Source organism: Scyliorhinus torazame, chromosome 15, assembly GCF_047496885.1.
Source record: "Scyliorhinus torazame isolate Kashiwa2021f chromosome 15, sScyTor2.1, whole genome shotgun sequence".
Lineage (NCBI taxonomy): Eukaryota > Metazoa > Chordata > Chondrichthyes > Carcharhiniformes > Scyliorhinidae > Scyliorhinus > Scyliorhinus torazame.
In genome coordinates, this window is record NC_092721.1 from 205765261 (window position 1) to 206053618 (window position 288358).

The 288358-nt window shown below is 50.4% G+C and overlaps 4 protein-coding genes across 13 annotated transcripts in view; 1 reads left to right on the plus strand and 3 right to left on the minus strand.

The window, feature by feature from the left end:
* Positions 1–28133: 28133 nt before the first annotated feature.
* On the minus strand, positions 28134–60557 carry spcs2 (signal peptidase complex subunit 2). Of its 4 annotated transcripts, XM_072477499.1 has the most exons (6): positions 57083–57098; positions 47475–47600; positions 46096–46179; positions 44246–44406; positions 31540–31674; positions 28134–30449 (listed from the first exon to the last, which is right to left on the minus strand). In XM_072477499.1, exons 2-6 carry the CDS (start codon positions 47511–47513, stop codon positions 30263–30265), a joined length of 606 nt encoding a protein of 201 aa, XP_072333600.1. In that variant the 5' UTR covers positions 47514–47600; positions 57083–57098; the 3' UTR covers positions 28134–30262. The 4 variants fall into 4 exon arrangements, with proteins under 4 accessions (XP_072333600.1, XP_072333597.1, XP_072333599.1 ...); XM_072477496.1 differs by lacking the exons at positions 47475–47600; positions 57083–57098 and adding an exon at positions 60170–60557; XM_072477498.1 differs by lacking the exon at positions 47475–47600 and having other exon boundaries at positions 57083–57213.
* Positions 57463–194019, plus strand: xrra1 (X-ray radiation resistance associated 1). Of its 3 annotated transcripts, XM_072477493.1 has the most exons (18): positions 57463–57605; positions 71428–71520; positions 76234–76403; positions 83888–83959; positions 96141–96213; positions 104372–104469; positions 110846–110991; positions 111152–111256; positions 116580–116938; positions 122598–122662; positions 136394–136519; positions 143235–143325; positions 173789–173907; positions 176402–176662; positions 184962–185115; positions 186708–186823; positions 187787–187892; positions 193651–194019. In XM_072477493.1, the coding sequence occupies exons 2-18, from the start codon at positions 71430–71432 to the stop codon at positions 193851–193853; spliced, it is 2355 nt and encodes a 784-aa protein (XP_072333594.1). In that variant the 5' UTR covers positions 57463–57605; positions 71428–71429; the 3' UTR covers positions 193854–194019. The 3 variants fall into 3 exon arrangements, with proteins under 3 accessions (XP_072333594.1, XP_072333595.1, XP_072333596.1); XM_072477494.1 differs by lacking the exon at positions 76234–76403; XM_072477495.1 differs by lacking the exon at positions 71428–71520.
* Positions 194020–216707: 22688 nt separating this feature from the next.
* rnf169 (ring finger protein 169) lies at positions 216708–266931 on the minus strand. 4 transcript variants are annotated; one of them, XM_072477501.1, is made up of 6 exons: positions 266605–266930; positions 255845–255921; positions 237203–237376; positions 223954–224072; positions 223292–223391; positions 216708–217811 (listed from the first exon to the last, which is right to left on the minus strand). In XM_072477501.1, exons 1-6 carry the CDS (start codon positions 266912–266914, stop codon positions 216807–216809), a joined length of 1785 nt encoding a protein of 594 aa, XP_072333602.1. In that variant the 5' UTR covers positions 266915–266930; the 3' UTR covers positions 216708–216806. The 4 variants fall into 4 exon arrangements, with proteins under 4 accessions (XP_072333602.1, XP_072333604.1, XP_072333603.1 ...); XM_072477503.1 differs by having other exon boundaries at positions 237248–237376; positions 266605–266929; XM_072477502.1 differs by lacking the exon at positions 255845–255921 and having other exon boundaries at positions 266567–266931.
* Positions 266932–274554: 7623 nt separating this feature from the next.
* Positions 274555–288358, minus strand: part of pold3 (polymerase (DNA-directed), delta 3, accessory subunit) — a 130505-nt gene continuing 116701 nt past the window's right edge. Inside the window, exons 8-12 of one of the 2 annotated variants that reach the window (XM_072477508.1) lie at positions 287960–288218; positions 286389–286495; positions 284898–285079; positions 278403–278481; positions 274555–277181 (exon numbers count right to left, since the gene is read on the minus strand). In XM_072477508.1, the coding sequence (XP_072333609.1) occupies positions 276958–277181; positions 278403–278481; positions 284898–285079; positions 286389–286495; positions 287960–288218 (851 nt within the window). In that variant the 3' untranslated portion in view covers positions 274555–276957. Of the gene's footprint in view, positions 277182–278402; positions 278482–284897; positions 285080–286388; positions 286499–287959; positions 288219–288358 lie in introns of both variants that reach the window. The other variant, XM_072477507.1, reaches the window with a different exon arrangement.

The following is a 288358-nucleotide window of genomic DNA, read 5'->3' on the forward strand; positions in this document are numbered from 1 at the left end:
TTTCCGCAAAGAGCGAGAAGGGAGCCAGGGGTTTACAGAGAGTGCAGCTGACTGGGAGCAGAGTCGGAGAGCGGAGGTCCAGTTGGTCCACAGGGCAGTTATATTCTGTAAGGTAAGACGGGATGGAGGCTAGGCCAGTTGCATGCTCCTCCTGTAGGATGTGGGTGGTGAGGGATACCACTGGTGTCCCCGCTGACTATACCTGCGGGAAGTGCATCCAACTCCAGCTCCTCAAAGACCGTGTTAGGGAACTGGAGCTGGAGCTGGATGAACTTCGGATCATCCGGGAGGCAGAGGGGGTGATAGAGAAGAGTTACAGGGAGGGAACCACACCCAAGGTACGGGACAAGAGTAGCTGGGTTACAGTCAGAGGAAAGAAAACAAACAGGCAGACAGTGCAGGGATCCCTCGTGGCCGTTCCCCTTCAAAACAAGTATACTGTTTGGGGGGATGACCTACCGGAGGAAGGCCCTAGCGGCCATGTCTCTGGCACTGAGTCTGGCTCTGGGGCTCAGAAGGGAACGGGGGAGAATAGAAAAGCAATAGTAGTAGGAGATTCAAAGGTTAGGGGAATAGATAGGAGATTCTGTGGTCGCGAGCGAGACTCCGGGAAGGTATGTTGCCTCCCGGGTGCCAGGGCCAGGGATGTCTCGGATCGTGTCTTCAGGATCCTTAAGGGGAGGATGAGCAGCCAGAAGTCGTGGTGCACATTGGTACCAACGACGTAGGTAGGAAAAGGGGTGTGGAGGTAATAAACAAGTTTAGGGAGTTAGGCTGCAAGTTAAAAGCCAGGACAGAGAGAGTTGTCATCTCTGGTTTGTTGCCGGTGCCACGTGATAGCGAGGCTAGGAATATGGAGAGAGTGCAGCTGAACACGTGGCTGCAGGAATGGTGCAGGAGGGAGGGCTTCAGGTATTTGGTAAATTGGAGCGCATTCTGGGGAAGGTAGGACCTGTACAAGCAGGACGGGTTGCATCTGAACCAGAGGGGCACCAATATCCTGGGAGGGAGGTTTTCTAGTACTCTTCGGGAGGGTTTAAACTAATTTGGCAGGGGAATGGGAACCGGATTTGTAGTCCAGCAACTAAGGTAGCCGATATTCAGGACGCCAAAGCGTGTAATGAGGCAGTGGGGAAGGGAACACTGACAAAGGACAAAGGAGAGTACTTGCAGGCACGGAGATGGGTTGAAGTGTGTATACTTCAATGCAAGAAGCATCAGGAATAAGGTGGGTGAACTTAAGGCATGGATCGGTACTTGGGACTACGATGTGGTGGCCATCACGGAAACTTGGATAGAAGAGGGGCAGAAATGGTTGTTGGAGGTCCCTGGTTATAGATGTTTCAATAAGATTAGGGAGGGTGGTAAAAGAGGTGGGGGGTGGCATTGTTAATTAGAGATAGTATAACAGCTGCAGAAAGGCAGTTCGAGGAGTATCACCCTAATGAGGTAGTATGGGTTGAAGTCAGAAATAGGAAAGGAGCAGTCACCTTGTTAGGAGTTTTCTATAGGCCCCCCAATCGTAGCAGAGATGTGGAGGAACAGATTGGGAAACAGATTTTGGAAAGGTGCAGAAGTCACAGGGTAATAGTCATGGGTGACTTCAACTTCCCAAACATTGAGTGGAAACTCTTTAGATCAAGTAGTTTGGATGGGGTGGTGTTTGTGCAGTGCGTCCAGGAAGCTTTTCTAACACAGTATGTAGATTGTCCGACCAGAGGGGAGGCCATATTGGATTTGGTACTTGGAAATGAACCAGGGCAAGTGATAGATTTGTTAGTGGGGGAGCATTTTGGAGATAGTGACCACAATTCTGTGACTTTCACTTTAGTAATGGAGAGGGATAGGTGCGTGCAAAAGGGCAAGGTTTACAATTGGGGGAAGGGTAAATATGATGCTGTCAGACAAGAATTGAAGTGCATAAGTTGGGAACATAGGCTGTCAGGGAAGGACACAAGTGAAATGTGGAACTTGTTCAAGGAACAGACACTACGTGTCTTTGATATGTATGTCCCTGTCAGGCAGGGAAGAGATGGTCGAGTGAGGGAACCATGGTTGATAAGAGAGGTTGAATGTCTTGTTAAGAGGAAGAAGGAGACTTATGTAAGGCTGAGGAAACAAGGTTCAGACAGGGCGCTGGAGGGATACAAGATAGCCAGGAGGGAACTGAAGAAAGGGATTAGGAGAGCTAAGAGAGGGCATGAACAATCTTTGGCGGGTAGGATCAAGGAAAACCCCATGGCCTTTTACACATATGTGAGAAATATGAGAATGACTAGAGCGAGGGTAGGTCTGATCAAGGACAGTAGCGGGAGATTGTGTATTGAGTCTGAAGAGATAGGAGAGGTCTTGAACGAGTACTTTTCTTCTGTATTTACAAATGAGAGTGGCCATATTGTTGGAGAGGACAGTGTGAAACAGATTGGTAATCTCGAGGAAATACTTGTTAGGAAGGAAGACGTGTTGGGCATTTTGAAAAACTTGAGGACAGACACGTCCCCCGGGCCTGACGGGATATATCCAAGGATTCTATGGGAAGCAAGAGATGAAATTGCAGATCCGTTGGCAATGATCTTTTCGTCCTCACTGTCAACAGGGGTGGTACCAGGGGATTGGAGAGTGGCGAATGTCGTGCCCCTGTTCAAAAAAGAGACTAGGGATAACCCTGGGAATTACAGGCCAGTTAGTCTTACTTCGGTGGTCGGCAAAGTAATGGAAAGGGTACTGAAGGATAGGATTTCTGAGCATCTGGAAAGACACTGCTTGATTAGGGATAGTCAGCACGGATTTGTGAGGGGTAGTTCTTGCCTTACAAGTCTTATTGAATTCTTTGAGGAGGTGACCAAGCATGTGGATGAAGGTAAAGCAGTGGATGTAGTGTACATGGATTTTAGTAAGGCATTTGATAAGGTTCCCCATGGTAGGCTTCTGCAGAAAATAAGGAGGCATGGGATAGTGGGAAATTTGGCCAGTTGGATAACGAACTGGCTAACCGATAGAAGTCAGAGAGTGGTGGTGGATGGCAAATATTCAGCCTGGATCCCAGTTACCAGTGGCGTACCGCAGGGATCAGTTCTGGGTCCTCTGCTGTTTGTGATTTTCATTAATGACTTGGATGAGGGAGTTGAAGGGTGGGTCAGTAAATTTGCAGACGATACGAAGATTGGTGGAGTTGTGGATAGTGAGGAGGGCTGTTGTCAGCTGCAAAGAGACATAGATAGGATGCAGAGCTGGGCTGAGAAGTGGCAGATGGAGTTTAACCCTGAAAAGTGTGAGGTTGTCCAATTTGGAAGGACAAATATGAATGTGGAATACAGGGTTAACGGTAGAGTTCTTGGCAATGTGGAGGAGCAGAGAGATCTTGGGGTCTATGTTCATACATCTTTGAAAGTTGCCACTCAAGTGGATAGAGCTGTGAAGAAGGCCTATGGTGTGCTCGCGTTCATTAACAGAGGGATTGAATTTAAGAGCCGTGAGGTGATGATGCAGCTGTGCGGAACTTTGGTAAGGCCACATTTGGAGTACTGTGTACAGTTCTGGTCGCCTCATTTTAGGAAGGATGTGGAAGCTTTGGAAAAGGTGCAAAGGAGATTTACCAGGATGTTGCCTGGAATGGAGAGTAGGTCTTACGAGGAAAGGTTGAGGGTGCTAGGCCTTTTCTCATTAGAACGGAGAAGGATGAGGGGCGACTTGCTAGAGGTTTATAAGATGATCAGGGGAATAGATAGAGTAGACAGTCAGAGACTTTATCCCCGGGTGGAACAAACCATTACAAGGGGACATAAATTTAAGGTGAATGGTGGAAGATATAGGGGGGATTTCAGAGGTAGGTTCTTTACCCAGAGAGTAGTGGGGGCATGGAATGCACTGCCTGTGGAAGTAGTTGAGTCGGAAACATTAGGGACCTTCAAGCAGCTATTGGATACATGGATTACGGTAGAATGCTATAGTGTAGATTAATTTGTTCTTAAGGGCAGCACGGTAGCATTGTGGATAGCACAATTGCTTCACAGCTCCAGGGTCCCAGGTTCGATTCCGGCTTGGGTCACTGTCTGTGCGGAGTCTGCACATCCTCCCCGTGTGTGCATGGGTTTCCTCCGGGTGCTCCGGTTTCCTCCCACAGTCCAAAGATGTGCAGGTTAGGTGGATTGGCCATGATAAATTGCCCTTAGTGTCCAAAATTGCCCTTAGTGTTGGGTGGGGTTACTGGGTTATGGGGATAGGGTGGAGGTGTTGACCTTGGGTAGGGTGCTCTTTCCAAGAGCTGGTGCAGACTCGATGGGCTGAATGGCCTCCTTCTGCACTGTAAATTCATTGATAATCTATGATTAATCTGGGACAAAGGTTCGGCACAACATTGTGGGCCGAAGGGCCTGTTCTGTGCTGTATTTTCTATGTTCTGTGTTTGATCCCGGCTCTGGGTCACTGTCCGTGTGGACTTTGCACATTCTCTCCGTGTTTGTGTGGGTTTCGCCCCCACAACCCAAAGATGTGCAGGCTAGGTGGATTGGCCGCGCTAAATTCCCCTTCATTGGAAAAAATAATTGGGTACACTAAAATTGAAAAAAAATAGTCAAACTCAAAATCGTAGGTCTGGTGTCATATGTAGGCCAGACCAGGTCAGGATGGCAAATCAATTGACAATGGCTTCCTGGTCATCATGACTGAGTCTGTCTTTTCAATTCAGATTATTACTGATTTATTACTGATTTATATTCCACCAGCTGCCGTGTTGGGATTTGAAACCTTGTTTCCCACAGCATTAGCCTGGGGCCTCTGGGTTACTAGTCCAGTGACAATACCACTACTTCACCATCTCCCCCGTTGAAGAGACAGGCACCAATGGGGTGGTAAGGGGAGTACTAAAGTCTGAGAAAGGCAGAGCTCTCATTGGGTTGCAAGGCCGAAGCAGCCCCAGCGAGGGACTCCTGGTTTGGTTTCCATCCAAGACACATTTCTATGTAGCGTGGCTGCCCTCTACTGGCAAGTGTGCCCGTAATTGGTTACCTTCTCGGAAATAAGAACAGCCATTTGTTGTGTTCTGTGATATAACCGTTGTAATGATATACACAGAACATTCAGTTATTAAACTAGAAAGATGATCTATTAAGAAACACGTGGAAAGATAACTAACAGATTACTATACAAACAATAGCTACTGAATGAACTTGGTGAATTCTCCTGGAACTACTCTAAGTGCGACTACCCTCATGTACATCCTACAACCAACTGGCGGGTATCTCCAGTCACATGATGGATGTCTGATGCCACCTGCTGGTCGGAGGTGGTACCAATACTATGTGCACGGGGCAAGGAAGGCCCCGACCTTGTAGGGGAAGCATCGCACATTAACACATTAACAGCAGCGGCTTGGTTGGGTCGAAATGAGTTACTAGGCGGGACGAAGACAGTTGTTTTGTCACCATCACGAAAGCTGTTTCCTGGGACCAGGCCCGACGCTGACCTTTTTTCAGTAGACAGAGGAGGGGGGAGGGGGCAAGATTGTGGCAAGGTTCGGAATAAATTGTCCACAGTAATTCACTCGGCCCAAAACAAGGTAATTTAGAGCCTAACGAATGGCCTGCGCTATGTCCTCCAAGAGGTGAAACCCATGGGGCCTACCGGATAGCCTGGGTAGGTAACCTCAGTTTCATTAAAAACCTGCTTAGCCGGACCCTTGCTTTCTGAAAACACCGGAGGTAATGTTCTATAGTAGTGGACTCGCCAACACTAAGGGCATTCAAATGGTCATTGGATAGACATATGGATGATAAGGGAATAGTGTAGATGGGCAGTGTGGATGAGCAGAGAGATCTCGGTGTCCATGTACATAGATCCCTGAAAGTTGCCACCCAGGTTGAGAGGATTGTTTTTTTAAAAAATATATATTTTATTGAAATTTTTCGTTCACAATTTTCCCCTTACACTTCAAACATAAAGAATATTTAACAGTACATGTAACATGATAACCACACTCTAAAAAAAAAGAGTAACTAACCAACATGGTAAACTAATCAATTAACATAAAATGAAACTTTCCCCTCCCCCCTCCCCCCCCTCCCCCCGCTCCCCCCTGGGCTGCTGCTGTTGGTCATCTATCTTCCCTCTAACGTTCCGCTAGGTAGTCGGGGAACGGTTGCCACCGCCTGGTGAACCCTTGAGCCGATCCTCTCAGTGCAAACTTCATCTGCTCCAGTTTTATGAACCCCGCCATATCGTTTATCCAGGCCTCCAGTCCGGGGGGTTTCGCTTCCTTCCACATAAGTAAAATCCTACGCCGGGCTACTAGGGACGCAAAGGCCACGACGTCGGCCTCTTTCGCCTCCTGCACTCCCGGCTCATCCGCAACGCCAAATAGAGCTAACCCCCAGCCTGGTTTGACCCGGACCTTCACCACCTTCGAGATCACTCCCGTCACTCCCCTCCAATACCCCTCCAGTGCCGGGCACAACCAAAACATAGGTGTGTGGTTTGCCAGGCTTCCGCCGCACCTCCCACACTTGTCCTCCACTCCGAAAAACCTGCTCAACCTTGCTCCCGTTATGTGTGCTCTATGTAGCACCTTAAATTGAATCAGGCTAAGCCTGGCACACGAGGAAGAGGAATTTACCCTGCTTAGGGCATCAGCCCACAGACCCTCCTCTATCTCCTCCCCGAGCTCTTCTTCCCATTTTCCCTTCAGTTCGCCCACCAGCTCCTCCCCCTCCTCTCTCATCTCTCGGTATATCTCTGACACCTTGCCTTCCCCGACCCACACCCCCGAGAGCATTCTATCCTGGATACCCTGTGTCGGGAGCAATGGAAATTCCCTCACCTGTTGTCTTGTGAATGCCCTCACCTGCATATACCTAAAGAAATTTCCCCGGGGCAGCTTATACTTTTCCTCCAACGCTCCCAAGCTCGCAAACGTCCAGTCTATAAATAAATCTCCCACCCTCCTAATTCCCAACTGGTGTCAGCGCTGGAATCCTCCGTCCATCCTCCCGGGGGCAAACCTATGGTTGTTCCTAATTGGGGACCCCACCAGGGCTCCCAGCACACCTCTCTGTCGCCTCCATTGTCCCCAGATATTTAATGTTGCCGCCACCACTGGGTTTGCGGTAAATTTTTTTGGTGAGAACGGTAGTGGCGCCGTCACCAGCGCCTCTAGACTCGTCCCTTTACAGGACTTTCTCTCTAGTCTTTTCCACGCCGCTCTCTCTCCCTCTATCATCCATTTACGGATCATCGCCACATTGGCGGCCCAATAGTAGTCGCCCAAATTCGGCAGCGCCAGTCCCCCTCTATCTCTGCTACGTTGTAAGAACCCCCTCCTTACCCTCGGAACTTTCCCTGCCCACACGAAGCTCGTGATGCTCCTGTCTATTTTTTTAAAGAAGGCCTTAGTGATCAGTATAGGGAGACATTGGAATACAAATAGGAACCTCGGGAGGACCATCATCTTAATTGCCTGCACTCTGCCCGCCAGTGACAGCGGCTGCATGTCCCACCTCTTGAAGTCCTCTTCCATTTGTTCCACCAGTCGTGTCAGATTAAGTCTGTGCAAGGTTCCCCAGCTCCTGGCTATCTGAATCCCCAGGTATCGAAAGTATCTTTCCACTTTCCTTAAAGGCAAGCCTTCTATCTCTCTACTCTGGTCCCCAGGGTGTATCACGAAAAGTTCACTCTTCCCCATGTTAAGCCTATATCCCGAGAAATCTCCGAACTCCCTCAATATCTGCATGACCTCCGTCATCCCCCCCACTGGGTCCGTCACATACAACAGTAGGTCATCCGCGTATAGCGAGACTCGGTGTTCTTCTCCCCTTCTAATCGCCCCTCTCCATTTTCTGGAGTCTCTCAACGCCATGGCCAGTGGTTCAATTGCCAACGCGAACAGTAATGGAGATAGCGGGCATCCCTGTCTTGTTCCCCTGTATAGTCGGAAATACTCCAATCTTTGCCGACCCATGACCACACTTGCCGTTGGGGCCCCATAGAGGAGTTTGACCAAGCTAATAAACCCGTCCCCGAACCCGAACCTCCTCAGCACCTCCCATAGTTACTCCCACTCCACCTTGTCAAATGCCTTCTCTGCATCCATTGCCGCCACTATCTCTGCCTCCCCCTCTACTGGGGGCATCATTATCACACCTAATAGCCGTCGCACGTTGACATTTAGTTGTCTCCCCTTTACGAATCCTGTCTGGTCTTCGTGCACCACCCCCGGGACACAGTCCTCTATCCTCGATGCCAGCACCTTTGCTAGCAATTTGGCGTCCACATTTAGTAGTGAAATAGGCCTATAGGACCCGCACTGCAGCGGATCTTTATCCCGCTTCAAAATTAGCGATATCGTCGCCTCCGACATTGTCGGGGGTAGAGTCCCCCCTTCCCTGGCCTCGTTAAAAGTCCTCACCAACAGCGGGGCCAGCAGGTCCACATATTTTCTATAAAATTCCACCGGGAACCCATCTGGTCCCGGAGCCTTCCATGCCTGCATGTTCCCCAGCCCCTTGGTAACCTCGTCCACCCCAATTGGTGCCCCCAGGCCTTCCACCTCCTGCTCCTCCACCCTCGGGAACCTTAATCGGTCCAGAAACTGCCGCATCTCCTCTTTTCCCTCCGGGGGTTGGGACCTATAAAGTCTTTCGTAAAAGGTCTTAAACACCCCGTTTATCTTCCCTGCTCTCCGCACCGTAGCTCCCTTTTCGTCTCTAATTCCCCCTATCTCCCTCGCCGCTGTCCTCTTTCGCAGCTGATGGGCCAACAGGCGACTAGCCTTTTCCCCATATTCATACCTCATCCCCTGTGCCTTCCTCCACAGCACCTCCGCCCTCCTGGTGGTCAGAAGGTCGAACTCCGTCTGGAGTCGTCGTCTCTCCCTGTACAGTCCCTCCTCCGCGGTCTCCGCAAATTCTCTGTCCACCCTTAAGATCTCCCCCAGTAATCTTTCCCTTTCCTTGGCCTCTGTTTTCCCTTTGTGGGCCCTGATGGAGATCAGCTCTCCTCTGACCACCGCCTTTAGTGCTTCCCATACTGTTGATTCCCAAATTTCTTTCTCTGTCAGTCTGGCCTCAATAAAAGTTGAGATGGATTCGCACGTAAAAAGAAGTTATTTATTTAGCTTGCAAGCTTGATTCATTTCATAGAAATATAAGAGACATCCAGTTTCCTATATCCCAGAAAGCGAATGAACAAAGAAACAAAGGGATCTCTGCAAATCAATTCAAATGGTATCAAGTTTCACATACTCGACGCCCATAGGTCAGCCTATATCCCTCCTGACCTGTTTGATCTATTCTGATTGGCTCACTTCCAATCCCTTTCTCTGGCCCCTATCAATGCAGCATCACTCTCATAGACACACCTCTTCCTGCTTTTTCCATGCGGTCTCAAATCCCTTTCTCCCTAACTGCCAGAATCAAAGTGGCTTATTTCTACATTACATTAACTAGTATCTCTAAAGTAACTATTTTATATCACATTCGTCATTCCCTCCTTTTATCATTCCATGATAACCGAACTATCCAATCCATAGCTACGGTTCCTCATCTAAAAGATCCGTCGCTGCATTTCCAATTCCTGTCTTAGCCCCCCTTCATCTGCCTCACCCTCATGGATTTTAACAGTTAAATTTTTTTTCGGTGATTGGGGCGGTGATCTGATCCAGTGCACCCTGCATTCTACCCATCACACATTTAAGGATGGCCAGGCCCACAAAGATGCAGCCGATAGCTACCACTAGATACATAGCCATATTTATCAACCAGTCCTTCCATCCTCCAAATCCCCAGTTACCCCAAGAGCCAGGATCCTGCATCCCGTCCAAGTGATCCCGTATGCGATCCATAAATTTAGTGATGTTAGCGGTCAAGTCCTGAACTCCCATGATACACTTGCCCTGTACTATGGCGCATACCCCACCCTCACGGGCCAGAAGATAGTCAAGAGCATACCGGTTCTGCATTGCAAACAACCGTAGCTGAGACAACTCCTTGGTTATTGCCCCGAGGGCTCCCAAGGTTTCATTTCCCAAGATGGTAAGGCCGCAAATAAAATAATTCCGATCACTGACAGCCAAGGAACCCCCCACACCTCCCAGTTTATCCAACTTTGAAATGCCATTCGGGCCGCCCAGCAATGCGGAAAGCCCTAGTCCCAACAGTGATATGAGAGACATTCGCCCAGCCACAGAGGAGCTGGAGGCCGGCGTTCAATGGAACGCAAGTGGTGTTGTAACAAACGCATTGGCCAGACGCCTGGGTGATATGGCACCTCCTGTCCGTACAGGTGGGAAACAGACATGTTATATTTGTGTCCACCTCTACCAGCAAACAGCCATATCCTTCACTGCTGAAGCAATTCTCGTACGACCGGGAATCCCTATTGGGAGTGAAGTGGCTAGGTATGCACGCCCTCCACCGTCGCAGCCTATCGTACTGTGAATGGGAATTATCCCGAGGAAGGGGAAGGCAAATAGCCGGTGGTGCTGAACCCGGATCGTAAGGAAGAGTGACCTGATCGGGCAGTGGTTCGGAACGCTGACAATGAACCACCGTTTGGGGAGTGCCCCAAAGCGGTGAAACAGAAAATAACCTAGACACCGCTGCGGGGTTTGGGTAGCAGACAACCCGTCCCTGGCCATACAAGCGATGATAAATCTGGTAGAAGAGATTCATACTACCCGGGTTTTCCTCAGTTTGGCCTTTAATTAACTTAAGTGCATCTCCCGGTAACCTACGTTCTAGCTGTACTTCCCTTCTCATACGTCCCGTCCTCTCTCTAGTCCCTTTCTCTTTCTCATAGCCTCTTCCTACACTCTTCTGACAGCTTGATGTTACCTTTATTGTACCACTCTTAACACATCCAAAATCAAATTTACATGTATTCCAAAAACAAGGCAATGTCCATATAATGTTCCCTTCCCATCGCCGGGACCGGTGCAACTGCTTCATGACTCCTGCATTCTCCTTAACTTTGATGACCTTCCATGAGTCGATACCATGTCCTCGTATATGGGGGCAGCGAAGAACATCACCTTTGCATAGGTGATGTATCCTTGTAGATTGGTTGGGGCTACACAGATACATAATATTCCCCTTTTACATGTCCATCGCCAATAACACGCCAAGCGAAGTGAGGCCAAATATCAGACAGACGATGCGTAGCCACTCCATCATGCTCCACACCTGTAAAATAGCACTGGAGAAGGGAGGCAGGTTAGTATCCGACCTTTTACAGTAGTGGAGATGGACTCAATTTACAGTGATGTAGGTGGACCCAAGCACTTCGCCCCTCCACTTTAACTGCTGTGGGGGTGGTAAGGAGAACTTGGAAGGGCCCGTCCCATCGCAGCTCCGACCCCTTCCTAGTCCAATTTTTGACCATGACATAACTACTGGGCTGGACTGAAAGTGAGCTAGGTACTGGGGGCAATGGCTGGTGAGCCGCGCGGACCTGGCCATGGAGTTCCTTGAGCACTTGCGTGAGGGCTAGAACATAGGCGGTCATTTCTTCAGTCATCTGATGAAACTGAACCCGTCTGGGAACCTGCAGGCTCCAAGGAGTTCTAAGAGGCCTGCCATAAAGAATCTCGGCGGGAGAGAGCCGGGCCGGTCCCGCAGGTGTAACCCGCAGCTGGAAGAGGGCAACGGGGAGCAACTTAAGCCATGTCAGTCCAGTGTCTGCTCTTAATTTAGCCAATTTAGTTTTGAGGGTCTGATTGTGTCTCTCAACCAACCCGGCCGCCTGCGGTCTGTAAGCACAGTGTAACTGCTGGCGTATGCCCAACTGGGAGCAAAACTCCTTGTTAATTTGTCCAATAAAATGAGGCCCATTATCAGAACTTAACTGAGCTGGTATACCGTACCGGGGAATGATTTCCCTCATCAAGACTTTAACCACAGTAGCAGCTTTATTATCGATAGTCGGATACGCCTCGACCCATCTGCTGAACACATCCACAATGACCAAAACATATTTGTAACATTGACACCTTTCCAACTCAATGTAATCCATTTGGAGCGTCTCAAAGGGACCACTGGGCAACGGGGTTTGCCCCTTCCCAAAAGGGATACCTTTTCCGGTGTTATATTGCTGACAAATCAAACACCGATTACTGATACTTTGGGCCAACCCCTGCATTTTAGGGTGCCACCAAGTGTCCAGCAACAAATCACTAGTCCCTCGAGCCCCACAATGAGTTGCAAAGTGTACACATTCAATGACCCATAAAGCCAGCACATCAGACATACAAGTCTGATGTGCAGGCGTGGTCCATAAAGAGGAAACAGAATCATATGTACAACCTAACCGTTTCCACATTTGTTTATCACTCTCAGGAGCGTCCTCCTGTAACCTTATGACGTAACCAAACTAGTATGGCAGGGGGGTGGGCACGGGAGCAATAGGTCAGAAGGTGAGAGCGTTGAGGGAGAACTAGGGAATATGGACAGTGTGGCTCTGAGGCAGAGCAGACGGGGAGAAGTTGCTGAACACAGCGGGTCTGGTGGCCTGAAGTGCATATGTTTTAATGCAAGGAGCATTACGGGTAAGGCAGATGAACTTAGAGCTTGGATTAGTACTTGGAACTATGATGTTGTTGCCATTACAGAGACCTGGTTGAGGGAAGGGCAGGATTGGCAGCTAAACGTTCCAGGATTTAGATGTTTCAGGCGGGATAGAGGGGGATGTAAAAGGGGAGGCGGAGTTGCGCTACTTGTTCAGGAGAGTATCACAGCTATACAGCGAGAGGACACCTCAGAGGGCAGTGAGGCTATATGGGTAGAGATCACGAATAAGAAGGGTGCAGTCACAATGTTGGGGGTATACTACAGGCCTCCCAACAGCCAGCGGGAGATAGAGGAGCAGATAGGTAGACAGATTTTGGAAAAGAGTAAAAACAACAGGGTTGTGGTGATGGGAGACTTCAACTTCCCCAATATTGACTGGGACTCACTTAGTGCCAGGGGCTTAGACGGGGCAGAGTTTGTAAGGAGCATCCAGGAGGGCTTCTTAAAACAATATGTAAACAGTCCAACTAGGGAAGGGGCGGTACTGGACCTGGTATTGGGGAATGAGCCCGGCCAGGTGGTAGATGTTTCAGTAGGGGAGCATTTCGGTAACAGTGACCACAATTCAGTAAGTTTTAAAGTACTGGTGGACAAGGATAAGAGTGGTCCGAGGATGAATGTGCTAAATTGGGGGAAGGCTAATTATAACAATATTAGGCGGGACCTGAAGAACATAGATTGGGGGCGGATGTTTGAGGGCAAATCAACATCTGACATGTGGGAGGCTTTCAAGTGTCAGTTGAAAGGAATACAGGACAGGCATGTTCCTGTGAGGAAGAAAGATAAATACGGCAATTTTCGGGAACCTTGGATGACGAATGATATTGTAGGCCTCGTCAAAAAGAAAAAGGAGGCATTTGTCAGGGCTAAAAGGCTGGGAACAGACGAAGCCTGTGTGGCATATAAGGAAAGTAGGAAGGAACTTAAGCAAGGAGTCAGGAGGGCTAGAAGGGGTCATGAAAAGTCATTGGCAAATAGGGTTAAGGAAAATCCCAAGGCTTTTTACACTTACATAAAAAGCAAGAGGGTAGCCAGGGAAAGGGTTGGCCCACTGAAGGATAGGCAAGGGAATCTATGTGTGGAGCCAGAGGAAATGGGCGAGGTACTAAATGAATACTTTGCATCAGTATTCACCAAAGAGAAGGAATTGGTAGATGTTGAGTCTGGAGAAGGGGGTGTAGATAGCCTGGGTCACATTGTGATCCAAAAAGACGAGGTGTTGGGTGTCTTAAAAAATATTAAGGTAGATAAGTCCCCAGGGCCGGATGGGATCTACCCCAGAATACTGAAGGAGGCTGGAGAGGAAATTGCTGAGGCCTTGACAGAAATCTTTGGATCCTCGCTGTCTTCAGGGGATGTCCCGGAGGACTGGAGAATAGCCAATGTTGTTCCTCTGTTTAAGAAGGGTGGCAGGGATAATCCCGGGAACTACAGGCCGGTGAGCCTTACTTCAGTGGTAGGGAAATTACTGGAGAGAATTCTTCGAGACAGGATCTACTCCCATTTGGAAGCAAATGGACGTATTAGTGAGAGGCAGCACGGTTTTGTGAAGGGGAGGTCGTGTCTCACTAACTTGATCGAGTTTTTCGAGGAGGTCACTAAGATGATTGATGCAGGTAGGGCAGTAGATGTTGTCTATATGGACTTCAGTAAGGCCTTTGACAAGGTCCCTCATGGTAGACTAGTACAAAAGGTGAAGTCACACGGGATCAGGGGTGAACTGGCAAGGTGGATACAGAACTGGCTAGGCCATAGAAGGCAGAGGGTAGCAATGGAGGGATGCTTTTCTAATTGGAGGGCTGTGACCAGTGGTGTTCCACAGGGATCAGTGCTGGGACCTTTGCTCTTTGTAGTATATATAAATGATTTGGAGGAAAATGTAACTGGTCTGATTAGTAAGTTTGCAGACGACACAAAGGTTGGTGGAATTGCGGATAGCGATGAGGACTGTCTGAGGATACAGCAGGATTTAGATTGTCTGGAGACTTGGGCGGAGAGATGGCAGATGGAGTTTAACCTGGACAAATGTGAGGTAATGCATTTTGGAAGGGCTAATGCAGGTAGGGAATATACAGTGAATGGTAGAACCCTCAGGAGTATTGAAAGTCAAAGAGATCTAGGAGTGCAGGTCCACAGATCACTGAAAGGGGCTACACAGGTGGAGAAGGTAGTCAAGAAGGCATACGGCATGCTTGCCTTCATTGGCCGGGGCATTGAGTATAAGAATTGGCAAGTCATGTTGCAGCTGTATAGAACCTTAGTTAGGCCACACTTGGAGTATAGTGTTCAATTCTGGTCGCCACACTACCAGAAGGATGTGGAGGCTTTAGAGAGGGTGCAGAAGAGATTTACCAGAATGTTGCCTGGTATGGAGGGCATAAGCTATGAGGAGCGATTGAATAAACTCGGTTTGTTCTCACTGGAACGAAGGAGGTTGAGGGGCGACCTGATAGAGGTATACAAAATTATGAGGGGCATAGACAGAGTGGATAGTCAGAGGCTTTTCCCCAGGGTAGAGGGGTCAATTACTCGGGGGCATAGGTTTAAGGTGAGAGGGGCAAAGTTTAGAGTAGATGTACGAGGCAAGTTTTTTATGCAGAGGGTAGTGGGTGCCTGGAACTCACTACCGGAGGAGGTAGTGGAGGCAGGGACGATAGGGACATTTAAGGGGCATCTTGACAAATATATGAATAGGATGGGAATAGAAGGATACGGACCCAGGAAGTGTAGAAGATTGTAGTTTAGTCGGGCAGTATGGTCGGCACGGGCTTGGAGGGCCGAAGGGCCTGTTCCTGTGCTGTACATTTCTTTGTTCTTTGTTCTTTGTTTGTCTTGGATGGTTGGCATTGACTTGTCAGAAGCAGACATATTTATAGTAGATCGTTTAGTCTGACTTAACATCTTAGGCACCATCACTTGCTGAATTTGCGCGGCTGTTCGCGCTGCACGATCTGCTCGTTCATTACCAACGTCAACTGGGGTTGTACCATTCGTGTGGGCAGCGCATTTAATAACGGAAATCTGCGCTGGCATAAGGAGGGCCTGCAGTAGGTCATTAACTAAACCCCGGTGGGATATTTGACCACACATAATCATGTCAGGTTGTTCTGACGAAATGTCACTCAAATCGCCCCTTATTGTGGTAGTTTCCTGAATCAAGGCTAAACATTCTTGACCAGGCGTGTCCTCATGGACAGGGGGACCGCTAAGAAAACAGGCTGGATTGATAGTGGTACAGTATTTAAATGTCAGACGTGGATTGTTCAAAAGGTATATCTCATACCTATTCTGACGAGCTGCGGTAAGATGCTGACCATTCGCCCCATATCCCTGGCATGGCACTGGTCATGGACCTGACGTGTAATATGAGGGCTTACCGAAGCTGACTGTGGCCATAAATGTGGTGATATTGTAACAAAATCGGCTGTACCTTCTTTTCCCGTGACTGTGGCTGTAACCTTGACTGGCCATTCGGTCTCAAGTAATGGCCGGTATTTGTCCTCCAACTCCCTGTTTCGTCCAGTTCTGTCATAGGCCAGGGTAACGTGATGCAGTGACTGTTCAACGTCTAATGTTCACCACTGGGGGGTGATAGAAATATAGCACTGTTGTCTCATCCGCCTCTTCGCTGATCCACCCACCCAAAGTCACTATATTGGGGCTCCTGCTGGTAAACTACCATTTCTGCCGCTTGTTGGGGTCGCAGATCATCCTTTTTCATTACATACTCAGTCTTAACCTTTGTAAGTGAGCCTCCTTCTTGGCCTACACCCTCCTTCCAGTAAAATCTGACTGCCCTTGCCATCTGGGAAGGGTCGTTCTCTGTCCAATTCATGTTATTACATTTCACAGCAGTAACCACAGAAGGTGGTAGGCAATGCATTAACATAGCACAGTATTGAGGGGAATTCTGACCATTTTGATACAGCAAATCGCCTGACTGCCCCCGGTAGATTTCATTAAAACGCTCCAGAAATTCCTCTGGCTCTTCAGTCTTCCTAGGTTTTAGGTCTAAGATAACAGAAAGATTTATGGGCCTTTGAAATGTGCTATTCAACGCATTCAAGATCTGCGTCCTTCTTTTCTCTATTTGCTCTTTTTTTTTTTAAACTTAAAAATGTTTGAAAATTCAAATTGAATTACTGCAACTTGCAAGCTTAGCTCTGATCTCAACTCAGAACTAAATTTACAATTTGCTTAACACAAACTTGTATAACATTTACAACTTAATTATTTCTTTATCTTAACAATTTTTCTTTTAACAAGTTTTTTTTTTCTTTTACATACACATAAGTATTAGCAAAATCAACTATCATCTCCAGATTGACAGTTTTTAAAATGGTGTCCATGATCTTCTTTAAGTTTCTATTAATCTCCAGATAAAATGAGATAAACCTTATTTCAAGTAAGTAAAACTTAAGATTCTGGCAATTTCAATCAATTGCTTTCGAAAATAATAACTTTTATCAAAGAGGTGGAGAAACCCACTGGTTTCCTTTAATTAATTCAAAACGTAACTTTGCTGGTGTTCACTGACTCAAAGGAAAGGTATCCGATTACACTACGGCTGCTGCTGTTATCTCAAAGCCTGAGTGAGAAGCACTGTCTGTTTTCAACTTCGCCTGCTGCTATTAACCCTTTGAGAGACTTCTGCTTCAACCAATATGCAGCATTCCTCACAATCTCAACTAGACCTCGGAACTGCGTTTTTCGCCAATACAGTCCAAGGAGACAATTTTAGCTTAATCAACTATATATTTAAAACACTCACACATAGAGTTGAACCATCTTCAGATTTAAAAACAGTTATACTGGGCTGAACCTTCATTACTGAAGTCACATCAGCCCCTGAACCCATATAATAGACTGAACCTTCATTACTGAAGTCACATCAGCCCCTGAACCCATATAATAGACTGAACCTTCATTACTGAAGTCACATCATCCTCTGAACCCTTATACTTGGAATTGAATCATCATTTGAGATGTCCCATCAACCCAAAACCCTAACCCAAGCCGAAACAACAATATGAAATCCCATCAATTAAATTGCTAATCCCCAGACTGACCTGTGATTTCGTCGAGGTGGTCTTTCTGTGCCAACCGCGAGTGACCAGACTAATCAGACGATAAGAAGAGGGGAACAATCAATGCGCGGTCGTTATCCAGTTCTACATTGAGGGCCCTTTGTTCCCCATCCTCCTGTTCATAATCAGTCTAATTCTGATTTCGCAGTTGGATCAGGACCGCCCTGAGAAATCCCGGGTTTCGGCACCAAATGTTGATTCCCAAATTTCTTTCTCTGTCAGTCTGGCCTCAATAAAAGTTGAGATGGATTTGCACGTAAAAAGAAGTTATTTATTTAGCTTGCAAGCTTGATTCATTTCATAGAAATATAAGAGACATCCAGTTTCCTATATCCCAGAAAGCGAATGAACAAAGAAACAAAGGGATCTCTGCAAATCAATTCAAATGGTATCAAGTTTCACATACTCGACGCCCATAGGTCAGCCTATATCCCTCCTGACCTGTTTGATCTATTCTGATTGGCTCACTTCCAATCCCTTTCTCTGGCCCCTATCAATGCAGCATCACTCTCATAGACACACCTCTTCCTGCTTTTTCCATGCGGTCTCAAATTCCTTTCTCCCTAACTGCCAGAATCAAAGTGGCTTATTTCTACATTACATTAACTAGTATCTCTAAAGTAACTATTTTATATCACATTCGTCAATACCACTCCCACTCGGACCTCCCCGTCGTCATTAGCCTCCAGGTATCTCTCGATACATCCCCGCACTCTTCCACAGACTCCCTCATCCGCCAACAATCCCACATCTAATCGCCAGAGTGCACGCTGCTCCCTCTCCTCTCCTAGTTCCAGGTCCACCCAATGTGGGGCATGATCCGAAATAGCTATGGCTGAATACTCAGTTTCTTCCACCCTCGAGATCAACGACCTTCCCAAAACAAAAAAATCTATCCGGGAGTACACCTTATGAACATGGGAGAAGAAGGAGAACTCCCTGGCCCTCGGTCTAAGAAATCACCATGGATCCACTCCCCCCATTTGGTCCATAAACCCCTTAAGCACCTTGGCCGCTGCCGGCCTTTTTCCGGTCTTAGATCTGGATCTAGCTAACCCTGGGTCCAGCACGGTGTTGAAGTCTCCCCCCATTATCAAGTTTCCTACCTCCAGGTCCGGTATACATCCCAGCATCCGTCTCATAAATCCCGCATCATCCCAATTCGGGGCATATACGTTAACCAACACAACCTCCATTCCCTCCAGCCTGCCACTCACCATTACATATCTGCCTCCACTATCTGCTACAATGCTCCTAGCTTCGAATGATACCCATTTCCCCACAAGTATGGCCACCCCTCTATTCTTTGCATCCAGCCCTGAATGGAACACCTGTCCCACCCATTCTTTCCTTAACCTAACTTGGTCCGCCACCTTCAGGTGCGTCTCCTGGAGCATAGCCACATCTGCCCTTAGTCCTTTCAAGTGCGCGAACACTCGGGCCCTTTTAATCGGTCCATTTAGGCCTCTCACGTTCCACGTGATCAGCCGCACTAGGGGGCTACCTGCCCCCTTCCGGGGTCGACTAGCCATCACCCTCTCTAGGCCAGTCCCACGTCCCGATTCCGCGCTCCCACTCGTTCCCCAGGTGGCGCATTCCAGCCCCGACCACCCTTTCTTTAGCCAGTTCCTCTTTGATTTCTGCAGCAGCAACCTAGTTATCCTCCCCCCCCCCCCGCTAGATCCCCCTCTAGCGTGATTGCTCCCCCCATATTACTTCCGCAAGTCAGCTGACTTCATCTGACCCCGGCTTCTCCTGCTCACTCCTTGACCCCCCCGTGTGGGGAACTCCCATCTACCTTGCGCCTATCTTCCCGCCATCATCTTTCTGGCGCGGGAACATCTCTGTAGCTGACCCGCCCCTTGTGGCGCAGCTCCCTCTCCCACCCCACTCCCATTCTTCATCCTCCGCCTATGTCGCTTCTTTCCCCCCCCACCGGCGCCCACATTTCTTGGTGTGTCCCCCCTTCCCAATTTACATCTCTATATACATCGACAGTGACATTTCCCTCTAGTATCAGTCCCTCAGTTCCGATCCAATTTCTCATCTTTAATAAAGGTCCATGCTTCTTCCGCCGTTTCGAAGTAGTGATGTCTCTCCTGGTATGTGACCCATAGTCGCGCCGGCTGCAGCATCCCGAACTTCACCTTCTTGTGTAGCGCCTCCTTGGCTCGATTAAAACTCGCCCTCCTTCTCGCCACCTCCGCACTCCAATCCTGGTACACCCGTACCACCGCATTCTCCCATCTACTACTCCGTACCTTTTTGGCCCATCTCAGAACCACTTCTCTATCATTAAAGCGGTGAAATCGCACGATTGTCGCCCTAGGTGGTTCTCCCGCCTTTGGTCTCCTCGCAGGGACCCGATGAGCCCCCTCCACCTCTAAGGGGCCCGAAGGGGCCTCAGCTCCCATCAGCGAGCTTAGCATCGTGCTCACGTAAGCCCCGCAATCCGCTCCTTCCACTCCCTCAGGGAGACCCAGGATCCGAAGGTTCTCCCTTCGTGCTCTGTTTTCTAGGGCCTCAATCCTTTCAATGCACTTTTTGTGGAGCGCCTCGTGCGTCTGTGTTTTGACCGCCAGGCCCAGGATCTCGTCCTCATTATCCGTCACCTTCTGCTCCACCACGCGGAGCTCTGTCTCCTGGGTCCTTTGTGCCTCCTTAAGCCCCTCAATTGCCTGTAGCATCGGGGTCAGCACCTCCTTCTTAAGTAGCTCCACACACTGTCTTAGAAATTCGTCATTTCCGATTATATAGGGGAACAAGACAGGGATGCCCGCTGTCTCCACTGTTGTTCGCGTTGGCAATTGAACCTTTGGCCATGGCGTTGAGAGACTCCAGGAAATGGAGAGGGGGGATTAGAGGGGGAGAAGAACACCGAGTCTCGCTATACGCGGATGACCTACTGTTGTATGTGTCGGACCCAGCGGGGGGGATGATAGAGGTTATGCGGATGTTGAGGGAGTTCGGAGATTTCTTGGGATATAGGCTTAACATGGGGAAGAGTGAACTATTTGTGATACACCCAGGGGACCAGAGTAGAGAGATAGAAGGCCTGCCTCTAAGGAAAGTGGAAAGAAACTTCCGATACCTGGGGATTCAGATCGCTAGGAGCTGGGGAACCTTGCACAGACTTAATCTGACACGATTGGTAGAACAAATGGAGGAGGACTTCAAGAGGTGGGACATGCAGCCTCTGTCGTTGGCGGGCAGAGTGCAGGCAATTAAGATGATGGTCCTCCCGAGGTTCTTATTTGTATTTCAATGTCTCCCTATACTAATCACTAAGACCTTTTTCAAAAAATAGACAGGAGCATCACGAGCTTCGTGTGGGCAGGGAAAGTCCCGAGGGTAAGGAGGGGGTTCCTACAACGTAGCAGGGACAGAGGAGGATTGGCGCTACCGAATTTGGGCGACTACTATTGGGCCGCCAATGTGGCGATGATTCGTAAATGGATGATGGAGGGAGAGGGAGCGGCGTGGAAAAGACTGGAGAGAAAGTCCTGTAAAGGGACAAGTTTAGAGGCGCTGGTGACGGCGCCGCTACCGTTCTCACCAAAAAGGTTTACCACGAACCCAGTGGTGGTGGCAACATTGAATATCTGGGGACAATGGAGGTGACAGAGAGGTGTGCGGGGAGCCCTGGTGGGGTCCCCAATCAGGAACCATAGGTTTGCCCCAGGAAGAATGGATGGAGGATTTCAGAGCTGGCACCAGTTGGGAATTAGGAGGGTGGGAGATTTATTTATAGATGGGACGTTTGCGAGCTTGGGAGCATTGGAGGAAAAGTATAATTTGCCCGGGGAAACTTCCTTAGATATATGCAGGTGAGGGCGTTCACTAGACAACAGGTGAGGGAATTTCCGCTGCTCCCGGTACAGGGGATTCAGGACAGAGTGCTTTCGGGGGTGTGGGTCGGAGAGGGCAAGGTGTCAGAGATATATCGAGAGATGAGGGAAGAGGGGGAGGAGTTGGTGGGTGAACTAAAAGGAAAGTGGGAAGAAGAGCTAGGGGAGGAGATAGAGGAGGGTATGTGGGCTGATGCCCTAAGCAGGTTAAACTCCTCTTCCTCATGCGCCAGGCTTAGCCTGATTCAATTCAAGGTGCTTCATAGAGCACACATAACGGGAGCAAGACTGAGCAGGTTCTTTGGAGTGGAGGACAAGTGTGGGAGGTGCGGCAGAAGCCCGGCAAACCACGCACATATGTTTTGGTCGTGCCCGGCACTGGAGGGGTATTGGAAGGGAGTGACGGGAGTGATTTCTAAGGTGGTGAAGGCCCAGGTCAAACCTGGCTGGGGGCTAGCTCTATTTGGAGTTGCGGATGAGCCGGGAGTGCAAGAGGCGAAAGAGGCCGACGTTGTGGCCTTTGCGTCCCTAGTAGCCCGGCGTAGGATTCTACTCATGTGGAAGGAGGCGAAACCCCCCGGACTGGAGGCCTGGGTAAACGATATGGCGGGGTTCATAAAACTGGAGCGGATAAAGTTTGCCCTGAGAGGATCGGCTCAAGGGTTCACCAGGCGGTGGCAGCCATTTCTCGACTACCTAGAGGAACGTTAGAGGGAAGATAGATGACCAGCAGCAGCAACCCAGGGTGGTGGTGGAAGTTTTAGTTTATGTTAAATGATTAGATCACTATGTTGATTAGCCATTTGTTTATTGTTAAACTTTCTTTACTGTTATGTTTGTTCTGTAAGGGGGAAAAAATTTTGTTCGAAAAAATTTCAATAAAACATATTTTAAAAAAAAAAGAAATTCGTCTTGATCGGGCCCCCATGTTGCCTGGGCTTCCTCCGTCGCCATCTTGCTTCTTTTTCCCTTCTGTCCCTATCGTCGAAGATTCCTCGCGATGTAGCCGCCGCCGTCGATATTTTTCTCTTTCGTTGGGGGGGGACTCCCTATTAACTCACCCCACACCGGGTTTCGTCGTGAAAAAATTTCCCGTTGGGGCTCTTAAAAGAGCCCGAAGGTCCGTTTGAGCTGGAGCCGCCGAAACGTGGGGCTTAGCTGGGCATCGCTAAGCTGGGCCCTGAGCTGGGCACCGGAAGTCGTTGAGAGGATTGTTAAGAAGGCGTACGGTGTGTTAGCTTTTATTGGTAGAGGGATTGAGTTTCGGAGCCATGACGTCATGTTGCAGCTGTACAAAACTCTGGTGCGGCCGCATTTGGAGCATTGCGTGCAATTCTGGTCGCCGCATTATAGGAAGGATGTGGAAGCATTGGAAAGGGTGCAGAGGAGATTTACCAGAATGTTGCCTGGTATGGGGGGAAGATCTTATGAGGAAAGGCTGAGGGACTTGAAGTTATTTTCATTAGAAAGAAGAAGGTTAAGAGGTGACTTAATTGAAGCATACAAGATGATCAGAGGATTAGATAGGGTGGACAGTGAGAGCCTTTTTCCTCGGATGGTGATGTCTAGCACGAGGGGACATAGCATTAAATTGAGGGGAGATAGATATAAGACAGATGTCAGAGGTAGGTTCTTTACTCAGAGAGTAGTAAGGGCGTGGAACATTACGGCACAGGAACGAACAGGCCCTTCGGCCCTCCAAGCCAGCACCGTCGGAACTAAAACCCCAACCCTTCCGGGGATCATATCCCCCTATTCATGTATTTGTCAAGATGCCCCTTAAGTCACTATTGTATCTGCTTCCATCACCTCCCTCAGCAGTGAGATCCAGGCACCCACCACCCTCTGTGTAAAAACATTTCCCTCGTACATCTCCTTTAAACCTTGCCCCTCGGGGGCGGCATGGGGCGCAGTGGTTAGCACTGGGACTGCGGCGCTGAGGACCCGGGTTCGAATCCCGGCCCTGGGTCACTGCCCGTGTGGAGTTTGTACATTCTCCCCATGTCTGCGTGGGTTTCACCTCCACAACCCAAAGATGTGCAGGGTAGGTGGATTGGCCACGCTAAATTGCCCCTTAATTTAAAAAAATGAATTGGGTACTCTAAATTTATAATTAAAAAAAAACCTTGCTCCTCGCACCATAAATCTACGCCCCCTAGTAATTGACTCTTCCACCATGGGAAAAAGCTTCTGACTATCCACTCTGTCCATGCCCCTCATAATCTTATAAACTTCTATCAGGGTCACCCCTCAACCTCAGTCGTTCCAGTGAGAACAAACAAAGTTTTTCCAACCTCTCCTCATAGCTAATGCCTTCCATACCAGGCAACATCCTTGTAAATCCTTTCTGTACCCTCTCCAACGCTTCCATATCCTTCTGGTAGCGTGGCAATCAGAATTGAACACTATATTCCAAGTGCGGCCTAACTAAGGTTCTTTCAAGCTGCAACATGACTTGCCAATTTTTAAACTCATGCCCCGGCCGATGAAGGCAAGCAAGGCTGCATGCCTTGACTGCTTTCTCCACCTATGTTGTCACTTTCAGTGATCTGTGGTCTTGTGCATCCAGATCCCTCTGCCTATCAATACTCTTAAGGTTCTGCCATTTACAGCATATTTCCCATCTTTATTAGACCGTCCAAAATGCATTACCCCACATTTGTTGAGATTAGACTCCATCTGCCATCTCTTCATCCAAATCTCCAACCAATCTCGATCCTCTAACAGTTCTCATTGCTATTCGCAATTCCACCAACCTTTGTGTCATCCGCACTTACTTATCAAACTAGTTACTTTTCCCTCCAAATCATTTATATATATTACAAACGGCAACGGTCCCAGCTCTGATCCCTGAGGTATACCACTAGTCACAGTCCACCATTCAGAAAAGCACCCTTCCACTGCTACCCTGTCTTCTATGACTTTGAGCAAGTTCTGTATCTATCTTGCCAGCTCACCTCTGATCCCGTGCGACTTCACCTTCTGTACCAGTCTGCCATGAGGGACCTTGTCCATGTAGACAACATCCACTGCCCTACCCTAATCAATCATCTTCGTCACTTGCTCAAAAAACTCCAGCAAGTCGTGCATTAGCTACTGAGCAGACTGCTTTGTCATGGATCTTGAATTGTTGCAGCTGCACACATCCAGACAAGTGGAAGGTATTTTATAACCGGTCGTGTCGGTCTTGTAGCAGCATCAGGTGAGCCACTCCCTGCACCATATCCAGCCTCAGAGTAGTCCAAATTGGGTTGAGATTCCAGACCTCACTTCGCACACTGAGCTTTCCAAATCAGCCCGATGCCATTCCCATTCCAGGCAGCAACTGCATCCACAGTCCTTCTTGAACTACTTCTGCTGTTACTACCCGAACCAGGTCCCTGGTGACTGCCTCAGCTGTATCAGGTGACTTCCTGCAAGGACAGAGATTGCCTCTTGTCTCAGACCTTCCCCAAGGCATTGGTAATGAGTGCATGTGACCTCCATGGTGAGGTTCACACTACTTTTTGTGGTTTATTTATTCATAAAACGATAGAATAGAATCCCGACTGTACAGGCCAGTTGGCCTATCGTCTGCACCAACCTTCCGAAAGAGGGCCCCACCTATACCCACTGCCCTGCCCCATCCACGTAATCCCACTTACTGTTTTGGACACCAAGGAGAAATGTTATCATGGTCAATCCACCTAACTTTCACATCTTTGGACCATGGGAGGAAACCAGAGCATCCGGAGGAAACTCACAGACATGAGGAGAAAGTGCAAACTCCAGTCACCCAAGGTTGGAATTGTACCCGGGTCCCTGGAGCTGTGCAGCAGTAGTGCTAACCACCATGCCACCCCAATATCCAGCCTCAGATCTGCTGAAGGAGCAATGGTATTTGCATGGTTTGTCTGATTCAGTTGATGCCCCCAACATTGTTGATGGTGGGAGAGTTTAATTATAGTACGGTCACAGGGAGCTGGTTTCCTCTCTTTTTGGAGATGTTTGTTGTGTAGTGTATCTGCTGAAGCTAGATTAGTTCATCAGGAGAACGCTCTTGGAAGTCAGGGCGAAAAGTATTTTGCACTTTTTAATTTTGAGAATGTGTTTAAGTTCTTTAACATTAAGATGGTCACAATAGTACTGACCTTGTCGAGCCGTTGAAGCAATTTGCCTAGCACTTAACAGGATATACACAAGAATGGCAAGTTTCAAAGGACCAACAATTTACACAGCATAAAGGGTGCTGATAGGATAGCAAGTTGACCGATCAAGGCTTTGCCAGAGAGAATGCACCAGGGAACAAATGTCCCCAACGCTTTTGTTTAATTCAACAAAGGCACAATGCCTGGACAAGATTTTTCCTGACAGCATGCAAGCCACATTGTAAATCCAAATGATAAATCTTAAATTGGTTGTTAGTGTAATTCTCAGGATTGTTCAGCAAGTGTTGTCAAATCACATCTAATGTTATACATTATGTTAAGTTTTACCATCTGTTCACCATGCAAGCTTTATGCCAATATAGGGTACATCAAAGCTGGCCTGCAGGATAGTGGATACTCGGATTGGACAATTGTTCGCTGTGTATTGTACATACTCTTGAAGGCCCATCACTTTCAGACTAAAATGTGTCCGGTCTACCTCCAGTTACTCTGAAAGGCTAAAATGTCTTTTAAAAAATTGAGCAATAAGTGAAGCTAGCAGTTTCATGCTGCTATTATGTAGTAGCAACAGGAGTGGTATTTTCCACTAAGAAGATGCTGCTATAAAACCAAAAAGGTAATTAGCCGCCCACACAAATAATGTGGTATATGAATTTAGTGCTGGTACATAGGCTGGGATACATCCCTACAACTGCCAATGCAGAACACATCCTTTCAGTTGTGCTCGATACAGACTGTACTCAATTGGAGGGGGGATGTGTAGGTGGAGCAAGGCAGCAGTTTGCTCAGTTGGCTAGAAGGTCCCATCTTCTTAACCTTGCCCCTCACTGGAGGTATGGTGATCCTCGGGTTAAATCACCAGGAGTCAGCTCTCCCCCTCAAAGGAGAAAGCAGCCTATGGCCACCTGGGACTCTGGCGACTTTAACTTACCTTACTTAAAGACCCTGCTTGCAAAACTCATCATAACCAACATTAGATGCAATTCTGTAACTGCCAGTGTGGCAATGTCTCAACCAAGGTTGATTTGCCAACCTTTTCTTATATGATATAAATTATTGCACCCGTTGAAATTTGGCATTCTTACAGTAGCCCATCCGAATGCAAGATGAAAAGCTTTGATAGCATGCCTCCTTTTCAGCAACATTAAGATACTGGCCACTGCATGTTACAAAATTTCTGATCAGGTAATTTCAAGCAGTAAATTAAAATTTGAGCTTGAACAGAAAATATACTCAGTGATTTAATAGTAAGTTTGGGCAGAGCCTCATTTCAAAGGTTACATTTGTTGTGAGAACACACCTTCCCCCAACATTTGCAATGTTTCATCAAAATTTAATCGTAGAAGAGCAATTGTTGGGAGGGGTCCACTCCAGAGACTTTAAAACAAATAAATTTAGAGTACCCAACTCATTTTATCCAATTAAGGGGCAATTTAGTGTGGCCAATCCACTTACCCTGCACATCTTTGGGCTGTGGGGGCGAAACCCACACAAACACGGGGAGAATGTGCAAACTCCACACAGTGACCCAGAGCCAGGATCGAACCTGGGACCTCGGCGCTGTAAGGCAGCAGTGCTAACCACTGTGCCACCGTGCTCTGGAGATTGACCACATGACTTATACCGTTGCTCAGTTTTAAGCTGCAGCACTACCTCAGTAAAAGTTACTGCCTTTCAGATGGGTCATTCATCCGAGGTCCAGTCTGCCTTCAGATGTTCCATCCAGAAAGGAAGATAAAGGTGCCATAGATTTAAAGTGATTGGTAGAAGATGGGCGGCACAGTGGTTAGCACAGTTGCTTCACAGCTCCAAGGTCCCAGGTTCGATTCCCGGCTTGGGTCACTGTCTGTGTGGCGTCTGCACATCCTCCCCGTGTGTGCATGGGTTTCCTCCGGGTGCTCCGTTTTACTCCCAGTCCAAAGATGTGCAGGTTAGGTAGATTGGCTATGCTAAATTGCCCTTCGGTTAGGTGGGGTTACTGGGAAACAGTGGAGGCATGGGCTTAAGTAGGGTGCTCTTTCCAAGAGCTGGTGCAGACTCGATGGGCCAAATGGCCTCCTTCTGCACTGTTGATTCTATGATCTATGATTAGAGGGAGATGGGGGTTATAGGAATCTGGAACTAAAAGGTTTATGGACCCGCACCTGAAGTGCTGTAAACTGCAGGGCTACAGGACAAATGCTGGAATGTTGGATCAGGCTGGGTGGTTCGTACCTTGCCTGGTGGTGACATGATGGGCCAAGTGGCCTCTTTCCGTGCCAAAAGTTTTCTATGATTCCCATGGCAGCATGGGTTGGGGAATTCGCCATGATGCTAAGCCAATAGTTATCCCTTAACAAATGTCATACAATATCTGGCCAGAAACACATTGCTGTTTCTGACATCTTGGTTTGTTCAAATTGGTTACCCCCTACAAGATACCACTTTTACAAAGTATTTAACTAGCTGTAAGGCACTTTGAGATGGCTCAATATCATGAAAGGTGCTGTCTCAATATACATTTTGTGTCACATTTATTCAAATACTTGAAAGGGACATAACTTCTCTGCAAATACTCTCACTTTCACTTATATCATTCAGCAATTGAAGGGCAAGTTACTTTTGCTCCATTACAGGCACATACACATTTTGAAGAGATTTCACACAACACAGCACATGCCAAGGACTTTAATTATCCTTGCCTGGGGTCAGACCTAGCTCCAAGTTCACAGGTATCTTGGTGTTTCCCCAACATGCAGGCAGCACGTGCTCACCCACTGCCTTGGTCCACGTTCACTTGGTGTGGGTATCAGAAAACGATGTTGCTTGGCTTTCCCATTTGGCTGGGGTTTGCTTGGTGGAACCCAAGGATGAATGGATTAAAGGAGGAAGCTGCAAAAAGGCTAATTTAGGATTTGCTTGCAGAGTTGGTAGAGTGGACGGAAGGCTACTTTTTTTGGCATCAATTTTCTTTTTGAAAACATGGACTGCGGCTGGAGTTTGACTAGGCATCACATTCATGTGGGAACCGGTGTAAGTTCTGACAGGGTAACCGATGGAACTTCAGCAAGAGATGAAAGCAGGATACTAAACCAGGGTTGTGTGTATTGTCAGGTAGATATAAAAGATTCCACGGCCACTATTAGAAGAGCATGAGTTTGAAGAGCAGAGGAAGTTCTGCCAGGGTTGATGTTTATCTCTCACCTATCATTCATGTTGGTAATGTGTTTGATTCTGACACAGTGAAGCCCAATTTCACCATCACCGAACAAGCACACATTTCAGGAGTCAATGAAGCAGTGAAGCCACTGCAAGCTTCTCCCACTCTAGCTCACCGATTGTCAATTTAGAATTTAGTCTAACTGCATGGACCAGTTTGAATCAAAAAGATCTGGCCCCAGGAGACCCCCCCCCCCGCCCCCCAGCTCATTGCAATCAGGGCCCATGCAGCCCAGAGTGTGGTGAGACTCACACCTTATCTGGGAAATATGTCTAGATTCACCCCAGTCTGACACAGAAGGCCCAGATTCTCAGAATCATCAGGTAGCCCAGCACAAGATATCCTAAATCAGTTGCCACCATCCCAACGCAAGGTGGGCACAACTCTAAAGGGTTGACGATTTCATGGTACCTGACACAAGTAGACATTCTCAGCCTGCAGCCAGGAAATCATGGAGGTTGATCCTAGCTCTAGCTAACATTCACTCTGCTGTTCAATCACTGTGTAACGATCAGAGAAGTCCAGCTTAATTTTCACCCCTCGTGTAGTTCCCCTGTCTGATATCAACTAACCCACCCCTACCCCTATAATGGAAGTAGACAAAGAATAAGCAATTGTTTACAAAGCTTTGCGCACAAGGCAAAAGCAGCAGGTGTCCCAGTTGGTGGGAAGGCTACCCTGCATTTCTTCATGGAGAGCCATGATGTGGAGATGCCAGCATTGGACTGGGGTGGGCACTGTAAGTCTTACAACACCAGGTTAAAGTCTAACAGGTTTGTTTTGAATCACTGCTTTCGGAGCACTGCTCCATCCTCATCTTTCCTGTACTCCGAAAGCTAGTGATTCGAAACAAACCTGTTGGCTTTAACCTGGTGCTGTATGACTTTTTAAACTGTTCTTCATACAGAGTCTGTGATTGGCTAACTGTATTGCCCAGGGACACATACATCGTTACCCCCCCTCCCAGCCCCCAATCTATATGCTGCCCCTCATTGATATAATCCAAAAATGTCAGATTGCACCAAACTCTACATCACCACCAACCACCTTCTCAAAATTATTAGACTGCTTGCTCGATATTCAGGTCAGTACAAGGAGTACGACTAAACCGGAAAGACCAAAATCAATGTCCTGGACACCTTTGTTGCCACTGTCTCCGCACTCTGCCTGCAAAACAGTCTGATGCTGAACCAAACTGTTCACAGCCTGGAGTCCTATCTGGTCTTTCTGCAAAGCTAAAAGCACTATATAAATGCAGGCTTCTGCTCTTGAATTAATTTGGAAATGCAAGTCCGCCTCCTTGGAAAACCCAGTGTTGAAGAGGATGCAATCAAAACAATATTATCAAAGTGTATTTTTTTCCATTTCTTTGCAAGCATGATCCCAGCAGTACAACACAATGCATCAAAGAAGCACACACAAACTCTTATTTCATCTTTTTCTTCTTCCCCAAGGAATCGTGGAGCTTGGACACTTCTGGCTCAAACAGATCCATAACCAGGATACCGGACTCATCGAAGAAATACTCTAGAGATTTGGTGAACTCTCTCTCCCGCTCCTGGTTGGTTCGTCCATCAATGAAAGTCATCTTCAAAGTGTACTGGTCATCAAACCTGAAGCACAAAATCATTGTCAATCGATGCTTTCAATCATCTCCAGACAGCTTTCAGTGAGGGATACTGGGACAGAAGCGTAGATCATTAAGAATTTACAGTGCAGAAGGAGGCCATTTGGCCCTTCGAGTTTGCACCGGCCCTTGGAAAGCACCCCACTTAAGCCCACACCTCCACCCTACCCCTGTAACCCACCTAACCTTTTTGGACACTAAGGGCAATTTATCATGGCCAATCCACCTAACCTGCACATCTTTGGACTGTGGGAACCAGCACACCCGGAGGAAACCCACTGCAGACGCGGGGAGAACGTGCAGACTCCACACAGACAGTGACCCAAGCCAGGAATCGAACCTGGGACCCTGGAGCTGTGAAGCAACTGTGCTAACCACCGTGCTATCGTTCCTGATCAAGCTTTCAGTGGTTGGCCAGGCAAAATGAGCTTATCACTCTTCACAAACAAGCCAGTGGCTGCCAGTCAAAACATTAGTGACCGAGGACCAATCACAACAGGCCAATCCGCCACATGAACATTTCGCATATGTATTCTTACCCAATTAAACCCCACACCCTCAAAGAAATGAACTGGGGCAAATATAAGAGGGTAGATTAAGCCAACCCCATCCAATCTTGTTCAAATAATGCAAAGTTTTCAATTTTGAGGGTGGGGGGGGGGGGGTCAATGGCTTAGTGAAATGCAAAAAGGCATATATGCACCCTACTTAAGCCCACACCTCCATCCTGTCCTCGTACCCAGTAACCCCAAATCACCTTTGGACACTAAGGGCAATTTATCATGGCCAATCCACCTAACCCGCACATGTTTGGGCTGTGGGAGGAAACCTGAGCACCCGGAGGAAACCCACGCAGACACGTGGAGAACATGACGACTCCACACAGACAGTGACCCAAGCTGGGAATCGAACCTGGGTCCCTGGCGCTGTGAAGCCACAGTGCTAACCACTGTGCTACCATGCCACCCACCTATGGCAGCTTGGGTTGTGGCTCTCAAAAAAAGTTACTGGTTGAACTAATCAAACAGTATATGGTTTTGCAAGGAGATTACAAATAAACAAAATAACTTCATTACCTCCGTAGAGAAGATGAAAGTTGCCAAATGTCACCAGGATCCAATCCAGCTGGGTCTTTCTGTATAGCGATTAAAAATATGCTTCTCTCTTTGTAAGAGGTATAAAATGTGAGAATCCCCATCATAACAAAATAGGTGCAGATATGTTAAAGAAAACCACAGTGGACATATGCATCCGCCCCACTCAGAAATTGTGCAATGTGGAAATGCTTTTGTTCCAAACTTTTCATAAACTAGGGTCTCCAATTCAAAAAAGGCTCAAGGTTTGAACTTACTCCTTTTGTGTGCAGAGAAGGAGTTCCCGTGTATGGATATCACTTCTAGCAAGTGTAAACGAGCCACATTATGAGCGTGACTGATTGGCAACCAATGCCGGTCTCAGAACCTGCCTCTCAAGGACTGGCATTCACAGTCATCAGCATAGGTGCTGATGAAGAAACCCACCCCCACCTAAATGGCTTGTTTGCTGCGTTTTTTAAAAATTCGTTCATGGGATGTGGGCATCGCTGGCTGGGCCAGCATTTATTGCCCATCCCGGAGGGCATTTAAGAGTCAACCACATTGCTGTGGATCTGGAGTCACATGTAGGCCAGACCAAGTAAGGACGGCAGATTTTCTTCCCTAAAAAGGACATTGGTGAACCAGATGGGTTTTTAACGACAATCGACAATGTGTTCATGGTCATCATTTGACTTTTAATTCAAGATTGTTTTTTTATTGATTTCAAATTCCACCATCTGCCCTGGCGGGTTTCGATCCCAGGTCCCCAGAGCATGAGTCCGAGTCTCTGGATTATAGTAGAGCGACAATAGCACTACGCCACTGCCTCCCCCGTTTCCATCTTCTCTTGTAGATGGAAGGATGCCAACAACAAGACTCTATAATTAAACCAAAGGGATGGGGATAGGCTTTACCTCCATCCATTGAAAGATGGACCAACCAGGGATAAGATCCAAGATTACAGGTTTTCTTGGCAATTACAGAACGGTAGTTAGCAAGCTGACAGAGAATCGGAAGGCTTGGGACCCAAGTGCCAATCCCTCATTATGCCCGCCCACAAAATTATTAGGTGATCTTCCTTGAATCCTGACATTGATGGGGTCAGGTCAGATGTCGCAAGTTGCTGCACCCGAATACTTACATTGGCTATCAAACAGGTGCAGTTTTGGGATGCTCCCCACAGCTGCCTCCAGCTAAGTGTTTCAGATGCAAGAACAGTTTTACATGCCATTTTATTGCCGAGGTAATAATGCAGTAAATTTCATCTCTATTTATGAAGCCTAAGATCCCATGTGCTTTGCTAACTACTCTTTTTTTTTATAAATATATTTTATTAAAGTTTTTCATACACAATTTTTTCCCCTTACACATCAAACAAAAAGAAAAGTTAACAGTACAAGTAACATGATAACTACAATCTACTAATGAGTAACTAACATGGTAAACTAACCAACTAACATAAAATGAAACTTCCCCCCCCCCCCCCCCCCCCCTCCCTCCCCCCCCCCTCCCTCCCCCCTGGGCTGCTGCTGGTCATCTATCTTCCCTCTAACGTTCCGCTAGGTAGTCGAGGAACGGTTGCCACCGTCTGGTGAACCCTTGAGCCGATCCTCTCAGCGCAAACTTCATCTGCTCCAGTTTTATGAACCCCGCCATATCGTTTATCCAGGCCTCCAGTCCGGGGGGTTTCGCTTCCTTCCACATGAGTAAAATCCTACGCCGGGCGACTAGGGACACAAACGCCACGACATCAGCCTCTTTCGCCTCCTGCACTCCCGGCTCATCCGCAACTCCAAATAAAGCTAACCCCCAGCCTGGTTTGACCCGGACCTTCACCACCTTCGAGATCACTCCCGTCACTCCCCTCCAAAAACCCCTCCAGTGCCGGGCACAGCCAAAACATATGCGTGTGGTTTGCCGGGCTTCCGCCGCACCTCCCACACTTGTCCTCCACCCCAAAGGACCTGCTCAACCTTGCTCCCGTTATGTGCGCTCTATGCAGCACCTTAAATTGAATCAGGCTAAGCCTGGCACACGAGGAAGAGGAATTTACCCTGCTTAGGGCATCAGCCCACAAACCCTCCTCTATCTCTTCTTCCCATTTTCCTTTCAGTTCGCCCACCAGCTCCTCCCCCTCTTCTCATCTCTCGGTATATCTCTGACACCTTGCCCTCCCCGACCCACACCCCCGAAAGCATTCTATCCTGGATCCCCTGTGTCGGGAGCAATGGAAATTCCCTCACCTGTTGTCTTGTGAACGCCCTCACCTGCATATACCTAAAGAAATTTCCCCGGGGCAGCTTATACTTTTCCTCCAAGGCTCCCAAACGTCCAGTCTATAAATAAATCTGCCACCCTCCTAATTACCAACTGGTGCCAGCTCTGGAATCCTCCACCCATCCTCCCTGGGGCAAACCTATGATTGTTCCTAATTGGGGACCCCACCAAGGCTCCCAGCACACCTCTCTGTCGCCTCCATTGCCCCCATATATTTAATGTTGCCGCCACCACTGGGTTAGTGGTAAATTTTTTTGGTGAGAACGGTAGTGGCGCCGTCACCAGCGCCTCTAGACTCGTCCCTTTACAGGACTTCCTCTCTAATCTTTTCCACGCCGCTCCCGCTCCCTCTATCATCCATTTACGGATCATCGCCACATTGGCGGCCTAGTAGTCGCCCAAATTCGGTAGCGCCAGTCCCCCTCTGTCTCTACTACGTTGCAAGAACCCCCTCCTTACCCTCGGAACTTTCCCTGCCCACACGAAGCTCGTGATGCTCCTGTCTATTTTTTTAAAGGAGGCCTTAGTGATCAGTATAGGGAGACACTGGAACACAAATAGGAACCTCGGGAGGACCATCATCTTAATTGCCTGCACTCTGCCCGCCAGTGACAGCGGCTGCATGTCCCACCTCTTGAAGTCCTCTTCCATTTGTTCCACCAGTCGTGTCAGATTAAGTCTGTGCAAGGTTCCCCAGTTCCTGGCTATCTGAATCCCCAGGTATCGAATGTTTCTTTCCACTTTCCTTAAAGGCAGGCCATCTATCTCTCTACTCTGGTCCCCAGGGTGTATCACAAAAAGTTCACTTTCCCATGTTGAGCCTATATCCCGAGAAATCTCCGAACTCCCTCAATATCTGCATGACCTCTGTCATCCCCCCCACTGGGTCCATCACATACAGCAGTAGGTCATCCGCGTAGAGTAACACTCGGTGTTCCTCTCCCCCTCTAATCACCCCTCTCCATTTTCTGGAGTCTCTCAGCGCCATGGCCAGTGGTTCAATTGCCAACGCGAACAGTAATGGAGATAGCGGGCATCCCTGTCTTGTTCCCCTGTATAGTCGGAAATACTCCGATCTTTGCCGGCCCGTGATCACACTTGCCGTTGGGGCCCCATGGAGGAGTTTGACCCAGCTAACAAATCCGTCCCCGAACCTCCTCAGCACCTCCCATAGATACTCCCACTCCACCCTATCAAATGCCTTCTCTGCATCCATTGCCGCCACTATCTCTGCCTCCCCCTCTGCTGGGGGCATCATTATCACCCCTAATAGCCGTCGCACGTTGACATTTAGTTGTCTCCCCTTTACGAATCCTGTCTGGTCTTCGTGCACCACCCCCGGGACATAGTCCTCTATCCTCGTTGCCAGCACCTTTGCTAGCAATTTGGCGTCCACATTTAGTAGTGAAATAGGCCTATAGGACCCGCACTGCAGCGGATCTTTATCCCGCTTTGAAATTAGCGATATCGTCGCCTCCGACATTGTCGGGGGTAGAGTCCCCCCTTCCCTGGCCTCGTTAAAAGTCCTCACCAACAGCGGGGCCAGCAAGTCCACATATTTTCTATAAAATTCCACCGGGAACCCATCCGGTCCCAGGGCCTTCCCTGCCTGCATGTTCCCCAGCCCCTTGGTAACGTCATCCACCCCAATTGGTACCTCCAGGCCTTCCACCTCCTGCTCCTCCACCCTCGGGAACCTTAATTGGTCCAAAAACTGCCGCATCTTCTCTTTTCCCTCCGGGGGTTGGGACCTATAAAGTCTTTCGTAAAAGGTCTTAAACACCCAGTTTATCTTCCCTGCTCTCCGCACCGTAGCTCCCTTTTCATCTCTAATTCCCCCCATCTCCCTCGCCGCTGTCCTCTTTCGCAGCTGATGGGCCAACAGGCGACTAGCCTTTTCCCCATATTCATATCTCATCCCGTGCCTTCCTCCACTGCACCTCCGCCCTCCTAGTGGTCAGAAGGTCAAACTCCGCCTGGAGTCGTCGTCTCTCCCTGTATAGTCCCTCCTCCGGGGCCTCCGCATATTCTTTATCCACCCTTAATCTCCCCCAGTAATCTTTCCCTTTCCTTGGCCTCTATTTTCCCTTTGTGGGCCCTGATGGAGATCAGCTCTCCTCTGACCACCGCCTTTAGTGCTTCCCATACTACTCCCACTCGGACCTCCCCGTCGTCATTGGCCTCCAGGTATCTCTCGATACATCCCCGCACCCTTCCACGGACTCCCTCATCCGCCAACAATCCCACATCTAATCGCAAGAGTGCATGCTGCTCCCTCTCCTCTCCTAGTTCCAGGTCCACCCAATGTGGGGCATGATCTGAGATAGCCATGGCTGAATACTCAGTTTCTTCCACCCTCGAGATCAACGACCTTCCCAAAACAAAAAAATCTATCCGGGAGTACACCTTGTGAACATGGGAGAAGGAGAACTCCTTGGTCTTCGGTCTAACAAATCGCCATGGATCCACTCCCCCCATTTGGTTCATAAACCCCTTGAGCACCTTGGCCGCTGCCGGCCCTAGATCTATCTAACCCTGGGTCCAGCACGGTGTTGAAGTCTCCCCCATTATCAAGTTTCCTACCTCCAGGTCCGGAATACGTCCCAGCATTCGCTTCATGAATCCCGCGCCATCCCAATTCAGGGCATATACGTTAACCAACACTACCTCCGTTCCCTCCAATCTGCCACTCACCATCACATATCTGCCTCCACTATCTGCTACAATGCTCCTAGCTTCGAATGATACCCGTTTCCCCACAAGTATGGCCACCCCTCTATTCTTTGCATCCAGCCCTGAATGGAACACCTGTCCCACCCATCCTTTCCTTAACCTAACTTGGTCCGCCACCTTCAGGTGCGTCTCCTGAAGCATAGCCACGTCTGCCCTCAGTCCTTTCAAGTGCGCGAACACTCGGGCCCTTTTAATCGGTCCATTTAGGCCCCTCTCGTTCCACGTGATCAGCCGCACTAGGGGGGCTACCTGCCCCCTTCCCCTGTCGACTAGCCATCACCCTCTCTAGGCCAGTCCCACGTCCCGGTTCCGCGCTCCCACCCATTCCCCAGGTGGCGCATTCCAGCCCCGACCACCCTTTCTTTAACCAGTTCCTCTTTGATTTCTGCAGCAGCAACCCAGTTATCCTCTCCCCCCCCGCTAGATCCCCATCTAGCGTGATTGCTCCCCCCATATTACTTCCGAAAGTCAGCTGACTTCAACTGACCCCGGCTTCTCCCGCTCACCCCTTGACCCCCCCGTGTGGGGAACTCCCATCTACCTTGCGCCTATCTTCCCGCCATCACCTTTCTGGCGCGGGAACAAGGACAGTAGGCCCCATGTTCTCTGTAGTTCTCCCGCCCCTTGTGGCGCAGCTCCCTCTCCCGCCCCACTCCCATTCCTCGTCCTCCGCCTATGTCTCTTCTTTCCCCCCACCGATGCCCACATTTCTTTTTTTTTTTTTAAATAATATTTTATTGAAAATTTTTGGTCAACCAACACAGTACATTGTGCATCCTTTACACAACATTGTAACAATACAGATAATAATGACCTTTTTTAAATTTAAACAAAAACAACAACAAATAAATAAATATTAAATAACAAAAAATAAAAACTAGCCCTAATTGGCAACTGCCTTGTCTCAGGCCACCCCCCCCCCATCCCTCCCCCCCCCCCCCCCCAATCCCTCCCCCCCCCCCCCCCAATCCCTCCCCTCCCCCCCCCCCCCCCCCCCCCATCCCTCCCCCCCCCATCCCTCCCCCCCCCCATCCCTCCCCCCAAGTCCTGGGCCGCTGCTGCTGCCTTCTTTGTTCTCCCCTATCTATCTTTCCGCAAGATATTCGACGAACGGTTGCCACCGCCTAGTAAACCCTTGAGCCGACGACCCCCTTAGGACGAACTTAATCCGCTCTAACTTTATGAACCCCGCCATATCATTTATCCAGGTCTCCACCCCCGGGGGCTTGGCTTCTTTCCACATTAGCAATATTCTGCGCCGGGCTACTAGGGACGCAAAGGCCAAAACATCGGCCTCTTTCGCCTCCTGCACTCCCGGCTCTTGTGCAACCCCAAATATAGCCAACCCCCAGCTTGGTTCGACCCGGACTCCTACTACTTTCGAAAGCACCTTTGTCACCCCCATCCAAAACCCCTGTAGTGCCGGGCATGACCAAAACATATGGGTATGATTCGCTGGGCTTCTCGAGCACCTCGCACACCTATCCTCCACCCCAAAAAATTTACTGAGCCGTGTTCCAGTCATATGTGCCCTGTGTAATACCTTAAACTGAATCAGGCTTAGCCTGGCGCACGAGGACGACGAGTTTACCCTGTTTAGGGCATCTGCCCACATCCCCTCCTCAATCTCCTCCCCTAGCTCTTCGTCCCATTTCCCTTTTAGTTCGTCCATCATAGTCTCCCCTTCGTCTCTCATTTCCCTATATATATCCGACACCTTACCGTCCCCCACCCATTTCTTTGAGATGACTCTGTCCTGCACCTCTTGTGTCGGGAGCTGCGGGAATTCCCTCACCTGTTGCCTCGCAAAAGCCCTCAATTGCATGCACCTGAACGCATTCCCTTGGGGCAACCCATATTTCTCGGTCAGCGCTCCCAGACTCGCAAACTACCCATCCACAAATAGATCTTTCAATTGCGTTATACCTGCTCTTTGCCACATTCCATATCCCCCATCCATTCCCCCCGGGGCAAACCTATGGTTGTTTCTTATCGGGGACCCCCCCAGTGCTCCGGTCTTTCCCCTATGTCGTCTCCACTGTCCCCAAATCTTCAGTGTAGCTACCACCACCGGACTCGTGGTATAGTTCCTTGGTGAGAACGGCAATGGGGCTGTCACCATAGCCTGCAGGCTGGTCCCCCTACAGGACGCCCTCTCTAATCTCTTCCACGCCGCTCCTTCCTCCTCTCCCATCCACTTACTCACCATTGAAATATTAGCGGCCCAATAATACTCACTTAGGCTCGGTAGTGCCAGCCCCCCCTATCCCTACTACGCTGTAAGAATCCCTTCCTCACTCTCGGAGTCTTCCCGGCCCAAACAAAACCCATGATACTCTTTTCTATCCTTTTGAAAAAAGCCTTCGTGATCACCACCGGGAGACACTGAAACACAAAAAGGAATCTCGGGAGGACCACCATCTTAACCGCCTGCACCCTCCCTGCCATTGACAATGCTACCATATCCCATCTCTTGAAATCTTCCTCCATCTGTTCCACCAACCGCGTCAAATTTAGCCTGTGCAATGTGCCCCAATTCTTAGCTATCTGGATCCCCAGGTAACGAAAGTCTCTTGTTACCTTCCTCAACGGTAGGTCCTCTATTTCTCTACTCTGCTCCCCTGGATGCACCACAAACAGCTCACTCTTTGCCATGTTCAATTTATACCCTGAAAAATCCCCAAACTCCCCAAGTATCCGCATTATTTCTGGCATCCCCTCCGCTGGATCCGCCACATATAGTAGCAGATCATCCGCATATAAAGATACCCGGTGTTCTTCTCCTCCCCTAAGTATTCCCCTCCATCCCTTGAAACCTCTCAGCGCTATCGCCAGGGGCTCAATCGCCAGTGCAAACAGTAATGGGGACAGAGGACATCCCTGCCTTGTCCCTCTATGGAGCCGAAAATATGCCGATCCCCGTCCATTCGTGACCACACTCGCCACTGGGGCCCTATACAACAGCTGCACCCATCTAACATACCCCTCTCCGAACCCAAATCTCCTCAACACCTCCCACAGATAATCCCACTCCACTCTATCAAATGCTTTCTCGGCATCCATCGCCACTACTATCTCCGTTTCACCCTCTGGTGGGGCCATCATCATTACCCCTAACAACCTCCGTATGTTCGTGTTCAGCTGTCTCCCCTTCACAAACCCAGTTTGGTCCTCATGAACCACCCCCGGGACACATTCCTCTATTCTCATTGCCATTACCTTGGCCAAGACCTTGGCATCTACATTGAGGAGGGAGATTGGTCTGTAGGACCCGCATTGTAGCGGATCCTTTTCCTTCTTTAAAAGAAGCGATATCGTTGCTTCTGACATAGTCGGGGGCAGTTGTCCCCTTTCCTTTGCCTCGTTGAAGGTCCTCGTCAGTAGCGGGGCGAGCAAGTCCAAATATTTTCTGTAAAATTCAACTGGGAATCCATCCGGTCCCGGGGCCTTTCCCGTCTGCATGTTCCTAATTCCTTTCACCACTTCTTCTACCGTGATCTGTGCTCCCAATCCCATCCTTTCCTGCTCTTCCACCTTGGGAATTTCCAGCCGATCCAAAAACTCCATCATTCTCTCCCTCCCATCCGGGGGTTGAGCTTCATACAATTTTTTATAAAATGTCTTAAACACTTCATTCACTCTCTCCGCTCCCCGCTCCGTCTCTCCATCTTCGTCTCTCACCCCCCCTATTTCCCTCGCTGCTCCCCTTTTCCTCAATTGGTGTGCCAGCAATCTGCTCGCCTTCTCTCCATATTCATACTGTACACCCTGCGCCTTCCTCCATTGTGCCTCTGCAGTGCCTGTGGTCAGCAAGTCAAATTCCACATGCAGCCTTTGCCTTTCCCTATACAGTCCCTCCTCCGGTGCTTCCGCATACTGTCTGTCCACCCTCAAAAGTTCTTGCAACAACCGCTCCCGTTCCTTACTCTCCTGCTTCCCTTTATGTGTCCTTATTGATATCAGCTCCCCCCTAACCACCGCCTTCAACGCCTCCCAGACCACTCCCACCTGAACCTCCCCATTGTCATTGAGTTCCAAGTGCTTTTCAATGCATCCCCTCACCCTTAAGCACACCCCCTCATCCGCCATTAGTCCCATGTCCATTCTCCAGGGTGGACGCCCTCTTGTTTCCTCCCCTATCTCCAAGTCTACCCAGTGTGGGGCATGATCCGAAATGGCTATAGCCGTATATTCCGTTCCCCTCACCCTCGGGATCAATGCCCTACCCAACACAAAAAAGTCTATGCGTGAATAGACTTTATGGACATAGGAGAAAAACGAGAACTCCTTACTCCTAGGTCTACTGAATCTCCACGGGTCCACCCCTCCCATCTGCTCCATAAAATCCTTAAGCACCTTGGCTGCTGCCGGCCTCCTACCAGTCCTGGACTTCGACCTATCCAGCCTTGGTTCCTACACCGTGTTAAAGTCTCCCCCCATTATCAGCTTTCCGGTCTCTAGGTCTGGGATGCGTCCTAGCATTCGCCTCATAAAATTGGCATCGTCCCAATTCGGGGCATACACGTTTACCAACACCACCATCTCTCCCTGTAATTTGCCACTCACCATCACGTATCTGCCCCCGTTATCCGCCACTATAGTCTTTGCCTCGAACATTACCCGCTTCCCCACTAATATAGCCACCCCCCTGTTTTTCGCATCCAGCCCCGAATGGAACACCTGCCCTACCTATCCTTTGCGCAACCTAACCTGATCTATCAGTTTCAGGTGCGTTTCCTGTAACATGACCACATCTGCTTTAAGTTTCTTAAGGTGTGCGAGTACTCGTGCCCTCTTTATCGGCCCGTTAAGCCCCCTCACGTTCCACGTGATCAGCCGAGTTGGGGGGCTTCCCACCCCCCCCCCCTTGCCGGTTAGCCATCATCTTTTTCCAGCTTCTCGCCCAGTTCCCACGCGGCTGTATTTCTCCCAGACGGTGCCCCCCCGCCCATCCTTTCCCGCACCCACTCCCCCCTTTCCCCAGCAGCAGCAACCCAGTAATTCCCCCCTCCCCCCCCCCCGCTAGAGTAATTACTCCCCCCATGTTGCTCCCAGAAGTCAGCAAACTCTGGCTGACCTCGGCTTCCCCCCGTGATCACGGCTCGCCCCGTGCGGCGCCCCCTCCTTCCTGCTTCTCTATTCCCGCCATAATTATCATAGCGCGGGAACCAAGCCCGCGCCTCTCCCTCGGCCCCGCCTCCCATGGCCAACGCCCCATCTCCTCTCCCTCCCCACCTCCCCCCATCACCACCTGTGGGAGAAAGAAAAGTTACCATACCGCAGGATTAATCATACAATCCCTCTTCGCCCCCCCCCCCCCCCCACTCGTCCCACCACTTTGTCCAAACGTTCATTTTCGTAGTCCAATCATTCCAATTTTTCTTCTACAATAAAAGTCCACGCTTCATCCGCCGTCTCAAAGTAGTGGTGCCTCCCTTGATATGTGACCCACAGTCTTGCCGGTTGCAGCATTCCAAACTTTCTTTTTTTTGTGAAGTACCGCTTTGGCCCGATTAAAGCTCGCCCTCCTTCTCGCCACCTCCGCACTCCAATCTTGATAGACGCGGATCACCGCGTTCTCCCATTTACTACACCGAGTTTTCTTCGCCCATCTAAGGACCATTTCTCTATCCTTAAAACGGAGAAATCTCACCACTATGGCTCTGGAAGCTTCTCCTGCTCTCGATCCTCGCACCATAACTCGGTATGCTCCCTCCACCTCCAACGGACCCGTCGGGGCCTCCACTCCCATTAACGAGTGCAGCATCGTGCTCACATATGCCCCGACGTCCGCCCCCTCCACACCTTCAGGAAGGCCAAGAATCCTCAAGTTGTTCCTCCTTGCGTTATTTTCCAGTGCCTCCAACCTCGCCACAGATCGTTTCTGGTGTGCCTCCTGTATCTCCGACTTCACCACCAGGCCCTGTATGTCGTTTTCATTCTCTGCTGCTTTCGCCTTCACGACCCGAAGCTCCTGCTCCTGTGTCTTTTGTTCCTCTTTCAGCCCTTCAATCGCCTGTAATATCGGGGCCAACAACTCTTTCTTCATTTCCTTTTTTATCTCCTCCACGCAGCGTTTCAAAAACTCTTGTTGTTCAGGGCCCCATATGAAACTGCCACCTTCCGACGCCATCTTGGTTTCTGCTTGCCTTCCTTGCCGTTGTTCCAAAGGATCCGCTGCAATCCGGCCACTTTCCTCTCCTTTTTCCATCCGTGTCCAGGGGGAACACCCTTCTGGTTTACCGCACGGTGTTTTCAGCCGTTAAAATTGCCGTTGGGGCTCCTATCAAGAGCCCAAAAGTCCGTTTCACAGGGAGCTGCCGAAACGTGCGACTCAGCTGGTCATCGCCGCACCCGGAAGTCCCGCCCACATTTCTTAGTGTCCCCCCCTTCCCAATTTACATCGACAGTGTCCTTTCCCCTCTGAGATCAGTCCCTCAGCTCCGATCCAGTTTCTCGTCTTTAATAAAAGGTCCATGCTTCTTCCGCCGTTTCGAAGTAGTGATGTCTCTCCTGGTACGTGACCCATAGTCGCGCCGCCTGCAGCATCCCGAACTTCACCTTCTTCTTGTGTAGCACCTCCTTGGCTCGATTAAAACTCGCCCTCCTTCTCGCCACCTCCGCACTCCAATCCTGGGACACCCGTACCACCGCATTCTCCCATCTACTACTTCGTGCCTTTTTGGCCCATCTCAGAACCACTTCTCTATCATTGAAGCGATGAAATCGCACGATTGTCGCCCTAGGTGGTTCTCCCGCCTTTGGTCTCCTCGCAGGGACCCGATGAGCCCCTTCCACTTCTAAGGGGCCGGAAGGGGCCTCAGCTCCCATCAGCGAGCTTAGCATCGTGCTCACGTAAGCCCCGCAGTCCGCTCCTTCCACTCCCTCGGGGAGACCCAGGATCCGAAGGTTCTTCCTTCATGCTCTATTTTCTATTGCCTCAATCCTTTCAATGCACTTTTTGTGGAGCGCCTCGTGCGTCTGTGTTTTGACCGCCAGGCCCAGGATCTCGTCTTCATTATCCGTCACCTTCTGCTCCACCACGCGGAGCTCCGTCTCCTGGGTCTTTTGTGCCTCCTTAAGCCCCTCAATTGCCTGTAGCATCGGGGTCAGCACCTCCTTCTTAAGTAGCTCCACACACCGTCTTAAAAATTCGTCTTGATCGGGCCCCCATGTCGCCTGGGCTTTCTCCGCCGCCATCTTGCTTCTTTTTTCCTCCTGTCCCTTTCCTCGAGGATTCTTCGCGATGTAGCCACCGCCGCCGATATTTTTCTCTTGCTTTGGGGGGGGGACGACGACGGGGACACTCCCTGTTAACTCACCCCACACCGGGTTTCGTCCTGAAAAAACTTCCCGTTGGGGCTCTTAAAAGAGCCCGAGGGTCCGTTTGAGCTGGAGCCGCCGAAACGTGCGGCTTAGCTGGTCATCGCCGCAACCAGAAGTCCTTGCTAACTACTCTCAATATGAAACCCCAGGTCCCTCTGTCCCTGCCCTCTTTAGAACTGAGCCATTGACCTATATTGTCTCTCTGCCTCCCCTCCAACAAAATGTCTCAGCTCACACTTCTCCGTATTTAAATTCTTCATAGTAGCTGTAAGATATTTAACATTTACCCTAAGGGGGAGATGGGCCTTGCAGTTTAATGAGGCACTGTCTCAAATGAGGCAACAGATTACTTCTATATAAAAAAGGATATGAAAGGACACAGCCTGCAAGTACACTCTTCGACTCAGGAAAGGGATGCATGTAGTCCCAGATAAGAGCAACTATTGCGAAGACACAAGAGATTGTGCAAATGAGGAGCCGTCCATCAATCAGTCCGTAATTCTCCTCGTACCCGTACTTCTCCAAAACAACCTAGTGAGAAGGAAAAGTAAACAGAGCAAAGATGATACATAATGTAGGGAAACAAAGGTAGTTTTAAGGGAATTAGATTGGTATTGGTAAACATTAGAAATATATAGTTTTAAGTGTGATTAACTTAATGTTTCTGTATTCATGCTGGACAAAGGTGTTTGTATGTGTGGAGGTTGGTTCAGTTGTGTTTTTACTGTGCTAAGAAAGGGTTACAGTGTGAAGAATAAATAAAAGGCATAAGCATGTAGGTGTTATTTAGCAACCGAGGCCTTGGATGGTATAAAGAAGCTTAAAAGTTTAAGTTAGCTAATTTGATTGCAGTTGAAGATAGGTAGTGAGAGAGAAAGCAGCTTTCACAGCTCTGCTGGAAGCAGTTGGTTTATAAGGCTAGAGAGGAAACATCACTCTCAGCTTTGTTAGCAGAAAAGCCATACCATGGAGTAATGATTAAGAAAACAATGGCAAAGATATGTTGAGCAGCTAGTTATAGAAAAAAGAGAATTTAAGAAAAGTTTCCAAGTCCAAGGTTAAAGGTAGAAGAAGAGCACTGTTAACTAAAGACACGCAGAGAGTTGAGAAGGAGGCCGAGATGCCAGAAAGATATCTGAAGTGATTGTCAGGTTTGAGTTTACTACAGCCCGTGGAAGGAGTGGGAATCGGTGGTTGGTTTGTGTAAAAACAGTCAAGACAAAGGAAACCTAAAAGGGGTCGGTGTAAAATCCTGACTGGATTTGCTGTTAAAAGTGGAGTGGAAGTGTTGTTTAAAAATGTCATTTGGAAAACCTTGTCTAGATTTAGAATGCAAACTGCTAAGGGAAAGCATTATTATTGAGGGGATATTTAAAGTGTTTTTAGGGGTGGAATTTGGAAACTCCCCATGTGATCATCATTTGGGGGTTTATGGAGGAGAAATCCATGGACTATCTTGGCTTCAGAGCAGAGTGTATTTGACTACAGCCAATCTGCATGCTTAAAAGGGACTGTGTGTTGCTGGGATCATTGTAGCTCGAGATGTACTTTGCAATCCAGGTTAATCTTAAAATATGTGCGCAATTATTAAGATGGGGGGGGGGGAAAAAGAGGTAAAATTGTATAATAATCTAACTTTTCATGTTTAATAAATACTTTTCACAACAGGAAAAAAAGCAATTAGTGGTCCTGTGACTCTGTGCTCCACATATTCTGGAAGAAATAGTAAAAGTTTGTCTTTTGAGCCAGGGTTCTTTCCACCCAGTTATAACACTAACTGGGATCATAACAATAAATAAGCAAACAAAGACATTAAGAGAAATAAAAACAGAAAACGTTGGGAAAGCTTTCAGCAGGTCTAGCAGAATCTGCAGAGGGAAATAGAATTTAAGTTTCATGTCAATGACCTTACACCAGAAAGATATTTAAGTGGCTGTCAGGGAAACCCCATCAAAATGTTCTAGGCCTATCGAGCAGTTTGCTTGTGTGCATGCGCAGGAACTGGAGAGAAAGTTTAATGAGTTGTGTTACTGTACACAAACAGTTAGTTCGGCATCTACGATTTAAATAGCTGGAGTAAGCATGGATACCAAATAAAAACAGCAAGTCATAAAAACAGGACGCCTTACGGGTTTAAAGCCAGCCTGTACTGATTAGAAGACGTCACATGGGGACCAGTTGTAGACAACTATCACGGAAGGTACACGGTCATTCTCTTACCTTTTTGGCGGAATCGTCCAAGGCGTTTTTCACAGCTGCACCATCCCACTTGTCAATCTTAACTGGCTTGTCATCAATCTTCCACTAGGAAAAATGTAGAAAACCATTAATTTAGTCCCATTCATCTAAAGCTCCCCACCCCCATCCTTCTCATACACTGGTACCTTTAAAAAAATTAAACATTCAGCCTTGCCCCACTGTTCTGATGGAATTGCATATCTGCACGCCACAAACAAAAATCCTCTTTACTCCCTTTTGTTCTAATTACCTTAAAAGGTCCATCTGTCTAGTTACTAAGTCAAGTGGGAATAGATATTGCTTTTTTAGCATTTCAAATTCTTTGTTTTTTGAACACCTCTATCCGATCTCCTTTTAACCCTCTGTTTTAAGGAGAGGAAAACAAATTTCTCGGTCACGTACCCAACTCTGCCATCAGTTGCATTGGCCCCAAGCTCTAAATTTCCCACCCTAACCCCTCTCAACCTGATATTCCGACTTTTAAGACAATCCTTAAAACTTCTCCATTTGAGGTTCATTGTGGTAATGTCACTGGACTAGCAATCCAGAGGCTCAGCCTAACTATCCAGGGACACATTCAAACCCCACCACAGCAGCTGGTGGAATTGAAATTCAAATCAATATATATGGGATTAAAAGCTAGTCTAATGGTGACCACAAAGAAATTTACTTTTGCCCTTTAGGGAACGGAATCTGCCATTCTTACCTCTGGCCTCTATGTGACTCCAGACCCACAGCAATGTGGTTGACTCCTAAAAGCCCTGAGGGCCTAGTCACTCAGTTGTATCAAACTTTTATGAAGTTTAGAAGAATGAAACTGGACATACGCAAGCACTAGAAACGACAACACCCAGGTCGGTTGACCCTGCAAAGTCCTTCTTCCTAATGTGTAGGGAATTTTTGCCAAAATTGAGAGAGCCTTTTCAGAGACAAGTCAAGCAACAGCTTGATATAGTCAAACTCACGGAATATCTTACAGGCAATGCACATTACACCACCATCACTGGTTATGCCCGGTCCCACCGGCAGTACAGACAACCAGGCATATAGTCAGGTGGGTTTTGTTCTGGGAGTTCTCAATAACTTTGGACTCCATGAAGTCTCATATCATCAGGATAACACGGGCAAGCAAATCCCCCGTTGATTACTATGTACTACCCAATATCAGCTGATGAATTAGTAAACGTTAAACACCACTTAGAGGAAGCACTGAAAGTGGCACAGAATGTACTCTGGGTGGGGGACACAAGTGGTATGCTAGCACAACGACAGACGAGTCCTAAAGAACATGGCTGCTAGACTTGGTCTTCAACAGGTAGGGAGGGAACCAAGAGGGAAAACATACTTGACTTTGTGCTCACCAATCTACCTGTCGCAGATGCATCGGTCCATGACAGCATTAGTAGGACTGACCACCGCACAGTTCTTGTGGAGACAAAGTTCCGTCTTCACATATACCCTCCATCAAGTTGTGTGGCACTACCATGCTAAATGGGATAGATTTCAAACAGATCTATCAATTCAAGACTGGGCAACCATGAGGCAATATGGGCTATATGCATCAGCAGAATTTTACTCAATCACAATCTGTAATCTCGTGGTTCAGCATATCCTCCCAACCTAATATTACCACCAAGCCAACGGATCAACCCTGGTTCAATGAAGAGTGCAGGAGGGCATGCCAGGAGCAGCACCAGACATACCCAAAATGAGGTGTCAAACCTGGTAACAATACAACACAGGAATACTTGCATACTAAACATCGGAAGCAACATTTGATAGATAGAGCCAAGCAATCCCACAACCAACGGATCAGATCTAAGCTCTGCAGTCCTTCCACATCTAGTCATGAATGGTGGTGGACAATTAAAGGCTCCACAAATACCCTCCATCATTAATTAGTTAGCTGACAGGAAACAAGTAGAAACATGTGAATATTTTTCAAAGTGGCAGGTGGTCACTAGTGATGGTCCTGGAGGGATCATCAGTGCTTGGGCCCCAGCTATTAACAATATACATCGGGGACTTCCGGTTGCGGCGATGCACTGCTAAGCCGCACGTTTCGGCAACTCCCGTTCCAACGGACGTTTGGGCTCTTTTCGGGAGCCCCAACGGAAATTTTTGCAGACCAAACCCAGTGTGGGGTGACGAAGGAAGGTGTACCCCCGGGGGTGTATGGAAAGGACCAGTGGCAGTGGCCAGATTGCGAAGGATCCTTTGGAGCAGAGAAGAGAAGGGAGAAGCAAGATGGCGGCGGATGGAGCCCAGGCAACATGCGGCCCGGACCAGCAGGAATTCCTCCGACGGTGTGTGGAGGAACTAAAGAAGGAGGTGCTGGAGCCGATGGTATTGGCAATCGATGGACTGAAGGAAATACAAAAGGTCCAGGCGATAGAGCTCCATGGAGTGAAGGCAAAGGCAGCCGAAAATGAGGATGAGATACAGGGCCTGGTGGTAAAAACGGAGACGCATGAGGCGCTACATAAGAGGTGTATCGAAAGGTTGGAAGCCCTGGAGAACAGCTCGAGGAGGAAGAACCTACGGATTCTAGGTGTCCCCGAAGGAACAGAGGGAGCTGATGTTGGGGCTTATGTGAGCACAATGCTCCATACGCTAATGGGAGCTGAGGCCCCAACGGGCCCCCTGGAGGTGGAAGGAGCACACCGGGTCCTTGTGAGAAGACCAAAGGCGGGTGAAATACCAAGGGCGATAGTGGTGAGATTTCACCGCTTCATGGACAGAGAGGCTGTTCTGAACTGGGCCAAGAAGGTACAGAGTAGCAAGTGGGAGAATGCGGTGATACGAGTGTATCAGGACTGGAGTGCAGAGGTGGCGAGAAGGAGGGAGAGCTTTAATCGGGCCAAGGCGGTGCTTCACAGGAAGAAAATAAAATTTGGGATGCTGTAGCCGGCGCAATTGTGGGTCACGCATCAGGGCAAGCACTACTACTGCGAAACAGCAGAGGAGGCATGGACCTTCATCCAAGAAGAGAAACTGGACTAGAACTGAGAGTTTGATGTTGGGGGGGAAACAACGAGGTTGTGGTACAGAAATGTAAATTGGAAAATGGGAGGTTTATTATAAAGTAACATTGGATGGGGAATTTCTCTCCGCTTGATGGGGGGACACAAAGAAATGTGGGCGCCGGTGGAAAAAGGGACAGAGAGGGGGGGGGATGGGGAATGAGGGAGCTGCGCCATTGGGGGCGGGGCTGATAGGAAAGCGTGGGGTTTTCCCCACGCTATGGAGATGATGGCGGGAAGATAGGCACAGGGAGGAAGAGAGCCCCACATGCAGGGGGGTCAAAGAGAGAACGGGGGAAACCGGGGTCAGCTAGAGTTAGCTGACTTTCGGAAGCATTATGGGGGGAGTAACCATGCTAGATGGGGATCTGGGGGGGGGGGAAACACTAACTGGGTTGCTGCTGCTGAGTGCAAGGGGGAGCTGGCAAGAGAAGAGGTGGTCGGGACGGGAAGGCGCCGCCTGGGGGACAGGTGGGTGCGCGGGACCTGGACGGGGGGGGGGGGGGGCTGGCCCAGAAAAGGGGATGGCTAATGGCCCCCCCCCCAATCCGGCTGATCACGTGGAATGTGAGAGGCCTAAATCGGCCGATTAAGAGGGCCCGGGTGTTCGCGCACTTGAAAAGACTGAAGGCGGACGTAGTCATGCTCCAGGAGACGCATCTGAAGGTGGCGGATCAGGTTAGGTTAAGAAAAGGATGGGTGGGACAGGTATTCCACTCAGGGTTGGACGTGAAAAACAGGGGGGGGGGGGGGGGGGGGGCGATACTGGTGGGGAAACGGGTGTTGTTTGAGGCTAAGAATATAGTGGTGGATAACGGGGGCAGATATGTGATGGCGAGTGGTAGATTGCAGGGAGAGGCGGTCGTGCTGGTAAATGTATATGCCCCGAACTGGGATGACGCGGGATTTATGAAGCGGATGCATATTCCCAAATAGACTTCTTTGTTATGAGTAGGGCACTGATCTCGAAGGTGGCAGGAACAGCGTACTTGGCCATAGCCGTTTCAGACCATGCCCCGCACTGGGTGGATCTGGAACTAGGAGAGGAGAGGGAGCAGCGCCCACTCTGGCGACTGGATGTGGGACTATTGGCGGATGAGGGGGTCTGTGGAAGGGTGCGGGGTTTTGAGAGATACCTGGAGGTCAATGACAATGGGGAGGTCCAGGTGGGGGTAGTATGGGAAGTGCTGAAGGCAGTGGTTAGGGGAGAGCTGATCTCTATTAGAGCCCACAAGGAGAAACAAGAGGGCAAAGAAAGGGAGAGATTAGTGGGGGAGATTTTGAGGGTGGATAAAAGATATGCAGAGGCCCCAGACGAAGGACTGTATAGAGAAAGGCGAGGACTTCGGACGGAGTTTGACCTGCTGACCTTAGATGGGGCGGAGGCACAGTGGAGGAGGGCACAGGGGATGAGATATGAGTTTGGGGAAAAGGCAAGCCGGCTGCTGGCCCACCAACTTCGTAAGAGGATAGCAGCGAGAGATTGGGGGAGTTAGGGATGAAACGGGAACTATGGAGCAGAGAGCAGGGAAGGTAAATGAGGTGTTTAAGACCTTTTATGAGAGACTATATAAGTCCCAACCCCCGGAGGGAAAATAGGGAACGCTACATTTTCTGGACCAACTAAGGTTCCCGAGGGTGGAGGAGCAGGAGGTGGCAGGTCTGGGGGTGCCAATCGAGGTGACTAAGGGACTGGGGAACATGCAGGCAGGGAAGGCCCCGGGACCAGACGGGTTTCCGGTGGAATTCTACAGGAAATATGTGGACCGGTTGGCCCCGCTGTTGGCGAGAACCTTTAACGAGGACAGGGAAGGGGGGATACTACCCCCGACAATGTCGGAGGCGACGATATCATTAATCCTGAAGTGGGATAAAGATCCGCTGCAATGCGGGTCATACAGGCCTATCTCACTCCTAAATGTAGACGCCAAACTGCTGGCAAAAGTGCTGGCGACAAGGATAGAGGATTGCGTCCCGGGGGTGGTGCATGAAGACCAGACAGGGTTTGTAAAGGGGAGACAACTGAATGTCAACGTTCGACGGCTGCTGGGCGTGATGATGCCGCCCCCAGCGGAGGGGGAGGCAGAGATAGTGGCGGCGATGGATGCGGAGAAGGCATTCGATAGGGTGGAGTGGGAGTATTTGTGGAAGGGGCTGAGGAGGTTTGGGTTCGGAGAGGGGTTTGTCAGATGGGTCAGACTCCTGTATGGAGCCCCAGTGGCAAGTGTAGTCACAAACCGGCAAAGATCGGAGTATTTTCAGCTACATAGGGGAACAAGACAGGGGTGTCCCCTGACCCCATTACTGTTCGCATTGGCAATTGAACCACTGGCCATAGCGTTGAGGGACTCTAAGAAATGGAGGGGAGTGGTTAGAGGGGGAGAGGAGCATAGAGTGTCACTCTACGCTGATGATTTACTGCTACATGTTGCGGACCCTGTAGAGGGGATGCCAGAGGTTATGCAGATATTGAGGGAGTTTGGAGATTTCTCGGGATACAGGCTAAATATTGGGAAAAGCGAGCTTTTTGTAATACACCCCGGGGACCAGGGAAGAGGAATAGACGCTCTGCCGTAAAGGAGAGTGGAAAGGAGCTTCCGATACTTGGGGATCCAGGTAGCTAGGAACTGGGGAACTCTACACAGACTTAATCTGACGCGACTGGTGGAGCAGATGGAGGTGGATTTCAAGAGGTGGGATATGCTGCCGCTCTCATTGGCGGGCAGAGTGCAGGTGGTAAAAACGATGGTCCTCCCGAGGTTTCTTTTCGTGTTTCAGTGTCTCCCCATTCTGGTCACAAAGGCCTTTTTCAAAAAAATAGACAGGAGCATTATGAGCTTTGTGTGGGCAGGGAAGACCCCGAGGGTAAAGAGGGGGTTCCTGCAGCGCAGTAGGGATAGAGGGGGACTGGTGCTGCCGAGCCGGAACGACTACTACTGGGCCGCCAATGTGGCGATGGTTTGTAAGTGGATGAAGGAGGGAGAGGGGGCGGCGTGGAAGAGGCTGGAGATGGCGTCCTGTAAAGGAACGAGCCTAAAGGCGCCGCTGCCGTTTTCCCCGAAAAGGTATACCGCAAACCCAGTGGTGGTGGCAACCTTGAGGATCTGGGGCAGTGGAGGCGACACAGGGGGGTGACGGGTGCCTCGGTGTGGTCCCCGATCAGGAATAACCACAGGTTTGTCCCAGGAAGGATGGACGGGGGGTTCCAGAGTTGGCAATGAGCAGGAATTAGGAGACTGAGGGTCCTGTTTATAGCGGGACGTTTGCGAGCCTGGGAGCGCTGGAGGAAAAACATGAGTTGCCCCTGGGGAATAGCTTCAGATATATGCAAGTGAGGGCGTTTACGAGGCAACAGGAGAGGGAATTTCCGCAGCTCCCGACACAGGGGATCCAGGATAGAGTGATTTCGGGGGTATGGGTCGGGGAGGGCAAAGTGTCCGAAATATATCAGGAGATGAGAGGGAGGCGCTGGTAGAGGAGCTGAAGGGAAAATGGGAAGAGGAGCTGGGGGAGATTGAGATGGGGCTGTGGGCTGATGCCCTAAGTAGGGTAAATTCCTCGTCTTCGTGTGCCAGGCTTAGCCTGATTCAATTTAAGGTTCTACATAGAGCACATATGACGGGAGCAAGAATGAGCAGGTTCTTTGGAGTGGAGGACAGGTGCAGGAGGTGCTTGGGAAGCCCGGCGAACCACACACACATGTTCTGGTCGTGTCCGGCATTGGATGAGTACTGGAGGGGAGAGGCAAAGGTGATCTCAAAGGTGGTGAAGGTCCGGGTCAAGCTAGGCTGGGGGTTAGCGATATTTGGGGTAGCGGAAGAGCCGGGAGTGCAGGAGGCGAAAGAGGCCGAAATTCTGGCCTTTGCGTCCCTGATAGCCCGGCGAAGGAAACCCCCCGGTGTGGAGGCCTGGATAAACGACATGGCAGGGTTCATAAAGCTGGAACGAATGAAATTTGTGCTGAGAGGATCGGCTCAGGGGTTCGCCAGGCGGTGGCAACCGTTCCTTGACTATCTCGCGGAACGCTAAGGGAAAATAGATTGACAGCAGCAGCAACCCGGGGGGGGGGGGGGGGGGGGGGCACTATTTTTTGTCACTTTGTTAGTTCACTATATTATTTAAATAATGTTATTTATCAGTTATTGTATTATTTTTATGTTGATTTGTAAAAACGGAAAAATTTTGTTTGAAAACTTTAATAAAATATATATTTTTAAAAAACCAATATACATCGGGAACAGGTAGGAACAGTGGTGAGGATCAAGAACAAATGGGCGGAGTTGATGAGGCTGGGGACTGTGGTGCGGGACGATGGAGGGTGAACTCAACCTCCTCCTGCACAAGGTTGAGCTTGATTCAGTTCAAGGTGGTGCATAGGGTGCACATGACGCAGGCGATGAGGATGGGGTTCTTCCAGGGGATGGCCGATGGGTGCGAGAAGTGTGGGCGGCAGCCGACAAATCATGCGCATATGTTCTGGGGTTGCGAGAAGCTGGAGATACTGGGATATGGTGGTTGGGACGTTACCCAAGATAGTGGGGGTGGAGGTCAAGCCCGATTCAATGGTGGATATTTTTGGGGCATCAGAAGTGCCGGAGCTCTGGAGGGGAAAGGAGCCGATGTTGTGGCCTTCACCTCTCTAATTGCCCGAAGGATCCTGTTAAATTGGAGGTCAGATACTCCGCCGGAGGTGACGACTTGGCTGGAGGATTTGCACGACTTTCTCTGGTCGGAGATGATTAAGTTTGAGTTGAGGGTGTCAGCGGAGGGCTTTGAGATGTGATGGGGATTGTTCGAGGAATTGTTCGTCGCGGGGGTGGCAAAATCATACAAACTGTGGACTGTGATTTTGTGTAGTGTGTATTTTATTTGTTCATATGTTCAAATATTTGTAAAAGCAAAATTCTGAATATGACTGATAATGGGAGCATGGCAGACTAAACAATATCAGTAATAAGCAGATAGAATTAGTGGCTCAAGTTTACATCTCTGCGTTAAGGCTGTTAAAAATCACAATCGAAATACACAAGTTTTGTCAGCATCTGAAAAGAGATGACCAGTTATATACACACTTACTTTGTGACAAGAGTATAAACTCCCACTGAAAATAGGTGAATGATTCAGAAAATCCTAGTCAGATGGTCTGATATATATCATAACATGTCCTAAGGTGCTTCACAAGAACATTATAAAACAAAACATGCCACCAATGCACAGGAGATATTTAGGCAGATGATTAAAATCTTGGTCAAAAGGATAAGTTCTAAGGAGTGTCTTAGAGGAAAGAGATGGAGATAACTGAAGACGCAGCTACAAACTGTGGGGTGATTAAAACTGGTGATGCTCCAGATGTCAGAATTAGAGGAACACAGACCTTGAAAGGTTGGAAGAGGTTACACAAAGGGATGGACAAGGTCATGGAGGGATTTGAAAATAAAAATGTGCATTTTAAAACTGAAATGCTATTTGACTGGAGCTAGTGGAAGGCAGCAAGCACAGGGGGTGGACAGGTGAATGGACCTTGGTACAAATTAAGGCAGAAGTAGTTTGGGTGGCCTCGACTTTTATGGAGGCTAGAGCGCAGGAGACCAGCCAGGAGTAGGTTCAACAATAAAAAGCTTCCCTTTCAAATGAACAATGCTTTTACAAACGATGGGTCATCTGACCAAACAAATTGCCAGCTTTTTAAAAAAAAACCTCGATTATGCAAATATATAAAAGAAATACTGGAACCAGCAGGGCCTAAGACTTTGTGCACTGTTTCAGAAGTCCTAACAAAAGCTGATGCGGTGATATCAGTCCTTATTGTACCAAATTGAAAACTTTGCAGTCATATTTTAAATATTCTTGGCTAAGAAATACAGGCTTAAGCAGGAGGCAACAAAGTCCAAACAGGTAATGCCATTCATATCATATAGAACCAGATGATGTGACCAGTTATATACACACTTACTTTGTGACAAGAGTATAAACTCCCACTGAAATAGCATGGCTGTCAATAAGCTGTCCTAAACTCTGTCCTTACTTTGCCCCAACCTCAGCTGAAATTCACTTCAACATCTTGGTAATTTCCTGGTCATATCAGATCATCGATTATCAACAGGAACAAGAGCATGAGGGAGGAAACCTGCGATTGGGAGAGCTAGAGGGGCAAGCATTGCAGACAACGTGCAACTGGAGCAGCTCTTCTCAGACTGTCTCTCGCACGTTTGCAGCCCTTCCAATTGAGCCCTACAATGCTCCCAATGAGAGGTTTGCAATTGTTTGGCCCCATTTGGACCATAGGGTGGCATGGTGGCAGCAGTTAGCACGGCTGCCTCATTGCCAGGGACCCAGGTTAGATTCTGGTCTTGGGTGACTGTGTGACATTTGCACATCCTGCGCGAATTTCCCCCAACAGTCCAAAGATGCTCGTTTACATTTGACACTTATAAAACATTTATCAAACACTGGTGTGATTCCCAGTGAAGTGTATCTGGACACACTTTGGGTTTTAGAGAGGTTGCAGAAAAGATGAATGAGAATGGTTCTAGGGTTGAGGAACTCCAGATACTCAGATAGTTTGGAGAAGCCAAGACTGCTCTCAGAGAAGGTTAAGAGGAGATTTGATAGAGGTGTTCAAACTCATAAGGACTGCAAACAGAACAGAAAGAAACTAAGTCGAGGACATCAATATATGGTGGATGGCAAGTGACGAAACATCCACGCAAGGAAAATCTTTTATGCAGTGAGTCGTTGTGATCTGGGCGGCACAATGGTTAGCGCTACCACCTCACCACATACACCATTGGGATTGGGCAGCACAGTGGATAGCACTATTGCTTCACAGTTCCAGGGTCCCAGGTTTGATTCTCTGCTTGGGTCACTGTCTGTGCGGAGTCTGCACGTTCTCTCCGTGTCTGCATGGGTTTCCTCCGGGTGCTCCGGTTTCCTCCCACAAGTCCCGAAAGACATGCGGTTAGGTAATCTGGACATTCTGAATTGCCCTCAGTGTACCCAAACAGACGCTGGAATGTGGCGACTAGGGGCTTTTCATAATAACTTCATTGCAGTGTTAATGTAAGCCTACTTGTGACAATAAAGATTATTATAATTCCAGTTTTGGGTGACTGTGTGGAGTTTGCACTTTCCCCAATGCTTGTGTGGGTTGCCTCTGGGTTCTCCAGTTTGCTCCCAGTCCAAAATTAAATTGTACAGGTTCGGCGCGGTCCTGGGGAGTGGGTCTAGATGGGGCGGGGGGTGCTGAATGGCCTTCTTCTGCACTGTTTTCATAGACTTTATAGTGCAGAAGGAGGCCATTCAGCCTATTGAGTCTGCACCAGTCCTATTCAAGCCCACACCTCCACCCTATCACCGTAACCCAGTAACCCCACTTAACCTTTTGGACACTAAGGGCAATTTAGCATGGCCAATCCACCTAACCCGCACGTCTTTGGACCGGAGCACCCGGAGGAAACCCCACGCAGACACGGGTAGAACGTGCAGACTCCGCACACACAGTAACCCAAGCCGGGGATCGATCCTGGGACCCTGGACTAGGCGAGTTACCTTTGCAGCGAGCCAGCACGGACAAGATGGGCCGACTGGTCTCCTGTGCTGTAATCATTCTCTGCTTGCAGTCAAGCTGCGTCACTGACAGGAGGCGAAAGACACGTCGGCAATAAGGTGCCTGGAAAAGCGCCAGCCTCCCAACGCCGGACCGGAGGGGGAACCGCCGTGTGGAGTTGCCCGCCTAGTGGAGCACTGAAAGGTCGGAGAGAAGGAGCCAGGGCGGTTACCGAAGCTCCAGTCACCCGCAGGCCGGAAAAGCATAGGCTTCCCCCATCGACCGACCGCCAACTCGACTTTTACCACAGGGCTCCTCACAAGAAGAGAATTAAATTAAAAAAACCTTCGTCAATATGCTGCGATAAAGAGAGAGACAGAGACCCGCCGACTCGACTCACTTTGGACAGAAACCCGTTCTTGCCGCACTTCGCCGCCATCTTGTCTCCTCCGGCCGCCAGGCTCGAGTGCGCCGCACGTTCACACAGACCAGCCAATCACCGGCCGCGCTGCCCATTTGACGTCACAGGGAGGGGGCGGGGAGTGCGGAACAAAGTCACGAAGGCGCGCGCGCAGCCCACTGGCGGTTGGTCACTGCGTCTGGGCAAATCGCTTGGAGGGCCGGGTGACTACAGAACCCGGCGGCCTTTGCGCGCTTCCGCCCTGCCGCGCGGCCGGGGCAGCGAGCCGGGCATGGCGGGGGTTGTAGTCCTGCGTCCTGACGGAAGGGGGGGCATTGGAAGAGGACGCCTGGCGTCGCGGTTGCCATAGCTACTGGCAGACATCGAGCCGGGAAGGAATGGCGTTAAAAACTTACCATTCAAGTTAAAATTATATCCATTCCTAAAGCAAGAGGAGCCAATCGGCCCTGGAGGAAACAAAAGCAGGGCTGGACTGTGATAGAGATCCTGTCAGTCACAACAGGTAAAGGGGGTGGGGGACGGCCAGGTGTGTCCGGATGGCTGGACCTGGCCTGGGGGAGGAGGATTGGGGCTGTCACCACCTCAGAGAGTCCCAGCAAGGTGCTGCTGCTGCTGTGTGGGGATGGAGAAACAGGTAGCACAGTGGTTAGCACTGTTGCTTCACAGCTCCAGGGTCCCGGGTTCGATTCCCGGCTTAGGTCACTGTCTGTGCGGAGTCTGCACATCCTCCCCGTGTCTGCGTGGGTTTCCTCCGGGTGCTCCGGTTTCCTCCCACAGTCCAAAGATGCGCGGGTTAGGTGGATTGGCCATAATCCATGCGCGGTGTTACGAGGATCAGCTGGGGGGAGCAAGCCAAGAAAACCAAAATAAAGAGGTCACGATGGAGAGGAAAGTTCACAGACTAAAGTTGTTGCACTCAAAGTTGAGTCCAGAAGGCCTAATCGGAAGATGAGTCCCACATCCACTCTGCCACGCAATCAATGCGCAAGGTATTCGCAGCTTTCTGTGTCATTGGCTTTCCTCAGTTCATATTAGTGGATTGACCATGCTAAATTGTCCTTGGTGTCCAAAAAGGTTGGGTTGGGTGAGGTTACTGGGTTACAGGGATGGGGTGGGGGTGTGGGCTTGGGTAAGGTGCTCTATCCTAGAACCGGTGCAGAATCGATGGGCCGAATGGCCTCCTTTTGCACTGTAAATTCTATGATATGTTTGCAGGGAAAAGACAGATAGCCCAGGCCATTGAGCTGCTCCAGCCTGCTTTGCCATTTGAATAGACCATGGTTGCTGAGTACCACTTAATGGCCTTTTGATGCACATGAATGAATGAAAATGAAAATCGCTTATTGTCACAAGTAGGCTTCAAATGAAGTTACTGTGAAAAGCCCCTAGTCGCCACATTCCGGTGCCTGTTCGGGGAGGCTGATACGGGAATTGAACCGTGCTGCTGGCCTGCCTTGGTCTGCTTTCAAAGCCAGCGATTTAGCCCTGTGCTAAACAGACCATGGCTGTTAGTGCCTTCAATCTCCTTGGGGGGTTTCATTAAATTGAAGGCGTGATATCAAGTCTATTTTTGCCCCTGGAAGGAGCTCTCTGCCAATTCCTTTACAACTGCACTTTTATAAGATCGTATGAAATAGGAGCAGGAGGAGGCTATTCGGTCCCTTGAGTCTGCTCCACCATTCAAGAAGATCATTGCTATCTGATTGTGGCCTTAACTCCACTTTCCTGTCGGTCCCCATAACCCTTAACTCCCTGGTCAATGAAAAATGTGTCTAAATCTGGCATGATTATATTCAATGACCCACATCCTCCAACTTTCTGGGGAAGAGAGTTCCAATGACCAACAACCCTTTGAGAGATAAGGAAGAGTATAGGGGTGGGTTGGTAGAATCCTGTGTGTACCTGGGGTGAGGAGAATTGTTTATGTCTAGAGAATCTTATAACAAAGCAGCACAGTAGGAGGCCACTCAGCACCTTGTGCCTGTTTCACCAGCATGCACTGTGAACTTTCTGCAAAAGAAAACCCCCTCTTCATCTTCCCTGTGGGGTGGCCCATGAGGGTGACACGGTGGCACAGTGGTTAGCACTGTTGCCTCACAGCGCCAGGGACCCAGGTTCAATTCTGACCTTGGGTAACTGTCTGTGTAGAGTTTGCATGTTCCCCCCAATGTCCATGTGGGTTTCCTCCGGGCGCTCCAGTTTCCTCTCACAGTCCAAAGATGTGCAGGTTAGGTGGATTGGCCATGCTAAATTGCCCCTTAGTATCTAAAGGTGTGCAGATTACGGGGATAGAGTGGGCCTGTTAGGGTGCTCTTTCAGAGGATTGGTGCAGACTCGATGGGCTGAATGGCCTCCCTCTGCACTGTGGAGATACTATGATTCTCTGATTTGTCAGTTACCTCAAATCTATTTCCTCTGGTGACTGACCATTCTACCACTAGAAACAGTCTCTCCATGTTTACACAATCAAACTATTCATGTAGAGATAGGACTCATAAATTGCACAAGAGAGACAGGTAATTTTCCGATGCTGTATGTCCCTCAGAAACCAATCCAAAGATCTTTACATTCTTTGGAAGTTGAAGCACTGTTGTAATTGCAGGCACTGATTTTTTTAATTTACGGGATATGGGCGTTGCCGGTTAGGCCAGCATTTATTGCCCATCCCTAGTTACCCTTCAGAAGGTGGTGATGAGCTGCCTTCGTGAACTGCTGTAGTCCTTGAGGTGTAGGTACACCCACTGTGCTGTTAGGGCAGGAGTGACAGGATTTTATCCCAGCGACAGCGAAGGAAAGGCGATATATTTCCAAGTCAGGGTGGTGAGTGACTTGGAGAGGAACCTCCAGGTGGTGTGGGGCTACCAGGTATCATGATGAAATACATTTGTTGTTGTTGTGAAGACAAATACAGCAGCCATTTAACATGCAGCAAGAAAGCCCCCATAGTATGGCTATGTGATGACAGTTGTTTCAGGTGATGAAAGGATCTGTAAATCCATTTTGGATGAGCAAGAGGGGAGATTACCTCGAGAACCTCTTGCTCTGCTCTGAATAAATGCACATTACCTTTTTGAGAAGCAGATTTGTTTTCTCGCGCAGTTCAGAGAACAGCAGTTGAATGGGATCCTTCTTCCTATAGACTGGGTTCAGTTTCTCAGCTCTCTTGCAGTGATTCTGGGTGCACAAGTGCCTTGTGATATCTTTCTCCCCGTGCCTGGCGCAACTCAGGTAGGCTTCACACACCTTGCAATAAAAGTCCTGGCTACACTCTGGAACGGCCTGAATAAAATGATATTTGATTGCCCATTCGGTCTTGAACTGATGGCTGAACTTCTTGATGCTTTGATACTTCATCTTCTTTTACTGCTTCTCTGCTTAATTTGACATGGGATTGAGGCGAGAGGAGTCCAAGAAGCAGACATGGAACTGGAGTCTTGAGGGAATCTCACACTCCCTGGAGCTCTATTCTTGTACTTTTGAAATTGAACAACTATGTTTCTCAAGCAAAAAAATATCATGATGCTTCAAGTGACCTGAGTAAGCTGGGCCGATATATCTCAGTAACACAGGCGTCACAATAACATGCTGTGACAGGGCAGGTGAAAAGGCTACCACATGGTGGTTATATTTTTAATTAGGTTAATTTGATTGATTTCTTTGTCGCCTTTTCAAACTGGAAAGAATTAAGGATGAAAAGAACGAGGTATTGGACACACCATCTGTACTTAGGGCGGCACGATAGCACTGTGGTTAGCACTGTTGCTTCATAGCACCAGGGATCCAGGTTCGATTCCTGGCTTGGGTCACTGTGCGGAGTCTGCACGGTCTCCCCGTGTCTGCGTGGGTTTCCTCCGGTTTCCTCCCACAAGTACCTAAAGATGTGCTTGTTAGGTGAATTGGACATTCAAAATTCTCCCTCGGTGTACCCGAACAGGCGCCGGAATGTGGCGACTATATTAATGACCTAGACCTATGTGTGGAGGCCAAATTTCCCAAAATGTACAGATGATACAAAACTTGGAAGCATTGTGGACTGTGAGGCAGATAGTACAGAACTGCGAAAGGGCACAGACCGGCTGGTGGAGTAGGCAGACAAGTGACAAGTTTAATGCAGGTAAGTGTGAAGTGATTCATTTTGATAGAAAGAGTGCAGAGAGGCAATCTTGCCGTGGAGGGAGTGCAGCGAAGGTTTACCAGGCTGATTGCTGGGATGGCGGGACTGTCATGTGAGGAGAGACTAAATCAGTTAGGATTATAACAGGATTAGACAGGGTAGATTCAGAAAGAATGTTTCCGATGGTGGTGGAGTCCAGACACAGTAGCACAGTGGGTAGTACTGTTACTTCACAGCTCCAATGACGTTACTGTGAAAATCCTCATCGCCACAACGCCACCTGTTCGGGTACACGGAAGGAGAATTCAGAATGCCCAATTCACCTAACAAGCACGTCTTTCGTGACTTGTGGGAGGAAACCGGAGCACCGGAGGAAACTCACGCAGACATAAGGAGAATGTGCAGACTCCGCACAGACAGTGATCCAAACCGGGAATTGAACCCGGGACCCTGGAGCTGTGAAGCAACAGTGCTAACCACTGTGCTACCATGAAGGCTGAGAGGAGATTTAATAGAGATGCACAAATTCATCAGGGGTCTGGACAGAATAGATAGGGAGACACTGTTCCCATTGGTGGAGGAATCGAGAACACGGATTTAAAGTGCATGGCAAAAGAAGCAGTGTAGACAGGAGGAAAAACACACAGTGAATGCTTCGGATCTGGAATGCTGCATGAGAGTGTGGTGGAGGCAGGATCATTCAGGCATTCAAGGGGGATTTGGATTATTATCTGATGAGGAAAACTGTGCAGGGCTGGGGGAGAAAGTTGGGGAAGGCCAGCACAGACTCAGCAAGCTGAATTGTTTCCTGTGTTGTAAACATTCTGTGATAGGTATTTTATATTTTCCTTGTTTTCTCTTCCTGTCCTCCAAAGCGGAACAGCTTTTACACATGCAGCAACATTCCGAGTACATAATACTCATTTGTGAATCTAGCAAGTGAATTTCCACTTGGGATCACCTGCTTTTGTAGTTAATAGCGTCCTGTGAGAGTATCTTTAACAAATGGGTGTTTGAGACATGTACAAATGGGTGTTTATCAGTGATGTCAGAGTGTGGGTGGAGCTGGGCTGTCTGTCAGCTTTTTACTTTAGTTTTAGGCTGTTTGCTGCAGGGTATGTTTTAGTTTCGTTTTCAGAGCTGGATAGCTGCAGTCACAGCCAGAAGGGGTATTAGTCTCTCTCTCTGTAATCTAAAGACTGTAAATCGATCCTTTGGTGATTTAAAACTAATAACTGCTCTCAGTAGTGACTTTAACCTGATGTGCTTCTGTTAAAAGTTCTTTTTTAAATCTTCTGGATGTTAAAAGGATAGCTTAAGGATTACTTAGTGTTGTATTCTTTGGGGGTTGTATTTGAATTAATGGTTGCTAAGATGCTCACTATGTTTTAAAAAGGTTAACTTGAGTTCATAGAATAAGCATTGTTTTGCTTTAAAAAATACTTTTCCATTTCTGCTGTACCACATCTGTAGAGTGGGCCGTGTGCTCCCCATACCACAATCTATTAAAAGCTGTTGGTCAGGTGAACTCCATGATACACTTTGGGGTTCTCTAAGCCCTGGCCCATAACAAATAGGGGGCTCGAGGGGGATAAAAGTCTATCTATTGGATTGGCTTAGTGAATTTAAAGACAGTGAGGGGTGAGCATATTGTGGTTGCTTTTCAGGTGTGGTATTCTAGTTTAAGTAGGGAGTGTGTTGTGGACAATGGCTCTTTCAGAGGCTCAAAAGTTTTTGGGGGTGGAGACAGTCACGCGCAGTACCTTACGGACAGAGACTAAAAACAGACTGTTAGATTTGGCAAAAACATTGCAGTTACCATTACCTGACAAAATGAGAAAAGATGAGGTAATTATGGCAGTGGCTAAGCATTTAAAGTTGCCTGAGATACAGTTTGACTAATTGGAAATGGCAAAAATTCAGTTACAAATTAAACAAATGGAACATGAGAAAGAATTAAAGCAGCTTAAATATGAAAGAGAGAGAGTGGAAAAAGAAAGAGAAAGAGATAGAGAGGAAAAAGAAAAGGGGAGAGAAGAAAGGAGAAAAGAAAGAATAGCCCTAGCAGAACAAAAAGAAAGAGAAAGGGAGATACAGATCAGGGAAAAAGATAAAGAGAGAGAGTTTGAACTTCAGAAAATGGCCATGAAACATGACAGTTAAAATTGGCAGACTTAAAGGGAAACATACAGTTGGATGATAGTGATGAGGATAGTGAGAAAGAGCGTCAAAGTTGAAGGCTTGGTGGGAACCTATTTAAATATGTCCAAGCATTGCCAAAGTTTGACGAGAAGGAGGTTGAAGCCTTTTTCATTTCACTTGAGAAGGTAGCTAAACAAATGAAATGGCCACAGGTCATGTGGGTATTACTGATTCAAACAAAGCTGAAAGGTAGGGCTAGTGAAGTGTTTGCATCACTACCGGAGGAGATATCTGGGACGTATGAGGAGGTGAAAAAATCTATCTTAGGTGCATATGAACTGGTGCCTGAAGCCTACAGACAAAGGTTTAAAAATTTAAGAAAATTTAAGTGGGTGAATAAGAGTAGTGGGGGCATGGAATGCACTGCCTGTGGAAGTAGTTGAGTCGGAAACATTAGGGACATTCAAGCAGCTATTGGATAGGTACATGGATTACGGTAGAATGATATAGTGTAGATTACTTTGTTCTTAAGGGCAGCACGGTAGCATTGTGGATAGCACAATTGCTTCACAGCTCCAGGGTCCCAGGTTCGATTCCGGCTTGGGTCACTGTCTGTGCGGAGTCTGCACATCCTCCCCGTGTGTGCGTGGGTTTCCTCCGGGTGCTCCGGTTTTCTCCCACAGTCCAATGATGTGCAGGTTAGGTGAATTGGTCATGATAAATTGCCCTTAGTGTTGGGTGGAGGTGTTGACCTTGGTTAGGGTGCTCTTTCCAAGAGCCGTTGCAGACTCAATGGGCCGAATGGCCTCCTTCTGCTCTGTAAATTCTATGATAATCTATGATTAATCTAGGACAAAGGTTCGGCACAACATCGTGGGCCGAAGGGCCTGTTCTGTGTTGTATTTTTCTATGTTCTATGTAATTTGGTCAAACATACATGGAGTTTGAAAGGCTCAAACAAAGTAATTTTGATAGGTGGATAAGGGCTTTGAAAATAGACCAAATGCATGAAGCTCTCAGAGAAATTGTACTTTTGGAGGAGTTTAAAAATTCAATTCCTGATGTAGTGAGAACTCATGTGGAAGAACAGAGGGTTAAAACTGCGAGATTAGCAGCAGAAATGGCAGATGATTATGAATTAGTTCATAAATCAAAGTTTGGTTTCCGACATCAGTTTCAGCCTGTGAGGGATCGAAACTGGGGACATGAGAAATACTCAAATGGTAAAGGTAAAGGTGATCTGATGGGAGATAATAAGGAGAGTGTACCTCAGACTAAAAAATAAATCCAGGACGGTGGAAAAGTAATGAAAAGTTTCAAATGTTTTCACTGCAAGAAACTAGGCCATGTTAAAGTCACAGTGTTGGTGGTTGAAGAAAAGCACTGGGAAGGCTGATGTGGTAAAACAGGATAAGACAGTGGGATTTGTTAAAGTGGTAAAGTAAAGCCAAATGAAGCGAATGAGGTGCAAAAGATTGTACAGCCTGATCAAGAGGTGATTGATAAGAAGGTGCCAGATCTCTTTAAAGAATTTACTTGTGTGGGTAAAGTTTACTCGTGTATCAGGAGGAGCAGGTAAAGAAGTCACAATTTTAAGAGATACGGGAGTTAGTCAATCTTTGATGGTAAGAGATGAGGAGTTATGTAGTTTGGGAAGAATGTTGCCAGAAAAGGTGGTAATATGTGGAATTCAGGGTGAGAAAAGTAGTGTTCCATTATATTAGGTAAGGTTGGTAAGTTCAGTGAAGAGTGGTGAAGTGGTAGTAGGAGTAATAGAGAAACTATCTTGTCCAGGAATACAGTTTATCTTGGGTAATGATATAGCTGGATCGCAGGTGGGAGTGATGCCTACTGTGGTTGATAAGCCAGTGGAAAATCAGACAACTGAAATGTTGAAATGCGAATATCCTGGAAGTTTTTGGATTGTGTAGTAACAAGGTCGCAAAGTCACAGGTTAAGACAAGAGGAGAAATCAAAGAGTGAAGATGAAGTTGAAGTGCAATTATCAGAAACAATTTTTGATCAGATGGCTGAAAAAGAACAAGAACAGGTGGAGGATGAGGTGGATATTTTTAGTTCAGGAAAATTGGTAGAGTTACAACAGAAAGATATAGAAATAAAACGGATGTATCAGAAAGCATACGTGGAAGAGTAATCTGAGAGTATACCAGAGTGTTATTACCGTAAAAATGATGTCTTGATGAGAAAATGGAGACCTTTACATATGCAGGCGGATGAAAAGTGGGCAGAAGTTCATCAAGTAGTATTGCCGGTAGGGTATAGAAAGGAGGTGTTGCGAGTAGCACATGAGGTATCAGTGGGAGGTCATTTGGGAATAAGGGAAACTCAATCTAAAATCCAGAAACATTTTTATTGGCCTGGACTACATAAAGATGTAGTTAAATTTTGTGAATCATGTCACACATGTCAAGTGATAGGGAAACCTCAAGCAGTGATAAAACCAGCGCCCTTAATACCCATTCCAGCATTTGAGGAACCTTTTACAAGGGTCCTAATTGATTGCGTAGGACCGCTTCCTAAAACAAAAAGTGGGAATCAATATCTTTTGATTACAATGGATGTGTCTACTAGGTTTCCAGAAGCCATTCCAGTACGTAATATTACAGCTAAAAAGATTGTGGAGGATTTACTTAAATTCTTTACTCGATATGGACTACCCACAGAAATACAATCGGATCAAGAATCAAATTTTACCTCAAGGTTATTCAAAGAAGTTATGGATAGCTTCGGAATAAAACAATTTAAATCAACTGTGTACCATCCAGAATCGCAGGGAGCGTTAGAAAGGTGGCATCAGACATTAACGACAATGTTGAGGGCGTATTGTCAAGATTATCCAGAGGATTGGGATAAAGGAATTCCATTCGTACTGTTTGCAATTAGGGATGCACTTAATGAATCAACCAAATTTAGTCCTTTTGAACTCATTTTGGTCATGAGGTAAAAGGACCACTTAAATTGATTAAGGAAAAATTGGTGAGTGAGAAATCGGAACTTACATTATTGGATTACGTGTCAAATTTTAGGGAATGATTAAATAGAGCAGGTGAATTGGCTAGACGACATTTAGAAGTTGCACAAAATTTGATGAACCGGGTAGCGGACAAGAAAACCAAAGTTCGTAGTTTTGCCAGTGGGGATAACGTTTTAGTGTTGTTACCAGCGGTGGGTGAACCTTTAAAAGCAAGGTTTTGTGGACCTTATCAGATTGAAAGGAAATTAAGTGAGGTGAATTATGTGGTACAAACACCAGACAGAAGGAAGACTCACCGAGTGTGTCATGTGAATATGCTTAAAAGGTACTTTCAAAGGGAAGGAGAGAAATAGGAGGAGGTTTTAATGATTCTAACTCAAAGTGACGAACCAAATCCAGATGACTGAATTTGACATACCTCAAATTAAATTGGAAAATGAGGATGTTCTTAAAAATTGGGATAAATTGTTGAGTTACCTTCCCAAGGAAAAACAAACTGACCTGAAAGAGTTATTGATATCACATGGGCAAGCTTGTGGAGGTAAATTGGGAAATACTAAAATGGCTATACATGATGTAGATGTGGGAAATGCTGTTCCAATCAAACAACATCCATGTGTAGACTTAACCCTTTAAAATTGGCACAGGTTAACAAAGAGATTGAGAGTATGCTTAAAAATGGCATAATTGAAGTGGGTGGCAGCCAATGGAGCTCACCCATAGTGATGGTACCAAAACCGGACGGTACCCAACGGTTGTGTGTGGACTATAGAAAAGTTAATACAGTTACAAGAACGGACTCTTATCCTATCCCACGTTTTGGATGATTGCATTGAGAAAGTGGGACAATCAGCTTTTATTTCCAAACTGGATTTACTTAAAGGTTACTGGCAGGTACCTTTATCCGAAAGGGCGATGGATATTTCAGCTTTTGTGACTCCAGATGGTATATACTAATTCAAAGTTGTGCCATTTGGCATGAAAAACACCCCAGCCACATTTCAACGGTTAACTAACGAAGTTGTTTCAGGATTACCCAATTGTGCGGTATACATCGACGATCTGGTAATTTTCAGCCAGACATGGAAAGAGCATTTAAAACATCTGATGGAGTTATTCGATCGACTTCAGGAGGCGGATTTGGTGATAAACCTAGCCAAAAGTGAATTTGGAAAAGCCCAAGTCACTTTCTTTGAGGAGTTTCCGATACCCTTGAGACAAAGGGAAATAATGCGATTTCTTGACATGAGTGGATTTGATTGAACATTTGTGAAAAAGTTTTGTAGCTTGATTGCTCCACTGATGGACTTGCTGAAGAAGCATAAAACATTTCAATGGACAGTGGACTTTCAACATGCATTTGACTGCCTGAAAGCTGTGACAACCAATGCTCACGTGTTGCAGAATTACAAGGGCCTCTTGGATCAGATTGAACTAAAGTTTCTGACTTTAAAGAGAAATGCCGAGGTGTAGAGAAATGGATGGATCGTGCAAAAACCTTCTTGTTCAAAGAAATGTCAATCGAGAAGGATTCCAGTTGGAGGAAGAAGAGCAAAAAAAAAGGGCTATATTATTATACCTGTTTGCATGTGTTGTTTTTTTTGAAACAAAAAAGTATACTTACTGTGTGCATTTCTGAAAGGATAGTGAAAAGGTGAAAAATGAAACTATATTGAAGTTGATAGAACATGAACAAAGAACAAAGAAAATTACAGCACAGGAACAGGTCCTTCGGCCCTCCCAGCCTGCGCCGATCCAGATCCTTTATCTAAACCTGTCGCCTATTTTCCAAGGATCTACTTCCCTCTGTTCCCCACCCGTTCATATATCTGTCTAGATGCATCTTAAATGATGCTATTGTGCCCGCCTCTACCACCTCCGCTGGCAAAGCGTTCCAGGCATCCACCACCCTCTGCGTAAAAAACTTTCCACACACATCTCCCTTAAACTTTCCCCCTCTCACCTTGAAATCGTGACCCCTTGTAATTGACACCCCCACTCTTGGAAAAAGCTTGTTGCTATCCACCCTGTCCATACCTCTCAGAATTTTGTAGACCTCAATCAGGTCCCCCCTCAACCTCCGTCTTTCCAACAAAAACAATCCTAATCTACTCAACCTTTCTTCATAGCTAGCACCCTCCATACCAGGCAACATCCTGGTGAACCTCCTCTGCACCCTCTCTGAAGCATCCACATCCTTCTGGTAATGTGGCAACCAGAACTGTACGCAGTATTCCAAATGTGGCCTAACCAAAGTCCTATACAACTGTAACATAACCTGCCGACTCTTGTACTCAATACCCCAAAGGCAAGCATGCTGTATGCCTTCTTGACCACTCTATCGACCTGCATTGTCACCTTCAGGGTACAATGGACCTGAACTCCCAGATCTCTCTGTACATCAACTTTCCCCAGGACTCTTCCATTGACCGTATAGTCCGCTCTTGAATTGGATCTTCCAAAATGCATCACCCCACATTTGCCTGGATTGAACTCCATCTGCCATTTTTCTGCCCAACTCTCCAATCTATCTATATTTTGCTGTATTCTGACAGTCCCCCTCGCTATCTGCAACTCCACCAATCTTAGTATCATCTGCAAATTTGCTAATCAGACCACCTATACCTTCGTCCAGATCATTTATGTATATCACAAACAACAGTGGTCCGAGCACGGATCCCTGTGGAACACCACTTTCTCCATTTTGAGACACTCCCTTCCACCACTACTCTCTGTCTCCTGTTGCCCAGCCAGTTCTTTATCCATCCAGCTAGTACACCCTGAACCCCATGCAACTTCACTTTTTCCATCAGCCTGCCATGGGAAACTTTATCAAACGCCTTACTGAAGTCCATGTATATGACATCTACAGCCCTTCCATCATCAATTAACTTTGTCACTTCCTCAAAGAATTCTATTAGGTTTGTAAGACATGATCTTCCCTGCACCAAACCATGCTGCCTATCACTATTTTCTTCCAAATGTGAATAGATCCTATCCCTCAGTATCTTCTCCAACAGTTTGCCTACCACTGACGTCAAGCTCACAGGTTTATAATTCCATGGATTATCCCTGCTACCCTTCTTAAACAAAGGGACAACATTAGCAATTCTCCAGTCCTCCGGGACCTCACCCGTGCTCAATGATGCTGCAAAGATATCTGTTAAGGCCCCAGATATTTCGTCCCTCGCTTCCCTCAGTAACCTGGGATAGATCCCATCTGGACCTGGGGACTTGTCCACTTTAATGCCTTTTAGAATACCCAAAACTTCCCCCTTCCTTATGGTTTATTTTTTTTTCTTGGGGGAGGTGTCATGTGAGAGTACCTTTAAGAAATGAGCGTTTAAGAAATGGGTGGTTATCAGTGATGTCAGAGTGTGGGTGGAGCTGGGATGCCTGTCAGCTTTTTACTTTCGTTTTAGGCTGTTTGCTGCAGGGTGTGTTTTAGTTTTGTTTTCAGAGCTGGATAGCAGCAGTCACAGCCAGAAGGGATATTAGTCTTTCTCTCGTAATCTAAAAACTGTAAATGGATCCTTTGGTGATTTAAAACTAATAACCGCTCTCAGTAGTGACTTTAACCTGATGTGCTTCTGTTAAAAATTCTTTTTTAAGTCTCATGGATGTTAAAAGGAAAGCTTAAGGATTACTTAGTGTTATATTCTTTGGGGGTTGTATTTGAATTCATGGTTGCTAAGATGTTCACTGTATGTTTTAAAAAGGTTAACTTGAGTTCATAGAATAAACATTGTTTTGCTTTAAAAAATACTTTTCCATTTCTGCTGTACCACACCTGTAGAGTGGGCCGTGCGCTCCCCATACCACAATCTATTAAATGTTGTGGGTCAGGTGAACTCCATGATACACTTTGGGGTTCTCTAAAACCTGGCCCATAACAATAGTCAGTGCCTCTTGCTCAAAAAAATAAGCAGAGATCCTCAACATCAACTGTCCACCTGTAAGGTTTCTTGTGGCCAGGAACTGTGAAATTGGAAATGCCCTCCTGACCTCTGGGGTTTTAATTAAGTACTAATTTAGCTGTAATCTGTCCTTAACTTACCATTTACCAATGAATCAGTCATCATTTCTACACCATGCCACAATGAAATAGACATCTATGATGTGATGAATGCAAGAAATTGTCTTTTTTTTTGCAGTAATGTTATTAAAACCTGCGTTAAGATGCCTACAGACCGTATGTCTGCTACATTTGTAAATAAGGGGTCATAAAAGTGAGGTCATAATTGATTTTGCAAGTGAAGTGTTCTGCTAATGGAATATTATTTACTTTTAAAGGACACCTGTGGTGTCGATAATTTATGAGGGGGTATTATGTTTGGTCCAAGCTAAACAGGTCATGGGACATCTTGTGGAAGGAGACGGAAGAATGAATACCTTATTCTTTGGGTACAGATGATGTTATTCTGCACAGAGAAAAGCAAGTAGAAACCTGGTTATTAGCTTTATTCATGAGTGTTATTTGAACTATTTTGGTTTGCTTAATTGGAATACCCAGAAGCAGGTTTAGGAAGTAGGTTAAAGTTAACAGCTGTTGTAACTGTTAACTGTAAAGCTATTTCTCTGCTGTTAATGTGTTTAATTCTGAATTTGAATTAAAGTTTCTTTTAACATAAAAGATACTTGTTGGTCAGTGTTAGCAGTCCTGTGGTGCAGTTACATTCCCTCACAGTTTTACAAATTGCAAATAGTTGGGGTTACCATCCGGGATCCTAACAATGTTTTTCAAGAAATGGTAAGTAATCCAGAGAGTCACAGAAATAATAGTTTTTTTTAAATATAGAATATCCAATTCATTTTTTCCAATTAAGGTGAAACCCACCCAAAAATGGGGGGACTGTGCAAACTCCACATGGACAGTGACCACATCCATGATTCCCATAGCCCAGTAGGAATTATTGATTTCAGGTGATGATAGAAAATTGGGAACAATAAAGATATATTTTATAAACCCCTGGTCACATACTTCACACTGGAACACTATAGTACGGTTCCAGTGAACACCAGCTACATGCTTTCAGACATCTGATGCTCTTTTAATTTACTTGTGTTTTTCAGCAATGTTGCAAAATCAATATAAACTAGATGATGGCGAGAGTGCCACAATGGACTGCTTTCCAATCAGGAAGATTTTCAAGGGCGGATATCAAAGTAAGCATTTCCTTTTCGCGGCCGAAATGTATTAATCATGGTGAACGCAGGAACGAGCGATTTACAAAATCCATCCAGGGCATTGTAACATTTGCAAGTGTTTCCCTGGTATTTTAGTCCTGCCCATGGTGCTGGCGCACACTCTGCCACGTATCCCCGACCTCCCACTATATGAACCAGAACCCTACGTAAGAATCTAACCTAACAATAATAATAAACTACAACAGCAAATCGAATTTGTACAATGCTTTTAGTTGAATCTTACTGCAGAGAAGTAGACCATTTGGCCCAATATGGGTGTGAAGGTCTTTGAAAGAGCTATTCAATTCGTCCCACTCCCCATTGTACTTCAAATGTTTCCTTTTCAAGTATTTATCCAGTTACCTTTCAGGTCAGAATAACTGCTCATCTCCCTCTCTGATTCTTTTTCCAAAAAACTGTGTTTTCTAGTTACCCTCCTGCCAGTGGAAAAGGTTTATCTTTATTTACTTTGTCAAAACACTTTAGATTCTCAATAGCTCTATTAAATCTCCCCCTAAGCCACTCTGCTCTATGGAAACCATTCCATATTTCTCCAGTCTCCACATAACAGAAGTCCCTCATCCTTGGTACCTTTCTGTTAAATCTTCTCTGCAGCCAATCCTTGACATCCTTCCTAAAGTGTGACACCTAGAATTGGACACAATTCTCCAGCTGAAGCCTAACAGTGATTGATAAGCATTTAACATAACTTCCTTGCTTTTATACTCTAGTTTTTATTTAATAGAGAACTTGACTATTGCTGAAAAAAGAGACAAGTGTCATCAGGACAGATTCGCAAGAATAGTAATTGTAAAGGGGACAACAATTTATATTGCATAAGTAGAGAGTGCTGATAGGTTGGCCAATGGACTTTGATTGGTAGAGGCATTGTCATGGTGAATTGACCAGGGAACAGTTAACTCCCAAGCTTTTGTTTAAATTCAAACCAGACATGTCGACTCTGATCGGTCAAGACTATGCCAAGGGGAATGAACCAGGTAATGGCTGTCTCCCAAGCTTTTGTTTAGTTGAAAAAGGTGCAATGTGTTAACATGCTCCTTCTGTCTGCAAAGAACAGAGCCCTGAGTGTGAATATATGTAGCTTCTAGCACACGTAATATTTGTTTGTAGTATATATAAATGATCTGGAGGAAACTCTAGGTGGTCTGATTAGTAAGTTTGCGAATGACACGAAGATTGGCAGAGCTGATGATAGTGCCGAGGATTGTCAGAGGATACAACAGGATATAGATAGATTGGAGACTTGGGCACAGAAATGGCAGATGGAGTTTAATCCGGACAAATGCGAGGTAATGCATTTTGGAAGGTCTAATGCCAATCTCCCTGGCCTCCGGATCCCATTGCGTAGCGATCCGGGGGTACTGTACGGTCACGCTCACGGTCCAGGGTGTAGAATTCCACGGCTTCCGCCTCTACGTTCTCCCTAACCTCTGCGCTGCACTTATCCTCAGCCAGGATTTCCTGTGCAACCTCCAGAGCCTAACCCTTAAATTCGGCGGACCCTTACCACCCCTTACTGTGTGCGGTCTCGCGACCCTAAAGGTCGACCCACCTTCCCTCTTTGCTAATCTAACTCCAGATTGCAAACCCGTCACCACCAGGAGCAGATGGTACAGCACCCAGGATAAGACCTTCATCAGGTCCGAAGTCCAGCGGTTGCTTCGGGAAGGCATCATCGAGGCCAGCAACAGCCCCTGTAGAGCTCAAGTGGTAGTGGTTAAATCTGGGGAGAAACACCGAATGGTCGTTGACTACAGCCAGACCATCAACAGGTACACGCAGCTCGACGCATACCCCCTCCCACGCATATCTGACATGGTTAACCAGATTGCACAGTACCGGGTCTTCTCAACGGTGGACCTGAAATCTGCCTACCACCAGCTCCCCATCCGTAAATCGGACCATCCATACACCGCCTTCGAGACAGACGGCTGTCTATATCACTTCCTTAGGGTCCCCTTCGGCGTCACTAACGGGGTCTCGGTCTTCCAAAGGGAGATGGACCGAATGGTCGACCGGTACGGTTTGCGGGCCACATTTCCGTACCTAGACAATGTCACCATCTGCGGCCATGAACAGCAGGACCACAAAGCCAACCTTGCTAAATTTCTCCACACCGCTACTCTCCTAAACCTCACTTACAACAAGGCGAAGTGCGTGTTCAGCACGAACCGCTTAGCCATCCTCGGCTATGTGGTCCAGAACGGAGTTCTGGGGCCCGATCCCGACCGCATGTGCCCCCTCATGGAGCTCCCCCTCCCCCACTGCCCCAAGGCCCTCAAACGCTGCCTGGGGTTCTTTTCATATTACGCGCAGTGGGTCCCAAACTATGCGGACAAGGCCCGCCCACTCATACAGTCCACCCAGTTTCCCCTGACGGCCGAGGCCCAACAGGCCTTCGCCCGGATCAGAGCTGATATTGCCAAGGCCACAATGCACACTGTAGATGAAACGCTGCCCTTCCAAGTAGAAAGCGACGCATCAGATGTCGTCCTTGCCGCCACCCTCAGTCAGGCCGGCAGGCCTGTGGCATTCTTTTCCCGCGCCCTTCATGCCTCTGAAATTCGTCACTCATCCGTCGAAAAAGAGGCCCAAGCTATCGTTGAAGCTGTGCGGCATTGGAGGCATTACCTGGCCGGCAGGAGATTCACTCTCCTCACTGACCAACGGTCGGTAGCCTTTATGTTCAACAACACACAGCGGGGCAAGATCAAAAATGCTAAAATCTTGCGGTGGAGAATCGAGCTCTCCACCTATAATTACGAGATTAGGTATCGCCCTGGCAAACCCAACGAGCCCCCAGATACCCTATCCCGAGTACATGTGCCAGCGCACAGGTAGACCGACTCCGGACCCTGCACGACAGCCTTTGTCGCCCAGGGGTCACACGGTTGTACCACTTCATTAAGGCACAAAATTTGCCCTACTCCGTCGAGGCAGTAAGGACAATCGCCAGGGACTGCCAGGTCTGTGCGGAGTGCAAGCCGCACTTCTACTGGCCGGACCGCGCATGCCTGGTGAAAGCCTCCCGCTCCTTTGAACGCCTCAGCATGGACTTCAAAGGCCCCCTCCCCTCCACCGATCGTCACACATATTTCCTCAGTGAGATCGCCAGCCTTGCCCCGACATGACGTCTGCCACCGTCATTAAAGCCCTCAATTCGATTTTCACTCTGTTCAGTTTCCCCGCCTATATCCACAGTGACAGGGATCCTCATTCATGAGTGATGAGCTGCGTCAGTTCCTGCTCAGCAGGGGTATCGCCTCCAGCAGAACGACAAGCTCCAACCCCCGGGGAAATGGGCAGGTAGAAAGGGAGAATGGGACGGTATGGAGGGCCGTCCAGCTGGTCCTATAGTCCAGAAATCTCCCAGCCTCCCGCTGGCAAGAGGTCCTCCCTGATGCACTACATTCCATTCGCTCATTACTCTGCACTGCCACTAACAATACACCGCATGAACGTCTTTTTGCCTTCCCCAGGACGTCCACATCCGGGGTGTTGCTCCCGACTTGGCTCACAGCTCCGGGAACCGTGCTTCTCCATAAACATGTGCGACTCCACAATGCGGACCCATTGGTGGAGAGGGTACACTTGCTCCACGCAAACCCCCAGTACGCCTACGTGGCATTCCCCGACGGCCGCCAGGATACTGTCTCCCTCAGGGACCTGGCACCAACAGGTTCCACCCCACCCCCCCCCCCCCCCGGCGCCCCCGGCGCCACCCCCCCCCCTCCCCCCCCCCGTCGCTCACAACACCACCCCCCCCCAGGACCGTCTGTCCTCCCCCTACCCACGCCTGTCGATGAAGAGGATTTTGGCACGCTGCCGGAGTCACCTTCGACCAGGTCAGCACCAACATCGCCGTCACCACTTCGTCGCTCTCAAAGGACCATCAAGGCCCCGGACCGGCTGAACCTCTGACCGGTCCACCGGACGGCAAGAGACATTTGCTTTGCTCTGTAAATATTAAAATCATGATTGTATATACTTATCCACCACTGCCAGACTCAATTTTAACAGGGGGTGAATATGGTAAACCACTGTTGTACTTATATTAGAGGATGTACGGTAGAACCTGCACTACAGGTTCGCCTGTGGCCCCTGCCTGCTGGCTCCGCCCAGGAGGCGGGGTATAAATATGCGTGTCCTCCAGCTCGCAGCTGCTGTGGGAGGCCACACATCTGATACCAATAAAGCCTCAGTTTGGATTCAACTTTCGTCTTTAGTCAAATTGATCGTGCCTCACTCTCTCCACCACCAATGCACAGTGGCAGCTGTGTGTATCATCTACATGGTACACTGCAGCAACTCACCAAGGCTCCATGAACAGCACCTTCCAAACCTGGAACCTCTATGACTAAAACGTCAAGGGCAGCAGATACATGGAAACACCATCCTGCAAGTTTCTCTCCAAGTCATACATCATCTTGACTTGGAAATATATCCCTAACAGGTGTACCTACAACACTTGGACTGCCGCGGTTCAAGAAGGCAGCTCACCACCACTTTCTGAAGGACAAGTAGGGATGGACAATAAATGCTGGTCTAGTTCAGCGATCGCCTCAACATCCCATGCACAAATAACTTTTCAGAAAAGGGTCCCCATACTGACCGGGAATATCAATGTCACATTACACAGCCTTTATTTATTTTTTGTGTTCTTTGTTTCAGGTGCTGGGCACTGGGTGAAGGCTCAGAAAGGCACCAAGGATAAGGTTTTCCAAGTTGTAATTGGCCCAAAGCCTGTTCAAAGCCCGTATCCAAAGTTAGCCCCAGTGGACAAACCAGCTGACAGGCCTCCTAAACCCACGCAGGAAACAGTGCTGGATGCAAATTTCTTGGTGAGTATCATTGGATGTCGGGCTCCTCTAAGGCAGATAAATTGGGTTGGACATATTCCTGGATGTTTCAACACAAGACCTTGCAACAGCAAGCACATTGCCCCCATGCTCCTTCTATTGGTTGCCTGAACAGTGCAGAAGGAGCTTTACTCTAAATCTAACCCCGTGCTGTACCTGTCCTGGGAGTGTTTGATGGGGAAAGTGTAGATGTAGCTTGACTCTGTATCTAACCCTGTGCTGTACCTGTCCTGGGAGTGTTTGATGGGGACAGTGTAGAGGGAGCTTTACTCTGTATCTAACCCTGTGCTGTACCTGTCCTGGGAGTGTTTGATGGGGACAGTGTAGAACATAGAACATAGAACAATACAGCGCAGTACAGGCCCTTCGGCCCACGATGTTGCACCGAAACAAAAGCCATCTAACCTACACTATACCATTATCATCCATATGTTTATCCAATAAACTTTTAAATGCCCTCAATGTTGGCGAGTTCACTACTGTAGCAGGTAGGGCATTCCACGGCCTCACTACTCTTTGCGTAAAGAACCTACCTCTGACCTCTGTCCTATATCTATTACCCCTCAGTTTAAAGTTATGTCCCCTCGTGCCAGCCATTTCCATCCGTGGGAGAAGGCTCTCACTGTCCACCCTATCCAGCCCCCTAATCACTTTGTATGCCTCTATTAAGTCTCCTCTTAACCTTCTTCTCTCCAACGAAAACAACCTCGAGTCCATCAGCCTTTCCTCATAAGATTTTCCCTCCATACCAGGCAACATCCTGGTAAATCTCCTCTGCACCCGCTCCAAAGCCTCCACGTCCTTCCTATAATGCGGTGACCAGAACTGTACGCAATACTCCAAATGCGGCCGTACCAGAGTTCTGTACAGCTGCAACATGACCTCCTGACTCCAGAACTCAATCCCTCTACCAATAAAGGCCAACACTCCATAGGCCTTCTTCACCACTCTATCAACCTGGGTGGCAACTTTCAGGGATCTATGTACATGGACACCTAGATCCCTCTGCTCATCCACACTTTCAAGAACTTTTCCATTAGCCAAATATTCCACATTCCTGTTATTCCTTCCAAAGTGAATCACCTCACACTTCTCTACATTAAACTCCATTTGCCACCTCTCAGCCCAGCTCTGCAGCTTATCTATATCCCTCTGTAACCTGCTACTTCCTTCCACACTATCGACAACCCCACCGACTTTAGTATCGTCTGCAAATTTACTCACCCACCCTTCTGCGCCTTCCTCTAGGTCATTGATAAAAATGACAAACAGCAACGGCCCCAGAACAGGTCCTTGTGGTACTCCACTTGTGACTGAACTCCATTCTGAACATTTCCCATCAACCACCACCCTCTGTCTTCTTTCAGCTAGCCAATTTCTGATCCACATCCAGAGGGAGCTTTACTCTGTATCTAACCCCGTGCTGTACCTGTCCTGGGAGTGTTTGATGGGGACAGTGCAGAAGGAGCTTTACTCTAAATCTAACCCCGTGCTGTACCTGTCCTGGGAGTGTTTGATGGGGACAGTGTAGATGTAGCTTGACTCTGTATCTAACCCTGTGCTGTACCTGTCCTGGGAGTGTTTGATGGGGAAAGTGTAGATGTAGCTTGACTCTGTATCTAACCCTGTGCTGTACCTGTCCTGGGAGTGTTTGATCGGAACAGTGTAGAGGGAGCTTTACTCTGTATCTAATCCTGCGCTGTGCCTGTCCTGGGAGTGTTTGATGGGACAATTGCCACGTGGCTGCAAATCCTAGAGGAAACATTGATCACATCCTACAAATTGTAGTAGTACCTATTATCCCTATTTTCAGTTTCCTACCATTTCCTATCTGCAGGCTGTACAAGAGCAATGACTAGGATGGAAGAGAGTTAAGGGTTTGACGAGGGACAAAGGCAGGAGATGTGGAGGTGAGGGAGTGATCTTGCAGACTGACAGCTATAAAAGTTTTACTACAAATGAAAGGGAAAGCAGTAGACAATTGCGAGTTTGGAAGTGCAGATGTAAATAACAGATAGGGGTCGCGATTTAATGGAAAGGTTTCTTTGTGTGGTAGCAAGCTGGAACTGCTGCGAGCTTCCCTACGCTCGGCCGGCGAGGCCGTCACCGGTATCAACCGTTAACGAGGCCCCATGGGTTTCATGCCACAAATGACTGTCCCACCAGCTGATTCTCTGGGGCTGCACCCATAAGCTCCCCGCCTACAAGGGGGAGCAGCACTTAAACCGCTCCTGCACAGCCAACCCAACACAGCTCGCAGCCGTGCCACTGAGGAGACCAGGCCCACGATTCATGGATGCCGACCTGGCCAGATTGTTGGACGTGGTCGAGACCAAACGGAATGTCCTGCCCCCCGAGGGGCTCGGAGGGTCAGCCACAGGGCAGCCAGTGGCAGGGAGGAAGTGGCAGCGATTGTCAGCTCGGGCAGCTTAGGGTTCCCTTCGGCGTCACTAATGGGGTCTCGGTCTTCCAACATGAAATGGACCGAATGGTTAACCGGTACGGACTGCCGGCCACCTTCCCATACCTAGACAACGTCACCATCTGCGGCCACAATCAGCAGGACCACGATGCTAACCTCCTAAAATTTCTCCAGACCGCCAAGCTCCTTAATCTCACGTACAACAAGGAGAAATGCGTGTTCCGCACCAACCGCTCAACCATCCTTGGCTATGTCGTGGAAAATGGAATTCTAGGGCCCTACCCCGACCGGATGCGCCCCCTCATGGAACTCCCCCTCCCCCACTGCCCCAAGGCCCTGAAACGATGCCTGGGGTTTTTCTCCTACTATGCAGACAAGGCCCACCCACTCATTCAGTCCACAGTTTTTCCCCTGATGGCTGAGGCCCGCCAGGCCTTCAACCGCATCAAGGCAGACATCGCCAAGGCAACGATGCACACGGTCGACGAGTCCCTCCCCTTCCAGGTCTAGAGCGAAGCATCGGACGTAGCTCTGGCAGCTACCCTCAACCAGGCGGGCAGGCCAGTGGCCTTTTCCCGCACCCTCCATGCCTCCGAATTTCGGCACTCCTCTGTCGAAAAGGAGGCCCAAGCCATAGTGGAAGCTGTGTGACACTGGAGGCATTACCTGGCCGGCAGGAGATTCACTCTCCTCACTGACCAATGGTCGGTTGCCTTCATGTTCAATAATATACAGCGGGGCAAGATCAAAAACGATAAGATCTTGAGGTGGAGGATCGAGCTCGCCACCTATAATTCGAGATTTTGTATCCCCCCCGGGAAGCTCAACGAGCCCCCTAACGCCCTATCCCGTGGTACATGTGCCAGCTGTCATGTGAGAGTACCTTTAAGAAATGGATGTTTAAGAAATGTACCTTTAAGAAATGGAGCTGATCATATTACTGAAGTGATGTCAGAGGGTGGGGAGAGCAGAGCTCACTTCTGCTTTTTGAGTTTCAGTTTGAGAATGCAGCTGGGAGTGTCTATGTGTTTTGCTGTGAGCTGCATGAAGAAACACAGAGCCGGTCTGTTGATTTCTGCAATCCAAAGACTATAAATATATTGAATGTAACTTAATGTGCTCCTATTTTTGAAGGTTTGAAATCTTTTGGATGTTTATAGGAACAGTTTGAAGGATTATTTTGTGTTGTAGTCTTTTGGAGTTATCTTTGAATTAATGGGTGTTAAGATAGTCAATGTTTGTTTTAAAAGGGTTAACTTGAGTTCATAGAATAAACATTGTTTTGTTTTAAAAACCACTTGTCCATTTCTGCTGTATCACACCTGGAGAGTACGCCGTGTACTTCCCACACCACAATCTATTAAAAGTTGTGGGTTGATTGAACTCCGTGAAACACTTTGGGGTTCTGTAAACCCAGACCCATAACACAGCACACAAGTGGACCGATGGCCTCTGCCACCCGGGGGTTACCCGGTTCTTCCATTTCATCAAGGCCCGCAACCTGCCCTACTCCATTGAGAAGGTCAGGGCTGTCACCAGAGACTGCCAGGTCTGCGCAGAGTGCAAGCCGCACTTCTACCGGCCAGATCGAGCGCACCCGGTGAAGGCCTCCCGCTCCTTTGAGCGCCTCAGCAGGGACTTAAAAGGGCCCCTCCCCTCCACCGACTGCAACACGTACTTTCTGAATGTGGTCGATGAGTACTTCCAGTTCCCTTTCGCTATCCCATGCCCCAATATGACTTCTGCCACGGTCATTAAAGCCCTCCACGGTATCTTCACTCTGTTCAGTTTCCCCACCTACGTCCACAGCGATCAGGGATCTTTATGAGTGATGAGCTGCGTCAGTTCCTGCTCAGCAAGGCCATTGCCTCGAGCAGGATGACCAGCTACAACCCCCATGGAAACGGGTAGGTGGAGAGAGAGAATGGCAGGAGGTCCTCCCCGACGCGCTCCACTCCATCCGATCGCTCCTCTGCACCGCGACTAACGAAACCCCTCATGAACGTCTCTTTGCCTTCCCCAGGAAGTCCCCCTCCGGGGTCACGCTCCCAACATGGCTGACAGTTCCTGGACCCATCTTCCTTCTCAAGCATGTGCGGACCCATAAGTCGGACCCTTTGGTCGAAAGGGTCCACCTCCTACATGCGAGCCCGCAGTACGCCAACGTGGCGCACCTCCTGGCGCCAGGACACAGTCTCCCTCCAGGACCTCGTACCCGCTGGATCCCCACCCACAGCCCCCGACCCGACACCCCCCTCATCCTCCCCTCCGGTTGCCTCATTCACCCCTGCGCCACTCCCCCTCCCCCCAGAGAGCCTAACCGCAGCCCCTGTCCCAGGAGGATCCGTCCTCCCACTGGTTCCACTCAGGGGTGACGAAGACGAGGACAACACACTCCCGGAGTCACAAGTGACCAAGTCGGTGCCCACATCACCACCAGGACTGAGGCGATCACAGAGGAGGATCAAGGCCCCTGACAGACTGAACTTGTAATTTTTTTTTCCACCACCCCTTCCGGACTCTTTTTTAACAGGGGGTGAATGTGGTAGTCACCACTAGTTGTATTATATGTATTAGGTAAGACACATATACTAGAGGTACATGGGTAAATCCCTGCCTGCTGGCACCGCCCAGTAGGCAGCGTATAAATGTGTCCGCTCACCGGTGCTGCAGATATTCTGGTAGCAGCTACAGGAGGCACAACATCTTTGGTCAATAAAGCCTGGATTATTCCACTACTCTCGTGTTTGTGGTAATTGATAGTGCATCAGTTTGCTGCCCAGGGAAACAGGGCATCCGTGACCTCACAGATGCACTTGTGGGCTGTCGTTTGTGAGATGCCGCACAAGTCCCCGCTCGAGCCCTGGAACGATCCTGAGGCATAAAGGTTCAGGGCTGTGGTGACCTTGTCGGTCACTGGGAGTGGGTACCCTCCTCCACGTGGTGCCAAATCCCCTTGTTGAAGCGGAGCCTCCTACGGCACGCGCTGCCTGTCATTTGTTCGAAAGACTGGGTCCTTCCCTGGCCTGATGGGGGGCCACATCCTCAGGGTGTGGGGCAGGGCCCTGCACATGGGCCGCAGCATCGAAACTCTGTCGACGCTGCTGCCACCGCCTTCTCTGGCGTCTGCCCGCCTGGCCTGCCAGCAGCACCACGAGGGCAGCTTCCGCTGGGTCCAACACATCATCCATTCCGTGTAATATCTGTAAGGATTAGGAGAGGGTGTGAGACTGACGACCAGCAGTGTCTTCCCCCCGGGACCCTCCATTCCCCCATCTCACCCCCCCACCTCCTCCGACACGCCATGCCCACCCATCCCCAGCCGCAGCGGGAGCTCCTGGCCACCAGACCCCACACCCTGTATCCCAGACATCCACATGTAATGTTACCTGGACCGGGTGCAAGTCCCCTCCCCGGAGCACACACCCACCCTCTGGTCGCCGAAATGTCCCCGGTGCTGGGGCACAGCCTATGGGTGTTCGGATGTTGGCTGCGTCCATGGTTATAGAATCATAGTGTTGTCTCATGCTGTGTTCAGGCATCATGGTGTGACTGGGCTGCCAGTTGGAAGCTGTGAAGGGCTCACTTAACTACGATTGCCAATTCCCTATTAGCAATAGCCCTCAGCCACGCAGCCAGAGGTCTCCACAGTCTGTGGGAGTTATGGGTGGTCGGCGGGGCAGACAACCAGTGGCTGGGGTTGGCCCCTGGAACGGGAACACATGATCCAGTGGGTGGCATGGCGGCCCACGGACACTGACACCCATCTTCTAACCCCCCCCACACAAAATATGTCTGGCCCCCCCCCCCCCCCCCCCCCCCACCACCACCACCACCACCACCACCACCACCGGGGGCTCAGTCAACCCCTCTACAGCACTGGGGCAGCGACCCCAGTGCCCCCGGGATCATTGCCCAGGAGCGAGGTTGGCTACTCACCTCCTCGCATCCCCTCAGCAGCCATTCCGCCAGCTTCACATTTTTTAAAAGGTGTACATATCGGTGTCCGCGTGGCCACTTTCTGGGGAGGCCGTTAGATCAGCGAGTTGCTCCCATTAATTGTATGGACATTGGCCTTAAGAGGTGATGATTGGTTTCTCTCCATGGACCCTGATTTCGCCAAGGGGAACAGGCTGGTTAGATCGCAAGCCGGCGTGGTTTTCGTTTTCGGCCTCTCCCGTGATCTAATGGCCTCTTCGCGCTCTAGCTTAAGGTCAACGCGGGCATTAAATCGCGCCCAAAGATTTTAATAAATGTAAAGAAAAATTAAGGTGCATGCTCACTTCATAAAGACCAGGAAAGAGGGGCAGCACGGTGGCACAGACGTTAGCACTGCTGCCTCACGGCGCCGAGGTCCCAAGTTCAATCCCGGCCCTGGGTCACTGTCTGTGTGGAGTTTGCACATTCTCTACGTGTTTGCGTGGGTTTCACCCCCACAACCCAAAGATGTGCAGGGTAGGTGGGTTGGTCACACTAAATTGCCCCTTAATTGGGAAAAAATGAATTGGGTACTCTTAATTTACAAAAGATAAATAGATAAAGACCAGGAAAGTACAGGTGGTTTCCTGTATCTTTTTCCAGTGTATGATTTGAAAACCAGGATTATTGTCGATCTCACAGGGTGTTAACTACTCACCTCATGCCCAAGGTTTATAAATTTTGATTGATGGGATGCACGATCTTGCCATGGGAAATTGTCTTGAGCGTGAATAAGAATGCTTGAAAAAGCCTCGCAAGAAGTCTTACAACACCAGGTTAAAGTCCAACAGATTTGTTTCAAACACTAGCTTTCGGAGCGCTGCTCCTTCCTCACCTGAGGAAGGAGCAGTGCTCCGAAAGCTAGTGTTTGAAACAAACCTGTGGGACTTTAACCTGGTGTTGTCAGACTTCTTACTGTGCTCACCCCAGTCCAACGCCGGCATCTCCACATCATGAAAAAGCCTCAGCAGACCAATTCATCATTAAACCATGACCAGGCTCTCAGCTGTGGAACCTGCCAGGGTAGCTTCTGTTTTCTCTGACCGTCTCTGTTGTTGTTTTCCAGATGTACCTGCATTTTGTGGACAGGCACTCTGATCTGTGTTCTGTGAATATCAGTGATCAGCACCTACATTCCGTATGTATGACTTTAACCTCACTTGTGCTTGTGTGAAGGGAGTAAGATAATCAGAACAGAGGAACAGGAGGCGGCCGTTTAACCCCTCGAACCTGTTAATAATAATAATCTTCAATACTGTCACAAGTAGGCTTACATTAACACTGCAATGAAGTTACTGTGAAAATCCCCTAGTCGCCACACTCCGGTGCCTGTTCGGGTTGAAATGAGATCGAACTCAATTAACCCGCCTTTGCCCCATTGTCCTTTAGTCCCCCTGGGCAACAGAGATCTACCAACCTTGGATTTAAAATTCACAAATGACCCAGCACCATTGCCATTCGGGGAAGAAAGTTCTAAACTTCTGCTAAATTTCTGAACATTACTGTTGGAGGTTTGGTTCTAATTTTTAGGCTATGACCCCTTATCCTAGGTCCCCCAACCAGTGGAAATCATTTCTCTCTATCTGCCCTAACAGTTCCCCTTACTATCTTGAAAATGTCTAACAAACACCTCCTGATAGTCTAAATTCCAGGGGATACAGTCCCTGTTTATGTAATCCCCTTGTGCAGTTTAAACCTTGGAATCCAGGTATAACTCTAGCCCATGTGGAGCTTGCACATTCTCCCCGTGCTTGCGTGGGTTTCGCCCCCACAACCTAAAGATGTGCAGGGTAGGTGGGTTGGCCACGCTAAATTACCCCTTAATTGGAAAAAAAATGAATTGGGTACTCTAAATTTATTTAAAAAAAAGACGAGGTGGGGTTACTGAGTTACAGGGTTAGGGTGGAGGTGTGGGCTTAAGTAGGGTGCTCTTTCCAAGAGCTGGCGCAGACTCAATGGGCTGAATGGCCTCTTGCTGCACTATGATTCTATACCTTGTTTCTCTGGCCCTGTGTACAGCATCTTGGGCGGGATTCTTCGACCCCGCGCCAGGTCGGAGAATTGCCAGGGGGGCACGAATCACATGACGCCGATTATCTGGTGACCGGAGAATTGGCACCAGCGTGGTTGGCGTAGTGCCGATCGGGAGCTGCTCAACGCGCCCCCCCCCCCCCCCCCCGACGATTCTCTACGCGCAATGAACTCGCGCCGGCCGTGGCATCCGCGTGTGCAGACCCGCAGCGCCCGTGCTGGCGCCCGCATCGGCAGCTTGAGCAGCGTGAGGCTCTCCAGTGCCGAGTTAGCCCCTGTGCGACGCAGGATCGCTGATCCAAGGGGCCAGATGACGCCGTCGTAAAACACTCCGGCGAGCGGGATCAGAGAATCCGCACCTTGAATCTCTGGCCCCGTGTCCAGCCCCTTGTTTCTCTGTCCCAGTGTCCAGCATCTTATTTCTCTGGCCCTGTGTCCAGCACCTTGTTTCTCTGGCCCTGGCTCCAGCCCCTTGTTTCTCAGGCCCCATGACCAGCACCTTGTTTCTCTGTCCCAGTGTCCAGCACCCTGTTTCTCTGGCCCCGTGACCAGCACCTTGTTTCTCAGGCCCCATGACCAGCACCTTGTTTCTCTGGCCCTGTGTCCAGCACCTTGTTTCTCTGGCCCCGTGTCCAGCACCTTGTTTCTCTGTCCCCGTGTCCAGCACCTTGTTTCTCTGGCCCCGTGTCCAGCACCTTGTTTCTCTGGCCCCGTGTCCAGCACCTTGTTTCTCTGGCCCCGTGACCAGCACCTTGTTTCTCTGGCCCCATGACCAGCACCTTGTTTCTCTGGCCCCATGACCAGCACCTTGTTTCTCTGTCCCAGTGTCCAGCACCCTGTTTCTCTGGCTCCGTGTCCAGCACCTTGTTTCTCTGGCCCTGTGTCCAGCACCTTGTTTCTCTGGCCCCGTGTCCAGCACCTTGTTTCTCTGTCCCAGTGTCCAGCACCTTGTTTCTCTGGCCCCGTGACCAGCACCTTGTTTCTCTGGCCCCGTGTCCAGCACCTTGTTTCTCTGTCCCAGTGTCCAGCACCTTGTTTCTCTGGCCCCGTGTCCAGCACCTTGTTTCTCTGGCCCAGTGTCCAGCACCTTGTTTCTCTGGCCCTGTGTCCAGCATCTTGTTTCTCTGGCCCCGTGTCCAGCACCTTGTTTCTCTGGCCCCGTGTCCAGCACCTTGTTTCTCTGGCCCCGTGTCCAGCACCTTGTTTCTCTGGCCCCGTGTCCAGCACCTTGTTTCTCTGGCCCCGTGTCCAGCACCTTGTTTCTCTGGCCCCGTGTCCAGCACCTTGTTTCTCTGGCCCAGTGTCCAGCACCTTGTTTCTCTGGCCCCATGACCAGCACCTTGTTTCTCTGGCCCTGTGTCCAGCACCTTGTTTCTCTGGCCCCGTGTCCAGCACCTTGTTTCTCTGGCCCCGTGTCCAGCACCTTGTTTCTCTGGCCCCGTGTCCAGCACCTTGTTTCTCTGGCCCCGTGTCCAGCACCTTGTTTCTCTGGCCCCGTGTCCAGCACCTTGTTTCTCTGGCCCTGTGTCTAGCTCCTTGTTTCTCTGGCCCTGTGTCCAGCCCCTTGTTTCTCTGGCCCAGTGTCCAGCACCTTGTTTCTCTGGCCCTGTGTCCAGCACCTTGTTTCTCTGGCCCTGTGTCCAGCGCCTTGTTTCTCTGGCCCCATGTCCAGCACCTTGTTTCTCTGGCCCCGTGTCCAGCACCTTGTTTCTCTGGCCCCGTGTCCAGCACCTTGTTTCTCTGGCCACGTGTCCAGCACCTTGTTTCTCTGGCCCCGTGTCCAGCACCTTGTTTCTCTGGCCCCGTGTCCAGCGCCATGTTTCTCTGGCCCCGTGTCCAGCACCTTGTTTCTCTGGCCCCGTGTCCAGCACCTTGTTTCTCTGTCCCAGTGTCCAGCATCTTGTTTCTCTGGCCCTGTGTCCAGCCCATTGTTTCTCTGGCCCCGTGTCCAGCACCTTGTTTCTCTGGCCCCGTGTCCAGCACCTTGTTTCTCTGGCCCCGTGTCCAGCAACTTGTTTCTCTGGCCCAGTGTCCAGCACCTTGTTTCTCTGGCCCTGTGTCCAGCACCTTGTTTCTCTGGCCCAATGTCCAGCACCTTGTTTCTCTGGCCCCGTGTCCAGCATCTTGTTTCTCTGGCCCCGTGTCCAGCACCTTGTTTCTCTGGCCCCGTGTCCAGCACCTTGTTTCTCTGGCCACGTGTCCAGCACCTTGTTTCTCTGGCCCCGTGTCCAGCGCCATGTTTCTCTGGCCCCGTGTCCAGCACCTTGTTTCTCTCGCCCCGTGTCCAGCACCTTGTTTCTCTGTCCCAGTGTCCAGCATCTTGTTTCTCTGGCCCCGTGTCCAGCCCATTGTTTCTCTGGCCCCGTGTCCAGCACCTTGTTTCTCTGGCCCCGTGTCCAGCACCTTGTTTCTCTGGCCCCGTGTCCAGCACCTTGTTTCTCTGGCCCCGTGTCCAGCACCTTGTTTCTCTGGCCCAGTGTCCAGCACCTTGTTTCTCTGGCCCTGTGTCCAGCACCTTGTTTCTCTGGCCCAATGTCCAGCACCTTGTTTCTCTGGCCCTGTGTCCAGCATCTTGTTTCTCTGGCCCCGTGTCCAGCACCTTGTTTCTCAGGCCCTGTGTCCAGCACCTTGTTTCTCTGGCCCAATGTCCAGCACCTTGTTTCTCTGGCCCTGTATCCAGCACCTTGTTTCTCTGGCCCTGTGTCCAGCACCTTGTTTCTCTGGCCCCGTGTCCAGCACATTGTTTCTCTGGCCCCGTGTCCAGCATCTTGTTTCTCTGGCCCCGTGTCCAGCACCTTGTTTCTCTGGCCCAATGTCCAGCACCTTGTTTCTCTGGCCCTGTGTCCAGCATCTTGTTTCTCTGGCCCAGTGTCCAGCACCTTGTTTCTCTGGCCCTGTGTCCAGCACCTTGTTTCTCTGGCCCCGTGTCCAGCGCCTTGTTTCTCTGGCCCCATGTCCAGCACCTTGTTTCTCTGGCCCCGTGTCCAGCACCTTGTTTCTCTGGCCCCGTGTCCAGCACCTTGTTTCTCTGGCCACGTGTCCAGCACCTTGTTTCTCTGGCCCCGTGTCCAGCGCCTTGTTTCTCTGGCCCCGTGTCCAGCACCTTGTTTCTCTGGCCCCGTGTCCAGCACCTTGTTTCTCTGTCCCAGTGTCCAGCATCTTGTTTCTCTGGCCCTGTGTCCAGCACCTTGTTTCTCTGGCCCCGTGTCCAGCACCTTGTTTCTCTGGCCCTGTGTCCAGCACCTTGTTTCTCTGGCCCCGTGTCCAGCAACTTGTTTCTCTGGCCCAGTGTCCAGCACCTTGTTTCTCTGGCCCAGTGTCCAGCATCTTGTTTCTCTGGCCCCGTGTCCAGCACCTTGTTTCTCTGGCCCCGTGTCCAGCATCTTGTTTCTCTGGCCCCGTGTCCAGCATCTTGTTTCTCTGGCCCCGTGTCCAGCACCTTGTTTCTCTGGCCCAATGTCCAGCACCTTGTTTCTCTGGCCCTGTGTCCAGCATCTTGTTTCTCTGGCCCCGTGTCCAGCACCTTGTTTCTCTGGCCCCGTGTCCAGCACCTTGTTTCTCTGGCCCAATGTCCAGCACCTTGTTTCTCTGGCCCTGTGTCCAGCACCTTGTTTCTCTGGCCCCGTATCCAGCACCTTGTTTCTCTGGCCCCGTGTCCAGCACCTTGTTTCTCTGGCCCCGTGTCCAGCACCTTGTTTCTCTGGCCCCGTGTCCAGCACATTGTTTCTCTGGCCCCATGTCCAACACCTTGTTTCTCTGGCCCTGTGTCCAGCCCCTTGTTTCTCTGGCCCTGTGTCCAGCACCTTGTTTCTCTGGCCCCGTGTCCAGCACCTTGTTTCTCTGGCCCCATGTCCAGCACCTTGTTTCTCTGGCCCTGTGTCCAGCATCTTGTTTCTCTGGCCCCGTGTCCAGCACCTTGTTTCTCTGGCCCCGTGTCCAGCACCTTGTTTCTCTGTCCCAGTGTCCAGCACCTTGTTTCTCTGGCTCCGTGTCCAGCACCTTGTTTCTCTGGCCCCGTGTCCAGCACATTGTTTCTCTGGCCCCATGTCCAGCACCAAGTTTCTCTGTCCCAGTGTCCAGCACCTTTTTTCTCTGTCCTAATGTCCAGCACCTTGTTTCTCTGGCCCAGTGTCCAGCACCTTGTTTCTCTGTCCCCGTGTCCAGCACCTTGTTTCTCTGGCCCCGTGTCCAGCACCTTGTTTCTCTGGCCCTGTGTCCAGCACCTTGTTTCTCTGTCCCAGTGTCCAGCGCCTTGTTTCTCTGGCCCCGTGTCCAGCACCTTGTTTCTCTGGCCCCGTGTCCAGCACCTTGTTTCTCTTGCCCCGTGTCCAGCACCTTGTTTCTCTGGCCCAGTGTCCAGCACCTTGTTTCTCTGGCCCCGTGTCCAGCATCTTGTTTCTCTGGCCCCATGTCCAGCATCTTGTTTCTCTGGCCCCTTGTCCAGCACCTTGTTTCTCTGTCCCAGTGTCCAGCATCTTGTTTCTCTGTCCCCGTGACCAGCACCTTGTTTCTCTGGCCCTGTGTCCAGCACCTTGTTTCTCTGGCCCCGTGTCCAACATCTTGTTTCTCTGTCCCAGTGTCCAGCATCTTGTTTCTCTGTCCCAGTGTCCAGCATCTTGTTTCTCTGTCCCAGTGTCCAGCATCTTGTTTCTCTGTCCCCGTGTCCAGCACCTTGTTTCTCTGGCCCCGTGTCCAGCACCTTGTTTCTCTGGCCCTGTGTCCAGCATCTTGTTTCTCTGGCCCCGTGTCCAGCACCTTGTTTCTCTGGCCCCGTGACCAGCACCTTGTTTCTCTGGCCCCGTGTCCAGCACCTTGTTTCTCTGGCCCGTGTCCAGCACCTTGTTTCTCTGGCCCCGTGTCCAGCACATTGTTTCTCTGGCCCCGTGTCCAGCACCTTGTTTCTCTGGCCCCGTGTCCAGCACCTTGTTTCTCTGGCCCCGTGTCCAGCACCTTGTTTCTCTGGCCCCGTGTCCAGCACCTTGTTTCTCTGGCCCCGTGTCCAGCACCTTGTTTCTCTGTCCCAGTGTCCAGCATCTTGTTTCTCTGGCCCAGTGTCCAGCACCTTGTTTCTCTGGCCCCATGTCCAGCATCTTGTTTCTCTGGCCCCGTGTCCAGCACATTGTTTCTCTGGCCCCGTGTCCAGCACCTTGTTTCTCTGGCCCCGTGTCCAGCACATTGTTTCTCTGGCCCAATGTCCAGCACCTTGTTTCTCTGGCCCTGTATCCAGCATCTTGTTTCTCTGGCCCAGTGTCCAGCATCTTGTTTCTCTGGCCCCGTGTCCAGCACATTGTTTCTCTGGACCCGTGTCCAGCACATTGTTTCTCTGGCCCCGTGTCCAGCACCTTGTTTCTCTTGCCCCGTGTCCAGCACCTTGTTTCTCTGGCCCAGTGTCCAGCACCTTGTTTCTCTGGCCCCGTGTCCAGCACCTTGTTTCTCTGGCCCCGTGTCCAGCACATTGTTTCTCTGGCCCAATGTCCAGCACCTTGTTTCTCTGGCCCTGTATCCAGCATCTTGTTTCTCTGGCCCAGTGTCCAGCATCTTGTTTCTCTGGCCCAGTGTCCAGCGCCTTGTTTCTCTGGCCCCGTGTCCAGCACCTTGTTTCTCTGGCCCCGTGTCCAGCACCTTGTTTCTCTTGCCCCGTGTCCAGCACCTTGTTTCTCTGGCCCAGTGTCCAGCACCTTGTTTCTCTGGCCCCGTGTCCAGCATCTTGTTTCTCTGGCCCCGTGTCCAGCATCTTGTTTCTCTGGCCCCTTGTCCAGCACCTTGTTTCTCTGTCCCAGTGTCCAGCATCTTGTTTCTCTGTCCCCGTGACCAGCACCTTGTTTCTCTGGCCCTGTGTCCAGCACCTTGTTTCTCTGGCCCCGTGTCCAACATCTTGTTTCTCTGTCCCAGTGTCCAGCATCTTGTTTCTCTGTCCCAGTGTCCAGCATCTTGTTTCTCTGTCCCAGTGTCCAGCATCTTGTTTCTCTGTCCCCGTGTCCAGCACCTTGTTTCTCTGGCCCCGTGTCCAGCACCTTGTTTCTCTGGCCCTGTGTCCAGCATCTTGTTTCTCTGGCCCCGTGTCCAGCACCTTGTTTCTCTGGCCCCGTGACCAGCACCTTGTTTCTCTGGCCCCGTGTCCAGCACCTTGTTTCTCTGGCCCGTGTCCAGCACCTTGTTTCTCTGGCCCCGTGTCCAGCACATTGTTTCTCTGGCCCCGTGTCCAGCACCTTGTTTCTCTGGCCCCGTGTCCAGCACCTTGTTTCTCTGGCCCCGTGTCCAGCACCTTGTTTCTCTGGCCCCGTGTCCAGCACCTTGTTTCTCTGGCCCCGTGTCCAGCACCTTGTTTCTCTGTCCCAGTGTCCAGCATCTTGTTTCTCTGGCCCAGTGTCCAGCACCTTGTTTCTCTGGCCCCATGTCCAGCATCTTGTTTCTCTGGCCCCGTGTCCAGCACATTGTTTCTCTGGCCCCGTGTCCAGCACCTTGTTTCTCTGGCCCCGTGTCCAGCACATTGTTTCTCTGGCCCAATGTCCAGCACCTTGTTTCTCTGGCCCTGTATCCAGCATCTTGTTTCTCTGGCCCAGTGTCCAGCATCTTGTTTCTCTGGCCCCGTGTCCAGCACATTGTTTCTCTGGCCCCGTGTCCAGCACATTGTTTCTCTGGCCCAATGTCCAGCACCTTGTTTCTCTGGCCCCGTGACCAGCACCTTGTTTCTCTGGCCCCGTGACCAGCACCTTGTTTCTCTGGCCCTGTGTCCAGCACCTTGTTTCTCTGGCCCCGTGTCCAGCACCTTGTTTCTCTGGCCCCGTATCCAGCATCTTGTTTCTCTGGCCCTGTGTCCAGCACCTTGTTTCTCTGGCCCCGTGTCCAGCACCTTGTTTCTCTGGCCCTGTGTCCAGCACCTTGTTTCTCTGGCCCCGTATCCAGCACCTTGTTTCTCTGGCCCTGTGTCCAGCCCCTCGTTTCTCTGGCCCCGTGTCCAGCACCTTGTTTCTCTGGCCCTGTGACCAGCCCCTTGTTTCTCTGGCCCCGTGTCCAGCACATTGTTTCTCTGGCCCCGTGTCCAGCACCTTGTTTCTCTGGCCCGGTGTCCAGCACCTTGTTTCTCTGTCCCAGTGTCCAGCACCTTGTTTCTCTGGCCCAGTGTCCAGCACCTTGTTTCTCTGGCCCCGTGTCCAGCACCAAGTTTCTCTGTCCCAGTGTCCAGCACCTTTTTTCTCTGTCCCAATGTCCAGCACCTTGTTTCTCTGGCCCCGTGTCCAGCACCTTGTTTCTCTGTCCCAGTGTCCAGCACCTTGTTTCTCTGGCCCCGTGTCCAGCACCTTGTTTCTCTGGCCCAGTGTCCAGCACCTTATTTCTCTGGCCCCGTGTCCAGCACCTTGTTTCTCTGGCCCCGTGTCCAGCACCTTTTTTCTCTGTCCCAATGTCCAGCACCTTGTTTCTCTGGCCCCGTGTCCAGCACCTTGTTTCTCTGTCCCAGTGTCCAGCACCTTGTTTCTCTGGCCCCGTGTCCAGCACCTTGTTTCTCTGTCCCCGTGTCCAGCACCTTGTTTCTCTGGCCCCGTGTCCAGCACCTTGTTTCTCTGTCCCAGTGTCCAGCACCTTATTTCTCTGTCCCAGTGTCCAGCACCTTGTTTCTCTGGCCCCGTGTCCAGCACCTTGTTTCTCTGTCCCAGTGTCCAGCACCTTGTTTCTCTGGCCCCGTGTCCAGCACCTTGTTTCACTGGCCCTGTGTCCAGCACCTTGTTTCACTGGCCCTGTGTCCAGCACCTTGTTTCTCTGGCCCAGTGTCCAGCACCTTGTTTCTCTGGCCCTGTGTCCAGCACCTTGTTTCACTGGCCCTGTGTCCAGCACCTTGTTTCTCTGGCCCAGTGTCCAGCACCTTGTTTCTCTGGCCCTGTGTCCAGCACATTGTTTCTCTGGCCCCCTGTCCAGCACCTTGTTTCTCTGTCCCAGTGTCCAGCGCCTTGTTTCTCTGGCCCCGTGTCCAGCACCTTGTTTCTGTGGGCCAGTGTCCATTACCTTGTTTCTCTGGCCCCGTGTCCAGCACCTTGTTTCTCTGGCCCAGTGTCCAGCACCTTGTTTCTCTGGCCCAGTGTCCAGCACCTTGTTTCTCTGGCCCCGTGTCCAGCACCTTGTTTCTCTGGCCCCGTGTCCAGCACCTTGTTTCTCTGGCCCCGTGTCCAGCACCTTGTTTCTCTGGCCCTGTGTCCAGCACCTTGTTTCTCTGGCCCCGTGTCCAACATCTTGTTTCTCTGGCCCCGTGTCCAGCACCTTGTTTCTCTGGCCCCGTGTCCAGCACCTTGTTTCTCTGGCCTCATGTCCAGCATCTAGTTCCTCTGGCCCAGTGTCCAGCACCCTGTTTCTCTGGCCCCGTGTCCAGCACCTTGTTTCTCTGGCCCCGTGTCCAGCACCTTTTTTCTCTGCCCCTGTGTCCAGCACCTTGTTTCTCTGGCCCCGTGTCCAGCACCTTTTTTCTCTGGCCCCGTGTCCAGCACCTTGTTTCTCTGCGCCTGAAATCCTTGTTGCTTGTGTTCACATTTTCCAGTCACAGATTGTTTCTCAACCCACATTTGCTGCTGGCCTGGTTCATACTGAGCCTGCCAGCAGTAAGCATGCGGCAGGAACAGCTGGTGATTGAAGGAGCTTCCCTTGAAAAATCATCCATTCCAATTTACCCATTTTGCATAGAATCATAGAATCTACAGTGAAGAAGGCGGCCATTTGGCCCATGGAATCTGCACCAGCTCTTGGAAAGAGCAACCTACTTAAGCCCACACCTCCACCCTGTCCCCGTAGCCCATTAACTCTTGCTAACCTTTTTTTTTGGACACTAAGGGCAATTTAGCATGGCCAATCCACCAAACCTGCACATCTTTCGATTGTGGGAGTAAACTGGAGCACCCGGAGGAAACCCACGCACACACGGGGAGAATGTGCAGACTCCGCACAGACAGTGATCCAAGCCGGTAATCGAACCTGGGACCATGGAGCTGTGCAGCAACCGTGCTAACCACTGTGCTACCGTGTTGCCCTAAATCCAGCTCACAAGAATGATGCCCAGAATTAAGTGCTTGTCAAATGAGGATCCTGGGTCTGTACTCGATGGAGTTTGGAGGTGTGAGTGGAGGATCTTATTGAACCTTACAGAATACTGAGAGGCTAGATAGACTGGATGTTGAGAAGATGTTTCCATTCGTGGGAGAAACTAGAACCTGAGGACACAGTCTCAGACTGAAGGGACGACTGGGATGACGGACACCTCACTCCAGTGTGACCAAGGATGGGATGTTCAATATTGAGGAAAGATAGAAGGAAAGGAAATGGAGGTGGAGTAGCGTTGCTGATTAAAGAGGAGATTAACGCAATAGTAAGGAAGGACATTAGCCTGGATGATGTGGAATCTGTATGGGTGGAGCTGTGGAACACCAAAGGGCAAAAAAGGTTAGTGGGAGTTGTGTACAGACCACCAAACAGTAGTTGTGAGGTTGGGGTTGGCATCAAACAGGAAATTAGAGATGTGTGCAGTAACTTTGGATAGTTAAGGAAGTGGCCATAGAAATGGTGGACGCATTGGTGATCATTTTCCAGCATTCTACAGACTCGCAAACCCGCAAACTCTACAGACTCTGGAAGAGTTCCAATGGATTGGAGGATAACACCACTGTTTAAAAAAGGAGGGAGAGAGAAAACGGGGAATTACAGCAGATGGTGAAATTTGAATTCAATTAAAAGTCTAATAATGACCATGAAACCATTGACAATTGTTGTTTAAAACTCATCTGGTTCACTAATATCCTTCAGGGAAGAAAATCTGCCGTCCTTACCTGCCCTGGCCTACAGCAATGTGGTTGACTCTTAAATACCCTCGGAAATGGCCAAGCTAGCCACTCAGTCGAAGGGTAATTAGAGCTGAGCAATAAATGCTGCCCCAGCCAGCAATGCCCACATCCCATGAATGATTAAAAGAAAACTGTTGAAGAGCAGCCATCGGGATTGTGGGCCGGCTTTCTTGCCCCAACCTTTACCAGTCTGGCAGCGAGTGTGGCCCCCATAATGTCCAGCCTGAGATCGCAGCTCTGACACCTCTGAGTTCAAGTGCCTTTCCAGAGACTTGACAACAATAATCCAGGCTGACGCTTCAGTGTCGTATTAAGAGGATGCTACATTGTTAAAGGTGCCATTGTTTGGATGTGACATTAAACCAAGGCTGCCTCGCTCTCAGGGTAGATGTCACAGTTTCCATGGCATTATTTTGAAGAAAACCAGGGAGTTCATCCTTGGTATCCCGGACAATATTTATCCCTCAAATAATTTAAAAACATTTTTTAGTGTACCCAATTCATTTAGGCTACTCAAAGGGGCAATTTAGCGTGGCCAATCCACCAACCCGGCACATCTTTGGGTTGTGGGAGTGAGACCCACGCAAACACGGGGAGAATGAGCAAACTCCACACGGACAGTGACCTGGGGCCGGGATCGAACCCGGGTCCTCAACGCCGTGAGGCAGCAGTGCTAACCACTGCACCACCGTGCCAGCATCCCTCAAATAATATCGCGAAAGATACAGAAATATTAAAATTGAAGAGAAAAATATTGCAAATGCGGGAAATCTGAAATAAAGAAAACAGAAAATACTGGAAACACTCAGCAAACGCGGCATCTGTGCGGAGAAAAGCAAAGTTCACGTTTCAGCTCTGATGTTTTTAGTGTTTGCTTCCATATCCCCTCTTGGAGCACTTGATAGCAAATGAGATAAAGCCAAATATTTAAATGGCAAAGATCAAATCATCAGTGGAAGGGATTAATTTCCCCACTTGCTTGCAAAAGGGTGGAGCAGACATCCGCAAATGCATGTAATTACATCGACTGCTGCTGGCTTTATGTGATTCAACGCAGATAATCTGTTTTTAGTGATGTCGGTTGAGGAATAAATATTGTGCAGAACTTCCCTCATCTCCTTCAAAATAGTGCCAAGGGACGTTCATCTTATAAGGAGCCATAGTTTGACATCCAAATGACAGCACAGCAGTGCTATCTCAGCAGTACACAGCTTACTGGCGTGAGCCCCTCCACTCTCATACAGTTGTCAGAGACAGGGTGAGAGGTGCTGACCTCTGTAACTGCTGAGTGTTTATAGCTTTCTCACCGTGCCACCCAATCATTAATAAATGTCTTGCACTATTCTCAGTAAGAAAACAAGCAGAATCATGATGTACAATAAACGTCTCTTACAAGTGGAAACGACTTGAATTAAAACTTATAATAAATCCACATTTGTTTTTATCTATTTTATATATTTTTTTCAGGTTAAAGAAGAAGATTTTAAGTTGTTTGATTCTGTGGTTTATGTAAATGCGGCAGAAAACCATTTATCTCTTGGTAAGAATCGATTAATTTAAGGAAATATATGTCCCTTCATCCCCTGGGAAGGAGAGGGGAAAACCAGCCAGAGTCCAGGCTTCTGTTTTCAGTATTTCCTGTTGCAAAGTGTGCGTGCTCGTGAGAACAGAATCCAACATGGCAATGATGCTGTCCACAGGGTAACAGCCAGTCAGCACCCAAGTGAGGGTGGCCACTGGGGCTGAATCGTGGCTGGGAATAGCACTGATGCAGGAGAAGCTAGATACCAACATGAGCTAGATGAGATGATGTAGCGTGGGAGGAGGTTTGTGTGGAGCACGCAACGGGTGGGCTGAATGGCCAGTTTCTGTGCTGTACATTCTTTGTAAAGTGAGGCGGTGTCGTAGCGGGATTGTCACTGGGCTAGTAATGCAGAGACCCAGACTAATGCTTTTGGTTTCGAATCCCACCATGGCAGATGGTGAAATTTGAATTCAATAAAAAAACATCTGGAATTAAAAGTCTAATGCTGACCAAGAAACTATTACCGAATGTCTAAAACCCCATCTGGTTCTCTAATGTCCTTCAGGGAAGGAAATCTGATGTTCCTACCCAGTCTGGCCTACATGTGACTTCAGACTCACACCTAGCAAGTCACTCAGTTTAAGGGCAATTAGGGATGGGCACCAACTGTTGGCCCAGCCCAGCGACGCCACCTCACAAGAACTAATTTAAAAATAAATTCTATGTGATACATGTTCTCCTAAGACATAGCAACGTTCTAACCACAGCACCAGATGCAGCCAAGAGGCCTGGAAATTTCCTATGGGGGTGAGAAAGAGTGAGAGAAAATCAGACTGAAAGCTAATTACTTAGGAATATTCTCATCCTCATCCCAGTTGCTTGGTTTAGAATGGTACTGGCAGCGATGTCCTGCTACTGACAGGGGAGGCAGTGGCGTAGTGGTATTGTAACTGCACTAGTAATCCAGAAGCCCAGGGACCTGGCAGATCGAGAAATATAAATTCAACAAATATTTGGAATTAAAAGTCTAATGACGGGCAGCACGGTGGGGCAGTGGTCAGCACTGTTGCCTCACGGCGTCAAAGACCCGGGTTCAATCCCGGCCCCAGATCACTGTCTGTGTAGAGTTTGCACATTCCCCCAGTGTCTGCGGGGTCTCACCCCCACAAACACAAACATGTGCAGCGAAGGTGGATTTGCCACGCTAAATTGCCCCTTAATTGGAAAAAAAAAGAATTGGGTACTGTAAATTTATTTTTAAAAGTCTAATGATGATTGTTGTAACAATTCATCTGGTTCATGAATGTCCTTTAGGGAAGGAAATCTGCCATCTTCACCCGGTCTGGCCTACATGTGACTCCAGACCCACAGTAATGTGGTTGACTCTTCAATGCCCACAGTTCAGGCAATTAGCAATAGGCAATAAATGCTGGCTTCGCCAGCGACACCCACATTCAATGAATAAAACAAAATCCACAATGATAACATTCAGGTTTGTGTTAGCAAATTTCAAATAAACTTGCCAAATGCCAGGCAATGACTATCTTCAACAAGAGAAAATCTAATAATTTCCGTTTAACGTTCAATGGCGTTACCATTGCTGAATCCCCTTCCATTATTGTTGACCATAAACTTGAATGAACCAGCCACATTAATACTATGGCTACAAGAGCAGGTCAGAGGCCTGGGAATCCTGAGGTGAGTAACTCACCTCCTGACCGCCCAAAGCCTGTCCATCATCTACAAGGCACAAGTCAGGAGTGTGATGGAATACTCTTCACTTGCCTGGATGAGTGCAGCTCCAATAATACTCTAGAAGCTCAACACCATCTGAGTCACACTTAAATATTCACCACTGACACACAGTAGCAGCAGTGTGTACCATCATTAAGACCCAGGAAGCCGAGCGGTAAGGTGAACGTTGATTTATTCAAATTGTGAAATTGTGCCCATCACATATCAAGAACAGCAGTGGTCCTGGTACCAACCCCTGAGGATCTCTACTGTATTCCTTCCTCCAGTCCAAAAACAACCATTCACAACACCTGTCCCTGTCACTCAGCCAACTTTGTATCCATGCTGCTACTGGTCTTATTTCATTGGCTTCAACTTGGCTGGCAGGCCTATTGTGTAGCATTTTGTCAAAGCTTTTGGGAAGTCCATGTACACCACATCAATCCCATTACCCTCATCAACTCTATTATGAAAAAACTCCATCAATTTGTTGTTTATTATCTTATGCTGCATAAGAAAATGGTGCTGATTGGTTCGCAAGTCAGTTGTGTTTGGTCAAGGCATTGACATGGAGAATGGACCAAGGAACTATTGCCCCCATGTTTTGGGTTAATTCAAAAGAGGCACAGGGCACGATTTAACCAAAAGGTTTCTAAGTGTGGTAGCGAGCGGGAATTCCTGCGAGCTTCCAGACACTGGGACCGGCCAGGCTGTCACCGCTATAAAATGTTGATTGGACTTTCAGTCTGCAAATGATGGTCCAGCCGGCTGATTTGCCGGGACCCTGCTCGCCAGCCCCTTTCTAACAAGGGAGAGCAGCACTTAAACTGCTGCTGCACAGCCAACCCAACACAGCTCGCAGCCGTGCCACTGAGGAGACCAGCCCCACGATTCGGGGATACCGACCTGGCCAGATTGTTGGACACGGTAGAGACCAGACGGAATGCCTTGTTCTCCTGAGGGTCTCAGAGGGTCAGCCACAGGGCAGCCAGTGCCGCCTGGGAGGAAGCGGCAGCGACCGGCAGCTCGGGGAGCATCACCAGGAAGATCAGCACCCAGTGTCTGGACAATATTCATTTTTCTTGCAGAAGACACTCCCTGCATATTCTTAACTTGGAGTCACAGAGTTTTACAGCACAAAAAAAGCCCCTTCAGCCCATCATGTCTGCACCAGCCATCAACTGGTGCAGACACTTCCTCCAGACCCTTAAACCCCCCCTCTGAGAATGCACCTGGCACCGTTCCATTCCCTGGCACACCCGTGTCCAGCCGCCACCCCAATCCCACCCCACCCCATCCCCATACTCCCTACCCCACCTTATCACTATCCACCCCATCTCCCCAATCCCCATATACCCCACCCCCCTTGGCATATGCCCCATCCCCCTCCCTCCACCCAACCCCTGACCGAGGCTGGCCCCCCGTGGCTGCCCCATTCCCCCCTCCGAACACCAGGACAGCAACCCAAGTGCCCCCGGGCTCATTGCCTGGGGGGAAGGTGGTTACTCACCTCCTCAGCTCCCCGCAGCAGCCCTTCTGCCAGCTTCACCGTCTTAAAAAGATATACTGATTGGCACCCACGTGACCACTTCTGGTCGGCCATTAGATCACGGGAGGTTGTTTAATAGGATTGCTCCTGTTAATTGTATGGAGATTGGCCTTAAGTGGTGATTATTGGTTTCTTGCCATGATACGGCGGGATCCTGATTTCACTAACGGGGTGGGCCGGTTAGATCACCAACGGGGTGGGCCGGTTAGATCACCAACAGATCGGCGCCCAGTACGGCTCTCTATTTTGGCCTCTCCCGCGATCTTACAATCTTGGAATATAAGGAAAGTAGGAAGGAACTTAAGCAAGGAGTCAGGAGGGCTAGAAGGGGTCACGAAAAGTCATTGGCAAATAGGGTTAAGGAAAATCCCAAGGCTTTTTACACGTGCATAAAAAGCAAGAGGGTAGCCAGGGAAAGGGTTGGCCCACTGAAGGATAGGCAAGGGAATCTATGTGTGGAGCCAGAGGAAATGGGCGAGGTACTAAATGAATACTTTGCATCAGTATTCACCAAAGAGAAGGAATTGGTAGATGTTGAGTCTGGAGAAGGGTGTGTAGATAGCCTGGGTCACATTGAGATCCAAAAAGATGAGGTGTTGGGTGTCTTGAAAAATATTAAGGTAGATAAGTCCCCAGGGCCTGATGGGATCTACCCCAGAATACTGAAGGAGGCTGGAGAGGAAATTGCTGAGGCCTTGTCAGAAATCTTTGGATCATCACTGTCTTCAGGTGATGTCCCGGAGGACTGGAGAATAGCCAATGTTGTTCCTCTGTTTAAGAAAGGTAGCAAGGATAATCCAGGGAACTACAGGCCGGTGAGCCTTACTTCAGTGGTAGGGAAATTACTGGAGAGAATTCTTCGAGACAGGATCTACTCCCATTTGGAAGCAAATGGACGTATTAGTGAGAGGCAGCATGGCTTTGTGAAGGGGAGGTTGTGTCTCACGGGATCAGGGGTGAGCTGGCAAGGTGGATACAGAACTGGCTAGGTCATAGAAAACAGAGAATAGCAATGGAAGGATGCTTTTCTAATTGGAGGGCTGTGACCAGTGGTGTTCCGCAGGGATCAGTGCTGGGACCGTTGCTGTTTGTAATATATATAAATGATTTGGAGGAAAATGTAACTGGTCTAATTAGTAAGTTTGCAGACGACAAAGGTTGGTGGAATTGCGGATAGCGATGAGGACTGTCAGAGGATACAGCAGGATTTAGATTGTTTGGAGACTTGGGCGGAGAGATGGCAGATGGAGTTTAATCCGGACAAATGTGAGGTAATGCATTTTGGAAGGTCTAATGCAGGTAGGGAATATACAGTGAATGGTAGAACCCTCAAGAGTATTGAAAATCAGAGAGATCTAGGTATACAGGTCACTGAAAGGGGCAACACAGGTGGAGAAGGTAATCAAGAAGGCATACGGCATGCTTGCCTTCATTGGCCGGGGCATTGAGTATAAGAATAGGCAAGTCATGTTGCAGCTGTATAGACCCTTAGTTAGGCCACACTTGGAGTATAGTGTTCAATTCTGGTCGCCACACTAGGCTGTGGAGGCTTTAGAGAGGGTGCAGAAGAGATTTACCAGAATGTTGCCTGGTATGGAGGGCATCAGCTATGAGGAGCGTTTGAATAAACTCGGTTTGTTCTCACTGGAACGACGGAGGTTGAGGGGCGACCTGATAGAGGTCTACAAAATTAAGAGGGGCATAGACAGAGTGGATAGTCAGAGGCTTTTCCCCAGGGTAGAGGGATCAATTACTAGGGGGCATAGGTTTAAGGTGAGAGGGGCAAGGTTTAGAGTAGATGTACGAGGCAAGTTTTTTACACCGAGGGTAGTGGGTGCCTGGAACTCGCTACCGGAGGAGGTGGTGGAAGCAGGGACGATAGTGACATTTAAGGGGCATCTTGACAAATACATGAATAGGATGGGAATAGAGGGATACGGACTCAGGAAGTGTAGAAGATTGTAGTTTAGTCGGGCAGCATGGTCGGCACGGGCTTGGAGGGCCGAAGGGCCTGTTCCTGTGCTGTACATTTCTTTGTTTTTTGTTCTTTTGTTCTTGTTGCACTCTCGCTTAAGTGCAATGTGGCCATTAAACCGCACCCAAAATGTCTGGACAAATTCCCTTTTCTTGCAGAAGATAGGTCCCTACATATGCTTATATTGGAGTCATACAGCACAAAAAAATACTTCAATCCACCATGTCTGCAACAGCCATCAAGCACTTATCTATTCTAATCCCATTTTGCAGCACTTAATCCATAGCCTTGTGTGCTGTGGCGTTTCAAGTGCTCATTTAAATACTTTTTTAATGTTGTGAGGGTTCCCGCCTCTACCACCCTTTCAGGCAGCGAGTTCCAGATTCCCACCACCTTCTGAGTAAAAAGGTTTTTCCACAAATCCCCATAAAATCCCCTGCTCCTTACATTAAATTAAATCTATGCCTCCTGCTTATAAGGGGGGAAAGTTCCTTCCTATCTACCCTATCCATGTCCCTCATAATTTTCTACGCCTTAATCAGCCCTCCCCTTCCCACCTCCACTTAGTCTTCTCTGCTCCAATGACAACAACTCCAGCCTATCCAGTCTCCCTCGAAATATTCCAGCCAGGCAACACCCTGATGAATCTCCTCTGCACCCTTTCTAGTGCAATCACATCCGTCCAATAGTGTGACATCCAGAACTGTACACGGTTCTCTCACTGCGACCTAACGAGCATTTTATACAATTCTATCTTAACCACCCTGCTCTAATATTCTATGTGGTTAATAAATGCAAGTATCCCTTATGCCTTCTTAAGAGTAGGCAATTATTTTTTTCCCAATTAAGGGGTAATTTGGCATGGCCAATCCACCTACCTTACACATCTTTGGGTTGTGGGGGTGAGACCCACGCAGACACGGGGAGAATGTGCAAACTCCACATGGACAGTAATCCGGGGCCAGGATTGAACCTGGGACCTCGGCGCCATGAGGCAGCACTGCTAACCACTGCACCACACTGCTGCCCCCAGATGCCTTCTTAACCACCTTATCTACTTGTCCTGCTGCCTTCAGGCATCTATTGACATGCACCTCCAAGGTCCCTCTTGTTAAGTAATGGGTTAAGAGACATTCCAACTACTTGTCTCATTTATGTTAAGTATTCAATAATTGACACTGATATGTAAAGGGGCTTCAGGTGGCCTTTGTGTCAGGTGATGTGATGATAGAGTTTTGTGCAGTGTCTGTTAAAGTGAAATAAAGGTATTTGTGAAAAGGGGCAGAAGCTTTGACTCTTTATACAACAGCAGCAAACGTCTAACACATCTGGTCCTCTGTATTTCAAAACATCCTGTCATTCATTTGCCTTGCCAGTCCTCCTAAACTGCATCACTTCACACTTTTCAGAGTAAACACTTTTCTTAAATGTTTTTATTGGAATTTCATATCTTATATTCAACAATTCACAAGTTACACATTACAAAACCAGAAAGGAAAATAAAAACAGAAACAGAAACCAACATATATATTTACAGGCAAGTGTCTTCTCTCCTGTAATGGCCGTGACTCCCCCCCCCTTTGGCTGGCATACATATGTTACAGTCCCCAATATGGTCAGAGAAAGTATTCGCAGCTGTCTATTTACAGTTTGGTTAGGTTTCACCTTGCCCTCGGGCCAGTCCCCTGCGGTTTTGACCTTTGTCCCTCGCGTTCTCACTGCGTGTCTTCGGCCCCTTCCTCTGCCCCCTATCCACCCCCAATTGTCGTGTGCCATGTCCTGTTCGTTATGGTGGTTGGAGGAGGATACCCCCCCCCCCCGGGTTTAGTCATCTATTTTTGAGCTAAAAGTGCCAAATTTCAAGTGTCCAGGAGGAGAGTCCCCTTTCACGTGTCCGCACAGGACATCATGAGACCCGAAGTTCCAGGGGTTAAGTTTCATTCACCACTATTCTGCCTATCTGAAGAGCCCATCTATATTGTCCTGTAACCTAAGGCTTTTCTCCTCGCTTTTTACCAATTTTAGTGTAATCTGCAAATTCATTGATCACACCTCCTACATTCACGTCCAGATCATTGGATTAGTTCTTTTTTATAAATTTAGAATACCCAATTTATTTTTTCCAATTAAGGGCAATTTAGTGTGGCCAATCCACCTACCCTGCACATCTTTGGGTTGTGGCCTGAAACTCACGCAAACACGGGAGAATGTGCAAAATCCACACGGACAGTGACCCCCAGAGCCAGGATTGAACCTGGGTCCTCAGCGGCGTGAGGCAGCAGTGCTAACCATTGCGCCACCGTGCTGCCCCTCACGTCCAGATCATTAATGTACACTACAAACAGCAAGGGAACCACACCAATTCCTACGGTACACCACTTGACACAGGCTTCCAGTCACAAAAACAAACTTCAACCATTATCTCTGCCTCCTGCCACAAAGCCAGTCTTGGATCCAATTTGCCAAGTTGACTTGGATCCCATGGACTTTTAACTTCTTGACCAGTCTCTGATGTGGGACCTTGTCAAAAGCCTTTTTGAGAAGACCCATCAAATGTTGCTCTCATCTACACATCTATACATCTTCCCTTTGAAATGTAATATTTGTGCGTTTGTCCTGATAAGTACAAGATGAAAAGCTTTGACAGAAGGCCTCTTTTTTCAGCAATACTCCATCAAGGCGCTTAAACACAAATTGCTTGCAAAAAATCAATGCTGGCTTTCCTCAAATTATCCATACTTGCCCAAGTACCTGTTAATTTTGTCTTAGAGAAGTAATCTGGCAGGCTTGCATACATTCCTTGAACTTGTCCTCCGCACTATTACTGCAAGTTTGGTTTACCCAGTGTACAGGATGATACAAAATCCTCATGTAAACTGCATGCGTTACATCACTTTCTTCTGTGTTGCTCTCAGAACCATTTAGATTGTTTCCAGCTATCCGCGAACTTGATCTTAGCCTGAATGAGCTGGCGAAGCTGTGGCTGATCCCATATGATTTCCCCTACTTGGAGGTAAGTCATTCAATTTAGATTGGTTCCAGTTAAACTCATGTCCTGCACACCGAGCCTACAGCTAAAGAGTAGATAGGCATTTGAGTGTTGCTGAAAAAAGACATTTTGTTGAAGATTTTCCTCTTCAAGTAAATGATAAGTATACCATGTCAGGGGAAAGAACAACGTCATACTGTATGAGAAGAGGGTGCTGATTGGTTGGCAAGTGGAGTCTGATTGGTGAACACATTGCCATGGATAATGCACCAGTTAATGGCGAGTGATAGTTAACTGCCAGGTGTTAGGAAAACAAAGCTAGTTTTAGGGAATTATAATGTAATGGTAAACATTAGAAATAAAGGATAGTTTTAAGTGTGTTTAATTTAATGTTCCTGTGCCTGGAAGGGGAAAACCTATGCTGGACTAAGGTGTTTATGTATCTGGGAGTTGGTTAAGTTCTAACTGTGTTTCTATTGTGCTTAGAGAGGGCGACAGTGTGAAGAGTAAATAGAAGTAGCAGTCATTGCTTTGCAACTGAAGGTCATTTTAAGGGTAGAAAAGCTCTTGGCCGGGATTCTCCATTGCCCGACGCCGAAATCGTAATCAGCGATCGGGCGGAGAATCGATTCCACCGCCGGAATCGGGGACGGCACTGGCTTGACGCCGGTTTGCGATTCTCCGCCCCCTCCAAACTGGCGTCATCATGATGCGCCCTGCCGCAATGCCATCGGTGTCTCATCGGCCAGCCCACCCGTGATGTTCTGCCTCTGATGGGCCGAGTTCCCGAAGGCGCGGGACACGTGTGGTCACACAAATCGTGAACCCGACATGGCGGCTGCGGACTGTGTCCAGCGCCTCCACACTCGGCCAGGATCCAGGCTGCTGGCCGGGGGTGGGGGGGGCTTCTTCGCGGGCTGGTGGGGTGGCAAGGGAATTGCCAGGGGGTGGGCTATGGGATCGCGGGTGGCGGGTTGGGTCCGCGCAAGGCCGGCGGGATGTTGTACGGCGTGACTGATGCAGGTCATCAGCTGTGCCCATGCGCGGCCCAGGACCCACCCATTCTCCAGCAGTTCTCGATGAGATTCGCGGGTGTTTCATGCGGCGCCGGTGCTAACCGCTCACTGGTACTGGAATCGATTAGGGATTTGCGCCGATTTATTTGACGTGAACCTCCTGCGGATTCTACATTCGAGACGGCACTTAGCCACAGGAACGGAGAATCCCGTCCCTTATGTTTTAGTTTTAGCCGGATATCTTGAAGTTGAAGACAGGACACCGGGAGTGAACATCTCTCAACTCTTCCAGAAGAAAGACTGGACAGAATGGGAGCTGCAAAGAGGCAGGCTTCCTAAAGAACAGTTACTGAACAGATAATCAGGGAATTGGGACAGAAAAAATGTCTTAAGACGACTGAAGTTAAAAGAACAGAGACTAACATATTGTTCAGAAGAAGTCAAGGAAGAGTAAATACAGTGTTCTGAGTTAAACAGACAATTGCAGTAAACAGGTTGCGACTGTGCGCAGGGCGCATCATGATGACGCTGATTTGAAGGGGGCGGAGAATCGCATTTTATTAGAGTCTGAGAATAGAGAGTTAAAGCAATTGTAAACAGTTTGTACAGCGGTCAAGACAAATAAATCCCAAAAGGGGTGGTGTAAATCCTGGACGGGTTTCACTGTTAAAAGTGGAGTGGAAGCTTTGTTTAAAAAAGTCATTTGGAAAACTTGACTGGATTTCAGAATGCAAACCACTAATGGAAAGCATTATTGTGAGAGAAAATTTGAAAGTGTGTTTTTAGGAGTGGAATTTGGAAACTCTCATGTCACAATCATCTGAGGGAGATTCTGAGGAGACATCCACAAACACTAACTTGGTCACACCGCAGGTGAAAGGTACTGAGTGAGATAGAAAATGGGTGACCAAAAGACAGAGCAAGAGTAGGAAGGCAGTGCAGGTGTCCTCTGCGGTCATCTCCCTGCAAAACAGATATACCGCTTTGGATACTGTTGAGGGAGATGGCTCACCAGGGGAAGGAAGCAGCAGCCAGGTTCATGGCACCGTGGCTGGCTCTGCTGCGCAGCTGGGCAGGAAGAAGAATGGCAGGGCTATAGTGATAGGGGACTCAATTGTAAGGGGAATAGACAGGCGGTTCTGTGGACGCAATTGAGACTCCAGGATGGTATGTTGCCTCCCTGGTGCAAGGGTCAAGGATGTCTCGGAGCGGCTGCAGGACATTCTGGGGGGGGGGGTGAACAGCCAGCTGTCGTGGTGCACATAGGCACCAACGATATAGGTAAAAAATGGGACAAGGTCCTACAAGCTGAATTTAGGGAGCTAGGAGTTAAACTAAAAAGTAGGACCTCAAAGGTAGTAATCTCAGGATTGCTACCAGTGCCACGAGCTAGTCAGAGTAGGAATGTCAGGATAGAGAGGATGAATGTGTGGCTCGAGAGATGGTGCAAGAGGGAGGGATTCAAATTCCTGGGACATTGGAACCGGTTCTGGGGGAGGTGGGACCAGTACAAACCGGACGGTCTGCACCTGGGCAGGACTGGAACCGATGTTTAAACTAATGTGGCAGGGGGGTGGGAACCGATGCAGGAAGTTGGAAGGTAGTAAAACAGGGACAGAAATAAAAGGCAGCAAGGGGGAAAGTGTAAGGCAGAGAAGCCATAGTCAAAAATCAAAAAGGGCGACAGTACAAGGTACAGTGACTGCGGGGAGCTCAGTGAATAGGACCAGGAATACTAAAAGAAATAAAACGGGAAGTGAAAACATTAATGGTAAGTGACGCGGCAGGTTGTTACATGAAGATATGGGTTCAACGACAAGGAAAATTAGGAGAAAGGTTAAGAGGAAATATAACTTAGGAGAGGTTACTGATCGAGGTGTTAAGATTCAGAACAGAGGTAAAAAAGCCAACATAAGTGTACTTTACTTGAATGCTCGTAGTATTCGGAATAAGGTAAATGAGTTGATGGCGCAAATCATCGTGAATGACTATGATTTAGTGGCCATTACTGAAACATGGTTAAAGGATGGTCACGACTGGGAGTTAAATATCCGAGGGTATCAAACTTTTCGGAAGGTCAGAGTGGATGGTAAGGGAGGTGGTGTAGCTCTGTTATTGAAGGATGACATCCGGGCAACAGTAAGGGATGACATCGGTGCTATGGAGGATAAGGTTGAATCTATTTGGGTGGAAATCAGGAAGAGTAAGGCGAAAAAGTCACTGATAGGAGTAATCTATAGGCCACCAAATAGTAACATTATGGTGGGGCAGGCAATAAACAAAGAAATAACTGATGCATGTAGAAATGGTACAGCAGTTATCATGGGGGATTTTAATCTACATGTCGATTGGTTTAACCAGGTCGGTCAAGGCAGCCTTGAGGAGCAGTTTATAGAATGTATCCGCGATAGTTTCCTAGAACAGTATGTAATGGAGTCTACAAGGGAACAAGCGGTCCTAGATCTGGTCCTGTGTAATGAGACAGGATTGATTCAGGATCTCATAGTTAGGGATCCTCTCGGAAGGAGCGATCACAATATGGTGGAATTTAAAATACAGATGGAGGGTGAGAAGGTAAAATCAAGCACTAGTGTTTTGTGCTTAAACAAAGGAGATTACAATGGGATGAGAGAAGAACTAGCTAAGGTAGACTGGGAGCAAATACTTTATGGTGAAACAGTTGAGGAACAGTGGAGAACCTTCCAAATGATTTTTCACAGTGCTCAGCAAAGGTTTATACCAACAAAAAGGAAGGACGGTAAAAAGAGGGAAAATCGACCGTGGATATCTAAGGAAATAAGGGAGAGTATCAAATTGAAGGAAAAAACATACAAAGTAGCAAAGATCAGTGGGAGACTAGAGGACTGGGAAATCTTTAGGGGGCAATAGAAAGCTACTAAAAAAGCTATAAAGAAGAGTAAGATAGATTATGAGAGTAAACTTGCTCAGAATATAAAAACAGATAGTAAAAGTTTCTACAAATACATAAAACAAAAAAGAGTGGCTAAGGTAAATATTGGTCCTTTAGAGGATGAGAGGGGAGATTTAATAATGGGAGATGAGGAAATGGCTGAGGAACTGAACAGGTTTTTTGGGTCGGTCTTCACAGTGGAAGACACAAATAACATGCCAGTGACTGATAGAAATGAGGCTATGACAGGTGAGGACCTTGAGAGGATTGTTAGCACCAAGGAGGTAGTGATGGGCAAGCTAATGGGGCTAAAGGTAGACAAGTCTCCTGGACCTGATGGAATGTATTCCAGAGTGCTAAAAGAGATGGCTAGGGAAATTGCAAATGCACTAGTGATAATTTACCAAAATTCACTAGACTCTGGGGTGGTCCCGGCGGATTGGAAATTAGCAAATGTGACACCACTGTTTAAAAAAGGAGGTAGGCAGAAAGCGGGTAATTATAGGCCAGTGAGCTTAACTTCGGTAGTGGGGAAGATGCTGGAATCTATCATCAAGGAAGAAATAGTGAGGCATCTGGATGGAAATTGTCCCATTGGGCATGGGTTCATAAAGGGCAGGTTATGTCTAACTAATTTAGTGGCATTTTTTGAGGACATTAACAGTGCGGTAGATAACGGGGAGCCAATGGATGTAGTATATCTGGATTTCCAGAAAGCCTTTGACAAGGTGCCACACAAAAGGTTGCTGCATAAGATAAAGATGCATGGCATTATGGGGAAATTAGTAGCATGGATAGAGGATTGGTTAATTAATAGAAAGCAAAGAGTGGGGATTAATGGGTGTTTCTCTGGTTGGCAATCAGTAGCTAGTGGTGTCCCTCAGGGGTCAGTGTTGGGCCCACAACTGTTCACAATTTACATAGATGATTTGGAGTTGGGGACCAAGGGCAATGTGTCCAAGTTTGCAGACAACACTAAGATAAGTGGTAAAGCAAAAAGTGCAGAGGATACTGGAAGTCTGCAGAGGGATTTGGATATGCTAAGTGAATGGGCTAGGGTCTGGCAGATGGAATACAATGTTGACAAATGTGAGGTTATCCATTTTGGTAGGAATAACAGCAAAAGGGATTATTATTTAAATGATAAAATATTAAAACATGCTGCTGTGCAGAGAGACCTGGGTGTGCTAGTGCGTGAGTCGCAAAAAGTTGGTTTACAGGTGCAACAGGTGATTAAGAAGGCAAATGGAATTTTGTCCTTCATTGCTAGAGGGATGGAGTTTAAGACTAGGGAGGTTCTGCTGCAATTGTATAAGGTGTTAGTGAGGCCACACCTGGAGTATTGTGTTCAGTTTTGGTCTCCTTACTTGAGAAAGGACGTACTGGCACTGGAGGATGTGCAGAGGAGATTCACTGGGTTAATCCCAGAGCTGAAGGGGTTGGATTACGAGGAGTAGTTGAGTAGACGGGGACTGTACTCGTTGGAATTTAGAAGGATGAGGGGGGATCTTATAGAAACATATAAGATTATGAAGGGAATAGACAGGATAGATGCGGGCAGGTTGTTTCCACTGGCGGGTGAAAGCAGAACTAGGGGGCATAGCCTCAAAATAAGGGGAAGTAGATTTAGGGCTGAGTTTAGGATAAACTTCTTCACCCAAAGGGTTGTGAATCTATGGAATTCCTTGCCCAGTGAAGCAGTAGAGGCTCCTTCATTAAATGTTTTAAAGATAAAGATAGATAGTTTTTTGAAGAATAAAGGGATTAAGGGTTATGGTGTTCGGGCCGGAAAGTGGAGCTGAGTCCACAAAAGATCAGCCATGATCTCATTGAATGGCGGAGCAGGCTCGAGGGGCCAGATGGCCTACTCCTGGTTCTTATGTTATGTTCTTTTGTTCAGAGTGGAGTGTGTCTATTTGACCACAGCCAATCTGTGTGTTTAAAGGGACTTTGTGTTAATGAGACCATTTTAGCTTAAGATGTACTTTGTAATTCACGTTAATCTTAAAATCTGTGTGTATTGGTTAAGATAAGGGGGGGGGGGGAAGTAAAGGAGTATTGTATCGTAATCTAACTTTTCATGTTTAATAAATGTTTTCTTGTTTTTAAAACTAATTAGCGGTCTTGTGACTCTGTTCCTCCGCATTTACAAAAGAAAAGTCAAAGTTATGGTCTTCTGAGGCAGGGTTCCAATCTGGGATATCCCTGTCCAGTTATAACATCAACTGGGATCGTAACACAAGCATTGTTTGAAAATTTCAACCAAGCAGCTTGATTCTGATTGGTCAAGGCATTGCCCTGAGGAATGAACCAGCAAATGGCAATCACTTACTTTGTCTAGCTGAAACGGGCACAATGCGTGTACAGGACAGAGCCCCAAAACACAATCCTATCAATGTCACAATTGTAACAATCTTGTCCATTTTGCTCTGGCTTGTTTGATAACTTTAAAATTTGTGCTGACATGTTTCAGGTGCTGAATCTATCTTACAACAAACTATCTAGCAAGGATATTCTGACACTAGGAATTATTCCTCAACTCAAAATCCTCCATCTCACCGGCAATGATCTGGACTCACTTCCTCCGGACCTGACAATACCCTATGATCCCTTGGATTGGTAGGTTTCCAGGGAAAGGTTAAGAGGGGGGAACTAATGGAGGAGTTCAGATTATGAATGGTTTTGGAAGAGTAAATAAGGAGAAACAGTGAAGCTTACTAACATGGTCTGATATATGCACAGTTCACTGACAATTTCTTATCACTGTATGTGTGCATAGGTTCGATGACCCCTTCCCAAGGTTTTCTGCACTTGAGGTTCTGATGCTGGACGATAACAAATTATCTGACCCCTGTGTGTTTTCGAGCCTCGCCAATCTTCAGAGGTAATGTTGCATTGACTGTTGGCAGTCAACCTCCTTCCTTTTATGATTCACAGTGACCTGCTTCCTGTCGCATGATTCCCTTGATGATGGAGTATGGGAGGGTGGCAGACGTTACTCACAGCGCGGACAATTGACCAATGCCACACCAGGGAGTAGCTTTTCGGTATTCGAGGGAATGTCTAATGCCCCTCCCCTACCACCACAGAGGCAGATTTGGAGGTGGGGGTTTGTTTGCTTGGGTGGGAGGTTATATGGAGAATATTCTGCCCCCCCGATTAAACCTGGGGTGAGACGAGAGGCTGGTTAGTCTAGGATTGTTTTCCTTGGAGCACAGAATGTTGAGGGGGGACCTGATCGAGGTGTATAAAATTATGAGGGTCATAGATAGGGTGGATAGGAAGGACCTTTTCACCTTAGTAGAGGGGGTCAATAACCAGAGGACATAGATTAAAGGTCATGGGCAGTAGATAAGAGGGGATTTAAGGAAAAACCTTTTCACCCAGAGTGGGTAGGAATCTGGAACTCTGTCTGAAAGAGTGGTGGAGGTGGGAACCCTCACGTTTAAGAAGCATTTAAATCAGCACTTGAAATGTCATATTGCACAAGGCTACGAACCATTAGTAGGTGCTTGATGGCCGGCACAGACATAATGGGCCGAAGGGTCTCTTTCTGAGCTGTAAAACGCTATGACTCAAAGATAACCATCCCTCCCAGAAGCCATTGAAGACCACTTTAAAATCACATAAACTGAACCAATATTCCTTTAAATGTCTGAAGTTTGCCAGAATTTAAGCCCCCTTTCTGTGAATCATTACATCACATACCTCATTCCCCTTACCAGAATTCATAAAGAGCATCGCTTCAAAGAAAATCAATAAACATGTTCCATATGAATGGCTGCCATGGGGGAAATAAGACAAAAAGAGGAAGTGTACTAGCGACAGTGAGAGATGTATGAGAGATGTAGAGAGATCTTGGGCGAAATTCTCCGGTATCGGCGCAATGTCCGGCGACCGGCGCCAAAAACGGCGCAAATCAGTCCGGCATCGCGCTGCCCCAAAGGTGCGGAATCCTCCTCCCCTTGACCGGCCGAGTCCTAACCTTGAGGGGCTAGGCCCGCGCCAGACTGATTCCGCCCCGCCAGCTGGGGGAAGTGCCCTGCCAGCTGGCGCGGAAATGACATCTCCGGGCGGCGCATGCGTGGGAGCGTGAGCGGCCGCGCACGGCATCCCCGCACATGTGCTGTGGAGGGAGTCTCTTCCGCCTCCGCCATGGTGGAGACCGTGGCGAAGGTGGAAGAAAAAGAGTGCCCCCACGGCACAGGCCCGCCCACGGATCGGTGGGCCCCGATCGCGGGCCAGGCCACCGTGGGGGCACTCCCCGGGGCCAGATCGCCCCGCGCCCCCCCCAGGACCCCGGAGCCCGCCCGCGCCGCCTTTTCCTGCCGGTAAGAGAGGTGGTTTAATCCACGCCGGCAGGACAGGCATTCTAGTAGCGGGACTTCGGCTCATCCGGGCCGGAGAATCGGGGGGGGGGGCCCGCCAACCGGCGCAACACGATTCCCGCCCCCACCGAATCTCCGGTGCCGGAGAATTTGGCAACCGGCGGGGGCGTGATTCACGCCAGCCCCCGGCGATTCTCCGATCCGGCGGGTCGGAGAATCTCGCCCCTTATGAGGGAAGGCTGAGGGACTTGAGGCTGTTTTCGTTCGAGAGAAGAAAGTGAAGAGGTGACTTAATTGAGACATACAAGATGATCAGAGGATTGGATAGGGTGGACAGTGAGAGCCTTTTTCCTTGGATGGTGATGTCTAGCACGAGGGGACATAGCTTTAAATTGAGGGGAGATAGATATAGGACAGATGTCAGAGGTAGGTTCTTTACTCAGAGAGTAGTAAGGGCGTGGAATGCCCTGCCTGCAACAGTAGTGGACTCGCCAACACTAAGGGCATTCAAATGGTCATTGGATAGACATATGGACGATAAGGGAATAGTGTAGATGGGCTTTAGAGTGGTTTCACAGGTCGGCGCAACATCGAGGGCCGAAGGGCCTGTACTGCGCTGTAATGTTCTATGTTCTACGTGAATAGAAAAGTCTCAGGATCCTTTATCAGACCCCTGAGAGTTTGGCACTGTTATCACTGACGTCTTACTAGCTAATCACAGGAGACTCAGAGCAGGTTGTAATTGTCTATTCAAACATATGCAGGGGGAGAGCTGGTTGAACCAGTAGCTGATCCAAAGTTTAGGGCACATTTGAAAAGCCACACTGTGCTCGAAAAGCAACGTGCCTCGCACAACGTGGCCAATAGAAACCGGGAGACCCCATTCCCGGGATCTACCTAGCTTGCAACGCCTCACGAGATCTAACGCGATCTCATGAGGCGTTGCAATGTGAATCCTGCCCATTGTGCGCGGGATTACCTTTTGACAAATCTGCATATCGAAGCGATACAGCGAGTCTCACTCTAATATGCAGTTTCCCGCAGCATGCGCGGCATTGGGATCTACATCCTTCCCCTCGGAGAGTTCAGGTGAGCGCTGTTCAATACTGGTCTCCAAAAATGGGGACCAGACAAAACGGCATTCGTGGGGGATCAGAGGACCCCAGGTGATTGCCCTTTGGGCAGGGTGCTACCATGGTGCTGCTGGTGCCACCTAGGCACCCTGGCAGTGCCTAGGCCAATGCCAAGTGATCTGTCTGGTTTGATTCTTTTTTGTAAGATATGTAATGGCTTTGATACAACTGAGTGGCAATCCAGGGGAACAATGTTTCAGGAGATTTGCAATCAAAGAACCTGCCCAAGTTTGAGCGGCATTGAAGGAATTCAGAAGCTTGATCTTCGAAAATGAAAAGCTTGGAGCACCTTGTAAAGGAGGCAGAGTATAAATGAGTGTGGTTAACTCACAGTATTCACTGATGTCTGGGTGAGTTTGTTATTTATTGTACCGTGCAGTGTGTTCGATCACAGTTTGCCCGTTAATTCACATGTACCTCATATTACTCCTGACCAATCCAACTAACCTGCACATTTTGGACTGTGGGAGGAAACCCATGCAGACACGGGGAGAACGTGCAGACTCCGCACAGACAGTGATCCAAGCCGGGAATCGAACCTGGGACCCTGGAGCTGTGAAGCAACAGTGCTAACCACTGTGCTACCATGGGGTCCCAGCAATCGGGAACCCGGCATGCCGGTTGCGGACAGTGTCCAGCGCAGCCACATATATCCTGGATCTGTGCCGCTGGCCGGGCAGCTTTTGCTAGGGCTGGGGGGAGTAGTGGGGGGTGGACGGGATGGGGCTGTGGGGTCGGGGTGGGTTGGTTAGGGTGCGCGCACGGCCAGTGCCATGTTTCCGGCGCGAATGGTGCAGGTTGTCAGCCCTGCGCAATTGTGGCCCACGATCCGGTGATTCTCCGCCCGTTTTCTTCGCAATCCCCGGGTGGTTCACGCGGCGCCGGTGGTAGTCCCTCACCGACACTGGAATCGGCAATGGGCTTGCGCTGATTTTCCCATCGTGATCCTCGCTCTCGGATTCTCCGTTGGTGCCGGCACTTAGCCGCTGTAACGGAGAATTCCGCCCAATATTTCGATTTTTAATTTTTTTTAAATGAATCTTTTAGAAGTGAAGTTGCTGGTGGGGTGGGCTCAATCAGCGCCCGCCCTGCCTGAGTTACCATCAGCCGAACAATACAGGCCGGCGACTTCCATTGCTGCTCCCTGCGCTTGTCAGCTGAAAAATGGGAAGATTCCATCCTAAGTGTGTGTGGTGGTGGGCTGCTCCACTGACCAGAATAAAGAGATCACTCCCAGATTCTCTCCATCCACTTGGTCAGACGTCAGACCTGTGTCACCATGAGTCCCACAGTACAGTACTGTCCAGATCTCTACTGATGTGTGGCATTAAGGGTGAAGCAGACCCCTGTACTTCCCAAGTCCAGGCGCAGTACTGAACCGAGGCAGTAACACAGGCGGGTTCATTGCTCCAGCAACACAGTGCTGTCCATGAAGACCAGCTCAGCATTGGGATGGAGGGCAGGAACCAGTCTGCCCGGCATCAGGAGCAGCGCAGCACTAAGGCAGGAATGCTTAGCTGCACTCACCTCAAAGTCTCTGGCCAACTGAGGACGGCCTTGTGCAGGCCACTCATTGGCAATGTGATATCCTGCTTGCGTGATGCAAGATTTGAAAGTCCTAATGGGATTCCGGCTGGCAGCTGTTTCAATAAACATTCATGAAATGCGAATGAATGCAAATGGCATTCACGCCACCTGCCAGCGGGATGACCAACCTGCCAGCGGGATGACCAACCTGCCAGCGGGATGACCAACGTGCCAGCGGGATGACCAACGTGCCAGCGGGATGACCAACCTGCCAGCGGGATGACCAACCTGCCAGCGAGGTGACCAACCTGCCAGCGAGATGACCAACGTGCCAGCGGGATGACCAACCTGCCAACGAGGTGACCAACCTGCCAGCGAGATGACCAACGTGCCAGCGGGATGACCAACCTGCCAGCGGGATGACCAACCTGCCAGCGAGATGACCAACGTGCCAGCGGGATGACCAACCTGCCAGCGGGATGACCAACCTGCCAGCGGGATGACCAACCTGCCAGCGGGATGACCAACCTGCCAGCGAGGTGACCAACCTGCCAGCGAGATGACCAACGTGCCAGCGGGATGACCAACCTGCCAGCGGGATGACCAACCTGCCAGCGGGATGACCAACCTGCCAGCGAGATGACCAACGTGCCAGCGGGATGACCAACCTGCCAGCGAGATGACCAACGTGCCAGCGGGATGACCAACGTGCCAGCGGGATGACCAACCTGCCAGCGGGATGACCAACCTGCCAGCGGGATGACCAACCTGCCAGCGAGATGACCAACCTGCCAGCGGGTGAATTGCAACATCGTTTGACGCTGGTGGGTTTCCGACTTTTTGGCTCTCGCCAGATTCTTCACACCCGTCTGTCACCAAATCCGCTGTGCGTGGGGGCGGGGGGGGAGGGGTACTTATTTATTTATTTCCCTTTGTGATTTGTGTATGTGTGCTCTTCTCTTCTATATATATTATACCCTGTGTACATAACGGCACATATACTTTGTTCAAAACCCCAATAAAAAACATTTATAAACAAAAAACATCACTTATTTTTGCAGTATCATCATTGATTTGCCTTCCCTTCTCTGGCCGGGATCGACCTGGATCCTTACCTTTGCCGTCTCAACAGAATCCACATCTGCCCCTCCCCAACCTCACCCTCTAATTCACCTGAAATAATATACCTTACCAGTGCTTTCTTTTTCATTGTGAATAGGTTAAAGTACTTAAATCTCGACCAAAACAGCTTCACCGGCATCCCCTACCTGCAACAGATGGAGTCCTCTATGTTGGAGAAGTCTGAGCATTATCAGCGGAGCCAACCGATCATCAGACAACTGAAACAACCCATCGAATGTGCAAAAGGAGAGATAATAGAAACATTTCTGTCTGATTTCAATGACAGCAGAATGTCAAGAGAACAAACTTACGAGGAGGAGGAGAAAGTAGAAGAGCAGATAGAGGAGAATATGGAAGAGACGATAGAGTGGAAGGTGGGTGACCAGGCGGAGGAGACTGAGGAGACGGAGACCGAGACTGAAGAAGAGGAAGACGAGGAGGAAGAGTTCTCTGAAGGTGGTTTTATTTTTACTATTTGTTCACCATTTCCTTCTTTATATTCATGATGGCTGACTTCAGGTGGCAGAGTAAGCCTGGAAAAGAGGGACTGTTAGTGTGCTATTCAACTGTGGGAGGCAGATCCACCAAGCCTGGCCCACAGTCTGTAGAATGGGTGTGTAGCACCTTAAGGGTTAACACTGCTACTCTGTTGTTCAGCACATCGGGCCAAAATCTCCCCATGGAGGGCTTGGTGGCGCGGGGTATTAACCAGATGGGAGGGTGATGGATGAGACCATACTACCGACCCGGCTTCGTCCAGATTAAGTCTGTGGTTGGAAATCCCGTGTCAGTCCTGAGGGAGTGCTGCACTATTACAGGGTCAGTACTGAGGGAGTGCCGCACTGACAGAGGGTCAGTACTGAGAGAGTGCTGCACTGTCAGGGGGTCAGTACTGAGGGAGTGCCGCACTGACAGAGGGTCAGTACTGAGGGAGTGCCGCACTGTCAGAGGGTCAGTACTGAGGGAGTGCTGCACTGTCAGAGGGTCAGTACTGAGGGAGTGCCGCACTGACAGAGGGTCAGTACTGAGAGAGTGCTGCACTATTGCAGGGTCAGTACTGAGGGAGTGCCGCACTGTCAGAGGGTCAGTACTGAGGGAATGCTGCACTGTCAGAGGGTCAGTACTGAGGGAGTGCCACACTGTCAGAGGGTCAGTACTGAGGGAGTGCTGCACTGTCAGAGGGTCAGTACTGAGGGAGCGCTGCACTGTCAGAGGGTCAGTACTGAGGGAGTGCCGCACTGACAGAGGGTCAGTACTGAGAGAGTGCTGCACTATTACAGGGTCGGTACTGAGGGAGTGCTGCACTGTCAGAGGGTCAGTACTGAGGGAGTGCCGCACTGTCAGAGGGTCAGTACTGAGGGAATGCTGCACTGTCAGAGGGTCAGTACTGAGGGAGTGCAGCACTGTCAGAGGGTCAGTACTGAGGGAGTGTTGCACTGTCAGAGGGTCAGTACTGAGGGAGTGCAGCAGTGTCAGAGGGTCAGTACTGAGGGAGTGCAGCAGTGTCAGAGGGTCAGTACTGAGGGAGTGTTGCACTGACAGAGGGTCAGTACTGAGAGAGCGCTGCACTGTCAGGGGGTCAGTACTGAGGGAGTGCCGCACTGACAGAGGGTCAGTACTGAGGGAGTGCCGCACTGCCAGAGGGTCAGTACTGAGGGAGTGCTGCACTGTCAGAGGGTCAGTACTGAGGGAGTGCCGCACTGACAGAGGGTCAGTACTGAGAGAGTGCTGCACTGTTACAGGGTCAGTACTGAGGGAGTGCCGCACTGTCAGAGGGTCAGTACTGAGGGAATGCTGCACTGTCAGAGGGTCAGTACTGAGGGAGTGCCACACTGTCAGAGGGTCAGTACTGAGGGAGTGCTGCACTGTCAGAGGGTCAGTACTGAGGGAGCGCTGCACTGTCAGAGGGTCAGTACTGAGGGAGTGCTGCACTGACAGAGGGTCAGTACTGAGAGAGTGCTGCACTATTACAGGGTCAGTACTGAGGGAGTGCTGCACTGTCAGAGGGTCAGTACTGAGGGAGTGCCGCACTGTCAGAGGGTCAGTACTGAGGGAATGCTGCACTGTCAGAGGGTCAGTACTGAGGGAGTGCCACACTGTCAGAGGGTCAGTACTGAGGGAGTGCTGCACTGTCAGAGGGTCAGTACTGAGGGAGTGCCGCACTGTCAGAGGGTCAGTACTGAGGGAATGCTGCACTGTCAGAGGGTCAGTACTGAGGGAGTGCAGCACTGTCAGAGGGTCAGTACTGAGGGAGTGTTGCACTGTCAGAGGGTCAGTACTGAGGGAGTGCAGCAGTGTCAGAGGGTCAGTACTGAGGGAGTGCAGCAGTGTCAGAGGGTCAGTACTGAGGGAGTGTTGCACTGACAGAGGGTCAGTACTGAGAGAGTGCTGCACTGTCAGGGGGTCAGTACTGAGGGAGTGCCGCACTGACAGAGGGTCAGTACTGAGGGAGTGCCGCACTGTCAGAGGGTCAGTACTGAGGGAGTGCTGCACTGTCAGAGGGTCAGTACTGAGGGAGTGCCGCACTGACAGAGGGTCAGTACTGAGAGAGTGCTGCACTATTACAGGGTCAGTACTGAGGGAGTGCCGCACTGTCAGAGGGTCAGTACTGAGGGAATGCTGCACTGTCAGAGGGTCAGTACTGAGGGAGTGCCACACTGTCAGAGGGTCAGTACTGAGGGAGTGCTGCACTGTCAGAGGGTCAGTACTGAGGGAGCGCTGCACTGTCAGAGGGTCAGTACTGAGGGAGTGCCGCACTGACAGAGGGTCAGTACTGAGAGAGTGCTGCACTATTACAGGGTCAGTACTGAGGGAGTGCTGCACTGTCAGAGGGTCAGTACTGAGGGAGTGCCGCACTGTCAGAGGGTCAGTACTGAGGGAATGCTGCACTGTCAGAGGGTCAGTACTGAGGGAGTGCAGCACTGTCAGAGGGTCAGTACTGAGGGAGTGTTGCACTGTCAGAGGGTCAGTACTGAGGGAGTGCAGCAGTGTCAGAGGGTCAGTACTGAGGGAGTGCAGCAGTGTCAGAGGGTCAGTACTGAGGGAGTGTTGCACTGTCAGAGGGTCAGTACTGAGGGAGCGCTGCGCTGTCAGAGGGTCAGTACTGAGGGAGTGCTGCACTGTCAGAAGGTCAGTACTGAGGGAGTGCTGCACTATCAGAGGGTCAGTACTGAGGGAGCGCTGCACTGTCAAAGGGTCAGTACTGAGGGAGTGCTGCATTATCAGAGGGTCAGTACTGAGGGAGTGCTGCACTGTCAGAATGTCAGTACCGAGGGAGTGCTGCATTGCCAGAGGATCAGTACTGAGGCAGTGCTGCACTGTTTGTGGGCAGTCACTGTCTGTGTGGCATCTGCACGTTCTCCGCGTGTCTGCGTGGGTTTCCTCCGGGTGCTCCGGTTTCTTCCCACAGTCCAAAGATGTGCAGGATGGGTGGATTGGCCAACATAAATTGCCCTTAGTGTCCAAAAAGGTTAGGTGGGGTTACTGGGTTATGGGGATAGGGTGGAGGCATGGCGTAAGTGGGATGCTCATTCCAAGGGCCGGTGGTGGCTCGATGGGCCGAGTGGCCCCCTTCTGCACTGTAAATTCTATGAAATCTGTCAGAAGGTCAGTACTGAGGGAGTGTTGCACTGTCAGGGTCAGTACTGAGGGAGCGCCGCACTGACAAATGGTCAGTACTGAGGGAGTGCTGCACTGTCAGAGGGTCAGTACTGAGGGAGTGCTGCACTGTCACAGGGTCAGTACTGAGGGAGTGCTGCACTGTCAGAGGGTCAGTACTTAGGGAGAGCTGCACTGTCAGAGGGTCAGTACTGAGGGAGCGCTGTCCAGTCACAGGGTCAGTACTGAGGGAGTGCTGCGCTGACAGAGGGTCAGTACTGAGGGAGTGCCGCACTGTCAGAGGGTCAGTGCTGAGGGAGTGTTGCACTATCACAGGGTCAGTACTATGGGAGTGCCGCACTGTCAGAGGGTCAGTACTGAGGGAGTGCCGCACTGTCAAGAGGGTCGGTACTGAGGGAGTGCTGCACTGTCAAAGGTCAGTACTGAGGGAGTGCTGCACTGTCAGAGGGTCAGTACTGAGGGAGTGCTGCACTGTCAGAGGGTCAGTACTGAGGGAACGCTGCACTGTCAGAGGGTCAGTACTGAGGGAGTGCCGCACTGTCAGAGGGTCAGCACTGAGGGAGTGCTGCACTGTCAGAGGGTCAGCACTGAGGGAGTGCTGCACTGTCAGAGGGTCAGTACTGAGGGAGTGCAGCAGTGTCAGAGGGTCAGTACTGAGGGAGTGTTGGACTGTCAGAGGGTCAGTACTGAGGGAGTGCTGCACTGTCAAAGGGTCAGTACTGAGGGAGTGCTGCATTATCAGAGGGTCAGTTCTGAGGGAGTGCTGCACTGTCAGAGGGTCAGTACTGAGGGAGTGCTGCACTGTCAGAATGTCAGTACCGAGGGAGTGCTGCATTGCCAGAGGATCAGTACTGAGGCAGTGCTGCACTGTTTGTGGGCAGTCACTGTCTGTGTGGCATCTGCACGTTCTCCGCGTGTCTGCGTGGGTTTCCTCCGGGTGCTCCGGTTTCTTCCCACAGTCCAAAGATGTGCAGGATGGGTGGATTGGCCAACATAAATTGCCCTTAGTGTCCAAAAAGGTCAGGTGGGGTTACTGGGTTATGGGGATAGGGTGGAGGCATGGCGTAAGTGGGATGCTCATTCCAAGGGCCGGTGGTGGCTCGATGGGCCGAGTGGCCCCCTTCCGCACTGTAAATTCTATGAAATCTGTCAGAGGGTCAGTACTGAGGGAGTGTTGCACTGTCAGGGGGTCAGTACTGAGGGAGTGCCGCACTGACAGAGGGTCAGTACTGAGGGAGTGCCGCACTGTCAGAGGGTCAGTACTGAGGGAGTGCTGCACTGTCAGAGGGTCAGTACTGAGGGAGTGCCGCACTGACAGAGGGTCAGTACTGAGAGAGTGCTGCACTATTACAGGGTCAGTACTGAGGGAGTGTTGCACTGTCAGGGTCAGTACTGAGGGAGCGCCGCACTGACAAATGGTCAGTACTGAAGGAGTGATGCACTGTCAGAGGGTCAGTACTGAGGGAGTGCTGCACTGTCACAGGGTCAGTACTGAGGGAGTGCTGCACTGTCAGAGGGTCAGTACTTAGGGAGAGCTGCACTGTCAGAGGGTCGGTACTGAGGGAGTGCTGCACTGTCAGAGGGTCAGTACTGAGGGAGTGCTGCACTGTCAGAGGGTCAGTACTTAGGGAGAGCTGCACTGTCAGAGGGTCGGTACTGAGGGAGTGCCGCACTGACAAAGGGTCAGTACTGAGTGAGTGCTGCACTGTCAGAGGGTCAGTACTGAGGGAGTGCCGTTCTGTCAGAGGGTCAGTACTGAGGGAGTGCTGCACTGTCAGAGGGTCAGTACTGAGGGAGCGCTGTCCAGTCACAGGGTCAGTACTGAGGGAGTGCTGCGCTGACAGAGGGTCAGTACTGAGGGAGTGCCGCACTGTCAGAGGGTCAGTACTGAGGGAGTGTTGCACTATCACAGGGTCAGTACTGAGGGAGTGCCGCACTGTCAGAGGTCAGTACTGAGGGAGTGCTGAACTGTTGAAGGGTCAGTACTGAGGAAGTGCTGCACTGTCAGAGGGTCAGTACTGAGGGAGTACCGCACTGTCAGAGGGTCAGTACTGAGGGAGTGCTGCCCTGTCAGAGGGTCAGTACTGAGGGAGTGCCGCACTGTCAGAGGGTCAGCACTGAGGGAGTGCTGCCCTGTCAGAGGGTCAGCACTGAGGGAGTGCTGCACTGTCAGAGGGTCAGTACTGAGGGAGTGCTGCACTGTCAGAGGGTCAGTACTGAGGGAGTGCTGCACTGTCAGAGGGTCAGTATTGAGGGAGTGCCACACTGTCAGAGGGTCAGTACTGAGGGAGTGCTGCACTGTCAGAGGGTCAGTACTGAGGGAGTGCTGCACTGTCAGAGGGTCAGCACTGAGGGAGTACTGCACTGTCAGAGGGCGCCCTATAGTGCTTTTGCATGTCCTGAGGTTGTGAACCGTGTGTTTATCTTTCCTCTTTTTAATGTTTGTAGTCTAACTGTGCATTGAAAAGCTAATTTCTGTTCGCTTCATTTCCATTAGATGTCCACTCTCCGCTGAGCTCAGCGCCAAGTCTGACTGCTTTCCCTGTAGTCCCCGGTATAGAGGTAGGGTATGTAATACTGTGTCCAAATGACTTGTGGTGGGTTCATAACGTGCCATCTCCATTGAAGAACCTTTGCTCACAGGGGAATTTGCAGACTGCAATTTCCAGAGCTCCTCCTCAGGAGCCACATCTTGCAGAATTTCCTAATATTATAATTGTTTGAAGGAAAATGGCATTGTCTGTTGTCACCTTCATGTTATCTACGCCTCTTTTGTTTCACCTCAAAGATTAAAGAGAAAATTGTACTTTATTGTCCTTGATCACAAGGAGGATTTGAGTGCAGGAATAAAGATGTCTTTCTTCAATCAGCCATGATCATATTGAATGGTGGTGCAGGCTGGAAGGGCTGAATGGCCTGATCCTGCATCTATTTGCTATGATTCTATGTTTCAAACAGAGATGAGGAGGAATTTCTTCAGCCAGAGGGTGGTGAATCGGTGGAATTCTTTGCCGCAGAAGGCTGTGGAGGCCAACTCACTGAGTGTCTTGAAGACAGAGATACATAGGTTCTTGATCAATAAGGGAGTCAGGGGTTATGGGAAGAAGGCAGGAGAATGGGGATGAGAAAATATCAGCCGTGATTAAATGGCGGAGCAGACTCGATGGGCCGTATGGCCTAATTCTGCTCCTATGTCTTATGGTCTTATGGAGACTTAACCTGGAGTATTGTGCACTGTTTTTGTCTCCTTACCTCAGGAAGCTTATATTTGCCATGGAGGGAGTGATGTGAACATTCAGCAGACTAATTCCAGGGATGGTGCAATTGTTCTGTTCGGGGTGATTGAGGAGACTGGGCCTGTCCTGTCTCAAATTTAAAAGAATGAGTGGCAATCTCATAGAAACTCACAAAATTCTGTGGGAGCTGCACAGGATAGACGCAGAAAAGATGTTTCCCTTGTTTGGGGAATCTAGAACCAGGGATCCTGGTCTCAGAATAAGGAGTGGGCTATTTAGGTCCGAGATGGCAAGGAACTTCTTCACTCAGAGGGTGGTCAATCTTTGGAACTCTCTACTCCAAAGGACTGTGGAAGCTCAATAGTTGAGCATGTTCAAGACAGTATTCGATAGACCTCAAGTGATATAGGGATAGCACAGGAAATGAAATGAAATGAAATGAAAATCGCTTATTGTCACAAGTAGGCTTCAAATGAAGTTACTGTGAAAAGCCCCTAGTCGCCACACTCCGGCGCCTGTTCGGGGAGGCTGGTACGGGAATTGAACCGTGCTGCTGGCTTGCCTGGGTCTGCTTTAAAAGCCAGCAATTTAGCCCAGTGTGCTAAACCAGCCCCTTTGTGCTAAACCAACCCCTTTTTCCCCCATCCCAGCTGAAATGTCCTGTAAACGTCGATTGGAAGGCCGTGTCAACAGATGACTGAGTGTATGAATGTCATTGGGACTTGTGTAACGAATGTAGGAACCTCAGATGTATTGTATTAAATGTATTTGCTGCAGTAAGGGTTAAAAGTCTGGGTTTGTGTGTGTATGACTGCTGCAGTAGTTTTTTAAAATCCTGGTTTTCAAGACAGGTAGGCCTTTTGGGAGCCAGAAGTGCAATTAAAGCATCGTAAAAGTTTGGGTGAATGGATTTTGTTTATATTAAGACGGTTCCCTGCGGAGTAGTTTAGTAACATTTTGTTCAGTTCAGTGAGTAATTAGTGGGTGGAGCCAGGGGTTCAAGCAGTCAGGTGCCGAGGTTCAGTTTTAGTTTGTGGCTGGAAGATGAGCTGAGATGTTTCTGAAGAACTTCATCCAGAGATTCTGCATTATTCTGAAATGGTTCAGCTCTATCTTTTCAATGAGTCTCAAAAGACATCTCTGTACAGCAAATATTCCGCAGTGCTGGGCAGCACGGTGGCACAGTGGGTTAGCCCTGCTGCCTACGGCGCTGAGGTCCCAGGTTCGAACCCGGCTCTGGGTCACTGTCCGTGTGGAGTTTGCACATTCTGCCTGTGTTTGCATGAGTTTCGCTCCCACAACCCAAAAGATGTGCGGGGTGAGTGGATTGGCCACGCTAAATTGCCCCTTAATTGGAAAAAATGAATTGGGTACTCTAAATTAAAAAGAAAAGAACATAGGCGAAAGGAAGTTATGTTGGAGCTTTATAAAATGCTTGTTGGGCCACAGCTAGAGTACTGTGTGCAGTTCTGGTTGCCACGCAATAGGAAGGATTTGATTGCACTGGAAAGGGTGAAAAACCATGAAATCTCCTGCGATACTTTGCAGTGTGAAGCTTTCATTCAATTTCTTTTTTTTTAAAATATATTTTATTCAAAATTTTTGGCCAACCATAACAGTACATTGTGTATATTTTACACAGTAATATAACAATATAAATAACAATGGCCAGTTTTTTAAACACAAAATAAATAATATATAAACAACATCAAAATTAAAAAACAAAACTAAATGGCAACTGCCTTGTCCCAAATGAATACTCTCCAAAAATACAATTCAGCAGTCCAGTATACAATTACCTATGACAACAACCTATACATATTATACTTATACACTAACATCCCTGAGAGTCCTTCTGGTTCCTCGTACACCTATCCTCTACTCCAAAAAATGTACTGAGCCGTGCTCCAGTCATATGCGCCCTGTGTAACACCTTAAATTGTATCAGGCTTAGCCTGGCACTCGAGGACGATGAGTTTACCCTACTTAGGGCATCAGCCCACAGCCCCTCCTCAATCTCCTCCCCTAGCTCTTCTTCCCATTTCCCTTTCAGCTCATCTACCATAATCTCCCCCTCGTCCCTCATTTCCCTATATATGTCTGATACCTTACCGTCCCCCACCCATGTCTTTGAGATCACTCTGTCCTGCACCTCCTGCGTCGGGAGCTGCGGGAATTCCCTCACCTGTTGCCTCGCAAAAGCCCTCAGTTGCATATACCGGAATGCATTCCCTTGGGGCAACCCATATTTTTCGGTCAGCGCTCCCAGACTTGCAAACGTCCCATCTACAAACAGATCTCTCAATTGTGTTACTCCTGCTCTTTGCCATGTTCCAAATCCCCCATCCATTCTCCCCGGAGCAAACCTATGGTTATTTCTTATCGGGGACCACACCGAGGCTCCCGTCTTTCCCCTATGCCGTCTCCACTGCCCCCAAATTTTCAGAATAGCCACCACCACCGGGCTTGTGGTGTATTTCTTCGGTGAGAACGGCAACGGCGCCATCACCATAGCTTGTAGGCTAGTCCCCCTGCAGGACGCCCTCTACAATCTCTTCCGCGCCGCTCCCTCCTCTTCTCCCATCCACTTACATACTATTGAGATATTGGCGGCCCAGTAGTACTCACTTAGGCTCGGTAGTGCCAGCCCCCCCCCCTATCCCTACTACGCTGCAAAAATCCCTTCCTCACTCTCGGGGTCTTCCCGGCCCACACAAAACTCATGATACTCTTCTCAATCCTTTTGAAAAAAGCCTTCGTGATCACCACCGGGAGACACTGAAACACAAAGAGGAATCTCGGGAGGACCACCATTTTAACCGCCTGCACCCTCTCTGCCAGTGACAGGGATACCATGTCCCATCTCTTGAAGTCCTCCTCCATCTGTTCCACCAACCGTGTTAAATTTAACCTATGCAATGTACCCCAATTCTTGGCTATCTGGATCCCCAAGTAGCGAAAGTCCCTTGTTACCTTCCTCAGCGGTAAGTCCTCTATTTCTCTGCTCTGCTCCCCTGGATGCACCACAAACAACTCACTTTTCCCCATGTTCAGTTTATATCCTGAAAATTCTCCAAACTCCCCAAGTATCCGCATTATCTCTGGCATCCCCTCCGCCGGGTCCGCCACATACAACAACAAATTGTCCGCATGCAGAGATACCCGGTGCTCTTCTCCTCCCCTGAGTACTCCCCTCCACTTCCTGGAACCCCTCAATGCTATTGCCAGGGGCTCAATCGCCAGTGCAAACAATAATGGGGACAGAGGACATCCCTGCCTCGTCCCTCTATGGAGCCGAAAATACGCAGACCCCCGTCCATTCGTGACCACGCTCGCCATCGGGGCCCTATACAGCAGCTGTACCCATCTAATATACTCATCTCCAAAGCCAAATCTCCTCAACACCTCCCACAAATAATCCCACTCCACTCTATCAAATGCTTTCTCGGCATCCATCGCCACCACTATCTCCGCTTCCCCCTCTGGTGAGGGCATCATCATTACCCCTAGCAGCCTCCGTATATTCGTATTCAGCTGTCTCCCCTTCACAAACCCAGTTTGGTCCTCATGGACCACCCCCGGGACACAATCCTCTATCCTCATTGCCATTACCTTGGCCAGAATCTTAGCGTCTACGTTCAGGAGGGAAATAGGCCTATAGGACCCGCATTGCAGCGGGTCTTTTTCCTTCTTTAGGAGAAGCGATATCGTTGCCTCTGACATAGTCGGGGGCAGCTGTCCCCTTTCCCTCGCCTCATTAAAGGTTCTCATCAGTAGCGGGGCGAGCAAGTCCACATATTTCCTGTAAAATTCAACTGGGAATCCATCCGGTCCCGGGGCCTTCCCCGCCTGCATGCTCCCAATTCCTTTCACTACTTCCTCCATTTCGATCTGTGCTCCCAGTCCCACTCTCTCCTGCTCCTCCACCTTAGAAAATTCCAGCTGGTCCAGAAAACACATCATTCTCTCCTTCCCATCCGGGGGCTGAGCTTCATATAATCTTGCATAGAATGCCTTGAACACTCCATTCACTCTCTCCGCTCCCCGCTCCATCTCTCCCTCCTCATCCCTCACTCCCCCTATTTCCCTCGCTGCTCCCCTTTTCCTCAATTGGTGGGCCAGCAACCTGCTCGCCTTCTCCCCATATTCGTACTGTACACCCTGTGCCTTCCTCCACTGTGCCTCTGCAGTACCCGTTGTCAGCAAATCAAATTCTACGTGTAGCCTTTGCCTTTCCCTGTACAGTCCCTCCTCCGGTGCCTCCGCATATTGCCTGTCCACCCTCAGAAGTTCTTGCAGCAACCGCTCCCGTTCCCTACTCTCCTGCTTTCCTTTATGTGCCCTGATTGATATCAGCTCCCCTCTAACCACTGCCTTCAGCGCCTCCCAGATCACTCCCACCTGGACCTCCCCATTATCATTGAGTTCCAAGTACTTTTCAATACACCCCCTCACCCTTAGACACACCCCCTCATCCGCCATTAGTCCCATGTCCATTCTCCAGGGTGGACGCCGTTCTTTTTCCTCCCCTATCTCCAAGTCCACCCAGTGTGGAGCGTGATCCGAAATAGCTATAGCCGTATACTCCGTCCCCCTCACCTTCGGGATCAACGCCCTTCCCAAAACAAAAAAGCCTATTCGCGAATAAACTTTGTGGACATAGGAGAAAAACGAAAACTCCTTACTCCTGGGTCTGCTAAATCTCCATGGGTCTACTCCTCCCATCTGCTCCATAAAGTCTTTAAGCACCTTGGCTGCTGCCGGCCTCCTTCCAGTCCTGGACCTCGATCTGTCCAGCCCTGGTTCCAGCACCGTGTTAAAATCTCCACCCATTACCAACTTCCCCACCTCTAGGTCCGGGATACGTCCTAACATGCGCCTCATAAAGTTGGCATCATCCCAGTTCGGGGCATATACGTTCACTAAGACCACCGCCTCCCCCTGTAATTTGCCACTCACCATCACGTATCTGCCCCCACTATCCGCCACTATGGTCTTTGCCTCAAACATTACCCGCTTCCCCACTAGTCTAGCCACCCCCCTGTTTTTCGCATCTAGCCCCGAATGAAACACCTGCCCCACCCATCCTTTGCGTAGCCTAACCTGGTCTATCAGTTTCAAATGCGTCTCCTGTAACATAACCACATCTGCCTTAAGTTTCTTAAGGTGTGCGAGTACCCGTGTCCTCTTTATCGGCCCGTTCAGCCCTCTCACATTCCACGTGATCAGCCGGGTTGGGGGGCTCTTTACCCCCCCCTTGTCGATTAGCCATCCCCTTTTATCCAGCTCCTCACCCGGTTCCCACGCAGCTGTGTCCCCCCCAGGCGGTGGCCTCCCGCCCCGCCCACCCCACCCCATACCAGCTCCCCCTTCTCCCCAGCAGCAGCAACCCAGTAAATCCCCCCTCCCACCCCCCCGCTAGATCCCCCACTAGAGTAGTTACACCCCCCATGTTGCTCCCAGAAGTCAGCAAACTCTGGCCGACCTCGGCTTCCCCCCGTGACCTCGGCTCGCACCGTGCGACGCCCCCTCCTTCCTGCTTCCCTATTCCCGCCATAATTATCATAGCGCGGGAACAAAGCCCGCGCTTCCCTTTTGGCCCCGCCCCCAATGGCCAACGCCCCCAGCTTCTCCACCTCCCTTCCTCCCTCCCCCACAACCTGTGGAAGAGAGAAAAGTTACCGGGTCGCAGGATTAACAACATAAAAATCATCTCTCCCCCCTTTTTCCCCCCTCTTTGCCCCCCATATTCGCCCCACCACTTTGTCTCAAACGTTCTTTTTTAATAACCCGCTTATTCCAATTTCTCTTCAACAATAAATGCCCACGCCTCATCCGCCGTTTCAATGTAGAGGTGCTTCCCTTGATATGTGACCCACAGTCTTGCCGGCTGCAGCATTCCAAATTTAATCTTCTTTTTATGAAGCACCACCTTGGCCCGATTAAAGCTCGCCCTCCTTCTCGCCATCTCCGCACTCCAGTCTTGATATACGCGGATCACCGCGTTCTCCCACCTACTGCTCCGAGTTTTCTTTGCCCATCTGAGGACCATCTCTCTGTCCTTAAAACGGAGGTATCTCACCACTATGGCTCTGGGAATTTCTCCTGCTCTCGGTCCTCGCGCCATCACTCGGTATGCTCCCTCCACCTCCAACGGACCCGTCGGGGCCTCCGCTCCCATTAACGAGTGCAGCATCGTGCTCACATATGCCCCGACGTCCGCCCCTTCTGCACCTTCAGGAAGACCAAGAATCCTTAAATTCTTCCTCCTCGCATTATTCTCCAGCACCTCCAGCCTTTCCACACATCGTTTATGGTGTGTCTCGTGCATCTCCGTCTTCACCACCAGGCCCTGTATATCGTCCTCGTTCTCGGCAGCCTTTGCCTTCACGACCCGAAGCTCCCGCTCCTGGGTCTTTTGCTCATCTTTTAGCCCTTCAATCGCCTGTAATATCGGGGCCAACAGCTCCTTCTTCATCTCCTTTTTAAGCTCTTCCACGCAGCGTTTCAAAAACTCGTGTTGTTCAGGGCCCCATATTAAACTGCCACCTTCCGACGCCATCTTGGTTTTTGCTTGCCTTCCTTGCCACTGCTCTAAAGGATCCACCGCAATCCGGCCACTTTCCTCTCCTTTTTCCTTCCGTATCCAGGGGGGATTCCCTTCAGGTTTACCGCACAGTGCTTTTAGCCGTTAAAATTGCCGTTGGGGCTCTTATTAAGAGCCTAAAAGTCCGTTCCACCGGGAGCTGCCGAAACGTGCGACTCAGCTGGTCATCGCCGCACCCGGAAGTCCCCGCTTTCATTCAATTTCACAGTGCAGTACCTTTAATTGTCTTTGATTGACCGCTTAATGGTTTAAACACAGATGCCAGGAGGTTTGTTTATTTATATTTCCTTTCATGCTTGAATGTATCTGAAGTACCCTCCATTGATCCTAACCGCGATATTAATAAACATTCTTGTTATGATTGACAGCTTCCGGCCAGTTCAAAGCAGATAAGTGCTTTCACTTAGCACTATTGAAGTAGCTAGCAGACAAAAGATCTCAGTGGATTACATGGCTTTTCAAGTGTTGTGGGCTTTCTAGGAAGGCTCTGACACTTCAGTTTCAAAAGCAATGGGCTGAGGGAGCAGGTGTGAGGAAAGGGAAAGAGCTCCTGGCTTAAATCTTCAACAAACTGCCCTATCTGCTCTGCAGCTGCCAGGCAGAGCAGTTCAGAGTGATACGGTCACCTCAACGTTTAAACAGATCAGACCAGGATATTGATTTTAAACAGAGGGCTGCCTGAGATCAACATGCCAAGAGTGAACTTCAGGTTGCTCAGGGCTGGAAAGGGCAGTCCAGAGACAGGACCCCCGTCCAGGGGGAGGGTCCCGGGGTCAACCCCTTACCCACAGCCCGAGCCCACCCAATCCCCAGGACCCATGGGGGACCCTCCCTCTGCAGCCTGGAAGTGGAAGAGGGACACATGAGCAATGGCCTAACCACCGTGATGCCCCCGGCGCACCAGGACTGCGCTTGGCAATACTTGCACCAAAGCACACCCAGTGGAGATCCTGCTGTGGGTGTTGGAGCATAACAGGTAGGGTGGGGGGATGTTGGAGATTCGGGTTCCAGCCCTAAATCTCATTCAAATTAATACAAAGGAGCTGTCTTCATGTTCCCATGCCGCGGGGCGGGAATCCCGCTATAGCCGGTGGAGCGGGAGCGGAGACTGAGCATGGGTCTGCCACCTGGTGCCAATCCCATTTTTGGGCTGGCGCAGGATTTCCGTCCGATCGGGATTCAAGCTGTGGGATTCTCCGCTTTGCCAGCAGCGCACTCACTCCCACGGCTCCCCAATGGTGTGGGGGTGGCCACATCGAACACTACCACAAGAAAGCACAACAGCGCCTATACTTCCTCAGGAAACTAAGGAAATTCGGCATGTCCACATTAACTCTTACCAACTTTTACAGATGCACCTTAGAAAGCATCCTATCGGGCTGCATCACAGCCTGGTATGGCAACTGCTCGGCCCAGGACCGCAAGAAACTTCAGAGAGTTGTGAACACCGCCCAGTCCATCACACGAACCTGCCTCCCATCCATTGACTCCATCTACACCTCCCGCTGCCTGGGGAAAGCGGGCAGCATAATCAAAGATCCCTCCCACCCGGCTTACTCACTCTTCCAACTTCTTCCATCGGGCAGGAGATACAGAAGTCTGAGAACACGCATGAACAGACTCAAAAACAGCTTCTTCCAGACTCCTTAATGACCCTCTTATGGACTCACCTGTTTAATACTACACTCCTGTATGCTTCACTCGATGCCGATGTACATTGTGCTGCCCTATTATGTAATTTCTTCTTCTTTTCTTTTCATGTCCTAAAGATTATTATTATATGATCTGTTTGAGCTGCTCGCATGAAAATACTTTTCACTGTACCTCGGTACACGTGACAATAAAGAAAGAAAGAAACAAACAAATGGGAAACCCCATTGGCCAGCTGCAGGAACAGGGAATCCCGCTGCCGAAGGCGGGCGTGCCACACCGGGAAACGGGGCTGGCCGGACGGAGAATCCCGTCTGATCTTAACAGCGGGGACGGAGAATCCTGGCCAAAGTACCTGGGCGGGATTCTGGGACCCCCCACCAGGTCGGAGAAACGCCGGGGGGTGGCGTGAATCCTGCCCCCGCAGGCTGCCGAATTCTCCGGCCCCAGGGTTTTGGCGGGGGCGGGAATCGCGGCGCGCCGGTCGCCGGCTGCTGGCAGCACCCCCCCCCCCCCAGCTATTCTCCGGCCTGCGATGGGCCGAGTGGCCACCCGTTTTTGGCAGGTCCTGCCGACGTAAATCACAACAGGTCCTTACCGGCGGGACCTGGCCTGCAGAGTCCTCGGGAGGGGGGAGGGGGGGGGCGCAGGGGGATCTGGCCCTGGGGGGTGCCCCCACGGTGGCCTGGCCCACAATCGGGGCCCACCGAACCACGGGCGTGCCTGTGCAGTGGGGGCACTCTTTCCCTCCGCACTCGGCCGCTGTCAACCTCCGCCATGGCCGGTGCGGAGAAGAACCCCCCTGTGCATGCGCTGGGATGACGCCAGCACAGGCTGGCGCTCCCACGCATGTGCCAACTTGCACCTGCCGGCGGGGGCCCTTCGGCGCCGGTTGGCGTGGCGCCAAACACTCCAGCCCCGGCCCGCGGAGGATTCCGCACCTTCGGGGCGGCCTGAAGCCAGTGTCATTCACGCGCCTCCTCGCCGCCGAAGTGGCCCGCCCCGCCGGTTCGTGGAGAATCCCGCCCCCTGTGTTTGTCTAAAAATTAAGACAAAGGGAACCTGAAAGGAGAAGCGGAAAACCTGGTGCTGGCTTCCTTGTTAAAAACTGGAGTGGAAGATTGATTGATTTGAGAAACGTGAGGGAATTTAAAAAATGTAAACAGCTGATGGAAGGCATTGTTTGAAAGAAAATTTTAAAGCATGACTTTTTGGGAGGGGAGTTTGGAACTGCTCATGTGACAACCATCTGGGGGTATTGTGAGAGAAATCCACGGAAGATCAGTTGAGTGGCATTGGTATTAGTTTCCCCGACCAGATCCCAAGAGTAGCTAGGATACTGGACCGAAATCCCAATATTTTAATTTATTTTAAGACTGTGTGGAAAGAATAATTTGTTCCAGGAGTGATTGCATGAAAAAATAGGGGCCGGGATTCTCCGAAAATGGGGCTATGTCCCCACGCCCGCCGGAAACTGGGCGCGGATCACTCCGGACTTTTTTCAAAAAGTCCGGAGTGATTCTCCGGTTTTAAGAGGGATAGCAGGGCCCCGGTGTGCCCCGTACAGCTCCTGCTGCCGATACGGGGCCTTGCACTTCTAGTCGCGGATCCGCGCATGCACGCGGCAGCCGTTTTCGCGCCGGCCCCCGCGTATCATGGTGGAACCGCACAGCAGGCCAGCGCAGAAGAAGATGTGCCCACCCCCGGATCGCACGCGCCCGCCGATCGGTCGCCCCCGATCACGGGCCTGCCTGTCGTGGAGGCCCCCCCACCACCAGGACGGCCAGCGCAGCTGCGAATCCGAGGTCCCGCCGGGTGGAACCAGGTTGGAACGATGCCGGCGGAACTCAGCCGGTCGATCGCGGAGAATCGCCGTGGGGACCTCTTTCAACGGCCCCCGACCGGCGCCGTGTTGATCGCGCACGCGCGGCTGCTGGCGTTTCTCCGGTTCGCGGAGAATCGCGTCCCGGGGCCACTGAGACCCCATTCTCCGCCCCCGTGCCGAAGGCGATTTCGGTGCAGAGGCTCGGAGAATCCCGGCCAGGGTTTGGGTATTTCTAAAACAAAACTTTACTATGAATACAGTATTAAACTTTTTAACTTCAAACCCGAAAAGAACAGCTTACAATTAATCTTTAACACAATTATACAATTTCCCATTAAACAACAAGAAAATAAAATTCAGCTTAAAGGTGAACAGGGCTTTGCAGAATAGATTTGGAACCCCTGCATATTCTGGCTGAATTACTTCAAACGGCTGCTTCAACTGGGTTGTTTCAGCCTCTTCCTTGTCTTAAGACTATCTTACTGGGAAAGAATTGCGACCTCCGGGTCAGAATTCAACTCCTTTCTGTCTCAAAGCTTCTCCAAACTCACTGCCTCGTTGCCTTGGCTGCACTCAGCATTGACCTAATCTCCCAAGTTAAAAATCAAATAATCTCTGCAGGCTGCAAAGCACTTTAACTCCCCAGGGACCTTCCAGACAAACCACAGTCCATTAGCCTAGACTGAAAAACACATTCTTAGAATCGTAGAATTTACAGTGCAAAAGGAGGCCATTCAGCCTATTGAGTCTGCACTGGCCCTTGGAAAGAGCACCCTACCTAGGCCCACGCCACAACCCTATCCTGTAATCCAGTAACCCCACCTAGCCTTTTGGACACTAAGGGGCAATTTAGCATGGCCACTCCACCTAACCTGCACATCTTTGGACTGTGGGAGGAAACTAGAGCACCCGGAGGAAACCCACGGAGACACAGGTAGAAAGTGCAAACTCCACATAGAGAGTGATCCAAGGCCGGAATTGAACCCGGGTCCCTGGAGCTGTGAGGCAACAGTGCTAACCACTGTGCCACCCTGCCGCCCATTATTTTGTCAATTTCACCTTCTGACTGCTAAAAAATCTCAGGCCCTGCAAAACAGGATGATCTTTTAAAACATGCACGCAGCAGTCAAACACACTTTAACCCAGGCTTTTATCCCTTGAATTGCCCAATACTTAGAACCCAATATTCTTAAAGCCTTCCAGTCGCCCCGCCAGCCATTTGGTTTCAGAGTGGGTTATTATTTTTGAAAACTCCATACAGATGTGAAGCTAAGAGGGGAGTAAAGGAATGTTGTATCATCAAACATTTCATGTTTAATAAATGTATTTTTTCTTGTTGTTAAAAAAATTTACAGTCCCGTGACTCTGTTCCTCCACATTTTCTTAAAAAGTAAAATGCTACGATCTTTTGAGCCAGGATTCCATTCTGGAGCCTTCCCGTCAGTAGTAACACCAACTGGGATCATAACACTCTGAAGTGTCTTGGATTGTTTTTCAGCATCATAAATGCTGTCTGAGTATATGCTGCTACAAAACTTGCATTTAAATAGTGCCTTTAAAATGACCCAGAGCGCCTCATAGACGTGTTATCAAACAAAATTTGACAGTGGACCATATGCGATCTGTACACTGGTAGATGAAAGGCTCGCTCAAAGTGCTGCATTTTTTAAAAAAAATAGAGTACCCAATTTTTCCAATTAAGGGGTAATTTAGCATAGCCAATCCACCTACCCTGCACATCTTTGGGTTGAGGGGGCGAAACCCACGCAAACACGGGGAGAGCAGCATTTGGAGTAGTATTTGGGCAGCACGGTAGCACAAGTGGTTAGCACTGTGGCTTCACAGCGCCAGGGTCCCAGGTTCGATTCCCCGCCTGGTCTGTGCAGAGTCTGCACGTTCTCCCCGTGTGTGCGTGGGTTTCCTCCGGGTGCTCCGGTTTCCTCCCACAGTCCAAAGACGTGCAGGTTAGGTGGGTTGCCCATGATAAATTGCCCTTCGGGACCAAAAAAGGTTAGGAGGGGTTACTGGGTTACGGTGGAAGTGAGGGCTTAAGTGGGTCGGTGCAGACTCGATGGGCCGTATGGCCTCCTTCTGCACTGTTTGTTCTATGTATGATGTGCAAATTCCACAAGGACAGTGACCTAGAGCCGGGATCGAACCTGGTACCTCAGCGCCGTGAGGCAGCAATGCTAACCACTGCGCCACCGTGCTGTCCTCAAAGTGCTGCATTTTAAGGAATGTCTTAAAGGGGAAGGGAATTCCAGAGGGAATGCCAATGGTGCAATGATGAAAGCCAGGAATACTGTATTGGAGGAGCACAGAGATCACGGAGGGTTGTAGAACTGGAAGAGAATACAGAGATAGGGAGGGGCCAGGCCATGGAGGCATTGGAAAACAAGAATGAGATTATGTAAGCAGTGAAGATGGAAGGTTTACAAATTCATGAAGGAGTCATTGGTATGTGAATATAGGTATCTATATTTATACGCGTAAGGGGTTATTTTTCATTATTTTATTAACCTGATCATCCCAGCTCTGACCATGGAGAACAGGTTTGACAATCTGGTTGCAGCCGTGACCCTTTTGGAGCTCCCATTAGGAAGGCGGAATTAGGGCAGCACGGTGGCGCAGTGGTAGCACTGCAGTCTCACGGCGCCGAGATCCCAGGTTTGATCCCTGCTCTGGGTCACTGTCCGTGTGGAGTTTGCACATTCTCTCTGTGTTTGCGTGGGTTTCGCCCCCACAACCCAAAGATATGCAGGGTAGGTGTATTGGCCACGCTAATTAGCCCCTTAATTGGAAAAAATTAATTTTTCACCTTGTTGAATGCCTTCTCCAAGTCTAATTTTTTTTTTAAAAGGAAGGCGGAATTGAGTTTAACTAGGAATGGTTCATGTAGTGTTATGCTTATTTGTCAGGAAATGTTCCAACTAAATTAAAAATTTATCCTTAACTTGACCGTTCCTCTGTTTCAGGGAGGAACAACTTTGGAAGATTTGCTGGAGCCTCCCAAAGTGAAACCAATGTGTTTTCTGAAACAGAAGAATGAGTTTCTGCCTCCATTCTCAGAGTTGAGACACCTCAGCCTCGCAAAAAATAAGGTAAACTGATTCCACTTCAACCACCTTCTCATCCCGATTCATCCTCCTGCTTTCCCCCACTTACCAAATTGCACATCTGTGGAATGGTGAGGATTACAGTCAGATCCATGATTTTGCCCAGGGCAGGTTGTTCCAGACCAAACGGTGATGGGCAGGGGTTGTAGTGCTGCTGCACTGTACCGGAGCGCTGCTCCAACACCTCCTATTTGAAGTCTTTAATATTCACCACTTGATAGTTTCTTTTAAATTTACAGTACCCAATTCATTTTTTCCAATTAAGGGGTAATTTAGTGTGGCCAGTCCATCTACTCTGAACATCTTTGGGTTGTGGGGGCCCTGTGTGCTAGCCCCCCCCCCCCAAAGTCTCTTTGTGTTGCAACTTTCTGCAGTTTTTCTCTGTTTAAATAATACTCTGTTCTTTTGTTCTCCCCTCCAAAATGAACAACTTCTCATTGTCTCACAATAGACTCCATTTGCCAATATTTTGCCAACTTACTTAACCTATCAATATCTCACAACTTGCCTTTCCACCTATTTTTGTGCTGTGTGCAAATTTGGCTACAGTATATTTGCTTCCTTCCTTCAAGTTATTAATATATATTGTAAACAGTTACAGTCCCAACACTGATCATTGGGGAACCCCATCGGTTACAGGTCACCAAACTGAAAAAGAACTACTTATCCCCACTCGCTGTTTCCTGCCCATTAGTCAATTCTCTATCCTTGCCAACATACCATCTCCAGCACCATGGGCTCTTATTTTTTGTCTTAACCTTTTGTGAAGAACCTTGTTGAATGCCTTTTCCAAGTCCAAATACTAGTTCCCCTTAATTGGGAAAAAATAATTGGGTACTCTAAATTTATTTTAAAAACATTATGATCACTACTTGCTAGGGAATCTTTTCCTCTGAGGTCGTTTATCAAACCTGCCTCACTACCCACTACCAGATCCAAGATAGCCTGTTCCCTGGTTGGCTCCATGACATATTGCTCCAGGAAACTATCCCTAATGCACTCTATGAATTTGTTGTCATGTCTACCCTATCCAACTTGACGGTAGCACAGTGGGTAGCACTGTTGCTTCACAGCTCCAGGGTCACTGTCTGTGTGGAATCTGCATGTTCTCCCTGTGTCTATGTGGGTTTCCTCCGGGTGCTCCGGTTTCCTCCCACAGGTTTCATGTTCGGTAATTTGTACATTCTGAATTCTCCCTCTGTGTCCCGAACAGGCGTCGGAATGTGGCGACTCGGGGCTTTTCACAGTAACGTCATTGTAGTGTTAATGTAAGCCCACTTCTGACAATAAAGATTATTATTATAACACAAAGATTAAAATTACCCATAATTATTGCTTTTTTATTTCTGCATGCTCCTATTATTTGTTGATTTATTCCCTATATTAGTGTGGCTACTGTTTGGGGGACACTACTCCTACCAATGTCTTCTTTCCCTTGCTGTTTTTTTTTACCTCCACCCAAATGGACTCTGCATCATTCAAGTCTAGATCGTCTCTCATAACTGTCTTCATTTCATCTCTTATTAACAGTGCTACCCCACCACCTTTTTCTTCCCCCCTTTCCTTACAAAGGGTCAAATATCCCTGAATATTGAATTCCCAGTTTTGATCTCCTTGTTTTTTATAATTAATTATATTTTTATTGTTTTGATCTCCTTGTAACCATGTTTCTGTAATTGCTGTGAGATCATATCCACTGACCTCGATTTGCACCGTCAGTTCATCTGCCTTATTCCGAATGCTTCATATATTAAGATACAAAGCCGTGCCTTTTTGCCATCGTTAATCAGGCAGTGGTAGGCATGGAGGTAGTTGTGATCCTGGTGTGAGGAAATATATTATTGTATGTTTTTTTGACATTAGGTGGTGAGATAAGCTGGGTATGTTCTCCTTGGAGTAGAGAAGGTTAAGGGAAGATTTAATAGAGGTGCTCAAAATCATACAAGTTTTTGATGCAGTAAATAGGGAGAAACTGGATACACTGGCAGAGGGATACAAATTTAATATAATTAGAACCAGATGCGGAGAAATTATTTTACACAATCACTTGTTCTAATCTGGAATGTGCAGTCTGAAATGGTGCTCGAGGTAGATTTAATAGGCAATTGGATAAATATTTTAAGGTAAAAACTTTGGAGAGATTGGCAGAAAGAGCAGGGACAGTGGGAATAATTGGGCAGCTCTTCCAAAGGACTGGCACAGTAACAATGGGAAGAATGGCCTCCATTTTAAAAATAATAATTTCCAGGATGTGGGCTAGGCCAGCATTTATTGCCCTAGTTGCCCTTTCGAAGGTGGTGGGGAGCTGCCTTCTTGAACGGCTGCAGTCCATGTGGTGTAGGTACACCCACGGTGCTCTTAGGGAGGGAATTCCAGGATTTTGGCCCAGCGACAGTGAAGGAGCGGCTGATATATTTCCAAGTCAGGGCGGTGAGTGACTTGGAGGTGAACCTCCAGGCGGTGGTGTTCCCAGGTATCTACTGCCTTTGTCCTTCTAGATGGCAGTGGTCGTGGGTTTGGAAGGTGCTGCCTAAGGAGTCTTGGTGAGTTGTTGCAGAGCATCTTGTAGATGGTACACACGGCTGCCACTGTTCATCGGTGGTGGAGGGAATGAACGTTGGTGAAAGAAGTCCCAATCAAGCGGCTGCTTTGTCCTGGATGGTGTTGAGCTTCTTGAGTGTAGTTGGAGCCTCACTCATCCAGACAAGTGGAGAGTATTCCATCACACTCCTGATTTGTGCCTTGTAGATGGTGGACAGGCTTTGTGGAGTCAGGAGGGGTGTTACTCGCTGCAGGATTCTGAGCCTCTGACCTGCTCTTGTAGCCACAGTATTTATAATAATAATCTTAATTGCCACAAGTATGTGGAAGGGAAGTTAATGTGAGGATTAGTTGCCCGCGGAGAATACATTAATATTAGTTGCTATTAAAGAAAAGGCACTTGCTAAAGCATGCTGGGAATGCTTAACTGTATAGTTTAACACTGCTTTTGAATGAAAATAAGTAGGTCAGGTAACGTAAACAAAAAACTGCTTAGTATTTTGGACTCAGCCTTATTATGATAACACATTGTTCTCCGAAAGATAACAAATGTGTACTCGAGTTGTTTTTAGCCAAGGGCAAGAACATACGTACTACGTATTTCATCTTACGTACTTTCCAAGGTTTATTTCATATAAACATGGCTGTTTACTTCTAGAGCTGTTATTTCAGACTATAAAGATATGTTTTTGTTGGTCTAATCTCAGAGTACTGTGGAATGGCTATGTGGGAGGGCCACGGCCCTCTCTGCAAATATTTGTGTCAAATAAATTTTCTGAATCGAAGCTCGAAGAATTTATCTTTATTATAATTTCCACGACAGCTTACATTACACTGCAGTGAAGTTACTGTGAAAAACCCCTAGTTGCCACATTCCAGCTCCTGTTCGGGTACACAGAGGGAGAATTCCGAATGTCCAAATTACTTAACAGCACGCCTTTCGGGACTTGTGGGAGGAAACCGGAGCACCCGGAGGAAACCCACGCAGGCACAGGGAGAACGTGCAGACTCCACACAGACAGTGACCCAAGCCGGGAATCGAACCTGGGACTCTGGAGCTGTGAAGCAACAGTGGTACTCACTGTGCTTATATGGCTAGTCCAGTTCAGTTTCTGATCAATGGTAACCCCAGGATGTTCATTGTGGGGATTCAGTGATAGTAATGCCATTGAATGTCAAGGGTGATGGTTAGATTCTCTCTTGCTGGAGGTGGTCATTGCCTGGCACTTGTGTGTGGTGTGAATGTAACTTGCCAGCATTTATCAAGGTTGAACTCCATCTGCCACTTCTCAGCCCAGCTCTGCATCCTGTCAGTGTCCTGTGTAACCTGCAACAACCCTCAACACTATCTACAACTCCCCCAACTTTTGTGTCATCGGCAAACTTACTAACCCACCCTTTCACTGCCTCATCCAAGTCATTTATAAAAACCACAAAGAGCAGAGGTCCCAGAACAGATCCTTGCGGGACACCACTGGTCACCGACCTTGCTGTACTCTTTTATGTTCCAGGCGGAATACTTTCCATCCATTACCACTCGCTGTCTTCTTTCAGCCAGCCAATTCTGTATCCAGACAGCCAAATTTCCCTGTATCCCATGCCCCCTAACTTTCTGAATGAGCCTACCATGGGGAACCTATCAAATGCCTTACTGAAATCCATATACACCACATCCACTGCCCGACCTTCATCAATGTGTCTCGTCACATCCTCGAAGAATTCAATGAGGCTTGTGAGGCATGACCTGCCCCTCACAAAGCCATGCTGACTATCTTTAATCAAACTATGTTTTTCTAAATATCATAAATCCTATCTCTCAGAATCCTTTCCAATATTTTGCTCACCACAGACGTAAGACTGATGGGTCTGTAATTCCCAGGGATTTCCCTATTCCCTTTCTTGAACAGGGGAACAACATTCGCCTCCCTCCAATCATCCGGTACTACTCCAGTGAAGAGTGAGGATGCAAAGATCATCACCTACGGCGCAGCAATCTCCTCCCTCGCTTCCCGTAGTAACCTTGGGTATATCCCGTCAGGCCAGGGGGCTTATCTATCCTGATGCTTTTCAAAATTTCCATCACATCCTCCTTCTTAATATCAACCTGTTTGAGTCTATTAACCTGGTTCACATTGTTCTCATGGGCAACAAGGTCCCTCTCTCTAGTGAATACTGAAGCAAAATATTCACTTAGGGCCTCCCCCAAAGCCTCAGACTTTAGGCACAAGTTCCCTCCACTATCCCTGATCGGCCCTGCTCTCACTCTGATCATCCTCTTATTTCTCACATAAGTGTAGAACGCCTTGGGGTTTTCCCTAATCTTTCCCGCCAGGGCTTTTTCATGCCCCCTTCTAGCTCTCCTCAGTCCATTTTTGAGTTCCTTCCTGGCTACCTTGTAACTCTCTAGAGCTGAGTCAGATCCTTGCTTCCTCAACCTTATGTAAGCTTCCTTCTTCCTCTTGACTAGAAGCTCCACATCTCTTGTCATCTTGGCTCCTTCACCTTACCATTCCTTCCTCGTCTCAGTGGGACAAAACTATCCAGCACTCGCAGCAAGTGCTCCTTAAACAACCCCCACATTACTGTTGTGCATTTCCCAAGAATAATTGTTCCCACTTTATGCTCCTCAGCTCCTGTCTAATAACAGTATAATTTCCCCTCCCCCAGTTAAATACCTTCCCATACTGTGTGTTCCTATCCCTCTCCATGACTATGGTAACGGTCAAGGAGTTGTGGTCACAGTCACCGAAATGCTCTCCCACTGAGACATCTGACACCTGGCCTGGTTCGTTGCCGAGCACCAAATCCAATGTGGCCTCTCCCCTAGTCGGCCCATCTACATATTGAGTCAGGAATCCTTCCTGTACACACCAGACAAAATCTGCTCCATCCAAACCATTTGCAATAAGTGCGGTAAACCACTGTTAGTGTATTATATGTATTGTGGTAAACTGTTACTGTACTACATGTACTGTGGTAAACCACTGCCTGATGGCTCCGCCTCCCCTTGGGCTTGGTATAAAGGTGGCTGAGCTCTGGCCCTGCCCCAGTTCGGGATCAGTGGCCAGGAGGCTTTCTGTTTGGCTTATTAAAGCCACAGTTTTGTTCACTACTTGTCTTGTGTTAATTGATGGCACATCAGTAAGGAGGTTCCAGTCAATATTAGGGAAGTTGAAGTCACCCATGACAACAACTCTGTTACTTCTGCACTTTTCCAAGATCTGCTGCCCAATCTGTTCTTCTATCACTCTGCTGCTATTGGGGGAGGGGGGGGGAGTACACTGATGTAGTTATCAGTGAACATCCAGCAGCATGGCGGCGCAATGGTTAGCACTTCTGCCTGCGGTGCTGAGGAACCGGGTTCGATCCCGGCCCTGGGTCACTGCCCGTGTGTAATTTGCATATTCGCCCCGTGTCTGCGTGGGTCGCACCCCCACAACCCAAAGATGTGCAGGGTAGGTGGATTGGCCATGTTAAATTGCCCCTTAATTAGGAAAAAAAATATTTGGGTACTCTAAATTTATTTTTAAAATATCAGCGAACATCTGCACTTCTGACCTTATGATGGAAGGGAGGTCATTGATGAAATAGTTGAAGATGGTTGGGCCTCGGACACTACCCTGAGGAACTCCTGCAGTGATGTCCTGGAGCTGAGATGATTGATCTCCACCCACCACAACCATCTTCCTATGTGATAGATATGACTCTAGCCAGCAGATGTCTTTCCCCCTGAGTCCCCGATTCCAGTTTAGCTCGGGCTCCCTGATGCCACACTCAGTCAAATGCTGCCTTGATGTCAAGGGCAGTCACTCTCACCTCACCTCTGGAGCTGAGTGACCCTGGCAGCACCCAAACATGCAGCATCATTCTGAGATGCAAGTTTAGTTGCCCTACCTCATTCTGTTCCTAATCTGAGGCAGGAAGAGAATATGCTTAATTGAGATGATGATATCTCACAGTCGCAGGATGGGGAAGACTAGATGGAAATCTCATCAACTCCAGAATCAGGGAATTTTCTTCATGATCATCCAACGTGAATATCTGGAGCTAATCCTCAGAAATCACTGGGTCAGAACCAGCAGATTCAAGTAGAAGGAGGAATAAAAGAGCACTTTTTTACAGATGATCTCTTCCTTTGCTGATGTATTTTCTGTTGCAGATATCGGATGACGAGGAACTGTTAGCTGTTTGTCTCTTTCCGGCACTCATCAAAATGACCATCTACAAAAATCCTCTCATCTTGTGCCCTGGTACTGCATCTTGGCGTTGAAACTAGTTAGCCTCTTGTATTAATGGGATCTCCACACAGTTGCACAGCAAGTACCATGACATGAAATTTCAATCCTTACCCTACTGTCTATGGAAAATCGATATAATCAGTTGTCGAGAGAGAGACTGGTTAGGCTGGGTTGTTTTCCTTGGAGCAGAGAAGGCTGAGGGGGGACCTGATTGAAATGTATATTATTTATTTACCAGGAGCTTTCGGAGGCAGAGGAAACCCCGGTGGAGGAGCTTAAGGGAAAGTGGGAGGACAAGCCAGGAGGAGAGATAGAGGCGGGTCTATGGGTGGATGCCCTAAGTAGGGTTAACACATCCTCATCATGTGCCAGGCTTAGCCTGATACAATTTAAGGTAGTCCACCGGGCACACATGACAGTGGCTAGGATGAGTAAGTTTTTCAGGGTAGAGGATAGGTGTGCGAGGTGCGCGGGAAGCCCAGCAAATCATGTCCACATGTTTTGGGCATGCCCGAAGCTTAGAGGGTTTTGGCAGGATTTTGCTAAGGCAATGTCCACGGTGCTAAAAACACGGGTGGTGCCGAGTCCGGAGGTGGCGATCTTTGGAGTGTCGGAAGATCCGAGAGTTCAGGGGGCGAAAGAGGCTGACGTCCTGGCCTTTGCCTCCCTGGTAGCCCGGAGACGGATCCTGTTAATGTGGAGGGACTCGAAGCCCCCGAGTGTGGAGACCTGGGTTTCTCAGTCTCGAGAAAATAGAGTTTGCCTTAAGAGGGTCAATGTTAGGGTTCACCCGGAGGTGGCAGCCGTCCGTCGACTTTCTCGGGGAAAATTAAAATGTCAGCAGAAGCAGTATTCCAAGGTGGGGGGGGGGGAGGGTTTGTTGTTGGATGGTTGAGGTGTGTGAAGATTGAGATGGGGGGAAATGTTTATTTTACCATGGTGATGTCATTGTCCATGTTATTTTTATAAAAATTTTCAAATACCTCAGTAAAATATTTAAAGAAAAAAGAAATGTATATTATTATGAGAGGCCTAGATAGGATGGATAGGAAGCAATGTTTCCCCTTCGTGGAGGGGTCAATGACCAGGGAGCATAGATTTACTGTAAGGGGCACGAGGTTTAGGGGGATGTGAGGACAAACCTCGGAGGGTGGTGGGACTCTGGAACTCGCTGCCTGAAAGGGTCGTAGAGGCGGAACCGCCACAACATTCAAGAAGCATTTAGATGTGGGTTTGAAATGCCATAAAGTACAAGGCCATGGACCAAGTGCTGAAAAATGGGATTAGAATAGATAGGTGCTTGATGGTAAGCCCAGACACTATGGGCCGAAGGGCCTCTTTCTATGCTGTAACAACTCTATGACTGTTTCATGGAAATTACATCACTATCAACCACACTACTAATTTTCACATCAATGGCAAATTTCTAAGTGATGCCACCTGTATTTGAATCTAAGTTATTGATATACACACCATAAAAAGCAAGGGAACTGGTACAGGGCCTTGTGGAACCCCACTGGATATAATCTTCCAGTTACAAAATCACCCATTGGCCATTACCCTTTGCTTCCTACCTCTGAGCCAATTTTGAATCCAATTTACCACTTGTCATTCCATTCCATGTGCTTCTCTGTTCAGATCCATGCTGGATGTTTATTCTCCATACGCGCATCGTCCCACTCCTCTTTGTCTCAGCTTATCTTTCCTTGCCCCTTCAACTGGTTATCCAGATTCCCAGTGAATACATCTCTCCTCTACCTCAACTGCTCCCTGTGGTTCCACATTCTCACAGCGCTGTTAACCACACAACTAGTTGCTACATGAGAATTCTCATTCTGAATTCTCTATTGGATTTATCAGTGAGTGTATTACATTAACCCCTGGTTCTGGACTCCCCCACCATCGGGAACATGCTTCCTGCATCTACCCTGTCCAGTCCTGTTGGAATTTTATCGGTTTCTGAGATTTCCCCTCATTGTTCGGAACTCCAGCGAATACAATCCTAACCGATTCAATCTCCAACTCAATGTCAATCCTTCCATACCAGGAATCAGTCAGGCAAACTTTTGTTGCACTCCCTCCTTTGGATTATCCTGCTTTATCCCGGAGTGAGTATATTTTGACAAAGCTTTCACAATGAGCCAAAGGTTTACCAGGCTGATTCCTGGGATGGTGGGACTGTCATGTAAAGAGAGACTAAGTCGGTTAGGATTATATTCATTGGAGTTTAGAAGAGTGAGAGAGAATTTACAGTGCAGAAGGAGGCCATTCAGCCCATCGAGTCTGCAACAGCCCTTGGAAAGAGCACCCTACCTAAGCCCACACCTCCATCCTATCCCCGTGACCCAGTAACCCCACCGAACCTTTTTGGACACTAAAGGCAATTTAGAATGGCCAATCCACCTAACCTGCATATCTTTGGATTGTGGGAAGAAACCGGAGCACCCGGAGGAAACCCACGCAGACACAGGGAGGATGTTCAGACTCCACACAGACAGTGACCCAAGTCGGGAATCGAACCCAGGTCCCTGGCGCTGTGAAGCAACAGTGGTAACCAGATCTCATAGAAACTTATTAAATTCTAGCAGGATTAGACAGGGGGGGCGATTCTCCGATATGGAGGCCAAGTGTTCGCGCCGTCGTGAATGCCGTCGCATTTCACGACGGCGCGAACAGTGCCCGGGCACGACCTATTCAGGCCCCCACAGGGGGCCAGCACGGCGCTGGAGTGGTTCACGCCCCTCCAGCGTCCTTACGCGGCACCCATCGCCAACCCGCGCATGCGCAGTTGGGGCAGCCCAATCCTGTGCATGCGCAGTTGGGCCGCGTCATCCTGCGCATGCGCGGGGAATGTCTTACGCACGCCGGCCCCTCACCAACATGGCGACGGTGTTCTGGAGCCGCGATCGAAAGGAGGTAGGCCCGGGGGGGGGAGAGGCCGGCCCGCCGATCGGTGGACCTCGATCGCGGGCCAGACCCCATCGGAGGCCACCCCGGTGAAGGAGCCCCCCTCCCTCCCCCACAGGCCGCCCCCCAGCGTTCCTGCAGAGTTCCCGCCGGCAGCGACCAGGGGTGGACGGTCTGTCATAGCGGCCGCTCGGCCCATCCGGGCCGGAGAATCGCCGCTCGCCGGTTCTCCGAGCGGCCCGGCGCGAATCGCACGCCGCTGATTTCCGGGGGGTGGGAGAATCACGTGCGGGGGTCGGGGCGGCGTGGCGCGATTCACGCGGCGCCCCGGCGATTCTCCCACCAGGCGTGGGGGGGGGGAGAATTGTGCCCAGGGTAGATTCAGAAAGAATGTTCCCGATGGTGGGGGAGTCAGAACTAGGGGTCATAGTTTGAGGATAAGGATAACCTTTTAGGACTGAGGTGAGGATAAATTTCTTCACCCAGAGACCGGACAATCTCAGCAGTTCCGCCAACAGAGCAGCACAGTAGCACAGTGGTTAGCACTGTTGCTTCACAGCGCCAGGGACCCAGGTTCGATGTCTGCGTGGAGGCTGCACGTTCTCCCCGTGTCTGCGTGGGTTTCGTCCGGGTGCTCCGGTTTCCTCCCACAAGCCCCGAATGACTTGCTTGTTAGGTAATTTGGACATTCTGAATTCTCCCTCAGTGACCCGAACAGGTGCCGGAGTGTGGCGACTGGGGGCTTTTCACAGTAAATTCACTGCAGTGTTAATGTAAGCCTACTTGTGACATTAATAAAAAGAGTTATAAAAAAGATTTAACTGCTCCAGCGTTTTGGCCACGTATGTGCCGCCTCCGCTCCTTTGATGCGATCCCCACAATCCTCACATTCTGCCTTCTGGAGCGGTTCACCTCGGCCATCAATGAGGCAAACTGCTCCTTGTGCTTCCCCACCGCCTCCTCCACGTTCTGGATCGCCCGGCCCTGGGACTCCAGCCTCTGTTCCACTCTCTCCATCCCGTCTTTAATCGGCTGCACCACTTTGGCCAGGTGTTCCTCTGCTGGCTGAACTTAGCATTCAGAAACTCCACCAGCTGCTCTGTTGACCAGTGTTCTGGGTAGACCCCATCAGTCCCTGGGGACTTATCTACCTTCATGTTTTTAAGGTGCCCAACAACTCCTTTTGGATCTCAATGTGACCCAGGCTATCTACACATCCTTCCCCAGACTCATCATTCACCATGTCCTTCTTTTTGGTGAATACTGATGCAAAGTATTAATTTAATACCTCACCCATTTCCTCTGATTCCACGCGTAGATTCCCTCCTCTGTCGTTGAGTGGGCCAACACTTTCCCAGGCTACCCTCTTGCTCTTGATTTACTTGTAAAAAGCCCTGGGCGTTTCCTTAATCCTGTTTGCCAATGATTTTTCGTAACCCCTTTAGCCCTCCTGACTCCTTGCTTAAGTCCCTTCCTACTTTCCTTATATTCCTCACGGACCTTGTATGTTCCCAGCCTTCTAGCCCTTACAAATCCCTCCTTTTTCTTTTGGACAAGGCCCACAATGCCCCTCGCTATCCAAGGTTCCCAAAACTTGCCATACTTAAAAAAAAATTTTTTTTAGAATATCCAATTCATTTTTTCCAATTAAGGGGCAATTTAGCATAGGGCCAATCCACCTACTCTGCACATCTTTGGGCTGTGGGGGCAAAACACACGCAAACACGGGGAGAATGTGCAAACTCCACACGGACAGTGACCCAGAGCCGGGATCGAACCTGGGACCTCGGCGCCCGGTTTTTACAAAATATGGCTGAGTAATGGGGCTGAGGGGAGGGGTTTTCCATCCGCGGAAACAAATCCTCTTGTTTCCCAGAGGGGCAGAAATTCTGTGAGGCTGTTGCAGATGTATAGGCTGTCTGAATATATGTCTGCTGGGCTGGGGAAGGAATCTGGGTGCTCTACTATGTAGGCGATGGCCGCAAGCTCTGCTGCCTGCGCGCATAAGTGTCCGGGTAATTTTAATGCGATTTCCTCGAGGGCGCGTCCCTGCGCGTCCTCCACATAAATCCCACAACCTGTTATGCGTTGCCCATCCAAGACTGTGGAAGATCCATCCACATAGATCCTAATGGGATCACACGTGTCTGGGTGAGGGGGGTTCTGAGATGGAGTGGCTAGTTTTCTGGGGGGTGTTTTAGCTATAAAGGGGCCTGTATTATGGTGGGGCGAGATGATTTCACACTCATGGGGGGTCCGGGGTACTGTAAATTGTCCGCTAAGTATGTGTGTGTTTTGGTCCGTTTTACTGTGATGTCCCGTCCTTGTAAGAGAAGGGTCCACCTAGCAGCGCGGATTTGGCTGACGGTACCGTCTTTTTTTTTTTTAAATAATATTTTATTGAAAATTTTTGGTCAACCAACACAGTACATTGTGCATCCTTTACACAACATTGTAACAATACAGATAATAATGACCTTTTTTATTTAAACAAGAACAAAAGAAAACAACAACAAATAAATAAATATTAAATAACAAAAAATAAAAACTAGCCCTAATTGGCAACTGCCTTGTCTCAGGCCACCCCCCCCCCCACCCCCCCCCCCCCCCCCCCCCACCCCCCAAGTCCTGGGCTGCTGCTGCTGCCTTCTTTGTTCTCCCCTATCTATCTTTCCGCAAGATATTCGACGAACGGTTGCCACCGCCTAGTAAACCCTTGAGCCGACCCCCTTAGGACGAACTTAATCCGCTCTAACTTTATGAACCCCGCCATATCATTTATCCAGGTCTCCACCCCCGGGGGCTTGGCTTCTTTCCACATTAGCAATATTCTGCGCCGGGCTACTAGGGACGCAAAGGCCAAAACATCGGCCTCTTTCGCCTCCTGCACTCCCGGCTCTTGTGCAACCCCAAATATAGCCAACCCCCAGCTTGGTTCGACCCGGACTCCTACTACTTTTGAAAGCACCTTTGTCACCCCCATCCAAAACCCCTGTAGTGCCGGGCATGACCAAAACATATGGGTATGATTCGCTGGGCTTCTCGAGCACCTCGCACACCTATCCTCCACCCCAAAAAATTTACTGAGCCGTGTTCCAGTCATATGTGCCCTGTGTAATACCTTAAACTGAATCAGGCTTAGCCTGGCGCACGAGGACGACGAGTTTACCCTGTTTAGGGCATCTGCCCACATCCCCTCCTCAATCTCCTCCCCTAGCTCTTCTTCCCATTTCCCTTTTAGTTCGTCCATCATAGTCTCCCCTTCGTCTCTCATTTCCCTATATATATCCGACACCTTACCGTCCCCCACCCATTTCTTTGAGATGACTCTGTCCTGCACCTCTTGTGTCGGGAGCTGCGGGAATTCCCTCACCTGCTGCCTCGCAAAAGCCCTCAATTGCATGTACCTGAATGCATTCCCTTGGGGCAACCCATATTTCTCGGTCAGCGCTCCCAGACTCGCAAACTTCCCATCCACAAATAGATCTTTCAATTGCGTTATACCTGCTCTTTGCCACATTCCATATCCCCCATCCATTCCCCCCGGGGCAAACCTATGGTTGTTTCTTATCGGGGACCCCCCCAGTGCTCCGGTCTTTCCCCTATGTCGTCTCCACTGTCCCCAAATCTTCAGTGTAGCTACCACCACCGGACTCGTGGTATAGTTCCTTGGTGAGAACGGCAATGGGGCTGTCACCATAGCCTGCAGGCTGGTCCCCCTACAGGACGCCCTCTCTAATCTCTTCCACGCCGCTCCTTCCTCCTCTCCCATCCACTTACTCACCATTGAAATATTAGCGGCCCAATAATACTCACTTAGGCTCGGTAGTGCCAGCCCCCCCCTATCCCTACTACGCTGTAAGAATCCCTTCCTCACTCTCGGAGTCTTCCCGGCCCAAACAAAACCCATAATACTCTTTTCTATCCTTTTGAAAAAAGCCTTCGTGATCACCACCGGGAGACACTGAAACACAAAAAGGAATCTCGGGAGGACCACCATCTTAACTGCCTGCACCCTCCCCGCCATTGACAATGCTACCATGTCCCATCTCTTGAAATCTTCCTCCATCTGTTCCACCAACCGCATCAAATTTAGCCTGTGCAATGTGCCCCAATTCTTAGCTATCTGGATCCCCAGGTAACGAAAGTCTCTTGTTACCTTCCTCAACGGTAGGTCTTCTATTTCTCTACTCTGCTCCCCTGGATGCACCACAAACAGCTCACTCTTTCCCATGTTCAATTTATACCCTGAAAAATCCCCAAACTCCACTAGTATCCGCATTATTTCTGGCATCCCCTCCGCTGGATCCGCCACATATAGTAGCAGATCATCCGCATATAAAGATACCCGGTGTTCTTCTCCTCCCCTAAGTATTCCCCTCCATCCCTTGGAACCTCTCAGCGCTATCGCCAGGGGCTCAATCGCCAGTGCAAACATTAATGGGGACAGAGGACATCCCTGCCTTGTCCCTCTATGGAGCCGAAAATATGCCGATCCCCGTCCATTCGTGACCACACTCGCCACTGGGGCCCTATACAACAGCTGCACCCATCTAACATACCCCTCTCCGAACCCAAATCTCCTCAACACCTCCCACAGATAATCCCACTCCACTCTATCAAATGCTTTCTCGGCATCCATCGCCACTACTATCTCCGTTTCACCCTCTGGTGGGGCCATCATCATTACCCCTAACAACCTCCGTATGTTCGTGTTCAGCTGTCTCCCCTTCACAAACCCAGTTTGGTCCTCATGAACCACCCCCGGGACACATTCCTCTATTCTCATTGCCATTACCTTGGCCAAGACCTTGGCATCTACATTGAGGAGGGAGATTGGTCTGTAGGACCCGCATTGTAGCGGATCCTTTTCCTTCTTTAAAAGAAGCGATATCGTTGCTTCTGACATAGTCGGGGGCAGTTGTCCCCTTTCCTTTGCCTCGTTGAAGGTCCTCGTCAGTAGCGGGGCGAGCAAGTCCAAATATTTTCTGTAAAATTCAACTGGGAATCCGTCCGGTCCCGGGGCCTTTCCCGTCTGCATGTTCCTAATTCCTTTCACCACTTCTTCTACCGTGATCTGTGCTCCCAATCCCATCCTTTCCTGCTCTTCCACCTTGGGAATTTCCAGCCGATCCAAAAACTCCATCATTCTCTCCCTCCCATCCGGGGGTTGAGCTTCATACAATTTTTTATAAAATGTCTTAAACACTTCATTCACTCTCTCCGCTCCCCGCTCCGTCTCTCCATCTTCGTCTCTCACCCCCCCTATTTCCCTCGCTGCTCCCCTTTTCCTCAATTGGTGCCAGCAATCTGCTCGCCTTCTCTCCATATTCATACTGTACACCCTGCGCCTTCCTCCATTGTGCCTCTGCAGTGCCTGTGGTCAGCAAGTCAAATTCCACATGCAGCCTTTGCCTTTCCCTATACAGTCCCTCCTCCGGTGCTTCCGCATACTGTCTGTCCACCCTCAAAAGTTCTTGCAACAACCGCTCCCGTTCCTTACTCTCCTGCTTCCCTTTATGTGTCCTTATTGATATCAGCTCCCCCCTAACCACCGCCTTCAACGCCTCCCAGACCACTCCCACCTGAACCTCCCCATTGTCATTGAGTTCCAAGTACTTTTCAATGCATCCCCTCACCCTTAAGCACACCCCCTCATCCGCCATTAGTCCCATGTCCATTCTCCAGGGTGGACGCCCTCTTGTTTCCTCCCCTATCTCCAAGTCTACCCAGTGTGGGGCATGATCCGAAATGGCTATAGCCGTATATTCCGTTCCCCTCACCCTCGGGATCAATGCCCTACCCAACACAAAAAAGTCTATGCGTGAATAGACTTTATGGACATAGGAGAAAAACGAGAACTCCTTACTCCTAGGTCTACTGAATCTCCACGGGTCCACCCCTCCCATCTGCTCCATAAAATCCTTAAGCACCTTGGCTGCTGCCGGCCTCCTACCAGTCCTGGACTTCGACCTATCCAGCCTTGGTTCCAACACCGTGTTAAAGTCTCCCCCTATTATCAGCTTTCCGGTCTCTCGGTCTGGGATGCGTCCTAGCATTCGCCTCATAAAATTGGCATCGTCCCAATTCGGGGCATACACGTTTACCAACACCACCATCTCTCCCTGTAATTTGCCACTCACCATCACGTATCTGCCCCCGTTATCCGCCACTATAGTCTTTGCCTCGAACATTACCCGCTTCCCCACTAATATAGCCACCCCCCTGTTTTTCGCATCCAGCCCCGAATGGAACACCTGCCCTACCTATCCTTTGCGCAACCTAACCTAATCTATCAGTTTCAGGTGCGTTTCCTGTAACATGACCACATCTGCTTTAAGTTTCTTAAGGTGTGCGAGTACTCGTGCCCTCTTTATCGGCCCGTTAAGCCCCCTCACGTTCCACGTGATCAGCCGAGTTGGGGGGCTTCCCACCCCCCCCCCTTGCCGGTTAGCCATCATCTTTTTCCAGCTTCTCGCCCAGTTCCCACGCGGCTGTATTTCTCCCAGACGGTGCCCCCCCGCCCATCCTTTCCCGCACCCACTCCCCCCTTTCCCCAGCAGCAGCAACCCAGTAATTCCCCCCTCCCCCCCCCGCCCCCCGCTAGACCCCCCGCTAGCGTAATTACTCCCCCCATGTTGCTCCCAGAAGTCAGCAAACTCTGGCTGACCTCGGCTTCCCCCCGTGATCACGGCTCGCCCCGTGCGGCGCCCCCTCCTTCCTGCTTCTCTATTCCCGCCATAATTATCATAGCGCGGGAACCAAGCCCGCGCCTCTCCCTCGGCCCCGCCTCCCATGGCCAACGCCCCATCTCCTCTCCCTCCCCACCTCCCCCCATCACCACCTGTGGGAGAAAGAAAAGTTACCATACCGCAGGATTAATCATACAATCCCTCTTCGCCCCCCCCCCCCCCCCCACTCGTCCCACCACTTTGTCCAAACGTTCATTTTCGTAGTCCAATCATTCCAATTTTTCTTCTACAATAAAAGTCCACGCTTCATCCGCCGTCTCAAAGTAGTGGTGCCTCCCTTGATATGTGACCCACAGTCTTGCCGGTTGCAGCATTCCAAACTTTATCTTTTTTTTGTGAAGTACCGCTTTGGCCCGATTAAAGCTCGCCCTCCTTCTCGCCACCTCCGCACTCCAATCTTGATAGACGCGGATCACCGCGTTCTCCCATTTACTACACCGAGTTTTCTTCGCCCATCTAAGGACCATTTCTCTATCCTTAAAACGGAGAAATCTCACCACTATGGCTCTGGGAGCTTCTCCTGCTCTCGGTCCTCGCACCATAACTCGGTATGCTCCCTCCACCTCCAACGGACCCGTCGGGGCCTCCACTCCCATTAACGAGTGCAGCATCGTGCTCACATATGCCCCGACGTCCGCCCCCTCCACACCTTCAAGAAGGCCAAGAATCCTCAAGTTGTTCCTCCTTGCGTTATTTTCCAGTGCCTCCAACCTCTCCACAGATCGTTTCTGGTGTGCCTCCTGTATCTCCGACTTCACCACCAGGCCCTGTATGTCGTTTTCATTCTCTGCTGCTTTCGCCTTCACGACCCGAAGCTCCTGCTCCTGGGTCTTTTGTTCCTCTTTCAGCCCTTCAATCGCCTGTAATATCGGGGCCAACAACTCTTTCTTCATTTCCTTTTTTATCTCCTCCACGCAGCGTTTCAAAAACTCTTGTTGTTCAGGGCCCCATATGAAACTGCCACCTTCCAACGCCATCTTGGTTTCTGCTTGCCTTCCTTGCCGTTGTTCCAAAGGATCCGCTGCAATCCGGCCACTTTCCTCTCCTTTTTCCATCCGTGTCCAGGGGGAACACCCTTCTGGTTTACCGCACGGTGTTTTCAGCCGTTAAAATTGCCGTTGGGGCTCCTATCAAGAGCCCAAAAGTCCGTTTCACAGGGAGCTGCCGAAACGTGCGACTCAGCTGGTCATCGCCGCACCCGGAAGTGACGGTACCGTCTTTAAGTCGTCCGTCCAGTAAAAGTTGGGTGGGGGTGTGCTCGGTCAAAATGGTGATGAGGTTCAGTCCGGTAATGTATGAAAAGTACTGGACTGCCCAGAAAACTGCGAGCAGGTGCCTCTCACAGGCTGAAAATCCCTGCTCCACAGCATCTAAAATTCGGGAGGCATAAGCCACGGGTCTTAGCTGATCGTGCCGTTCCTGTAGGAGCACGGCTGAAAGGGTGCGGTCTGTGGTCGCTACCTCTATAGCGTAAGGGGAAAGCGGGTCTGGAACTTGTAGTGCGGGGGCGGCTATGAGCGCCTGTTTTAATGATTCCACAGCATCCGTATGCTGCGGAAGCCACTCCCAGGGGGCTCCTTTCTTTAGGAGGTCTGAGAGGGGCGCTGCCTTGCTGGCGAAACCGTCAATGTGGTTTCGGCAGTAGCCAACCAGTCCTAAAAACGACCAGAGGGCTGAAACGTTCTGGGGAAGGGGCAATTTAGCGATCGAGTCAATTCTTTTGTGCTAGATCTCGCGTTTGCCGTGTGTGATAATAGTACCCAAATATACCACTTTCTCTTCCAATATCTGGGCCTTTTTGGGGTTTACTTTACATCCAATTGACTGTAACAATTCCAGGAGTTCGGACAGAAGCTCAATGTGCTCTTCCTTAGTGTCTGTCTGCAGTAGTAGATCATTTACATACTGTACCAGACATTCGGGGCGAGAAAATTTTGCTAGTCCATTTGCCAGCTGTCGGTGGAAAATGGAGGGGGAGATGTGGAAGCCGTGAGGCAGGCATGTCCACGTGTACTGCTGCGCTCGGAAAGTGAAGGCAAATTTATACTGGCACGCCTTTGCCAATGGAATGGACCAAAATCCATTACTGACGTCCAAAACCGTGAAATATCGGGTATTGAGTCCCTGTTTGAGCATGGTCTCGGGACTGGTTGCTACGGTGGGGGCTGCTGCGGGGGTGACTTTATTGAGTTCCCGATAATCAATGGTCAAACGCCATGATCCGTCGGGCTTTCTCACTGGCCAAATCGGGGCATTATTAGTAGAGGCTACCGGTCTTAGTACGCCCTGCTCTAATAAGCTCTCTATAACTTTTAGGATTTCTCCCTCTGCTTCTAGGGGGAATCCGTACTGCTTTTGGGGTCTAGGGTCCGGTCCTGTTATTTGTACGGAGCCAGTCATCCGTCCACAGTCGTGCTTGTAGGTCGCGAATGCTGCCCTGTTCTTTTGCAGGACTGCCCTAACCTGTCGGTCCGTGCTGAGTGTGGTGGGGTTGAACCAAAACTCACCTACTGCGCTAATTTTGTTCATGTAGTCCCCTATGTTTTTTTTTTTAAATATGTTTTATTGAAATTTTTTTCCCAAACAGCAATTTTTCCCCTCTTACAAAGCAAACGCAACAATAACAATACAGAAATTTTTAACAATACACAAGTAACAAAACCCCTTTATCTTTGACCTAAACTAAACTAAACCCCCCCCCCCCCCCTCCCCCTCCCCCCCCTCCCCCCTGGGTTGCTGCTGCTGGTCATCTGTCTTCCCTCTAACGTTCCCCTAGGTAGTCGAGAAATGGCTGCCACCGCCTGGTGAACCCTTGAGCCGATCCTCTCAGGGCAAACTTTATCTGCTCCAGTTTAATGAACCCCGCCATATCATTTACCCAGGCCTCCAGTCCGGGGGGTTTCGCCTCCTTCCACAAGAGTAGGATCCTGCGCCGGGGCTACTAGGGACGCAAAGGCCACAACGTCGGCCTCTTTCGCCTCCTGCACTCCCGGCTCTTCCGCAACTCCAAATAGAGCTAACCCCCAGCCTGGTTTGACCCGGGCCTTCACCACCCGCGAAATCACTCCCATCACTCCCTTCCAATACCCTTCCAGTGCCGGGCATGCCCAAAACATATGTGCGTGGTTTGCCGGGCTCCCGCCACACCTCCCACATTTGTCCTCCACTCCAAAGAACCTGCTCAATCTTGCTCCCGTTATGTGTGCTCTATGTAGCACCTTAAATTGAATCAAGCTAAGCCTGGCGCATGAGGAAGAGGAATTTACCCTGCTTAGGGCATCAGCCCACATACCCTCCTCTATCTCCTCCCCTAGTTCTTCTTCCCACTTTCCTTTTAGTTCGCCCACCGACTCCTCCCCCTCTTCCCTCATCTCTCGGTAAATCTCTGACACCTTGCCCTCTCCGACCCACACCCCTGAAAGCACCCTGTCCTGTATCCCCTGTGTCGGGAGCAACGGAAATTCCCTCACCTGTTGTCTAGTAAACGCCCTCACCTGCATATATCTCAAGAAATTTCCCCGGGGCAACTTATACTTTTCCTCCAATGCTCCCAAGCTCGCAAAAGTCCCATCTATAAATAAATCTCCCACCCTCCTAATTCCCAACTGGTACCAGCTCTGAAATCCTCCATCCATTCTTCCTGGGGCGAACCTATGGTTGTTCCTGATTGGGGACCCCACCAGGGCTCCCCGCACCCCTCTCTGTCGCCTCCACTGTCCCCAGATATTCAATGTTGTCGCCACCACCGGGTTCGTGGTAAACCTTTTAGGTGAGATCGGTAGCGGCGCCGTCACCAGCGCCTCTAAACTCGTCCCTTTACAGGACTTTCTCTCCAGTCTTTCCCACGCCGCTCCCTCACCCTCCATCATCCATTTACGTATCATTGCCACATTGGCGGCCCAATAGTAATCGCCCAAGTTCGGTAGTGCCAATCCTCCTCTGTCCCTACTACGCTGAAGGAACCCCCTCCTTACTCTCGGAACTTTCCCTGCCCACACGAAGCTCGTGATGCTCCTGTCTATTTTATTAAAAAAGGTCTTGGTGATTAGTATAGGGAGACATTGAAATACAAATAAGAACCTCGGGAGGACCATCATCTTAATTGCTTGCACCCTGCCCGCCAGCGATAGAGGCTGCATGTCCCACCTCTTGAAGTCCTCCTCCATTTGTTCTACCAACCGTGTCAGATTAAGTCTGTGCAAGGTTCCCCAGCTCCTAGCGATCTGAATCCCCAGGTATCGGAAGTTTCTTTCCACTTTCCTTAGAGGCAAGCCTTCTATCTCTCTACTCTGGTCCCCTGGATGTATCACAAATAATTCACTCTTCCCCATGTTTAGCCTATACCCCGAGAAATCCCCGAACCCCCTCAAAATTCGCATAACCTCTATCATCCCCCCCGCTGGGTCCGACACGTATAACAATAGGTCATCCGCGTATAACGAGACTCGGTGTTCTTCTCCCCCTCTAATCACCCCTCTCCATTTCCTGGAGTCTCTCAACGCCATGGCCAGAGGTTCAATTGCCAACGCGAACAACAATGGAGACAGCGGGCATCCCTGTCTTGTTCCCCTATATAGTCGGAAATACTCCGATCTATGTCGACCTGTAACTACGCTTGCCGTTGGAGCCCCATAAAGAAGTCTAACCCAGCTAATAAACCCGTTCCCAAACCCAAACCTCCTTAACACTTCCCATAAATACTCCCACTCCACCCTATCAAATGCCTTCTCTGCGTCCATTGCCGCCACTATCTCTGCCTCCCCCTCCACTGGGGGCATCATTATCACCCCTAATAGTCGTCGCACGTTAACATTCAGTTGTCTCCCTTTTACGAACCCTATCTGGTCTTCGTGCACCACCCCCGGGACACAGTCCTCTATCCTCGATGCCAGTACCTTTGCCAACAATTTGGCGTCCACGTTCAATAATGAAATGGGTCTATAGGACCCGCACTGCAACGGATCTTTATCCCTCTTCAAAATTAACGATATCGTCGCCTCCGACATCGTCGGGGGTAGAGTCCCCCCTTCCCTGGCCTCATTGAACGTCCTCACCATCAACGGGGCCAACAAGTCCACATATTTTCTGTAATATTCCACCGGGAACCCGTCTGGTCCCGGGGCCTTCCCTGCTTGCATGCTTCCCAGCCCCTTAATAACCTCGTCCACCCCAATCGGTGCCCCCAGGCCTACCACCCCCCGCTCCTCCACTTTCGGGAACCTCAATTGGTCCAGGAACTGCCGCATCCCCTCCTCTCCCTCTGGGGGTTGATCTATACAGTTCCTCATAGAAGGTCTTGAACACCTCATTTATCTTTCCTGCCCTTCGCACCGTGTCTCCCCTTTCGTCTCTAATTCCTCCTATCTCCCTCGCTGCTGCCCTCTTTCGCAATTGATGAGCCAACAGGCGACTCGCCTTTTCCCCATATTCATACCTCCTCCCCTGTGCCTTCCTCCACAGTACCTCCGCCTTTCTGGTGGTCAGAAGGTCAAATTCCGTCTGGAGTCGTCTCCTCTCCCTGTACAATTCCTCCTCCAGGGTCTCTGCAAATTCCCTATCCACCCTTAAAATCTCCCCCAGTAATCTTTCCCTTTCCTTGGCCTCTGTTTTCCTTTTGTGGGCCCCAATGGAGATCAGCTCTCCTCTGACCACCGCTTTTAGTGCTTCCCATACCACTCCCACAGGGACCTCGCCGTCGTCATTGACCTCCAGATATCTCTCAATACACCCCCGCACTCTTGCACACACTCCCTCATCCGCCATCAGTCCCACATCTAATCGCCAGAGTGTTCTCTGCTCCCTTTCCTCTCCTAATTCCAGGTCCACCCAATGTGGGGCATGATCCGAAACCGCTATGGCTGAGTACTCAGCTTCTTCCACCCTAGAGATCAACGACCTTCCCAAAACAAAAAAATCTATCCGGGAGTACACTTTATGGACATGGGAGAAGAAGAAAAACTCCCGAGCCCTAGGTCTAAGAAATCGCCATAGATCCACTCCCCCCATTTGGTCCATAAACCCCTCAAGTACCTTGGCCGCTGCCGGCCTTCTTCCGGTCCTTGAGCTGGATCTATCTAGCCCCGGGTCCAGCACCGTATTAAAGTCCCTTCCTAAAATCAAGTTTCCTACCTCCAGGTCCGGTATACGCCCCAGCATCCGTCTCATAAATCCCGCATCGTCCCAGTTTGGGGCATACACGTTAACCAACACGACCTCCATTCCCTCCAGCCTGCCACTCACCATTACATATCTACCTCCGCTATCTGCTACGATGTTCTTTGCTTCAAATGCTACCCGTTTCCCCACCAAAATGGCCACCCCTCTATTCTTTGCGTCCAGTCCTGAGTGGAACACCTGTCCCACCCATCCTTTCCTTAGCCTAACTTGGTCCGCCACCTTTAGGTGCGTCTCTTGGAGCATAACCACGTCTGCCCTTAGTCCTTTCAAATGCGCGAGCACTCTGGCCCTTTTTATCGGTCCGTTCAGGCCTCTCACGTTCCACGTGATCAGCCTCACTAGGGGGCTACCTGCCCCCCTCCCGTGTCGACTAGCCATTACCTTCTCTAGGCCAGTCCCATATCCCGCCTCCGCGCTCCCGCTCGCTCCCCCAGCGTCGCACACCATCCCCGCCCACCCACTCTTTAGCCATTTCCTTTTGGATTTCCGCAGCAGCAACCCAGTTGTCCCCCCCCCCTCCCCCTCCCTACCCCCCTCCCCGCTAGATCTCTTTCTAGCATGATTGCTCCCCCCATATTACTTCCGTAAGTCAGCTGACTTCAACTGACCCCAGCTACTCCTGCTCACTCCTCGACCCCCCCTGTGTGGGGAACTCCCATCCGCCTTGCGCCTGTCTTCCCGCCTTATTCTTTCTGGTGCGGGAACATCCCTTTACCTGACCCGCCTCTTATGGCGCAGCTCCCTTTCCCCTCCCCCACCCCTTCCACATTCTCCAACTATGTCCCGTCTTTCCCCCCTCACCGGCGCCCACATTTCCCCAATGTCTCCCCCCTTCCCTGTTTACTTCTCAATTAACTTCCACCGTAACATTAACAATAACATTTCCTGCAGCATCAGTCCCTCAGTTCCGATCCAATTTCTCTTCTTTGATGAAGGTCCATGCTTCCTCCGCCGTCTCGAAATAATGGTGTCTCTCCTGATACGTGACCCATAGTCTTGCCGGCTGCAGCATCCCGAACTTCACCTTCCTTTTATGCAACACCTCTTTGGCTCGGTTGAAGCTCGCCCTCCTTCTCGCCACCTCCGCACTCCAATCCTGGTATACCCGTACAACTGCATTCTCCCATCTGCTACTCCGCACCTTTTTATCCCATCTCAGGACCTCTTCTCTATCCTTAAGGCGGTAAAATCGCACGATTATCGCCCTGGGTGGTTCTCCCGCTTTTGGTCTTCTCGCCGGAATCCGATTTGCCCACTCCACCTCCAAGGGGCCCGTAGGGGCCTCAGCACCCATCAGTGAGCTCAGCATCGTACTTGCGTACACTCCACAGTCCACTCCTTCCACACCCTCAGGGAGACCCAGTATCCGAAGGTTCTTCATTCGCGCTCCATTTTCTAGGGCCTCGATCCTTTCAGTACACTTTTTATGAAGTGCCTCGTGCGTCTGTGTCTTAACCGCCAGGCCCAGGATCTCGTCCTCAATATCTGTCACCTTCTGCTCCACCACACGGAACTCTGTCTCCTGGGTCTTTAATGTCTCCTTGAGCCCCTCAATTGCCTGTAGCAACGGGGTCAGCACCTCCCTCTTCAGCAGCTCCACGCACCGTCTCACGATTTCATCCTGCTCAGGCCCCCATGTCGCCTGCGCTTTCTCCGCCGCCATCTTGTGCTTCTCTCTTTCTGACCCTTTGGTCGACGATTCCTCGCGCTGCAGCCGCCGCCGCCGGTTTTTTCCTCCTTCGTTTGGGGGGGGACTCCCTTCTCACACACCCCACACCGGGTTGCGTCGTCGAAAAATTCCCCGTTGGGGCTCTTAAAAGAGCCCGAAGGTCCGTCGGAGCTGGAGCCGCCGAAGCGTGCGGCTAGCTAGGCATCACCGCAACCGGAAGTCCCTTCAGTGGCCTTGATGAGATCTTTTCACAGTTGTTCCCTCTGCTGCTAGAATTCACTTTTGATACAGGCCCTCAGGTCAGCTTGCAGCTTTAAGCTTGCCCTTCCCCCGCCTGCATGCTGGAAGAGGCCCTGTTTATCCTGCAGTTGCAGCCAAATCTTTTACTGTTTCTGCCGTGTCTGGCAACCCAGAGACATACCCTTCCTGGGGGACACTGTCGGGGGAATATTGCAGCCTTCTTCCCACACCGGGAAATGTCAAACAAATGCCGTGGGGGCCCTGTAACGAGCCCAAAAGTCCGTTCCAAGCAGGAGCTGCCGAATATGCGACCTAGCTCTGCATAGCCGCACCCGGAAGTCTGTAGTCCCCTATGTTGAGCATTGCGGGGGCTCTAGCGGATTTCGCCATCTTCCAAACACACTGGTTGACTGGATCGAAAAATAGGTGGTGGGAATTCATAAAGTCGATTCCCAGAATGTGTTCTGCTGTGTGGGGCAGGTCGACTAAAACTACGGGGTGTTTTGTGGTAATGATTCCTATTTGAATGGGTACAGGGGCTGTGATGTGTCCCTGCTGTGAGTGGCCTGTAAAGCCGCTGAGGGTGATAGTGGCTGTAGTGGGCCACGTGTCCTGACCAAGGGTGGAGGAATTTAAGGTGGTGCGGGACCCTCCTGTGTCCCCAAGAAACTCGATAGGTTGTCCCTGAATTTTCGCTGCGACTATGGGTCGTCCTGACCTATTCCAAATGGTATCGCAGACCCAACTGGGGGAGCCTGTACACCGTCAGTCCGTTCCGGTCAAGTCCGTCTGATCCAAACGGGCGCTAACGCTATGTATGGGCTCTGCCTTTTTCATAGATTATCATAGAATTTACAGTGAAGAAGGAGGCCATTCGGCCCATCGAGTCTGCACCAGCTCTTGGAAAGAGCACCCTACCCAAGGTTAACACCTCCACCCTATCCCCATAACCCAGTAACCCCACCCAACACTAAGGGCAATTTATCATGGCCAATCCACCTAACCTGCACATCTTTGGACTGTGGGAGGAAACCGGAGCACCCGGAGGAAACCCACGCAGACACGGGGAGAACGTGCAGACTCCGCACAGACAGTGACCCAAGCCGGAATCGAACCTGGGACCCTGGAGCTGTGAAGCAATTGTGCTATCCACAATGCTACCGTGCTGCCCCTTACTTTTCTTACTGAGAGTGCCTGTCTGCTGGGCTCTCGGTGGCTTTTTAGGGGCATTGCATTCTTTGGCAAAATGTCCCAACTGTCCGCAATTGTAGCATTCTTGCGGTTTTGTTGGGGGGCTGTTCTTTCCCTCATTTACCCAGGCGGGGTTGTGAGGTGTGGCTTTTACTGCCTGCATGTCTGCGGCGGCTTGCTTTTCCTCTGTGGTTTTAGCGGCGGGTTGATTGTGAACAGACTGCTCCCAAACGGGGGACAATCTTTTAACCACCCACTTCTCGTTATGAGCCTCCTCCGAGGCATCATAACTACTACAGGCATTCTGTCCTGCTTCTGTGGCATGGGAGATAAGGGTGCGGGTCCATTTGGCCATATTGTCTGGGGACAAATGGGCACGGTCTACGTTTCCGAAAACGGCTTCAAAGTGAATCCACAAGCGTCCTGCGAACGCTGTGGGGTGCTCAGACTTCTTCTGTCTGCACTTATTTAGGCCATCTACGGGGTCACCCCGGTTATACCCGATCGGATCCAGGATCGCGGTATGCATTTCTGCAAGGGTGCCTCCTCCTACATTCTGGGTTGGGAAGGGCTGCTGCGACCGATGGTTCCAAACTTAGAACCATGAGCTTTACATGCTCTTTCTCATCCAGGCCGTACAAGGTCGCCTGGTGTTTGACGGTGGCAAAGAAATGGTGTGGTTCTGAAGCGGGGAGGAATGGTGTGATTTTCGCACACGCGTCCCGTAATTGGGTCACTGTGAGGGGGGTGGAATATGGGAATTCCGCCTCGTCTGATGTAGCTGTGCGGTGGGTTGTTACAGGGTTCATCGGAGCCTGAGCTACCTGCTGTGTGGGGGGTAGGGGTGCTTTTCTCCTTTGGGGCTTTCCCTGCGCACATGTTCCCTGAACATATCTCTGCGCTGTCTCCTGCAATTCTTCCCAATCATCTTCCTGTTCTAAACTTTCCCCAAAGGTTTCTTGGAATCTCTTTTGGACAGAAAGCAGTGATTGCAGGTCTGCAATTTGCTTCCGGCACTTCGCATGGTCTATGGTGCTCTGCCTTTGTTCCGTGGTTGCAGCGTGGAGCGCTCTCAAGGCTGCCTTGAGATCACTACATTGCTTCTGTAGCGTCTCCACCTGCTTCTCTGTCTCTTTCTTTACCAGGACTGCACGCTGCGTGTCCTGATAAGCCTTTTCGTACTGGGACTGTAAACTATTCAAATGCGCCAGACAAGACTGGTAACCCCTGTAGTGTTGGGTGTTCTGATGTACAGATGAACCAACGCGGTTGTATTTGGTACAACGCTGTTTTATTTCAACTTGTTATTTACAGTTCTGTTTTGATACTCTGCACGTGGTGACTCCCTGTGTGTGATGTTAATCAGGTCCTGTCCTTGTCCTGGTCTCCAGATCTACTGGCCACCAGGTGTCGTGTTTCTTCTCTTATACTGTCTCTGTCCTTGTCTATGATTGGTTGTGGTGTTGTGTGTGCTGATTTGTCTGTTGGTGTGTCTATCATGATGTGTGTGTTTGAATATCATGACATCCCCCCTTTTTTTTACAAAATTATGTGCCTACGTGGTTATAAATACGAATGTGTCGTGAGTGCATCTAAAAGTGTGTGTGCGTGATATTTACAGCAGGTGCATGTGGCGTAACTATATACATGGGGCGATGTCGGGTGTGTCATGCTAACGAGGTTGTACCATAACAAAACAGGAAGACGAAAAACTTTGAAGTGTGGTCCGGTCAAACGATATCTGGAATGATAAAACAGTAACATGTTACAATACAATATTGTCTCAACTTTAACGTGTGAACAGTCTCATAAGTCCAGTCTAGTAGGTGGGCGACGAATTCGGGTTGACCGTCTCAAGGGTGGGTCGAGAACCACCGGCTGAGGTGTGAGCCTGGCCACGGGCGGCGACAGAAGGGGCATGATCTGTGGCAGCTCCACGAAGTCATCCTCGGGAACCAGTGGAGGACCCGGCGTGTGTGCGCTGTTCGGTTGCGATCGTGGAAGGCGGCGAAGGGCTCGCCGATTGCGGCGACGCACTGATCCATCCGGCATGCGTACCAGGAACGAGCGGGGAGCCACACGTCGGAGAACTTCGGCAGGTGCTGACCAGCCACCATTTGGCAGATGAATGTGGACTTTATCCCCGGAGGACAGGGGGGGGAAGATCAGTCGCCCTTGTATCGTACAGACTCTTCTGGCGATCACGCTGCAGTTGCATCTTGTGCAGTACCTCAGCATGGTCCGTTGTTGGTGTCAGGATGGAAGGCACAGTTGTCCTGAGGGTGCGACCCATCAGTAGCTGTGCTGGCGAGAGACCCGTGGCTAGCGGGGCCGATCGATAGGCCAGCAGGGCGAGGTGAAAGTCCGATCCGGCAGCAGCAGCCTTGCAGAGGAGCCGCTTGGCAATGTGAACGCCCTTTTCCGCCTTTCCATTTGACTGTGGATGTAGAGGGCTGGATGTTACGTGTGTGAAACCATATGATGCGGCAAAGGACGACCATTCACGGCTGGCGAAACAGGGCCCATTGTCCGGCATGACAGTCATCGGAATGCCGTGGCGAGCAAAGGTGTCCTTGCAGGCCCTGATGACTGCAGATGACGTCAGATTGTGTAGGGGTATGACTTCTGGGTAATTGGAGAAGTAGTCTATGATGATAATAGTCCATGCCAAGCGCGTGAAATAGGTCGACACCCACCTTCGCCCAGGGGGACGTCACCAGCTCATGGGGCAGAAGCGTCTCAGGAGGTTGCGCCGGCTGAAACCTCTGGCAGGTTGTGCAATTGAGTACCATGTTGGCAATATCGTCATTAATGCCCGGTCAATATACCGCCTCTCGGGCCCTCCGTCTGCACTTCTCGACTCCCAAGTGGCCTTCGTGTATTTGATTGAGAATCATCTGGCGCATCCTGTGCAGAATGACGATCCTGTCTAGCTTCAGAAGGATCCCATCAATGGTGGTTCGGTCATCTCGCACATTATAGAACTGCGGGCACTGCCCTTTGAGCCAACCTTCCGTCATGTGGCGCATCACTCGCTGTAGAAGGGGGTCGGCCGCTGTCTCTGCGCGTATGCGGGCCAGACTGGAGTCGTTAGCCGGCAGATTTGCCGCTGTCAAAGCCACGTGTGCCTCAACTTGACATACGAACCCCTCCGCATCTGGTGGTGTACTCACTGCTCGGGATAGGGTATCCGCCACGATGAGGTCCTTCCCTGGAGTGTAGATCAGTTGGAAATCATAGCTCCTGAGTTTAAGTAGGATGCGCTGGAGGCGAGGGGTCATGTCGTTCAGGTCCTTGTTTATTATGTTGACCAGGGGGCGGTGGTCTGTTTCGACCGTGAATCGTGGAAGACCATATACATAATCGTGGAACTTGTCCAAACCAGTTAGCAAGCCCAGGCATTCTTTTTCAATTTGCGCGTAGCGCTGTTCCGTAGGGGTCATGGCCCGTGATGCAAAGGCAACCGGGGCCCATGACGACGTGCTATCTTTCTGCAGGAGCACTGCTCCAATACCAGATTGGCTGGCATCAGTTGAGATTTTGGTGGGACGAGACGTGTCGAAGAACGGCAGCACGGTAGCATTGTGGATAGCACAATTGCTTCACAGCTCCAGGGTCCCAAGTTCGATTCTGGCTTGGGTCACTGTCTGTGCGGAGTCTGCACATCCTCCCCGTGTTTGCGTGGGTTTCCTCCGGGTGCTCTGGTTTCCTCCCACTGTCCAAAGATGTGCAGGTTAGATGGATTGGCCATGATAAATTGCCCTTAGTGTCCAAAATTGCCCATAGTGTTGGGTGGGGTTACTGGGTTATGGGGATAGGGTGGAGGTGTTGACCTTGGGTAGGGTGCTCTTTCCAAGAGCCGGTGCAGACTCGATGGGCCGAATGGCCTCCTTCTGCACTGTAAATTCTATGATAATCTATGAAATGCCAACACTGGTGCCGTGGCCAGTTTGTGTTTGAGCTTCTCCCATTCCAGCTGGTGTGTATGTTGCCACTGGAACTCTGTAGATTTCTTTACGAGATGGCGCAGAGCCGTTGTGTGGGAAGCAAGGTTGGGAATGAATTTCCCGAGGAAGTTGACCATGCCCAGGAATCGTAGTACAGCTTTCTTGTCGGCCGGCCGCGGCATGGCTGTGATGGCGCTTACCTTGTCTGCATCGGTACGGACCCCTGATCGGGAGATGTGGTCCCCCAGGAACTTCAATTCGGTCTGGCCAAACGCACACTTGGCGCGGTTGAGGCGCTGGCCATTGTTTCGTATGCGGGCGAAAACGCGTTGGAGACGATGTATGTGCTCCTGCGGAGTGGTGGACCAGATGATGATATCGTCCACATATACGTGTACCCCTTCGATGCCTTCCATCATCTGCTCCATTATTCTGTGGAAGACCTCGGATGCCGAGATGATGCCAAATGGCATCCGGTTGTAGCAGAATCTGCCGAAAGGGGTGTTAAAAGTACATAGCTTTCGGCTGGATGGGTCCAGTTGGATCTGCCAAAATCCTTTGGAAGCATCCAGTTTGGTGAATATTTTGGCTTGGGCCATCTCACTGGTGATTTCCTCTTGTTTAGGTATGGGATAGTGTTCCCGCATAATGTTATTATTTAGGTCTTTAGGGTCTATACAGATGCGGAGCTCGCCAGAGGGCTTCTTGACACACACCATGGAGCTGACCCATGGCGTGGGCTCCGTGACCCTGGATAGGACCCCTTGGTCCTGGAGATCCTGCAGCTGCAACTTGAGGTGGTCTTTAAGTGGCGCAGGAACCCTGCGAGGTGCGTGAACGACCGGGATGGCGTCCGGTTTGAGGCGAATTTTGTATGTGTATGGCAGTGTCCCCATGCCTTCAAATACCTCCTGGTTGTGAGCAAGGAGGGATTGGAGATTTGCGTTGAAGTCAGCATCCAGGAAGTTGGATGTGTCGTCTGGAGAGAGAGACATAATTCGCTGTACAAGGTGAAGAGCCTTGCATGCCTGTGTGCCCAGCAAGGAATCTTTCGATGAGCCAACAATTTCAAAGGGGAGTGTGGCCGTGTGCGTTTTGTGTGTCACCTGGAGCTGGCAAGATCCCATGGCCGGTATGACGTTCCCGTTATTGTCAACCATCTTGCACCGGGATGGCTGGATAGGTGGTTTGACCTTCATGGCATGGAATGCTGAATATGCTATGAGGTTGGCGGATGCGCCAGTGTCCAGGCGGAAAGTGATCTGCGATCGGTTGACCGTCAGGGTGGCACTCCATTCATCGGCCGGATTGATGGTGTTGACCCTGTTCACATCAATGACTGAAACCCGGAAGGCAGCTTGGTCATCTGTGTCATTTGGCTGGATGTCCTGATGTACGGGCTGGACGGTCCTGACGTGTCTGCGAGGTTGTCGGAGATGTGTAGGATCCATCGGTTGAACCGCTCGACAGTAGGCAGCGTAGTGGCCCATCTTGCCACATCGTAGGCATTGTCGGTTTTTAGCAGGACATTGCCCTTTTAAATGTGCAGCTCCACAGTTGCCGCACGTCATGACGTCACGGCGTTCGTTACGCCACTGCGCATGCGCAGTATGGTCTTGCATCGGGCGCGCCTGCGCAGTGCGTCCCTCGATGTTGCCGTTGGTTTTGGCGCGCACAAGCGCGGGAGACCGCGAAAAGCGCGGGAAACGGCCGCCCTCGTCCGGGCCACGGACCGGGAGATAATCAATTGCCTGGATGCGTTCGGCCTCGTGGGCGGCCTGGCTTGCCGATTAGACGGCTAGGGACCCCCTCCGTGCTGACTTGGTCGCCTGAAATTGGGCAAAACGGCTGGTTGCATTTTCATGGAGGACACAAGCTTCCACCGCAGACGCTAAGGTCAGGCCTTTAATTTTAAGAAGCTGCTGGCATAGGCCACTGGAGGCAACGCCAAAAACGATCTGGTCCCGGATCATGGACTCTGAGGTGTTGCCGTAACCGCAGGACTGCGCAAGTATGCGGAGGTGTGTCAGAAAGGGTTGAAAGAGCTCATCTTTACATTGCAGGCGTTGCTGAAAGATATACCTTTCAAAACTTTCATTCACTTCAACGTTAAAGTGCTGGTCTAGCTTGAGGAGGACCGTGTCATACTTGGATTGGTTCTCGCCTTCCGCGAACACCAGTGAGTTGAATACATCGATGGTGTGCTGACCTGCGGTAGTGAGGAGCATCGCAATATTTGTTTCGTCCGAGGCACTCTGTTTCTCATTGGCTCGCATGTACAGTTCAAATCGCTGCTTGAAAAGCTTCCAATTGGTGCCAAGGTTCCCAGCGACTTGCAACGGCTGCGGTTTGTTGGTGATGTCCATATCTCAGGATGGCAGGTTTGCCGGCAGGTATCGATCCACTCCTGTACCATGTAGTGTTGGGTGTTCTGATGTACAGATGAACCAACGCGGTTGTATTTGGTACAACGCTGTTTTATTTCAACTTGATATTTACAGTTCTGTTTTGATACTCTGCACGTGGTGACTCCCTGAGTGTGATGTTAATCAGGTCCTGTCCTTGTCCTGGTCTCCAGATCTACTGGCCACCAGGTGTCGTGTTTCTTCTCTTATACTGTCTCTGTCCTTGTCTATGATTGGTTGTCGTGTTGTGTGTTCTGATTTGTCTGTTGGTGTGCCTATCATGATGTGTGTGTTTGAATATCATGACAACCCCTTTTGGCGTCAGCCACCTCTTTGGCCTTTGCTACTAATTTCCGCCTGAACTCCAGATTCTCTTTCTCCACCTCGCATACATCGACTTTACTCATACGATGTATGCCCTCTACTTCTTTGCGGAGCGTCCTGACGACCTCCTCTGTGCCTGGCAATTGTGCCAGACAGGACACAATTGCCATCGGCTTGCACGCTTTTGCTAAGCTCTTCTGATGGATTTCACTCATGTTCTCCCACCAAGTATGCCCCATACTTCCGGGACCTGAGTCGTCATTACTGCAGAAATCATCCCACATGGGCCGTCCTTTGCACGTGAGATATTTCTGAATCTCCTCCTCCCAAATGGGACACTGTCCCACTCTACTGCTGCTGGTCGCTGTGACCGCAAATTCTTCGGGTTTCATGAGGCATTGCATTGCCTGCATGGCCATCTCTCTTATCTGCTTGCTTCGGTCGAATTTGGAACAGGGGGCTAAGGTGGTGTCGTAGATGCGGGTACGGATTGCGCTAATTTCCGAAAATACAGACTTCCGACAGTTTTGACGCAACAAAAATCTATCAGTTTTACCTTATAGCCCTGTTAGTTTCGCATGCATACACACACTTCCGAATTATGAATTATTAATCAGAACTGCTTGAACACTTGTGGTTTTGTTTCCAATTGGATTCTAATTCAAAATTTCTTGGGTTCTCCCGGAGTGGTTTTCCACTTCTAGATCGGGTCCCACCAGAGTCGCCAATTTGTTGCTCTTATTAGCCTTAGTTTTATTAGCTCTAATTCTGTCACCTTTGTTCACGAGTCGCCAGGTATCTTTCTGATACCGCCACGTGGTTCAAGCTCTAGTTATGATTAATAAGACAGCACACCGATTAGAAAGATTAAAATCAACGGTCATTTATTATGTACAGCAATAAATACTTACACAATAATCCTACTTTCTAGACTACTACCTACCACTACTGGCCAATACTTAACTTTTGGGAATGGCCCACCAGGTCAGGGAAACAAATGGCTTATCGAATTGGGTCTGGCCTGCGGGATTCAAAGGCTGATACAGGTTGATGGCTAGGAGTCTCTATCGGGTAGCGATCGCTGGAGTCAAACTTAGGGTTGCTGGTCGATGGTTCTTGCGAAGGTTGCGAGCAGGAGAAGAAGGGAGAGAAGGGTTGATCTGAACTTGGCCCCTATCTTTTATAGTTCCCAGGGGCTTCCCGCCTCTCGGGGCGGACCTTGACCCTGGTCCCAAGTGATTGGACTTGTTCCCAATCACTGGGTTCGATATATCCAATAACGGGGCGATTCCTGGATCGGGGGGGTGGTCGTTCACCTGTCTTTGTCTCGGCCACTGCAGGCGCCGAGAGGTCTGGCCCGGCATTCAATTGCTAATATGTTGCAATTGTTCCCAGGGATAGCCGATTAAACTGCAGATGTCTGGGTTGATGTGCTGCTAATGGTCGCAGGTATCGATCTGGGCCGACTTCCCCAGAGCCGAATACACTGTTCTGTCTGCAGCTGTCCGTTTGTGCCCTGTTGGCTGCTTTTCCCATCAGCCTTTTCAGTTAGCCATTTTAGATCGGGGTTTTGGCCAAATTAATCGGGAATCAGCCATTTTAGGTGGCTACAATCTTGCTGTGTGTAAATTCAAGAAGTGATTGCCCGTACCACCGAAGTTGTGAAAGTAGCTGTAAAAATGAGTTCCTTTTTTTGCTTTAATTGTTGTCTCGTCAGCCTTTGCCACGAAATATGAGGTTGGCTGTTTCTAAACCTCCCACTTCTTTATCGAGAATGAGAATACTGAAGGGACACAGACCCTCACACGCTACTCGGCGCTCGCTGAGCGAGGACAGAAGCTGTAAATCCTCAACTGACAAACATCTGGAACTTTGGCTGGGGAAAGGGTGGAGAGTGAAGGTAGAACACAAACAATGCCCAAAGTAAGCTGGGGGTTTCTATACAGCAAAGTTTTATAAGATAACAAAGTGTTGGTTTGCCCTCTGTTGCAGAATTAGTGTTTCATAGCACAGGATAGACTTCCTTTATTGCAGGAGGATTAGAGTACAAGAATAGGGAAGTCTTGCTCCAATTACCCAGATGTTTGGTGAGACCACACCTCGAATACTGTGCAGTTTGGTCTCCATATTTAAGAACGGATATGCCAGCATTTGAGGTGGCTCTTTGAAAGGTTCATTACATCAGTTTCTGGGATGAGAGGCTGAATAAATGGCATTTAGATTCTCTTGAGTTCAGACGAATGAGAGGTGGTCTCATTGAAACACACAATAGATTCTGAAAGGGGTTGACAGGGTAGATACTATGAGGTTGTTTTTATCCCCTGTCCCCGTCCCGCCCTGTTTGGGGCATCTAAAAAACAGGGGTGCAATCTCAAGATGAGGAGACAATTATTTCAAACTGAGACGAGGAGAAGTTTCTCTGTGAATCTTTGGAATTCTCTACCAGAGAGGGTTGTGAATGCTCCATCATTGACTGTATTCAAGGCTGGTAGAGACAGAAATTTGGTCTAGGGAAATTGGGATAAAGGGAGCAGCAGGTAAGTGGAGATGAGATCGAGGATGAGCCATGATCGTGTTGAATGGTGGAGCTGCTCAAGGGGTTGTTTCTATTTCCTATGTTCTTCTCGTCCTCCGGACATGTGTATTGTGGGCTGCGAGCAGGACAATACTTCAGGTGAAGGAACCCTTAGGGAGCAGTGACCACAATATGATAGAATTTACCCTGCAGTTTGAGAGGGAGAAGCTGGAATCAGATATAACGGTATTACAATTAAATAAGGGTAACTACAAAGACATGAGGGAGGAGCTGGGCAGAGTTGATTGGAAAAGGAGCCTAGCAGGGAAAACAGTGGAACAGCAATGGCTGGGGGTTTTGGGGGTTATTAGGGAGGCAAAACAGAAATTTATCCCAAGGAGGAGAAAACATGCTAAAGGGAGGATGAGGCAACCATGGCTGACGAGGGAAGTCAAGGACATCATAAAAGCTAAAGAAAAAGCATACAAAGTGGCGAGAATTTGTGGGCAGTCAGAGGATTGGGAAGCCTTTAAAAGCGAGCAGAGGACAACTAAAAAAGCAATAAAGGGGAGAAGATGAAATATGAGTGTAAGCTAGCTAGTAATATAAAAGAAGATGGGAAGTTTTTTTCAATATATAAAAGGTGGCAAAAATAAACATTGGACGACTGGAAAATGTGGCTGGAGAAGTAATAATAGGAAACAAAGAAATGGCAGACAAACTGAATAGTTACTTTGCATCAGTCTTCACGGCGGAAGACACCAGAACTTCAGGAGAATCGGGCAGAGGTGAGTGTAGTGGCTATCACTAAGGAGAGGGTTCTGGAGAAACTTGTGACACTAATAAAGATTATTATTATAAAGGGGTATTTTTAAGGATGGCAGCCAGTGATTAGTGGTGTACCTCAGGATGTTCACAAGAATAATTCCTGAAATGAAGAGCTTAATAATAATAATCTTTATTAGTGTCACAAGTAGGCTTACATTAACACTGCAATGAAGTTACTTTGAAAATCCCCTAGTCGCCACACTCTGGCACCTGTTCGGGTACACGGAGGGAGAATTCAGAATGTCCAATTCACCTAACAGCACATCTTTCGGGACTCGTGGGAGGAAACCGGAGCACCCGGAGGAAACCCACGCAGACACGGGGAGAAGGTGCAGACTCCGCACAGACAGTGGCCCAAGCCGGGAATCGAATCCGGATTCCTGGTGCTGTGAAGAAACAGTGCTAACCACTGTGCTACCATGCTTGTCATATGAAGAGTGGCTGGGGACTCTGGGTCTGTACTCGTTGGAGTTTAGAAGGATGAGGGTGGGATCTTATTGAAACTTACAGGGTACTGCGAGGCCTGGATAGAGTAGACACGGAGAGAATATTTCCACTAGTCGGACAAACTAGAACCCGGGGGCACAACCTTAGACTGAACGACAATCCTTTAAAACAGAGATGAGGAGGAATTTGTTCAGCCAGAGGGTGTTGAATCTGTGGAACTCTTTTCCGCAGAAGGCTGTGGAGGTCAAATCACTGAGTGTCTTTAAGACAGAGATAGGTTCTTGATTAACAAGGGGATCGGGGTTATGGGGAGAAGGCAGGAGAATGGGACATTCCTAAGCCATGCCAATCAACAAGGTCTCATTTCAGAGGCCTGGTCTGTACTCAGTTAGCATGAGGCTGCTGGCAGAAGCTTCATCTCACCCCTGGGATAGCGACTGGGGAAGGAGAAAAATCATCTCAGATTCCTGGTGCAAAATGTGCACGCAATTGGGTATCATCCAAGCAGAGGAAGTGCCTCGACTGTGATGCCCCACAATGAAATAGTCAAGTTGGGATTTACACCCTGTGCATGAGCAGCCTGCAGTTAGCACTGCTGCCTCACAGCGCTGGGGACGTGGGTTCAATTCCGGCCTTGGGTCACTGTCTGTGCGGAGTCTGCATGTCCTCCCCATGTCTGCGTGGGTTTCCTCCGGGTGCTCCGGTTTCCTCCCACAGTCCAAAGATGTGCAGGTTAGGCGGATTGGCCATGACCAATGTGTGGGGTTACGGGGATAGACTGGGGATTGGGCCTAGTTAAGAGTGCTGTTTCGGGGAGGTCAGTGCAGACTTGATGAGCTGAATGGCCTCCTTCTCTGTAGGGATTCTGTGGATTCAATGGATGATCTCACCCTGGTCTTTTCCATGGACAGAGGGGTCGGGGCTGAGGGCAATGACACTATCTAGTGTGTTTGAACCAAGGGATGTTTGCTCTGATTATCAGAGGGTGGATGCATGCCTCTGGGTGACATGGGTTTGCAGAATCTCTGTGTAATGACCATTCTTGCCCTGACACCCTTGGGTTTGTGACACAGGGCAACAACTGCTGGTGCTCTCCATGCTCGAGGACAGACTCGGTATCGAGGTGATCAGAAGGAAGCCCGGGTGTCCTGAGAAACCACCAGTCATCAGAATCTTCAATCAGAAACGCAAGGTAAATATATATAAGCCGGCCATCAGTCACGTGTTCTCCAGGAAACCCCAGCTCCACTGTACCCCTGGACACACTGCAGAATCTGAGACATTTCAGAGGTTTAAAAGATTTGTAATGGGATAGAAAAAGTGAACCACTAAAAACGATGTGGAGCAAGAAGACAGGGTCAGAGTTATTTGGACAAGTTTAGTGCAGATGTCAAGAAAGATTTTTGTAAACAGCAATCGCATTTATATAGTGCCTTTACTGGTGTAAAACTTCCCAAGGCAATTTTCAGGAACATTAACAAACACAATATCGTGCCCAGCCTCATAAAGAGATATCAGGGCAGGTGACCGTGGCCAAATTGTAGATTTGAGGAACATCTGAAAAGGTGAGAGAGGCGGAGAGGGTTAGGGATGGAATTCAAGAGCTTAGGGCACAGGTGTCAGAATGGACGGCTGATAATGGTGGAGCTATGAGGATTAGTGATGTGCAGGAGGCCAGTACTGGAGCAGTGCAGAGACATTGAGGGAAAGCTGGAGGAGATTAGAGATAGTTAAAATATACTGTCCACTCTCACTGCGACGGGCTCCAACCCCAGCTGCCTGGCAAAGAGCAGGTGGGCAGGCAGATAAAATCTGGCTGGTGTCTTTCCCACCCACCTCCCAGCCCCGCTGTGGTGAATTTTAACCAGCTCCTTGGAGTAGGCTCTCCTGAAGTGTGCAGAATGTCCCCTTGAGTATTCAGACCAGCTGTAACCTGTGCAGGTGGGATCGCGGTTCAGAGCTGACCCCATCCTGCTGCCTCCAATATCAGTATCCTGTGTACCGCTAACCAGGCCTCCCACTGCTATGGGAAGAGATTTAACAGTGAACTTCATCCGATTCTCACTCTAGGTTAAATGGGGGCTTCTTGAATTGCCTGTGTGTAAGTCACTCAAGGGTTGCCAGTAAAGGAAGGCAGGAGTTCTGCCTTTGAACTTAGAGTCATAAGGAAGGTGGGCGTTCAGCCCATTGTATCACTGCTAGCTCTTTGCCGGAGCCATCCCATTCCCACATTGCCCCATTCCCCTGCCAACAGAGGTCCAATTCCATTTTGAAAATTACTGTTGAATCTGCAGAGTGTTCAGATCACAACAAAAAACATTCTCCTCACCTCCCCCCGTGTCTCTGTGCACCAGGAGATGATAGTTTGATCACACATGGTTTCTGAAAACTGGGGAAGGTACAGTTTTTAATTTTTGATTTTGCCACCTCTCTCGCTTACTCATTGCTGGAATCACTGTTTTAGGGTGATTAAATATTTCAAAGTTCATTTTCCATGACTTGGAATTTCAGGACTTTTAATCAGCATATTGGGCTTTGGAATCCATGGAACGCTCAGTTTTTTAAAAAATTGTAAATTATAAACCAACACCCTGACTCCTGGCTTCTTGCTGCAGGAGTGCGAAGGTCAGGAGTGCAAGGGTCAGGAATGCGAAGGTCAGGAGTTCGAGGGTCAGGAGTGCAAAGGTCAGGAGAGTGAGGGTCAGGAGTGCAACGGTCAGGAGTTCGAGGGTCAGGAGTTCGAGGGTCAGGAGTGCGAGGGTCAGGAGTGCGAAGGTCAGGAGTGAGGGTCAGGAGAGCGAGGGTCAGGATTGCAAGGGTCAGCAGTGCGAGGGTCAGGAGCGCGAGGGTCAGGAGTGCGAAGGTCAGGAGTGTGAGGGTCAGGAGTGCGAAGGTCAGGAGTGAGGGTCAGGAGAGCGAGGGTCAGGATTGCAAGGGTCAGGAGTACGAAGGTCAGGAGTGCGAAGGTCAGGAGTGAGGGTCAGGAGAGCGAGGGTCAGGATTGCAAGGGTCAGCAGTGCGAGGGTCAGGAGCGCGAGGGTCAAGAGTGCGAAGGTCAGGAGTGCGAGGGGCAGGAGTGCGAGGGTCAGGAGTGCGAAGGTCAGGAGTGAGGGTCAGGAGAGCGAGGGTCAGGATTGCAAGGGTCAGGAGTGCGAAGGTCAGGAGTGCGAAGGTCAGGAGTGCGAGGGGCAGGAGTGCGAGGGTCAGGAGTGCGAAGGTCAGGAGTGAGGGTCAGGAGAGCGAGGGTCAGGATTGCGAGGGTCAGGAGTGCGAAGGTCAGGAGTGCGAAGGTCAGGAGTGCGAAGGTCAGGAGTGAGGGTCAGGAGAGCGAGGGTCAGGATTGCAAGGGTCAGCAGCATTGCGAGGGTCAGGAGCGCGAGGGTCAGGAGCGCGAGGGTCAGGAGTGCGAGGGTCAGGAGTGCGAAGGTCAGGAGTGAGGGTCAGGAGAGCGAGGGTCAGGATTGCAAGGGTCAGGAGTGCGAAGGTCAGGAGTGCGAGGGTCAGGAGTGCGAAGGTCAGGAGTGCGAAGGGCAGGAGTGGGGGTCAGGAGAGCGAGGGTCAGGATTGCAAGGGCCAGGAGTGCGAAGGTCAGGAGTGCAAGGGTCAGGAGCTTCAGGATTCCTCACTTCCTGCCACCTCGATATTTTTCCAATAATAAGATTCACATTTGATGCTTGTTATTCCAGGTCGACAGTCACATTCCAAAGATCCCGAAATATGTCCCGATGTTGGAAACAGCTGAGCAGCTCCTGGGGATGGGCCAGGTTAGAGGAGGCAAGATGCAGTACGAGAACTCAGAGCTCGAAACTCCACTTGATATCTGCACAGAACCAATGTCATCAGCATTACGTTCTCAAGCAACCTGCAAACTGCAAGATCGCTCCTTTGAAGGGAAATCCCAAACTCTGGGTGAAGAAAAGGGAACAGATGGATTCTTCATAACTCAGGTCAGCTCCGTCAGAGTTACAGAGGTTAATAGACAGCTTTCTGTCAAAAGATGGAACTAATGACACAGTGGATTCAGGAATGTGGGAAAGGTTCCCGTTTATACAAGACCAGAGGACACTGGGAACCCAGCGGGTCTGCCAGCATCTTTCAGGTTCACCCGCATTTCACTTGCAACTCCTTCAATTTGCTTCATTGTAGTCACTGCTCCCCGTGCGGTCTCCTCTACATGGGGGGGACTAAACACAGACTGGGCAACATCTTTGCGGAGGTTCAGAAGCATGATCCAACCTTCCTGCCATCACCATTTTAATTCAGCACCTTGCTCTCATACCCACATGTCCGTCCTTGGCCTGCTGCAAGGCTCCAGTGAAGCCCGGCGCAAACTGGAGGAGCAGCACCTCGGCTTCTGTTTTCGCACATTGCAGCCCTCGAGACTCAATGTTGAGTTCAGCAACATTACATTTGGACCGATCTCCTCCACCCGAAACCCTCCCTTTTTCATTCAATATTCCATACATGTATTGTCTCAAAGCAAAACACCCCCTCTCACACCTCCTCTCCGTCTCAGACCCCCCCCACACCCCCTCCCCCTCACTGCACTCCATCCCACCCCCTCCCCATCACAACTCCCAGCCCCCTCTCACAAACCCTCCCCTCTCACTGCTTCCCCATCCTCTCCCCCTCACTCCCCCCTCTCATCCCCCCCACACCGCCTCCCCCATCTCACATCCTCTCCCCCCCACCCCCTCTCCCAACCCACCCACCCCCACCTCACATCCTCTCCCCCCCACCCCCTCTCACACACCCTCCCTCTCACACCCCCTCCCCCTCCCACACCCCCTCCCCCTCCCACACAACCTCCCCCTCTCACACACCCTCCCTCTCACACCCCCTCCCCCCTCACACCCCCTCCCCCTCCCACACAACCTCCCCCTCTCACACACCCTCCCTCTCACACCCCCTCCCCCTCACACCCCCTCCCCCTCTCACACACCCTCCCTCTCACACCCCCCTCCCCCCTCACACCCCCTCCCCCTCTCACACCGCTTCCCCCATCTCACCCCCTCTCCAAACCCACCCACCCCCACCTCACATCCTCTCCCCCCCACCCCCTCTCACACACCCTCCCCCTCACACCACCTCCCCCTCACACACCCTCCCCCTCACACCCCCTCCCACACTCACACCCCCTCCCCCCTCACACCCCCTCCCTCTCTCACGCCCCCTCCCCCTCCCACACCCCCTCCCCCTCTCACACCCCCTGCCTCTCACACCCCCTCCCCCCTCACACCCCCTCCCCCTCTCACACCCCCCTCCCACTCTCACACCACCTCCCCCCTCACACACCCTCCCCCTCCCACACCCCCTCCCACACGCCCTCCCTCTCACACCCCCTCCCACACTCACACCCCCTCCCCCCTCACCCCCCCCTCTCACACCCCCTCCCCCTCACACCCCCCTCCCACACAACCTCCCCCTCTCACACCCCCTCCCACTCTCACACACCCTCCCCCTCACACACCCCCCTCCCCCTCTCACACCCCCTCCCCCCTCTCACACCCCCTCCCCCCTCACACCCCCTCCCCCCTCACACCCCCTCCCTCTCTCACACCCCCTCCCACTCTCACACCCCCTCACACCCCCTCCCCCTCACACCCCCTCCCACTCTCACACCCCCTCCCACTCTCACACCCCCTCCCCCTCTCACACGCCCTTCCCCTACACCCCCCTCCCCCTCTCGCACCCCCTCCCCTCTCACATCCCCTCCCCTCACACCCCCTCCCCCTCACACACCCTCCCCCTCACACACCCTCCACCTCCCACACAACCTCCCCCTCTCACACCCCCTCCCACTCTCACACCACCTCCCCCCTCACACACCCTCTCCCTCACACACCCTCCCCCTCACACACCCTCCCCCTCCCACACCCCCTCCCCCCTCACAAACCCTCCCCCTCCCACACCCCCTCCCACGCTCACACCCCCTCCCACGCTCACACCCCCTCCCCCCTCACACCCCCTCCCACGCTCACACCCCCTCCCCCCTCACACCCCTTCCCACTCTCACACCCCCTCCACCTCACACCCCCTCCCCCTCACAACCCCTCCCCCTCACACCCCCTCCCACTCTCACACCCCCTCCCCCTCTCACACGCCCTTCCCCTACACCCCCCTCCCCCTCTCGCACCCCCTCCCCTCTCACATCCCCTCCCCTCACACCCCCTCCCCCTCTCACACACCCTCTCCCTCTCACACACCCTCTCCCTCTCACACCCCCTCCCCCTCTCACACCCCCTCCCCCTCTCACACCCCCCTCCCCCTCTCACACCCCCCTCCCCCTCTCACACCCCCTCCCCCTCTCACACCCCCTCCCCTCACACCCCCTCCCCTCACACCCCCCTCTCACACCCCCCTCCCCCTCTCACACCCCTCTCACACCCCTCCCCCTCTCACCCCCTCCCCTCTCACACCCCTCCCCCTCACACCCCTCCCCCTCTCACACCCCCTCCCCCCTCACCCCCCCTGCCCCTCTCACATCCCTCCCCCTCTCACACCCCCTCCCCCTCTCACACCCCTCCACCTCTCACACCCCCTCCCCCTCTCACACCCCCTCCCCCTCTCACACCCCCTCCCCCTCACCCCCTCCCCCTCTCACACCCCCTCCCCCTCACACCCCTCCCCCTCTCATACCCCTCCCCTCACACCCCCCTCCCCCTCTCACACACCCTCCCACTCTCACACCCCTCCCCCTCTCACACCACTCCCCCTCTCACCCCCCTCCCCCTCTCACACCCCTCCCCCTCTCACACCCCCTCCCACTCTCACACCACTCCCCCTCACACACCCTCCCCCTCTCACACCACTCCCCCTCTCACACCCCCTCCCCCTCCCACACCCCCTCTCACACGCCCTTCCCCTACACCCCCCTCCCCCTCTCGCAGCCCCTCCCCCTCTCACACCCCCTCCCCCTCTCAACCCCCTCCCCTTACACCCCCTCCCCTCACACCCCCTCCCACTCTCACACACCCCTCCCCCTCTCACACCCCCTCCCCCCTCACACCCCCTCCCCCTCTCACACCCCTCCCCCTCTCACACCCCCTCCCCCTCTCACACCCCTCCCCCTCTCACACCCCCCCCTCACACCCCCTCCCCCCTCACACCCTCCTCCCCCTCTCACACACCCTCCCCCTCTCACACCTCTCCCCCTCTCACACCCCTCCACCTCTCTCCCCCCCTCCCCCTCTCACACACCCTCCCCCTCTCACACCCCCTCCCCCTCTCACACCCCTCCCCTCTCACACACCCTCCCCCTCTCACACCCCCTCCCCCTCACACACCCTCCCCCTCTCACACACCCTCCCCCTCTCACACCCCCTCCCCTCACACCCCCTCCCCCTCTCACACACCCTCCCTCTCACACCCCCTCCCCCCTCACACCCCCTCCCCCTCTCACACCGCTTCCCCCATCTCACCCCCTCTCCCAACCCACCCACCCCCACCTCACATCCTCTCCCCCCCACCCCCTCTCACACACCCTCCCCCTCACACCACCTCCCCCTCACACACCCTCCCCCTCACACCCCCTCCCACACTCACACCCCCTCCCCCCTCACACCCCCTCCCTCTCTCACGCCCCCTCCCCCTCCCACACCCCCTCCCCCTCTCACACCCCCTGCCTCTCACACCCCCTCCCCCCTCACACCCCCTCCCCCTCTCACACCCCCTCCCACTCTCACACCACCTCCCCCCTCACACACCCTCCCCCTCCCACACCCCCTCCCACACGCCCTCCCTCTCACACCCCCTCCCACACTCACACCCCCTCCCCCCTCACCCCCCCCTCTCACACCCCCCTCCCCTCACACCCCCCTCCCACACAACCTCCCCCTCTCACACCCCCTCCCACTCTCACACACCCTCCCCCTCACACACCCTCCCCCTCACACACCCCCTCCCCCTCTCACACCCCCTCCCCCCTCACACCCCCTCCCCCCTCACACCCCCTCCCTCTCTCACACCCCCTCCCACTCTCACACCCCCTCACACCCCCTCCCCCTCACACCCCCTCCCACTCTCACACCCCCTCCCACTCTCACACCCCCTCCCACTCTCACACGCCCTTCCCCTACACCCCCCCTCCCCCTCTCGCACCCCCTCCCCTCTCACATCCCCTCCCCTCACACCCCCTCCCCCTCACACACCCTCCCCCTCACACACCCTCCACCTCCCACACAACCTCCCCCTCTCACACCCCCTCCCCACTCTCACACCACCTCCCCCCTCACACACCCTCTCCCTCACACACCCTCCCCCCTCACACACCCTCCCCCTCCCACACCCCCTCCCCCCTCACAAACCCTCCCCCTCCCACACCCCCTCCCACACTCACACCCCCTCCCACGCTCACACCCCCCTCCCCCCTCACACCCCCTCCCACGCTCACACCCCCTCCCCCCTCACACCCCTTCCCACTCTCACACCCCCCTCCACCTCACACCCCCTCCCCCTCACAACCCCTCCCCCTCACACCCCCTACCACTCTCACACCCCCTCCCCCTCTCACACGCCCTTCCCCTACACCCCCCTCCCCCTCTCGCACCCCCTCCCCTCTCACATCCCCTCCCCTCACACCCCCCTCCCCCTCTCACACACCCCTCTCCCTCTCACACACCCCTCTCCCTCTCACACCCCCTCCCCCTCTCACACCCCCCTCCCCCTCTCACACCCCCCTCCCCCTCTCACACCCCCCTCCCCCTCTCACACCCCCTCCCCCTCTCACACCCCCTCCCCTCACACCCCCTCCCCTCACACCCCCCTCACACCCCCTCCCCTCACACCCCCCTCCCCCTCTCACACCCCTCTCACACCCCCTCCCCCTCTCACCCCCTCCCCTCTCACACCCCTCCCCCTCACACCCCTCCCCCTCTCACACCCCCTCCCCCTCACCCCCCCTGCCCCTCTCACATCCCTCCCCCTCTCACACCCCCTCCCCCTCTCACACCCCTCCACCTCTCACACCCCCTCCCCCTCTCACACCCCCTCCCCCTCTCACACCCCCTCCCCCTCACCCCCTCCCCCTCTCACACCCCCCTCCCCCTCACACCCCTCCCCCTCTCATACCCCTCCCCTCACACCCCCCTCCCCCTCTCACACACCCTCCCACTCTCACACCCCTCCCCCTCTCACACCACTCCCCCTCTCACCCCCCTCCCCCTCTCACACCCCTCCCCCTCTCACACCCCCTCCCACTCTCACACCACTCCCCCCTCACACACCCTCCCCCTCTCACACCACTCCCCCCTCTCACACCCCCTCCCCCTCCCACACCCCCTCTCACACGCCCTTCCCCTACACCCCCCTCCCCCTCTCGCAGCCCCTCCCCCTCTCACACCCCCTCCCCCTCTCAACCCCCTCCCCTTACACCCCCTCCCCTCACACCCCCCTCCCACTCTCACACACCCTCCCCCTCTCACACCCCCTCCCCCCTCACACCCCCTCCCCCTCTCACACCCCTCCCCCTCTCACACCCCCTCCCCCTCTCACACCCCTCCCCTCTCACACCCCCCCTCACACCCCCTCCCCCCCACACCCTCCTCCCCCTCTCACACACCCCTCCCCTCTCACACCCCTCCACCTCTCTCCCCCCCTCCCCCTCTCACACACCCTCCCCCTCTCACACCCCCTCCCCCTCTCACACACCCTCCCCCTCTCACACCCCTCCCCCTCTCACACACCCTCCCCCTCTCACACCCCCTCCCCCCTCCACACCCCTCCCCCTCTCACACACCCTCCCCCTCTCACACCCCCTCCCCTCACACCGCCCTCCCCCTCTCACACACCCTCCCCCTCTCACACACCCTCCCCGTCTCACACACCCTCCCCCTCTCACACCCCTCCCCCTCTCACACCCCTCCCCTCACACCCCCCTCCCCCTCACACACCCTCCCCCTCTCACACCCCTCCCCCTCTCACACACCCTCCCCCTCTCACACCCCTCCCCCTCACACACACCCTCCCCTCACCCCCCCTCCCCCTCTCACATCCCTCCCCCTCTCACACCCCCTCCCCTCTCACACCCCCTCCCCCTCACCCCCCCTCCCCCTCATACCCCCTCCCCTCACACACACCCTCCCACTCTCACACCCCTCCCCCTCTCACACCACTCCCCCTCTCACCCCCTCCCCCTCTCACACCACTCCCCCTCTCACACCCCTCCCCCTCTCACACCCCCTCCCACTCTCACACCACTCCCCCCTCACACCCCCTCCCCCTCCCACACCCCCTCTCACACGCCCTTCCCCTACACTCCCTCCCCCTCTCACAGCCCCTCCCCCTCTCACACCCCCTCCCCCTCACACCCCCTCCCCCTCTCACACCCCCTCCCCCCTCTCACACACCCTCCCCCTCTCACACCCCTCCCCCCCTCACACACCCTCCCCCTCTCACACCCCCTCCCCCCTCTCACACACCCTCCCCCTCTCACACCCCCTCCCCCTCTCACACAGCCTCCCCTCTCACACCCCCTCCCCTCACACCCCCCTCCCCCTCTCACACGCCCTCCCCCTCTCACACCCCTCCCCCTCTCACACCTCTCCCCCTCTCACACCCTCCCCCTCTCTCCCCCCCTCCCCCTCTCACACACCCTCCCCCTCTCACACCCCTCCCCCTCTCTCCCCCCCTCCCCCTCTCTCCCCCCCTCCCCCTCTCACACACCCTCCCCCTCTCACACACCCTCCCCCTCTCACACCCCCCTCCCCCTCACACACACCCTCCCCCTCTCACACCCCCTCCCCCTCTCACACCCCCTCCCCCTCTCACACACCCTCCCCTCACACCCCCCTCCCCCACACCCTCCCCCTCTCACCCCCCTCCCCCTCTCACACACCCTCCCCCTCTCACACACCCTCCCCCTCTCACACCCCTCCCCCTCTCACACCCCCCTCCCCCTCTCACACACCCTCCCCCTCTCACACCCCCTCCCCCTCTCTCCCCCCTCCCCCTCTCACACACCCTCCCCCTCTCACACCCCCTCCCCCTCACACACACCCTCCCCTCTCACCCCCCCTCCCCCTCTCACACACCCTCCCCCTCTCACACCCCCTCCCCCTTAGACCCCCCTCCCCCTCTCACACACCCTCCCCCTCTCACCCCCCCTCCCCCTCTCACACACCCTCCCCCTCACACCCCCCCTCCCCCTCTCACACACCCTCCCCCTCTCACACCCCCTCCCCCTCTCACACCCCCTCCCCCTCACACACCCCCTCCCCCTCACACACCCCCTCCCCCTCACACACACCCTCCCCCTCACACCCCCCTCCCCCTCTCACACCCCCTCCCCCCTCACACACCCTCCCCCTCTCACACACCCTCCCCCTCTCACACCCCCTCCCCCTCACACCCCCCCTCCCCTCTCACACCCCCTCCCCCTCTCACACCCCCTCCCCCTCTCACACACCCTCCCCCTCTCACACCCCCTCCCCCTCACACACACCCTCCCCCTCACACACACCCTCCCCTCTCACCCCCCCTCCCCCTCTCACACACCCTCCCCCTCACACACACCCTCCCCCTCTCACACACCCTCCCCCTCTCACACACCCTCCCCCTCACACACACCCTCCCCTCTCACCCCCCCTCCCCCTCTCACACACCCTCCCCCTCTCACACCCCCTCCCCCTCACACACACCCTCCCCCTCACACACACCCTCCCCCTCTCACCCCCTCCCCTCACCCCCCCTCCCCCTCTCACACAGAAATGTACAAGATTAAGACAAATTTGATAGAGTAGACAAAGAAGAATTGTTGGTATAAGGACTCGGAGACACAGGGTTTTTTCCCCCCCAATTAAGGGCAATTTAGCGTGGCCAATACACCTACTCTGCACATCTTTGGGTTGTGGGGTGAGACCCATGCAGACTCAGGGAGAATGTGCAAACTCCACACGGACAGTGACCCGGGGCTGGGATCGGCACCAGTGCTAACTACTGCACCAGCGTGCCGCCCTCGGAAGACGCAGATTTAAGATTTTGGGCAGGAGGCACATGGGGACTTTGGGGGAACTTTTTTATACAGCGAGTGGTAATGAGCTGGAAGTTGTTGTATGTCGTTGGTGGAAATAAAGACAATGCATGGTTTCCAAAAGGGAAACTGCTTGGGCACCTGAAGGAAATTAATTTTCACGTTACAGTGGTAGAGTGGGGGAATGGGGGGATTGCCCTACGCAGAGGTGAATTTACAGAGTGATGGTGTATCGTCTTGTATATTCTAATATACATTGCTTCCAATTTTTACCAAAGGTTGATGATGTAACACTAAATGGAGAAGATGTGGAAAGCCTGAAGGAAAGGCAGATAGATCCATCCGTGGTAACAACAAATCTTCCTGAGAAATATAGAGGCTATGAGGAACTGCTGGATGCAAAGACTGACCGTGAGTTTGTGGAACCAATGGGTAAGAGATTCTATTGCCAACTGCGACACCCACTTCCCATCCCCTTACATACAGCCCAATCTTCTCAGAGAGTGCCAGTTATTTGTGCCGTAAACAACTGGTTTTATATTATGAACATCTGCTGGGCTGCCAACTCTTCCAGTCTCCAGAATTTGAGGATTAATCTCCAGGATACTGCAACAAGAGAATGTTTTAGAAAAGAACACTGGATCATTAACAAAAGTACTTTTCACTGTATTTGCTGTAGAACTGTTGGAGGAAAGGGGAAAAGGCTGCTTTATCGGAGTATGATGTGGAGATGTCGGCGTTGGACTGGGGTGAGCACAGTAAGAAGTCTTACAACACCAGGTTAAAGTCCAACAGCTTTTGTTTCGAATCACTAGCTTTCGGAGCGCTGCTCCTTCCTCAGGTGAGAACTTTAACCCGGTTGGACTTTAATCTGGTGTAAGACTTCTTACTGTTATTGGAGTATTGAAGAGTATTGAAGTTGAGAGGCTGTAACCTCCAGGAATAATTCCCACCAGACGGGGCATCCCTGGACATCACTGACCACTGGTACCGCTATTTACCAAACCCATATTGCTCCAGCCACCCCCTCTGTCCATCCATGGATATCACTGACCACTGGTACCGTTATTTACCAAACCCATATTGCTCCAGCCACCCCCTCTGGACATCACTGACCACTGGTACCGCTATTTACCAAACCCATATTGCTCCAGCCAACCCCCTCTGTCCAACCCTAGGCATCACTGACCACTGGTACCGCTATTTACCAAACCCATATTGCTCCAGCCACCCCCTCTGGACATCACTGACCACTGGTACCGCTATTTACCAAACCCATATTGCTCCAGCCACCCCCTCTGGACATCACTGACCACTGGTACCGCTATTTACCAAACCCATATTGCTCCAGCCACCCCCTCTGGACATCACTGACCACTGGTACCGCTATTTACCAAACCCATATTGCTCCAGCCACCCCCTCTGTCCATCCCTGGACATCACTGACCACTGGTACCGCTGTTTACCAAACCCATATTGCTCCAGCCAACCCCTCTGTCCATCCCTGGACATCACTGACCACTGGTACCGCTATTTACCAAACCCATATTGCAGACCAAGGCAGGCCAGCAGAACGTGCAGACTCCACATAGACAGTGACCCAGCGGGGAATCGAACCTGGGACCCTGGCGCTGTGAAGCCACAGTGCTATCCACTTGTGCTACCGTGCTGCTTATTGTATTGTGGAGAAGGTTCCATGGCCTGGACCACCTGCTCCGGTTCTTGTTTCTTTCGTTCTTATTTTCTTAAACAAACCAAACTGTAACCATTGACCAACTCATAACATGAAGCCTCATGGGATAAACTCCTGGACATAAACCCTGGAATCATTTAAACAAATTGATGTTGTGATGGGGAGGGTGGGGATTGGGGGCAGTGGGACTGTTCAGAACAGCTTTAACCAAGTGAGTTTGTACAGCTCACCTGTATTTACCTGTGTGTCTTTCGTATCTGCAGCTGTCACCAATCTGCACGTTTCAGTCACTCAGAACCTTCTGCTTTTGGTTTGGTCTTTTTCCCTCCAGGAATTCAGCAGAATGTCCAACAGTTGGAACGTTCGCTTCGGAAACTGCAGCTGTACCCAGATCCCTTTGCCAGAGTCAACGTTGAGCAGGAACCCTACATTTCCAAGGAAAGGAAGGTATCCTTTCTATGGTACCATCTTATCACATCACTCATCATATTCTAGAGTGTTTAATAGCCAATAAATTATCTTTTGAAATAAAGACTGTAGCGCCTTTCACCACCTCGGGTCATCCCAAAACACTTGCCAGCCAATGAAGCGACTCCTGAATTGTAGCCACTCGTAATGTAGGAAACATGGCAACCAATCTTTGCATGGTAAGATCCCACAAACAGCAATGAGATAATAGCCCAATAATCTGTTTATGTGATGTTGGTTGAAGGGTAAAGATTAGTCCCAGGACACCGGGGAGAACTCCCCAGCTCATCTTTGAAGAGTGCCATGGGATCTTTTAATATCCACCTGAGAGAAAAGATGGGACCTTAGTTTAACGTCTCATTCAAAGAACGGCACTTTTGACAGTGCAGTACTCCCTCGGTATTACACTGGAGTGGCAGCCTAGATTATGGGACTCAAAAGTTTGGGTTGGGACTTGAACCAACTACCTTATGATTTGGAGGTGACAACTAAAGCTAACTTCATAGTGCAGTGTACTCAGTGCTATGTAGATGAGAGTAGCAGCCATTGTTCACACAGCAAGATCCTGTAATATAACTTATTTGAATGGCCAATTAACTTGTTTTGTTTCTTAGTAATGTTAAGAGAAGACTGTCAGCCAGGCCACTAGCACAACCACATCTGCTATTGTTGAACTGGGCTTTGGAATTCTTTACCATCTATCAGAGCAGGCAGACATTTCTCAGACCAGGCAGCACTCCCACAGCAAGGCATTGGAGTGTGAATCCCAAGTTCCCCTTTAACTCACCCAGTTGGTCAGTTTGTGTAGGTGGCGTGATATAGATCAGAGAGTTCCCACATTTGGATCCCAATCTTACTGAGGGTCAAACGGAAGCGTATATGAGAGAAAGATAATTCTGTGCTTATTTGTGCAATATTCTCATTCAGTTTTCTCTTGTGCAGCCTCGGTCATTGGCAGAATTCACGTCTCACAAAAGCAAAGCTGATCAAATGGAAGCCATTCTGAAGAATATGAGGGAGCAGAGAGCTAAGACCATTATTCCATTAGGTATTTGATCAGCATTCAATTTCAATCCACCCACCTACAAGGCACCAGTCAGCAGAGTGATGGACGTTTCCATTTTGTGTATAATCCACCCCCATCTTTATATCCTCTCAAGACTGAAGTTTCCCACATTTTCCTAGACTTGCGCCATCACTTGGTTATCTTCACGCTTGAGATTGACCTTGTGGACTTTCTATTACCATCATCCACCAATCAACACTTCCTAAAACATCCCTAATGGCCAATCAGTGCTCAGCTGCACCTCAAGACAATCAAATCAAATGTTGCTGGGACATTTCCCCCAATTTATTACCCCCATCTCCCGCCCACTATAGAGGAGAACACGAGAAACATGGATAGGCCATCCAATTCCTCGAGCCTGTCAGTCCATTCAATATGATCGTAGCTGATCTTGGGTTTCATCTCCATGTTCCTCTCCACTCCTCAAAACCTTTAATTCCCTGAGACCCTGGGCTGGATTATCCAGTTGCCGAAATCACATTCGGCGAACGGTCGGAAAATCCAAATTCCCGACAAAATTGGAGGTGGCGCCGTTTTCGCGATGCTCCGCCCCCTCCAAAGCAATGTACTCTCGGAGGACGCTGTGCCGCCTATTAACGACCTCATCACTCCCCCGATGCTCCGCCCCCGACCGGCCGAGTTCCTGACGGTGCGGGACACGTGTGCTCTCATCCGCGGGAACGCAACGTGGCGGCTGCGGACTCAGTCCAGCACCGCCACAGTCAGGGGAGGGACGATCCACAGGCAGGGGGGGACATTATTCGGGGCTGGGGGCACTGTGGTGGGGCGGTCTGGGTGCATGAGCTGGCCAAAGGGGGGCGGACTATTTTGCGAGCCGGGTCTGCGGGCTGTGTCCGCCATGTTGTACGGCGCGGCGCTGCATGCCGCCGCCGTGCGCATGCGCAGCCACGGACCCGGAAATTCTCCGGGGCGTATCGGCAGCTAGAGCCGGGTGCTCCATGCGCCGTCCTGCTAGCCCCCAGCAACACGGGGAATCGGTGGCTGTTTTCCGTTCTCACACCGGCGTGGGGACATAGTCCCAGAATTGGAGAATCCAGCCCTCTGTCTGCCCCAGCCTGAAATATATTGAACGATGGATCCATAAAGCTCCAGGTAGAGAATTCTAAAGATTCACAACCCTCGGAGTGAGGAAATTTCTCCCCATCTCGGTCCTAAATGATCGGCCCCTAATCCTGAGACTGTGACCCCGTGTTTTAGACTCCCCGACCAGCGGGAACAATCTCTCAGCCTCCGTCCCCTGTCAAACCCCCCTCGGAATCCGGAATGTTCCAATCAGATCATCATCATTCTTCTAAACTCCAGAGAATCTAAACCCCATTTACTCAGCCTCTTACCATAGGACAGCACGGTAGCATGGTGGTTAGCACAGTTGCTTCACAGCTCCAGGGTCGCAGGTTCGATTCCCGGCTTGGGTCACTGCCTGTGCGGAGTCTGCACGTCCTCCCCGTGTCTGCGTGGGTTTCCTCCGGGTGCTCCGGTTTCCTCACATAGTCCAAAGATGTGCGGGTTAGGTGGATTGGCCATGATAAATTGCCCTTAGTGTCCAAAATTGCCCTTGGTGTTGGGTGGGGTTGCTAGGTTATGGGAATAGGGGGGAGGTGTGGGCTTGGGTAGGGTGCTCTTTCAAAGAGCCGATGAACACTCAATGGGCCGAATGGCCTCCTTCTGCACTGTAAATTCTATGAAACCTATGAATCTATGACCCCCCTTCACCCCAGGGTCCAACCTCGTGAACCTTCGCTGTCCCGACTCCAATACATCTCCCCTGTCAAACCCCCTGAGAATACTATTTGTTTCAGTCAGGTCACGTCTCATTCTTCTCAACTCCAATGAGCACAGGCCCAACCTACTCAACCTCACCTCATAAGAAAATCCCTCCAAATCCGGATCAACCTTGTGAACCTTCAGTCCAGAGACTGCCTCCAATGCCAGTATATCTTTCCTCAGTATAGAGAAGGCACCTGATTGGAGTGCACAAAATTCTGAGGGTCATAGTTAGGATCGACAGGAGGAACTTTTTTTCCTGCCCCTTAACTTAAATCTATGCCCCCCGAGTAGAGGGGTCAATAACCAGGGGCCAGAGATTAATGTCAAGGGGCAGGAGGTTTAGAGGGGATGTGAGGAAAAACCTTTTTACCCAGAGGGTGGTGGGAATCTGGAAGCTGCCTGAAAGGGGGGTGGAGGCGGGAACCCTCACAACATTTAAGAAGCATTTGAAATGCCATAGTTATGGACCCACTGCTAATGGGATTAGAACAGATCAATATTTGATGGCCAGCACAAACACAATGGGCCAAAGTCCCTCTTTTTTTGCTGTAAAACTCTGACTCTGTAAGGGATCAAAACTGTTCACAATATTCCTGTGGTCTAGTGCCGTGTATAGGTTCAGCAAGACTTACTTATTTTTAAACTCCATTCTCTTTGAAATAAAGGCCAACATTCAATTTGCCTTCCTTATGAACTGCTGAACCTGCGGGCTAGCATTTTGTGATTTATGCACGAGGACCCCCCGATCCCTCTGTGCTGCAGCTTTCTGCAGTCTCTCTCCATTTAAAAAATATTCAGCTCCTTTATTCTTCCTACTAAAGTGCATAACTTCACTACATTATATTCCATCTGCCAACTTTTGCCCACTCACCTAACCTGTCTATATTTCTCTGTAAACTTTGTGTCATCCCCACCATTTGCCTTCCCACCTATTTTTGTGACATCTGCACATTTTGTAATAGTACATTTATTTCCCTCATCCAAATCATTAATATATATTGTAGATAATTGTGGCCCCAGCACTGATCCCTGTGGCACTCCACTAGTTACAGGTCGCCACCCTGAAAATGCCCCTTTTATTCCAACTGTCTTCTATTAGAACATTACAGCGCAGTACAGGCCCTTCGGCCCTCGATGTTGCGCCGACCTGTGAAACCACTCTAAAGCCCATCTACACTTTTCCCTTTTTGTCCATATGTCTATCCAATGACCATTTGAATGCCCTTAGTGTTGGCGAGTCCACTACTGTTGCAGGCAGGGCATTCCACGCCCTTACTACTCTCTGAGTAAAGAACCTACCTCTGACTATATCTATATCCTATATCTATCTCCCCTCAATTTAGAGCTATGTCCCCTCGTGCTAGACATCACCATCTGAGGAAAAAGGCTCTCATTGTCCACCCTATCTAATCCTCTGATCATCTTGTATGCCTCAATTAAGTCACCTCTTATCCTTCTTCTCTCTAACGAAAAAAGCCTCAAGTCCCTCAGCCTTCTCTCATAAGATCTTCCCTCCACGCCAGGCACCATTCTGGTAAATCTCTGCACCCTTTCCAATGCTTCCACATCCTTCCTATAATGCGGCGACCAGAATTGCACACAATACTCCAAATGCGGCCGCACCAGAGTTTTGTACAGCTGCAACATGACCTCATGGCTCCGAAACTCAATCCCTCTACCAATAAAAGCTAACACACCGTACGCCTTCTTAACAACCCTCTCAACCTGGGTGGCAACTTTCAGGGATCTATGTACATGGACACAGAGATCTCTCTGCTCATCCACACTACCAAGAATCTTACCATTAGCCCAGTACTCTGCCTTCCTGTTATTCATTCCAAAATGAATCACCTCACACTTTTCTGCATTAAACTCCATTTGCCACTTCTCAGCCCAGCGCTGCAGCTTATCTATGTCCCTCTGCAACATCCTTCCGCACTGTCCACAACTCCACCGACTTTAGTGTCATCTGCAAATTTACTCACCCATCCATCTACATTCTCCTCCAGGTCATTTATAAAAATGACAAACAGCAGTGGCCCCAAAACAGATCCTTGTGGTACACCACTAGTAACTGGACACCAGGCTGAACATTTCCCATCAACCACCACCCTTTGTCTTCTTCCAGCTAGCCAATTTCTGATCCAAACTGCTAAATCACCCTGAATCCCATGCCTCCGTATTTTCTGCAGTAGCCTACCGTGGGGAACCTTATCAAATGCTTTACTGAAATCCATATACACCACATCAACTGCTTTACCCTCATCCACCTGTTTGGTCACCTTCTCAAAGAACTCAATAAGGTTTGTGATGTAAGACCTACCCTTCACAAGTCCCGAAAGACGTGCTTAGATAGCCAATCCTCTACCCATGCTAATGTACAACACCGGAGGCTTATACCTTATTATGTAGCCTTTTGTGTGGTACCTTATCAAACTTTGCGGTACCGTATTCTTTGGAAATCCAAGTATATTACAATCTCCTGGTTCTTCTTTATCGTTCCTGCTCATTATCACCTCAAAGAATTCTAATAAATCAGACATGATTTCCCCTTCATGAAGCCATGCTGACTCTGTTTGATTATATTATGTATTTTTAAAGGCTCTGCTATTACGCAAGGTAGCACAGTGGTTACCACTGTTGCTTCACAGCTCCAGGGTCCTAGGCTTGGGTCACTGTGCGGAGTCTACACGTTCTCCCCATGTCTGCGTGAGTTTCCTCCGGCTTCCTCCCACAAGTCCCGAAAGACGTGCCGTTAGGTGAATTGGACATTCTGAATTCTCCCTCTGTGTAATCGAATAGTAACTTCATTGCAGTGTTAATGTAAGCCTACTTGTGACAACAAAGATTATTAAATTATTATAATGGACTCTTAACATTTTCTCAATGATAGATGTTAAGCTAACTGGCCTATAGTTACTTATTTTTGTCTCCCACTCTTTTTGAATAAGGGCTTACTTTGGCAGTTTTCCAATCTTCTGGGACTTTTCCAGAATTTAAGGATTCTTGGAAGATTACTACAGGTTCATCCACGATCTCTGTAGCTATTTCCTTTAAAATCTCAACCGGGACCTGGGATTCATGTCGCATTACATTCATCCCCCACCATCTGGCCTGCAAAATCCTACCAACTGTCCTGGCTTGACACAATTCACACCTCTTTAACCTGGGGTTACCCCATCTCTGGATCTGTAAAGATTTAATCACCTGCTAATGCTCGCATTCCAAGCATTGTCTGGCATCTTTGAATCTGTCTATATATGTGTTTCTGGAACAGACCTCTTCATTCACCTGAGGAAGGAGCAGCGCTCCGAAAGCTAGTGACATCGAAACAAACCTGTTGGACTTTAACCTGGTGTTGTAAGACTTCTTACTGTGCTCACCCCAGTCCAACGCCGGCATCTCCACATCATCTTTAAAAATCCTGGAATGCAACCCATCAGGTCCAGGGGATTTATTGGCCTTCAGCCCCATTAGTTTCCCAGTACTCTTTCTCCAATCATCATGATTGTATTTATTTCTGAACCCCCTTTTGTCCCTTGATTATTTAGTTTTTTGGAGTGTTATTATTGTTTTCTAATAATAATCTTTATTAGTTTCAAAAAGCTTCTGCAACTCATCTCTTTTTTGCAAAGTTCAAGTTTTGTTCTCCCAAGATTTTTACTTACGTTATTGAAACCACTCATGGTTTTGAACATCTCCACAAAATCTCCTCTTAACCCCCTCTGCTCCAAGGAGAACAGCTCCACCTACTCCAGTCTCGCCAGATCACTAAAGTCCCTCATCCCTGGGACCATTGTTGCAAATCTCCTCTGCACCCTCTCTAAAACCTTGACATCATTCCTAAGATGTGGTGTCCCGACCTGGACCCTATAATCTGAAAAATAACACGACTGATGGTGAACTCTGCTGTTACTGACTGTGGAATTTTCATTTTTCTCATTCCACGCAGCTCACGTTTTGCGGGGCAAGGGCGTCAGCAAGAAGGATTACGAGGAAGCTGTGCAATTACTGAGGGACCTGCAGCTGAAATACCAGGAGGCTCGCGAGCGGCTGACTGTTAACTTTAGAAAGCTGCAAGAAACCTGCGAGGAGAACGACAGGGAGATTAACTCTGAGAATCTGGCTGATGAACCAGATCAGAGCCAGGAGTAGCGGTTGGCAACTCTGATCAGGCAGATTCCTGAAGAGTTACTCACTCACCCTCCATCTCCCAAAGCTCTGTTCAGACAAAGAGCATTTCCTCCCCCATCAAAATAACATTTTTACACCTTTTATTTTGTTATAAAGAAAATGAAATAAAAAGTACAATTATTTTGAATGCCAGTATTATTTGTCTCAAGTGTTTCTTGCTGCAGTGTGCAAAGAAATTAATCCATAATTTCCTGGACACTACAGGACAATCCCAGAGGATTAGCACCTGTGACAATGGGGTAGGCGAACAAAATGGTCAAATTAAGTTATAAAACTGGAATAAATGACACTCTAACCGTGCTATTTCTGAGCTCTTCATTGTTTTGGGGGTGGGAATTGCCTTTTTTGCAATCATTCGGCTAAATTAGGAAACAGTTTCATGTCGTCAGCATGCACAATCAATGATTAAAAAGGTGGAGCGGGCAGTTTTCTGGGACGCTCAAATAAGTGTAATTTCCCACAAGTTATACTGAAGCCATTGTGTTCAGAACAAGTCAGATCGCCGGGAAACAAGAACCATCTGTACTTCAAAGGCAACACAAGAGAGGAACAGGGCCCAATCCTTCATGAACCTGTCTTTGTAAACACTCGCAACCTTCCTAACACTCCACCTTCCTCCAGTTTTGGCCCCTTGTGCATCTCTGATTTACTTCGCTCCACCATTCGTGCTCGAGAATTCAGCTGCCCGGGCTCCAAGCTGAGGTTTTAACGTCTCTGCCTATCTCTCCCCCTTTAAGATAATCCTTTTAAAAAATAAATTTAGAGTACCCAATTCTTTTCTTTTCCCAATTAAGGGGCAATTCAGTGTGGCCAATCCACCTACCCTGCACATCTTTGGGTTGTGGGGGCGAAACCCACACAAACACGGGGAGAATGTGCAAACTCCACACGGACAGTGACCCAGAGCCGGGATTGAACCTGGGACCTCGGCGCCGTGAGGCAGCAGGGCTAACCCACTGTGCCACCATGCTGCCCTCCTTTAAGATAATCCTTAACACCATCTCTGACAAAACCTTTAGTCACCTGCCCTCATGTCTCCAATTGGCTGAGTGTCACGTTTTGTCGGATTATATTCCTTGATGATGTTGTATAAGAATAAGACTTCCAATGGCGACATGCGAGGAAAGGGCATCACTCACTAGGTAACTCCGACCAAGATCCATGTTTTTTTTTAGGCCTTTTCACCCGATTTTTCGGGAGGTTTTTGCAGAAAGACATTCTGTATCGGTAATACAGGGTTCCCATACTGAACACATACCAAAACGAAAAGGAAGCAAAAAATCCACAGGTCATTCTTTTTTTAAAAAAACGGACATGCTCTCGGATGTGCTCACAAAGGAGTTTAACAAATACATTGACAAGCAATGGAAGTTGATATCGGAGAGTCTACGAAAGTCGATTGAGGAGGCGCTGGGCCCTTGCCGGGTGAAACTTGATAAGACCGCAGTCAGCAAAGAAGCATGGGAAGGTGTTAGAGGGTGTGGAGAAGGCATTGACGAGGCACGGTGAGCAGCTTGCATCGCTGGAAGCCGTTATGGCGGTGGTGGCCAATGAGAAGAGATTGAAGGCTAATGTCGATGGCCTAAAAATTCGTTCAAGGAGGCAGAACCTCAGAGTCTTGGGGTTGCCGGAAGGGGTGGAGAGCCCGAATCCTACGGAATATCAATTGCAGATATTTAGGAAGATGATAGGCGAGGACGGTCTCGCGTCTCATCCGGAGCTGGACAGGGCCCATCAGACACTTTGGATAAGGACCCCACAAAATGTGGGTCATATACCCCATCTCTCTTTTGAATGTGGACACCAAGCTACTGGCCAACGTGCTGCGATTGGAGGCCCATTTCCCAGAAGTAATTGTAGAGGATCAGACAGGCTTTGTTTTTTAAAAATAAATTTAGAGTACCCAATTAATTTTTTCCAATTAAGGGGCAATTTAGCGTGGTCAATCCACCTAGCCTGGACATCTTTGGGTTGTGGGGGCGAAACCCACGCAAACACGGGGCGAATGTGCAAACTCCACACGGACAATGACTCAGAGCCGTGATCGAACCTAGGACCTCGGCACCGTGAGGCAGCAGGGCTGACCCACTGCGCCACCGTGCTGCCCTAGACAGGCTTTGTTAAGGGCAGCAATTGTCGTCTCATATATGCTGTGCGGGGCAGCACGATGGCGCAGTGGTTAGCATCGCTGCCTCATGGTGCTGAGGACACGGGTTCGATCCCGGCTCTGGGTCACTGTCCGTGTGGAGTTTGCACATTCTCCCCGTGTTTGCGTGGGTTTCGTCCCCACAACCCAAAGATGTGCAGGGTAGGTGGATTGGCCACACTAAATTGCCCTCTAATTGGAAAAAAAGAATTGGGTACTTCAAAAACGTTCAACAGAGTGAAGTGGTAAAACCTATGGTTGGGAAATTTGGATTTGGGCAGGTTTATTTCATGGGTTTGGCTGTTGTATAGAGCCCCTAGGGCACTATTGTGCTGAGTTCAGGGTATTTCCTATTGAATAGGGGTGTGAGGCAGGGGGCCCTTTGTCACCGCTCCTGTTTGCACTAGCGATAGTACCTTTGGCCATAGCGCCATAGTCTTCGGTGAATGGAGGGGGATAAGGCGATTGTGGGTGGCCGGGGAGAATAGGATGTCTCTATTTGCTGATGACCTGCTCTAGTCCGTCATGGATCCAGTCTCCCCTGTGGCCAGGATTATGAAACCAGTGAGGAGCATTGGCTCCTTTTCTGGGTATAATTTGAACCTGGAGAGTGAATGTTTTCCAGTGAACCCCCCCCCCCCCCAGGGAGGGGAGCCAATCGGGAGGTATTGCCTTTTTGCCTTGTCAGAGGTAGCTTCTGGTATCTGGGTATCCGAGTGGCTCTGCTTCATAGGTTAAACTATACAAGTCTGAGGAGTAGGGAGATGTTCAATTTACAGAAGTGGGAAACCCTCCGCTGTCCTTGGCAGGCAGAATCCAGACTTTTATAATGGACATTCTCCCAAGGTTTCAATTTTTTAATATAAATTTAGAGTACCCAATTCACTTTTTTCCAATTAAGGGGCAATTTAGCTTGGCCAATCCACCTGCCCTGCCCATCTTTGGGATGTGGGGGTGAGACCCCCGCAGACACGGGGAGAATGTGCAAACTCCACACGGACAGTGACCCGGGACCGGGATTAAACCTGGGTTCTTGGCGCCGTGAGGCAGCAGTGCTAACCACTGCCCCACCGTGCTGGCCCGTGGAAGCAGTTTTGGCAGCATTTCAAGCTAAGCCCATGTCATTGTTGACCCACATCTGCGGTAATCGTTTGTTCTGTCAGATTCGCATCTAATGTTTTAAGTCTTGGGAAGGAAAGGGCCTCGAGTATTTTGGGGATTTGTTTAAGAAGTGACGTGTTTGCCAGTTTGGAGGAGTTTTCGGTGAAATTTCAACTTTCAGGAGCGCAGTTGTTCCACTACTCCGTTACACGATTGTCTCCCGAAGGCTTCTCCTACATTCTCCTTAGTGCCACAACCCTCCCTGCTGGGGAGAATCCGGTTGCTGGCAGGGTCTTGGGGGGTGAGGAGCATTTCAAATATTTACGGGGAGATCATGTCTCGCTGGACCAGGAGTGAAATGGAAGGGGAGCTGGGACCTATTTTGGATGAGGACGTATGGTGTGAGGCCCGTCATAGGGTAAACCCCTGTGAGCTGTTCAGCTGATTCAACTCAAGGTGGTACACAGGGCTCACCTAAGGCTAGGATGAATGGGTTCTTCACGGGAGTGGAGAGCAGCTGCGAGTGGTCCTCTCATGGGCCCGCTAACCACACACATATGTTTTGGCCGTGGGATGACTTGGGAAGGGGGGGGGGGGGGGGGGGGGGGGGAAAGGGGTGGCTGCCTGGGGGGTATTTGAGCAACAGAACACATGAAAGATCTGGAAAACTGGCATGGACGGGAGGAATTCAGTGTACAAAGCTCCGTAACATATCGTTTTACCATGCTTATATCTTGCTATGCGCGTTTTCTTTCTATTTTGTTACGGGGGGGGGGGGGGGGGGGGTTTGTTTGTAAGGGTGAAAAATTGTGTTAAAAAACTTCAATAAATATATATTTTTAAAAAAAGCACTGCTGCCTCACGGCGCCGAGGTCCCAGGTTCGATCCTGGCTCTGGGTCACTGTCGGTGTGGAGTTTGCACATTCTCCCCGTGTCTGCGTGGGTTTCGCCCCCACAACCCAAAGATGTGCAGGGTAGGTGGATTGGCCACGCTAAATTGCCCCTTAATTGGAAAAAATGAATTGGACACTCTAAATTTATAAAAAATAAATGGATCTGGAGCCTTGTCCATTGGTGTCCATTTTCAGGGTGTCGGGCTCACTGGGGCGGCAGTTCTTGCTGTTGCCTCATTAATCCCATAGCTGAAGGGGTTGGATTACGAGGAGAGGTTGAGTAGACTGGGACTGTACTCGTTGGAATTTAGAAGGATGAGGGGGAACTTATAGAAACATATAAGATTATTAAGGGAATAGATAGGATAGATGCGGGCAGGTTGTTTCCACTGGTGGGTGAAAGCAGAACTAGGGGGCATAGCCTCAAAATAAGGGGAAGTAGATTTAGGACTGAGTTTAGGAGGAGCTTCTTCACCCAAAGGGTTGTGAATCTATGGAATTCCTTGGCCCAGTGAAGCAGTTGAGGCTCCTTCATTAAATGTTTTTAAGATAAAGATAGATAGTTTTTTGAAGAATAAAGGGATTAAGGGTTATGGTGTTCGGGCCGGAAAGTGGAGCTGAGTCCACAAAAGATCAGCCATGATCTCATTGAATGGTGGAGCAGGCTCGAGGGGCCAGATGGCCTACTCCTGCTCCTAGTTCTTATGATAGCCCGGAGGCACGTTCTGCTGGGACGGAGATCCTCTATTCCACCCAGTACCTCAATGTAGTTGGGTGACCCTATGGAGTTTCTATATCTGGAAAAGTTCAAATACACCGTTAGGGGAACGGTGGAGGGATTCTACCTAAGGTGGCAGCCATTCATTTCCTACTTTAAAGAACTAGTCACCATCAGCTGCTGGGGGGGTGGGGGGGATTACTATTGGGGTTGGTTATTTTTGTCTTTTAAGGAGAATTTATGATCGGATGTGTATTTTTGCAATACTGTGCTATGTAATATTTGTTTTCTGGGCTGTTTGATGTGTTGATTCTGAATGAAAATATTCAATAAAAGTATTTTCAGATATTGTACTAGTTCTAGTTTCTCCCATTAGAGGAAACATCCTCTCAGTGTCCACCCGATCAGTCCTGTCAGGATCTAAGCTGTTTGAATGAGATCACCTCATTCTTCTAAAGTCCAATGGATACAGCCCCATCCTTGCCTCATAAGACAAAGAATAATGCAGCACAGGAACAGGCCCTTCGGTCCTCCAAGCCTGCGCCGGTCGATACCAACCTTTGCCAAAACACTCAGCACTTCCTTGTGCCGTATCCCTCTATACCCATCCTATCCATGTATGTGTCAAGATGCCTTTTGAACGCCGTTAATGTATCTGCTTCCACAACCTCCCCTGGCAACGCGTTCCAGGCACTCACCATCCTCTGTGTAAAAAACCTGCCTCGCACATCTCCGCGAAACTTTGCCCCACGGACCTTAAACCTAGCCCCCTGGTGACTGACCCCTCCACCCTGGGAAAGAGTGCCTGTCCATCCACTCTATCCATGCCCTCATAATCTTGTAGACCTCCGTCAGATCACCCCAAGAATCAGGCTGGTGACCTTTTCTGAACTAATGCAATTATATCCAATACAAACACAAGCTACCTTTGAGATTTTCCTCCAAGCTCCTGGAGTTGGGGCTGTCGAGGGAAGTGGGAGGCGGAATTTAATAGTTTTCTCAGCAGGTCATGACGGTGATCATCAGATGGTAAACTAGACAATGTGCAGTACTCGCACCTCATGCCAGAGGCTCATGGGTTTAACCCCAGTTCAGATGCTTAAATCCATAATCCAGGCTGGCATATTAAGTGCCGTATAGAGGGTCTGCTGTATTGTTGGAGAAGCTATTTTTCAGATGAAACATTAAATCACAGTTCTGTCTGTCCCTCTCTAAGGCGGATGTAAAATATCCCATGCGACTATCGCTGGTGTCCTGGCCCAATATTTATGCCTCAACCGATATCACCAATCCAGATCTTGCTGTTTTTAGGACCTTACTGTGCATAAATTAGTTGTCAATCTTACTACAACAGTTTAAAATTTTTAACGTTTCAGAAGTACTTCATTGGCTGTATAGAACTTTGGGATATCCCTCGGTTGTGAAAGGTGTTATATAAATGTACGTCTGTTTTAATTTTTATGAGAACCTGGCTCGTGCCTAGGATAGGAGCCATCGCCCAAGGAGGAAATGTCAAACATAAGAACATGATTTGAACCAGCCCGTTTCCCCTGCAGGATATAATTATCTTTGAAGAGGAGAGTAGCATAATGGTAATAGCAACACAGAGGCCTGCACTAATGCTCCAGAGGCTATACCTGCAGTCCGTAGAATTTAAATGAATAAATCAGAAATAAAATTAATTTTGCTTATTGTTTTGAAACCTATGGGATGTTGTTTGAGGGGGGGTGGGTTAGCTGAGGTTAGGAAAATAGAGTGATTTAGAACTGCGTCAATTTAAAGATAGTGTATAACCAGTAAGGCAATTAAGTATATGTTTTTAATTGCCTTTCCTGTGTTTTTTGTACTGCTTAATAAACATTTACTTTTGTTTAGAATTATTACAAGACTGGAACATTCGTCACTGGTCTTCACATTGTTTCTCACATTATACCAAAGGGTGGCACTTCTGCCTCACAGCGGCAGGGACCCGGGTTCAATTCCGACCTTGGGTGACTGTGGAGTTTGCACATTTGTCCCGTGTTTGCTTGGTTTTCCTCCCGGTGCTCCGGTTTTCTTCCACAGTACAAGCATGTGCAGTTAGGTATTTTGGGGCCATGCTAAATTGTCCCTCAAGTGTCCAAAAGGTTAGGTGATGTTATGGGGATAGAACATAGAACATAGAACGATACAGCGCAGTACAGGCCCTTCGGCCCACCATGTTGCACCGAAACAAAAGCCATCTAACCTACACTATGCCATTATCATCCATATGCTTATCCAATAAACTTTTAAATGCCCTCAATGTTGGCGAGTTCACTACTGTTGCCGGTAGGGCATTCCACGGCCTCACCACTCTTTGCGTAAAGAATCTACCTCTGACCTCTGTCCTATATCTATTACCCCTCAGTTTAAAGCTATGTCCCCTCGTGCCAGCCATTTCCATCCGCGGGAGAAGGCTCTCACTGTCCACCCTATCTAACCCCCTGATCATTTTGTATGCCTCTATTAAGTCTCCTCTTAACCTTCTTCTCTCCAACGAAAACAACCTCAAGTCCATCAGCCTTTTCTCATAAGATTTTCCCTCCATACCAGGCAACATCCTGGTAAATCTCCTCTGCACCCGCTCCAAAGCCTCCACGTCCTTCCTATAATGCGGTGACCAGAACTGTACGCAATACTCCAAATGCAGCCGTACCAGAGTTTTGTACAGCTGCAACATAACCTCCTGACTCCAGAGCTCAATCCCTCTACCAATAAAGGCCAACACTCCATAGGCCTTCTTCACAACCCTATCAACCTGGGTGGCAACTTTCAGGAATCTATGTACATGGACACCTAGATCCCTCTGCTCATCCACACTTCCAAGAACTTTACCATTAGCCAAATATTCCGCATTCCTGTTATTCCTTCCAAAGCGAATCACCTCACACTTCTCTACATTAAACTCCATTTGCCACCTGTCAGCCAAGCTCTGCAGCTTATCTATGTCCCTCTGTAACCTGCTACATCCTTCCTCACTGTCGACAACACCACCGACTTTAGTGTCGTCTGCAAATTTACTCACCCACCCTTCTACGCCTTCCTCTAGGTCATTGATAAAAATGACAAACAGCAACGGCCCCAGAACAGATCCTTGTGGTACGCCACTTGTAACTGAACTCCATTCTGAACATTTCCCATCAACTACCACCCTCTGTCTTCTTTCAGCTAGCCAATTTCTGATCCACATCTCTAAATCTCCCTCAATCCCCAGCCTCCGTATTTTCTGCAATAGCCTACCGTGGGGAACCTTATCAAACGCTTTACTGAAATCCATATACACCACATCAACTGCTCTACCCTCGTCTACCTGTTCAGTCACCTTCTCAAAGAACTCGATAAGGTTTGTGAGGCATGACCTACCCTTTACAAAGCCATGCTGACTATCCCTGATCATATTATTCCTATCTAGATGATTATAAATCTTGTCTCTTATAATCCCCTCCAAGACTTTACCCACTACAGGCGTGAGGCTCACCGGTCTATAGTTGCCGGGGTTGTCTCTGCTCCCCTTTTTGAACAAAGGGACCACATTTGCTATCCTCCAGTCCTCTGGCACTATTCCTGTAGCCAACGATGACATAAAAATCAAAGCCAAAGGTCCAGCAATCTCTTCCCTGGCCTCCCAGAGAATCCTAGGATAAATCCCATCAGGCCCCGGGGACTTATCTATTTTCAGCCTGTCCAGAATTGCCAACACCTCTTCCCTACGTACCTCAATGCCATCTATTCTAATACCCTGGGTCTCAGCATTCTCCTCCACAACATTATCTATTTCCTGAGTGAATACTGACGAAAAATATTCATTTAGTATCTCGCCTATCTCTTCAGACTCCACACACAACTTCCCATCCCTGTCCTTGACTGGTCCTACTCTTACCCTAGTCATTCGCTTATTCCTGACATACCTATAGAAAGCGTTTGGGTTTTCCTTGATCCTACCTGCCAAATACTTCTCATGTCCCCTCCTTGCTCGTCTTAGCTCTCTCTTTAGATCCTTCCTCGCTACCTTGTAACTATCCATTGCCCCAACTGAAACTTCACACCTCATCTTCACATAGGCCTCCTTCTTCCTCTTAACAAGAGATTCCACTTCTTTGGTAAACCACGGTTCCCTCGCTCTAAGCCTTCCTCCCTGCCTGACCGGTACGTACTTATCAAGAACACGCAGTAGCTGATCTTTGAACAAGCTCCACTTATCCAGTGTGCCCAACACCTGCAGTCTACTTCTCCAACCTATCCCCCCCAAGTCACGTCTAATGGCATCATAATTGCCCTTCCCCCAGCTATAACTCTTGCCCTGCGGTGTATACTTATCCCTTTCCATCACTAGCGTAAACGTCACCGAATTGTGGTCACTGTCCCCAAAATGCTCTCCTACCTCCAAATCCAACACCTGGCCAGGTTCATTCCCCAAAACCAAATCCAACGTGGCCTCGCCTCTTGTTGGCCTGTCAACATATTGTGTCAGGAATCCCTCCTGCACACACTACAAAAAATGACCCATCTAATGTACTCGAACTATATCTTTTCCAGTCAATATTTGGAAAGTTAAAGTCTCCCATAATAACTACCCTGTTACTTTCGCTCTTATCCAGGATCATCCTTGCCATCCTTTCCTCTACATCCCTAGAACTATTTGGAGGCATATAGAAAACTCCCAACAGGGTGACCTCTCCTTTCCTGTTTCTAACCTCAGCCCATACTACCTCGGAAGATGAGTCCCCATCTAGCATCCTCTCCGCCACCGTAATACTGCTCTTGGGCAGGGGCCTAGGTAGAGTAGTCTTTCAGAGGGTGGGTGCAATCCTGATGGGCCAAACGGCTTCCTTCTGCACTGTGGGGATTCTATGATTTACAAAATTACAGTAAATAACCAGCATTTTGGATTTCTCTTCTGGTATTTGAAACAGCCAGGCATTTAACATCAGCTGGGTTCTTAACCTTACACGCGACTCCTGACCCACATTATTGTGTCTGATTGTCCTTGGAAACGGCCTAGCAAGACATTCAGTTGTAGGTAACTCACCACTTGCTCAAGGGCAATGAACAATGGCAATACAAGAAATAGGAGTAAGTCCTTCGAGCCTGCTTCGCCTTTCTATACGATCATGGCCCATCTTGGGCTTCAACTCCATTTCCCTGCCCACTCCCCCTATCCCTTAATTCCCCGAGATCCCAAAATCTGTCTGTCCCAGCCTTAAATATATTCAACGATGGAGCGTACTCACCTCTGGGGTAGAAAATTCCAAAGATTCACAACTTCATCCTGAGACTGTGCCCTTGTATTTTAGATTGCCCATCCAGAAGAAACAATCTCTCAACTTCCCCAATCAAACCCCTTCAAAACTTTCTAGGTTTCAATTTAATCACCTAATTCTTTTAAATCCAGAGAACACAAACCGCATTTACTCAGCCTCTCACCCCAGGACCACCCCCCCCCAATCCCAGGGGCCAACCTCGCGAACCTTCGCTGTCCCGTCTCCAATACAACAAAATTATTTCTCAAATTTGAGGATCAAAACTGCACCCAGTATTCCAGAAGTGGCGTCACTAAAATCCTGTATAACTGGAGCAAGATTTATTTATTAATGTTGTCCAATCCCCTTCCAGCAAAGGCCAGGATGCCATTTGCCCTCCAAATTGTTTGCTGACCCTCCATGCTAACTTTCTGCATTTCTCGTACAAGCACACACAAGTCTCTGAACATAAACACAAGCTTCTCTTCTAATCAATACTCTTATTCTTACGATTAAAGTGAATAAGTTCACACTTGCCCATGTTATACTCCATCTGCCACCTTGTTGACCACTGAGTTAACCTGTCAATATCTCTCAGCAGCCTGTGTCCTGCCCACCACCACGGTATCAACAGCACACTTTGATACCTTATTCTCTGTCCAGTCAGAATGCTCACATCACAAGAACAAATGAAAAAAAGCGTGACAATTAATACTCCGGTCGAGTATCGCTGGGCATCTTATAAATCTTTAGACAGGGACCGAATGGTCAGAATTGGGTCAGTTTTCAGAGGATTACTACCCAATTATAAAGAATCTGATTTATGCTTCACGAAAGTATTATACATATTTACACAAGTTGTCCGGTAGCCTCCAGCATAGCCATCGTCTCCTGGGGTTCATCAACAAAAAAACTTCCAAGCTAAAATTGGCGAGTTACGGAGATACACTGCAAATTTCACCAGAGGCAGAGATGAGTGACAGCTTCATCTGCATATTGGTGCTGGTTTGGGGGGGGGGGGGGGGGGGGGCGGATTCTGGCGCTCTGTCTAGAATTTCCTGCTCCGATTCAAACATGGAAAACAAGAAACAGATTTAATGCTCATCTCAAAGACGGCACCTCCTGTTAACTGCATCAGTTGAAGTACACACAGGTGGACAGCATTGAGTGGATCGTCACGTGTGTATATAGACGCTTACTGACAAGGGGTGAACAGAGTTGGGAGATACATACATGAAATGTTTCGATCTGTGAATAAAGTTCTGCTTCCTTCCTTCACCAACGGCCTTTCAAGAATATAAAACCAGCACTCCCCAGAAAACTAAACTGGGTATGTCAGCCTTAATGTCAGGCTCAAGTGACTTACTGGGACCTGACTCCACAGCCTCTGAGCCTAGCGTGCTACCTACCGAGCCAAGCTGACAGACATCGTTTCTTTTGTATTGTTCTCCATTTTGCCATTTCTAAAATGGAATCCCAAACTGATGTTAACCTAGATATTCCTATCCTCAGTACTTGAATAGCAGATATTATCCATTTGGGTTGCCACGGGTGTTAAAATAAAACAGATTAAAGACAAGCACTGTAATTCTCCAGTGCCCCCTAGCCCAGAAACACTGGGGCTGGGATTCCTGGGGTGATTCTCCCCTCAGTCCAGCCTTCTCCAAAATCAAGATTTAGAATTGTTTATATACACTAAAGCATATTAATTAATTAATTTTATGCAAAAAAAATTTCAATTACAATGGAACCTCCATTACCCCACTCCAATCATCTGCTCGGACGCAGAACCTTTTCACAACCCTTACCATAACCTTTTGTTGCTGTGTTTCATCGCAAAGGTAACAACAATCCCCAGGGGTCTATCAACCCCCAAGTTTGAGATATCTGGGGCGATGAGGGCGAAGATAATGGAAGTTTCACTTTTTTTGCCACAGAACAATGGAGACAAACACCAGAAAAAGCAAATGAGACTGGAGTCTTTACTTTATATACACTAACACGCACACACAAGCTCGCGCACACACACACAAGCTCGCGCACACACACACAAGCTCGCGCACACACACACACAAGCTCGCGCACACACACACACAAGCTGGCACACACACACACAAGCTGGCACACACACACACACAAGCTGGCACACACACACACAAGCTGGCACACACACACACAAGCTGGCACACACACACACAAGCTGGCACACACACACACAAGCTGGCACACACACACACAAGCTGGCACACACACACACAAGCTGGCACACACACACAAACTGGCACACACACACAAACTGGCACACACACACAAACTGGCACACACACACAAACTGGCACACACACACAAACTGGCACACACACACAAACTGGCACACACACACAAACTGGCACACACACACAAACTGGCACACACACACAAACTGGCACACACACACAAACTGGCACACACACACAAACTGGCACACACACACAAACTGGCACACACACACAAACTGGCACACACACACAAACTGGCACACACACACAAACTGGCACACACACACAAACTGGCACACACACACAAACTGGCACACACACACAAACTGGCACACACACACAAACTGGCACACACACACAAACTGGCACACACACACAAACTGGCACACACACACAAACTGGCACACACACACAAACTGGCACACACACACAAACTGGCACACACACACAAACTGGCACACACACACAAACTGGCACACACACACAAACTGGCACACACACACAAACTGGCACACACACACAAACTGGCACACACACACAAACTGGCACACACACACAAACTGGCACACACACACAAACTGGCACACACACACAAACTGGCACACACACACACAAACACTCGCACACACACACACAAACTCGCACACACAAAGCTCGCACACACGCTCGTGCAAATACACGCTCACGCACTCACACATATGCTCGCACGCACACACACAAAGCTCGCACACACACAAAGCTCGCATACACACAAAGCTCGCACACACACAAAGCTCGCACACACACAAAGCTCGCACACACACAAAGCTCGCACACACACAAAGCTCGCACACACACACGCTCGCACACACACACACACGCTCGCACACACACACACACGCTCGCACACACACACACACACTCGCACACACACACACACGCTCGCACACACACACACACGCTCGCACACACACACACGCTCGCACACACACACACGCTCGCACACACACACACGCTCGCACACACACATCCTCAGCTAAACTCCTTTTGGCACCAACCTGTCTAGTCTCAGGGTGACATTCCGCTCTGCAAACACCGTTTATGTAACTGCATTCTGCTTTCCTGAAAATTCTTCTTCCGCAAACTCTTCTCCTTCAAATTTTTTAATATCTATCTTTGGCAAATATTTCTCATCGAAAAGGATTTAAATGGATGAGGAGGAGCCCAAGTGCTTTACTAGGATTTGTATAAAGTATATTAACAAAATGTCCACTTGTTTCAGCAGTCCAATATTGTTTTCATACACAAAATGTCTTCAAATTTTCCATCTCATTACAAAAATAGTTAGCCCTTGCTTTAATTTCCCAATCCCGTTTGGGAGCCAATACAGGAAGTAAGTAACTCAAATCGACAAGAATTTAAATGATGAATTGTCACAGGACAACAAATACTGGATGTGAACATAACACATCAAACAGGCAGGCAGGAAAGGAGGAAGTAGGGTGGGGACGGCTTATGTGGGGCCTGAAGGTTGGCATGAACCTGTGGCACAAGATGGTCTGTTTCTCAGCTGTACTCTGCCACCTGGTTCCCTGCACGTTCTATCCTTCATCCCCTCCCTTCTTTGATAACCTGCGCTCCAAGCTCACCTATTCACATATTTCTCCCTGGAAAACAGGTGCAAGCGTGACAAGGTGTGCGCACAAGGATCTCAGCATCTTTTCATTCATCTCAAGTGTCTCGGGTGTCACTGCTTTCGCGGCCGGGTCGAAGAATGGCAAGAATTGATCTTCTGAATGGTCACAGATTCTCAAGCTGTTCCTCACTTATTTCTCGCTCCAGGACGCACCCATATTCAGCATTGGAAAGCTGGGATAGTTGCGCAGGAACAGCGAGGAGGTGGGCGATGCTGGGGTACAATGAGAAAAGACAGGAGCAGGGCTGTGGATGCTGCTATTCTCTGTCCACCACATCTCCATCTGGCAGAGACAGCAAGGACCTGCCTCTCTCCAAGGAATGGGGTAATGGAGAAAAAGGCCTTCAACACTGTTATAACCTGCCTACTTACCATTGGCTGGGGACTAATGACAATCCCACAATCCTGTGGGAGTATGAGCTTCCCCAATGAGGGGGGCGGAGAAACCATTAGTAAACTCCTAGTATAAATAAAGCTGGCCAGTTCAGGAACCAGCAGGAAGGAGTATGTAGCAAGGGAAGTTACTGCTACTGTTATATATTATTGTAAATAAATGTTATTACTTTGTATCCTTAAAACTCGTGCTGGATTCTTCGTGGCCCTCACAAAACTGGCGACGAAGGTTAAAGTGAATAGCTGTCTACACTGCTGAAGCCACCTCCCTGGATTTTTGTTGGATACAGGTTGGAAGTTGTTTTCTATTATATCATGCCTCTGTACGGACGTTTGGATGTTTTTGATGCTGCGCTGGAAAGCTGGAACCAGTACGCACAACGGATGCGTTACTATTTCCGGGCAAACAATATCACCGAAAACGAGCGCCAGGTGGTCATATTGCTCACCGCCTGCGGCCCGCATACGTTTGGGGTTATTAGGAGCCTTACGTACCCAGCTGCGCCGGACACCAAAACGTTTGATGAACTTGTGAATATAGTGGGGCAACATTTTAACCCAACCCCGTCCACGATAGTCCAGCGTTACCGGTTTAATACCGCTGAGAGGATCCCTGGAGAATCCCTTGCCGATTTTCTATCCAGGCTACGCAGGATTGCGGAGTACTGTGACTATGGTGAGACCTTGTCAGAAATGTTACGCGACCGTTTGGTTTGCGGTATTAACAATGCGGCCACCCAGAGAAAGTTGTTAGCTGAGCCAACATTGACTTTTCAACAGGCCATTCAAATAGTCTTGTCCCGAGAGAGCGCAGAGCGAGGAGTACAGGAGCTACAGGGAATGGAAGTGCATGCCTTGGGGTGCAACCCCTTCCGTCCGAAAACGTCCCCCTGCGGTACCTTGGGCGAGGCAACGTCCGGATCGACGCCAGTGGCCGTCGGACATTCCTCCCCGAAGGGTGCCTTCTCCAGAAACAATGGATGAGGAGCCATGTCCGTGTCAGACTTGTAGGCGCCGACCCCGTTGCGGACGGCGGTCCTGGGGGCCGTCGTTCCGACCGAAACTGGGACCAGCCCAGGGGCCGTAACTGGGACCAGCTCAGGGGCCGTACCTTCCATGTGGATGAACCTGCGGCGACTACTCCTGAGGACGTGGAGACGGAGGACGACTGCCTGCAGTTGCATTGTGTGGCAGCTCCCCGTGTGGCCCCCATTAAGGTGACTTCTGATGGTCAATGGCCACCCGCTTGAGATGGAGTTGGACACTGGCGCAGCGGTCTCAGTGATTGCCCAGAGGACATTCGACCGCATCAAGCAGGGTATACAGACCCTTAAATTAACCGACTCACAGGCCAGGTTGGCCACCTACACGGGGGAACCCCTGGATATTGCAGGAACTACAATGACCCCTGTTGTTTATGGACGCCAGGATGGGCGTTTCCCACTTATCGTGGTGCGCGGCCATGGGCCCAGCCTGTTGGGTCGGGACTGGTTGCGCCATTTGCGGTTGCAATGGCAGCACATCCTCCAGTTTCTGAAGGGTTGACTGAGGTGCTAGGACAATACCCAGATGTATTCCAGCCTGGTTTGGGGAAAATAAAAGGGGCCGTAGCCCGTATCCAATTCGAACCAGGAGCCACGCCGCGCTATTTCCGGGCGCGCCCGGTGCCTTACGCCTTGCTCGAGAAGGTAGAAGGGGAGCTCACTCGTTTGGAGAGTTTGGGTATTATCAGGCCCGTCCATTTTGCTGACTGGGCAGCACCAATTGTACCTGTAATGAAGCCAGATGCCACAGTTCGCTTGTGTGGCGACTATAAACTTACAGTGAATACGGCTTCCCGACTCGACCGATATCCAATGCCTCGCATAGAGGATCTCTACGCGAAGCTTGCAGGTGGACTCTTGTTCACAAAATTAGATATGAGTCACGCCTACCTGCAGTTGGAGCTGGACCCTGCACCCGACCATATGTAACGATTAATACACACCGAGGCCTGTATGAATATACATGGTTGCCCTTTGGAGTATCCTCTGCCTCCGCAATTTTTCAATGTGTTATGGAGGGCATTTTGAGAGGTTTACCACGTGTGGCTGTCTACCTAGATGACGTTTTGATTACAGGGACGTCGGAGCAGGAACATTTGGAAAATCTGGAGGCTGTCCTTAGACTTCTTTCGGAGGCTGGAGTCCGTTTACGTCGCACAAAGTGCGTATTTCAGGCGAAGGAAGTAGTCTACCTGGGTTATCGGGTGGACCGCGAAGGTTTGCACCCGGCGCAGAGAAGGTGCGTGCAATTCAACAGGCCCCCGCCCCGACTGACACTTCGCATCTTTGTTCTTTTCGCGGTCTCGTAAACTATTACGGGAAGTTCCTCCCCAATCTGGCAACTACGCTGGCCCCCTTACACCTTCTGCTAAAGAAAAATCACACCTGGGTTTGGGGGTCAGCCGCAAGAAACCGCTTTCCGGCGGGTAAAGCAACAATTGTCGTCGTCTGGGTTACTAAGTATTTGGCTAATGGTAAAGTTCTTGAAAGTGTGGCTGAGCAGAGGGATCTAGGTGTCCATGTACATAGATCCCTGAAAGTTGCCACCCAGGTTGATAGGGTTGTGAAGAAGGCCTATGGAGTGTTGGCCTTTATTGGGAGAGGGATTGAGTTCCGGAGTCGAGAGGTCATGTTGCAGCTGTACAGAACTCTGGTCCGGCCGCATTTGGAGTATTGCGTACAGTTCTGGTCACCGCATTATAGGAAGGACGTGGAGGCTTTGGAGCGGGTGCAGAGGAGATTTACCAGGATGTTGCCTGGTATGGAGGGAAAATCTTATGAGGAAAGGCTGACGGACTTGAGGTTGTTTTCGTTGGAGAGAAGAAGGCTAAGAGGAGACTTAATAGAGGCATACAAAATGATCAGGGGGTTGGATAGGGTGGACAGTGAGAGCCTTCTCCCGCGGATGGAAATGGCTGGCACGAGGGGACATAACTTTAAACTGAGGGGTAATAGATATAGGACAGAGGTCAGAGGTAGGTTCTTTACGCAAAGAGTAGTGAGGCCGTGGAATGCCCTACCTGCTTCAGTAGTGAACTCGCCAACATTGAGGGCATTTAAAAGTTTATTGGATAAACATATGGATGATAATGGCATAGTGTAGGTTAGATGGCTTTTGTTTCGGTGCAACATCGTGGGCCGAAGGGCCTGTACTGCGCTGTATTGTTCTATGTTCTATGTTCTATGTACTAACCCACTATGATCCTGGAAAGCCTTTGCTCGCCACGTGATGCATCCCCGTATGGTATTGGGGCCATCCTGTCCCACAAGATGGAGAACGGGGCCGAGCGACCGATAGCTTTCGCCTCCCGCACATTGACTGCAGCGGAGAAAAAGTACCCGCAGATCGAGGAGGAGGGCCTGGCAGTGGTTTTTGCGGTGAACCGCTTCCACCAGTACGTGTATGGCCGCCATTTCACTATCGTGACTGATCATAAGCCTCTGCTGGGACTTTTCAGAGAGGATAAGCCAATACCGCCCATTGCTTCTGCACGGATCCAGCGCTGGGCTTTGTTGCTTGCTGCATATGAGTATTCTCTGGAGCATAAACCAGGTGGCAGATAGCAAATGCCGACGCACTGAGCCGATTGCCTTTATCGACCGGCCCCATGTCGACCCCCACGACCGGTGAGGTGGTTGCAACCCTAAATTTTATGGACACCTTGCCTGTCACGGCATCACAGATCCGTGAGTGGACCCAGACGGAGCCAGTCCTGTCAAAGGTTCGGCACATAGTCCTGTATGGTGGGCAGCATAGACAGCTCCCAGGCGAGTTGTGGGCATTTTCCTCCAAGCTGTCAGAATTCAGCGTGGAAGACGGCATCCTCTTGTGGGGGACGCGTATGATTGTCCCGAAAAAAGGCCAGGAGCTGATACTAACAGACTTGCACAATGGGCATCCAGGTGTGACCAAAATGAAAATGTTGGCCCGGAGTTATGTCTGGTGGCCAGGCCTCAACACCGACATTGAGACGGTGGCCCAAAACTGCTCCATTTGCCAGGAGCATCAGAAGCTTCCGCCGGCCGCGCCCCTACATCACTGGGAATGGCCAGGGCGGCCTTGGGCACGCTTGCATGCAGATTTCGCAGGCCCTTTTCAAGGATCCATGGTCCTTCTATTAATTGACGCCCAGTCTAGGTGGCTAGAGGTGCATAAGATGCAGGGGACAACGTCCTGCGCAACAATTGAAAAGATGCTTTTGTCGTTTAGTACGCATGGCCTCCCCGAGGTGCTGGTCACGGATAATGGCACTCCATTCACAAGTGAGAAGTTTGCGAGGTTCACGAAGATGAACGGCATCCGCCATATCCGCACTGCCCCTTACCACCCGGCTTCAAATGGGTTGGCAGAGCGCGCAGTGCAGACATTCAAAAGAGGCCTAAAGAAGCAGTCTTCCGGATCAATTGACACGAGACTGGCTCGCTTTTTGTTTACGTATAGGACCACCCCCCATGCGGTGACTGGGGTAGCTCCCGCAGAACTCCTAATGGGCTGGAGACTTCGTACCCGCCTTAGTATGGCTTTCCCGGACATTGGCGCAAAAGTACGCCGCACACAAGAACGGCAGGAACAGGGATTTTCTCGGCATCGGCCGATTCGGCAGTTTGCGCCCGGTGACCCAGTGTTCGTTCGGAATTTTGCTGCTGGTGCCCAGTGGGTTCCTGGTGTAATCTTTCGCCAAACGGACTTACCAGGTGCAAGCCCAGGGTCGTCTCCAGCGCAAACATGTAGACCACGTTCGGTCCAGAAGACTATCCCCTCAAAAGATCCCCAGCCCCCGGAGCTCATTTCTACAGCCGCAGAGACCAGAGACAAGGGAAGGTAGTCCTCACAATCTTCCACTGGTGCCTCACTCGAAGCCTGCGCAGGTCGTTACAGAACCGAATGGAGATAGAGGCGCTGACATGACGGAGGCAGCAGACTCTGACTCAGAGATGGAGACACAGGATGCATCAGAGGGGGAATCCTCGGGTCCACGGGCCGTGGATGTACAACCATTGTGCCGTTCATCACGGAAGCGCCGGTCTCCATCTCGTTGCACGCCGCCTGATTCAGCGCCACGTGCAAATGGTGTCCGGCCTGCGGCAAAACGAGTCCGACGCCCTCCTTCGCCAGGGTCTTCGGTGGATTCCTTGGACTTTTGGGGGATGTTATAACCTGCCTACTTACCATTGGCTGGGGACAAATGACTATCCCACAATCCTGTGGGAGTATGAGCTTCCCCAATGAGGGGGCGGAGAAACCATTAGTAAACTCCTAGTATAAATAAAGCTGGCCAGTTCAGGAACCAGCAAGGGAAGTTGCTGCTGCTGTTATATATATATATATAATATGTTATTGTAAATAAATGATATTACTTTGTATCCTTAAAACTCGTGCTGGATTCTTCGTGGCCCTCACAACCCCCCCACCCCCCACTTGCCAAGCAATGGAATCTGCTTGAAGCCCATTTTGACTCCCCTCCTTTTTTACAAAGGCAGCATGCATGAATTGGAGAGGATGGGGGACAACAACTAGTTTATGTATTGGCCCAAGAGTTAGGAGAATCGGAGAAAGTTGAGCTCAACATCAATGTGTCCAGAAATTACAGAGTGTTCAGTCAGTGCCGACAGGTCAACACATTTCCTGGTTACTTTATCTGCAGCTTTGACAGAGGCACAACGTTTTAAAAATATTCAGAAGAATACTGGTGACTTTCTAGAAGCATGGCTGATTATACTGCAGTATTAAATAGCACAGGTAAGATGAACTGGGTATTAAATAGCACAGGTAAGATGAACTGGGTATTAAATAGCACAGGTAAAGTGAACTAGATATTAATTTCATAGAGTATATTTCATAGAATTTACAGTGCAGAAGGAGGCCATTCGGCCCATCGAGTCTGCACCGTCTCTTGGAAAGAGCACCCTACCCAAGGTCAACACCTCCACCCTATCCCCAGAACCCAGTAACCCCACCCAACACTAAGGGCAAATTTTGGACGCTAAGGGCAATTTATCATGGCCAATCCACCTAACCTGCACATCTTTGGACTGTGGGAGGAAACCGGAGCACCCGGAGGAAACCCACGCACACATTGGGAGAAGGTGCAGACTCCACGCAGACAGTGACCCAAGCCGGAATCGAACCTGTGACCCTGGAGCTGTGAAGCAATTGTGCTATCCACAATGCTACCGTGCTGATTGGCACAGGTAAGGTGGACTGGGTATTAATTGGCACAGGTAAGGTGAACTGGGTATTAAATAGCACAGATAAAGTGAACTGGGTATTAATTGGCACAGGTAAAGTGAACTGGGTATTAATTGGCGCAGGTAAAGTGGACTGGGTATTAAATGGCACAGGTAAGGTGAACTGGGTATTAAATACCACAGGTAAAGTGAACTGGGTATTAATTGGCGCAGGTAAAGTGGACTGGGTATTAAATAGCACAGGTAAGGTGAACTGGGTATTAATTGGCACAGGTAAGGTGAACTGGGTATTAAATACCACAGGTAAAGTGAACTGGGTATTAATTGGCGCAGGTAAAGTGGACTGGGTATTAAATAGCACAGGTAAGGTGAACTGGGTATTAATTGGCACAGGTAAGGTGAACTGGGTATTAATTGGCACAGGTAAGGTGAACTGGGTATTAATTGGCACAGGTAAAGTGAACTGGGTATTAATTGGCGCAGGTAAAGTGGACTGGGTATTAAATAGCACAGGTAAGGTGAACTGGGTATTAATTGGCACAGGTAAGGTGAACTGGGTATTAAATACCACAGGTAAGGTGAACTGGGTATTAATTGGCACAGGTAAAGTGAACTGGGTATTAATTGGCACAGGTAAGGTGAACTAGGCTAAGCCATGTTTACCCTGTGGGTTCAGAGGAATTTCTGAAAAGTACAAAATGTTAAGAAAATAAACTCTTCACTCGAAATAGTGATTTAACAACCTTCAGTGGAGCTAACAGGTTTGATGGGAGTTCCGGATGCCCTACTGGGCGAGTTGCAGTCCTAGGATTCTTTGTGCCAAATACGTGTTTCCAGTTTCCCGTTAGTTACTCCCGTGGCTGTAGTGGCTCTGCTACAGCCTCACCCACCTTTGACAGAGCAAATAATACTGGGGAGTGTCGGGATTTTATATTGGGCAGACACATCCACTTGCGGGAGAGTTCTTGGAACATGTGTAAAGAGACGCAGACGCATCGAGCAGTGGGTACGGTGGGGAGCAGTCTCCTATTCGATAGGAGGTGACAAGGGCAGGAAAACATTCAATCATCAGTAACAGGTGGGATTTTCAGGCCTCTTTATAAAAGAGTTTGGGAAATGATGGCCTCTGGCTTGATTTTCACCATCTTTCCCACTGACTCACTCCCAGGCCGGTTTAGCACAGTGGGCTAAACAGCTAGCTTGTAATGCAGAACAAGGACAGCAGCGCGGGTTCAATTCCTGTACCGGCCTCCCCGAACAGGCGCCAGAATGTGGTGACTAGGGGCTTTTCACCGTAACTTCATTGAAGCCGACTTGTGACAATAAGTGATTATTATTATGAGGCTGGGAAACAGCAAGGGGGAGGGGGGTAATGTTTCATCGGGTCCCTCTGGCCATCAGATATTGTTGGGGAGGGGACAGGACTTTATGGACCTGCCGGCCGTTTCCTGCTGGTCAATTTCTGTTTGTAAGCTCCAATCAAACGAGCAGAAAACAGACACGGGGGGGGGGAAGCAGGCACCTGGGATACAAAACTGATACCAGAGGCAACTTGATGGGTGGGTGGCAGGCGGACTGTGGCCTGGTGCTGACACCCAGACCAGCTCCAATGCAGTGTTTCAGTCAGGAGACTGTGCTGCCAGCATTAAAACACTCCTCCTAACACCATAAGGGAACAGGATTAGCGAGTGACATTGAAACCAGGAGAAGAGAGGGTTAGCAAAGTAAATCCTCCTCTTCCAACCCCAGGGAATTGATCCCATTTTAAACAAGAACGATAGATTTTGACATGGTTATTTGCAGGTGCATGGCCTGCGATGGGACATATTATACAGCCCCCCCCCCCCCCCCCCCCCCCCCCCGGCAACAATCTTACTCCAACAACACAACCCCAGTACTGCCCTCAGAATAGGGCTGGGCAGTGAGATCTCGGCCTGGGTGGGTTGTGTTCCATTGTGTCTGCACCTGTGAGATTAAATGGGGCAATAGGGTTCCATTGGAGCTGGAAACCCATTATTTTGGCCGATCCATCGATTAAATTGCTGTGGAGCTGAGGGAGGAGGAGGATAGAATTGGGTGCTGAAATTGCAGTTAGTAATTCCGCAGCAACAGACGATCAAGACCAAAAAACACAGCATAAAGTGAAGGATTGTATTATTCCTGAATGGAGTGGGAGCAGGAGGCAGAGAGTCCCAAACAAAGCAGAGCAGAGAGGGGATGAACCATCCCAGTCCAGTTACTTGGCTCTGAAGTTGTTTTTTGTCCGCAGCGAATACCCATCCTGGCTGCCCTTCTGTCGGTTAACCGCAGTCCGCTCCAAGTCGAACCGTCGCTGCAGCTTGACCGCCACCTTCCGGTCAACTTCCTCCTGCTGTGTGTTAGTGACAGATATCTGCGCGGTGGTGCCTGGGTTCTCTACTGGGTTCCATTTCGGCCGTTTGATTTTGGACGCTGCTGTGTGCTTGGTCTTGTGCTGTCTCTTCTTGCCTTGCTGTGTCTGGGAGGACGAATCGTACGACCCACTCCCGCTGCTGACGAGTCCTTTGCTTTGCTTTGACCCAATGTGGGTGGAAAATGAGTCACTGGAATCGTAGCGGGGCACGTTCCCCTGCTCTGCAACCATATGCCAGGACGGGCTCGACTCCGCATTGTTACCTTCGAGACCGGAGTCTGGAAGCTCACCAGATTCCAAGTAGTCCATGGGCCGAAGGGAAGTCGGAGGGGAACTGGAGGCTGGGACCAACTCCATCCGAGTGACCTCGCTCTCCATCTCCAGCCTGCCTGAAGTAGCTTCGCTCCCCTCCGCCTCCAAGGTCAAGGTGCCTTTGGAAGCCATCCTGGCCTCATGCCGGTCCTGCAGGATTTGCCCCCATTTCTCCAGCAGATTGGGGTTCAGGTCGTAAGAGGTGATGGTAGGCGGCTTGTGGAAGCCGCAGCCCAGGTTCCGGGGTGTGGACTTGACAATCTTGGGTCTCATCAGCCTCCCGTCGGGCAGTTTCTTGGGAGGGGTGCAGGGCGAGCAGATAATGGGCTTGAAGTGGTTGAACTCCCCGGAGATGCTGTCGTTGCTATCAGGGCTGGCAGACCGCTCCCTCTTGCAGGGGCCCGATATCGCTGGGTCGCTCGAGGCACGCTTCTCTGAGCTCAGGTTGGGAGCAGAGTTGGAACGACTGTTTTCGGAGGAAGCCAGGATGTGGATTACGGTGTTGGAGCCAAGTGAATTGGCGGAAACTAAAGTTGTCTGAAAACAAAAGAAAGACTGGAGAGGAACGGTCACAGATAAAACCATCGTACAGAACACAGCGGGAAACTGACCCAGCACATTGTGAAACTCACCATCAGATGAAGCAACTGATCAGAATCATATTGGTTCAAAGGAGGAAGCGATGTGAGCAATACAGCAAAAGGATATACAGCCAGTGTCACAGTGAAGCAGTCTGGGAACGGTGTCCTCGCCGTCAGCAACGCAGTGAAGCAGTCTGGAACAGTGTCCTGCAGTTAGCGTCACAGTGAAGCAGTCTGGAACAGTGTCCTACAGTCAGCATCGCAGTGAAGCAGACTGGGACGTGTGTCTCAGTGAAGCAGTCTGGGAATGGTGTCCTGCAGTTAGCGTCACAGTGAAGCAGTCTGGAACAGTGTCCTACAGTCAGCATCGCAGTGAAGCAGACTGGGACGTGTGTCTCAGTGAAGCAGTCTGGGAATGGTGTCCTGCAGTCAGTATCACAGTGAAGCAGTCTGGAACAGTGTCGTGCAATCAGTGTCTCAGTGAAGCAGTCTGGGAACGGTGTCCTGCAGTCAGCAACGCGGTGACGCAGTCTGGGAATGTTGTCCTCGCAGTCAGCGTCACAGTGAAGCAGTCTGGGAACAGTGTCCTTGCAGTCAGCATCGCAGTGAAGCAGTCTGGGTACGGTGTCCTGCAGTCAGCGTCACAGTGAAGCAGTCTGGGAACAGTGTCCTTGCAGTCAGCATCGCAGTGAAGCAGTCTGGGTACGGTGTCCTGCAGTCAGCGTCACAGTGAAGCAGTCTGGGAATGGTGTTCTGCAGTCAGCGTCACAGTGAAGCAGTCTGGGAATGGTGTTCTGCAGTCAGCAACGCAGTGAAGCAGTCCGGGAACGGTGTCCTGCAGTCAGCGTCACGTGAAGCAGTCTGGGAACAGTGTCCTCGCAGTCAGTGTTACAGTGAAGCAGTTTGAGAACGGTGTCCTTGCAGTCAGCGTCACAGAATGAAAAGAAAATGAAATGAAAATCGCTTATTGTCACAAGTAGGCTTCAAATGAAGTTACTGTGAAAAGCCCCTAGTCGCCACTTTCCGGCGCCTGTTCGGGGAGGCTGGTACGGGAATTGAACCGCGCAGCTGGCCTTCCTTGGTCTGGTTTAAAAGCCAGCTCTTTAGCCCTGTGCTAAACCAGCCCCATGTGAACCAGTGAAGCAGTCTGGGAAGTGTGTCGTGCAGTCAGCAGAATGAGGAGCGAGGAGACACGAGGAGCGAGGCAGAGCGAGGAGCGAGGCAGAGCGAGGAGCGAGGCAGAGCGAGGAGCGAGGCAGAGCGAGGAGCGAGGCAGAGCGAGGAGCGAGGCAGAGCGAGGCAGAGCGAGGAGCGAGGCAGAGCGAGGAGACACGAGGAGCGAGGCAGAGCGAGGAGACACGAGGAGCGAGGCAGAGCGAGGAGACCCGAGGAGCGAGGCAGAGCTAGGAGACACGAGGAGCTAGGCAGAGCGAGGAGACACGAGGAGCGAGGCAGAGCGAGAAGACACGAGGAGCGAGGCAGAGTGAGAAGACACGAGGAGCGAGGCAGAGCAAGGAGCGAGGCAGAATGAGGAGACACGAGCGAGGCAGAGCGAGGAGACACGAGGAGCGAGGCAGAGCTAGCATCGAGGCAGAGCGAGGAGACACGAGGAGCGAGGCAGAATGAGGAGGAGCGAGGCAGAACGAGGAGACGCGAGGCAGAACGAGGAGACACGAGGAGCGAGGCAGATCGAGGAGCGGGGCAGAGCGAGGAGACACGAGGAGCAAGGCAGAGCCAGCATCGAGGCAGAGCGAGGAGACACGAGGAGCGAGGCAGAAGGAGGAGCCACGAGGAGCGAGGCAGAGCGAGGAGACACGAGGAGCGGGGCAGAGCGTGGAGCCACGAGGAGCGAGAACGAGGAGACACGAGGAGCGAGGCAAAATGAGGGGCGAGCCAGAACGAGGAGCGAGGCAGAACGAGGAGCGAGGAGAGACGCGGAGCGAGGAGACACGAGGAGCGAGGCAGAACGAGGAGGGAGGCAGAACGAGGAGGCACGCGGAGCGAGGCAGAGCGAGGAGACACGCGGAGCGAAGCAGAACGAGGAGGGAGGCAGAACGAGTAGACACGCAGAGCGAGGAGACACGCGGAGCGAGGCAGAGCGAGGAGACACGCAGATCGAGGAGACACGCGGAGCTAGGCAGAGCGAGGAGACACGCGGAGCAGAACAAGGCGGATCGAGCAGAGTCACCACCGCAGCCCCCGGCCCTCCCACCGACAGGGCAATGGATGGAGCTCCTGGCACAAGAGCTGCCAAAACTTAGGCACTCAATTCAGGAAGACCTCCTTAATTGGGTGAAGTTGGCGAAGCAGACACCTTGGCACCTTCAGGGAGGCGCATGGAGAGGACGGATAATATTACATGTACTCAGCAGTGTGACATCCCACCAGCAGGTGGCGTAGTTGATGTGTCAGGTGACATCCGGCTACCAGCAGAAGGTTGTAAGGCATACACAAGGACAGTCGGACACAAGGGTATTTCTAAAAAAACTGTGTAATAACCTAGTCTGTATAAGATTTGGATCGTTACTTAATCACGGGTACATTAATAAATCATCCTTCTGGCTAAGTCACCAGCAGTTCTGTAGAATCATTGCTGGACAGGATAACAGGACCGACATTAGAAATGGCATTAAGTGGGAAATTAGAGATGCAAGTGATAAAGGAACATTTGTAATTATGGGTGATTTTAATCTTCATATAGATTGGGCAAATCAAATTAGTAACAATATCGTAGAGGAGGAATTCCTGGAGTGCATACAAGATGGTTTTCTGGACCAATACATTGAGGAACCAACCAGAGAGCAGCCATCCTAGACTGGGTTCTGTGTAATGGGAACAGAATAATCATTGGCAATCTAGTTGTGCGAGGATCCTTGGGGATGAGCGACCATAATATGATAGACTTCTTCATCAGGGTGGAGAGTGACGTAGCTGATTCGGAGACCAGGGTCCTGAATCTAAATGAGGAAGCTGCGATGATATGAGGCGTGAGGGAAAACATCCTCCCAGCATCTAATATATCAACTCCCCTTAAAGAATCTTATCTGTTTCAATAAGATCACCTCTCACTGTTCTAAACTCCATTGGGTACAGGTCCAACCTGTTCAACCTTTCCTCACGGGAGAAATCCCTCCGTCCCAGGAATCAGCCCAATGAACCTGCCCCGAACTGTCTCCAATGCTGGTATCCTCAAGTAAGGACTAAAGTAAAACTATGCACAGTAAGGGCGGAATTGCAAGTTTCACTCAGTAATAGTGGCCATTGAATCTATTAGCGATCGTCCATCTGGTTCATTCATGTCCTTCCGGGAAGGAAATCATAGAATTTGCAATGCAGAAGGAGACCATTTGGCCCATCGAGTCTGCACCAATGCTCGCAGCGCACCACCGGGCCCACCACCCTCCAACCCCACCTAATCTTTGGTCACCACCCTTTGTGTCAAAACTTCCCCTGCACATCTCCACTGAGCCTTTCCCCCCTCACCTCAAACCTGTGCCCCCTTGTAATTGCCATTTCTGCTCTGGGAAAATGCCTCCGACTGTTCACCCTATCTATACCCCGCATAATTTTATAAATTTCTATCAGGTCGCCCCTCAGCCTCCGTCTCTCCAGGGAGAACAATCCCAGTTTATTCAATCTCTCCTCATAGCTAAAACTCTCCATACCAGGGAACATCGTGGTAAACCTTTTCTGTACTCTCTCCAAAGCCTCCACGTCCTTCTGGTAGTGCAGTGACCAGAATTGGACACAGTATTCCAAATGTGTCCTAACCAACGTTCTATGTAATTGTAACATAATTTGAGCTTTTATACTCGATACCCCGTCCTTTGAAGGCAAGCATGCCATATGGGCAGCACAGTAGCACAGTGGTTAGCACTGTTGCTTCACAGCTCCAGGGTCCCAGGTTCGATTCCTGGCTTGGGTCACTGTCTGTGCTGAGTCTGCACGTTCTCCCCGTGTGTGCGTGGGTTTCCACCGGGTGCTCCGGGTTCCTCCCACAGTCCAAAGATGTGCAGGTTAGGTGGATTGGCCATGATAAATTGCCCTTAGTGCCCAAAAAGGTTAGGTGGGGTTACTGGGGATAGGTTGGAAGCGGGGGCTTAAATGGGGTGCTCTTTGCAATGGCCGGTGCAGACTCGATGGGCCAAATGGCCGCCTTCGGCACTGTAAATTCTATGATTATATGCTGTCTTTACCACCATTTCTACCTGTGCTGCCACTTTAAAGGATCTGTGGACCTGCACTCCCAGACCTCTCTGTGTCTCGATGCTCCTGATGGTTCTGCCATTTATTTTATAGCTCCCACTTGAATTGAATTTACCAAAATGCATCAACTAGCATTTGTCTGGGTTAAATTCCATCTGCCATTTCTCTGCCCAATTTTGTATTCTCTGACAATCTTCACTATCCGCAACTCCTGCAATCTTAGTATCATCTGCAAATTTGCTAATCAGGCCCGCTACGTTTTCTTGCAGGCTATTTATATACATTACAAAGAGCAGAGGTACCAGTACTGATCCCTGCGGAACACCACTAGTTACAGTCCTCCATTCGGAAAAACACCCTTCCACTGCTACCCTCTGTCTTTTGTGGCCCAGCCCGATCTGGATCCATCCAGCTCGTTCACTGCTGACCCCGTATGATCTAATCTTTTGCACCAGCCTGCCATGAGAGACCGTATCAAATGCTTTACTAAAGTCCATGTAGACGACATCTACAGCCCTTCCCTCAATCATTTATGTCACCCCCTCAAAAAATTCAATCAAATCAAATTAGTGAGGCAAGGGCAATTCAGGATGGCAATAAATGCTGGCTCAGCCAGAGACATCCACATCCCCTGGAAGAATAAATGAAATTAGATAAACAAGACTGTTTTCATTAGAAGGACGGAGGTTGAGGGGTGACCTGATAGAGGTCTACAAGATTATGAGGGGCATGGATAGAGTGGATGGGCAGGCACTCTTTCCCAGGGTGGAGGGCTCAAGTCACTAGGGAGCTAGGTTTACGGTCCGTGGGGCAAAGTTTAGAGGAGATGTGCGAGGCAGGTTTTTTTACACAGAGGCTGGTGAGTGCCTGGAACGCGTTACCAGGGGCGGTTGTGGAAGCAGATACATTAACGGCTTTTAAAAGGCATCTTGACACATACATGGATAGGATGGGTATAGAGGGATACGGCACAAGGAAGTGCTGAGGGTTTTGGCAAAGGTTGGTATCATGACCGGTACAGGCATGGAGGGCCGAAGGGCCTGTTCCTGTGCTGTATTGCTCTTTTGACACAATGACATGCTCTCGTGCCCACCAGGAACTGCATCACTCATATTTCCAAATAATTGTCAATTACGTCGCCACATAAAACGGTGCAGCAAAGGAACTGTGTTGTGTGGCGGCTCACCACCGGCAATGCCGTCTGTGGGGCCCTGCTGGAATCATGGGTACCTTGGTCTTGCTGTCGCTGCGAGGTGTCGGTCTTCGGCTCTGGTTATTTTCCATTGGTGTGCTCAAACTTCGATTCTCCTCCATGTTGGCACTCCGCAGACTGCAAGAAGGAGCCAAGAGTGAGGGAAAGGCAGCTTCACCCCAGCAACAACCTGCATGTACAGTGCCTTGAATGTACCAAAATGTCCCAAGGCTTTACACAGGAGTCATTATCTGCAGAATTTGACACTAATGCACAAGAGGAAATATTAGGGACAGGTGACGGGATAGGTAGGTTTTATTAAGTGTATTAAAGGAGGGGGGAAGGTGTGGAGAGGTTTAGGGAGTGAATTCAAGCGCTTGAAGCCCAGATGGCTGAAGACACAGTTGCCAGTTGTGGAGTGATTAAATCAAGAATCCCGAGGAAGCCACACCTGGAAGAGTGCAGCGTTCTCGAAGGGTTGTCGGGCTCGAGGATTTTACAGAAATAGGGAAGGCGAAGGAGGCCATGGGGGGGAAATGGTGGTGTTGCTGGACCCAGGGCCACTGGAGCTCAGCCAGCACAAGGGCAAAGGGTGAACAGGATTTGGGGCGGGTTAGGGGACAGCCAGCAGAGTTTCTGTTAGCGGACTGCTCCGTCATTGAAGCTGCACGCTACACCAAGAGGCCAGGACTCGGGTTACCTTGCAAATCGACCAGAAGAGCTGATGTGCAGCTTGCTATTGCCTCCTGATCCCCACTGCCGGGTAGCCACTCGTTTTACTGGCTCCTCATTCTCAGAATCAGACATGTTATCAGTCACCTGTTGGAGAAAAAACGTAAATATTTCATTGCATATCTCAATGAACAAATGGTGAAATTACCCCATCACAATACCTGATAACTCCGAGGTAACATATACACCAGAAGATGGTCTCATTTGTAAGTTGGCTCAGTTGGTACGACCTTATATAACACAACTCCAGCAAAAATTCAGGCTGAAACTCCCAGTGCAGTACTGAGGGAGCACCGCACTGTCAGAGGGTCAGTACTGAGGGAATGCTGCACTGTCAGAGGGTCAGTACTGAGGGAGTGCTGCACTGTCAGAGGGTCAGTACTGAGGGAGTGCTGCATTGTCAGAGGGTCAGTACTGAGGGAATGCTGCATTGTCAGAGGGTCAGTACTGAGGGAGTGCTGCACTGTCAGAGGGTCAGTACTGAGGGAATGCTGCATTGTCAGAGGGTCAGTACTGAGGGAGTGCTGCACTGTCAGAGGGTCAGTACTGAGGGAGTGCCGCACTGTCAGAGGGTCAGTACTGAGGGAGCGCCGCACTTTCAGAGGGTCAGTACTGAGGGAATGCTGCACTGTCAAAGGGTCAGTACTGAGGGAGTGCCGCACTGCCAGAGGGTCAGTATTGAGGGAGTGCTGCCCTATCAGAGGTTCAGTCCTGAGGGAGTGCTGCACTGTCAGAGGGTCAGTACTGAGGGAGTGCCGCACTGTCAGAGGGTCAGTACTGAGGGAGTGCTGCACTGTCAGAGGATCAGTGCTGAGGGAGTGTTGCTCTGTCAGAGGATCAGTACTGAGGGAGTGCTGCACTGTCAGAGGGTCAGTGCTGAGGGAGTGCTGCACTGTCAGAGGGTCAGTGCTGAGGGAATGCTGCACTGTCAGAGGATCAGTACTGAGGGAGTGCTGCACTGTCAGAGTGTCAGTGCTGAGGGAGTGCTGCACTGTCAGAGGGTCTGTGCTGAGGGAGTGCTGCACTGTCAGAGGGTCAGTACTGAGGGAGTGCTGCACTGTCAGAGGGTCAGTACTGCGGGAGTGCAGCACTGTCAGAGGGTCAGTACTGCGGGAGTGCAGCACTGTCGCAGTGTCAGTACTGAGGGAGTGCTGCACTGTCAGAGTGTCAGTGCTCAGGGAATGTCTCACTGTCGGAAGGTCAGTACTGAGGGAGTGCTGCAGTGTCAGAGGGTCAGTGCTGAGGGAGTGCTGCACTGTCAGAGGGTCAGTACTGAGGGAGTGCCGCACTATCAGAGGGTCCGTACTGAGCGAGTGCTGCACTGTCAGAGATTCGTGCAGTAATCCCATCAGCACTTGTTAAAAAAATAAATAATTTTTATTCAGGTTTTCATAAAATATCAATAACAAAATGAAAATCGCTTATCATCACAAGTAGGCTTCAAATAAAGTTACTGTGAAAAGCCCCTAGTCGCCACATTTCCGGCGCCTGTTCGGGGAGGCTGTTACGGGAATCGAACCGTGCTGCTGGCCTGCCTTGGTCTGCTTTCAAAGCCAGCGATTTAGCCCTGTGCTAAACAGCCTCAAAGTACAAAACACAGTCCAGAACAGCAACCCTCCCTCCCCCCCTCACATAAATAATAAATTAACATTAACACCCCGACTTAACACACCAGGTATATACACTCCCTCAGATCCTGAAAAATGAAAATGAATGACAATCGCTTATTGTCACAAGTAGGCTTCAAATGAAGTTACTGTGAAAAGCCCCTAGTCGCCACATTCCGGCGCCTGTTCGGGGAGGCTTCAGTGTAAATAACAAAAACAAAAATAAAGTAACCCCCCCCCCCCTCCGAGTTGCTGCTGCCATTGACCAATGTCTACCGTTCTGCCAGGAAGTCGAAGAACGGTTGCCACCGCCTAAAGATCCCTTGTACCGACCCTCTCAAGGCGAATTTCACCCTCTCCAATTTAATGAACCCCGCCATATCGCTGATCCAGGATTCCACGCTTGGGGGCCTCGCATCTTTCCACTGAAGGAGAATCCTTCGCCGGGCTACCAGGGACGCAAAGGCCAGAATACCGGCCTCTTTCGCCTCCTGCACTCCCGGCTCCTCTGCCACCCCAAATATTATGAGCCCCCAGCCCAGTTTGACCCTGGATCCTACCACCCTTGACACCGTCCTCGCTACGCCCTTCCAAAATTCCTCCAGCGCTGGGCATGCCCAGAACATATGGGTGTGATTTGCTGGGCTCCCTGAGCACCTAACACACCTGTCCTCACCCCCAAAAAAAGTCTCATCCTTGTCCCGGTCATGTGTGCCCTGTGCAGCACCTTAAACTGTACGAGGCTGAGCCTCGCGCACGATGAAGAAGAGTTCACCCTCCCCAGGGCATCTGCCCACGTCCCTTCCTCAAACTCCTCCTCCCACTTCCCTTTCCCCTCCACCACCGAGGCCTCCTCCTGCATCACCTGGTAAGTTTCCGAGATCTCTCCCCCCCCCCCCCGAGAGTACCCTGTCCTGTACTATGTGTGGCAGTAGCCGCGGGAATTCCACCACCTGCTGTCTGGCAAACGCCCTTACCTGCAAGTACCTGAAGGTGTTCCCCGGGGGGGAGCCCGTACTTCTCCTCCAGCTCAACCAGGCTCGCGAACTTCCCGTCCACAAACAGGTCCCCCCAACCTCCGTATCCCTGCCCTGTGCCACCCCGTTAACCCTCCACCTGTTCTCCCTGGGGCGAACCTGTGGTTCCCCCGTATTGGGGTCCACACCGAAGCCCCAACTTCCCCCTGATGCCGCCTCCACTGCCCCCAAATTTTGAGGGCCGCCACCACCACCGGGCTCGTGGTATACCTCCTTGGAGGGAGTGGCAGCGGCGCCGTTGCCAGCGCCCCCAGACTCGTACCCACACAAGACGCCGTCTCCAGCCTCTTCCATGCAGCCCCCTCCCCCTCCATCACCCACTTGCGCACCATTGTTGCATTGGCGACCCAGTAGTACCCACAGAGGTTGGGTAGTGCCAGTCCCCCCCTATCTCTACTCCGCTCCAGGAACACCCTTCTCACCCTCTGAGTCCCTCGCGCCCACACAAACCCCATTATACTCCTGTTAACCCGCCTAAAAAAAGCCTTCGGGATAAACACGGGGAGGCACTGGAACAGGAACAAAAACCTTGGGAGCACCGTCATTTTGATTGACTGCACCCTACCCGCCAGGGTCAGCGGCAACATGTCCCACCTCTTGAACTCCCCCTCCATTTGCTCCACCAGCCTTGTAAAATTAAGCCTATGCAGAGCCCCCCCAGCACCTGCACCCCCAAATTCCTGAAGCTCCTTTCTGCCCTTTTTAGTGGGAGCTCGCTAATCCCCCTCTCCTGGTCCCCTGGGTGAACCACGAACAGCTCGCTCTTCCCCATGTTGAGCTTGTACCCCGAAAAGTCCCCAAATTCCCTAAGAATCCTCATTACCTCCGGCATTCCCCCCACCGGGTCCGCCACATACAGCAGGAGGTCGTCCGCATAGAGTGACACCCTCTGCTCCTCCCCACCCCACACCAACCCCCTCCAGTTCCTCGACTCGCTCAGTGCCATAGCCAGGGGTTCAATCGCCAGTGCGAAGAGCAGGGGGGACAGGGGACACCCCTGCCTCGTCCCTCGGTGCAACCAAAAGTACTCGGACCTCCTCCTCTTTGTGGCCACACTCGCCATCGGGACCTCATACAACAGCCTAACCCACCTGACAAACCCCTCCCCAAACCTCTTCAGCACCTCCCACAGGTACCCCCACTCTACCCTATCGAAGGCTTTCTCAGCGCCATCGCCACCTGATGTCTCGGATCGTGTTTTCCGGGTCCTTGGGGGGAGGGGGAGCAGCCCCAAGTCGTGGTCCACATTGGCACTAACGACATAGGTAGGAAAGGGGATAAGGATGTCAGGCAGGCTTTCAGGGAGCTAGGATGGAAGCTCAGAACTAGAACAAACAGAGTTGTTATCTCTGGGTTGTTGCCCGTGCCACGTGATAGTGAGATGAGGAATAGGGAGAGAGAGCATTTAAACACGTGGCTACAGGGATGGTGCAGGCGGGAGGGATTCAGATTTCTGGATAACTGGGGCTCTTTCTGGGGAAGGTGGGACCTCTACAGACAGGATGGTCTACATCTGAACCTGCGGGGCACAAATATCATGGGGGGGAGATTTGTTAGTGCTCTTTGGGGGGGTTTAAACTAATGCAGCAGGGGCATGGGAACCTGGATTGTAGTTTTAGGGTAAGGGAGAATGAGAGTATAGAGGTCAGGAGCTCAGATTTGACGTCGGAGGAGAGGGCCAGTGTTCAGGTAGGTGGTTTGAAGTGTGTCTACTTCAATGCCAGGAGTATACAAAATAAGGTAGGGGAACTGGCAGCATGGGTTGGTACCTGGGACTTCGATGTTGTGGCCATTTCGGAGACGTGGATAGAGCAGGGACAGGAATGGATGTTGCAGGTTCCGGGGTTTAGGTGTTTTAGTAAGCTCAGGGAAGGAGGCAAAAGAGGGGGAGGTGTGGCGCTGCTAGTCAAGAGCAGTATTACGGTGGCGGAGAGGATGCTAGATGGGGACTCATCTTCCGAGGTAGTATGGGCTGAGGTTAGAAACAGGAAAGGAGAGGTCACCCTGTTGGGAGTTTTCTATAGGCCTCCAAATAGTTCTAGGGATGTAGAGGAAAGGATGGCGAAGATGATCCTGGATATGAGCGAAAGTAACAGGGTAGTTATTATGGGAGACTTTAACTTTCCAAATATTGACTGGAAAAGATATAGTTCGAGTACATTAGATGGGTCGTTTTTTGTTCAGTGTGTGCAGGAGGGTTTCCTGACACAGTTTGTTGACAGGCCAACAAGAGGTGAGGCCACATTGGATTTGGTTTTGGGTAATGAACCAGGCCAGGTGTTGGATTTGGAGGTAGGTGAGCACTTTGGGGACAGTGACCACAATTCGGTGACGTTTACGTTAAGGATGGAAAGGGATAAGTATACACCGCAGGGCAAGAGTTATAGCTGGGGGAAGGGAAATTATGATGCCATTAGACGTGACTTGGGGGGGATAAGGTGGAGAAGTAGGCTGCAAGTTTTGGACACACTGGATAAGTGGAGCTTGTTCAAGGATCAGCTATTGCGTGTTCTTGATAAGTATGTACCGGTCAGGCAGGGAGGAAGGTGCCAAGCGAGGGAACCGTGGTTTACCAAAGAAGTGGAATCTCTTGTTAAGAGGAAGAAGGAGGCCTATGTGAAGATGAGGTGTGAAGTTTCAGTTGGGGCGATGGATAGTTACAAGGTAGCGAGGAAGGATCTAAAGAGAGAGCTAAGACGAGCAAGGAGGGGACATGAGAAGTATTTGGCAGGAAGGATCAAGGAAAACCCAAAAGCTTTCTATAGGTATGTCAGGAATAAGCGAATGACTAGGGAAAGAGTAGGACCAGTCAAGGACAGGGATGGGAAGTTGTGTGTAGAGTCTGAAGAGATAGGCGAGATACTAAATGAATATTTTTCGTCAGTATTCACTCAGGAAAAAGATAATGTTGTGGAGGAGAATGCTGAGCTCCAGGTAAATAGATTAGATGGCATTGAGGTAAGTAGGGAAGAGGTGTTGGCAATTCTGGACAGGCTGAAAATAGATAAGTCCCCGGGGCCTGATGGGATTTATCCTAGGATTCTCTGGGAGGCCAGGGAAGAGATTGCTGGACCATTGGCTTTGATTTTTATGTCATCATTGGATACAGGAATAGTGCCAGAGGACTGGAGGATAGCAAATGTGGTCCCTTTGTTCAAAAAGGGGAGCAGAGACAACCCCGGCAACTATAGACCGGTGAGCCTCACGTCTGTAGTGGGTAAAGTCTTGGAGGGCATTATAAGAGACAAGATTTATAATCATCTAGATAGGAATAATATGATCAGGGATAGTCAGCATGGCTTTGTGAAGGGTAGGTCATGCCTCACAAACCTTATCGAGTTCTTTGAGAAGGTGACTGAACAGGTAGACGAGGGTAGAGCAGTTGATGTGGTGTATATGGATTTCAGCAAAGCGTTTGATAAGGTTCCCCATGGTAGGCTATTGCAGAAAATACGGAGGCTGGGGATTGAGGGTGATTTAGAGATGTGGATCAGAAATTGGCTAGCTGAAAGAAGACAGAGGGTGGTGGTTGATGGGAAATGTTCAGAATGGAGTTCTGTCACAAGTGGAGTACCACAAGGATCTGTTCTGGGGCCGTTGCTGTTTGTCATTTTTATCAATGACCTAGAGGAAGGCGCAGAAGGGTGGGTGAGTAAATTTGCAGACGATACTAAAGTCGGTGGTGTTGTCGATAGTGAGGAAGGAAGTAGCAGGTTGCAGAGGGATATAGATAAGCTGCAGTGCTGGGCTGAGAGGTGGCAAATGGAGTTTAATGTAGAGAAGTGTGAGGTGATTCACTTTGGAAGGAAAAACAGGAATGTGGAATATGTGGCTAATGGAAAAGTTCTTGAAAGTGTGGATGAGCAGAGGGATCTAGGTGTCCATGTACATAGATCCCTGAAAGTTGCCACCCAGGTTGATAGGGTGGTGAAGAAGGCCTATGGAGTGTTGGCCTTTATTGGTAGAGGGATTGAGTTCCGGAGTCAGGAGGTCATGTTGCAGCTGTACAGAACTCTGGTACGGCCGCATTTGGAGTATTGCGTACAGTTCTGGTCACCGCATTATAGGAAGGACGTGGAGGCTTTGGAACGGGTGCAGAGGAGATTTACCAGGATGTTGCCTGGTATGGAGGGAAAATCTTATGAGGAAAGGCTGATGGACTTGAGGTTGTTTTCGTTAGAGAGAAGAAGGTTAAGAGGAGACTTAATAGAGGCATACAAAATGATCAGAGGGTTAGATAGGGTGGACAGTGAGAGCCTTCTCCCGCGGATGGAAATGGCTAGCACGAGGGGACATAGCCTTAAACTGAGGGGTAATAGATATAGGACAGAGGTCAGGGGTAGGTTCTTTACGCAAAGAGTAGTGAGGCCGTGGAATGCCCTACCTGCTACAGTAGTGAACTCGCCAACATTAAGGGCATTTAAAAGTTTATTGGATAAACATATGGATGATAATGGTATAGTGTAGGTTAGATGGCTTTTGTTTCGGTGCAACATCGTGGGCCGAAGGGCCTGTACTGCGCTGTATTGTTCTATGTTCTATGTTCTATCTCCGCCTCCTCCTCCCTCGCCGGCATCATGATAACGTTCAAAAGCCTCCGCACATTCGCGTTCAACTGCCTCCCCTTCACAAACCCCGTCTCGTCTTCATGGATGATCTGCGGCACACAATCCTCAATCCTTGTGGCTAAGACCTTCGCCAGCACCTTGGCATCTACATTTAGCAAGGAAATCGGTCTGTAAGACCCACACTGCAGGGGATCATTGACCCGCTTCAGGAAATGAAATGAAAATCGCTTATTGTCACAAGTAGGCTTCAAATGAAGTTCCTGTGAAAAGCCCCTAGTCGCCACATTCTGGCGCCTGTTCGGGGAGGCTGGTACGGGATCAAGATCAGTACCCGGACATCGTCGGGGGCAAAGCCCCCCCTCCCTTGCCTCATTGAAGGTCCTGACTAGCAACGGGCCCAACAGGTCCATATATTTTTTATAGAACTCGACCGGAAAACCATCCGGCCCCAGTGCCTTCCCCGCCTGCATGCTTCCTATCCCTTTGGTCAGCTCCTCCAGCCCAATTGGGGCCCCCAATCCCGCCACCAGTCCCTCTTCCACCTTTGGAAACCTCAATTGGCCCAGGAAGCGGCCCATCCCTCTCTCCTCCTGTGGAGGCTTGGATCTGTACAATTCCTCGTAAAAGTCCCTGAAGACCCCATTGATGCCAGCCCCACTCCGCACCACACTCCCTCCCCTGTTCTTAACTCCCCCGATCTCCCTAGCTGCGCCCCGCTTCCGAAGCTGATGTGCCAGCATCCGGCTTGCCTTTTCCCCATACTCATAAATCGCCCCCTGGGCCTTCCTCCACTGCCCCTCCGCCTTCCTGGTGGTCACCAGGTCAAATACTACCTGGAGACTGCGCCTCTTCCTCAACAATCCTTCCTTGGGCACCTCCGCATACCTCCTGTCTACCCTCACCATCTCCCCCATCAGCCTCTCCCTCTCCCCCCGCTCGCTCCGCTCCTTGTGGGCCCTAATGGAGATCAGCTCTCCCCTCACCACCGCCTTCAGCGCCTCCCATACCATCCCCACTCGGACCTCCCCGTTGTTGTTGGTCTCCAAGTACCTCTCTATACTTCCTCGGACCCACTCGCTCACCTCCTCGTCCGCCAACAGCCCCACCTCCAAGCGCCACAGCGGGCGCTGGTCCCTCTCCTCCCCCATCTCCAAGTCCACCCAATGCGAGGCGTGGTCCGAAATGGCTATTGTCGAATACTCAGTATCCTCTACTCTCGCTATCAGCGCCCTACTCAAAATGAAAAAGTCGATTCGGGAATAAGCCTTATGGACATGTGAGAAAAATGAAAATTCCCTAGCCCCCGGCCTTGCAAATCTCCAAGGGTCCACTCCTCCCATCTGGTCCATAAACCCCCTCAGCAATCTAGCCGCCGCCGGCTTCCTACCCGTCCTAGACCTGGAGCGAACCAGTGCTGGATCCAGCGCCGTGTTAAAGTCTCCCCCCATTATCAGGCCCCCCATTTCCAAGTCTGGGATCCGACCCAACATACGCCGCATAAAACCTGCATCGTCCCAATTCGGGGCATACACATTGACCAGTACCACCCTCTGTCCCTGCAACTTACCACTAACCATTACGTACCTACCGCCATTATCTGCCACAATGCTCGACGCCTCGAATGACACCTTCTTTCCCACCAAGATCGCCACCCCTCGATTTTTGGCATCCAGCCCCGAGTGAAACACCTGACCTACCCACCCTTTCCTCAATCTTACCTGGTCTGCCACCTTCAGGGGTGTCTCCTGGAGCATGACCACATCCGCCTTCAGCCCCTTCAGGTGCGCGAACACACGGGCCCGCTTAAACGGCCCATTCAGTCCCCTTACATTCCAGGTTATCAGCCGGATCAGGGGGCTACCCGCCCCCCTCCCCCGCCGACTAGCCATGACCCCTCCTCGGCCAGCCACACGCCCGCACCCGGCCCGTTCCCCACAGCGGCATACCCCCGTCTCGACCCCCCCCCCCACTTGCACCAGCTCCCCCTTGACCATAACAGCAGCAACTCGATCCCCCCCCACCCCCCCCCGGGCTAGGACCCATCCTAGCTGCTTGACTCCCCCCATTGCACTTCCACAAGTCAGTTGACTCCTACTGACCCCGGCCACTCCCGCCTTTCCTTCGACTCCTCCCATTGTGTGGCACACCCTCCTCTCCCGCTCCCCATTCACAGGCTTTTCCTCTCCCCCTCCCGTTCTAAGCGCGGGAAACAACCCTCGCTTCCCCGCCCCGGCCCCAGTCTTCGGCGCGGGAAAAGGCCCGCGCTTTCCACCTACCCGGCCCCGCCACCTCTGACGCAGCTCCTGTTACAGGCCCGGTCCCCTCACCCCCGGCTCGGGCCTCCCCCTCCCCCGCGGGGCCCCATCTCACCACCGTCCACCACCCGTGTTCCGTTTGCCAACCCCCCTCCAAGAGCCCCCCCCCCCCCCCCCGACCAACTCAACCAAAACAGTGCCCAACCCGCCCTCACCGACCCGAAAGAGAAAAACACAGAGAAAAAGAAACCAGGAGCAAAGCAAAGGCCCCCCCCCCCCACAAAAAAAAACATATCAACCCATCCCGACCCTCAGTGTCCAACTTCTCGGCCTGAACAAAGGCCCACGCCACCTCCGGAGATTCAAAGTAATGGTGCCGGTCCTTGTAGGTGACCCACAGTTGCACCGGCTGCAACATGCCAAACTTCACCCCCTTCCTGTGCAGCACCGCCTTCGCTCGATTGTACCCGTCCCTTCTCTTCGCCACCTCCGCACTCCAGTCCTGGTATATTCGAACCTCCGCGCTCTCCCACCTGCTGCTCCTCTCCTTCTTGGCCCACCTGAGCACACACTCCCGATCGACGAACCGATGGAACCGCACCAGCACCGCCCGCGGAGGCTCGTTAGCCTTGGGCCTCCTCGCCAGCACTCTATGGGCCCCTTCCAGCTCCAGGGGCCCCTGCTCCCATCAGCGAGTTCAACATGGTGTACACATAGGCCCCCACGTCCGGCCCCTCCAGAAGGCCCAGAATTCATAGATTCTTCCACTCGACCGATTCTCCATCTCCTCGAACCGCTCCTGCCATTTCTTGTGGAGCGCCTCGTGCGTCTTTACCGCCAGGCCTAAGATCTCGCCCTCGGAGATCTTTTGTCTAGTCTCATGGATCGCCACCCCCTGGGCCGTCTGTGTCTCCAGCAGCTTATCGATAGAAGCCTTCATCGGCTCAAGCAGGTCCGCTTTAATCTCCCTGAAGCAGCGCTGGATAACCTCCTGCTGCTCCTCCGCCCACTGCATCCACGCTGCCTGGTCCCCGCCTGCCGCCATTTTGTTCTTCTTCCCTCGCACCTTCTTCGGGTCCACCACCACTTTTTTAGTCGCCCCGCTCCTGGTAAAAGCCATATACTGTCGGGGAACTCCTGTACTCTCCTTCCCACCGCGGGAAACGTCGGAAAAGTACCGTTGGGGACCCTGAAAAGAGCCCAAAAGTCCGTTTTTGCGGGAGCCGCTGAATGTGCGACTTAGCTCTGCATAGCCGCAACCGGAAGTCCAATCCCATCAACACTTACAAACCTCTAAGAATCAGACACCAGTCCAAATATTGAGAGCTGGTCAGCTATTTGACTGTGGAAGGTATCGGGTGGAGATTATTTCTGCTCCGAGACATCAACAGCTAGCAAGAAACTGCGTAATGTCAGAGTTAACCAGGCTTGGACAACAAACCTCGCAACAAGAGCTCCCATCTCTGTTCATATGAAAAACAGTGGTGTCCCTCAGTGTAAGGTTCTGGTTGTAGAATAGGCCATATTATTATTGAAGTAACTACACGGTATAAAAGAATCAAAACCTTAGGTCCCTCTGCCTGCACCAGTGGAAATTAGTGTTGGGTAGTGTTGCACATGTACACCAGCCATTTGAGTCGCCAATAATTAAAACAGAGCCTATCTCCCCTTAAAGCAGAGGTGAGGAGCAAACAAAATGGAGGGGGAGGGAGTGAAAGGGGGCGGAGAGAGGGAGCGGACGAAAGGGGGCAGAGGGAGGGAACGAAAGGGGGCGGAGGGAGGAGGTAGTGAGTGAAAGGGGGCGGAGGGATGGAGGGAGTGAGTGGAAGGGTGCGGAGGGAGCGAGCGGAAGGGTGCGGAGGGAGCGAGCGAAAGTGGGTGGAGGGAGGGAGTAAGCGAAAGGGGGCAGAGGGAGCGAGCGAAAGAGGGCAGTGGGAGCGAGCAAAAGAGGGAGGAGGGAAGGAGGGAGTGGGCACGACAGGATGGAAGGGAGGAGTGTGCGCGACGGGCGGAAGGAAGGAGTGTGTACGACGGTGCGGAAGGGAGGAGTGTGTGCGACGGGGCGGAAGGGAGGAGTGTGCGCGACGGGGCGGAAGGAAGGAGTGTGCGCGACGGGGCGGATGGGAGGAGTGTGTGCGACGGGGCGGAAGGAAGGAGTGTGTGCGACAGGGCGGAAGGAAGGAGTGTGTGCGACGGGGCGGAAGGAAGGAGTGTGTGCGACGGGGCGGATGGGAGGAGTGTGTGCGACGGGGCGGAAGGAAGGAGTGTGTGCGACAGGGCGGAAGGAAGGAGCCGGCGGGGTGGAAGGAGGGAGCGGGCGCAGCAGGGAGGAAGGAGGGAGTGGGCACGATGGGGCGGAAGGAGGTGGAGCCACCTAAAATGGCTGATTCCCGATTAATTTGGCCAAAACCCAATATAAAATGGCTAACTGAAAAGGCTGATGGGAAATGCAGCCAACAGGACACAAACGGATAGCTGCAGACAGAATAGCAGCTCTGGGGAAGTCGGCCCAGATCGATACCTGCGACCATTAGCAGCACATTAACCCAGACATCTGCAGTTTAATCGGCTATCCCTGGGAACAATTGCAACATATTAGCAATTGAATGCCGGGCCAGACCTCTCGGCGCCTGCAGCGGCCGAGACAAAGAAAGGTGAACGACCACCCCCCCGATCGAGGAATCGCCCCGTTATTGGAGCATATCGAACCCAGTGATTGGGACCAAGTCCAATCACTTGGGACCAGGGTCAAGGGCCGCCCCGAGAGGCGGGAAGCCCCTGGGACCTATAAATTGAGGGGCCAAGTTCAGATCGGCCCTTCCCTCCCTTCTTCTCCTGCTCGCAACCTTCGCAAGAACCATCGACCGGCAACCCTAAGTTTGACTCCAGCGATCGCTACCCGATAGAGGCTCCTAGCCATCAACCCGTATCAGCCTTTGAATCCCGCAGGCCAGACAAAATTCGATAAGCCATGCGTTTCCCTGACCTGGTGGGCCATTCCCAAAAGTTAAGTATTGGCCAGTAGTGGTAGGTAGTGATATAGAAAGTAGGATTATTGTGTAGGTATTTATTGCTGTCCATAATAAATGACCGTTGATTTTAATCTTACTAAGCGGTGTGCTGTCTTATTAATCATAACTACAGCTTGAACCATGTGGCGGTATCAGAAAGATACCTGGCGACTCGTGAACAAAGGTACCAGAATTAGAGCTAATAAAACGAAGGCTAATAAGAGCAACAGAGGGAGCGGGGCGGAAGGAGTGAGCAGGCACGATGTGGCGGAAGGAGGGAGCGGGTGCGATGTGGCGGAAGGAGGGAGCAGACGCTATGTGGTGGAAGGAGGGAGTGTCCGTGATGGGGTGGAAGGATGGAGTGTGCATGACGGGGCGGAAGGAGGGAGCGTGACGGGGCGGAAGCATGCGTGACGGGGCGGAAGGAGGGAGCGTGCGTGACGGGGCGGAAGGAGGGAGCGTGCGTGATGGGGTGGAAGGAGGGAGCAGGAGCGATGTGGCGGAAGGAGGGAGTGTGCGTGATGGGGTGGAAGGAGGGAGTGTGCGTGACGGGGCGGAAGGAGGGAGCGTGCGTGACGGGGCGGAAGGAGGGAGTGTGCGTGATGGGGCGGAAGGAGGGAGTGTGCGCGATGTGGTGGAAGTGGGAAGCGTGCATGATGGGGTGGAAGGAGGGAGTGTGGGAACGAGAGACAAACAAAAAGAGAGCGAGAGAAATATAAAAGTGAATTTATGAACTGACATATTGACGGCTGCGTTTTCTCGCCAGCTCCTCATCCCTGTTCACCTGCTCTAAACCGGCTTTCCTTTTGTCCATTTGCTGCTTCTCTTTCTCCCCTTCGGCCAGAATAATCTGAATTATTTCCGCCGTGACCGTTTCATCATCTTCCTTCAAGCTTTCCTTCTCCGCCTCGTGCTGCAAGCAGAAAAGATTAGAATCTGTGTCATCATTTCTCACTCAACCCCATCAGTCAGGGGAGCTTGGCTGGGGGGTGGGGCGGAGGGTGCGATTAGGTGGTGAGCATTAGGGACAGTACACACTGTTACTACTAACAAAACTGCTTCAACATGAAGAATTTCTCCTTTCAACAGCAACTATAACATCCCAGTGTGGTTCCCAGGAGTGTGATCACCTGGCAATAAGTCAGATAAGGAGATATTCAAGCCAGTGACCAAAACCTTAATCAAAACAGGTGGAATAGTTTCGGGAGTGAGTTCCAGAGCTTGGGGCCCAGGCAGCTGATTGCATGGATGCCAGTGATGGGCCGATTGAGTCAGGAATGAAGAGATTACAATTGGAGGTGCGCAGAGGCCTTAGAGGATTGTGAGCAATGTACCCTTGAATTATTTTTGGGAATGTGCGGGTAATTTGTTTAACGTGTGGCCTTTCATTCTGTTTTGCTCGGCTGTACAATGCCGTTAATCTAAATGAACCAACTTGGGCCTGGCCCGCGAGGGAACTTTGAGGAATCTCTGTGGTTGTGCAGCTGAGGTAATATTAGTTGTGGGACTGAAACTTGTGGGAGGAAACCGGAGCACCCGGAGGAAACCCACGCAGACACGGGGAGAACGTGCAGACTCTGCACACAGTGACACAAATGGGATAAACACCAACACCTCCTCAATACCGGGGCCCCGCAAGGCTGCATACTTAGCCCCCTACTATACTCCCTATACACACACGGCTGCATGGCAAAATCTGGCTCAAACTCCATCTACAAGATTGCTGATGACAAAACCGTAATGGGTCGGATCTTGAATAATGATGAGTCAGAAACAGGCGGGAGAGAGAGAATGTGGAGCAGTGGTGTAACAACAACAATCTCTCCCTCAATGTCAGCAAAACTAATGAGCTGGTCATTGACGTCAGGAAGAAAATATCGTACACGCCCCTGTCTGCATCAACGGGGCCGAGGTGGAGATGGTTAGCAGTTTCAAATTCCTAGGTGTAAACATCACCAACAATCTGTCCTGGTCCACCCATGTCGACGCTACGACCAAGAAAGTACAACAGCGCCTATACTTCCTCAGGAAACTAAGGAAATTCGGCATGTCCGCATTGACTCTTACCAACTTTTACAGATGCACCATAGAAAGCCTCCTATCTGGCTGCATCACAGCCTGGTATGGCAACTGCTCGGCCCAAGTTCACAAGAAATTACAGAGATTCTTGAACACAGCCCAGTCCATCACACGAACCTGCCTCCCATCCATTGACTCCATCTACACCTCCCGCTGCCTGGGGAAAGCGGGCAGCATAATCAAAGACTCCTCCCACCCGGTTTACTCACTCTTCCAACTTCTTCCATCGGGCAGGAGATACAAAGTCTGAGAACACGCACAAACAGACTCAAATACAGCTTCTTCCCCACTATTACCAGACTCCTAAATGACCCTCCTACGGACTGAACTGATTTCTCCACATCTTCTCTACTGCCGCCGTTGTACTTTCTTGGTCGTGGTGTCAATGTGGGTGGATTAGGACAGATTATTGGAGATGTGCACCCCTAGGAATTTGAAGCTATCAACCATCTGACTCATCATTATTCAAGATCCCCTGACCATCACGTCCTCAAACATTTCCACCAACAGCGGCGCCAACGTATCCTTAAACATTTTATAAAATTGTGGGGTTTTTGCGTGTGTTGGATCACTTTGTTGTTTAAAATGTTAAAATTATAAATGCCTCAATAAAATATTTTCTAAAATTTTTTTTTTTAAATAAAATTCCACCGGAAAACCATCTGGCCCTGTTGCTTTGTCCATCTGCATTCTCCCTATCACCACCTGCACTTCTTCCATCCTCCGCCAATCCTGCCCTCTCCTCCTCTCCTACTTCAGGACACTCCAATCGCCCTCAAAATTCCCTCATATCTGACTCATCCTCCAGAGGCTCGGACTTATACAAATCCCTGTCGAACTCTTCAAAACTTTTGCTCACCTGCTCCGGTGCCACCACCAGCTTTCCCATCCCATTCCTGACCCGAACAATCTCCCTCGCAGCTGCCTACTGGCAGAGCTGGTCCGCCAACAAGCGGCTGGCCTTTTCACCATACTCGTACAGAATTCCCCTTGCCCGCCTCAGCTGCTGAACCGCCCTTCCCGTGAACAGAAGATCAAACCTCGCCTGTAGGTCCTTCCTCCTTGCCAGAAGACCCGACATCAGATCCTCCACATACCTTCCATCTACCTCCATCAACCTCCACCATTTCTCCCTTGCCTCCCTGTCCACCTGTGCCTTAAACAAAATGACCTCGTCACTCACTATGGCCTTCAACCCTTCCCATACCACTGACGGCGAGACTTCCCCATTCCTATTGAACCCTACGTAATACTCAATCATCTTCTCCATTTTGATACAAAAAATTTGGGCCTGCCAACAGTCCCACATCGAACCTCCACAGTGACCCCTTCTCCTTGACCACGTCCACTCAGTGTGGAGTACGGTTCGGAATATCGATCGCAGAATGCCTTCCTCGACCCAGCTAACAGAGTCTTCCCCATCACAAAAAATCAACCCTGGAATACACATTGTGCACTGATGAAAAAAACAAGTACTCCCTATCCCACGGATACAAACCCCCCCAAGCGCCAGGGTCCCCGCTGGGTCACTGTCTGTGCGGAGTCTGCACATCCTCCCCGTGTGTGCGTGGGTTTCCTCCGGGTGCTCCGGTTTCCTCCCACAGTCCAAAGACGTGCAGGTTAGGTGGATTGGCCACGCTAAATTGCTTAGCGTCCAAAAAGGTTAGGAGGGGTTATTGGGTGATGGGGATAGGGTGGAAGTGCGATCTTAAGTGGGTTGGTGGCAGACTCAATGGGCTGAATGGCCTCCTTCTGCACTGTTTGTTCTATGTATCTATGTAAGCCCTTCCCTGCTGCCACTGCCATTACTGGCCCCGTCCAGCCGGGGGGAAGGGGGGGTCAGTCACCATCAGCCCCCTACCCCTTCCAAAAAACCCCCAACCACTTTCTGTCGAAAATACCTTCCCAGGTATCGCCCCCGACCATTCCCACTCCCAGGTCCATTGAAACCTGTGCATACACGTTTCCGATGACCGCAGTCCCCCCCCCCCCCCCCCCCCCCCAACCTCTCCCCCGCTCACTGGCCAACTTACGTTTGCTGGCAAGGTGACCCCTGCCAGAGCCCCCTTCCCCCACACGGAAAACCAAACCAACAACCCCCGCCCCCCCCCCCCACACACAGAAATCGTCCAAACTCCCCCCCCCCACCTAATAATCCCACAGACCTCAAAAAACATCAAATCCCAGCTGATTAAAACCACCCATCCTCAACTACAACTTTAAGCATAAGAACAAGAACAAAGAAAAAAATGTGATACACAAAAGAAATGGGTAAAAGATCAACATCAAAGTCCAAAATTTCAGTCCCAGGTCCTTCAGCTTTCATGAACGCCTCCGCCGCCATCTCAAAGTGGAAGCCCTTAGAATTGTGCATCACCCTCAGCTTCGCCTGGTAGACCATCCCAAACCTCACATTGCTTTTATACAATGTCGCCTATGCCCGGCCAAAGGCTGCCCACCTTGTCAGCTCTGCCGTGAGATTCTGGAATATCCGAATAACAGCACTTTCCCACCTCGCCTCTCGATTCAGCTTCACCCATCTCAACACCTTCTCCTTCACCTGATAACTGGGGAAGCAGACTATCACAGGACTGGCCTGTCCAACTCGTAGGTGGAGGAGTCCTCTTCCTCCTCCATCAACTTAGCGAACATCTCCAGAAAGTACTCTGTCAGCCTCCGGCCCTCCATCCCCTCAGGCAGTTCCACAATCCTTAGATTCTGCCTTTGTGACCTGTTCTCAGCCCTTTATTGCTCTCCACTACCCTCCGCAGCTCGTCACCCATCGAGGTGAACTGGTCGCTGTGCTATGACAATGTCACCTCCACCCGCAATGCCTCTCCTTGCTCCCATATCTCCGTTGACATCTTAGCCAGAGCCTCCTTGACCACGGTCATCATTTTTCCGATGACAGTCACTAAAACTCCCACGTCATCACTTTGGCCAGCTTATCCACCGTAAGCGGCCCCACTCGGCAAGCTTGCAGCCGCCACCTTTCCTCCTGCTGGACTCACAACTGAACTTCCCGGCCAACTTCCGCTCGCTCCCTTCTTCCCCTGGTTCTTCTTCTGGAACTTAGACATCCTATGGGCTTCTTGCCAACACATAATCATCTGAAATTGGAGGTCTTCCGGTGGCGGCTATGAAGGAGTAAGTCGCACATTTGGTGGCTCCCGCTTGGGTCGGACTTTTGGACCTTTTCCCCCGGACATGATTTGGAAAACCGAAGATAGAGGCAATTGTGTACTGAATTCCCACATCGGTACATGGAGAAGCGGACTAGAAGTGCTCGCAAAGGCAGAAACAGATGAACAACAAAGGCTTGGGCTGAAGCTGCAGCAGGAGACAGCATGGCGGAGGGCCGGACCTCTGGCTTGTCGACCCAACGGTCAACGGAGCAGCTGATGCAAGTTATCCAGGAAGGCTTTGCTACGCAGAAACAGGACTGCTTGGACCCGTCAAAAGAGTCAATTGCGCGGCTGGAGCTTAGATTGGACGCCCAAGATCGGGCGATCCAGAAGGTGCTGGCTGAGCAGGAGGAACATCAAACTGTGGTGGAGTTGGAGGTGGAGATGCTGAGAGACCAGCAGAAGAAGCTCCTGGAGAAGGTGGAGGACCTAGAGAATAGGTCCCGCCGGCAGAACTTGAGAATCGGTGGGCTCCCGGAGGGGTCCGAAGGAGCTGGGGCATACATCGCAGATATGTTTGAGAAGCTGCTGGGGGATGTGGCATTCTCCCGACCCTTGGAGGTGGACAGGCCTCACAGAGCACTCGCGAGGAAACCGTGAATGGGAGAACCCCGAGGGCAACGGTGCTGAGATTCCACAGATATTTGGACATGGAGCATATTTTACAGTGGGCCAAGCAGACACGGAGTTGTAAATGGGAGAACAGTATCCTACAGATCGATCAGGACCTGAGTGCGGAGGTGGCCAGGAGAAGAGCGGGGTTCAACCAGATAAGGTCGACCCTTTTTAAGAAAAAGGTGAAGTTCGGGCTGCTGTATCCGACCCGTCTCTGGGTCACGTACGAGGAGCAACATTTCTATTTCGAGTCGCCTGAGGAAGCGCTGGACTTCGCGAAAAGGAAGGGTCTGGTGCCGGACTGAGAACTCTGCTGCAACGTTCATGTTTAAAAAAGTTTCTCGTTTTTCGTTCTGTGGACGTTATTTGTAATGCCTTCTGTATTGATTTGGGGCCAGTTCCAGAGCTGAGTGAGCTGTTTACGTTTGTACTGATGGGGGATGGAGGTGTGTGTTAGATGCTGGATCTTTTGCTTGATCTTTTCTTTGTTTAGCGTTTTTTTGTCGGGCAATTGTGTTGGGATTGTCTTTCATTTGACTGTGTGTATGAATGAGCCGGGGGGGGGGGGGGGGGGGGGGGGGGGGGGGGGGAGAGACGACAATAGGTGGGAGAATGTCTGGTGCCAGGGGCGGGGACCACCAAGCTAGCTGGGCGGGCTAGCTCACGGAAGCGCAGTGGGGGGTGAGCAGATGTTAGGTTTATCGAAGGGGTCGATTTACTTTGTGCTGTTACTAAGGGGGGGGGGGGGGGGGAAGAGGAGAGAGGAGGGGAAAATGTTCTGCTGACGAGGGAGGGACTTTTGCTAAGGGACAGAGAGGAGGTGGGGGGCTGCCTGGGGGCGGGCCGGTGGAGGCATGGGGCGCGGGTTGGAGACTGGCCCAAGAAAGCGGATGGCTGATTGGCGAAGGGGGGTGGGGGGGTGGGGGGGGGGTGGGGGGGGGGGGCGATGGGCCCCCCAAACTACGCTGATCACCTGGAATGTACGAGGGCTAAATGGGCCGGTCAAAAGGGCACGCGTGTTCACACATTTGAGAAGACTGAAGGCGGACGTGGTAATTCTACAGGAGACGCACCTTAGAGTAGCTGACCAGATTAGATTAAGGAAGGGAGGGTCGGACAGGTTTTTCACTCGTGACTGGACTCGAAGACTAGAGGGGTCACGATCCTGATTTACAAGCAAGTGGTGTTTGAGGTGGGAAGAATAGTTTCGGATGTGGGAGAAGGTACATTATGGTCAGTGGGAAATTGGAGGGGGTGCAGGTGGTACTAGTAAATGTGCATGCGCCAAATGGGGACGACGTGGAGTTTATAAAGAGGATGCTGGGGAAGATACCGGACCTGGATTTACATAAGTTGGCCATGGGAGGGGGCTTCAACAGTTATTGACCCTGGTTTAGACCGGTCAAGCTCAAAAACAGGCAGGGTGCCAGCAATGGCAAAGGAACTAAAAGGGTTCATGGAGCAGATGGGATGGTGGATACATGGAGATTTGGGCAGCCGAGAGTGAAGGGGTTCTCCTTCTACTCACACGTGCACAAAGTGTACTCCCGGATTTATTTCTTTATTTTGAGCAGGTCTCTACTGACGGGGGTGTTGGACATGGGGTACTCGGCGATCACAATCTCAGACTATGCTCCGCACTGGATTGACCTACAGGTTAGTAAAGACAGTAACCAGTGCCTGCACTGGAGGTTAGATGTGAGACTTTTTGCTGACGAAGAGGTGTGCGGACGGCTGAGGAAATGTATTCAGAACTACCTGGAAGTCAACGACACGGGGGAAATTTCGGCAGCGGTGGTCTGAGAGGCATTGAAGGCGGTGGCTAGAGGGGAGCTGATCTCGATTCGAGCCCATAGGGAGAAGGCAGACAGGGCAGAGACGGACTGACTGGTAAAGGAGATATTACAGGTCGACAGGAGGTATGCGGAGACCCCAGAGGCAGGGCTTTTAAGGGGACGGCGGAGGCTACAGGCAGAGTTCGGCTTGTTAACCACAGGGAGGGCAGTGGAGCAGCTGAGAAAGGCGAGGGGGGGGGGGGGGGATTTATGAGCATGGAGAGAAGGTAAGCAGAATGCTTGCACAGCAGCTTAGAAAGAGGGAGGCAGCCAGGGAGATAGGGAAAGTAAAGGATGGGGACGAGAGTCTGATTGGAGACTCAGCAGAGGTAAATAAGGCGTTTTATAGTAGGCTGTACGGGTCGGAACCCCCAGCTGGGCCGGAGGGGATGAGGCACTTCCTAGGGGGGCTGAATTTCCAGAAGGTGGACGGGGAGCTGGTAGAAGGGCTGAGGGCCCCGATCGGGATGGAAGTGATAGCAGAGGATCTGAAGACCATGCAGTCAGGTAAAGCCCAGGGGCCGGACGGGTATCCAGTGGAATTCTATAAAATGTTCTCTGCGATATTGGGGTCGCTGTTGATGAGGACATTCAATGAGGCAAGGGAGTGTGGGGTGCTTCTCCCGACGATGTCACAGGCCACGATTTGGCTGATCCTGAAGCGGGACAAGAACCCGGAGCTGTGTGGGTCCTACAAGCTGATGTCCCTATTGAATGTGGCCGTCAAACTGCTGGCCAAACTTTTGTCCTCTCGAATTGAGGACTGTGTGCCAGATGCTATTGGGGAGGACCAGGCGGGGTTTGTTAAGGGAAGGCAGTTGGTGGCCAATGTAAGAAGGTTGTTAAACGTGATCATGATGCCCCCGGAAGGTCGGGGGGTCAAATGAAATGAAAATCGCTTGTCACAAGTAGGCTTCAAATGAAGTTACTGTGAAAAGCCCCTAGTCGCCACATTCCGGCGCCTGTTCTGGGAGGCTGGTACGGGAATTGAACCGTGCTGCTGGCCTGCCTTGGTCTGCTCTAAAAACAGTGATTTATCCCAGTGTGCTAAACCAGCCCCTGGTGGAGGTAGTGGTGGTAATGGATGCAGCTCTCCCCACTGCTGTTTGCGATAGCCATAGAGTTGCTGGCAATTGCGCTGAGAGCCTCAAGGGGCTGGTCCAGGGGGGGGGGGGGCGGAGTGGAACACAGAGTCTGCTCTATATGTATCGGACCCAGCAGAGGGGATGGAAGAAATCATGAGGATTCTGGGGGAATTTGGCCGGTTTTCGGGGTATAAACTAAATATGGGGAAAAGTGAGATGTTTGAGTCCAGACAAGGGGGCAGGAGAGGCGATTGGGGGAACTGCCATTTAGAGTGGTAGGGGGAAGCTTTCGGTATCTGGGCTTCCAAGTGGTGTGGGAATGGGAACGGCTGCACAAACTAAATCTGGCCCGACTATTAGTCCAAATGAAGGACGATTTTCGGAGGTGGGACGCTCTCACATTGTCATTAGCTGGGAGGGTGCAGAGGGTGAAGATGACGGTCCTCCCGAGATTCCTGTTTGTGTTTCAGTGTCTCCCCATCTTTATTCCGCGGCCCGTTTTTAAACGGGTCAACAAGGTGCTCACTGGCTTTGTCTGGGCGGGCAAGACCCCGCGAGTAAAAACGGGGATGCTTGAGCGGAGTCGGGGAGAGGGCGGGCTGGCGTTGCCAAACTTCAGTAATTACTACTGGGCGACGAATATAGCCATGGTCAGGAAGTGGGTGGTGGAGGGGGGGGGGGGGTCGGCATGGGAGTGTGTGGAGGCGGCTTCATGCAAGGGCACCAGTTTGGGGGCGTTGATAACGGCGCCTCTGCCGTTCCCACCGGCACGGTACTCCACTCGCCCCGTGATGGTGGCAGCCCTGAGAGTCTGGGGGCAATGGAGGAGACAAAATAGGAGGGATGTCAGAGCTAGGTTCTTTACTCCGAGCGTGGTTAGGGTGTGGAATGGACTGCCTGCTATGATAGTGGAGTCGGACACTTTAGAAACTTTCAAGCGGTTATTGGATAGGCACATGGAGCACACCAGAATGACGGAGTGGGATAGCTTGATCTTGGTTTCGGATAATGCTCGGCACAACATCGAGGGCCGAAGGGCCTGTACTGTGCTGTACTGTTCTATGTGGGAGCGGAGGGAGCATCGGTTTGCTCTCCAATCTGTAATAATCACCGGTTTGCCCCGGGAAGGATGGACAGGGGGTTTCAGAGATGGCAGAGCAGGGATTGAGAGGATGGGAGATATGTTTATAGAGGGGAGTTTCCCTAGCCTGAGGGAGCTGGAGGAGAAATTTGGGTTCACGAGGGGAAATAAATTCAGGTACCTGCAGATTCGGGACTTCCTACGAAGGCAGGTTTCAACCTTCCCACTCCTACCACCAAGGGGGATACAGGACAGGGTAGTTTCCAGAGTGTAGGTGGGAGGAGGAAGGTCTCCGACATCTAAAGGGAACTCTTGGGGTCAGAGGGGACGCAGACGGAGGAGCTGAAGCGCAAACGGGAAGACGAGCTGGGGGGAGAGATAGAGGATGGTCTCTGGGTGGAAGTGCTGAGTAGAGTCAATGCAGCCACAACATGTGCCAGGCTCAGCCTGATACAGTTTAAGGTTGTTCACCAGGCTCACGTGACAGTGGCCCGGATGAGCAGGTTCTTTGGTGTAGAAGATAGGTGTGCAAGGTGTGCGGGAGGGTCAGCGAACCATTTCCACATGTTCTGGGCCATGTCCAAAGCTTAGGGGATTTGGGCAGGGGTTTGCAGATGTCATGTCCACGGTGTTAAAAACAAGGGTGGCACCGAGTCCAGAGGTGGCGATTTTCGGGGTGTCGGAAAATCCGGGAATCCAGGAGGAGAAAGAGGCAGATGTTCTGGCCTCCGCTTCCCTGGTAGCCCGGAGACGGATATTATTAGTTTGGAGGGATTCAAAGCCCCCCGAAGTCGGAGACCTGGTATCGGACATGGCTAGCTTTCTCTGTTTGGAGTAAATCAAGTTCGCCTTGAGGGTTCGCCCGGAGGTGGCAACCGTTCGTCGACTTCTTCGCGGAAAATTAATCGTCAGCAGAAGGGGGGGGGGGGGGGGTAGTTTAGCTTTGAGTAGGGGGTTAATAAAGGTGGGACCTGTAAGGGAGGGAGACGGCTTTTGCACTATGTTTATAAATTCATGTACATTGTTTATTTTGTTGTTGTAAAACCAAAAATACCTCAATAAAATGTTTATTAAAAGAAAATCATCCGAAATTGACCCCAGAAAACTGGGTATAAAGGCCAAAAACCAGAAGCTCTAGCAGGAGCCACCTAACGTGCGACCTCCAGCTACGTGTCGCCACTGGAGGTCCCGCCCTGGGAGTCCTTAACTTCACCTCCAGATCCCACAACGTCTCATGGCATCAGATCAAACATGGGCAAGGAAACCGCCTGCTGAATACCACATTCTGCACCGCCTTCGTTCATGCTGAATGCCCACTTGGAGGAAGCTCTGAGGGTGGCAAGGGCACAGAATGTACTCACATGGAGGACTTCAATGCCCATCACCGAGAGTGGCTCAGTCTCCACTACAGCACATCAGTACAAAGGATAAGGCATGTGCAACAATCTCCTGCCAGAAGACCATGAGAAATAGGAACAGGCCATTCGGCCCCTCAAGCCTGCTCGATCATTCAATAGGACCATGGCTGATCTGACATTCTTCACCTCCACCGTCCTGCTCTTTCTCCGGAATCTTCGTGCCGAGGGGTGAGCCACCTCAGCCTCCTCCTGAGGTCCCCAGCATCACGGATGGCAGTCTTCAGCCAATTTGATTCAATCCACATGAAATCAAGAAAAAGCTGAAGTCACTATATGGGTGCTGACAATATTCTGGATATAGTACTGAAGACACGCGCTCAGGAACCTGCCGTGCTCCTAACCAAGCTGTTCAAGTACAACTACAACACTGGCATCTACCCAGCAATGTGGAAAACTGCCCAAGTATTTCCCGTATACAAAAAGCAGGACAAAGCCAAACCGGCCATTTACCGCCTACTCTCGATCAGAAGTAACATAATCAATTGTGCTATCAAGCAGCACTTGGTTAGCAATAACATGCTCACAGGCGCTGAGTTTGGGTTACGCCAGGGTTACTGAACTCCTGACCTCAATACAGTCTTGGTTCAGACATGGTCAAAAGAGCTGAACACAAGAGGTGAGATGAGAGTGACTGCCCTTGAATGGATATGGCATCAAGGAGCCCGAGCTAAACTGGAGTCAATGGGAATCAGTTGGAAAACTTTCCGTTGGTTGGAGTCATACCTGGCGCAAGATGGCTGTGGTGGTTGGAGATCAATCATCTCAGCTCCAGGACATCACTGCAGGAGTTCCTCAGGGTAGTGTCCTAGACCAGTGTTCTTCAAACTTTTTCCCCGGGGACCCATTTTTACCAAGCGGCCAACGTTCACGACCCACGCCGGCCAACCTTCGCGACCCACGCCGGCCGACCTTCGCGACCCACGCCGGCCGACCTACGCGACCCACGCCGGCCGACCTTCGCGACCCACGCCGGCCGACCTTCGCGACCCACGCCGGCCGACTTTCGCGGCCCACGCCGGCCGACCTACGCGACCCACGCCGGCCGACCTTCGCGACCCACGCCGGCCGACCTTCGCGACCCACGCCGGCCGACCTTCGCGACCCACGCCGGCCGACCTTCGCGACCCACGCCGGCCGACCTTCGCGACCCACGCCGGCCGACCTTCGCGACCCACGCCGGCCGACCTTCGCGACCCACGCCGGCCGACCTTCGCGACCCACGCCGGCCGACCTTCGCGGCCCACGCCGGCCGACCTTCGCGACCCACGCCGGCCGACCTTCGCGGTCCACGCCGGCCGACCTTCGCGGTCCACGCCGGCCGACCTTCGCGGTCCACGCCGGCCGACCTTCGCGACCCACGCCGGCCGACCTTCGCGACCCACGCCGGCCGACCTTCGCGACCCACGCCGGCCGACCTTCGCGACCCACGCCGGCCGACCTTCGCGACCCACGCCGGCTGACCTTCGCGACCCACGCCGGCCGACCTTCGCGACCCACGCCGGCCGACCTTCGCGGCCCACGCCGGCCGACCTTCGCGACCCACGCCGGCCAACCTTCGCGACCCACGCCGGCCAACCTTCGCGACCCACGCCGGCCAACCTTCGCGGCCCAACATTTTCTCTTACCTTGTTTGCTGCTGACAAAAATGGAGGAAATGGTTTTGGGTCCCTTTGGCCCTCGTACATGCTCCTCCAATGGAACCTGTTGGATGAAGGTGAAGCCTTCCGGTGTCGGAAAGTATTGAGTCTCCATCTGTCCCAGGGGGCTGGTTTAGCACACTGGGCTAAATCGCTGGCTTTTAAAGCAGACCAAGCAGGCCAGCAGCACGGTTCAATTCCCGTAACAGCCTCCCCGAGCAGGCGCCGGAATGTGGCGACTAGGGGCTTTTCACAGTAACTTCATTGAAGCCGACTTGACAATAAGCAATTTTCATTTCATTTCATTCCCAAGGTCTGCATTTTGTTCCTCTAAACTTTTATCAAATAAGCCCCCCCGAACTTGTAAAAAGAAAAATAAATAAAATGAATAAAATAATTGAATAAAAACCCCCCGAACTTGTAAAACAAAAAGCTGCGACCGTTTAAAAAAAATAGCGGCGCAGGAGGGGCCGGAGTCACAGAGAGAGGGAGGGAGCCGGGCACCAGAATGGGCACCCCGGGGGGAGGGCACACACTGGGTGGGGGAAGAGGGCAGGATGGGGATGGAGGGAGAGGGCAGGATGGGAGTGGGGGGGGACAGGGCAACTGGGGAAGAGGGCACACTGGGGGGTGGGGAGGGAGGGGGCACACTGGGGGTGGGGGGGGAGAAGAGGGCAGGATGGGGTGGGGGAGAAGGCAGGATGGGGGGGCGAGAGCAGGCACACTGGGGGAGGGGGCACACTGGGCCTGGGGGAGGGGGGGGGGGGGTCCTTAATTCCACTTGGGCCGGGCGGCTGATTTGGGCAGAGAGGGGGAGAAGCCCCGAAGAGAGTCCGGTGTGTTTGGGGCGGGGGACCTGGGGGGCCGCCTGTCGCTCGGCAGCGCGGCCCTGGGATGAGGCGATCCTGGGCCCGGGACAAACCCAAAACAATTCAGCACCGAGGCTTCGCTCACCACAAACTGCAGCCGGAGCCCCGGCCCCTCTCCCCAGGCAGCTTCCCCGCTCCAAAACCTGCCTCACACAGCCCGCTCCAGCGTCACCGCTTCAAACAAACCCCGCCAACAGTGCGCTTCCACCGGGGAGGGAGGGAGAGACTCTCACACTGAGACCCCCTACCAAAGAAAAAGCGGCCGCACCGATCATCGGCGCACATGCACAATGCGGCCACATTTCTTTAACATATTCGTGGCCATTTTAATGGCTGCTTGCAGTCGGCGTTATCAAAAGCCGGCTGCTGCCCGGGGATTTGCGAGATCGGGAGTGCGCGAAGGACGGCTCCGCGACCATCCCGACACCCGCCCGCGACCCACCTGCGGGTCGCGCCCCCGAGTTTGAAGAACACTGTCCTAGACCCAACCATCTTCAGCTGCTTCATCAATGACCTCCTTTCCATAAGGTCAGAAGTAAGAATGTCCGTTCATGGTTACACAATGTTCAGCACCATTCTGACTCCTCAGATACTGATGTCCAAATGCAGCAAGACCTGGACAATATCCAGGCTTAGACTGACAAGTGGCAAGTAACATTCGTGCCACACGAGTGCAGGCAATGACCATCTCCAAAAAGAGATAATCTAACCACCACCCCTTGATATTCAATGGCATCACCATCGCTGAATCCATTATCAACACCCTGGGGGTTACCACTGACCAGAAACTGAACTGAAAATGAAATGAAAATCACTTATTGTCACAAGTCGGCTTCAATGAAGTTACTGTGAAAAGCCCCTAGTCGCCACATTTCGGCGCCTGTTAAGGGAGGCTGGTACTGGAACTGGACCAGTCATATAAATATTGTCGTACAATGGCAGGTCAGATTATTGGAATCCTGGAGTGAATTACTCACCTCCTGACTCCCCAAAGCCTGTCCACCATCTACAAGGCACAAGTCAGGAGTGTAATGGAATACTCTCGACTTGCCTGGATGAGCGCAGCTCCAACAACACTCAAGAAGCTCAACACCATCCAGGACAAAGCAGCCCCGCTTGATTGACACCCCATCCACAAACATTCACTCCCTCCACCACCGACGAACTGTGGCACCAGTGTGTACCATCTACAAGATGCACTGCAGCAACGCACCTTGTCATAGAATTTACAGTGCAGAAGTAGGCCATTCGGCCCATCGAGTCTGCACCGGCTCTTGGAAAGAGCACCCTACCCAAGGTCAACACCTCCACCCTATCCCCATAACCCAGCAACCCCATCCAACACTAAGGGCAATTTTGGACACTAAGGGCAATTTATCATGGCCAATCCACCTAACCTGCACATCCTTGGACTGTGGGAGGAAACCGGAGCACCCGGAGGAAACCCACGCACACACGGGGAGAATGTGCAGACTCTGCACAGACAGTGACCCAAGCCGGGAATCGAACCTGGGACCCTGGAGCTGTGAAGCAATTGTGCTAACCACAATGCTACCGTGCTGCCCTTAATCCGTAGACCAGTGTTTTGGAAACATTTTTTCCAGCGACTCATTTTTTCAAAATGGCCACCTCTCGCGACCCACGCTAAGTTCTCAATAGATTCTCCGCGGTTACTTTTTAAAAACATTACGTTAATTGTTGGCACTTCTGTATTATTAAATGTCAAAAATTGTAAATGAAAATATATTTTCTATTTTTTGCTGTTATTTGGAGATATGATTAACTTGTAATAAAAAGTCTCTGCACAGTTCAGTGTGCAAGACGTTTGTTCGCAGACTCCGACGGTGTTTGAAGGGGGAATGTGGAAATTCTTGGAAACAAGTCTGGATTTGGGGCTGATGGGGAAGGAAGGAGACTCACCATTGATCGCAAAGTCAGTCCCACTGAGAGCGACTGAATTCAGAAAGTGAGCGGAGAATGGCTCCCTATTTTAAATATACATCAAACCCCTTATGCACACACAGCACAACTTTAAACACAGATCTGATTGACAAGATTAAGAGTAACAGAATCTCAACAGGCATCACCAAGATTAACTGTCGCAGAAATTGAACCAACACTGATGTTAATGGTAAACAAAATTCAAGATTAATTGACAATGGTAACAATGGCAGATATTAAACATGCATCCAATTCAGAATGTTAACCCTAAGACTCTCTTTGTGTGATCATTGACTCTGTGCTTCCTGTGAGCTGTAATTAAACATTACGAACATTTCCCCCCTGACTGGGATGGGATGCATGGAGTTCCCAAACCCACACCCGTCGCCCCAGAGCCGAGTTCAGAATGAGGCAAACATGAAGCAGCTTTGCGGCAATGGGCCAATTGAAAGGTGGGGAGATACACAGGAATTATCTGCTGGAGCTAGGTCCTGAATCAGGGAGTATTCCGGCTAGGAGTTACTGACTAGGATATTTATGGAAACATATTCCAGTCGGTAGTCACTTGGTTTTAGGTGGGGGGTGCAGACCTGGAAAAGAAAGATCGCGAAGCACTACTGGTAACTAACTCTGTGCAGAAGGAGTGTCTGCAGGAAATAAATTTAAAGATAATTGATTTTTTTTCCTTTAAACTCTTCGGTTGTAGGTGCAGGGGCTGACTAACTTGGCTGCTCAGTTGCTGCAGGAACGGGAGGGGCTGTGTCGGAGGCGGTGACTATAACAGCGACCCAGGGAGGCAGAAAGTCCACGGCACCGGCCTCTACATCAGCCTCGTGGCCATACACTGTACTGTAGCCAGAATTCACCCAGGGAGAAAATGGGAAAAAAGAGAAAACGCTGGAAAATCTCAGCAGGTCTGGCAGCATCTGTCGGGAGAGAAAAGAGCTGACGGTTCGAGTCCGATGACTCTTTGTCAAAGCTGGGAAAAAAGCCAGGCGATCCTCGGGGTTAATTTTTGGAGACCTTTTGGTGACCCATTTTACATCATCCCGGGGGTCGCAACACCCACTTTGGAAAAATACTGCCTTAGACAGCACCTTCTAAACCCATAACCACCATCTAGAAGGACAAGGGCAGCAGACACATGGGAACATCACCACCTGGGAGGTTCCCCTCCCAGTCACTGACCATCCCACTTGGAAATATATTGCCGTTCCTTCACTGTCGCTGGGTCAAAATCCTGGAATTCCCTCCCTAACAGCATCGTGGGTGTACCTACACCTCATGGACTGCAGCGGTTCAAGAAGACAGCTCACCGCCTTCTCAAGGGCAATTCGGGATGGGTAATAAATGCTGGTCTACCCAGCAATGCCACATCCCATGAATGAATTTTAAAAGTGACCAGTCCCTGAGTTTGGACTTGACAAAAGGCAGAAACTATACAAATTTGAGGGGGGGGGGCGTGTTGAGCAAAACACAGCAAGGAGCAGTCCAAACTCGTATACAAGGCAATGACGAAGATCCAGCTCTTTGGCATAACAAGCAGAATGAAAGGTTCAAAATGTTTATATTCTGTTGTGCAACGTCTGGCTTTGTTCCGAATTGGACCCAGTTCCTGGCTCCCTTCCTGCCTCTCCTCCCTATGCAGCTAGCCAGCTCTGGTCTCGCTCCAAGGCCGTCAGGAACATGCACAGACTTGTTTCCATAAGATAAGAGCTGGACTCTCCGGCCAGTCAAAAACCCAGTTGTTGTCTCGGGACAGTTGATAAAGACAGCATGGTTCTCGAAGCATCCATATCTGTGCCATTGGGAGGCCATTCAATCCCTCCAGCCTGTCCCAACAGCGCATTAGATCACACTCATCTGTAATTCAACTCCATTTACCTGTAGCTCGACATCCCACAGTAATCATATCCAAAACATCTAGCAATCTCACCCCGCAAATTTCCAATTGACCCTCCATCCTCAACAATGTTTAGGGGGGGAAAAGTTTCAGATACCCATCCCACTTTGTGTAAGGAAGTGCTTTCTGACATCTATCCTGAATGGTCCAGCTAGAATTTTAAGGTTCCCCTAGTTCTGGACATCCCTTCCCCCTCACCCCAACCAAATCCTTGGTCCTGAGGGGGTGGTGGAAGCAGGGGCGATAGTGACGTTTAAGGGGCGTCTTGACAAATACATGAATAGGATGGGAATAGAGGGGTACGGACCCCAGAAGTGTAGAAGATTTTAGTTTAGACGGGCAGCATGGTCGGCGCAGGCTTGGAGGGCCGAAGGGCCCGTTTCTGTGTTGTACTTTTCTTTGTTCTTTAATCGTCTTAAACACCTCAACTCGATCACCACTCAACCCTCCCGAACTCGAGGGAATACAAGCAGAGTTTGTGCAAGCTGACCTCGTATTTTAGTATTTAATACAGTATATCCTTCCTGAGGTTGAGCACAAGTGAACAGTCACTCTTGATGCTTTATACAATGGACTAATACATTCTCCTCTTTGTATTCCAGCTCCATCAAGGGCCTTCATTCTGTTAGCATTTTTTGAATCTGACTAGTGATTCGATTACTTACTCTTTGATATTAGCCAACTTAGTTGGGCAGCAACAGGATTATTAAGGAACCCATATCAGTCATTCCCACGAGTGAAGAGTCAGTCAGAGTGCATGCAAACTGGACTGGACCATAATGTTCCTCACCCAACAGTTTATCCTGGGTCACACGGGAAGACATGGCAATTTGGTACGGGGAGAATGTTTAAAATTATATTAGTTCACAGGATGCTCATCCCCAGCTGACTTTGAGAAGATGGTGAGCTGCCTGCTTGAACCGCTGCAGTCCCTGTGGTGGAGGGAGAACCACCGTGCTGTTAGGGAGGGAGTTCCAGGACTTTTACCCAGCGACAGTGAAGGAACGGTGATATATTTCCAAGTCAGGAAGGTGAGTGACTCGGAGGGGAACCTCCAGGTGGTGCTGTTCCCATATGCTTGCTATCCTTGTCCTTCCAGGTGGTAGTGGTCGTGGGTTTGGAAGGTGCCACTGAAGGAGCCTAGGTGAGTTGCTGTAGTGCATCTTGTAGATAGTACATACTGTTGCCACAGTTCGTAGGTGGTGAAGGGAGTGGATGTTTGTGGATGGGGTGCCGGGAGGCGGACGGTTCGGAATTTGAAGAGGGGAACAAAAATGAAAAGCCGAACTGGCCGAAAAGAGGGACCAGAGAAAACAGAGGCTAGTGTATTGTGCTCCTACTCAGCCTACTTTCTTCCACCATAGTAAACATGGCAGAGACTGCCCTGCCGGAGTGTGGCTCCTGACCAACATCAGGTGATGCTTAACAGAGTTGACCACCAGGGCACAAACTATCATCTTATGACAGAAACGGCCATCACTGTGTCGCATGGAGCTGGTCACTGCCTTGTACCCGTGTGACATGAATGTTGCTTGCCATTTATCAGCACAAACCTGAATGAACCCAGAAAACATCAGCGATAAATGGTAAAAGTGCAACTTATTCAAGGTCAAGTGGGAGCAGAGGGTGTGAAAGGCCTTCTCCACCTCACCAACCCCTGCCCCATTCCCCGCCCGTACTCCTCCTCATTCTGAAACGTCGACTGGAATTATTGAAGTGACAGAGGACAGTACCTGTCGGAGTTGGTTCTCAAACCCCTCCCGGACATCGCCTGCTTTACTCAGCACCAGGGGAGCACGGAACACAGGCTCTGCAATCACAAAACAGAAAGGCAAACTCAACTCAGGACAAACCCAACTCCCTTCTTACGAGGCACCCGAAGTGGCCATTACCCGTTCCCCAATTAAGCACAAGAACGACAAAATCACACAGCACAGTGGGAGGCCATTCCACCCATTGTGCTGACTCTATCCGAGCGAGTTCATTAATTCCACTCTGTTGCTCTTGTCCCACTGCCCATTTCAAGAATTTATCCAATTCCCTTTAAAAAGTAATTACTGAAGCTGCTTTCACATCTTATCACCAGTTACCTTTAATCTGTACGCTCTGGTTACCAACCCTCCTGTCACTGGGAACACTGTTACTCCCCATCTTCCCAGCCAAAATCTCTCATCATTCTGAATACAGATAAGGTTCTACGTAAGCCCAAGACTGCGTTTCACAGCAGGTTATGGGCATTCTCCAAGAAGAAACAATCTCTGTGCTCACTGAGTGCAGAGATCTAAGAGTCACTCCCGGGTATGTGGCAATAGGGAGGCATCTACAACAGTTTTTAGTTTTTATTGGTAGAGGGATTGAGTTTCGGAGCCATGAGGTCATGTTGCAGCTGTACAAAACTCTGGTGCGGCCGCATTTGGAGTATTGCGTGCAATTCTGGTCGCTATTATAGGAAGGATGTGGAAGCATTGGAAAGGGTGCAGAGGAGATTTACCAGAATGTTGCCTGGTATGGAGGGAAGATCTTATGAGGAAAGGCTGTGGGACTTGAGGCTATTTTCGTTAGAGAGAAGAAGGTTAAGAGGTGACTTAATTGAGGCATACAAGATGATCAGAGGATTGGATAGGGTGGACAGTGAGAGCCCTTTTCCTTGGATGGTGATGTTTAGCACGAGGGGACATAGCTTTAAATTGAGGAGAGATAGATATAGGAGAGATGTCAGAGGTAGGTTCTTTACTCAGAGAGTAGTAAGGGCGTGGAATGCCCTGCCTGCAACAGTAGTGGACTCGCCAACACTAAGGGCATTCAAAAGGTCATTGGATAGACATATGGATGATAAGGGAATAGTGTAGGTGGGCTTTAGAGTGGTTTCACAGGTCGGCGCAACATTGAGGGCCGAAGGGCATGTACTGCGCTGTAATGTTCTATGTTCTATGTGTAATGATTGTTATTTAAAAAACATTTTTTTTCCCAAAGGGTCAATTTAGCGTGGCCAATCCGCCTACCCTGCACATCTTTGGGTTGTGGGGGTGAGACCCACGCAGACACGGGGAGAATGTGCAAACTCCACACGGACAGTGACCCGGGGCCGGGATCAAACACAGGTCCTCAGTGCCGTGAGGCAGCAGTGCTAACTAACCACTGCGCAGCTGTGCCACCCTCGGAAAACAATGTAATAAAACATCCCAAGTCACTTCACGCAAAATCAAACAACATTTGACACTGTGCCACAGAGGGAGACATTCGGGCAGGTACCAAAAGTTTGAACAAAGCGGTAGGTTTTAATGAGTGTCTGGAAAGGGGATAATAATAATAAATCTTTATGGAGAGATAGAGGAGTTTAGGGAGGGAATTCCAGAGATTAGGGCCTCGACAGATGAAGGCACGCCCACCAATGGTAGGATGATGGAAATTGGGGACGTTCCAGAGGCCACAATTAGAGAAGGGGCTGATACCTTGGAGAGCGTGGGGCTGGGGAAAGATTACAAAGTTAGGGAGGGTCAAGCACATGGAAGAATTTGAAAACAGAGGTGAGAATTGAAAATTGCAGGCATTGTTGGATTAGGAGCAAATGTGGGTCTATTCCTGTTATTATCCTCCCTCCCAATCCTGACCCAACAATGAGCCAGACATCAAGATACACCAAAGAACGCCATCACCCAGGACTGTCTTTCGGCATCAATAGGACAGTTTCATTGGGGCCTGAAATACTTCACTTACTGAATTGCAGTGGCAGGTTTACAGTAGAGCAGTGGTTATGTTACTGGACTAGTAATGCAGTGAGCTGGATTAAGAATGTTGAGAATGAGAGTTCCTCTGTAAGGATTTGTAAACATCTAAAAGTGACAATGAATCTGTCAGATTGTCATAAAAATCCATCTGCTTCACTAATGTCCTTTATGGAAGGAAATCTGCCACCCTTCCCTAGCCTGGCCGACATGTAACTCCAGCCTCACACCAAAGTGAGTGCAAGGCCAAGCAAGTATCATGACTACTGAGTCAGGGGTAGTTAGAGATCGGTAATAAACACCATCCTTGACCAGCCACATCCACATCCCAAAAGTGAGCCTGGGGGAAATTGCTTGGTTAAGTGGGGCTGATTTACTGATTTCAGTAACAAACACTACAAGGAAAGAAAAATAAATAAATTATAGATTATCATAGAATTTACAGTGCAGAAGGAGGCCATTCGGCCCATCGAGTCTGCACATAGAACATTACAGCGCAGTACAGGCCCTTCGGCCCTCGATGTTGCGCCGACCTGTGAAACCACTCTAAAGCCCATCTACACTATTCCCTTATCATCCATATGTCTATCCAATGACCATTTGAATGCCCTTAGTGTTGGCGAGTCCGCTACTGTTGCAGGCAGGGCATTCCACACCCTTAATACTCTCTGAGTAAAGAACCTACCTCTGACATCTGTCGTATATCTATCTCCCCTCAATTTAAAGCTATGTCCCCTCGTGCTAGACACCACCATCCGAGGAAAAAGGCTCTCACTGTCCACCCTATCCAATCCTCTGATCATCTTGTATGCCTCAATTAAGTCACCTCTTAACCTTCTTCTCTCTAGCGAAAACAGCCTCAAGTCCCTCGGCCTTTCCTCATAAGATCTTCCCTCCATACCAGGCAACATTCTGGTAAATCTCCTCTGCACCCTTTCCAATGCTTCCACATTCCTTCCTATAATGTGGCGACCAGAATTGCACGCAATACTCCAAATGCGGCCGCACCAGAGTGTTGTATAGCTGCAACATGACCTCATAGCTCCTAAACTCAATCCCTCTACCAATAAAAGCTAACACACTGTACGCCTTCTTAACAACCCTCTCAACCTGGGTGGCAACTTTCAGGGATCTATGTACATGGACACCAAGATCTCTCTGCTTATCCACACTGCCAAGAATCTTACCATTAGCCCAGTACTCTGTCTTCCTGTTATTCCTTCCAAAATGAATCACCTCACACGTTTCTGCATTAAACTCCATTTGCCACCTCTCAGCCCAGCGCTGCAGCTTATCTATGTCCCTCTGTAACTTGTAACATCCTTCCGCACTGTCCACAACTCCACCAACTTTAGTGTCATCTGCAAATTTACTCACCCATCCTTCTACGCCCTCCTCCAGGTCATTTATAAAAATGACAAACAGCAGTGGCCCCAAAACAGATCCTTGTGGTACACCACTAGTAACTGGACTCCAGTCTGAACATTTCCCATCAACCACCACCCTTTGTCTTCTTCCAGCTAGCCAATTTCTGATCCAAACTGCTAAATCACCCTGGATCCCATGCCTCCGTATTTTCTGCAGTAGCCTACCGTGGGGAACCTTATCAAATGCTTTACTGAAATCCATATACACCACATTAACTGCTTTACCCTCATCCACCTGTTTGGTCACCTTCTCAAAGAACTCTACAAGGTTTGTGAGGCACGACCTACCCTTCACAAAACCGTGTTGACTATCTCTGATCAAATTATTCCTTTCCAGGTGATTATACATCCTATCTCTTATAAACCTTTCCAAGATTTTCCCCACAACAGAAGTAAGGCTCACTGGTCTATAGTTACCGGAGTTATCTCTACTCCCCTTCTTGAACAAGGGAACAACATTTGCTATCCTCCAGTCTTCTGGCACTATTCCTGTAGACAAAGATGACTTCAAGATCAAGGCCAAAGGCTCAGCAATCTCCTCCCTAGCTTCCCAGAGAATCCTAGGATAAATCCCATCCAGCCCAGGTGACTTATCTATTTTCACACTCTCCAGAATTGCTAACACCTCCTCCTAATGAACCTCAAGCCCTTCTAGTCTAGTAGCCTGAATCTCAGTATTCTCCTCGACAACATTGTCTTTTTCCTGTGTGAATACTGACGAAAAATATTCATTTAGCACCTCTCCTATCTCCTCGGACTCCAAGCACAACTTCCCACTACTGTCCTTGACTGGCCCTACTCTTACCCTAGTCATTCGTTTATGCCTGACATATCTATCGAAAGCTTTAGGGTTATCCTTGATTCTACCTGCCAAAGACTTCTCATGTCCCCTCCTGGCTCTTCTTAGCTCTCTCTTTATGTCCTTCCTAGCTAACTTGTAACTCTCGAGTGCCCTAACTGAACCTTCATGTCTCATCTTTACATAAGTCTCCTTCTTCCTCTTGACAAGTGTTTCGACTGCTTTAGTAAACCACGGTTCCCTCACTCGACCACTTCCTCCCTGCCTGACAGGTACATACTTATCAAGGACACGCAGTAGCTGTTCCTTGAACAAGCTCCACATTTCCATTGTGCCCATCCCCTGCAGTTTTCCTCTCCATCCGATGTATCCTAAGTCTTGCCTCATCGCATCATAATTGCCTTTCCCCCAGATATAACTCTTGCCCTGCGGTATATACCTATCCCTTTCCATCACTAAAGTAAACCTAATCGAATTGTGGTCACTATCACCAAAGTGCTCACCCACCTCCAAATCTAACACCTGTCCTGGTTCATTACCCAGTACCAAATCGAATATGGCCCCGCCTCTCGTTGGCCTATCTACATACTGTGTCAGGAAACCCTCCTGCACACATTGGACAAAAACGGACCGGCTCTTGGAAAGAGCACCCTACTCAAGGTCAACACCTCCACCCTATCCCCATAAACCAGTAACCCCACCCAACACTAAGGGCAATTTTGGACACCAAGGGCAATTTATCACGGCCAATCCACCTAACCTGCACATCTTTGGACTGTGGGAGGAAACCGGAGCACCCGGAGGAAACCCACGCACACACGGGGAGAATGTGCAGACTCCGCACAGATAGTGACCCAAGCTGGAATCGAACCTGGGACCCTGGAGCTGTGAAGCAAGTGTGCTATCCACAATGCTACCGTGCTGCCCAAATGCTGCCTGCCTAGCATTTCCATCCAATTTCACAAACACCCAGATTGGAGTAGTTGATTTTTCTTTATTTTCCTTCCCAGGAGGAGTGTGTCACTGGCATGGCCAGCATTTACTACATCCTTAATTGAGAAGGTTCCCTTGTCCTTTTAGGTGGTAGAGGGCATGCGTTTGACTTGGGCCTTGTGGATGGTGGACAGGCTTTGTAGAGTCAGGAGGCGAGTTACTCGCTGCAGGATTCCCAGCCTCTGACCTGCTCTTGGAGCCACAGTATTTATATGGCTGGGTCCAGTTCAGTTTCTGGTCAATGGTAACCCTCAGGTATCAGCTGAAACATCAAGTTTGAGGGTAGATGGAGAGAAACTATTTCCTCCGGTGGGGGACTCCAGAACAAGGGGGCAGAATGTTAAAATTCGGGACAGACCACTCAAGAGAGATGTCAGAAAGCACTTGCCCACACAAAGGGGAGTGGAAACCTGGTTTTTAATTCAATTTAGTGTGGGGGTTGCTGACTGGGCTGGCATTTATTCTACCTCCCTAACTGCCGTTGAACTGAGAAGCTCGCTCGGCCATTTCAGAGGGGAAATTAAGAATCAACCACATTGCTGTGGGTCTGGAGTCAAATGTAGGCCAGACCAGGTAAAGACGGCAGATTTCCTTCCCCAAGGACATTAGTGAACTTGATGGAACAGCATACTGTGGCTGGTTTTTAATTCCAGATTTTATTTGTTAAATCTACCTTCCAACAGCTGCCATGGGTGGATTTAAATTCATGTCCCCAAAGTGTTAGCCTAGGTGTCTGAATTACTAGTCCAGTGACATAACCACTACACCCACCCCCCCTTCCAAATAAAAGGAGTTGACTGAAAATTTCAAAACTGAGACTGACATGAATTTTGTTGGATAAGGGTATTAAGGGCTATGAAAATCAGGCAGGTAGATATAGGGAAGACACAGATCAACAATGGTTCAGCCAAATGGCAGAACAGGCTTGACGGGCTGAATGGCCACCTCCGTTGCGATCTTAACAGAGACAACAGGTTGCATAAATATCTCCTTGATAAAGACACCCAAACAAGTAAGGGGCCCTAACTGACCAATTAGAAAACCGTCAATGCTCACAGATCCATAAAAGACATAATGAGTGATTAATATCGTTCCCATCATAGGTAGTTTGACACTTTGTACATCATCATTAATGAGCAGCTTCCAGCTCTGCTTTCCAACTTAACTATTCAATTTACACACACACACACAGACAGAGCTAGGGGTAGCACTTTGACCAGATTCCAAAGCGTTTCACATTAGCTACTTTTTTTTTTAAGCATAGTCACTGCTGATGATTTAGAAATGCGACAGCCAATTTACACACAGCAAGATCCCAAACAGTAACGGACAAGTCATCTGCTGGAAGTGAGGTTGTCTGACTGATAAACAACAGTCGGTACACTGGGGAAGAACTCCGCAGTTCCTCAGGAGAACATAAAGATCCAGGCTGGCACTCCTGGTGCAGTACTGCGGGAGTGCTGCACTGTCAGAGACACTGTCTTTAGGGCGATACCTTAAAGGCCCTGTTAGGAGGGAGTAAAAGATCTCATCGAAGAAGAGTAGTGGAGTTCTTCCCGGTGCCCCAGCCAATATTTACCCCCTCAAACAACATCATTTAAATGGATTATCTGGTTATCATGGTGCTGTTTGTGGGACCTTGCTGTGTGCAAATTGGCTGCCATATTTCCTACATTAGAGCAGTGACTACACTTCGAATATATTTCACTACGTGCAAAGCATTTTGGACTCAAAATGTTTTGAGACTGCAAAACGAGTTATATCTAAAAGAAAACCTTTCTGCTTTTTCAATGGTGACATTCACTGGTGGGGAATATCTCATCCAGAACACAGCATCTCGAATTGTGCAGAACTCCCTCAGTACAGGCCAAGGCTTTGACAAAGGGTCACCTGGACTCAAAACGTTAGCTCTACGCCCCACCCCCCCCCCCTACAGATGCTGCCAGACCTGCTGAGATTTTCCAGCATTTTCTCTTTAGTTTCAGATTCCAGCATCTGCAATAATTTGCTTTAATCCCTCAGTACAGGCACTGGCAGAATCATTCTACATTAAGTGCTCAAGTCTCTCGAGTGGGTCTTGAACTTCTGATCTTCAACTACCAACTGAACCACGGTTAACACAAAGCAGAAGCCAGCCAATACACTTGAGACAGGAGCTAGTGGTCCGGGACCTGCGCTTTAGGCAATTATCATACTCACTCCAAGAACCTCAGGTTTGCACTTCCCATGGAGACTAGACAACGGACTTCGCAGACAGAGCCTGCAGTGACCTTGCTGTCACAGTCTGCCCCTAGAGGCAGGGCACACTGGGTTACAGGGACAATTCTCTCATTTAAAAACAAACTTGCATAATATTCAGCACTGTTTAAACGTGCTACTTAGCAGAAACATCCAAACTCTCAGTCTTCCGAAGAGGTTCTGAGGAAGATCGATATTGGACTTGAAACATTAACTCTTTCTCCCTTTCCACAGATGTTGCCTGCCCTGCTGAACTTATCCAGTTTTTCTGTTATTGAAGCTTTCAGTCTTTAATGGGTCACCCGGCAATCACAGAAAGTGTGTGGGATCTTGTTTTAGGACCGCAGCATCTTACAACAGAAGCGGTGGCTATTTGGCACAATGTGCCAGTAACAGCTCCTTGAAATTATTCCCCCTCTCTCTGCTCCTTCCCCGTTATCCTGCATTTCATTTACGTATTTATCCAATTCCCTTTTGAAAGTTATTATTGAATCTGCTTCCACTGCCCTTTTGGGCAGTGTGTAAGGGTCCTGCCTGTTGATTCCCTTATTTTCTGTTTCTTTATTTTTGCCGTTATTATATTTGATCCATTGATGCTTAATGGACATGGCTGTTTAAGTCTAGCAGCAGAGAGTGAGGAGTTGACGAAGTTGCAGCATAGAATATGGTGCTGCTAGCTTTGGACAACAGAACCTTGTGACACCCGAGAAATGTGGTGGGACTCAGTTCGAGCTGGTGGTCAATGAATTGGACAAAAGGCCATATTCTGCCCAGTAACAGGTGGTGATTGGATCCTGCATGAGTGGGATGATTTCCAGAGAGGTAAGGAAAGCAGAGTTGCGACTCGGACACACAGGGACAAGGAACTGCTCCCTCTCTTCTCTCTCCAGAAAGGCTGAGAATTGATGTATTTCTGAACGTGCAGAGATCCTGAATGAATGAATATACAGTGAAACCATTACAGGCTGCAAACAGAGACCTGGGGCGGGATTCTCTGATATTGGCGCGATGTCCGCCGACCGGCGCCAAACAGTCCGGCATCGCGCCGCCGCAAAGGTACGGAAGTCTCCGCACCTTGAGCGGCCGAGTCCTCACCTTGAGGGGCTAGGCCCGCGCCGGACTGATTTCCGCCCTGCCAGCTGGCGGGAAAGGCCTCTGGCGCCCCGCCAGCTGGCGCAAAACTGACTTTGCCGGGCGGCGCATGCGCGGGAGCGTCAGCTCACGGCATCCCCGCGCATGCGCAGTGGAGGGGGCCTCTTCCGCCTCCGCCATGGTGGAGACCATGGCGAAGGCGGAATGAAAAGAGTGCCCCCACGGCACAGGCCCGCTCGCGGGCCAGGCCACCGTGGGGGCACCCCCAGCGCCAGATCGCCCGCCCCCCCCCTCCCACCCTCCCAGAACCCACCCGCGCCGCCGTCCCAAAGGTGGTTCAATCCACGCCGGCTGGCGTGGGTTGACAGTGGCGGGACTTCGGCCCATCGCGGGCCGGAGAATCGCCGGAGGGGGGGTGCCGCCAACCGTCGGGGGCGGGATTCACGCCAGCCCCCGGCGATTCTCCGACCCGACGGGGGGTCGGAGAATCCCGCCCCTGGATCTGAAACCTTAATTTGAGGGAATGTCTGCTTAAACACAACCATCTGAAACAAACACTCTTTTTTCCTTTTTACTTATTATTTACACTCCTCTCCTCTGCGTGTGTCTGTCTTGTGTGCGTGTATGTGTGTATATATATATATATATATATATATATATCTCGAGGGTAGACAAGTTATAGTGGGGGATTATGAATTAGCTACGTTTTTAAAAAATCAATTTAGAGTACCCACTTCTTTTTTTTCCCAATTAAGGGCAATTTAGCGAGGCCAATTCACCTACCCTGCACATGTTTTTTGGGTTGTGGGGGCGACACCCACGTAGTCACAGGAAGAATGTGCAAACTCCACACGGACAGTGACCCGGGGCCGGGATCGAACCCGGGTCCTCGGTGCCGTGAGGCAGCAGGGCTAACCACCTCGCCACCGTGCTGTCCCTTTGAGAGATTTTGCTAAGACAAAACAAGAAAAATAACTATTTCTACAGGCTGGGGAGTCTGTAACTTCAGGGTATGTTTTAAAATCAACACTAAAAGCATGAAGGATGTAGTTGAGATGTATTTTTTTTTTTTTAATTGTTGTTAGGATGGGGAATGTTTAACCAGAATCAGTGGTAGAGACACAACCTAAACTGACCCTTCAAAGGAAGTGGCGAAAATTAAGATGTGGGATCAAAGCGAAAGAGAAAATGCTGAAAAATCTCAGCAGGTCTGGCAGCATCTGTAGGGAGAGAAAAGAGCTCACGTTTCGAGTCCGATGATTCTTTATCAAAGCTAACAGACAGAGAAAGTGGGAAATATTTATACTGTGGAGTGAGAATGAAAGATGTGGGATCAAAGGGCGGGGTTTAGCTTTTTCACAGGGCCAGCAGAATTGTGTCGGACCGAATGGTCTCCTGTGCTGTAGCGTTGCACACCAACTTTAACGCAACCAAAGTACAGATAGTTACATGCTTGGGCATGTCCTGTGTGAGGAAAGTCAAATACAAACAAATCTAGTCTGTGACTCAATCAGCTTTGGAGACTGAATGTCAAGTGATTTTGAGTCAGGTTTAAAACAAACAGTTTTGGTCATTCAAAAATTCGACTCCACTACGAAGGTCGTACAAACTCTCATTCACCCGTCGTATGCCGTTTCTCTGTCACCCCTCAAAACTCCTCCAGCGTCATCCTTTGCCTCTGACCCCATTCCTTTTAACCGTGCAAGATCGTCCATTTCATTCTCACCTAACCCCTTGGTCTCCCTCCCTTTTCATGAGCCTGTACCAAGCACCGACCCCTCATGTCACCCCAACGTAACCTCCGCTCACCCCGCACCCAAGATGTTCAATATCAGAGCATTCTTCTTGATGTCAGCCGTATACCCCAATTTCCTGGGCGGCACAGTGGTTAGCACTGCTGCCTCACAGCTCCAGGGTCCCGGGTTCGATTCCCGGCTTGGGTCCCTGTCTGTGCGGAGTCTGCACGTTCTCCCCGTGTGTGCGTGGGTTTCCTCCGGGTGCTCCGGTTTCCTCCCACTGTCCAAAGATGTGCGGGTTAGGTGGGGATAGGGTGGCGGTGTGGGTTTAAGTAGGGTGCTCTTTCCAAGGGCCGGTGCAGACCTGACGGGCTGAATGGCCTCCTGCACTGTGAACTCTATACCCCCCTCCCCCCCCTGCTCCAGGCCCGGATCCACCGCCTACCGCAGAGTGAATACGCGGCTCCAGCCCCCGCTGCTCACCGGCCTGCAGCCGCTGCTCCGCCGCCTCCTCTCGCTGCCTCCAGCGGCCCTGCTGCAGCTGCTTCCTCCTGCGGCCCCGCGGCTGCCAGAGCGGCGCGGCGGCGGTGGGCCGGCTGCTGTCGGTGCGACGGCAGAGCGGGCAGGCCAGGCCCAGGCCCAGGCCCAGGCCCAGGCCCAGGCCGGCCTCGGGCGCCGCGCGGCTCAGGCAGCCCCGGCACAGGCCGCTGTCCCCGGCCTGGCCCGGAGTCTGGAGCCGGGCTCCGCGCCGCCCTCTCCGGGCCCGCTCCGCACTCCCGCTCCGGCCCGCCATCTTGTGACGTCGGAGCCCCGCCCCGCGCGGGGGCGCGCTGGGCGGGCACGCGCGGGTAGGCGGGGGCGCGCGGGGCGGGAAGGCGGGGGCGCGCGGGGCGGGCGCGCGCGGGAAGGCGGTGGCGCGCGGGAAGGCGGGGGCGCGCCCACATACAGCCCTGGACAACTCGCTCCAAGTTTAAATCCTGATCGAACCAGCCAGATCCTTGCCTAACACCTAAACTAGCTGCTCTCCTTCCTAACTAACTGATCAATTCTTTAACCAATGCTAACTCGCCCTTTAACTCACCCGTTAACTGGTTCTTTCTCTAATCTAACACTAACTACTAATCTAACCAGCTGGAAACCGGCTCTAACCAGCTCAGACCCAGCATTAACCAGCTCAGACCCAGCATTAACCAGCTCGGATACCGGCTCTAACCAGCTCGGAGCCGGCTCTAACCAGCTCAGACCTGGCTCTAACCAGCTCGGAGCCGGCTCTAACCAGCTCGGAGCCGGCTCTAACCAGCTCGGACCCGGCTCGAACCAGCTGGGACCCGGCTCGAACCAGCTGGGACCCGGCTCTAACCAGCTCGGATCCGGCTCTAACCAGCTCGGACCTGGCTCTAACCGATCAGCTGGGACCCGGCTCTAACCAGCTGGGACACGGCACTAACCAGCTGGTACCCGGCTCTAACTGATCAGCTGGGACCCGGCTCTAACCAGCTGGGACCTGGCTCTAACCAGCTCAGACCTGGCTCTAACCAGCTGGGACCCGGCTCTAACCAGCTGGGACCCTGCTCTAACCAGCTGGGACCTGGCTCTAACCAGCTCAGACCCGGCTCTAACCAGCTGGGACCCGGCTCTAACCGATCAGCTGGGACCCGGCTCTAACCAGCTGGGACCCGGCTCTAACCAGCTAGAAACCGGCTCTAACCAGCTGGGACCCGGCTCTAACCAGCTGGGACCCGGCTCTAACCAGCTGGGACCCGGCTCCAACCGATCAGCTGGGACCCGGCTCTAACCAGCTGGGACCCGGCTCTAACCAGCTGGGACCCGGCTCTAACCGATCAGCTGGGACCCGGCTCTAACCAGCTGGGACCCGGCTCTAACCAGCTGGGACCCGGCTCTAACCAGCTGGGACCCGGCTCCAACTGATCAGCTAGGACCCGGCTCTAACCAGCTGGGACCCGGCTCTAACCAGCTGGGACCCGGCTCCAACTGATCAGCTAGGACCCGGCTCTAACCAGCTGGGACCCGGCTCCAACTGATCAGCTAGGACCCGGCTCTAACCAGCTGGGACCCGGCTCTAACCAGCTGGGACCCGGCTCCAACTGATCAGCTAGGACCCGGCTCTAACCAGCTGGGACCCGCCTCTAACCAGCTGGGACCCGGCTCTAACCAGCTGGGACCCGGCTCTAACCAGCTGGGACCCGGCTCTAACCAGCTGGGACCCAGCTCTAACCAGCTGGGACCCGGCTCTAACCAGCTAGAAACTGGTTCTAACCAGCTGGGACCCAGCTAACCAACTGATCCCTCCTCTAACCAGCTGGAACCCAGCAGGAAACCGGCTCTAACCAGCTGGAAACCGGCTTGAACCAGCTTGGACCCGGCTCTAACCAGCTGGAAACCGGCTCTAACCAGCTCGGACCCGGCTCTAACCAGCTCGGACCCGGCTCTAACCAGCTGGAAACCGGCTCTAACCAGCTGGAAACCGGCTTGAACCAGCTTGGACCCGGCTCTAACCAGCTGGAAACCGGCTCTAACCAGCTTGGACCCGGCTCGAACCAGCTGGTACCCGGCTCTAACCAGCTGGGACCTGGCTCTAACCAGCTGGAAACCGGCTCTAAGCAGCTGGAACCCGGCTAACCAACTGATCCCTCCTCTAACCAGCTCGGAGCCGGCTCTAACCAGCTCAGACCCGGCTCTAACCAGCTAGAAACTGGTTCTAACCAGCTGGGACCCGGCTCTAACCAGCAGGAACCCGGCTCTAACCAGCAGGAACCCGGCTCAAACCAGCATCTAACCAGCTCGGACCCGGCTCTAACCAGCTGGGACCCGGCTCTAACCAGCTGGAACCCGGTTCTAACCAGCTCGGAGCCGGCTCTAACCAGCTGGGACCCGGCTCTAACCAGCTGGGACCCAGCTGGGACCCGGCTCTAACCAGCTGGGACCCGGCTCTAACCAGCTGGGACCCAGCTCTAACCAGCTGGGACCCAGCTCTAACCAGCTGATCCCTCCTCTAACCAGTTAGAACCCCGCTCTAACCATTTGGAACACCGCTCTAACCAGCTGCATCATCATCTCATATCTGACCAACTATAATTCTGCTCTCATCTACATTAATCAAGTTGTAATCTACACTAGCCCGTCTAACCCCACAATAGATACCTGGCTCGAATCGATTTATCAACTGGAACCAGCTCTGACTCTAAAATAAAACCATAATACAAGAGACGCTGGAAATATGAAATTAAAACACAAAGTGCTGGAAAAGCTCAGCTGGTCTGGCAGCATCTGTGCAGAGAGAAACAGAGTCAACGTTTCAAATCCAATGGGACTCTTTCCAGCAGGTTATGCTTTTATTTCTAATCTCCAGCATCCACGGTATTTTACTTTTACTAAAGAAGTCACTTTGTTTGAAATAGCCCACAACTGAAAACGCTTTTCGTAACCCAATATCAAATCTGACTCGAAGCAGCACTAACATTAACTAAACATAGCTCGATTGTAATCATCTGCTCTATAACCCACATTACAAATTACCTCGGAATGAATCTGCTAAATAAAATGAGAATGGAAGCTGGAGGATGGAGCAGGGATCGGTGCTGGGGCCTCTGTTGTTTGTCGTGTACATAAACAGCAGAACATAGATAGATTGGAGACGTGGGCAGGGAAATGGCAAATGGAGTTTAATCGAGAGAAATGTGAGGTAATGCATATTGGTAGGTCTAACATAGAGGGGAAATATACCGTAAATGGTAAAACTCTTAGGAATATAGAAAATCAGAGAGATCTGGGTGTGCAGGTCACAGATCTTTGAAAGTGGCAACACAAGTGGACAAGGTAGTCAAGAAAGCAGACGGAATGCTTGCCTTCATTGGACGGGGCATAGAGTATAAAAACTGGCAAGTCATGCTGCAGTTGTATAGAACCATGGTGTGGTAGTCTGTGTTAGAAGGATTACTGGTAATGCCGGAATACCATTGGTGGAGAATGTACTGGTTCCCATTGGTTAAGCCTGTATGTTAGCTCCGCCCTGCAAGGCGGGGTATAAGAGCCCGTGCCGCCCCAGCAGCTTTCTTCTGTACCTGTGCTGCTGGGGGAAACATCTAGCGTATTAAAGCCTTCAGTTGTCTCCAATCTCGCTTCTGGAGTTATTGATCGCGCATCACATGGTAAGGTCGTACTTGGAATATTGCGCACAATTCTGGTCGCCACACCACCAGCAGGATGTGGAAGCTTTGGCGAGGGTGCAGAGGAGGTTTAGCAGGATGTTTCCTGGTCTGGAGGGTGTTAGCTATGTGGAGAGGCTGAATAGACTCGGACTGTTTTCATTAGAAAGACGGAGGTTGAGGGGTGATCTGATACAGATCTACAAGATTATGAGGGGCATGGATAGAGTGGATGGTCAGGCACTCTTTCCCAGGGTGGAGGGGTCAGTCACCAGGGGGCTAGGTTTAAGGTCCGTGGGGCAAGGTTTAGAGGAGATGTGCGAGGCAGGTATTTTACGGAGGTTGGTGCGTGCCTGGAACGCGTTGCCAGGGGAGGTTGTGGAAGTAGATACATTAATGGCGTTCAAAAGGCATCTCGACAAACACATGGAAAGGATGGGTATAGAGGGATACGGCACAAGGAAGTGCTGAGGGTTTTGGTCAAGGGGGGTATCATGACCGGTACAGGCTTGGAGGGCCGAATGGCCTGTTCCTGTGCTGTATTTTTCTTTGAAGAAAGATGAAGTCCCTTGCACCCAAAGAGAAAATTCTGGGAAATCTCAGCAGGTCTGGCAGCATCTGTAGGGAAAGAAAAGAGCTAACGTTTTGAGTCAAGATGACCCTTTGTCGAAGCTAAAAGACATAGAAAGTGGGAGATATTTATACTGTGGGGTGAGGGAATGAAAGAGGAGTCATAGCCACAGAAACCAAGGGAAAAGAGTGCTAGTGGCAGTAGTCCCTTGCACCACCCAGCTTGCCCCGTGCCTCCTCCAATTGCACAACCATCCTCATTCCTCCAACATGAGCCTGTTGCAAACATGCTCCATTCACTTCACCCATGATCACGGAATCCCTACAGTGCAGAAAGAGGCCATTCGACCCATCAAGATTGCACCAACCCTTCAAAAGACCACCCTACCTAGGCCCAATCCCCCGCCCTATGCCTGCAACCTCACCCTAAGGGGCAATTTAGCATGGCCAATCCACCTAACCTGCACGTCTTTGGACTGTGGGAGGAAACCGGAGCACCCGGAGGAAACCCACGCAAACACGGGGATCTACCCTCCCTAAACCTCTCTCTCTCTCCTCTTTTAAGAGGCTTGTAAATGCGTTTTAACCAAGCTTTTGGTCATGTGTCCTAATATCGCCATCTTTGACTGGGTGCCCATTTTTCTTTATGCAACCCCTCCACCTCCCATTTACAAGGCATTTCTCTACTTAATACTCACCAAGCGAAAGCAAATTGCTGAGTCTGTCTCTGAATCTTGTGACAAGACCACGGCCATACAAGCACGGTATCCGACCCCGTGTTCCCACCCAGAAATGTTGGTTAAATGCAGCCTAGGGGCAGGTGCCCTGGAACAGCTTTTCACTTACATTTTCCTTGAGTCACACAGTGTCACCCCCTCTCCCCCAACCCCCCCCCCTCCCCCCATGCTCCTATTCATGATGTCACTGGAGTGGAACATTATACTGTCAGAATGAAGGGGGAGTTTTATTAAATTGTGAAGCATAACTAAGAGCCCACGGTGCAGGACAGTGCCTTAACTGGAAACTGTTGAAAAAGGTAAAATAAATCAACCAAGAAGGGTAGCATAGTGGTTATGTTACTTCAGAGACTCAAGTTCAAGACTCAGAGACAACTAGAGAAGTTTAAATTTAGTTTTTTTAAACTTCTTGAAGAAAAAGCAGGCATCTGTAAGGGTGACCATGAAATTACGGGATCAATGTAAAAACCCCTCTGGTTCACCAATGCCCTTTAGCAATAGAAAGCCGCTGTCCTTTCTCGGTGTGGCGTGACTCCAGGCCGGCAGAAATAGTTCACTCTTCCTTCACTGCCTCCGAAATAGCTGAGAAAATTGCTCAGCTGGTAGCTTACCTTCTCAACGGGCAGTGAATACTGGCCGAACCAGCGACACACTCACACACGTCCTTTCAATGGGCCTATTTAAAAAAAAAAGAATTGACGCCAAGTTTAGGTTGGGTGTTATATGCCAGCAAGCGAGTGGAATGGAGTGAAGGGAGGAGGTCCAGACTGTCCAGCTATTAGCAAGCAGTTAGTCAAGAGTAAGAGATGATTCCCTCTTACCCGGTAACTTTAATGCTACTTTGTCACCAGGCCACAGACCAGGAAGATCCTGTGTTCCGACCCTAGGTTGTGCTGACCTAGCCACTCTCGGTTACCAGCAAGGCTGTAACTTTTAAAAAAAATTTAGAGTGCCCAATTATTTTCTTTTCCAATTAAGGGGCAATTTAGCGTGGCCAATCCACCTACCCTGCACATCTTTTTGGGTTGTGGGGGTGAAAACCACACAGACATGGGGAGAATGTGCAAACTCCACACTGACAGTGACCAGGGATCGAACCCTCGGCGCTATGAGGCAGCAGTGCAAAACCGTGCCGCCCTGCAAGATAGTAAATATTACAACTGGCCAACATACTTGGGCTGCGGATTGGAAAATGCCCTGCAGGGTACGCGTCTTGAAGGTACTGATCCTTGTTCGGTGTTTGTTCAAGGGAATGCCATGGCAAGAAAGTATTTTCAGCTACCTGAGCTCTGATTTCTCCCCTTTAATACCCCAAGTCTTTGCTTATGAATCACTGAATCCCAAGAGTGCAGGAGGAGGCCATTCAGCCCATCAAGTCTGCACCAAACCTTTGAATGAGCACTCTATGCTCACCTCACCCTATCCCCAAAACCTAACCTGCACATCCCTGGACACCAGGGGGCAATTTAGCTTGGCCAATCCAACTAACCTGCACATCTTTGGACTGTGGGGGAAACCGGAGCACCTGGAGGAAACCCACGGAGACACGGGGAGAATGTGCAAACTCCACACAAATAGTTGCCCAAGGTCGGAATGGAACTTGGGTCCCTGGCAGAGACGAAAGCGCTAACTACTGTGTCTGATCATTAGCCTGGGCCTCTGGATTACTGGTCCAGTGACATTACCACTAAAACACTATGTTCACTCCTCTTTTGAAAGTTTGGTGCACCAGATGGGCCAAATGGCCTCCTCTGCACTGCAGCGATTCGATGTTTCAATTCTATGAAGACACAAGTTCAAATCCCACAACAGCAGCTGGTGGAATTTAAGTTGTTAAAATCTGGAATTCTTTTATTGAACGCCACATAATCATCAATCACCTTCCCCATCCTCGCACGAAAACCCGGATCTGCAAGCAGCCCCACATCCAATCTCCACGCCAGCCTCTGTGCAGGCCCCTTCTCAAAGACCACATCCACCAAGCGTGGAGCATGATCCGAAATAACGATCGCCTAGTATTCCGCTTTCCCCACCCCCAATACAGCAGGATACTGATTGGTTGGAGACTTGGGCCGAGAGATGCCAGATGGAGTTTAATCCGGAGAGGTGGAGCATAAGGTATCTTTGTATGCAGACGACTTGCTGTTATATGCATCGGAACCAAGTGCGCGATGGGTGGTATATTGCTACTGGAGGAAATGGTGGAAGCAGGGACGAGAGTGACGTTTAACTGGCATCTTGACAATTGCATGAATAGGATGGGAATAGAGGGATGGTCCCCAGGAGTGTAGAAGGTTTTAGGTTAGACGGGCAGCATGGTCGGCAGAGGCTTGGAGGGCCGAAGGGCCTGTTCCTGTTCTGTATTGTCCTTTGTGGTGGTGACTATGAAACTATCCGATTTTACTATGATTTCTGTCAAAACCCGCCTGGTTCACTAATGTCCTTTCGGGAAGGAAATATGCCGCCCTTACCCAGTCTGGCCTACATGTGACTGCAGCTCCATCGAAACGTGACTCTTAACTGCCCCGCTGCAATGGTCGTCAGGAATGCACTCAACCCAAGTGCATCTAGGAATGAGCAACAAATGCTGGTCTTGCCAGCGACACCCATAACCCATGAAAACATGCACTGTAGACAGTAAAGAATCGCAGGATTATGGGGAAAGGATCGGAGAGTGTCAACTCAAAAGAAAATTAGGGGCACCTTGCCAGCAGCAAACGTCCCGCAAATTAATAAGATTCAACTCTGGCAGAATGAGCCAAATTACTTGCTCCTGCGCTGTACCAGTCTATGAACAGAACTCTGCAAAGGCCAGTGATTGAATCCTACACATTCACTCAAAGGCAACATTACTTACACAGCACCCTTAAGGTAACAAAGCTTCTTTTCACAGAGGGGCAGGTCCAACAGAGCAGAGATTGGGAGGTTCAGACAACCAACTGCAGGCGAGATCAAAGAGGTGAGTTTTTTGGAGGTGGTTTTAATAAGGTGAAGAGAGAGAGGCAGTGAGGAACGAGATGGTTTGAAGGCTTCGGCAGCTGGAGGTTGTTGTTGAGAGACTGCTTTTAGGGTCAAACTTGGAAGTCATTGTTAAAATTGAGCTTGGAGATGTCAGGGGTTTCAGCAGCAGTAGAAGGTAAGGAGGGATGAGCTGGCACAGCTGTAGTCATGTAGGATGTGACTGGTCACTTAGGGGCAATATGCTGGGTTCAAGATCTACTCCAGGGACTTGTACCGAACTCTGTACTGCATATGTATGTCAAAACACATTTGCTGTGGAGTGAAGACATGCACAGATTTACAATGGGCAATTTTAGCTTATTTTTAAAAAAACTTTTATTCACAGATCATAAACTTTAAACAGAAAATGTTTCATAGGGTTACTCAATTATAGAACTTCCTCCCAAACCTAACCCGCTGACAACACCTACCCCCCAACGCTCGAACTAGCCCTAGCCTGAAACACAAATGAAATGAATTCTTAGTCGCACATCCATTGCATTTAGGGTCCTTTAAGGATTTCTGAACTCTGCCTTAGACTGACAAATCCTCCACAGAAACTGCCTCCTCACACTCAAGAGTTACAAGTACCAAGAGGAGCTTTTGTAAATATATCAAAAATCTGGATATATTTGTCTGTTGACAGGCTGGAGAGCGGAGGGACAAGTGTCCCAAATCTGTGCAAGGCTGGTTATTTGCACAAATTTATCGAAAAGCATGGGAACCCTGAAGGAACACGGTAGATAATATCGCAGAGAACTGCTCATTTACAAATGTTCACCCTCATCATCAGGGCCACATCCAGCCACCACGATTACCATAGTCACTTCTTGGTTATTGAGACGTCAGGAGAATTGGTGATTAATATCAGTCCACTGTATCCAATCCCAGTGCTGGAGTCCAGACCTGACTGAGAGTCAGGTTGAATTCCTCTCATTGGGGCAGTTAACCAAGGTGAGCACTCAAACTTAACCTCTCTTGATCAAAATATGTCTGCAGCTGTCGGAATACAGTCAGTATGTATTTGAAAACATTTACCAGCAGACCATTGCAGCCATCAGGTGCAGACATGGGAGCTTTACAGGCTAGGGTGAATCTCAGCATGGTTGGGGATTGGTGGACAAAGTGGTGGTTTGTTTATCACTTGGAGCAGTAAGTGGGTGGGCGTAGTGCCTAATGAAGGGAAGTAAATCAACTGTGTCTGCACTTGCACAACATAGTGATGCCTTAGACAATCTTTAGACATTCACTACCTCTTCTCACATAGTAAGAAGTCTTACAACATCAGGTTAAAGTCCAACAGGTTTGTTTTGAATCACAAGCTGTCGGAGCGCTGCTCCTTCCTCAGGTGAGCTGTGCTCCGAAAGCTAGTGATTCGAAACAAACCTGTTGGACTTTAACCTCGTGCTGTAAGACTTCTTCCGGTGCCCACCCCAGCCCAACGCCGGCATCTCCACATCATCTTCTCACATAGAGGGGGAAGATAGCTGTGGGTGATTGTGTGACGGCGGAGCTGTACCCAGTGCCAGATCTGGTGGTGAGTGGAAGGAATGTTCCTGAAACGATTGTTAAAAGGTCTGGTACATTATCTCAGTCCCATGACCTGCTCCTCGAACTTTACAGGGCTTTTGAGGATAATCCACAACACAAAAGTGTGCAAGGCAGCAAAGTACACCAGTAACACGTGTTGTAACAGCACAGAATGCCAGGCAGCATGCAGAGTAAAAGAAGCTTATCCTTCTGAATGACGAGACTTCAAATCTATTGTAACATTTTACAAGCTGGCACTACTTTTTTTAAAAACAAACAAAACCAACCGTACTCTGATTAGAAACCAGGAGAGAAGAAAACAAACGTTGAACATTTTCAGCTGAAACCGCCTCAGCCAGTGGGATGGTTGAAGCCTGGCATCATGGTGCTGTAACAATGATGCACACACAATCATTTCAGTGAATTGATGAGAGTCTAATTAGTAGGCATCACCCTTGTGGGTGATTAAGAAGGGTACACAATACGGTTTGAAGATCAATTACTCCCAGAAATGTGAGGGAGAATAAAGACACCTAACAATACACAATGTTTAAATGTGCAATATGAAACAATCGCTAGACACTCCCAATTTGAGTAACTCTTTTGAGGGTTATGAACTGCAGTCCTCGGTCTAAGGAGACCTTTCCAACACATCAGCACCAAGTTTCCTTTAGATCGTTCACCATCAACTTAGATTTTTAATATATCGAGTGTCTATGGTTAGCTTTTTTGGACACCCGTTTAGATCTCAATGTCTGTCCATGATGATTGATGACGCACATTCAACACTGGGAGAGAGAGAGAGTCAATATGATACCAGTTGCAAGCTGGAACTAGGTGGCCTTTTTAAAGAATCCCATGATGGACACCTGCTTGCCTGCCCTGCTAGAGGTTGCTGCTTTCTTCTCCTTCTGCTCCTTTGGCTGCTCTTTGCCTCCTGCTGCGCTCTTCATGCTGGCTGGTTTGGGCCCAGAGAGATTCTTTGACTCTTGTTGCTTGGCTGCAAACTCGCTCTCGCTGTCGGTGCACGACTCGCTCTGGTAGACTTTCTCCGTCACTGATATAGGCAGGAAGTGGGGGAAACAAAATGAGACGACCCAGCTGGTTACATTGTCTTACTCATACATTGGGGAATGTATTTTATATATATTTTAAGTGCCTTCCTTTCCTTCAACCTGTCCACTGTGTGTGTCCAACATCCAGCCATGGATAAGCTGAAATACTAGGATGATCCAAGCCATTGCCGTGCTCTCACACCACCAACTCCCACAACTCCATGCTCTGCTACTGACTCTATTCCCTTCCCTGGCCACAGTTTCAAGCCGAACAAAGACTTCAACCCTGACGGAGCTTCAGACCTCATAACCTCTTCATTCTGAATTCCCAAACCCTCGCCCATTAGGTGACCCCACCCCGGCCTCTCCAAGGAGGAAATCCCTCCAACCCCCATGTCCTCTCCATCAAGAGGACTTCCCAGTAGAGGATAGATGTGAAAGATGTTCAGGGAGCCCGGCGAACCATGTCCATATGTTTTGGTCATGCCCGGCATTGGAGGGGTTCTGGAGAGGAGTGGCGGGAGTAATATTCCAGGTGGTGAATGTCCGGGTCAAGCCAAGCTGGGGGCTAGCAATATTTGGAGTAGTGGATGAGCCGGGAGTGCAGGAGGCGAAAGAGGCTGGAATTCTGGCCTTTGCGTCCCTAGTAGCCCGGCGAAGGGTCTTGCTATTGTGGAAGGAGGCGAAGCCCCCTAGCCTGGAGGCCTGGATTAACGACATGGCGGGGTTCATAAAATTGGAGAGAATCAAGTTTGCTTTGAGAGGGTCTGCACAGGGGTTCTCCAGGCGGTGGCAACCATTCCTAGACTATCTCGCGGAGCGTTAGAAGAAGGTCGATCAGCAGCAGCAGCAACCCGGGGGGGGGGGAAACAAGAGACTGTTTGAGGGGATGGACGAGCGGGAGATAGCATGGAGGGTGGGGGGGAAACGGTACGCGCGACCAAGAGCCAGTGTATAAAGCTATGTAAATATACCATCTTGCCTTGTATATATCTTGCTCAGGGAGAATTTGTGTTATTTTGTTACGGGAGGGGGCGGGGATTGTTTGTAAGGGGAAAAAATTGTGTTGTTAAAAAACCTTAATAAAATTTTTTTTTTTTTTTTTTTAAAAAGAGGACTTCCCACCCCCATGCCCTCGCCCAGGAGGATCCCAGAACAATGTATGGATTTACTGAGCAAATGGTATAGAGGTGAAGGAGCATGCAGTAATTGGTAAATCTTACCCATAGCGCCCTCTTCATCCAGAAAGGTCTTGGATTTGAGAACTCGCCGCCGTTTCCTTCGTTTCACTCTCACTGCCTTCTGTGGGGGAGAAGAGAAATAGAAGATGAGATGTGGCTGCAATATTGAACTATCTCTCCCATTCCGTTTTTTAAAATAAATTTAGTGTACCCAATTCATTTTTGTTCCAATTATGGGGCAATTTAGCGTGTTCAATCCACCTACCTTGCGTATCTTTGGGTTGTAGGGGAGAAACCCACGCAAACACGGGGAGAATGTGCAAACTCCACACAGAGAGTGACCCAGAGCCGGGATCGAACCTCGGACCTCGGCGCCGTGAGGCAGCAGGGCTAACCCACTGCGCCACCGTGCTGCCCTATCTCACCCATTCCTGATGATTACTGATTACCTTGATGTGTATTTCCTGCTTTGGTTTTTAATATTAGTCATTTTCACGTTGTATTACAGCTAGAGCCTCAACACATCCCACAAGGGGACAAGGTGCGGCGGTGGTGGGAAGGAGAAGGGGTAGAGTGGGTTAGGATGGAGGAGGAATCTTGTAAGGGGTCTAGTTTGAGGGCTACGGTGAAGGCAGTGTTGCCAATGGCTCCGAGTAGGTATTCAGGGAGCCCAGTGGTGCAGTCGACAGTGAAGATATGGAATCAGTTGAGGAGGCATTTTAGGGTGGAAGGGATGTCGGTGCTAACGCCGCTGTGTGAGAATCATGGGTTTGACCGGGGGGGGGGGGGTTGTGGATAGTGTATACAGGAGGTGGAGGGAAGTGGGGCTGGTCAAGGTGAGGGATCTGTATTTGGAGGAAGGGTTCGCCAGTCTGGAGGAGCTAAGGAAGAGGGTAGAGCTGCCGAGGGGGAGTGAGTTCAGGTATCTACAGGTTAGGGACTTTGCACGAAAGGTCTGGAGGGGGTTCCCTAGATTGCCGGGATACACCCTGCTGGAGCGACTGCTGCTTCCGGATGTGGAAGGGGAGGGAAGAATTGGAGATTAATACAAGTGGCTGGGTGAGCAGGGAGGCAAGCGGGTGGTGAAGATCAAGGAGAAATGGGAAGCAGAGTTGGGAGCGGAGATCAATTGGGGAGCATGGAGTGAGGCACTGCATAGGGTAAACGGGACCTCCTCATGTGCAAGGATGAGCCTGATACAGTTTAAGGTGGTGCACAGGGTGCATATGACTCGGGCGAAAATGAGTGGATTCTTTCAGGGGGTAGCAGATGAGTGTGAGAGGTGTGGGCGGGGGCCAGCAAATCACGAGCACATGTTTTGGGATTGTGCAAAATTGGGAAGATTCTGGGTGGGAGTGTACGCAGTCTTAGCCAGGATAGTGGAGGAGGTGGAGGACCCGGACTCTTTGGTGGCGGTATTTGGGGTCTCAGAGAAGCCGGCGCTCATGGAGAAGAGGACGGCAGTTGTCTTGGCCTTCGCCTCTCTGATTTCATGGCGGTGAATTTTGCTGGAGTGGCGGTCGGCATCGCCACCGGGGGTAGCAGCTTGGTTGGGTGACCTGTATGACTTCCTGCGATTAGAGAAGATAAAGTATGAGTTAAGGGGCTCTTCAGGGGGGTTTGAGAAAAGGTGGGGGATGTTTGTGACCGTGTTTGAGGGGCTGTTCGTCGCGGGGGAAGTGGGGGGTGAAAAGGGGGGAAAATCTAGACAGACTGTATAGTTGATTGCTGGGAAGCATGTTTCCCGGGGTGTTTGTTCGCTGTAACCGGTTTTGATACATGTTTATAATAAAATACATTTTTAAAAAACCCACAAGGAAACTGTTTCCAGTGGCAGTACCTTGGTATTGTCACTGGATTACTAATCCAGAGGCCCTGACTAAATGCTCTAGGGACACAGGTTCAAACCTACCACATCAGCTGATGGGATTTAAATTCAATAAAGAAAAATCTGAAATTGAAAGTTAGTCCCAGTAATGGTGACAATGAAACTATCAATTGTTGTAAAATCCCACCTGGTTCGCTGCTCTCTTTTAGAGAAAGACATCTACCACCCTTACCTGGTCAGGCGTATATGTCACTTTTTGCATGATGGGAAATTTGGTCAAGTAAAGAAATATTCGGACTCAAGCTTAAAAATAAAAGTGTACAATGATGGAACCACAGGTGTCCAGACACAAGACCTACCGCGGTGAACCACAAGAAAGGTCATAAGCAAAAGATAGCAATTTCATAGTGAAAAGGAGGGGGAGGTTGGAACCAGATAACCATAAACACTTGCAGACCCTGAGCAAGAGGGTCACCTGACCTTTGTGGTTCCAAAGGGCTGTTAAGGTGGGAAACTGCAGAGGGAATGTGTCCCGTTTACCAGGCTTCTGGAAGAATGACCGCAGCCACATGAGGGTCTTACACACATGTCTTTGAACATTCGAGAAGAGGAAGAAATGGTATAACGGTATGGGAGATCGGAGCCTCATGAGCAACAGCCCTGGAGCAAAAACCCTGGGAACACTCATCGCAGAAGATGGTTAAGGGAACTGAGGTTCCCGAGGGTGGAGGAGCAAGAGGTGGCTGGTTTTGGGGCGCCAATTGGGTTGGAGGAGCTGATTAAAGGACTGGGGAGCATGCAGGCAGGGGAGGCCCCGGGACCGGATGGGTTCCCGGTTGAGTTTTACAGGAAGTATGCGGACCTGTTAGCCCCGTTGCTGGTAAGGACTTTCAATGAGGCAAGGGAGGGGGGGGGACGGGACACGGGACCCTGCCCCCGACAATGTCTGAGGCGATGATCTCTTTGATCCTGAAGCGGGACAAGGACCCACTGCAATGTAGGTCGTACAGGCCAATCTCTCTCCTCAACGTGGATGCTAAGCTGCTGGCAAAAGTGCTGGCTACTAGGATCAAGGACTGTGTCCCGGGGGTGATTCACAAGGACCGGACGGGATTTGTAAAGGGCAGGCAGCTAAACACCAATGTGCGGAGGCTCCTAAACGTGATAATGATGCCATCGGTGGAGGGAGAGGCGGAGATAGTGGCAGCTATGGATGCGGAGAAGGCCTTTGACCGAGTGGAGTGGGAGTATCTCTGGGAAGTGTTGCGGAGGTTTGGGTTCGGGGGAGGGTTTATAAACTGGGTTAAGCTCCTATATAGAGCCCCGGTGGCGAGTGTGGTTACGAATTGGCGGAGGTCGGAGTATTTTCGGCTGTATCGAGTGACGAGGCAGGGGCTCCCCCTGTCCCCCCTGTTGTTTGCATTAGCAATTGAACCTTTGGCCATGGCATTAAGGCAGTCCAGGAAATGGAGGGGGGTGGTCCGAGGGGGAGAGGAGCATCGAGTGTCGCTGTATGCAGACGACCTGTTGCTGTATGTGGCGGATCCAGCGGAGGGGATGGTGGAGGTCATGCAGATTCTAAGGGAGTTTGGGGACTTTTCGGGCTATAAGCTCAATGTAGGGAAAAGTGAGCTCTTCGTGGTGCATCCAGGGGACCAGGAAAAAGGGAGAGACGACCTACCGTTGAGGAGGGCGGAAAGGAGCTTTTGGTACTTGGGGATCCAAATAGCTAGGAGTTGGGGGGGCCTGCATAAACTTAATTTAACGCGGCTGGTGGAGAAGATGGAGGAGGACTTCAAACGATGGGACATGTTGCCACTCTCGCTTGCGGGCAGAGTACAGTCGATTAAAATGGTGGTCCTCTCGAGGTTTCTTTTTGTGTTCCAGTGCCTTCCAATTGTGATCACCAAAGCCTTTTTTAAAGAGGGTAGGCAGGAGCATTATGGGTTTTGTGTGGGCAAATAAGACCCCGAGGGTAAGGAGGGGGTTTCTGGAGCGTAGTAGAAATAGAGGAGGGCTGGCGTTGCCAAATCTGGGTGGCTACTACTGGGCAGCCAATGTGGCGATGATCCGTAAGCGGGTGATGGAGGGAGAGGGGGCGGCATGGAAGAGGTTGGAGATGGCGTCCTGCAAAGAACGAGTCTGTGGGCGCTGGTGACGGCACCGCTGCTGCTCTCGCCGTCAAGGTACACCACGAGTCCGGTGGTGGCGGCAACGCTAAAGATCTGGGGCCAGTGGAGACGACACAGGGGTGCAATGGGAGCCTCGGTGTGGTCCCCGATGAGGGATAACCAGCGGTTTGTCCCAGGAAGGATGGACGGGGGGGTTTCAGAGCTGGCATCGGGCAGGGATTAGAAGAATGGGGGACCTGTTCATTGATGGGACGTTTGCGAGCCTAGGGGCGCTGGAGGAGAAGTTTGGGCTACCCCCGGGAAACGCTTTCAGGTACATGCAGGTGAGGGCGTTTGTGAGGCGACAGGTGAGGGAATTTCCGTTGCTCCCGGCACAGGGGATTCAAGACAGGGTGATTTCGGGCATATGGGTCAGAGAGGGCAAGGTGTCGGCGATATACCAGGAGATGAAAGAAGAGGGGGAGGCTTTGGTAGGGGAGCTTAAGGGTAAATGGGAGGAGGAGTTGGGGGAGGAGATTGAAGAGGGTCTGTGGGCTGATGCCCTGAGTAGGGTTAATTCTTCTTCCTCGTGTGCCATGCTTAGCCTGATACAGTTTAAGGTTATTCACAGAGCGCATATGACGGGGGCGAGGCTGAGTAGGTTCTTTGGGGTGAAGGACAGATGTGGGAGGTGCTCAGGAAGCCCGACGAACCACGCCCATATGTTCTGGTCGTGCCCGGCACTGGATGGGTTCTGGAGGGGTGTTTCGAGAACTATTTCTAAAGTGGTGAAAGACCAGGTCAAGCCAAGTTGGGGGCTAGCACTATTTGGAGTGGCGGACGAGCCGGGAGTGCAGGAGGCGAAAGAGGCCGGCATTCTGGCCTTTGCGTCCCTGGTAGCCCGGCGGAGGATCTGGTTAGTGTGGAAAGATGCGAAGCCCCCCCCAGTGTGGAAGCCTGGATAAATGACATGGCAGGATTCATCAAGTTGGAGAGGATAAAGTTTGCCTTGAGGGGGTCTGCGCAGGGGTTCTCCAGGCGGTGGCAACCGTTCCTAGACTATCTCGCGGAGTGTTAGATGGAGGTCGGTCAGCAGCAGCAGCAACCCGGAGATGGGGTGGGGGGAGACACCTCGTTCGGGGGGGGGGGGTTCCCTCGGGGCACTTGAGCAAGAAAATACATAAACGTTTGGGAAAGTCGATATGTGCGGGAGGAATCCAATGTACAAAGTTCTGTATTAAGTTGAATTGATATGTTTATGTATTGCTATGCGACTTTTCTTTTCTTTTTTGTTACGGGGGGGGGGGGGGGGGGGGGGGGGGTTTGTACGGTTGAAAAATTCTTAATAAACATTTTTTTAAAAAAAAAAGATGGTTAAGGGGCAGCACTGTGGCACAGTGGTTAGCACTGCTGCATCACAGCACCAGGGTCCCAGGTCAATTCTGGCCTCAGGGTACCGTCTGTGTGGAGTTTGCACTTTCTCTCCGTGTCTGCGTGGGTTTCCTCCGGTTTCCTCCCATAGTCCAAAGATGTGGTTAGGTGGATTGGCCCTTAGTTTCCAAAAGATTAGATGGAGTTACTGTTTTACGGGGAGAGGGCGGAGGTGTGGGCTTAGGTAGGATGCTCTTTCCAAGGGTCGGTGCAGACTTGATGGGCTGACTGGTCTCCTTCTGCACATCATTGAAGAATGTCCAATCCACATGCTCAGCGGAGGCCTATCGCACTCAACGCAGCAGGACAAGAAGAAACTGCTTGGCTCAGGGACTTTGCATTCGCTAAATAAAAATAAGCAGCTCTGAATTCGCTTCCTAATGTCCTGTTAAGACACTCCTTAAAACTTTGATCACCGGCACGTCGCCTGGTGTCACATTTTACTTGATTACCATACTATGAAATGCTACAAAATCGTTTTGAGTTTACGGTGCTATATAAATGCAGTTTGTTGTTGTACATTGTGGTTTTAAATTTGCTAAAAATGAACGATCTTTTATAGAGTATCCAATTAATTTTTCCCAATTCAGGGGCAATTTAGTGTGTTCAATCCACCTACCCTGCACATCTTTGGGTTGTGGGGGTGCTACCCACGCAAACACGGGGAGAATGTGCAAACTCCACATGAAATGAAATGAAAATGAAAATCGCTTATTGTCACAAGTAGGCTTCAAATGCAGTTACTGTGACAAGCCCCTAGTCGCCACATTCTGGCGCCTGTTCGGGGAGGCTGTTACGGGAATTGAACCGTGCTGCTGGCCTGCCTTGGTCTGCTTCCAAAGCCAGCGATTTAGCCCTGTGCTAAACAGCCTCACATGGACAGTGACCCAGAGCCGGGATCGAACCTGGGACCTCGGCACCTTGAGACTGCAGTGCTAACCACTGCGCCACCGTGCTGCCCAAAATGAACCATACTTAATGGCACAAAGCCAGAATGAGTCATTGAAATCAGTAGGACCAAGCCCTGATGCAAAAGACTGCTTTCACTACAGAAGCTTATTTTGTCCCTTTTACATCTGGAGAATTGCCGCAGCTGCTTGCTAGAACAATCTTCTTACCATTTTGCTGCAAATTATCTTCTGCATAAACCAGTTGAACAATCCTTACCGATAAAGACTTCATGGTAGAGGAACTGCTCATTACCGCAGCTTCATCTGCACTTTCCCAACATGTCGGCTTAACCTCAACGTCTGAAAGGCACTGAGGTGATGCATCCTCTTCCTTGATCGGCTCATCATGAGGTGGTGATGGAGTCTTTATATCGCAAGCTTCAGGAGAATCAGGGATTACTGCAACAGAGATCAAGACATAGTCAGAGTGGTTCAAACTTGAGAGCAGCCAAAACCTCCCTCCCTGGCTCCCCCCCACCCTGAGCTGTATGAAACCTTGGGCACTCTTCTTAATGCACAGCTTAGCTTTTAACTCTGCATCCTATACCAGTCGCCAAGATCACTCCCCTCCTCATCAACATTACTCACTGATACCTACTCACTCTTTCTAATTCTACCTCTGCCGCTCACCGAAACCCTGCAGCCTCAAATTCCACAAGGTCCTCACTGCCAGCGCTTTAATTCTATGTTGCTGTTTGAGAACTGGGCTTAAAATGGGTATGGCGTTTGTGGCACTGAATGGGAAACCTGGAGTTGAACTATGAAAAGACATGGAATCATTGTACTGCATGACATTTGTTTGGTTGATAAACATCCTGTAGCTATCCAAAATAGATGCCCAGGTGCCAATAACTGGTCTGCTTAGGCAATCAAATCTCGAAACATGGGCACTGCTGGCACATTGATCATCTATTCCTACTTTCACTGGAGTAGATGGGTGATGGGCCATCTTCTTCAACCACTGCAGAACCTTTGGTGATGGTGCTCCCATAGTTGTGCCCTGGGCTTTGACCCAGCAACACTTGACCAAGTCACCATGGCTTCTGACTTGGGAGGTGATGATTGGGAGGTGATGGTGCTCCCAAGAAATAGGCTAGCAAACAAATAAAGTTACATTCAAGAATGTCTTTCTAGCCAGCGAAGATCATAGGGGAGGGACTGAAGCAAGCACACCGAACCGCTGTGCGTTCCTCTGAGGTCCCTAGACACTCTCTGTGGGCCTACCAAATAATATGCTTAGTGAGCAGGCCTGGCGTTACAGGTGAGCGACCATCCAGGGTGCCACAGAGTCAAGAGTAAGCAAATAACCAGCGACCCGAAGCGAGTTGGTGCGAGTCAGACCGTGGGGACAGAACAGGGTGGGCTGGTTGTCTTGCACAGGAGGGGGAATGCACAAGGACAAGAGCTGAAAGCAGAACCAAGATCCCCAAGGTAGACCTGCAATTACCAAGGCTGGTGGTGAGCGAGTTCAGAGTTGTTCACGAGACCAGAGCTTTAAAAAATAATAACTAAAGTACTGCATTCAAAATTCAATTTCCCCCCATTTACATGGGTGGGTGCGGAATTGTCCAAACAGAGGGTGGAAACGGCACTTTCTGCATTTGTACCCAGCCTCAAAATTAAAACTGAACAAGATGTGTTTTTTCTTAAAATTTAAAAATCTTCTGGCACAGCAAGGATTAAAAGGAGATTATAAACTTTATCTGACATTCATCATCGCTGCTGTCTGACTGAGGCAGCTTGATCCTCCGCCGCCGTTTGTTAGAAGGCTCCTCTGCTTCACTGGCCAATGCTGCATTCCTTTTGGTTTTCTTGCTGCTGTCCAGCGAAAAGTGGGTACAACGAAGATATATTTTAAATTAGTCAGCCGTTTCGGATAGACTTTGATAGATAAAAATCAAAAATATATAGCTACTTTGCTGTCAGCACAAACACATTAAAGGTGCTACATAAATGCAACGCTTTGATCAGAAGAACGCTGGAGAACAGGAGTAGACCATTCAGCCCATCGAGCTGGCTCCACCAACAAGCAGGCTTCGACCTTTCTGCTCACTCCCCATATCCCTTAATTCCCTGAGACCCTAACTGTCTGTCCCAGCTTGAAATATATTCAACGATGGATCCACAACGCTCCGGGGTCAAGAATTCCAAATATTCACAACCCTCGGAGTGAGGACATTTCTCCCCATCTCGGTCCTAAATGATTGGCCCCCAATCCTGAGACTGTGACCCCGTGTTTTAGATTCCCCGACCAGTGGGAACAATCTCTCAGCCTTCCCCCCCCCTCCCCCCCTCCCTGTCAAACCCCCTCAGAATCTGGAATGTTTCACTCAGATCATCATCATTCTTCTAAACTCCAGAGAATCTAAACCCCATTTACTCAGCCTCTCATCAAAGGACAATCCCCTCGCCACAATGAACCTTCACTGTATCACCTGCAATACACGTAAATCATTTCTTAAATAAGCATAATACCATGGATGCTGGAATCCGAAATAAAAACAGAGGAAGCTGGAAGAAACGTGGCAGGTCAGCCAGCATCGCTCAAGAAAGAAACAGTTTTGTAAAAATAAATTTGGAGTGCCCAATTCATTTTTTCCAATTAAGGGGCAATTTAGCGTGTCCAATCTACCTACGCTGCACATCTTTGGGTTGTGGGCGTGAGACCCACGCAGATACGGGGAGAATGGCTGGTTTAGCACAGGGCTAAATCGCTGGCTTTGAAAGCAGACCAACGCAGGCCAGCAGCATGGTTCAATTCCCGTACCAGCCTCCCAGAACAGGCGCCGGAATGTGGCGACTAGGGGCTTTTCACAGTAACTTCATTTGAAGCCTACTTGTGACAATAAGCAATTTTCATTTTATTTTCATTTTCAATGTGCAAACTCCATAGAGACAGTGACCCGGAGCCGGGATCGAACCTGGGACCTCAATGCCGTGAGGCAGCAGTGCTAACCACTGCACCACCGTGCTGCCAAGAGAGACACAGAGTTGATGTTGTGAATCAAGGGCCCTTCATCCGAACTGAGAGGGAGAATGTCAGAGCAAAACAAACTGCAACAAAAATCAGTTACTTCAAGAACATTGAGGCAAAACCTGGCCACCTCTCATTTGTTCTTAGAAAGATGCTACTTTTTGCTGCCGTTTCTTTTGCTCCATCACATTCTCCCTCCTTTCAGTTCGGACGAAGAATCAATGACTCAAAACGTTTACGCCTCACCCCTCTCCTCAAACCCCCTCAGTCCCCATGTAACACACCCACGCATAGTCTGCACTAACCTCTGCCCGTCCTTCGGCTGTTTTTTGCCAACTGCTTCTTTCTTTGCCAGGGTTTTCTCCTTTTGCGCCTGAGCCTGTGGCTTCCGTCCTGCAGCCACGTTCGCAGGGACCCTCTCCTCAGCTCCCCCTTTCTCTGAAGCAGGTTTGACACCGCACCCTCCCCTCTCAGGGGCCTCCCCTTTCTCTGGGGATTCTGCAGCGGATTTGGTCGGAGGGTCTTCTTCCTTGACGGCTCGATTGGGTGGAGGCGAACTTTTCTCTGCGGGGTTTGAAGCAGAATTAGTTCTGGGTGCTGACAACCGGCATTACGTACTGTTAATAAAAGGGTTTATACTTCCTTACATGACAGCTGATGTGCTTCTACACACAGCACTGAGCTGTGTAAGAGGCATGATACGG

What these genes read in the sequence shown, in the direction of transcription:
- spcs2 (XM_072477496.1), bottom strand. Translation starts at nt 60,457, where the DNA reads ATGAAGTATCAAAGCATCAAGAAGTTCAGCCATCAGTTCAAGACCGAA. An exon ending in CAAATCTGCTTCTCAAAAAG is followed by an intron (nt 46,180 to 60,169) that starts GTAATGTGCATT and finishes CATTTTTCCTAG; the next exon opens with TGGAAGATTGATGACAAGCC. An exon ending in CTTGCAGGCTGTGTCCTTTC is followed by an intron (nt 31,675 to 44,245) that starts ATATCCTTTTTT and finishes ACATATCTGCAC; the next exon opens with CTATTTTGTTATGATGGGGA.
- xrra1 (XM_072477493.1), top strand. Translation starts at nt 71,430, where the DNA reads ATGTTGCAAAATCAATATAAACTAGATGATGGCGAGAGTGCCACAATG. An exon ending in CTGTAGTCCCCGGTATAGAG is followed by an intron (nt 122,663 to 136,393) that starts GTAGGGTATGTA and finishes CCTCTGTTTCAG; the next exon opens with GGAGGAACAACTTTGGAAGA. An exon ending in TCTTCAATCAGAAACGCAAG is followed by an intron (nt 173,908 to 176,401) that starts GTAAATATATAT and finishes TTGTTATTCCAG; the next exon opens with GTCGACAGTCACATTCCAAA.
- rnf169 (XM_072477501.1), bottom strand. Translation starts at nt 266,914, where the DNA reads ATGGCGGGCCGGAGCGGGAGTGCGGAGCGGGCCCGGAGAGGGCGGCGC. An exon ending in GGAGCAGCGGCTGCAGGCCG is followed by an intron (nt 255,922 to 266,604) that starts GTGAGCAGCGGG and finishes TTGTGATTGCAG; the next exon opens with AGCCTGTGTTCCGTGCTCCC. An exon ending in TTGAGAACCAACTCCGACAG is followed by an intron (nt 237,377 to 255,844) that starts GTACTGTCCTCT and finishes TTCTGCTTGCAG; the next exon opens with CACGAGGCGGAGAAGGAAAG.